A 288,358-nucleotide genomic window follows, 5' to 3' on the forward strand; every position below is an offset into this window, starting at 1 on the left:
ATCTGCCAGCAGCCACTGCATTTCTGAGATTGGTTTCTGTGCCTCTGGGATAATGGATGCTCAGGGGAAGAGCAGCCATTCTTGAGCATATATTTTGTATACCAGGAAAAGTCGAGCGGCCGCAAAAGCAATCTCCAGCTGGCGGTGCCTGCTGGAATGGCCCAGAATCTTCACTCCTAGATGTGGCAAGATGGCGCCGAGGGCGGGTCGAGGGCGTGACTTTTGGTGGCCGGGCGAATTGGAAACTGGGCTGGCGCCACCCCGTTCCAGTACCCCCCGTGATTTGGAGATGTTCCAGTCCCGCATACTGGAGCTGTGTTAGTAGAAGCTCAGTGTTGCCGGGGCTCCACCTGGAGAAGGCATGCCAGATGTACCTTCTCCATCTGACACCCATTGTTGTTGGCTCGGTCTGGGGGTCCGGAGCAATCTCCAGCTGGTGGTGCCTGCTGGAATGGCCTGGATTCTTCCTAATTCTCACCTCTTAAAGTATTTTCTCAAATTGCTGTCTAAGCAAAAATCTACACATATACAAAAGCATCATGCATGTCTCAGGACTACTCCCCCTCCCTCTGCTGATAATTTTCTAAAAATCAAACCACATACTCAGAACACTGGGTGACATACAGATCATTGCAACAGAGACCTAATGTGAGATGATGTTTGAGTAAGTGACATGTCAGCCTTCAAAGAATTGTTGCTGGTGTCTGTCCAGAGAGAGGGGGTAGAAGAGAAACAGTGGCATTATGATGCACTTGAGATGCACTTGAGAGTTCTCAGAGCCTTAAGGAGAAGACAAAATTTAATGAACCAGAGAATCAATATTTTGCTTTTTCTTTGTTTCAAGTTGCTACTTAAATTGGTTCAATGATTTCTTGTATTTTTATGTAACTTTCCCTCTATGGCATTTAATGCAGATTGAAGCAACATAATCAGGCACACTTACTTTTGTAGGAAGACCACCTCTGAGGAATGACACATTAAATTTATGAGCATTAATAACAGATTCCTAGCCCATCCTTTAAAGTTTTGTGAGATTTATATTACCCAGGAAAGTTGGCTAAAATGTTTATGAGAAAATGGTAGATTTCAGTTATCCTTTCAGACATCAATGCTTACAAAATAAGTCAATCCAATTCCAGTCCCCAAGGCTGTTTCAGTGTATGGAATAGGAAGTAGTTTAATGATACTTCTTTTCTTTCTTTGTTTTTCTTTTTCTTTTTTCTTTTCTGTTCCTTTTCTTTTCCTTCCCTTCCTTCCCTTCTCTCCTATCCTCTCCCCTCACCCCTTCTTCTGTCCTTTTATTTCTTTTCCTCTCCCTTTTCCCTCTTTATCCTTTCTTCCTTCTCTCTCTCTCTCTCTCTCTCGCTCTCTCTCTCTCTCTCTCTCACTCTTTTGGTGTGTGGGGGGCAGGTCACACCGAGCGGTGCTCAGGGCCTATTCCTTACTCTCCTGGTAGTTAGTTAGTCTTCTATGATACAGTGTGCTTACACCATCTTTACATAACACAGACATTCATGATGAAAGAGTAGTGAGACATCTTTCTGGTTCTATTCCGAGATATGATTGATTGAAACTTGAAAAAACCCATAGTGACATTTTCTTTTAAATGCAGGGATTCTTACATTCTAAAAAGTTTTCTTAGGTCACCAACCATTTGCCTTAGGTCAGTGATTCTTAAACTTTGATGCTCTTTTATGTCACCAGGAGAATTTGTCTAAAGTCAAATTCCCATGCAGTTGTTTTTGGAGAGATAGGTAAAGATCTTAAAATTCTGACAAGGTTCTTGGTGAAGCTGATGCTACTAGCCCCTGAAACACATTATGGATAGAATAGACCCAGAATAAAGAAATTTCTCAAGTACTGGATTTTTTCCTGCTCTTTCTCACCAGCCTTATTTTCTCATCTGTTGCTAAGGTTGAGAAATAACATTGGTACTGAAGGTTGGTACCCATAAGTTTGTTTACATTTGACTAATCTTAGATGATACAGTTTTTATTATATTTGCAAGACACAAATGATATATGTCACCTTAGGTTTCAAAGAACTTGAAGTGATATTTCTAGAAAATGAAATTTGTTGTTTACCTTAAAATTCTATTTCCACACCGCCCCCCCTAAAAAAAAAAACTTTACTGGTCTATCTTTTCTCTCTGAAAGATTCTTAATGCATGGTGTATAGAAAGTAAGATCAGCCCTAGAATGGGGTGAAAGATCAGGCAATCAGTATTACTGGTTTTGTATTTTAATGTTATAAAGCAGTGGTTTTCAGCCACAATTCCATATACCACTATTGGTTCACAAATATGAAAAGATGCTAAATAAAAGATGGTATAAAAAAACACTGTATAAAGCAAAAATACTTTGAGCCTAATTGTGCTGTTACACGAATGTAAAAATACAATTATTCAGTCAGTGGAAGAATTACTCTCTATGACACATCAGGATTATTACACTACAGCTTCTATTTTCATATTCTCCCAGGAAACTAGAAAGTAAACTACAAAATTTAATAATTACAATTTATAAGTGTTATGAAGGGGACAAAAAGGATGATGAGATCATCACAAAAGAGAAGTTTCTTTAATTGAGTCAATCAATGGTGTCTCTGCAATTTGATGTGGTATGAATTGTCTAGTACGTAGTGGTAATTAGGCAGAAAGCATCATTTGTGAGCATCCCTCCAGGAAAAGAGTCTGCTTTAGGAACTTCTGGAATTGCTATAGACAAGCAAAAGAAACAAGACTATCTTGCAAATCATTCTGCAGTTAGGACTCCTTTCCTAGATGGCAAAGGTGTAAGGAATCTTTCACCTCTTGAGCCTATTCTCACTTTTTCTTGCTCTGCCAATACCCCAAACTTACTGAGTATACCACTGAAGAACCCTGCCTCATGCTTTGAAATCTATAGGGAAGTTGGGGGACCCAGACACCATTTGTTGAGTCCTTAAACTCCCAGTGAAAGTGATCGTCAGGATGACACTTCAAATTAGTTATGGGAGTTTGATCTTAGCCTTGGACACCTTTCCAAGAATAGATAGCTTCTTGTAAAAATGACACAGGAATTAAGGCACTTGCCTTGCTGGTTTGAATGCTTGGCAACACACACCAGGTGTTACTTCTGAGAATGGAATCAGAAATAACCCTTGAGTCCCACTGGATGTTGCCCCAAAACCTTCCTTTCTCCCTGATTTCCCTCAAAAGAATACCTTTCCCAGAGTTGGTTCAATAAGATCATGTGCCTAGTTCTTGGCAGTCTTGCTGTGTACAATGTGACTATAGCACTTTAGAATGTTCCATTTCCAAAGGTAATAATGAGTGAGCCCATTCATTTCCTGTCACCTGTTACTTTTAAGGACACGGGGGCTGTATAAGCCAGTGTCCCAGATGAAATAGCCAAACTGGACCATTGATGAAAGTGTCCATCTGCTTAGCAGTAGACTTTTTTATTGTGTGTGTTTTTTTCTTTTTGGGTCACACCCAGCAATGCTCAGGGCTGACTCCTGGCTCTACACTCAGGAATCACTACTAGCGGTGCTCCAGGGACCATCAGGATACTGGGAATTGAAACTGGGTTGGCCATGTGCAAGGCAAATGAACCTCCCTGCTATGCTATCGCTCCAGCCCTAGCAGCAGACATTTTAATCCTCTCCCCACACCATCAGAGTAGCCTACATCTGTGTTAGCAATCATAATGAGAAAATACATGAAGAGGTATTCCCACTTTTGAGACTCTCAGCTCTTCTTTCAGGCAACTCAGTGAGGTAACTCACTTGCAGATCCTGTAGGGGTGTGTCTGCTTGGGCACTGGCAGGGGTGGGCCAGTTCAGCTGGACTTAGCCTGGCAGGTCAGACCCAATAACAATGGCTTTTAGTACTTCATCCTTTATCAGTTACAGCTTCTCAAAGACACTCCAAGGGACTGGGGCAGGGACGCACTGCCATGGACATCTGTGATATTTGTGATGTGGCACTTTCCCATCGAAGAAGAAGGCTGCCTGCCTTTGCTGCTTTTCCTAAGTGCTCACAAAAATCGGCCCCTCCCACCCATCAGCAGTTTTAGATGTATTTGAACAACCCTTACTGTGCTCCTACGACAAACACTTTACTAGTGCTGGAGTGCTCATGGTTGAAAAAACAAAAACGATCTCTGTCCTTTAAAAAGGAAATAAATCAATAGGTGTCCAACTAGCAAGAAAACTGGAAAGACTGTGATAATGACAGCAATACAGATAAAAAGGAAGTGCTCTATTGTCAATGGTGCTTGTATTCGTTTTCTATAATGGCTGCAAACTTAGTGGCTTAAAACATTAGAAATGTATTCTGTCATAGAGACCAGAAATCTGAGGAGAATCTCAGAGAGAAAAATTCAGAATGTCAGTGGGAGGTGCTTCCTTTGGAGGCTCTGAGTAGAATCTGTTCCTTGGCTAGGTTTTAGTGGTTGCCCACATTTCTTTACTTGTTTTCTTATTCCTCCAGCCTCTGCCTATGTGCTTTTGTTGCCTTTTCCTCACCTGTCTGTGAAGTCTCTGTCTTTCTGCTGTAAGGATAGATGTGATTGCATTTAGGAGCCATAGAAGATAAGATAACTTGAATGGTCTATCTCAATATACTTGCTGTAATATTATTTGTAAAGTCCTTTATTGAACATATGCTAATGTTCACAGGTGCCAGACAGTGGTATAGAGGTATCTTTTGGAGAATGATTATTCAGCAACACTCTCAGTCTTTTACTTTCAACCCCCATTGGATGGCAGTTCTTTGTTGGTAGTTATAATATTGACAGTCACATTTGGCTATTAAGCACTTGGTAATATGGCTTGTCTGAACTAAGATATACTGTAAGTGGAAAATAGACACTTGATTTTGAAGACTTGCTATAAAGTATGAGAAGTAGTTAATTATTAATGCTGATTGCATGCTGACTCTGTTTTTTTGTTTTTTTGGGTTCTTTTTTGTTGTTGTTTTGTGTTTCCTATGTCTGGTGATTTATAGGGCCTGCCCCTGCTCTATACTCAGGAGAGTGCCCGAGGGACCATATGATGCCAGAAATTGAACTTGGCCTCTGGCATGCAAAGCATGAGCTCTACCAGCCTGGTGAACTACCTCTCTTGCCTTCACATGGGAGGGTTTTAGAACCCCCAACACACAGATTCCATCCCCAGCTTACTAAATTGGAAATATCTAGGGATCAGTATGTTTTAAACCCTCCCCTCTTTCCAATATGCAGCCACAGTTGAGAATCTGTGGTGGCATGGAGGAAGATTAATAATAGTAATAGCACAAATGGTTCAGGGGTTATTACAAATGGGTAAGACTCTTTATTTATTAAAAAAGAAAATAAGGTCTATGAATGAAATTTTTGCCTTATTCCCTGACACCTCAGAGCTGGTAACTGAGGGGAAGGGATGACACATGGCTCTCCATGAACCAGATTTCTCACTGACAGGCTGACTGGACTCTCTCCCTTGGTGCTTCTGAAAGCTAAAGAAAACTTTCCCTGGGAGTTTCTGCCACAGGATCTGGTAGAACAAAACAGAACAAAGTCCAGCAAGCAAATATTTTATTGATGGCCAGCTAAAGGCAAGGTTCTTCTTCTTCAATAGGTCATGGTAGAGTATGTTTTATGGGCACCCATTGGTAATACCTGCCACAATAGAGGTTTCTTTTTTTATTGGTGTTCCTAGCTCCTCCCTAGACCCCCAAAATAGCTGTTTTCTCTGGGTCTGAACTCAGAATTAGGTAAAAAAGCTGAAAGTCAGAGTACTTCTGTTGAGTTCTGAAGCATTACCTGGGAAATTGGTTCTAAGCTGAACAAGACAGTATGCTTAAGAAGGAGCTTGTGCTACTGGACAAAAACACTGATAGAATGTGATACATCTGTCTTCTTCATGAAGTCTTCAAGCAGTGAGGTTTATTATCTGGCATTGTCTGTAAATAGACCTATCTTCTAAATATTTTGCAGTGTTTTGAGTCTAATTAAAGCACCAGATTATTCTGCATTTAAACAATGTTGTGCACCTAAAATCATTTTAGAGTTGTATAGCACTTATCTGACTTCCAAAATAACTGGTATTAAACAGTAATTAATATTTTGTCTTTTTTTGAACTAAAACAGATTTTATTTGGAAGTTTGGAGGGAGGGGAGAGAGTGTAATTAATATTTTCAAAAGGGAGAGGTCTTGTATATGTTTGTGGGTGGTGAAACATTCTTAACAAGGGAGCTAAAAGCAATATGACTAAAAAGCTTGTTATGTCCTCCTTCCCGCTTTTCTTTCTTGAATGTAATTCTAGGTTAGGAAGAAGACCTTGTCTTCATCAAGTTTCAGGGCCAATAGAGAGAGGAGACATTAAAACAAGAGAGAGAGAGAACATTGTTAGGTCTATGAGGACAAGACCGCCCTTCTTCCTTCCCCTCTTTCCTTCTCTAGAAAATATAAATTCATCACAAAACTTACAAAGATAGTTCTGAAAGAAGAAATTTGGGGCCAGAGAAAAATCTCAGATGCTGGAGCATATGCCTTATATGTGGAAGCAGTAGCTGAGTTCCATTTCCAACAGTGCTTGGTCCTCCACAAGGAGGACAGGAAATGAATGGGCTCACTCATTATTACCTTTGGAAATGGAACATTCTAAAGTGCTATAGTCACATTGTACACAGCAAGACTGCCAAGAACTAGGCACATGATCTTATTGAACCAACTCTGGGAAAGGTATTCTTTTGAGGGAAATCAGGGAGAAAGGAAGGTTTTTGGGCAACATCCAGTGGGACTCAAGGGTTATTTCTGATTCCATTCTCAGAAGTAACACCTGGTGTGTGTTGCCAAGCATTCAAACCAGCAAGGCAAGTGCCTTAATTCCTAAAGGAGGACAAGCACAAGCACTTCCACAAGCACTTCCCAGTTTCTTCCACAAGCACTGTTGGAAGCCAGAGGGCTCCCCAACAAAGAAGAAATTAGGACATGGAACCTTGAAAGTAAGAAGACAATGAAAGAGAAAGTCAACATAGCCAATAAATTACATTGTTTAAAGTCATAAATTGAGGAAGGAAGGTGGTCCACACTTTTAGATGTCTCAGGAGGCAGTGCAAACATGAATTCACATTATTCACACAATTCACATCACCTATATGATTAAAACTAGGGAGTGCTTTGGATTACAAATGCCCTAGGCTGTCAGTGTCAAAATAAGACATATGTAATCTACTTAATAATGTCCTCAATAGCATCTCTCATTGCACCAAGGAGTTCTGTAGGGCATGACAAAAGTCTGTAAGGTTTGGAGAAAGCAGAAAAAAAGGGACTATTAAATTCTACCTTTTCTGTGAAACTGGGCTGGCTTAACCTACAAGTTTCTATAACGTTCAGTATTCTATGTTAAATGCTTAACTAGATTATTATTTATTAGAATAAATATTTTGGGAGTAGAGAAGGCTACCTCTGCCTCTGCTGGGGAAATATGTGTAGATGCCAAGAAGCTAGGAACTGATGTTCCTGGAATATCTAGTGGAGTTGTTCAGGGTAGAAAGACATGGAAAACATTTCATGTATGTGAAAATAGTATCAGTGTTACTGATAGTTGTAAGGAGAATGATCATAGATTCCAGACTCTTAGTATGGGGTGTGTGTGGGGGAAACAATTAAATTGTAATCATTTTATCTGTTCTGCTAAGAAATGTGGCTTAGCTCTCTGAAGAGGTAAGATATCACTGAAAGGATTTAGGTAAGGGAGTTGTAGAATGCACAATAAATGTGTTGCACAACAAATGCACAACAAATGTACTGCACAACAAATCTCTCCCAGTGCTGTGGTTTAACTGAAACACACATGTTTTCACAACAGACCTATGCATCTTTGAGTAGAGGTGTTTCCAGCAAAGGGTTTATGTCTTTAAATTGTCTAGAATAATCCCTTGTGGGGGTTCTGAAAGAAAAGCTAGTCAGTGCAGAATAGCTCTTTCCTTAGTAAAATGTGGAAGAACAATAGGGTGAGTGGACCGACAAATGTCACTGGAGACAGAGATACAGCTGCAGGTATATGTATATGGTTCATAATCAAAGTAAGTCACATGGCTAAGCGCCATTTCTTTTCTTGTCTTTTCTCTTTCTTTTTGATTTTGAGGCCACACCTGGAAATCTTCAGAACTTACTCCTAACTCTGGTTTGGGGATTACTCTTAGCTATGCTCAGGAAATCATACTTGGCTCTGAGAATAGAAATCAGGTCAGTCATGTACAAAAGGCAAGAGCCCTACCCACTAAACTCTCTCAAGCCCTTAAACACAGTATCTTTGTGGAGAGGATATAAATACTACTCTTCCCCACTCAGTGGCTATAAAGATTCTAACTCTTCACAAGATAGTTATAAAGAATTATAGTAATGAGTCAATCTACCTATGGGTGAAGCATTTAGGTTAGATGTTTTTAGGTAGCTCACTTGGGCAGTTGGATAGAAATCAGGTTTAAGAGTGTGATGTCTATGACACGTATAGTTGGAATGATCACTCTGGACAAGAACTGAGTGCTGAAAGTAGTTAAAGGGAAAAACATGATACCCTTTCAGTACATATTGTGCAAATCATAATGCAAAAAATTGTCAAAAGGAGAGAGAGACAAAGAGAGAAGGAGAGACAGAGAGAAAGAGAGACAGAGAGATAGAGAGAGACAGAGAAGAAAAGTGCATGCCATAGAGGCAGGCTGAGATGGTGGGTGGTGGTGGTGGGAGGGTAGCTTGGGACATTGGCGTTGGGAAACTGGGAAATGTACACTGGTGAAGGGATGAGTGTGGGAACATTGTATGACTGAAACCCAATCACAAACAAATTTATAACTGTATATCTCACAGTGGAATAGGAATCCTAATTTCCGCTCAAGTAAATCTCATCCCCATAAATTCAGAGGCATGGGTGCTACATAGGGCTGGAAAGGGGCTGTAATGCCCTCGGGACCAATACATTTTAATTGTCTGGCACTCTTCCAGACAGAGGAAGAAGGCATCATACCTACTCCATGCAAACCATAGGGTATTGCCTGCATGGCCCAGTTACAGGGCCAATATTGGGTTCCCACTTTGGGCTCTGATTCTGAGGCCACCCCTCTTTTAATTGGAGCTGCTTTGGCTTTACGCCCAGCACCCCTCCGTATTCAGTGGAAATACCCCGGTCCTGTGTGGTTCTCCTAGTGGCCACTTAACACTAAAAACTAAGGGTGTTAGAATCCGTAGTAGAAGAACAACTGAAGTTGGGACATATTGAAACTTCATTTTAGGAATGGAATTTCCCTGTCTTTGTTATCCAAAAGAAATCAGGCAAGTGACGTTTGTTGATTGACTCATGGAATGTTAACTCCACCATGGTTCCCATGGGGGCTCTTCAGCCTGGCCTTCCTTACCCTTAACCTGAAGCCGCAGATATCCCAGGTGCTGCCCAGAGATGCAGGCAGTGCATGTTTGTCAGCATGCAGATCGTTACAACATGCCAGCCGACCAGAAGCTTGCTTTCAGTAGACTGGGAACACCCGTAAGGACAATTAGAGGCCACCCCAAAAGTTTTCGTCCCTCTCAGAGAGCCTGGCAATCTACCGAGGATATCCTGCTTGCATGGCAGAACCTGGCAAACTACCCGTGACATACTGATATGCCAAAAACAGTAACAGTAACAATAACGTGCTCTTTGTGTTCCTGGAGTGAGCAGATGCTAGCTGCTCTGGCATGTGATGGGGACGAACGAAGACATTACTGGTGCCCACTCAAGCAATCGATGAACAACAGGATGATAATGATAGATAGTGATAGTGATATCTCACAGTATTTGATTAAAAAATTTTTTTAATTAAAAAAAAGAAAAGTTTTTAAAAAGGGAGAGTGATGTGATGCTAAAGTCTGAGAAAAGTGAGGGGGGTCAGGTGAGACTTAATAGAACCTGAGCTGGGCCGTCATGAACTGAAATGGGAAAGAATTGGTTCAAAATACCATTCAGATCACATCAGAATTCATAATTCATCATTCATGTACATTGTTCATTTAACCCCATTTCCCTTACTCTAAGTTCATTACTAAGGTTTCCACAGGAAGCCATCCAATATATATATATCCAGTATCTCTCATTTCTTATTGATCCAACTGATTTTACTCACATCATTGATAAACTCATTGAATACAATTTCTCACCTTATTGTTAACCTCTTAACTCATATGGCAGTTTGAATAATCTGCTTCGTGGGGCTTGTAGTACAGTTCACTTCTGGTATACTCCTAAAACTTGCGGGGGTCCCCTTTGGCCTAGGTGCTCAGAGGGCACCTTGGCAGAGAAGAGGGGTCTTTAGGTTTCCTGGCTCTGCTCACTGGGCACACCGCACCTGCTTTCACTTTTATCCTGGCTCCAATGCAGAGAATGGTTGGCACTCAAAAAGCTACCTTGTGACCAGAAGCCATCCATGTTAGGACTGATGGAATAGAGAGAAGAAGCCTAAACCTTTTTGTTGTTGTTTGGTTTTGTTTTGGAGTCACACCCAGTGATGCTCCGGGTTTACTCCTGGCTCTGCCATCAGGGATCACTCCTGGCTGGCTAGCAGGACCATATGGGGATGTGTGGGATCCAATGAGGGTCAGCCATGTGCAAGGCAAGTCCCCTACCTGCTGTACTATCACTCCAGCCTTAGGAGCCTAAATTTTTGATGACATTATGAAGATACCGTAATTCTTCAGATACCGTAATTCTTTAGAATGCTAGTTATGTGAGAAAAAAATTAATGCTTTCTCTTAGTAACTGTTTTATGAATGTCTGGTTTTGGAAGTCAAATAAAGTTCCTAACTGATACCAATACAGAACAACATTATTCATTTAACAATTATTATTCATTGATGATTCAATAGTTGAATCTATCGCCAAAATTACAAGCATTAAACATTCACCAAGGAGACCTAGCTCTAATAGCAGTAGCTACTGCATAGAACTTTGTGGAAAAGTTTTCCTTCAGATCCCTTTTGGAGGAGCAAATATGTGATGGAGTAATACAGAGGTGATCTTATTACTGAACCCAAGTTCTGTGTCTGCCATTGCTGCTTGAAGGTCAAAATATAATCAAGAGATGAGAGTTGATGTGAGCAAATCAGGTCTATGTGGGTTAGCATCCTGAGAAGATAGGACTTACGTTTCCTAAATCTATCTTATCAGCATGGTCACAAAAAGAAATTTTGGTAGGAAAGGAGAAGAAGCAAGCACTTTTTCTTTTAGGAAGCATTTGCACTGACTGGTAGGCTCCAGGGTCATCTACTAGCTCCTTCGACTGATCCCGAGACAGACTCCCCTTGATGCAATAAAGATTCCCACTCAAGGTCTCCACCCTCTTATCCTATAGCACAAGGTAAGGGGATATTTTCAATTATCCATGCCCAGACAAGTTTTATGGTTTTTAATATTGAACTCAACTCAATTTCTTTGGGTCATCTTCAGTTTCCTTTACCCAATCGAGGGACTGCCCCGCAAATTTTAACAACTTAAGGCTGCATTTTGGGGGTATTCCCAAGTGGAACTCAGGGGCCCTGAGGTCCCTCCTGGCGATTTTTGGTCAAAAAGGTTCACTGGTTGAGGGACTAGTGAAGTTTTGGCCTCCAAATGGAGATGTTCATTCTGAACCCAGGTCTTCCTACCCGCTGGGGTGAGTCCCTGCAGTTTTGATTCTCTTCCGACTGAAACAAAGGAAATGTTTCCTTTAAATGACATGTTTTGGAAAGGCAATAGCAGCAGCAAGAACAATATTTTTAATTTCGAGAGAATTTTATCCATCTTCAAAAGAGGGTAAAACTGGGGTTGGGTGGTGGGGGGTAATCTCAAAACCCAAAGAGATAACTCCGAACAAAGAATACCCACTTCCAGAAATTACCATAATAAAAAGCCTAACCTGTAAGCAGTAGCAGCTTGCCTCAAGGAGAAAAATGAAAATCTCCTTGGCTGGCCTTTCAGTTTGCCTAAGGGTCTGATCTTTGCTCAGTAGGGAGGTGACTGTGCTGACCTTAAAATCCAGCCTCGGGGAGAAGGAGATGAAGTATTTTATTTCTCCCAAAGGCTTTTATGTTTTTCAAAATTCTCAAGGAGTCAGTAATTTCTCCTGAAGCATCTTTACAAAGTAGTAATTTGTAGAAAAAGACAAAGGCCTGGGGGGGGTGGGGTCCCTAAGGAACAGTGCCCTAAAGCTTCTTTCTCTCCCTTTCCGGAGCTTTAGGATTTTCTTAAACGTTCTTTCCTTCACCCTCGTTCTGTTTTGACACGGGCTTCTTCCAGTGTTCCAAGTACGAGACAGAAGGTCACCTTTCAGGCCGTTCTCTCTCCAGCACCCAATCCCCGCAAATAGAAGCCTCTCTCCTTGAGGCTGGCCGTGGTTTGCCCCACCAGTGACAACCCACCGTGCAGGAGGCGCAGGGAGCGTTTTCGGCCACACGGAGGCGCGCGCTAGCCTCCCAAAGCCAGGAGGTGGCCGCTCCGCCCCCCCCCCCTCCTGTTACCGCTTCCCCCGCGCCCCCCTCGACCTTCCCGGGAGGGATAACCGGGAATGCGCCTCGGGGGGTCCAGGAGGAGGGGCAGCGGCCGCGACGCCCGGATCGTGCCCGAGGGGCGGCGGGCTGCGGACCGTCGCTGCTGCAAGCTCCTCCCTCTGCTGGTCCAGCCTTTCCCCGCCGCCCCGCCGCCCCCCTCCCGCGCGACTCTGTGAATCCCAGGCTTCCCCGAAAAGCCGGGAGCGGCGGCGGGAGCAGCGCAGCCCCTCGGGCAGCAGCTCGGCCGCGCGGCTGGAGCCGCTCCGGAGGCGCCGCCGAGTCCGGCGCGCGGTGGCAGCCTGGAGCCCCGAGCAGCCGAGGCGGTGGCCGCCGGCCCGGAGGAGGGAAGGAAAGTGCGTGCGGTGTGAGTGCGTCGGTGCGGGGAGAGTGCCGGGGCCCGCGGTGTCGATTTAGGGCGGAGGAGCAGGGAGGGGCCACCGGGATCGGCCCCCCCCCCCCGCACCTCGGCATCCCTGTGGGTTCTCCAGCCGCGGCGCCAGCTCCCCGACGCCCCTCCTCCCCCCGACCATGGACTTGCGTGGAGTTGAGATGCGCCTCGGCCACCGGGCGCGGGTGGCGGCCCAACCCCGGGGATGCGCGGGCGCGCGCGCCGGGATGGCGAGGTAGGATGGCCGCGCAGCACGACCCCTGCCGCCCCCACGCAGCGGTCCCCGGGCGGTGCCGCTAACTCGGCCGAGCGCACAGCGGTGTGGGCGGACGCTGCCGGCCGCGCGCGCCTTCGCCGCCGCCGCCGCCTCGCCTCTCGCAGCCACTCGCACCTGCCCGCGCCCGGACCATGTCGAAGGCGGCTGCGGGCGCGGCGGCAGCGCCGGCCGCCGAAAGTTGTGCCCCGGCTTCTGCCGGCTCGCCGGCCGCCGCCGCCGCCGTGGAGGACCTATCCAAAGTATCGGACGAGGAGCTGCTCAAGTGGAGCAAGGAGGAGCTGATCCGCAGCCTGCGGCGCGCCGAGGCCGAGAAGGTGAGCGCGATGCTGGACCACAGCAACCTCATCCGCGAGGTCAACCGCCGCCTGCAGCTGCACCTCGGCGAGATCCGCGGGCTCAAGGTGAGCGCGGGGCCGGGCAGAAAGGGGGGGGGATGGCGCCGCGGGGAGGTGGGGCCCGGCAAACTTTCCCTCCAGCCAGCCACAGGTGGTCTCCCCCTTCTGTGGGGCAGCACCCCACCCCTGCTCCCCACCCCTTTTGGGAAACTTTTCTAAACTTTGCAGGCTTTTGCCCCCACCCCGCCCATTTCAAGACGGGGCGCACGCCGGCGTCCCGTTCCCACGCGTGTCCCTCGGGCCAGAGGAGCGGCGCCCCGGGTGCGGAGACGCTGGCAGGGACAGGGGCGTGCGGAATTTCTGGGGTACCCTGGGAAATGAGTGCTTTGGAGAGTCGGAGTCGGACCAGAGCCTGGCAGGGAAAAAGATGAACAAGGGAGCGAGACCAGGCATCTTCGTCCCTGGAGGTCGTGGATGCCTCTTGCTCTGGCGCCAGTTCTTCAGGAGCCTCAGGGGTAAGAAATGGGGCGCCAGGACCAGAGGCTTGCGGGCTGCCCGAGATGCTGCCGGCGCCACCCTTGGAGCCGGCTTGTGTCACCGGCTCGGAGCGAGAGCTCTGACTTCACGTCTTCTTGCCGCTTCTCTGCTTTCCTTCTCCCTTGTTAGGATGGCGTCATCTGGGTTGCCTTCTCCCGCCCCTCCCCCTAGCTTTATTTTAATTTTCTCCTGCGTCGGGGAGGGGGGAGTGCGGAGGAACTCAGTGGGAAAGGTTTGGAATTTTGCTGGGGTACCCCAAGTGTCGTCAGTGATGCTTTCTTTTTTGAATCATCCCTTTCTCATTGCTATTATAAAATCCAGAAAAAAGAATGAAGAAGCCCCCCGCAACTTCCTTCTCGTTGCGGGTGCTCTGCGGGTGCCATCTGTGAGCCCCCGCCGGCTGCAGCTAGCGGGTGGCGGGATCCGCCCTGCCGGCGTGCACCGCAAACTTCCTTTCCTCACGGCTTGCGCTGGTGCCTCCTGGTATTCCTTCCTCTCATTGTTCTGCTTTGTTTATAGGAAGCCGGACACAAACGAAACTGCCGCAGGGGCCTCAGGGAGCAAATTCCCGGAGGCACAAATTGTTCTTGTCCCCTTTCCACACCCCCACCCCACTCTGGCGTTTACCGTTTTCTTGGTGGCCTCCTGGCTTCAGCTCTGGGGTTCTGGAGCAAAGGGGAGTGGGAGGGGCCGGCCGAACCTCAGATGCTCACCTGGGCGAGGCCCAGTTCCAGGTGGAGAAGCCACCTTTCCCCATGGACTGTCATATGAACCTTAAGTGAGTGCAGTTAAGAAGACGCTTCCACAATTGGGGCTGGAGAGATAGCACAGCGGGTAGGGCGTTTGCCTTGCACACGGCCGACCCGGGTTCAAATCCCAGCATCCCATATGGTCCCCTGAGCACAGCCGGGGTAATTCCTGAGTGCAGAGCCAGGAGTAATCCCTGTGCATCGCCAGGTGTGACCCAAAAAGCCAAAAAAAAAAAAAAAAAAAAAAAAAAAAAGAAGACGCTTCCACAATCAAAACCATCTCAGGGCTTACTCTCTCCTTGGGTTTAATTCATGACTAATGGAGTACTTACTAAGTACCGGAATCTTTGGGCTTAGAGGCTGGCTACTGTAGTGGGAGGATTATTTAAAAAGTGGGTTCACATCTGAACTTCTCACTGGGCAAGAGTCTAATCTTGGGTAATTAATTCCTCATAGTCTCATCCTGCTTGTCAGTGAATGACTTTACTGAGATGGTATGAACCATCTCAAATTATGATTAGAGAGGAAGGTTTGACAGTGGCCTCGTCCACCAGAGTGGTAGTTATTGTCATCAGGAGAGGATTTGTAAATGGACATCTCCAGGATCTAGGTTTTCTTTTAGGCAAAACTGGGCAATGTGTGGTTCATAACTTTCTAATTTTATCTCCCATTTCAATTAAAATATGACATGAAAGCTTTTTTTTTGTTTTTCTTTTTGGGTCACACCCGGCGATGCACACAGGGGTTACTCCTGGCTCTGCACTCAGGAATTACTCCAGGTGATGCTCAGGGGATCATATGGGATGCTGGGAATTGAACCCAGGTTGGCTGCATGCAAGGCAAGCACCCTACCTGCTGTGCTATTGCTCCAGCCCCTGACATGGAAGCATTTTTAATGTACCATTTCCTAAAGAATTTAATACAATTTAGATGCTAAATGAAATGCAATTTTTAGTCATAACATGACACTGTCACTGTCACTGTCATCCCATTGCTCACTGATTTGCTCGAGCGGGCACCAGTTATGTCTCCATTGTGAGACTTGTGTTACTGTTTTTGGCATATTGAATATGCCATGGGTAGCTTGCCAGGCTCTGCCTGGTGGTCGAGATACTCCCGGTAGCTTGCCGGACTCTCTGAGAGGGATGGAGAAATTGAACCTGGGTCGGCCGCGTGCAAGGCAAACCACCCTACCCGCTGTGCTATTGACATGACATAATGGCTTCAATATCTGAAGGTTCTTTTAGGTTGTGTGTCTATCTATATTTGGTTCATGGCCAAGTCTAGTGTTCATTCCAGGAGCCTCATTTAGATAACTGTTTGTGCAGTTAAGGCTGATGCAGCCTAAGAAAGTCTTCTGGTAATACGGGATCATGACCTGGCATAAGATCCAGCCCATCTCCTTATCTAGTATAGACATGATGGGGTTGGTCACTTGAAACCACAGCCTATGCTTCTCCCTCCCCTCATCCTGAGCAGCCAAGGGGAAGCAGCTGTAGGATGTTTAGGTCTAACACCTCTCACCCATCCCTCGGGCTCTGTGATAAAGCCCTGCTGACTCTCTGTTACCCCATCCCTCTCAGCCCCTACGTTCTGTGGATACCTTGCTGATCCATAAATACTGCTGACTGCCAACGTGATACATAACGTTTATTACATTTACTTTGATTTTTCCAGAGGGAAGGAATTTTTTATTTTTTATTTTTTATTTTTCAAGGAGCCCGGCAAGCTACCGAGAGTATCTTGACCACTCGGCAGAGCCTGGCAAGCTACCCGTGGCGTATTGGATATGCCAAAAACAGTAACAACAAGTCTCACAATGGAGACGTTACTGGTGCCTGCTTGAGCAGATCAATGAACAATGGGACAACAGTGCTACAGTGCAGTGCTACCTTCCATAGCTTGGGACTCTCAGTTGGGACTGTATTTAGAGTAATTAAGGTGACCACACTTGTCTTTTTTCCTATTATATCCTGCCTGTAAATTGCCTTTGAAATCGGTATTTTCCAAGCTTTTGAGTGGTGCTGAGCTGTAGACATGTGGACATACAGTGTCGATTCTTTTCTTTTTTTGGCCACACCCAGCAGTGCTCAGGGATTACGTTTGATTACACTCATGAATTACTCCTGGTTGTGCTTGGGTGACAATATGGGATGCCCAGGATAGGGATCGAACCTGGGTTGGCCTGATGCAAGGTTGATGCTCTTCAGCCCCAAGGCGGCATAGTTTTTTTTTTTTTTTTCCCTTGAGCCTGCCCCTGAGTCTAAACCCTGCCTCATGAGTTTCTTTAGAAACCTTTTAGGATGTGACGTCATGGGATTTAGAAGGATAAAGGATTTGGAGTATGGCAATTTGGGTAGCTGGACGAACCAGTTTCCCCAAGTCTCAGTTTTTGGTTCAGCTAAGTGGAGACCTTAAGTCCACAAAAAGTTGGCTCAGGATTACATGACACAGAGATGAAGAATCTCCAGGGAGGTTCAATGGCATTCTCAAGGTCACACGACATAATGCTTACAATAGAGTGACTTCTTTTTGCTCTTTGGTGTTCTTGAAGTGGGGTGGGTGGCCCTGTAGGAGGAGAAAAGAAATTCCAGATAGAAATTGAATTTTGAAAGGAAATGGATCCCTGAGTGTTTGTGCACCGCTGAGCTCATTCCAGTACTCAGCCTGCTGTGAGATGTAGGCATTTGAAGGAACCAAATATTGTCCATCAATAGATAATTGTAGATTTAGGCGAACTGTATCTTTGTGAATCAGCAGCACTTTAATCTTCCTCCTTGATCTCCAACACTACCCCACCATGAAGAAAGAAGGCATAACCAAACAGTTCTTTAACCAGATAAAATACTTGAGAGCCTTAAGAATGAAAATTTGGATTATATGCTATGAGGCAAGATTAGTTAATCTCTTAACGGTCTACATGATTGATTGAATTTTGGTTAGGGGGACACACTATAATGCTCAGGGCTTTATTCCTGGCTCTCTGCTCAGGGAGGACTCAAGGGGCCATATGTGGTACCAGAGATTGAACCTAGATCAGTTACATGCAAGGCAAATGCCTTACCCATTGTACTATTTCTCTGTCCCAGTGGTCAGCTTTAGACATGGCTAACATCTGGTGGCCGGTGCAGTGTTAAAAAAGACACTCAATATTTTGAGGAAAAAGCTCAAGACTCGATATGTTAGGTTCAGAGAAGCTATTCTGATAAGGTTATTGTAGCTGCTTGCTTAGCTGTTCTACAGAAGGAAAAGGAAATAGATCAGAAAAGGAGAGTAAATCATAGACTGAAGAAAATTTATTGAAAGGAAGAGCTGAGATAAAGAAAATTGGATGGGCTGGAACTCTCTTGGTTATATCCTTGAGGAATCCTGAAAAGTGTTTCACTCCAATTAGAAAGTAGTAACTTATTGAAGCCCAGGCTAGCACAAATCTTGCTTATTTCCCAGTTTGGAAGACATCAGGAATAGTTGTCATGTATTTAAAAGAAAGTACTTTTATTTATTTAACTTTGATTTTGGGGCCTTACTTGGCAGTGCTCAGTGCTTACTCCTGACTTTGAACTCTGGGGTCACTCCGGGTGGTGCTCTGGAGTCCTTATGGGATGCCAGGGATTGATCCTGGGGCAGCCATGTGTAAGACAAGTGCCCTAGCCGCTGTACTATCTCTCCAGCCCGAGGGTAGTATTTTTAGATAGAAATTCATTTAGATGAAGGAGAACAGGACTTGAACTTTCTGTGAAATAACAGGATTAAACTAAAAGTGGAATAATTTTTGAAGCTTAGAAAGATTACTTTTGTTCAGTATTAATTTCTCAGAATATCCCCATTTTTATAATTTCATTTAGATGAAATTATAAAAATATATATAATTTCATCTAAAGCCACAGTGTTAAGGAATCGCTCATTCTTTCATCACTGTAGAATATAGTATAGCAGGGGACTGCTCAAAGCAACAATAAGAACTTATTTTTCTGGAACTAGAACTGTATCCTTTTTTTAACCACAAATCTAAGGCATTATGAGGATCGGTCAGTCCATACACAGGTAAATAGTATTCACTGTATGCAAGGTATCCATTAGGGGTGTCAAATGTGCAAATACATTGAAATAAGTTTTGCCCTCCTGAAGCTGAGATTGCTGTACTAGAAAAGAAAAAAATATAAGGCCTAATAAAAGTTCTAGTATATTTTAGGGGCATTAAAAAGTGAATTATTAATCCATCTCTAATTGGATCCAAAAACATTCTTATTACCACGAATATGGTGTGAGTCATCACAAAATACTGCCAACGAATCATTAAATGCATTGAAAAGAAAACATGAAAATGATGATGATGACAATGATGATGATGATGATTATGATAATTTGTAAACTAGCCTTGAAACATGCAATGTGTATACTTGGCCTTGAGTTAATGGCATTGAGATTGAAAATGCATGCTGAATATTTTTGAGTTTTGAGTAAATATAGTTACCATACTTTGCCGTTTACATGTTGGATTTTCCTTAAGTTTAAAAATGTTTTTTTCATTGGCCTTTAAAAGTAAAGCTTTCATTTGTCAGTTTGAAAAAAAAAAAGTAAATGGGAACCAGACTTCTCCCTCCCTTTCATCACTCCTCCCCTTCCTTTTTTTCATGCCTTCTTTCCTGCATGACTGCACATCAGAAGTCTGAGGGACTTCTCAGAGATCTTTCCTCCTCAGTAAGCTCATATATAGAAGACAGTGTTTTCTAGTTGGAAAGCTAAATATGAGGCTTTATAAGATGTAGCGAGAGCTCAGGGTGGAAGGATGGAGAAATCCTTTGGCCTTAGCCAAAGGATTGATTTATACTTTCCTGGCAAGGGGATGGTGATGGAATTGATAGAGAAGGGAGATATAATGCTAAGGGGATGGATTTGAGGATCTGTCAGACCAGGTGAGGGAAGGAAGATGGGCAGAACAGAGTATGGAGGCTTTGGAAAATGCTCCAGCCTGGGGTCAGAGAGTAGGAAAAAGAAACAAGGGCATTATAAATAGAGATGTTGGTAATGCCAGGAGTTAGACTTGGAGTTTTCAAGACTCACTTGAAAACAGATCTTCTTCGTTCGCATTTCATGGTTGGCAGATGGTGTTTTTGGTTGTTGTTTTGGGGCCACACCAGGCTATGCTCAGGTACCACTTTCAACTGGTTACTTAGGAGATCATGTGGCGCCAGAGATCAAGCCCAGGGCATCCAACACATGAGGCATTTTCTCCAGTTCTTTGAGTGATCTTCCTGGACCTTAGCAGATGTTTTATAGTTCATCGTTCTTGTCAGCATCAGGGGAAGTGATGGCGTCAATCGGTATTCAAGAGAATGAAATTCCTCTCTGGGAACCTTTAGTTCTGCTTTGGATGATCAGAGCTACAGGACAGATTTTAGCGGAACTCTTAGGTCATTGCCTGTAGCTGCCCTCGTTTCACTCCTGCCAGACCATAGAGCTTCCAGAAACAGTTGGTCATTTTACTCGATGTGTGAATGGACAAAGAGTGGGGAATTGTCCTTGCAAGGGACTCATGCATGATGGTGTGAGCTCTGCACCGCTGCCATATGCCTCTGCCTCCGTCCTCTCTGTCACCCTGGACTAGCTTAGTTGCTCCTAGCTGGTCTCCTAGCTTCTGCTTTACCCCGTCACCCTTATTCTGATCATTCCTATTGTCTGGTCCCCCTCAGATGATTGTTCACACAGCACTTTGGTGATTCCTTGCAAAATGGATCTTTTCATGTCACCCCTCTAGTCTCAGCTAGCACACAAAGTTGTTCCTATGCCTGACAAAGCCTGTTTCTGGCCCTGAAGGCTTCCAGATTCTCTTCCCAGCTCTGCTCTCTTTCACTGTGCTTCAGGCACACCCGCCTCCCTGCCAGTTAGCACATTTGTCTCAAGCTTTTGGTACTTGGCCTTTTCTCTGCCTGGGATCACCGCCTACAAGTTTTGGCTCCATTATTTCACCTCGGTCTTTGCTAATATATTTTCCTTTTCTCCAGAGACGTCTTTTCTCCCGCTTTTGTATTCTTCCCAAGGCTTTACTCCATAAGACAGTAGGCTCTAGACCTGCTTTGTTTCTGCCTGTCTTTTCCATCGGTCTGATAGCTTTAAGATGTTGAGTCTTGGCTGTGTGCATTGATAATATCCCTAACACCTGAACTGGTTCCTGGGACATGATGATTACTTATTAAATATTTGCAAATAAGAGAATTATTCATACTTTATGCTGGAGAAGTAAGTCATAGACTTGTGAGATCTGAATGATTTTGTACTCTATCTTAATACAAGTGAGTAGACTTGTATTAGACTCAGGATTTTCAAGCCTGGAAGTGAGGAAAGAGAGATATTTCAGAGGTGGAGGTCAGGAGACTTGTTTAACTTGGAAGTGGAAGGTTAGGGAAATGAAAACTCAGGTTCTAGTGATAAACTCAGGTTCCCATTATGAGTGACAGGAACTAGGGAGGTGGTGTTTGCTGAGAGGTGTCCTGGGGAGGAGGATTTGAATGTTAAAGAATGCCACTTTGCTCAAGGTTAGGGTCAGATGTGCCCAGAAGATGTCCAGTGCAGATATGGTAAGGAGTCGAGTGTGCAGGGCTGAGATTCTATTAGAGGGTAATTGTGCTGTTACCCAGTGTGGGATTCCACTGCCCATCCCATGGCATGAACTGAAGACCTCGATGGCGCCTTTTAACTCTGTAGGCCTGTTTCTTAGCATTTCACATCACAATAGACCATATTTCTTCTTGAATGTGAGATAAGGGAGACTTTTAAAAAAATGATTTTATGATAATTAACTGCTCCCTGAATACTTAGTGGATGACCTTGGACAAGTGAAGCCTTGCAAGATGAAATTTCCTCTTTGTCAAAGAACCATTTAACAGTCATTATCCCCTTAATTTTTTTTTTTTTCAGAAATTCAGATGAGCTAGTACAAACGAAGGACTGGGTAGGGAGCATAACCATCCCCTGCTTCTATTTTTATGGCAGCTCTAATCTTTGCCTTCCTCAGCCCCTGTTCCCTAACATCACAGAAAATGCACCAATCCCGGGCTCTGGCTCCCGGGAAGTCTGAGCCTGCTGATGCAACATCTGGGATCCTCCTCTGAATAGCCCACTTTCTCTCTTTTCATTCAGGATATCAACCAGAAACTCCAGGAGGACAACCAGGAGCTGAGGGACCTCTGCTGTTTCCTGGACGATGACCGGCAGAAAGGCAAGAGGGTGTCCCGGGAGTGGCAGCGACTGGGCCGCTACACGGCTGGGGTGATGCACAAGGAAGTGGCCTTATACCTGCAGAAGCTGAAGGAGTTGGAGGTGAAGCAGGAGGAGGTAGTGAAGGAGAATATGGAGCTCAAGGAGCTCTGCGTGCTGCTGGACGAGGAAAAGGGCGCTGGCTGTGCTGGCAGCCGCTGCTCCATCGACAGCCAGGCCAGCCTGTGCCAGCTGGCAGCCTCCACCGCCCCCTACGTGCGGGATGTGGGTGACGGCAGCAGCACATCCAGCACGGGCAGCACCGACAGCCCAGACCACCACAAGCACCATGCGAGCAGTGGCAGCCCCGAGCACCTGCAGAAACCCCGGGGTGAGGGCAGCCCAGAGCACTCCAAGCACCGGAGCACCAGTCCCGAGCATCTCCAGAAACCCAGGACCTCCGGGACCCCAGATCACCCAAAGGCACTCAAAGGACCCAGCCCTGAGCACCACAAACCCTTGTGTAAGGGCAGCCCTGAGCAGCAAAGGCACCCACACCCCGGGAGCAGCCCCGAGATGCTGCCCAAGCACATGCTGAGTGGGAGCCCCGAGCACTTTCAGAAGCACCGGCCAGGGGGCAGTCCTGAGCACGCCAGGCACAGTGGCGGCAGCCCCGAGCACCTTCAGAAACACGCCCTCAGTGGGAGCCTGGAGCATCTCCCCAGAGCCAGGGGGACGAGCCCTGAGCACCTGAAACAGCATTATGCGGGGAGCCCTGATCACAAACACATGGGCGGAGGAGGTGGAGGCAGTGGAGGAGGCAGCCGGGAGGGCACCCTCCGAAGACAGGTGCAGGAGGACTTGTCACCCCATCACCGGAGTGTCTACAGCGGCATGAACGGTGGGTCAGTATGTGCTGGGGAGCCGCTTTGCCGGGGCAACGCAGTAGAGAGTTAGGAGTGACTAGGGGTTTCGCAGCAGGCAGGGCTGGGTGGGAAGTGGGAAGGAGCAGATGTCTGCCCCATATTGTGATGTGTGTTGTTCTGCCGCTCTTTTAGTCTGTGTGTTTATCTGTCAAATACTTTGAGAGGTTAGGGCTGAGACAGTTGTGGAAGGAGAGAACTGGTGATTTTGTCGACTCTTGAGTAGCCAGGTTGAGATTTGTGAAGCATTGGATTTTTTTGTTTTTTGACCATGCTTTGTGGTTTTTTGGGGGGCTACTTCAGTCTCTGTGCAGGGGTTGTGCCCCCAGTGCTCCAGGACCACTCGTACCAGCGATGGAACCCAGGCCTCCTGCAGAGAAAAACCTCTGTTCAAAGCCTACTTACTGTCTTACAGTCCTGGGATTTGTGTGTATTGAAGATAAAAATGAAATCAATTTAAGACTCTACCTTCAGGAACTTGACTGGAAATGTTTGCATTTTCCTTGTTGTGTGCTTGCTTATGGAAGGAATGGCCAAAAGGTTTCTGGATTGAGTTAATAGGTTATGTGCTAGAAAAAAATGAATAACAGCACTACAATGAGGTATTAGTGCTGGGCTTCCTGAGTGCAAATATATACATGTCTTATACCTTGAGGATATTTTTTTTTTAATTGGGGTCTTTCTTAGCACAAACAGATTTTTCTTTGTGTCTAAAATTATAAATTGATTCTCTTCTCTACTGACAAGTTCACCCAAACTTCTCACTATTACCCTTAGACATATTCTGAAGAGCATGCTCTGACATTGTGAGATATCTTTCCTTGTTGTTCAAATGTTCCTCTTTAAAATATGTAGGTGTGTGTGGCTACTGCTTTGGTTTCCAAACCATAAAATCCTCTGCATTTGCTGATGTGGCGCTAAGCCTGAGCTTCTAAATCTTTTGAGGTTTAATTTTCTGCATCTTGATTCTTGAAACCACTTTGAGCTTGATAGAAAAAAAATAATTTCTTAAGAAAAGAACAAAAACAACCTCTCACAATCCTTTGATGTTACTTATGGGTGAATTAGAACTGCAACGATTGATTTTATCAACTGTGGATTTTTTCATTCAAACTATCTGAGGTTTCTCGATTTATCTAAAAGCTGTGCTGAAGTTTGTGTGCAGCCAGCCCTGAGCAGTGGTGGAGGCTGCCAATTTAGATGTGACACGAAGGGGTAAATTTTCAATATTGTACTTGGGGATTTAACTGTTGGATTCCATTTCATCCTTATCCTTTTCTCATAGTGCTGAAAATTGACTCCTGAAGCCTGGCTTCTAATGCATTCAGTGTTCTTTTAAGCACAAATGGAACTGCAGAGGGTGAGAAAGATCAGAAGCAGCTGACCGCTTAGTTGCTTGTGCAGGAGATGGAAGCTGGGAGAAGCCAGTGTACCTGAAGGCTCCCTGCTTGGCTGGGGATATACCAAGTTGCTTGATCTTTCACTCACTCTCTCCAGAGCAGGTGTAGATGCCACCCCCAACCCTCACCTCTCCTCCTCTTGGCCACTGCTGTGGCCAGTCTTGACTGCCCAGTTTGCACTAGAGGTAAAAGTTCTTTACAAAGATAATTTGATAGTGTTACTGTCCTGAGGTGGATCATTGGCCACAAAGTTTGTTTTGAGGGGATAATGGGTTAACAGGAAGGTAAAGTTAATGACTTTTCCATTTCTTGATTACTTTTTAATGAGCATGAGAGTAAGTGTACTATTTTAAGGAAATTGTATCTTGAACAAAAATGTTACTTAAGGGCAGGTGGTTCATTTGACAAAACAATGCTTTTTTTTTTCTCACAAAAGACTCTTTTAAATAAAGAACTGCTCCACTTTAATTAATGAGTGATTTATTGTACAAGAGGAGATTTTAGGTGCATATTTTATACAACGCTTTTCAGAAAATTAGTATATATCTAGATAAGAATGACATTCCTTGACTTATTATGACCCAGATTCTGCCAAATTTAGTGGGTCAGTATAAATGTTTTGAAAAATTCATTATCATCATCATCATCATCCTGTTGATCGTCAATTTTCTCCATTGGTTTCAGTAACGTCTCCATTCGTCCTAGTCCTGATAATAGCCTCTCTTTACTTGTCCTTCCCAATGGTGCCACATTGGAGGCTCTTTCAGGGTCAGGGGAATGAGACCCATCATTGTTACTAGTTTTGGCATATGAATATGCCACGGGGAGCTTGCCAGGCTCTCCCATGTGGGCAGGAAACTCTCGGTAGCTTGCCAGGTTCTCCGAGAGGGAGAACTAGGCTATAAGATGTCGATTCCAGGAGCTTGGTTTTATAGTCTCTGGATGTTGGCCATTGATGGGATTATACGTGGGTGGGTGGTGGGGAGAGGGAAAGGGAGCAGTTTCTGGGTGTGACTGCCTAGCTACTGGAAAATGGGGGATCTGGGTGGAAGAGGCCCAGTCCCAATTCCAGCAGGCTTGGAGATCTCAGCCCTGGGTCCCACACACCTGGGTTCCTCTGCCGGTTCCTTCGTGTGTGAGGCTCGTCCAAACGTGTGGAGAGGGGCCTTGGGCATGGCTGTAGCTGGGTGCTGGAGATCTTTGGCTGCCGGGGCTTTGCTCAGGGCAGGGAGAGAAATTCAACCCACCCCCTCTGAGGGGCCCCGGTGAAGACAGCCAGGCATGGGAGCAAAAGACTCTGCCTTTAAAAATTAAATAATTGTAATTAGAAAGTTTGATGTCACAGATATATTACTTAAACTTATACTATATTTAATTGTGTCTCTTTATTCTTAAATCTGACAGTTGGTATCCTCACCAGAGTTTATTTGTAGTACATTTGCATTATGTTTTTATTTTAGTAATTAATTGGAAAATGAAGTGATACAATGAGTTGTTTATGGATCATAAGCCTGTTAACTTGGGCGTTAGTAGCTTGTATTTATCCTACCATTACCAATTAATTTTTGATATGGTGGAAAGACTTCATTTCTCATATTTTTTAATCCCCACACACTTTATTTGAATCATTGGTTTATAAACAGATAAGAAACATTCATCTTAAATTGCAGATTTACTGAATCATCTACAGAGTCATTCTGTTTGGGACTGATGTGAGAGATCAGTGTTTTTGTTAAACACTTGGATGTTTTTCCATGAACAAAAAGGTGAAGGCAAGTGGGAACAGTTGTCCACATTATGGCAGGCTAGAACTGAGATAAAATATATGCCAGGGCCATGTTGCCCTGTCTTCTAAGGTATGCATTCCCTTCAAATGCACATATTCATATACTAGGGAATATTAGTGAAAAGGATTGTCTTTAGCTGGCTGTACCTTAGGTATTTAAAATTTTTTTTGGCTCAATAAACTTAATGGATGGGGCCCAAGAGCTAGTATAGTGATTAAAGCTCTTGCCTTGTGTATGGCCCTTCTCACTTTGATCTCTAGCACTGCGTAATGTCCTCTAACTACAGAGTCAGGTGTAGCCATTGAGCACTGCAGTGGCCAGAAAATAGTACCAAGGTTAAGGTGTTGCCTAGCATGTGACTGAAGCTGTGATCTAGGTTTGGTCTCTGCACGTGGGGCCAGGAGTGGCTCCTAAACAAAACAAACTGAAACAAATGTACCTACACTGGCAGACTTAACTTTTGGGAATGGGAAATTCACTTTCATGATTCCATTACAGTTAAAGATTGGGTTGTGGGGCTGAAGCGATAGCACAGTGGGTAGGACATTTGCCTTGCACATGGCTGACCCAGGTTCAATTCCCAGCATCCCATATGGTCCCCTGAGCATCACCAGGAGCAATTCCTGAGTGTAAAACCAGGAGTTACCCCTGTATTGTGTGTCACTGTGTGACCCAAAAGGCAAAAAAAAAAAAAAAAAGGGTTGAACTTCTTTTTCTTTTCTCTTTCTCTTTTTTTTTTTTTTTTTTTTGAGTCATACCTGGTGATGCTCAGGGCTTACTCCTGGCTCTGCACTCAGGAATCACTCCTGGCAGTGCTCAAGGGACCATATGGGATGGATACAGGGGATCAAACCCATGTTGGCCATGTGCAAGGCAAATGTCCTACTCGCTGTACTATCGTTCCCGCTCTGGGTTGACATCTTAAAGAGAGAATTATCCCTTTCATAATGAAACCAAGGAATTTTGTGTCTCCATTCTAGTAATGAGCTAATGGATCCTTACTTTTAGAGAAAAATTTTAGTTATGTGTTTATTGATACAGTGGATAACTTGGGTTATTCTAGCAATAGCTCTGCTTGTTGGTGATATCACAAATAAAATTGGATGATAGATTCTGGTTGTCTGGTGGGAGAAAATTTTCAATTGATTTTAATTGAGATCCACTGAGTTTATTTTCTGTTGTGAATGGACTTGAAGTTGGTTAAGAAATTGACAATAGATTTGACCTTTAAGTTTCAGTGATAAATTGGTACCTCATATACAGCTTTGATAGGACATCAATGACAGAATTTTTCCGCAGCGGGGGGAAATAAAACCAGGAATAGTCCCTAACTAACCTTTCTGGGTGTTCCCCTCCCCATCTCAAAGAATAAAAGATTATTGTAGCATATTTGTAAAAGGCATATTGTACTTAACCATAAGATATATTTTGATTTAATAGAATCAATGCTAAGTAGTGGAAATACAGTTTAAGAAATTGCAAAATATCTGCACAATAAGCTATTATTAAAGACCCTGATAGATTGGAAAGGTATTTTTTTTTAGAATGTAGTTTTACTTAGTTTCTGACAGTACAGCTTAAAGCCACACACACACACACACACACACACACAAGCGTGTGCGCACGCACACATGCATGCACACACACATTTTTTAAATTTAGGGAACCATTTTCATCTTTTAAGCAGGTTATCACCTATGCTATATCTATATAAACATATTTGGCATTGTATTGTCATAAATTTTTACTTCATTTTACTTCTAAATTATTTCAGTTAAAGATAAATGCAGATACATTACAGTGAATAGATAGGATGCATGCTTGCACACAGCCGACTGGGTTTGATCTCCTGCATAAGGTTCCCCTGAACATCACCAGCAGTGACCCCTGAGCACAGAACCTAAAGTAAGCCATGAGCACTGCTGGTTGTGCTCCCTGTCCCCCCAAAAGATTAATGGAACACTAATATGATAATATTTTTGTGAAATGAAATTAATGTTAATGCAATAATTAATTTGCACAATAATAATTAAAGGACTAGAGTCCTTTAATAGCACAGTGGGTAGGGTGTTTGCCTTGCACATGGCTGACCGGGTTCAATTCCTCTGTCCCTCTCGGAGAGCCCGGCAAGCTACTGAGAGTATCCCGCTTGCACAGCAGAGCCTGGGAAGCTACCTGTGGCATATTCGATATGCCAAAAACAGTAACAAAAAAAATCTCACAATGGAGACGTTACTGGTGCCTGCTCGAGCAATTCAACAAACAATGGGATGACAGTGATACAATAATTAATATGAATCAGTATAATTAATATTAATTATTAATCCAAGCACTAAATTGTATCTTAAGGACATGACCATAATTATTCTTGTCTGACTTCATAGAAGCATGTGATTTATGTGATTGAAATATTCACCTGACTGGATGCATTGGAACATTGGACTAGACAGAATCAAATGAATGAATTCCAGTGCCCGGATATAATCACGAATCACGAATCACAAAATCCTGTTAATCACTGATTTCTCGGGTGGGCTCAGTAACATCTCATTTCGTCCTTTCCCTGAGATCTTAGAAGTCCATCTCAACTCGGCCCTCCTAACAATGTTGCACTGGGGGCTCTTCAGGGTCAGGGGAATGAGATCCAGCTTGTTACTAGATTTTGCATATGAATACACATGGGAAACTTGCAAGGCTGTCCCATGTGGACAGGAAACTCTCAGAAGATTGCCATTTTCTCCCAGAGGGAGAAGTAGGCTAAAGATACCGCTTTGCGGCCGCGTGCTTCTGAGAGCTTGCTTTTAAGTCTCTCTCTGGATGTTGGCCGTTGATGAGATTACACACACCTGGGTTCCTCTTCCGGTACCTTCATGCATGAAGCCTGTCCGAACGTGTGGAGAGGGGCCTCCAGCATGCCTGTAGCTAGGTTCCAGTGGTCTTTGGCTGCCGGGAGCTCTGCTTCGGGTGGGGAGGGAAGCTGGAGCCCATTTCCTCTGAGGGGCCCTGGAGAAGACAGCCAGGCGTGCGGGCAAGAGACTCTCTGCCCGGATATAATATTAGTATTTTATTTCATAACTTTCCTTAGGTATGATGTGAATAACAAATTCAATGATTACTAAAAGGCATTTTATTTACTGATAGTAATAAAAATTATCCTGAAGGCCTTAGTGTATAAATCTTAGGTTTCATTCGTCACAAATAAGAGTATGAAGCCACACGTAGCAAAAGATTAAAATATGTTTCCCTTGTGTAGCACCATTGGGGTTAGAATATGCTTGAAGGGTTATGTTTTCCAAATTAAAATGTATTACTTTAGTTCCAATCTTTTCAAATTGTAGCTCTTCATATGCTTAGCATCCTCCAGAACTCTTATGCTAGGTAGAATTGTATCCTTAATTAAATTACCTCAGACATCCACACCTCCCCTCATCCTGTCTAAAAATTACAGATTTGGGACAGTTATAGTACCACCATACTGCCAGTTATATTTCCTTGTGCCCTCAGCTGGTCTGACTTTCAATTATTTTCTCTTTGTAAATTATGTTCTGTTAGTGACTGGTCATACTATGGGAAGGTGAAAAACTATGTTTCTTACAAATAACGCTGAGGTATCTGCATTAATAAGTAAAAGATTATAATAAAGATCTCTAGATATGAAATATCACCTGAGTAAGACATAGAAAATTAAGTACTAATTAAGGATTGATTCTTCATTGAAAACGTATAAAATCTTTTAGCAATCTAGGAATAAACAGTCTTTTTTTTTTTTTTTTAAATCTTGTAGAGGGTAAACATAAGCACCGTGAGTGAATGTCATACTCAGTGGCAAAGTGTTGAGAAGTTTGTCCTGTCTTTTAATGAAACTCTCAACATTTCTTGGAAAACTGGTTTCAAGACTATGATTTTCCTTATTTGTTGCTTGTCAATGAAGCATTATATCATTCCTTCAAATCTAAATGATGATGTAGCTGAATAGAGTATTCTTGGTGAAGTGTTCATTGAGTTTTTTTTCACTGTATCCATCATTCTGTTCTGGTTTATATAGTCTCATTTGATAGATCTGCTGTGAATCTAATGGACTTTCCATAATATAATATTTTTTAACATAAAGTCCATTTACCCTTTTGAGGATAAAATGCATTTTTTATACTTTTGTAAACCTATTTAGATATTCCCTTAGAATTTTCTTAATTGTCCTTTCCTCACTATTATCAAATTGTGTATTTTTAGAATTTATATATTTCATGTTGATTTTAAAATATATTAGCATAGAATTATTCACACATTAAAAATGTGTATATCTATAAAAAGAGAAAGTTATAGTTTTTGAAAAAAGTTTTCAACTTATCATTGATTTACAATCCTGTGATGTCTTTTTTAAAAAAAATTTTTTATTAGAAAATCACTGATGTAGTTAAAAACTTATGAACTTTTGTGTTTGCATTTCACTCATACAGTGATCATTTACAAATCCTATGATATCTTAATTTAGTTTTAATCATCTATATGTGTGTAGGTGTTATCACCTCCACAATAAATATTTTATACAAATATTTCTCATATGTGGGATATAAAGAAACATAGTGAGGGAACAGCAAGTGGCTGTTAACCCGAACTGGAGTCTTGCCTATAGAATTGAGCTTACACTGGGTGTTGGGCAAGGGCGTGGGGAGGCGATGCTGGTGTGGAGAAGCAGGTTCTCTGATGTTGAAATGATGTATACATAAATAATTAACAGTATTGCAAATCCCAGTATTTCAATTGAATGGTAAGATAAAGAAAATGCAAAACCATGTCTTATTTATTTGTTTTGAGCCATGTCCAATGGTGTGCTGGCCTTATTTTTGGCTCTTTGCTCAGGGATGAAAGTAGTAGTATACCTGGTAGTGTTCAGGAGACATAACGTGGTGCAAGGGATGGAATTGAGGTTGACCATATACAAGGCAAATACTTTAACCCCTGAATGATCTCTCTGGTCTACTAAAACATAATATTTCAAGTGGATTTAAAATAAGAGCAAATAGGCTTGAAGTGTCTTTGTATGAGTAAAGGACTAGAGCTTTCGTGCATGGTCCATTTGCATGTATCTAAGTAGTTTTACTTCTTAAGCTTGCTTCATTTTCTGGTTCATACATATTCTATGTAGAATTAGACATTTCTATAATGTTTTAAGAAAGATACATTTGTTTCTTGGGTACTAAACCCCAGATGCTTTTAATAGTATTTTAATATTTATGGCAATTATCGTGCATATTTGAAAAATATTATTATGAGAATTTTATTGTGAGAAATATTAAGAATAGTTTCATGTTCTCAAACAGCCAGGGTTTCTAGAGTTCTAGAAAATTAGACCCTCAATGTAAAAATTTTTGGCTCTAATTTATAAGTCTCTGATCTACAGAAGATTGAGGTTCAGTTGGCTATTGCTCCTGATATAAATTGCCTCTCTTTAGAGTGTTATTCAAGTGTTTCCGATGGGAAGAGTGACTGCTCTTTTTCAGAGCAGATTCTCAAGCTTCAGAGAGGCAGAAAAGAAAAAAGGACAGAAGACTGCAGGTTGCATTATCATTCTTAAAGCAGTAATACTGGTTGTTCATCCTAAAATAAAAGACAGTACCTGAATAATTCACATGTCCTTCTGCCTTCCTGCCTTTCTTCCTTCCTATACAAAGAAAAGACAGTACCAGGATTATTCACATTTCCTTCCCTCCCTCCGCCCCTCCTTCCCTCCCTCCCTCCCTCCCTTCTCCATCCTTCCTTCTCTTCTTCCTTCCCTCCTTCCTCCCTCTCCCTCTCCTCCCTCAAACCCTCCCAGTGGTTCTCAGGGCTTACTACTGGCTGTGAAGTCAGGGATCGCTCCTGGTGGTGCTCAGAGGACCAGAGGCAGTGCTGGGGATTGTACCCTGGTAGGCAGTATTCAAAGCAAACACCTTTATCCACTGAACTCTCTCTCTGGCCCCAGGATCTTTTAAAGTTTCTAAGTAGCATTAATTGTTTACATATACTATAGAGCTGTGGTACACAAATAATAGTGCTATAATAAGTCTTGAGAATTGTCGACAACCCTGGACTGAAATTGGCCACATAATCAATTATTTGAGAACTAAGGGATGATATTTCTTTGTTTTAGGTTGGTTTCCTCCCCCTTCCCCCCACCCCCTGCCTTCAGATCCTTAGTCATTTTAGCTTTCTGTGGGTCTTTTTATCAGACAGGATATATGGGAGGGAAGGATGGGTTTGGCAATTGTTAATGGCTAAGAATCAATTATTTGCTCTTTTTATATACATAGAATATTTAATGTCTTTTGCATATATGTTTAAAATAGGAAATGCATTGAATTTGAAAAATGTGGAACATTATTAAACGCTTTCATTTTTAGCTAAGTGAAGGAAAGTAAGTCTTTGCATTTCACAATCTTATAGGGTATTTATACACCATTTTTGCCCGCTGCTGTGGCTGAGAGATAGAATGTCTTGGGTTAGCCTTTGATTTCCAGACATTTGAAGGTTATCTTTGATACATCCTGAGTTGTTATTTTTAGTCAAGTTGGTTCAGTGTCATGTTAAACTCAGAATTTTATTTCTTTTGTGTTGATTATAAAGGACATGTAATTATCTTACCATTTTTTCTAATGATTGAGGAAATTCTTTGCCTTTTATGGTAAATTTTTTATTCTGGTTGCATGTAGTTCCAACAACTTGAATATCAGTGACTACTAATTGGTGACTTTCAAAAAATAAGCATGGATTGTCTTTGTGGGGATGATATGTTTTCTTAATAGAAAAAAAATCAAATAATGGTGAATTTTATGTGTATGCTTATATATGCTTGTATGCTTATGCATATACACATATATACACAGATATGTATATATTATCATTAATTTGGTTAATTGAAGGTTTGTGTCTGTTTGCTAAAGAATATAAAGAAATTAAAGCATTGTACATTGTAGTTGTCTTAATGTAGGATGCCACAGAAATAGAGAACTTTAACTTGTGGAGTACTCTATTTTTTCCAGCTCAAACTTTCCATTTTTCTGAGTGGGAAAATAAGTTTGAAAAAAATTTTAGTGATTTTCCCAAGGCTATTTGCCAGGTAATAGCAGACTAGAACCAAGCTGAATTCAGAGTGCATGCATGGAATCTGTTTTATTTTCATTTTCCAGACATTAAGCTCACTTGATGTGGAGGTAATATTAATAAGGCTATAAATGAAATTAGGAGCCATTCTTCCTGATTGTTCTCCCCGATTTTCCCCTCTCCCCCATTAAAAATTCTAGGAAAAGAGAGATTCCTGTTAAAAATTCTAGGAAAAGAAACCTACAGTGATGAAAATGAGATAAGGTGAATATCAATAAATTTTGGCTTAAGGGGGTATCAGAGAAGATCTATTGATCTAGAGAGGGCTCGGGTTTATTTCCTCTCATTTGGCCCAAGCAGTAGGTACTCAGGTCCCAGCACATCATGCTACCATTAAAATGCATTGTTAGTAGAGGAATATTTTTGCTTCTAACCTGATAGGCTAAATTAGAATGGCTTTGCTCCCTTACTTGAGTCACCTTACTTGAGAGAGAAATTATTTTGCCACAGAAACTGAAAGCTTACTCAAGTTCACCCACTAAGTGGTAAAGCCAGTTCTTTACCTAAATCTCCAGATAGCCAAACACTTTAGTTAGTCTTTTCATAACAGTAGTGCACTAGATTTTTTAGCTCTGTGAAATTTTTTTTTTTCACCAAAACGTGATTCACTACATAAACTGTATTTAATTATCACCTTTGTTGGAATATGATCTCCCAAGCAGTGCTCTGAGAACTCAGGGAACTACTCCTGACAATTCTCGACCCGCTGAACTGGATTGTTTAACGCTCGAGGCAGTAGATACAGAGCTTTTCAGGCTATACAGTGTTGGGAACCTCCGGGCAAGGTCACTTGAGGTTTTTAGAAGATCATGTAGTGCAAGGGATGGAACCCAGTTCCTACACATTCAAAGCATGCAGGCCTGGACCCTGTGTGATATCCCTGGCCCTTAAATATCACTTTTATTCACAGTTGAAGAAGCTTACATAAAACTTTCAATTTTTTTTATAAAGCATTGATCACAATTTAAGGATGAATATCTACTTTATTATAGTATAGAAATTTCAAATACCTATAAATATAAAAGTAAGTTGATTTCATTAATAGATATAATACTAACAGCAAGCTCTCACTTCAAAAATAAATGACTATTGTACACAAGGCTGTGCAGACTAGTAAGCATAACCTTTTCATTGATGGAATTTATGGGCTAGGCTGATGGTTGCAAATTTATTTGACCTACTTCCACCTTTGGACTAGAGTGATAGCACAGTGGGTAGGGCAATTTGCCTTGCACGTAGCCGACCGGGTTTGATTCCTCCTTCCCTCTTGGAGAGCCCGGCAGGCTACCAAGAGTATCAAGCCCCCACAGCAGAGCCTGGCAGGATACCTGTGGCATACTCGATATGCCAAAAACAGTAGCAACAAGTCTCACAGTGGATACATTACTGGTGCCCGCTTGAGCAAAAATTGATGAACAACGGATGACAGTGCTACAGTGCAGTGCTACTACCACCTTTATGGAAAAGAAAAAGAAATTAGCAACTCCCTGGGAATCTGCCTTTTTACAGTCAGCAAACAGAAGCAACTCCATTTGTACCCAGTCTGCTATCCTGGGTTAACCTCCCTGGATTAGTACAATACACCATGGTGAGGGTGGGGGGCAAGAGGGTACCACTGACTTAGGGAAATGCTGGGCAAGGCCAATAAACCCCAAAGTAAGCAATTTTGAAATTGCGACAGAAAAAGGCAAAATAAAATTCAGGATAAAGATCATGTGACATAGAGTAGGAAGAATGGACACGGGAGTCTCCATTTAAGTGTTAAAGAGTTGTTATAAAGGAAAGCAATTTCAAACATATTCTCCCCCAGATTTTGAGAAGTTTATTTCCAAAACGGTTTCTCATGTAAGTCACTATATTGGGGGAGCTGTTCACAGCCAACCACCTGGATAATGTTTATTTCTAGAACTCTAATTGATCATAATTGTAAATGTACTGTCTTTCAAAGTACCCTCATATGTAAAATAAGCAGATGAATTCGGCCAGTTTCCCCCATAGCTCCACAAACCAGGCCAACTCTTGTTAGCTCCTGTGACAATAAAGAGGCAAGCCCTGCCAATCACCATGAGATAGATGCCCATTTACCAACATGTATCACAGAGAGCTGATGTTCCACTCTTTGCCAGCTATTTTCATTTCCTCTTCCTTGTGGAAAGTTTACTCTTCCCTCATTCTCCTGAGTCTCCTCTAATCCATCATCTGCAGATATGACTAATGACTTGCTTTTCAGGGTTTTATTATTCTCTTTGGGTGAATGGGCGAATTGGCACTTGCTGTCGAGGGAAATCGGAGAGGTGCTGAATTAATGAGCATGCTTAATCTGAATTCTCCGGAGTGGCTCAGCAAACTACACTGCTTTGAGCAGAAATCTGCAACTCAGATATTTTGACCTTTTAAATGCCATCAAAAGTATAATATAAGTGTACTTTACTTCTGCCTATGGTTGCATAAATCAGAATAACTGGCTTAATTAGTTTTGTTTGCAGTAAAGCTGAGTTATTAAAAAACACAACTCCTAGAGAGCAGTTGGCGTTGCCATCTGGCCTTTCCCTTTGCTCCTCGTCTCTTTCTCTTCTGTTTCTTGCTGTCCAGAAGTTGACACTCCTCCAGGCATCATTTTGGCTGTGATTCACAAGAATATTTATTTAAAAGAAATGTGGCCTTGGGATGGGAAGTGCCATGTTGGAGGACAAGAGGTAGTAAGGTTAGCCCTTTTCAGTTCTTAGCCCTGGATCTGGGATTTATGATATATAAAACCTTAATAAAAACTTTGGGATTGTCAACTTTTTACTTCTCTTGGTGGACATAGTAAATATTCATCTGTCGATACCCTCTTTGAATCAAAGATCATACAAAGGCTTTGATACTAAAAATACATATTTACTGAAGGACAGCTTTTGTTTCTGTTTTTGGGCCACACTTGGATGCCCAGGGCTTAGTTCTGGATCTCTGCTCAGGCATCATTTCTGGCCGTGCTTGGGGCCAAGAAACAATTTGTCAGGTTGTACTGACACACCTGCGTTTCTAGGTTCCGGCAGGATTTGGAACTTTATTTTCACCCCAGCCATCAACGAAAATCTGGTTTCATATACTTTCCTTGATAAATACGATCTAGTGCTCTTTCTCTAAGGCAGAGTCTGGGCAAACAGATGGAAACCAGGAACTGAACTCATGTTCTGCCTTTAGCTCTGACCAGAACAGGAAGAAAGGAAATTTGTCAACTTGAGTGTTTGACTTAGGACAGTGCTTCTTGCCTGCCACCTCACCTGACTTCCTCTAGTGGGTCTGAGTTTTTAATAAGGAAGAGTGAAAATGTTATTTGAGAAGGATTCAATGCTTTAAGTTATGAGAGCCTGGTATAAATTGGAGACCATTGAGCTGAACATGTGTGTGTGTGTGTGTGTGTGTGTGTGTGTGTGTGTGTGTGTGTGTATGTCTATGTATATATTTATTTATTTTTTGCATCACTGTGCCTTATAGAGAACTTGTTAAGGTTGTTAAGGTTGCAAAATTTCCTCTTGAAGAGTTAAGTCTGAACCCCCATGAATGAGGCTATAAGTGGAAGTGACTTGGCGTTTGTGTCACTCTCTAGTTTGTGCTGTCAGGTTTCTTGAGCAGATCTCAGATCACAGACTCCAAATGGGTTGACCATGTGGAAACATTGTCATTTTTGTCTAAATTTAGATATTTTTCTCATATAACATGATGGAATATCAGAGTGAAGAATTGTTCAGGGCTTACTCCTGGCTCTGCATTCAGAGATCACACCTGTTGTTGTTCCAGGGACCATTTATGTTGCCAGGGATCAAATCTAGGTCAGCCGTGCGGAAGGCAAGTTCTAGCTACTACCCATTGTGCCATCACTCTGACCTAGTTACTTTGTACTCTACGTGTAGACTGAATTTTCTCAAATCTCTTTGTCTTCACTGACAGAAGGGTGTGTTTCATCAACTGTGGTTTGAATGAGAGTTATACTCATTACAAGGCAGTGGTACCAGGCTCTTCATGTGAATTTGCTTTGTCCCATCTCAGCAGATTTTGGTAGTCTTTTTTTTTTTTAAATAATATTTGGGGAGAAAATAAGATATCCTCTCCTCAGGGCTGAAGTGATAGCACAGCAGGTAGGGCGTTTGCTTTGCACGTGGCTGACCCGGGTTCTATTCCCAGCATCCCATATGGTCCCCTGAGCACCGCCAGGGGTAATTCTTGAGTGCAGAGCCAGGAGTAACCCCTGTGCAATGCTGGGTGTGACCCAAAAAAACTAAAAAAAATAAGATATCCTCTCCTCTCTTTGCCTTCAATCCTACTACTTTATAGCTCGAGCTGAAACTTGCCTGGAATAAAGTTCTTCGAAGAGGGATAGTAACACAGTAACGTGAACTGAAAGAAAGGACAAAATCTCTCGCTATTTCATTGTAAATTATTGCTTTGACTCAGCAGGCAGCCACACGTGTAAACAATGTCAGGGATAATAGAGATTTATTACAACAAATTAAGGGTTAATCAGAGTGTGTCTTGAGATAAACAACACCGTAAAAGAAACAACTACAAAGGGAAGCATGAGAACTGATAAAAGATTTGGGTGTGGGTGGTGATAGCAAATAAAATCCTGTAAATTCTCATTTTCTATAAATTTCTGCACTGTTCACATGTAGACAAGAAATTGTTGTGAATTATATTTATTTTGGTTTGCATTGGTTCAATGGATGACAAGGGTTCTATTTGAATACAACAAGATGATAGATAGGATCTCAGGTAAAGCAAAAATGAGAGTGTTAATCTTTTTCTGGGGTGGGTGGGGGGGCACTTAGCAGTGATCTGGGCTTAAGCCTTACTCTGTGCTCAGGAATCACTTCTGGGGCTCTCGGACATTATATGGTACTCATGTCAGCCACAGGCAAGAAAATTGCACTCGCTCCTCTACTCTCTCTCTGTCTTCAACCCTGTCTAGACTTTTCATGGAAGTTTAGTGCTGACATGGTAAAGGTGTATCAATTTTCATTAAGGTTGTCACTTAATGTCATTTTTAATAAGTGTGTAGCATGAATTGTTAATGCTGTGGTCTTGGGCTTGTCAGGGAAGGTTGTTCACAGGACAGGGGTTGTGAGATTGATTCCTGGGGAATAATTGGACTTAGATAGTTTGGTAGGAGGATGAGGATATTTGGGAGAAACGATATAGAGGTGGAAATGAGAAAACTGTGTTACAAGTAGAACACGTATTAAATATCTGCTATTGTCTTTGCTTATGTTAAATGACTTGGAAAGTTGATAGAGAATACATTTCACATTATGTCATCAAGGATGCTTACTAAAAGTGACAATAGGTTTCACATACAGAAAAGAATGTAAAATGTTATTCTTTATGTCTTGTGATTAAATAAAATGGACTAGAAATGCTTATTCCTTAACATTAAGAAAAAGTCGTGGGGTTTTATAACTGTTTGATTCTAAATTTTAAGAGTTGGCTTACTATTCCTTTTCTTTAGGGTTTCCAGATCAAGAGATTTCACAATGATAAATGCTTGAGGGTTTTACATACTCAGATTTATGCAATCATTTAACATTCTTATATAATTTAATTCTTCTAGCAAAGATTATGCTGAATTACTGCCGAGTTATGAAGTTTAGGGGTGTTCTACAGTGCGGGTCACCGGTTAAGAAAATCCATCATCTGACTAATATTTTTCAGTCAGTAATAAAGATGTGATAAAGTTTTAAGGAAAATACTGCCAAGTTGCCCAGAAGGCACAAATACACTGCTAAGTGAAAATCAATAAACTAATTCTGTTACAACAAGAAAGGGAGAAAAACTGTCTTGGAACTGTTACTCTTGTAGTGGGTATATAATAGAATAATAGTAGAATTATTCTAGTTTAGTCTTCATCTTTTGTTCATTTGTTTTCTATTTTAATATTTTAACCTCATTTTAGCTTGTGTATATTGAGTCTCACATGGTTTTCAGACTGATCCCCTGAACCCTAGATGAGAGAAGGGATAGATATCCTCAGTCGGAGGGACAGGGGAGTACCCAGTATTTGCCATCCTCCTCACCCCCAAACACAGGTATCCTGGAACTGGGTAATTAACTGGTTGGTTTGTTCAGATTTCTACTTGAGGGTTTGTTGTTTGCTTGTTTGTTTGTTTTTTAACAGACGTGACTCCAGAGTATGAAAACCTGTGCTCTAACCCAGAGACACTAATAATAGCAAACATTTTGGATCTATGATCCAGATTTCTGGACCAGTAAATGGATGGTCCCATACAACATCTATCTTGGTCGTCACAGTGTGTGTGTACTTAGTCTCAGAGTCTCAGCTGTAATGATAGTGATGTTACAAAAACACACAATCAAGTTAATTTACAGGGATGGGATTTTATTTTTCAGAGACAGGCGTTTAAAATTGGTGCCACTTTAAAGACTTTACCTTCAGTTTTTCCTCCACCATCTGTTCTTTGGAGCCTAAGAGGGAACAAAGCAAAAATCTTTAAAGGAATTCAAGCTTTTGTTGATCTCTACCTGTAGCTGGTAGTTTTTAATATTTTTCTAAAGGAGCCAACAAGTTGTCTAGGTAGGCGTAACATCTAGAATCCACCAGTGCAGTTTCTTTTGAACTCTTTCCCCTTCACCCCTGTTTCCTTTTATGATGAAAGTATTTGGGCACAACTTCTTTTCATAGCTTAATTGAAGAAATATTTTTTATTGTGACACCTTTGGTTGTCATTCACAAAAGTTGAATTTAAATTTTAGATTTCTTAAATGCCTGACTACATCAAATCTGAATTTTTCTTTTTTTTGGGGGGTGGGGTGGGGGCATACCCAGTTATGCTCAAGGCTTATTCCTGGCTCTGAACTCAGGGGTCACTCCTGGCAAGGTTCAGGGGACTATATGGTATGTCTGGGATCAAACCATGGTTAGCCCTGTGCAAGGTAAATGCCCTGTCCACTGTCCTATCACTTTGGTCCCTCAATTCTAAGTTTTTACAGGAAGATTTATTTGTACTTAACTTTTAGTAGTAAAGACACTAAATTTTTATTAGCTGAGATAAAAGCAAATTGCTAAATATTTTATCTATAAAAGCAAATTGCTAAATATTTTATCTATAAAGTGAATCTTTGATTTAGATGTCTTCTTTTGATCCTCTTTTTTCAACTTCATTTTCTCAATTCTTTATCACACATTCTCTTAAATATACCAAATCTTTTTTTTTTTTTTCAAATCAATGCCAGCTTGAACTTCCTGGAGGTAATTTTATTGCTTTGGGTTATTTTGAAGCAACATATAAGTTTCTCAGCCACACAGGATCTCTCTTCCCTACAGCCTTTGCCCCCAGAATCCTGGATTAATTTAAGTCAAGAAGAGCCTGGTTGGACAAGTAGAATCATAGAATTTATGGGCACTTGCAGTGGGGTCAGGCAGTGTTTTGAGTCCAGCTTGACTGAGAACAGAGACTCTCATAGTGGTTTCAGAGACTTCAAAATGATTGTATTCTCAAGCCTTTGTTATGTATTCTGCAGGTTCACCTAGTACATGCGATCAAGGGTGGTGGCAGGAGGCGGACGGAACTTGGAGACTGGACAACCTCAGTGCTCAGTGACAGGATATTTCCTCCCATCTTCTCATAAAGTCTTGCTTCTTCATAGTCTTCTGTATCTTCTCAAATATGGAAGAAGCCAGAATGTCTTTATGCTACACCTTAGGGAAGCTCAAGCCCTCTCACTCCCCTGCTGTTTATGACACAGATAGGAGGAATCAGGCGAGGGGGTGCTGGGCCACACCCTGAATTTATAACTGGCTCTGCACTTTAGGAATTACTCCTGCTGGTGCTTATGGGATGGGGACCATATAGGATGCTAGGGATTGAACATTGGGTGGGCTACAGACATGCAAGATTGCTCCGGCCTCTTTTTCCTTCTTCTTTAGAACTTTTTTTTTACATAGGCGATGTAGCACTGTAGCACTGCTGTCCTGTTGTTCATTGATTTGCTCAAGTGGGCACCAAAAACGTCTCCATCGTGAGACTTGTTGTTACTGTTTTTGGCATATCAAATAAGCCATGGGTAGCTTGCCAGGCTCTACCATGCAGGTGGGATACTCTTGGTAGCTTGCCGGGCTGTCTGAGAGGGACGGAGTAATCGAACCCAGTTCGACCGTGTGCAAGGCAAACACCCTACCCGCTGTGCTATCCCTCCAGTTCTTGTACATAGGAATGGGTTCAAATTCAAGCAAGTAGACAGGAGATGTGATCTTTTTGTCATAATGTTGGTGTCTTGCCATTCTGAGCAATTGTCTGAAGGACCCTTGACTGAGAATGCAGATTGGGAGCAGTTTTGAATTTTCTGTCTGTGTTTATAGCAAGTCTTATTCAGTTTTTATCAAGTAGTTTATACATAACTTATTCCTACAATGATTATAGTATAGGAATTTCACAGAAAGTAAATAGAATGCTAATAGGTTGGATGCAGCCTAGTTGAAAATAAATGTTCTTAAGAAGTCTCACATGAATTTTCTCAGCTTCTAAAGAAAAATCATACAGGCAAATAAACTTAGCCAGTGAGAAGATTACCTTAGGTCTATTAGGTAATGTTAGGTAAAAGTTAGGAATATGCTAGGAGTCCGTTCTTTCTTTCTTTCTTTCTTTCTTTCTTTCTTTCTTTCTTTCTTTCTTTCTTTCTTTCTTTCTTTCTTTCTTTCTTTCTTTCTTTCTTTCTTTCTTTCTTTCTTTCTTTCTTTCTCTCTCTCCCCTCCCGTCCCCTCCTCTTCTCTCCTCTCCTTTCCTCTTTTAGAACAAAACGTTGACTTGTATACAAAACACCTACCTAAATAAGTCCAAATAAGAATGGCCTTCTATGGTTGCTTAATACTTTCATATGCTTCAGGATTCAGTGGGTGAGAAATTTGGATAGGGCAGAGAGTCTTCTCTCTGTTGCTTATATGCTGCAGTGATTGGGCCTTTCCTGGGAAGACAGAGCTTTGGATGCCTCACAGTTTTGAGTCATTTCCATATGTACATGGCTGAGATAACTGGGGTTTCTTGGGCATCCCCTGAACCTGTGTTGCAGCTTCCAGACTATCTATGTGTGTCTTCTGCAGCGTGGGGTCCTTGGGACAGTGGGAGTCCAGCAGAGCTGCTCAGTCATCCAAGAGCAAGTATTGCAGCAAGACAAAGCCAAAGCTGTCTGACTTTGTGGGACCAATTCTTTGCGGGCAAATCCACCTCTGGATATGGAGGAGATGGGGCACAGACCCCCGCTCACTACTGTGTGTGTAGGTGTCAAGGAATTTGTAAATGCATTTTAAAGCCACCCCAAGTGGAAGGAAGGTTTCCTTTGGCTCAGTATCGACTACTTCTTTCTTTTTAGGAATTACCTTATTTTCAGACTGCTTGACTGAGTTTGAGGATCTGACTATCCATGAGGACTCTGAAGTTAACTTTTTTTTGGTACTTTCAAATATAGATGGACTACATTATAGCCAGTGTCTTTTTTTTTAAAAAAATGATAAATCTAAGTGTTGCCTTGTGGAAAAGAGTGGAAGATCACAATAACTCACATTTACAGATGCCTTTTAGGAAGTTTTGTTTGATTTTTGGTGGGAGGTGGAAGGTGGAGTGAGGTAGGGCGTGGGAATCACAGATCATTCTGTATCTGCAATTGCATTGACATTTTATTCATAGCTTTGTTTATTTTCCCTCCCGCCCTCCCTCCCCCCTCCCTTCCTACCCTCCCCTCCCTCCTTCCCTCCCTCCCTCCCTTCCTTCCTCCCTCCCTTCCTTCCTTCCTTCCTTCCTTCCTTCCTTCCTTCCTTCCTTCCTTCCTTCCTTCCTTCCTTCCTTCCTTCCTTCCTTCCTTCCTTCCTTCCTTCCTTCCTTCCTCACCTTCTCCTCCTCTTCCTCTGCAGTGTTCAGGGCTTACTTCTAACTACTCAGGGGTTATTCCTGGTGGTGCGTGGAGGACCTTGTGCTTATAGTGGCAACTTTGGCGCTGGGGAAAACTTGGTCTCCTTTTATAACTGGCATGGGAGGTCTGACAGGATCTGAACCCAGCTTAGCTTTTAGACCTTACATTGAAATTGTTCCAGTACATTTGCATCTTATGTCGTTCTGCCTGCTTGCTTCTTAATGAGCCTGGTCAAATCTCCTGGAGAAGAACCGGTTTCTAGTATTTGGTTTTTGCCCTTCTGCCTTACCTTTGGTTTCCTGTGGCTTCCCACAGCACTCATCCTAGTGTAATAGTTTGTTTAGCAGTTATTTCCCAGTCCTAATTCAGCTTTGTTGAGGGCAGAACCAACTTTTGTTTTCTATAGCAATTCTGGCATGAATAAACCTCTTAGTAAATCTTTTTTTGGAATGATGGTCCGATTTGTCACCAGTGATTTTTTTTTCTCCCCCCGAATCATTCTTACTAAACAATAGTGCTCAGCAAATACTCATAAAGGCATAGTGGACTCTACTCTATGTTTCTAATGGTCAGAGTAAAGGCATTATTCTATGTTCTTGTCACTCTAAAAAGAAAATATTATTGGAAGGAGAACAAGAAAAGATGTTTCTGTATTTTATGGATCCTGCATATATTTGTATATTTTGTGAAAACAGGATTAAGTCTAGTCCACACTGGTAAATAACAAGAAAATCCCTCCTCTTGGGGCTGGAGTGATAGTACAGCGGGTAGGGCGTTTGCCTTGCACGCGGCCGACCCGGGTTCGATTCCCAGCATCCCATATGGTCCCCTGAGCACTGCCAGGAGTGATTCCTGAGTGTAGAGCCAGGAGTCAGCCCTGAGCATCGTCAGGTGTGACCCAAAAGCCCAAAAAAAAAAAAAATCCCTCCTCTTTGTGTTTTTGAATTTGCAACACTTTTCTTAGTTCTCTCAGTTCAAATTGTCACTGGATTCATCAAAATACCTGATACACTGGTAGGACAAGCCTGCAGTCAGGCACAGGCTGCAAAAATTTTTTTTTTGAGTTTTTTTTTTTTCCTAAGAGTAAATGTCTGGGACTCAGCTTTCCTTATTTTTCAGAGTCTCCTTACCTTATTTATAAAATGTAAGTCACTGTCACAGTCACTGTCATTCCATTGCTGATCGATTTGCTCAAGTGGGCACCAGTAACGTCTCCATTGTTAGACTTATTGTTACTGTTTTTGGCATATCGGATACGGCATGGGTAGCTTGCCAGGCTCTGCGGTGCGGGCGAAATACTCTCAGCAGCTTGCTGGGCTCTCAGAGAAGGATGGAGGAATAGAACCCGGGTCGGCTGTATGCAAGGCAAACGCCCTACCTGTTATTGCTCCAGCCCCCAAAATGTAAGTAGCAGATAAAAACAACGGGTGATAAAAAGTTAGGTTCCTTCTCTACAGGGGAAGTTTAGTGCACCCTGTTTTATATTTGTTTGACAATTACGTAGTCACACTTCTTAGCTCCTATTTTGTTATTTTAATGTAAACAAGTTATAAGCCAGTAAATGTGGTGTAAGATGGGTGTCATTAACTGTGTAAAGAGGATGTGCATCATAAAACTCAAAGGATTGAGTGAGGTGAAGCCGACTCAACTGACTCTTCAGGCCTTGGCTTGGGTGTTGCATTCTGCACTTGCCAGCAGTTTTCAGAGGAAACGACTTAGTCATAATGTTTCATGAAAGAAGAAAGAAGCCTGCAGATGTTCTCTGAGTGTGTCCCAAATCTGTTTTTGTGTTTTGGGATGTACCTGGCAGTTCTGAGGGGCTGTTTCTGGCTCTGTATTCAGCAGGGACAACTTGGCAATGCTTTAGGAACCATTTGTGGTAGGGATTCAAACTGGATTCAGTGTGCTATAAGGGAAGTGTCTTAACCCCCGCCCTAGCTCTCTGGCCCCAAGTCTTACTTTCAAGCTCAGTATTCAGTTCTGGATCATTGTTGCCTGTTTTTAGGGTATTAGACCAGGGTTTCACATTACCCGTATTTCATTCTCATTTTGTAGAGTAGGCTCAGAATTGCTTGGTGGCAGGGAGGTATAGTTGTAATCAGGATCCACAATCTTGCTTTTTGATGAATTTAAATTTGACTGTAATTGGAAGGAGGTTCTTTGTGTTGCCAAGAACTGAAGCTAAAGTTAACCCAGATTTCAAACAAAAGGGTGTTTTTCAAGGAATTCTCATTTTCAAGAAGTCTGGGGAAAGAAGGGAGATAGATGATTTTTTTTTTTTTGTCTGAATACCCAGACTCTAGGATCTAGGCCAAACAGGGATTGAGCTTCCTCTTAAAATTTTTATTATTATGCACTCTAGGAACCCCTTGAAAAGATACTAATGCACTTTTAATGACTGGATATTAAAGAGTATTTATTTCAAGTACAAAAAAAAGTTGCTGTTGAAGTGATTTTCGTTCTCCCTTGCCTCAACTCAGGCATAAAAAGAGCAGAGTCGGATAACTGAAAATAGAACAACCAAAAATAGTCTCTTCTCATAAATGCGACCTGATCACGGGCAGCCTGTTTGCAGTAGGGCTACCCTTAATAGTGATTTATATTTCAGATCAGAGTGGAGGGTGGAGATGCAATTGAAGAGTCAGCAGCGGGATATGGCAGATGGGTAGAGGGCCAAGATGTGGGTGGCACCAGTGTGATCAATAAGGCTGGACAGGCACTGGGGCCTGAGCTTGAGTAATTGTAGGTGGTGATCTCGAATTTTCCTAAAATAGGAATACACAGACAAGCATTATTTTATGGTATTACGTTACTATGTGTGTGTGTATGTGTATGTGTGTGTGTGTGTATGTGTGTGTGTGTGTGTTGTAAAAGCAGGTTTTGGGTTCATACAGGATTTTGAATCTTAGCTTCTCCATTTGTTACTGTATGATCTATAATGAGTCCTATAACCTCTTAGGGCCTTAAATTTTTCATTTATATGAAGAGTATTAGAACAGTTTCTACCTCACAGGGATGTTGTGAATGTTCTGCGAATCATTACATGTGAAGTGAGTAGACGCATAACCGCTCATAGTAAATGCTGCATGTTTCAGAATAAGTATTAGGTTTTTCCGTCACTTGCTGCACTGCTTAGAAGGTGAGGATAAATAGCTGAAAGCCTTTATCAGGATGCTAATTACCCAGCAGGTGAATTTTCCATTATCTTGCCGGCCAGTTTTTAGCATTTTTTCCTAGATAAATGCCGTGTGTCTCACATGAGCTGAGTATGTTACAATCAAAGGAAATAGGAAAAAAGTAAGAGTGTGCGTAAATTATGGCTAACAGTTGAATTTGCGTACTGATCAAAGGCAGCCCTGAATTCAAACTCAGGCAGTTTAAGCTAAATTCAGACTTAAAACCTCATCAAAGTGAAAATGATGCCCTTGTAGTGACCCCAAGAATAATTACTTTACTGTTTTTGTAAGCAACCTAGAGGAGTCAAATAAAAGGGAAAAAAAGGCAAATTTATCATCCAGAAATAAATGATATTCATATCTCTGAATCTTTTATGTATCACCCTATGCATAATATACTTGAAAGTAGGCAGCAGAAATCATTTTAAACTAAGATAAATCAACCCCCCTCCCTTACCTTCATTTTGGAAGGGCTCTTGTGAGAAAATATAATGTCTGTATGACATTTTCCTTCCATGAAAGTGACTTTTTTTCTGCTTAAAAAATTTCCCAGACTTTTCCCTAGATCCTATTTATGTGGTCACTCTAATTTCAGGGAATTATCTTCTGCTAGATCTTTAAAGTGTTTAGCATTCTTATTGTAACTTAACATAGAAAATGAATGATACCTCTTCAGATAGTTCTTAAAATTGTTTATAAAGCAAATTTTCAAGTAACCATCCCCTGAGTCATGCAGATTATAGTTTTCTCCCTGTAACCTCTAATTCCTTCCCAGTCACAGCCCTCCTTCCCATGGTGCTAGTTCTGTCTTGACACTGATGTCAGTATTTTCTTAAGAGACTTAATAGCAGTATTCATTTATTACCATTGCACTATTGGGCTGGAGTGATAGCTCAGCAGGTAGGGTGTTTGCCTTGCACGCGGCTGATCCGGGTTCGATTCCTTCACCCTCTTGGAGAGCCCAGCAAGCTACCGAGAGTATCTCGCCCTCATGGCAGAGCCTGGTAAGCTACCCGTGGTGTATTCAATACGTCAAAAGCAGTAAGAACAAATCTCACAATGGAGACGTTACTGGTGCCCGCTTGAGCAAATCGATGAGCAATGGGATGACAGTGACAGTGTCAGATTGCACTGTTACTTTCAATGTGATGTTGAATAAATCAGCAAGGAAATTGCTGTCTAATTCTGAATTTTAAGGACAAAGGATCCAGTATTATGATCACTGTAGGCCATTTGTAGTTATCTTTTAACAATAAGGATGACTTACTGTCTTCCCTTTTTTTCTACTAAAGTTTCTATCAAGACTGGGTGTTATATATATTGTTAGTGCTTTTTTCTAAATTGATATGATCATATAATTTTTCCCATTCTTTTTGAATACATTAAATTATTAAAATTGAAGATTCATCACTTTTGTGCATGTGGTTTTACTTTGTATACTTTTCAGCTTTATAGCCAGGTGAATAAACTTGGGCCTATTGTCCATGTTTAGCCTGCTGTCTGTTTTTATTAACTTGTACTCTGAAAATCACTTTTGCTTTCTTTAATGGCTGAAAATCAAAGAGAAATATTTTGTGACATGCAGATTGTGACACTTAAATTTCATTGTCCATAAAGTTAGGGTGGAATATAACAATGTTCACTCTTTAATGCAGTATCTGTGACTGCTTTTGTGTTTCTGTTGTTCTTTGAGAATAGCTGGATACCATATTATACAATTATTATATATAATAACTTCCAGGTATGCATTGTTACAAATCAGTGTAAATATGGTGCTACATTAAGTTCATCACTAGACATCCAGTTCTATCCTTCACCTTACCCTTTATCACTTCTGTCTGATTTACCAGTCTCCCTTTCTTCTCTGCACTACTACTTCAATTTCACAGTCTAAATGTTTACTTTGATTTTATTTCATTTGTGTTATATGCCATATGTGAATGAAATCATCCCTTGGTTTTTGTCTGACTTATTTATTAAATATAATACTCTCTAGGTTTACCTGCATCATTGCAATGGCAGTTTTTGTCATCATTTTATTTATTTATTTATTTATTTATTTGTGTGTGTGTGTGTGTGTGTGTGTGTGTGTGTGTGTGTGTGATATTTGGGCCACACATGATGGTGTTCAAGGACTATTTCTACCTTTCCACTTAGAAATGATCCCTGGTCATGCTTGGGGAATCTTATAGGGTATCTGTTATAAATCAGGGTTAGTGAGATAAAAGACAAGTGCCTTAGACTATTCCTGTGGCCCACAATCATTTAAAGATATGCAGAATACTATTCCATATACATCACATCTTCTTATGGTCAGTAATCTCTAAGAGAGCTTACATTTCCAGTCCTTAGTTATTATAAAGTAGCAGTGAACTGACCTGGGTTCTGGCTATTTCCTAAATAAGTTTCTTTCAAAATAATATACTCGGGGCCTAGGGATAGCTCGAGTAGAGCACTTGCTTTGCTCAGATGATTTGATTTCATTAGTTCCATTCACAGTTTCCAGGACACAGCTATTTATGATCGGTACAGTGTACTGTAACCACACATGTGTTTGCATCACATCTAAAGTGTGTAACTCCTGGTGATCTCCACAACCAAGTTTGACTTCCAATTAGGGTGGCAACAACATTGAAGGATTAAGCTAAAGTTTGAAAAATTACTACATCCAAAAGGGACATTTTGGGTCTCCTTTAGTCAATTTTCTTTTGATAGCGGGGGATTCCTGGGTGACTTTTGCATAGTGGGGAGGAGAGAGTTGGAAGCTTCAAGAAGGGAATCTAACACGTTTGCCCAATCTACCTCTGCCACCCAGGGAATAGCTGGGGAAATCTAGGAGTTGTAAGAGTCATCCGTGGGCCTGGCTCGTTACAGGAAAGGAATGTTAGTCCTACCTTACCTCGGCCTTTTGGGTTCTTGCCTTTTCCTCACAGAAAATAATTTCAGATGAACAGTGAAATAAAATAGATTTTAATGGGGGTGGGGCTGGAGTGGGGGGAGAGGATGGAGGAGGAAGAAGAGGAGGAGGAGAAGGGGGACAAGAAGAAGGAGGAGGAGGAGGAGGAGGAGGAGGAGGAGAAGGGGGACAAGAAGAAGGAGGAGGAGGAGGAGGAGGAGAAGGGGGACGAGAAGAAGGAGGAGGAGGAGGAGGAGGAGGAGGAGAAGGGGGACGAGAAGAAAGAGGAGGAGGAGGAGGAGGAGGAGAAGGGGGACGAGAAGAAAGAGGAGGAGGAGGAGGAGGAGGAGAGAGAGACAGAGACAGAGACAGAGAGACTGGATATGGGCTTCTCCAGGGTGAAGAGGCAGCCAAAGTACACATCTCAATAGGGGAGAAGTGGGCCACACCACATGTCCACATGTGCCTGATAGCACATGGGCTCGGACAGCATATACACTCTCTCTCTTTATTCAAGTTGACTTTTATAAATTGGGGCTTTCTGAGACAGTTGCTATGTTGTTTGCCAAGGGTAAGAGTTGGGAACCCTTGGTCTATGTTGATTTTTCTTTCCTGGCCTTTGTTCCTAGTGGAGCTTTTCAGAGGGTCCAGCCCCCTCTGGGTCAGTGCTGGTGCCAGGTAAAGGTCTTATTGTGCCTTAGTTCCTGTGCTCACAAGCAGGTGTTTAGTAGCCTGTGAACTAGTTGGTTTTATTATTTCCCAGGAGTTCATTGCCATGGGGGAAGGCTTTGCTGTCTGCCTGCCTGCCCACTTGACTCTGAACCCCATAACTTTTTGGTTCTGAAAAAACCTGCAATGAGTGGTTTTTATATGTATATACTGATTCATGTCCACTGGGTTCACTTTACTGTGGCATTGGTGAATCATGAGCTTGTCTGTATTTAGCTTTTCTAGATAACAGGCTTTTGTGGAGTGGATCTTTTAGTCACATTTTCATCAGCAGTAGCTAAAACTCCTTAAAGATACATTTGCTCCCTAGCAATTACTATTTGCATGACTTAAAATATTTGCTAAATAGGTGTAACCCGCTTTTTCATTCAGCTTTTTCATTCAGGTGTTAATTTGTTCCTCCTTGCTCAAGAGAGAAGCCTATTACTTCCAGGATTTTTCTGCTTTAATTCTTTTCCTTCTTTCGAAACATCAATGATTGTATTTTGTGTCTTTTATTATCTCAACCCTCTTTTAAAATGAATTAATTCCCATCTTCTCTCACTGTGACTTTAGGAGTAATCTGTTCAGCTATTTCTCCTTTTGAGTTTTATATCAGTAATATTTTTATTTTTTCTTTAATTGCTTATGTGAATATTGCCATCTTATTCTTTGAAGCTAATTTTTATTTATCCTTTATTTATCCTTAGGAGCTCATTTACTTAAAATTTCTCTGTAGATATGGGAACTGTTTATCTAATGATTTATTAACATTTTGCTTTCTGTGCTCATCTTTTGTTTATGGGGCAATCTTAGATTTCAGTTTGTTTTTTTCTTGTTTCAATACCTATCTCATCAAATAGGTGATGTTATGTGCTCTGGGGTCTGTGTTCCCTTTGATTTTCATCTTTAACAAGTGAAAACCCTCCAAAGCCAGATGATATGACCCCAGGTCAGGCTGATTGAGTTTTTTAGGAAACCCTATTTTTCAAAATGAGGAGATGTGGATAGTAACATTACCTTCCATTGTGCAGGTGTGTGTGCTTCATAGCTTGAATTTTGGAGTTGTCTTTATGTCCTTGTTTCATTAAATTTATGTTTATACTGGTAACTTGATTGGTTTTCACAAAACAGAATTTCTTCACTTAGCCATTTTACATATTACATTTTAAATTATTTTTAGCCACACCTGACTGTGCTCAAGACTTACTCCCGACTACACTCAGGGATCACTACTGCTAGGGCTCCGGGTGTTGGAGACCGAACCCAGGGCTTCTGTGTGTGAGGCTATTGCTCTACCTGCTGTACTATCTCTCTAGCCCTGCCTTTTAAAACTAAAAGTCGTGGCATATATTTTTTAAAAATGCCTTAAAATGTGTAAGTGCTTTGTATTATAAAGATAAAGTAAATACTGATTTATATCACTTTTTAATCCTTGGGCTGAAGTGAGAGCACAGCAGGCAGGGCGTTTGCCTTGCACGTAGCCAACCCGGGTTCGATTCCTCCATCCTGACAAGCTGCCGTGAGTATCCCGCCCGCACGGCAGAGCCTGACAAACTACCTGTGATGTATTTGAGATGCCAAAAACAGTAACAAGAAGTCTTACTTGGAGATGTTACTGGTGCCCACTCGAGCAAATCGATGAGCAACGGGATGACAGTGACAGTGACAGTTTTAATCCTCATCTGTTGATGCCATGTGAAAAGAGTATTTTTAATATAAACACTTAGAATGGTAGGAAAAAATATTTTAAAGTGAAATGAAAGCAGAATGCCCCAGATAATGTGCTGTTTCTAAAGTCTTACTGTGGTACATCTTTATTACTCAGTGATTACAGCATACAATGTATAGAAAATGATGACGACTTCTGAATATATATCTCTGAATATGATTTGCCAATGTTTTTGTTACTAATAATTGAGTCTTTCTTAATTAGTTTTGCCTAATTATTGGTTTCTTAAAATATGTGCATGTTTTAAAGATCATGGGGAAGTCAATTTATGGAAAAGCCTCATTAAATTTGTTTTACAGACTCTTGAGCTATTCCTGCTGAGATTTGGGGACATATGGCATCTTGTCTGATACAACATCTTGTGTGAGAAATCTTCCTCAGAAACCAAAACAAAAGCAACAAAAAATAGGAAGAAATTTTAGCAATGTAAAGTATTCCTCAGTCCAAAATGCTTTTAAGTAATTTAGCAAGCGTATCGTACATTATGACTGCCTACAGTGTCTCTGTCAAATAGAACTATCTTTTATTTATGAGAAAGAAGGATTTTAAGCAAATATAAAATGGGAACCAAGTCTTAACATAGTAATCTAGGGTATTTTAAGGCATAACTATACTTTTGTTAAAGAAGCTAAATAATTTCATGTATTTTAAAATAGAAACAACTTAGTACAGAAAAGAAACAACTTATTATACATGCAGTTGCAACAGGTCTAAAGGTGGAAAATTGGAAAAGGTAGGAAAATGAAAACGCTACTATCCCCCTAAGAGATTACTGTTGTTAACATTTTGTTTATTTCTCAGTATTTATTTCTGGGTAATTGTTTTCAAGTTTCCCCCCAGTCTTCATGCTATCTTGTAATGTGCTTTTTTTCTTTAGTTAATATCACATTTTCATTTTAGTACATTTATATCTTATATATTTTATGGTCTATATTCAAATGATAACCACTATCTCCAGAATAATCCTTAGAGCTCATATTTTCCAGTCAGGATTCCATCCAAGTCTGCCCTTTGCATCTAGTTTCTATGTCCCCAGAATTTCTGTTGTCTAGCAGTGTGTCCCACCTTCTTTCCTGTGACTTGATGGACTGACTGGCTGGAAGAACTGGCAACTTCCTTTGTTCTTATTGGTTTCGAATTGATCTTTAGGTCAAGCTATATATTGCCTATGCAGTAATTTTTCAAGTTGCTGGTCCTTGGATCAATGGATCAATACTAGTCAACTACTGTGAAAAGGCTGAAAACTACTACAGTAAATACAATATTACTTTGTCTTCTGTTAGATATTACGAAAGGTGAAGATGAAAAATAGAAAAATGAATAACATTGTCTTCTCTTTCATGGATCTCTATAGAATAATTGTTGAGAAAAGTTCTGCCAGAAACAGGAAGAAAGAAAGAAATAATACAATGTAGAAGGATATCCTTGGAATTAAAAGATGATTTTAAAATACTTTGTGATCTTATATTTAAAATAAATTCAAGGCATCATTTATGTACAACAAAATGCACCAATTAATATCTAGCCTTATTTTTTTTACCATTCCCTATGTCATCATGATACAGTAGCACATTGCTTGTAAATTCAGCTGTAAATCCAATCTTCTTGTCTCTGCAGCTAGTTGATATCTCCTTGGGAAGACATGTGGTGCTTGGGGCTTGAATCCAGGCCCTTGTGTTTGCTTAGATGTGCTCAGGTATGTTCTCTGACCTTTGGCAGAACTAGTGTGTGTGTGTGTGTGTGTGTGTGTGTGTGTGTGTGTGTGTGTGTATTTTCATCATACTTCTTGTTTATAAGATTCATTGTTCAGGCTTTAGCTTCACATCTGGCAATATATCCTTCCTTTTGCTTGTAGAAATCTTTGTATGAGAAACAATTTTTAAAGGAAAAAAAATTGCATTATACTTGAACTGCATCTTAATTTTTGCCCCTGATTAGTGAACATTTTCCTTTTTTCTGCTTCGTCTCTTTTAGAAAAATTTTTCCAGTGTCCATCTTATATTAGACTAAATGTTAGGCTTGGAAGTGAATAAAAATAGTGAGACTTTGCCTTTTTTTAAATATAGGACTGAAATATAATAGGGGTGTTAGTGTCAGAAATAATCATAATACTGTTCAATAAATGCTATCCAAATAAGTGATTTATCAGAGCAAAGAATAGGGAGTAATTGTCTGTGCTGAGAAAAGGTAGCACCTCACAGAAGTTACCTTTAAAATAAAGGAATGTTGTAGATAGAAAAGAGGAAGTTCATTATGGTACAAATATACAGTATGTATTAAAAAATTGCATTCTGAAGTCAGACCTATTCAGGAAATCGTGCAATGTTACTGTTCTTAAAAAATCCTTTTCACATAGTAATATTATCAGTAGAGATAAAAATGTTGTTTTCTATAATCCTTTTGATTTCATTTTTTTAAATATTAAATGCCGTTGATCTGCATTCTTTCTTTAAAACACTGATAAGTCAGAGAGCCTTCATGAGGCTAAAATAAATACTTTTGGGAAATTTTTCTTAAAATTTTTTTGTTTTTGTTTTTGGGGCCAACCCAGTGCTTTTCAGGGCTTACTCCCGACTCTGCACACAGGGGTCATTCCTGGCTTGGCTCAGGGGATGATATGGGGTGCTAGGGATTGAACTGGGGTTGGCCACATACAAGGAAACCTACTCTATTTTTCCATCTTCCTTTCTCCTTCCCTCCCTCCCTCCCTACCTCCTTCCCTTCCTCCTCCCTCCCTCTCTCCTTTCCTCCCTCCCCCTTCTTCCTTCCTTCCTTCCTTCCTTACTTCCTTCCTTCCTTCCTTCCTTCCTTCCTTCCTTCCTTCCTTCCTTCCTTCCTTCCTTCCTTCCTTCCTTCCTTCCTTCCTCCTTCCCTCCCTCCCTCCACCCCTCCTTCCTTCACTCCCAACTTTTGCAATATAAATTCAAAGTACTAAACTATTGACATAATCAGAATGAGATGGGAATATTTATAGGCTGTCAGCAAGCTAGTATGAAGCTTTCGAAAATAGTTTTCTTTTTCTAATAATGATTCTGTAGAAAGACATGTAAATTTTGGAGAATAAACTAGAACAACAACAGCAACAACAAAATAACCTCCAAAGCAAACAGACAGATCCACAAACAAACCAAAAGCCCATATGAGTAGTGCTTTGTTTTCCAGAAAGTCTGTCACTTAATGATTTCTCTATTGTAGACAGTGAAGCAGGTCAAGCATTTCTGAGAAGGCAGTTTGTACTTTCCATTTCTTCTCAGTAGCTAAGCGGCATTTCGGAAGCTCACTCTCCAGCAATGTCAGTGCGCTTAATGGTAGGACAAACCACAAATGGATTTTCTAAAAGCTAAGCCTGGCTTTACCTAACAAAAATAGCAGTGAGAGTTGATCTCCATTGATAAGCTTTTCTCTCTTTTGTTTCCTAGCTACCAAAAATAATATGTAATAAATCTTTCTGTGAATCTGGAAGGAAAGAAATATGCAAGTGGTTAAAACAAACAAACCCAAAAACCAAACCCCCAAAACAAAAACAAGGACTCTTGATTGCCTCTTAAAGTTCCTTCATTTTTGCCAGTTTTTTCCATACTTCAACTTCTCTCACTATAGTTGACCTGCTTGATTTGGTGTATTTCTCTCTTTTGAAAAAACAAATTCCCGTTTTATGAAAAGATCAACATTTATTGTTCAAATTCTCTTGGTGTTTTTTGTGCCTCTATACTATTCTGACTGCATTTCCTTATACACCAATAACAAGCATTGCTTATAAATAAGAGATGAGCCACAGAGCATTTCATAGGAGTATCTAAGACAGGTTTGAGCTTGTTGATAGCCACTCAGGGTAGTCTGCCTGTGTGCAAGGTTTCTGTTGGTTTAGACTGACAGCTGAGAGGCATTTATGTTCCATCATGAAATTGTGTTTCACATTTGCATGATATGCTTCTAAACAGCTTCCATTAACCTATTAAACAGACAAACTCATGTTTTTGAATTTTTGCTGTAAAGATGTTGACTGTCTATGGCATTGGCAGCTAGGTTCCCTCTGGTACACGTGCGTACCTCTATTGGATCAGCTTTTCCCTGAAAGGATTTAACTGTATTTTCAAACCTATGTAAGGTGGTTGCACTTGTTTTTCGTAATCTTCCAATTTGAGGATATGCTGCACAGATGAATAAGCTATAACTATAAAATGAGTTTTTTCCTATGCAAAGTATATCGAATAATATGGAAGATTCAGTAAAGGTAAATTATTTAATAATGAAAACTGCTGTCAAGGGCCTGGGATGTGGGCCAATTGATAGGGTCCTAGGCCCCTTTTTGTTCTATCCTGAGACCATGACTATTTGCACCCCCACTGCTGGGTGTCACCTCTATAAATAAGGGAACATGTTCAGTGGGATTAAAGATGGGAAGAAAATGTACAATGTTTGGGAATGTAATAGTGTAAATTTAAAATGCTTTTGCTAGGTTACAGATTTCTCACTCTACTTTAAATATTTAAATGTTATCAAATTTTCACTACACTTTAAAGAAGAAAGCAAAAGTAGAAAATCTAAGTGGTACATTTTGCATGGACTTTTGTATGCAGTGTGGATTTTCAAAAGAGCTTTTTTTAAAGTGCTTATCATTTAAAAAATGACGCCCAACTTTTTATACCAATGGAATAACTCCATCTTAGGTAAAAGACTCAAAGCATCTGAAATACAGGGAACCCTTTCTTTTCTGTGCAGTCATGCAAAAAGGAGTATTCCCTGTTAGAACCACTGGGCTGGAACACTTTTTTTTATAGAAGAACGAATTTCTGGAACAAGCCAGGGAAGGAGTTGTGCAGGCCCTCCAGCTATTAGGGAGCCATCAGGATAATTGAACCATGGAGAGTTAATGTCTTTGTAAATCTGTTTTCCTGGCACATAATATGCAGGGGCATATCAGACAGATTTTTCTACCCATTGATTACAAAAGTGTAGATCTCAATTGGATATGTGACTGGGAAGTCCAGAGACAAATTTAACCAATATACCAGGATTTATACATCTAAATGACCGTTCTTTTTCAAAATAATGACAGTGGGGTTCAAGAATTATTCCAAAGATATCTCAGAAATGATTTTTGGAACTCATGAAGTTGCTTTAGCAGACAATTTTCATATTTTATGGAAATGCCAGTTTACTTTATGGAAATGTCAGTTGAATTGTTTCAGGGTCATACCTGATTTTAAATCTATGCTAAGTAAAACTATTCTCATTTCCTATCTTGGTTCCAAATAGTTTCTAACATGTCTCTAAAGGTTTTACATCACTTGCATTTTAAAAAGAATGCCTTTCAGAGCTTTTTTTTTTTTTTTTCTGGGTATGGCTATTGGGCCACACCAGCGATGCTTAGGAGTTACTGCTGGCTCTGTACTCGGGAATTAATCTTGGTGGTGCTTGGGGGACCATATGGAATGCCCGTGATAAGACCCAGGTTGACCACATGCAAGGCAAACAAACACCCTACCTGCTGTATTATCACTCTGGCCCTGCCTTTGAGATCTTAAAGACCATACATGCATCTTCCAACGGGAGATTCAGAAGAGCTTTTCAACAATGGTGGCATTACTGAAATAAATACAGACCATTAGTTGAGGTGCATACTTTGAAGAGGAAGGTGGTGTTAATCTGGAAATATAAGTTATTTGTTAAAAGTCAAATTAGTATGTCATTCTAGAATGACCAGCAAATCTTTTCCAAAAAGGATTTGTAGTAAAAATATTGAAGCTCTCTGTCACAACTATTCAAATCTTCACAAGACATCTCAATAGACAATCTCTAAATGAGTGATCATGGTTCTGTTCAAAAAAAACTTTAATTTACAAACAGGCAGCAAGTAAAATTTGACCAATAGGTCTTCGTTTGTGATCATCGCCCATGGAATCCTTGTAAAAGATGAAAGCTTTTTTGATACAGTAATTAACACTTTAGAGGACAACTGTTTATATCAAAGAAAAATTTATGATCATGCTACCAGCACTGTAGCACTGTCATCCCACTGTTCATCGGTTTGCTTGAGCGGGCACCAGAAACATCTCCATTGTGAGACCTGTTGTTACTGATTGTGGCATATTAAATATGCCACGGGTAACTTGCCAGGCTCTGCGGTGTGGGCGAGATACTCTCAGTAGCTTGCCGGGCTCTCCTAGCTTGCCAGGCTCTCCAAGAGGGACTGAGAAATCCTTGGTCTCCTGCAAGGCAAACACCCTACCTGCTGTGCTATTGCTCAAAATATTTAAGTAACAAATTCTTGACCACATAGGAGAGAGGTAAAGCTATTTAGGGAAACAATTGCAAGAAGTACCTCAAGGGGCTGTTGACAGAGGGGAAGGCACTTTGTTTGCAGGTGGCTGTGGGTGCAAACCTGTCTTGAGTTCCTGGTACCACACACAGTCCCCTAAACACTGCCAGGCCTGGCTCCTGAGCACAGAGCTGGGAGTGACCTCTGAACACAAGGGAATGCTTCTGCCGGCTCCCTCAAAAAGACTTCCAATAAGGCTATCGGTTCTTAAAATGAGGTGAAGTGGTTGCCTTACATGTCAATCTCGGTTTGGTCCCTGGCACCACATGTGGTCCCCCACCAAGCACTGCCAGTCTCTGAGCACAGATGAATGTGGCCCAACAAATAACCTCCCACATCAAACTGAATCCAGCAGGAATGGTCACTGGGCAGTCTGGATGGGGTCTGGAGCAGCAGCAGTGGAAGAACATGGGGCTGGAGCCAAGGCTCAACCATAACCCAGACTTAGAGACTCACAACCTCTAATCCCCACGCGCCAGCGTGCAAACGGGACCACCAGTTTCCCATAATGCTCCTACTAATAATGTAATTAAAATTGATATTCTTAGTAGCCTAAGGTCTAAAGGGAAATTAATTTCTATGTCTAATTAGCTAGAAGTGCTCATTATAACTGTTTGATCATTACTGATGTGCCTCAGAGACTAGCCATATGCATATCTAAAGTGATGGCGTCAGATTTTTAGATGTAAGAAGATGGGTGTTCCATGGCCTTCAATGATTCTCTAGACTTTGACTATCTAGTGATGCTTTTCAGGTCCTCTACTCTTTTCCCTTCGCTTTTCTTCATTCCTTCCCTTCCTCTTTCTCCTTTCTTTCTCATATAATTAAATTTACCCACTTAAAGTATACCATTTAATATTTTTAGTGTATTCAAAGTTGCTGAATATAAGTGACCTTTTGTAATTGTTACACATGAAGGGAAAAGATTGGGTGACATTTGGTTCCTTTTATTTAGGATAGTGTTTTTCAAAGTGGGGGTCACTGAATATGTCCAGGAAAGCAATAGAAGTCTCAAGGTAGTGGGGGGTGGGGACACTTAGAGAAGGTAGGGTTTCCAAGGGGATGCTGAATGATTTTAAAAAAAAAAATTATTGAGTCATCGTGAGATAGTTATAAGCTTTCATGTTTGGGTTACAACCATACAATGATCAAACACCCATCCCTGTACCAGTGCACAATCCCCACCACCAATATCCTCGGTATACCCCCCCCCTTTCCCATCCTGCCCCTGCCTCCATGGCAGACAATATTCCCCATACTCTCTATTTTTGGGCAATATGGCTTGCACCACGTCATGTTTGGTCCATTATCTACTTTTTTCACTGAAAAAGGACGTAGGCTAAATAAGTTTGGGGGTGTCTGAGTTAGCATTCATCTTTTAACACATTTCAGTGTCTCATTCCTTTATATTGCTGGGTAGAATATTATATACACGCACTGCTCTATAAAAACTACACTCAGTTGCCTGTAGGGCCTAAAGCCACTCTTAGAAATGTTTGACCCAGCTGTGCTCTGAGATCCTCAGGGCTTTACCTGGTGGTCATTAGGGGCCACGTGGTAGCGGGGTTGGTCTTAGGACCTTACACATGCCAGGTATTTGCTCTATTCCTTGAGGTATTTTTGCCAATATGTGTCATAGTCTGCAGTTACGAAAAGATTATTACAGTCTTCTGAATGGGTAAGAAGTGTTATATTATCATGCTTTTGCTATTCATTTTCTTTATCACCAATGATGTTAAACTTTTTTTCATATGCTTATTGATCGTTTGTTTTTCTTTTGAGAGCTCTATTCTAACCTCTTACCTGTTACAAAATTGATTTTTTCTTTGGGCCACACTCGATGGTGCTCAGTGTGGGTTTACTCCTGGCTCTGTGTTCAGCAATCACTCCTGGCAGGGCTTGGGAGACCATATGGGGTTTCAGGGAACAAATTTGGCTCCACATATGATACTGGAGATTGAATGGGGTTAATACCTGTGCTATCTCTGTGGTTTCACAAAAGTAAATTTTGATAAAGTTCTAGTTTTTGGATAAGTATATTTCTTTTTGTTACTTGTGTTTTAGCATTATATCTCAGCAATCACTGTTTAATTCAAGCTCCTGAAGGCTTATATGTATTTTTTTTTTTTTAAAAGACTGTCATAGTTTTAGCTCTTACATTTCAGGTTGGATCTTTTTTTGTCACACCCAAGTGCTCCATGGACCAGGTGGTGCCTGTAATTGGCCAGGTCTCTGGCCTTGCTCCAGCCATTGAGTTGTCTTCCCAGCACCTATAACCCATTTTGTATTTATATTTGTGTATGGTATAAGTTAAACCAGTTATTAAATTATTTTGCATATGGACATCCAGTTGTTAGATTTGTTGAAAAGACTATTTTCCAAGGATGGGTTTATGATCATTGTCAAAAATAATAAGCCATAAATGTAAGAATTCTGATTCTGTTCTTCTCTTATTGATCTATATATCTATCATACTTATGCCAATACCATACTATCTTCCTTACTACATTTGTGTAGTAAGTTTTAAAATTAGGAAATATGATTCTTTCAACTTTGTTTTCCACCCCACACCAAGATTATGTTGGCTATTCTGGGTCCCTTGATTTTCCACATGTTTACCCATTTCTTCAACAACAAAAAAAGGCAGTTCTCAATGGTTGTATGACTGAGATGTAAGCACAAAAGTTTGTAAGTCTGTAACTGTACCTCATGGTTATTCATTAATTTAAAAAAAAGTATCTATAGAGAAGACAGAAAACAGTGTGAAGATTGTTCTATTTTGGTAGAGGCTATTAAGACCTTCTTTAGGATATCACTAACATGTTAAAAGTTGAGTGATGAGTGATGCGAACTTTGGTATATATATCTGAAAAAAAATGTATATATATGTATATCAAAATAAGGCAGCTGAAGTATGACAGGGAGATCAATTTGGGGAATATTGCCAGTTCAACAACATCAAATCTTCTGTTTTACTAACAAAGGGTCTTCCTGCACTTAGTTAGTCTTTTTTATTTTCTTTAACTGTTTCATATTTTCCTCTCCTTGCTTATCCTTCTTAATGCTGCCATGTTGGGGGCTCTTTCAGTGTCAGGCAAATGAGGCCCATTGTTGTTACTGTTGTTGGCATATAGAATATGCCATGAGGAGCTTGCCAGGCTCTGCCGTGCGTGCGGGGTACTCTCGGTAGCTTGCTGGGCTTTCCGAGAGGGATGGAGGCTTTTAGGGTGGCCTCCAATCGCCCTTACTGGTGTTTCCAAAAATCAGATGGGCCGAACATGATTCAGAGACGACCGCTGAACTAGAGCTATTACCGACTGGATTCCACGGGACATCAAAAGACCGCATGGCCGCCCACCAACGAGATGATCAGAGTTTTTCGTCCAAACGCTGAATGAATGATTTGAGGCTCTTCCTGGTCCTGGAGCGAGCAGATATCATTGAGCTACACTAGCACGCGACAGGGACAAATGGAGACGTTACTGGCGCCTGCTTGAGCAAATCGAGGATCAAAGGGATGACAAGTGATACAAGTGATACAAATTTCATATATTCCACGTATAAGTTTTATGCATCTTTGCTGAATTTATTCATAAGCATTCTATTCTTTTTGGTGCCCTTGTAAATGGAACTATGCCCTTAATTTTATTTTTTATTACTAGTATATATAAATAAGATTGATTTTTGTGCACTGGAGGAATAATACAGTGGGTAAGGTGCTTGCCTTATAGGTAACTGATCAAGGTTCAGTCTCCAGCTCCTTGAACACTGCCAGAAGTAAGCCCTGATCACTACAGGGCATGGCCAGAAAATTTTTTTAAATCTTGGGTTTTATATATCTAATATCGTGCAGTTTTGCTAAATTAAATGTGTCCATATATATGTATATGTGTATATATATATGTATGTATGTATGCATGTTTGAATCCAAGGCCTCAAACATTTGAGGCATGTGTTCTATCACTGAGATACATCCCTAGTCCTTATGTATTGATTAGTTTTAAAGGATTCCCTAAAATTTTCTATATATAAGATCATACTGGCCCCCTCTGTCCTTGGAAAAGCCCGCATTTTCTCTCGAGTGCATTATTCTTTCTCTCTCTCACTTTTCTTCCCCTCCACACCTTCAAAAACCTTTCAAATAAAATCTGTTTTACTTCAAAACACAAAACAAAAAGATCATACCACTGCAAATTAGACACTTAAGAATCTATTTTATTGGACTCAGTAAAATTCTATATAATTCCAAACAGTAACCATTTTGACACCATCACGGTTCGTCGACCCCTTTCTAGCAGTATTTCCCCTATCCTTAGCAAATCTAGGGTGACAAATAGGTAGAATGAGAAATAACACTATGTTTGTGCGAAACCTCAAGCAGTTTTGTGTAGAACCTTATCTAAAAGTCAAGGAGAGGCTAAAATATTCTCCTTTGTACCTGGTTTGAAAAAAATACAAGGATCAAAAATAAAAGTGAGAGCTTTAAAATAAATTGTCATTAATGTTTATGGTTTTTGTTTATATTAATGGTTTTGCTTTTTAAAAATCACTGGACAAGGTCCTTGCTTATTTATTGGAACAGTGGGCCTGTGAGATTGGGCTCTTTTATAACAGCCCTATAAATGTGTACTATCTCTATTTTGAGGTACTGCTGAACCAGGGTCTTGTACCATAGTAGAAACTGAACCCAACCCATGAACAATTAATGGGAATAAGGTGATTCATGCTGTTTTGGCTTGTGATGTACAGACTGATCTGGCAAATGGTACATTGGATGATTCCCCGGAGTGCATTTATAAAAATGCTCAGTGGTCCTGTGATATTTATTGTCAAATTTGGGAGCTTTTAGATCTATTGGTAAAGAATTTGGAGGGTCTGTTATGTCCATTTAGTTTTGGTTTTGGGATCACACCTAGCAGTGCTCAGGCTCACTCCTGTCCTGGTGCTTAGGTGACCATGTGGTGCTCAGGATTGAACCCAGAATGCCAAGTATGTGGCTCAGCTCTTTGAGTTATAGCTCTAATCCCAGAATTCAGGACCTTGAATGTTCATTGATATTTGTTAATCATCGGTTAGTTACTAAACAGTTATGACTGTTGGTAAGCCGTAATAGATGCCCACTAAATAGCCTACTAAATTGTTGTTGAATTGGTGAATGAATAAAGGTTTATCAAATAAAAATATTATTTGCATTAAAATAGTACAATGCCTAGAATGTAGTAAATATCCAGTGTTTTTAAAAAAGAAACTGTGTCATACTTCCTTTCATGTTAAGGTTCAGTGCAACTGAAGTCTGTGACTTTTTACTCATGACCTATTTTGAATAGGATTTTTCCCAAATTGAACTTTAACAACAAAAACAGGGACCAGAGGTGGTGGCTAACCCTGGGACTACTCCTAAAGATGCTCAGCCTAGCAGTCTCTGGTGTGGTACTTGGGCTCAGGAGTGCAAGAGGCCAACAGCACCAGCCTGGTGCCAAGCAGTGCTAGGCATAGAACCCTGGGCCTTGCACATGCTAGGCATGTGCTCAGCCTCTTGAGCTCTTGAGGGTCCAGATTTGAACGGTTTTATCCCCTTGCTCATGATTACATTTGGTATTGTTAACCTTTGTGGTTAACAATACCAAATGTAATCATGTTTTTCTCTTTGTTTTTTGTTGAATTCTTGCATCTTTATTGTAGGTTCTATAGGCATTCGTAGGAACTAATTCCCTCTCCTCTTCCTCTCCTAGTAGACTTTAACGAATTGATGACTTCAACAACCACTCTAAAATATCTCTTTCAAATTTCTGACCACTTATCTTATGTAGAAGGTTACTAGGAGGGATTGAGTCTGCATCTTTGGGATTTTATATTTGAATATTAATATTTTTAAAAACTCAATTGGCATCTCTCCTGAGTCATCTCAGCAACAGATGCTAGCACTGAAAGGTGCTTGTGCAGCAACCAAAAACTCACAGAAACCACTGAGTCACAGAGAATATAATTATAGCTAATCTTAAGAGAGTGATATTGCCACTGCCATGTTTTTACATGGCTGCCGCAACTTCAGTAGCTACATAGAATCTGCTTTATTATTAGCTGTAAACACTGAATTTTCTGAAATAGAAGAATCCAAGGCTTGTTCTTTCCAGTTAAAATCAAATTATTTAACATGTGTTCTATTTTTTCTTGTCTTTTATTTATTTAAAAAATAAAGACTTGTGTAATCAAAATACCTTATTTCTATAGCCTTTCTATACAACTGCGAATGTTAATCAAGGTCGCAGATTGTATCATAGCAAGTGTGTTGCTTGGCAACAGAAGGAAAGATACAATGTTTTCAGATTTAAAAATAATTCAGGGTTTTGTTATTCATTTTTTTATTAAAATTATTTTATTATTTGTGAGAAACATAGCCTAGAGGGAGAAGAAAACAACATGGCTGTAACATCATTCTTGTACTGATCTGCCAAGAAGTGTTTTAAACAGGAATTAAATTGCTTTGCAGGGACCTTCTCAGCCCAGTTTAAGAGTTCAAGGGTCACTTCCAGCACCATATCCCTCACTCCTCACCTGACAGTGCTGGTGGAGAGGCATGTGGTACTGGGGAGCAAACTCAATGCTCTACAGGTGAAACGTGCTTCAAACATTTAAACTATCTTCCTGACCCCTAAATGGAATTGATTTTTTTTTCCATTTAAGCTGGAACTCAGGTTTGTGTTCTGAATTTTATTTTTTTCACTATTCCTCCTGCAAAGTTACATCTCGTGCAATATCCTTTTTCTCCTGGAAATTTTTCTGAAACTAAACAAGTTAATTTTCTCACCTGCCCCATCCTCTGAAACTCATTGTCTGACATACTTTATCTTGTTGTATTTTAAGAGTTATATATATTGGCCCAACCTTCTCTCCTGCCAGAATATAAGATCTGAAGGCCTCTTTAGAACTTACTTTGGAATTCTAATGAATTTTTGCTGTTGATATTTTTGTTTTTTGAGGGGAGGAGCCCAAATCCAAGATCTCATACCTGAGAAGCAAATTTCATCACTGAGATACATCCCTGACCTGAGTGTTTGCTTTAAAAATATTGCTTACTGGATTTTAAGAATTGTGAAGCTCCGTAATGGTTCTTATTCACTGTTGTGAGCATTCACTGTGGTTCACAAATCTTTCCTATTGCAGACTTGTAGACACAACTGAGTTATTGAGTGATTTAGAAAAAAAAAATTCCCTCCAAGGACAAGGACCAGATTAAAGATTTGCTCAGAAGCTTCCCCCTAGAACATGGAAGAAGAACCTTGTAACTAAAAACTGTATGTGTAAAGTGACCAGTGTTGGTGTGGATGTGGGGAGAAAGGGACTCTCCTTCACTGCTGATGGGAATGCCGACTGGTTTAGCCCTTTTGGAAAACAGTATGGACGCTTCTCAAAAAAAATTAGAAATTGAGCTCCCATTTTACCCAGCAATACCACTTCTGGGAATATATCCTGGAGATGCAAAAAAGTATAGAAAAAGTGACATCTGCACCTATATGTTCACTGCAGCACTGTTTACAATAGCCAGAATCTGGAAAAAAAACACTAGTGCGGAGAACAGATGACTGGTTAAAGAAACTTTGGTACATCTACACGATGGAATACTATGCAGCTGTTAGAAAAAGATGAAGTCATGAAATTTGCGTATAGGTGGATCAACATGGAAAGTATCATGTTAAGTGAAATGAGTCAGAAAGAGAGGGACAGACAGATTGCACTCATCTGTGGAGTATAAAGTAACAGAATGGGAGACCAACACTCAAGAATAATAGAGATAAGTACCAAGAGGAGTATTTCACATCTTGGAAGCTGACCTCACATGCTAGGTTAAGAAGCAGCTCTAATAGAGAAGGGATCACCAAGCAAAGGGTACTAGGAGGGCCCACTAGGGATGGGAGATATGGGCTGAAGATAGACTATAGACCGAACATGATGCCTACTTAATATCTCTGTAGCAAACCACAACACCCAAAAAGAGAAAGTGAGCAAATGGGAATGCCCTGCCACAGAGGCAGGGTGGGGTGAAGGGGACAGGGTGGGAGTGGTGGGAGGGATGCTGGGACCATTGGTGGTGGAAAATGGGCACTGGTGTAGGGATGTATGAGTTACGTTTGACTTTGTATGACTGAAACGTAACTTTGTTTCACGGTGATTCACTAATAAAATAAAAAAAAGTGTGTGTGTGTTTGTGTTACTAGTCTTAATGATATTGCTTTCTATCTCTGCTATTTAAAACAATGTTATAAGTTAAGAATTCTAAACTTACCTTGTTTTGTTTTCCTCATAAACTGATAATGATAGTAGTTCCAACTTTTTGCCATTCTCAGAATTAAATAACATAGCACAGTACTGTAACACAATGAGTGAGTACACAAGAAGTGTTTTTATTATTAATGTAAGAATCAAAGGAAATAATTGAAGTATATTTCTTCAGAACTATTTCTTTTATTTAATTCTCCATTTGACCATATTAAAATTAAAATCCAGTCAAGATATGATGAATTTATTTTTTCTTTTTTGGGTCACACCCCACGATGCACAGGGGTTACTCCTGGCTTTGAACTCAGGAATTACACCTGGCGGTGCTCAGGGGACCATATGGGATGCTGGGAATTGAACCTGGGTCAGCTGCGTGCAAGGCAAATGCCCTACCCGTTGTGCTATCGATCCAGCCCCAAGATATGATGAATTTTTAATCTACTTTCTAAACTATGTATTCACAACAAAATGTTTAGGTACATCAATGACCTCACTTTTCTGTGGTATATAGAATAAATAGGACAAAGGAATGCAACAAAGAGGGAGATACCTAAATTACCCTGGTCTAGAGTATATAGAACTGAGGAGGATAGGGGAGACTAAAAATTGAGGGATTAAGTAAGAAGAAGAGGAAAGGAGATGACAAGGATAGTGTCAGAGACCTTGGACACATTCATGTTGTAAAGGTGTATGTGTATACATCTGAACCACAGAAAATACAAAATTGAGAAACCCCACAAAACTAAGATCCAAACTACAGCAACCAGACTTCACATGTATCCGTCATGGAGGCAGACTGGGGGTTGGGAGGGAACCTGGGGGCTTTGATGGAGCGAAGTGGACACGTGATGGGGGTGGTGATGGAAGATAGCATGCCTGAAACTCAACGTTGAATAACTTTGTAAATTATAGTGCCTTAATAAACATGAATAAATAGTAAACTTTTGTATTAAGACTTTTTTTTTTATCACCTAACTGAAATCAAAGTAAAAAGAGCTATATACAAGTTCTGAGATTCTAAAACCCCAAACTTCTTTCTTTTTAGAGATTTTTTCTTTCTTTCTTTCTTTCTTTCTTTCTTTCTTTCTTTCTTTCTTTCTTTCTTTCTTTCTTTCTTTCTTTCTTTCTTTCTTTCTTTTCCTTCTTTCTCTCTTTTTTTAAGTAAACAATAGTATCCTCCTTTTATCCTAGTTTTGGATTGCTATGATATGAATACTTTTCAACAGAGAATTTAGGGTCTATCTCCTCTTAAATTTATTTTCTTTGGATATATCTAAAAATTTATCTGTCATTTCTTACCGAGTGTTTTTTCTCCCTATGTTAGCTCCTGAGAATTTTAACCATACATCATCAAGACTGGAATATCCGTCTTCATTCTCATTCCTTCTTTCTATTAAGTTATTTTGATAGGGAAGAAGATTGGAAAGATCTCAGGTGCTACTCCTGAGGCTCTCTGCTCAAGGCACCTGATGTGTCTGTGGTACTAAGAATCACCCTGGGGTGTGCTGCATGCAACGGAAGTGTCTAAACTTCATTATATTTCTATTCCCTTGATTGAGTTTTTGGATGTTCATAATATATCCTCTCAAGTATGTTTTTGAGTATGAATTTTATTTTCAGTAATTGAGAATGCTCTCCAGAGGTGCATGGGGGTCCAGGGGCCAGTCCTGGTGATTCTCAGCCTGGCTGCGTGGGCCTGATAAATTGATTCTCATGTCAATTTATCTTTGTGTCCTATGTGACACTGTGCTTGGGGGCCATATGAAGCCAAGGATGGAACATTGAGGTTTATACATGGAAGGCACATGTTGTCTCCCTGGGTTCTTCAATAAGATCTTTAAATTACAGGTAGTAACCATGTGATAAAAAGCTCTTTGTCTGTGATTTGCAGCTATTTTGGACTTTAGTTCTTCAAAGTTATGCAAGATTTTGGTAATGCTCACATGGTGGGGTAGGGAAGAAAAGAGGAAAGAGGAGCAAAAGAATAGAAAGAGTAGGATAAAAAGGGAAAGGTGCAGTATATTGATGGGTACTATAGACATCTGATTTTTGTTCTATGCTCATAAACTTTCTTTTCTTTTTTCTATATTTTAAAAAGGTAGAAAAAGCCATGTTGAAAAAGTTGCAGCCAAATCTGTACTTCTACATTTATTTTTCTAAATTAATCATGAAAAATGATCAATTCTTAAAACAGTGTGTTGTACAAGTTCGGCTTATAGAGCCTATTTCATCTGAGTTTTTTTCTGAAGCAAAGATGAATCAGTCCAAATAAAAGATTTTCACCAGGGAATCAATATGACTTTCACCTTGAGCTAACGTTGCTTTAACAGCAAGATTTATCTGAATTGTGACTGATATTCAAGTAGAAAAATGTTTCTTCTCAGAGGATTTTAGTGAGATTGATACAGATCTTAATGTTAGTAAAATATGCTTAAGTAAGTAACAGTGGAACAAATTCTAAAAATACTGGTTTTTAAAAGTAGGACTAAAGGGGTTATTGTAAGACAAGAAAAACCTACAAGCACAACAAACCCTTAAAGAAATGCGGCTGGAGCGATAGCACAGCGGGTAGGGCATTTGCCTTGCACGTGGCCGACCCGGGTTCAATCCCCGGCATCCCATATGGTCCCCCAAGCACTGCCAGGAGTAATTCCTGAGTGCAAAGCCAGGAGTAACCCCTGAGCATTGCTGGGTGTGACCCAAAAAACAAAAAAAAAAAAAAAAAAAAAGCAAAAAAAAAAGAAAGATGGCACAAAACGCCATAACAATAATCTCTCTCAATGTCAATGTTCTAAATTCACCAATTAAGAGACACAGTGGCAAAATGGATTCAGAGAATGAACCCAAAATTCTGCTGCCGACAAAAAACACATCTGAATAGCCAGAAAAAAACAGACTCAAAGTCAAAGGATGGAAAACAATCCTGCAAGCAAACAACTCCCTCAAAAAAGCTGGGGTGGCCTTACTAGTATCAGACAACATTGGTTTCAGGTTGAAAAAGATTAGAAGGAGTAGTGAAGGCCATTTTTTTATTAATCAAAGGATATGTACAGCAGGAAGAAATCACACTCCTAAACATGTACGCACCCAATGAGGGACCAGCTAAATACCTACAACAACTGCTAATAGACCTTAAGAAGGACATTTCGAGCAACACAATAGTAGTTGGAGACTTCAACACCACCCTATCACCTCTGGATAGATAGATCAAGAAGTGTAAAACTCAGCAAGGAAATATTGGCTTAGAAGGAAGAAATAGAAAAGAGGGCTAATAGATCTATACAGGACTTTATATTTCCCCTCCCCCAAAAAAGAATACACATTCTTTTCCAGTGCATAGGGAACATTTTCCAGAATAGACCATGTGCTGGGTCACACAACATACCTCAACAGAATTAGGAAGATAGACACTGTATCAGCTATCTTTCCAGACCATGGTGCACTGAAGATAGAAGATAATCATGTACAGAAGCAGAAAACCAAATCAAACACATGAATATTAAACAATTCAATGTTGAACAATGAGTGGGTCAGGAAGGAAATTAAAGAAGAAATCAAAAGGTGCCTGGAAACAAATGAGAATGAAGACATGAACTACCAGAACCTGTGGGACGCAGCTAAAGCCCTGTTAAGGGGAAAATTTATGGCCCTCCAAGCATTTCTCAGGAAGGAAGAAAGGGCCTTCATAAATAACTTGACTTTACAGCTCAAGATTTTAGAAAAAGACCAACAAAAGGAGCCCAAACCAGCCAGAAAGAGATAATAAAACTTAGAGCCGAAATCAAACGACATGGAAACCCAAAAGACAATCCAAAAGATCAATGAAACCAAGATCTGGTTCTTTGAGAAAATAAACAAGATTGATAAACCACTAGCAAGACTAAGAAAGAGAGAGAATCCTAATAAATCGAATCAGAAATGAAAAGGGGGATATCACAACAGAAACCCAAGAAATTCAAGAGATCATCAGAGACTACTTTGAATACCTTTATGCCATGAAACAAGAGACCCAGAAGAAGTGGATAAATTCCTGGACTCCTATAATTTCCCAAGGCTGAATCAAGAAGACCTGGAATACCTGAATAGTCCAATTAATATCAAGGAAATTGAAACAGTAATCAAAATTCTTTCCAAAAACAAAAGCCCAGGTCCAGATGGATTCACTAGCGAATTCTCCCAAACATTCAATGAGGATCTATTGCCAGTTCTTCTCAAGCTTTTCCAGGAAATCGAAGAAACAGAAACCCTCCCAAACAGTTTTTATGAGGCTCATATGTCCCTAATACCAAAAGCAAACAAAGACACCACAAAAAAAGAAAACTACAGATCAACATCCCTGATGAACACAGGTACTAAGATTTTCAACAAAATATTAGCAAATAGAATTCAGCAGCTCATCAAAAAGATTATATACCACAACCAAGTGAGTTCATCCCATTCAAGGATGAAAGAAATACTGACTTTGAAGGAAGAAATAGAAAAGAGCGCTAATAGATCTATACAGGACTTTGTATTTCCCCTCCCCCGCAAAAGAATGCACATTCTTTTCCAGTGCAACCATGCAAGGATGGTTTAACATTTGGAAATGAATCAACATAATCCATCATATCAACAAAAGATAAGATAGAAACCATATGATCATATTAATAGATGCAGAGAAAGCATTTGACAAGATCCAGTACCCGTTTATAATGAAAACTCTTGCCAAAATGGGTATAAGAGGGACTTTCCTCAATATAGTCAAAGCCATCTACCACAAGCTTATGGCAAGCATCATCTTCAATGGGGAAGAACTAAGAGCTTTCCCTCTAAGATCAGGGACAAGACAAGGATGCCCACTATCTTCACTTCTGTTCAGTACAGTACTGGAAGTACTTGCAACAGTGATTAGGCAAGAAAAAGATATTTAGGGCATTCAGGTGGGAAAGGAAGAAATCAAGCTCTCACTATTCACGGATGATATGATACTATACTTAGAGAACCCTAAAACTTCTACCAAGAAACTCCTAAAAACAATAGATTTGTATAGTAAAGTTGCAGGCTATAGAATCAATACCCAAAAGTCCATGGCTTTTCTATACTCATAATGAGAGAGAAGAAAGTGACATGAAAAAAGCAATCCTGTTCACAATTGTGCCTCAGAAAATTGAGTACCTTGGAATCAGCTTAACTAAGGAAGTAAAGGACTTGTACAAAGAAAACTACAAAATGCTACTTCAAGACATAAAAGAGGACATGAGGAAATGGAAAGATATCCCCTGCTCATGTATTGGGAGAATTAGCATTGTCAAAATGGCAATACTTCCCCAAGCATTGTACACATTCAATGCGATCCCTGTGAGGATACCCATGACATTCTTGAAAGAAATGGAGCAAACACTCCTGCAATTCATGTGGAACAATAAGCCCCAACGAATAGCTAAAGCAACTCCTGGGAAAAAGAATATGGGAGGCATCACCCTTTCCACTTCAGTCTCTACTACAAAGTGGTAATAATTAAAACAGCATGGTACTGGAACAAAGGCAGACCAATGGAACAGGGTTGAATATCCTGACACACACCCTTAAATATATGATCACCTATTCAACAAATGCTGCTGGAAAAACTGGACAGTTACAGGGGCTGGAGCAATAGCACAGTGGGTAGGGCGTTTGCCTTGCACGCGGCCGACCCGGGTTCGATTCCCAGCATCCCATATGGTCCCCTGAGCACCGCCAGGAGTAATTCCTGAGTGCATGAGCCAGGAGTAACCCCTGTGCATCACCGGGTGTGACCCAAAAAGAAAAAAAAACTGGACAGTTACATGCAAAAAGATGGACTCATATCTCTACCTAACACCATGTACAAAAGTCAGGTTAAAGTGGATTAAAGAGCTCAACATCAGACTAGAATCCATCAGGTACATGGAAGACAAGGTTGGCAAAACCCTCCACGACATTGTAGCTAAAGGTATTTTCAAAGATGACACACCACTGGCCAAGCATGTGAAAACAGAGATTAACAAATGGGACTATCTTAAACTAAGAAGCTTCTGCACCTCAAAAGAAACAGTGACCAAAATACAAAGACAGTCTACAAAATGGGTAAGGATATTCACCTAATACTCATCTGATAAGGGGTTGATATCAAGGTTCTACGAGGCACTGGTTGAACTCTACAGGAAGAAAATATCCAACCCCATCAGAAAATGGGGGATGGAAATGAATAGAAATTTTCTCAAAGAAGAAATCTGAATGGCTAAAAGATACATGAGAAAATGCTCTTCATAACTAATCGTCAGGGAGATGCAGATTAAAACAACAATGAGACATCATTTCACTCCACAGAGACTGGCCCACATCCAAAAGAACAAAAGCAACTGGTGTTGGCACGGATGTGGGGAGGAAGGGACTCTCCTTCACTGCTGGTGGGAATACCAACTGGTTTTGGAAAACAATATGGACGATTCTTAAAAGGTTAGAAATTGAGCTCCCATTTGACTCAGCAATACCACTCCTGGGAATATATCCCAGAGAGGCAAAAAGGTATAGTAGAAATGACATCTGCATTTGTTTGTCCATTGCAGCACTGTTTACAATAGTCAAAATCTGGAAAAAAATGAAGTGCTCAAAACCAGATGACTGGTTAAAGATACTTTGGTACATCTACACAATGGAATACTATGTAGCTGTTAGAAAAGATGAAGTCATGAAATTTGCATGTAAGTGGATCAACATGGAAAGTATCATGTTAAGTGAAATGAGTCAGAAAGAGAGAGACAGACATAGGAAGATTGCACTCATCTGTGGGATATAAAGTAACAGAGTGGGAGACTAACACCCAAGAATAGTAGAGATAAGGACCGGGAAGTCTGCCTCATAGTTTGGAAACTGTTCTCACATGCTGGGGGAAAAGGCAGCTGACATAGAGAAGGGCACACCAAGTAAGTTCAAGGTAACAACAACGGGGAACCCATTCATTCTGAAAGATGTGTGCCGAAAGTAGACTATAGACCGAACATGATGGCCACTCAATACCTCTATTGCAAACTACAACACCCAAAAGGAGAGTACAAAATGGAATTCCCTGCTGCAGAGGCAGGGTAGGGTGGTGGGGGAGGGGTGGAAGGGATACTGGGAATATTGGTGGAGGAAAATGGGCACTGGTGGATGAATGGGTAAATGATCAGTGTATGACTAAAATTGCAAACACGAAGCTCATAAGTTTGTAACCGTACCTCATGGTGATTCTCTAATAAAAAAATTGCTAAAAAAAAAAAAAAGAAAATACAGACAGATGAGGCAGGCAGGTAGAAAGGGAAGGGCCCTGATGATAATGGAATTCCTGGGAAGTAATAACCAACTACCCCTAAGGTGATCAGGACCCATCTTATGGACACCAGAACTAAGTTCTGATAAGACCATTACGTAGGACCAGCACAGACCAGACAAGATTGAGTCCTCTCTCCAGAGGAGCTCCAGCAGAAACAAAGATCAAGAAAGGAATTTCAAAGAAGACCTTAAATTAACCCTATCTCTGCCCCCTTGGTAGCCACCTTATCTAGCTAGAAGCACCACCTGGGGCAGGTTGAGAGAAACCATATAAAAGCCACCTTGAACAAGAAACTGCATGCATATGCTGCTCCAGGCTCTGTGTTGCTTGTGTCCATGTGTTGTAACCAAGTGCATATGCTGCCCAAGCACATGTGTCACTCACATCTCCCCTCTTGAGATGTATACTTCATGCTTTCATATCTAATGCTGGGATATGTGCAGTGTCTCTCTCTCTCTCTCCCCCTTTGGAGAAGCCCATGTTCTCTCTCTAGCGTGTTACTCTCTCTTTCTTTCCCATCCTCAAAAAAAAAAAAAGAGAGAGAGAAAAAACCCTCCAAATAAAATCTGTTTTCACTTAAAATAATAAGAACAAAAAAACAAAAACACTGGTTTTGTGTGTTTGTTTGTGTGTATGTGTTATTGTTATTTTTGACTCACATTGGTGCTTAGGAGACTCTTGACTTTTTGTTTAGAGTTCAGGTGAACCCTGGTGATACTTAGAGAACCAGGCAGTGCTGGAAATCAAACCTGGTCCTCTTGCATGCCAAACATGTGCTTAAGCCTCTGGACTCTCTCTCATGCCTACAAAGCAGTCTCATTGTATTCAGATGGTGGAATTTAGCAAGGTGTCTTAGACAGTGTTAATTCCAGAAGAAAACAGTTTCTTCAGATTGGTTGAAAATTTGAACACTTGGATGGATTGAACTAAACCCTTTTCTGTTTACTATGTTGGTAAGTCATATCTTAGACAGTGCTAATTTCAGAAGAAAACAGTTTCTTCAGACTGGTTGAAAATTTGAACACTTAGATGTATTGAACCATTCCCTTTTCTATTTACTATGTTGGTAACTCATGACATCATTTAGGAAGATCAACTTACTCTAGGGATAGATACAGAGCACAGATGATTTGACTGCTGGACACAGTAAAAGTAAAAGAAATTATTTCTTTGCATTCCCTACACTCTTAATTAGTCATTGAAAACATCATAAAATGTAATGACTCATTTCTTTTTATAGGAAGTCCCAGGAGTTCATACTTATTTTCTGGCTATTAGAATTATTGCTACTGAATTGTACAGCCTTGATTATTTTCCAGTGCTTTCAGGCTTGACATTGGAAATGAAGTTTGAAAAGAATAAATGGATTATTTTTCCTTTCCTCTTTCCGTGCTGCCACCTTGTCTCTAGGATCTCAGCTTATGTATTATTTCTTTAGTCCTTCCCAGATACTCTAGAAGCTTCTATGCCACCTGTCTCTTGTCCTTTTGTTCTCCAAAATAGTAATCCTACTTAAAAATATTTAATTTTTGCCTGTTTATTCTCTCCCACTTCCAAAAATATGAAGTGTACAAGGTAAGGGATCTACCACTGACTTCTAAAAGGGTTGAAGTTCTGAATAGAGGAATTCTAGAGGAACTAAGTAAAGAACAGATAACTGTTTCCAGTATAGCAACTGCTATTGTTTTTATTCTCTTACTACTGAAAGTTTTCTTAGTTGCTTAAGTGTTCTGTATATTTGTCTCTTACATTTTACAATTGCTATACAGAGTTGAGTAAACTTGTTATGTAATCAGTATTTTTTCCTATATTACAAAGCAATGTATAAATCAAAGTTCAGATTTGGGAGGAGATAAGAGATAGAAAATTTACTTCCTTCAAGTTTTTTCCTTCAAATTTTAAATTTATAAGGTCATATGTTGAAATGTTAGTTAGTCAATTGCTAGTTAACTAACTGCTAGTTAAATGTTAGTTAATGCTAAATTAACTTGAGTATTTTGGGTAGAATTTGAAAAAAATAAGAACATCTTAACCACCTTCTTATATAAAATACCTAATCAGTTCCTCTACCAGAGGTAGAAGGAAAAATAAATTAAGTAAGGAATAAGTTTTTTAAGCCCTGAAATAGTCTCTCAGGGGCCTTAGCTTCTGCACTGACTTCTACAGTCTGACTATTTCTCCTCTTTTGAGAAGTCACAAAGCAGCTTGAGTCTGTCTTGCTTCCTTTGCCATAATGAAGCTTCAGATTGTTTTCTGGTCTTGGTGACATTTTATAAAAAAGAAACATACTTTAAAAGGAAAAAAGTTTCTTGGGAAAGATAGGAGTCATAACTGCAACTATACATATGGCCCTGTGATTTTTGTTTCAGTTGGGTGATAGAATTTATTCTGCGCTGTATGTTTTCACTATAGATCAGGGTTCATTGTGGTTCCTAGAACCTTACAGAATTCATAGCTTTAGGAAGATCTGACTGTCCTATAATCCCTTTTTATATTTGATGCTTCTATGTTTATATGCATTGTTTTGGGAAAGACAGGTCCTTTGCTTCATTAGAGATGTTTATGATTTCTTTTCCATGCATTATTTTCTTATTCTATAGTTCCCAGTTTCCACCACTTCACTGAGATGGTTCCACCAGAGTTGCTAATAATATTCATATTACTGATGTCAGAAAGCACTTTTTTCAGATCACTCAGAAGCTCATCCTTTATATGAGGATGGCTGTTTGGTTCTTAAAACTTTATTTCTTAGTTTTGTGAAATACTTTTTTCCTGCTGGCCTCTTGGGCTGTTCTTTAAGACTTGTACTCTCTACCTAACTCCTTTCAGTGTTAGGGCTTCAGAGCTCTCTTCTGGTTTTTCCACTGCCTACTTGCTGATTTAGATTATTTCATTTGAATGCATGGTTTTTGAATGTTAACATAATGTGGATAACTCCCAAGTCTGTAACCATAGCCATGACTTCTTTGCAAGACTTAGGATTCTACCCAAATACCTATTCACCACAACCATTAGGCTATCGAATTGGCAACTGAAATTTGCCCCAAACCAGACTTTGCACATCGTCTCCATAGCTTTCTTCCTAGAAATTCTTCATGGCATTGCTGAGCTTAGAAAATGACACAAGTAGCTTGAGTCAAAATTCTGCTAATCACATTTCTTTTCTTATATTTTTCACCCTTCAACTCCATTGACAAGTTCATTTTCTTAATTCCACTTAATTTTTTTTTAAATTGAATATCCGTGAGAGATACTCTTGCAAAGCTATTCATAATTTGGTTTTGGTCATACAATGGTCCAGCACCCATCCCTCCACCGGTGTACATTTTCCACCACCAATGTTCCCTGTTTCACTTTCACCATGCTTCAACACCCCACTTCCCACCCACAGCTTCACAGCTTCCATCTATGGGAGGCACTTTCCTTTTTACTTTCTCTCTCTCTCTCTCTCTCTCTCTCTCTCTCTCTCTCTCTCTCTCTCTTTCTCCTTCTCCTTTTGTCCATTATGGTTTGCAATACAGGTACTAAGAGGTCAAGGTGTTTGTTCAGGGCATTCAGTATTTTTATTTGGACAGTAAGGCTGGAGTAGCTTTTTAACTGGCTGGCAGCTTTGGGATATGGATGTGACTGCCAAGGCTTCTGGACGTACAGGGAGGTGGGTGTGAGGTAGCCCATCCCAATAGCATGAAAGCCTGGAGATTTCAGTTACAAAATCCACATACCAGAATTTTCAGCAGATTGTGTCTCAGTGAGGTCTGTCCTGAGACAAGTGGAGTCAGGCCGAGGTTATGACGATGGTGGCTGCTAGGGCCGGGCAACAGGCTGACCAGCCTCCTTCCGATTTACCCTAGTCTGTTCAGCCTTTTGCAGGTCTCTCTTCTGTTTTTTCCACTGCCTACTTGCTGATTTAGGTTATTTCATTTGGATTCATGGTTTTGAATGTTAACGTAATGTGGATGACTCCCAAATCTGTAGCTATAGCCATGACTTCTTTGCAAGTCTTAGGATTCTACCCAAATATCTATTCACCTGACATCTTGAGAACTCAATAATTTACTGAATGAGTGAATGCATGACAAAGTGATATGTGATTTTAGAAGACATAAGAATGACCGATAACATCAAAATAGCTGATTTGTAGTACAGGACTTTTCTTTAGTGTCATTATATTATTAATGCATTTTGTTTTGTGCCAATATAAGCATTGCAGAAATATGCATATAAAAGAAGAAAGATTTGTGAGCTAAGAAGGCAAGATCAAGAGCTCCTGAGCCTGTCCAGCTCCTAGAGACCTAAGCTGCTGATTGGTTGGTATGGGTTAGTAATGCTCTCTAGGATGGGCAGGGAAACTGAGGCTTTGATGGATGATATCACTTGACATCATCACATATCACAGATTTCTACAACTGCTGATTGAGGGGTTGAAAATTGAGAGTTAGACTCCATCTTTCTGACTACAGAGACTGTTGGCATGAGAATACACAGTTTCTTTTGTTGTTTCATTTTCCCTGAAAGTAGAGAGAATTTCTGTTCAACGTTTTGAGAAATCCTGGCATGCATTAAGCTAGAGGTTGGCTGACATTTTATATAAAAATATAGAAATATTTAAACTGGCTTTACAGTCCAAAAGGTCTCTGTTGTAACTGCTCAGTTTGGCTGTTGTTACGATGAGGAACCATAGACAATATGCAATCAAATTGGTGTGGCTAAATTTCAATAAAATTATAATTTTGAACACTGAAATTTAAGTTTTATGTAATTTTCATGTCAAATGCAAAAAAGCACTTTTAGCCATTTAAGCTCACATTTAGAGGCAATACAAAAGCAAGCAGTAGGCAGAAGCTAGCTCTGAGAGAATAGTTTTTAATCTCTGCTTAAAGGACATTCTACACTTGTGAGAGTTCATTCTTTTCTTATTGGTGTGCTGGGAATCCAACGCAGGGTCTCACACATATAAGGCACATATTCTATCATTGATTGAGCTACATTCTGACCCCCATATTTATGACTGAACATAACCATATTCACTGAAAAACACGGAAGAGACAAAAATCTTAGTATTTTAGCAAATACTAAGTGGAAACATCTTCCTCTCTCTCCCTAGTGCTCCTCACCCGACCCCATATGCTCTCACTCAGCCTTCAGGGTTTCCCTCCATAGCCAGCAGAGCACAGCCTGCTCTGGAGTCAGACCCTCCAGGTGAGAACTGGCATAACATGAAAGGTTGAGCCCCTCCTCACTTCACTGGAAATCCAGTAAGACTGTCTCTAGAGCAAACCATTAATAGTACTAATAACTGTAACCAGACTTCGAGGAAGGATTTGAGACCACAGTCATTGAATTAGACATAGAACTGGTCAGTTCACAAAAGGGGGCTACCAAGAATTTCATAACTACCTTGAACCATCCCACCCCAGTCAGCTATTGATGGAAACCCCAGATCTCTCTTCTTCCAGCCAAACACCTGAAGTCTTGAAAAACAAACATAACTTCAAATCAGGTGATATATGACCTCTTACTTAAAAGAAAAAATGTCAATCAGTAATGAAGGAAATGAAAAAGAAAGATTTGTCAGCAGTCAGTCTTAACTACTTGGAGGTAGGGTGTCTTGACAGCAAATCTGATATAACTATCCTGGCAAAGTTAACATGTTATCAAGGAAGGAAGTACAAGAGCAGAGGAATTAAAGGGATTAAACATATTAAAGCTGTAAAAAATTCAAACAAATGCTAGATATGAGAAATAATGAATAGAGTGCTCCATGGAAAGTAAGGCAATTCAGTTTTGCAGAAGAAATTAAGAGTGAAATGAAAGTAAAGTTCTCAAATAATTCAAATTGAAGATGAAAGAGAAATAATATAGAAAGAACAAAGAAACCATACAGCACTTCAGACCTCATTAGATGAGAAGACATAAGGATAATGGGTTTATCAAGAGGAGAAGAGAAAAACATGGATATAGAATACGTATTCATAGAAATAATAACTGAGAACTTCCCAAACTTAAGGCAAGAAGTTACCATAGATTTTAAGAAAGCTGAAAGAATGCACACATTTCTTTTTTTGTGGAGTGGTGACACATCTGGTGGTGCTAAGACCTTACTCCTGAGTCTGAGCTCAGGGATCACTCCTAGTGGTTCCCAGGGACCAGGGAGCCGTACCTCATGTGGGGGATTAAATCAAGGGTGACTGTGTACATAGTAAGAGTCTTTCCTGCTGTACTCTTTCTTTGAACCAGAATACACAAATTTCCTAATGCAAAAAAAACATTCATCAAGAAATATGTTTTTGAAATCATAAAATGTCAGCATGAAGTAAAACATGTGAAAGGCTGCTTGGGAAAATATATGTAACATACAAACACATCCTAATTAATCCTCTTAGATTTCTCAGAAGATACTCCATAGGCTGTGAATGGAATGACACATTTATATGAAAAAAAGATTAAAATTTTCAACTAAGAATATTCTTCCCTGCAAAATTATTTAGATACAATGGAGAAATAAAGGAGAATACTGGAGTTTACTGCCACTAGGTCTGAGCTGAAGAAATGTTATAGGAATTCTTTTACAGAAGGTATAAAAAAAGTACATACACTTAAGCATAGTGATAAGTAGTAATTCAAAAGCAGAAATGCAGATAGGATGGAGCCAGAGAGATAGTACAATATATTGTACTATTGTCACTTGCCTTGCATGCAACTGACTGGGTTTGATCCACCGCCTCCCCTACCACCACATATAGTCCTCTGAGCACTGTCAAGTGTGGTCTCAAACCAAACAGAAACAAATAACAGTAATAATAAAAAATAAATGAAAGGAGACAACAATGGAAGATTGAGGAAGAATAGGACAGAATTTGTTTAGTCTAAAGACAATTGATAGCAGCACAAAAAAAGACCATCTTAGATACAGATAGAATGATTCAATTTCAAGCCTGATTGTAAGCACTAGCCAGAAATCTGGAGTAGAGAAACTCATGGGGAAAAAAGAAATGGGGAAAAAAAAAAACACCACCCAGAAAATAAACAAGAATGGCGGCACTTAAACCCTGTATACCAGTAGTTACCTAACAACATTGTAAAACATAGGTGTATTTAAAAAAGAAAAATAATTGCTATAAATATAAATGGTCTGAATTCAACCAAAAGCATGGCTGGATGGCTAAAAAGGAGAATTATTATAAGAAATAAATGCTTATAAGAAACTCATTTTAGATATTAAGAGAAAAATGGATTTATAGCAAAAGACTAGAATTATATATTTATTTAAAATTTTTACTTTGTGGGGCTGGAGCGATAGCACAGCAGATAGGGTATTTGCCTTGCATGTGGCCGACCTGGGTTTGATTCCCAGCATCCTGTATGGTCCCCTGAGCACCGCCAGGAGTAATTCCTGAGTGCAAAGCCAGGAGTAATCCCTGTACATCACTAGGTGTGACCCAAAAAGAAAGAAAAAACAAAAAACTCAATAAAATTTTACTTTGTGTGGGGTGTGGACCTCCCAAGAAAGGCCTATGGCACCCAGGAGCCACTCCGGATGATCAATAATCAATCCTGAGGTTCAGTGCTAGAACCCTGCATCCTCTGCCAGGGGTCCAGTGGTATTCAGAGGACACCACGACCACATATGACAGTGCCAGGGATCAAATTTGGATACTTTTATGCAAGGCATGTTCCTCTGACTATTGAGTTAATTTTCTACTGCTGGAATAATATATTTAGAGCTAATAATACACAGAAGTCTGGAGCTCCTATATTGGATAAAGAAATTACGGTGTATTCCTCAATGGAATACTCGGCTATTAAAAAGACAGTTTTATGTCCTTTTGTTTCGATTTTGGGGTCACAACCACCTGGTGCTCAGGATTTCTCCTCAGGCTCTGTGCTCAGGAATCACTCCTGGCCAGACTTGGTGCAGCCATAAAGGGTCCTGGGGATCAAACCTGGGTTGGCCATGAGCAAGGCAAGCACCTTACGAACTACTATTTCTCCAGCCTCTGAAGTTACACCTTTTAAGACAATATGAATGGAATTTATGTTGATTATGCTAGGTAAAAAAGTTAGGATGCGAAGAAAAATTATGGGTGATTTCATTCACGTGTAAATATAGACAAAGCATGTAGATTGACAATACAATAAAATTAGCTTTTTAATTAAAAATGTGGTGGTTACTAGACAGAAAGGGGATTTGGATTGGAGGGAACAGGTGGACAGGTGGAGGTATCACTTTTATGGCATGATGGCATTAGAACTTTGGTGGCCATAATGTGAATTACACACATAGAGAGGTGACACTGCTATAATTTAAGAATATTATATACCAATTGCAAATCATAAGTTAAAATGAATAAAATAAAAATAGACTTTGACAAATTCTTGCATAACACCTCATCTAATGAGGTCCTTGAAAGAAGGCCCTTGTAATCTATTTCTCACCATCTCGATTTGCTGATGTTTACTTGAATTTACCTCATTTTGTTGAGTTTTGTTTGTAAGTCAATATGGGAATAAAAAAAGGAGCTTCATATGCTTGAGGTTTAAAAGGGAAGCTCTAGCTGATCCATAATCTAATTGGAGATTACCAAATGCTGAGCTGTTTTTTAAGAATTATTTTCAAATATATTTTCAAATATAAGATCTTGAGTGATAAAATTTATTATAAAGGGCTAGAGGATAACACAAAGTTTAAGACACTTACCTAGCCTGTGGCTTTAGCTGTGACTCTGTGTTATTAATTAATTAATTATTTTTTTGTTTACAATTAATTTATTATATTCAATATTCCAACACCAATACCACCACTGTTGCACCTTCCCACTACCACTACCAACATTTAAAATTTTCCCCACCACTCCCCAAGCCTACTCCAGAAACAGGCCCTGAATAATTTATTTTGTATTGCTTGTTATGAATAATTCGCTAAAAATGATCAAACTTTTTTTTAAGTTTTTAAAATTTTATTGAGTCACCATGAGATAGCTACAAGCTTTCATGTTTGGGTTACAATTTCACAATGATCAAACATCCATCCCTTCACCAGTGCACATTCCCCACCACCAATATCCTGGGTATACCCTTCCTTTCACACCCTCCCCCTACCTCTAAGGCAGACAATATTCCCCATATTCTCTCTTTACTTTCAGGCATTATAGCTTGCAATACAGACACTGAGAAGTCATCATGTTTGGTCCATTATCTACTTTCCGCATCCATCTCCCATTCCAACTGCTTCCTCCAGCTATCATTTTCTTAGTGATCCCTTATCTATTCCATCTTCCTTCTCCCCTCCGCTCATGAAGCAGTCTTCCAGCTATGGGGCAATCCCCCCGGCCCTTGTATCTACCTTCCTTGGGTGTCAGCCTTAATGTGATGCTATCCTACACTCCACAAATGAGTGCAGTCCCTCTATGTCTGTCCCTCTCTTTCTGACTCATTTCACTTAGCATGATACTCTCCATGTTTATCCATGACTCTGCTTTAAATTGCCAAACATCCTGAGGAGTGACCCCGGGCACTGTTGGGTGTGGCCCCCAAACAAAGTATGTTTTACGGGTTTAATGGTATAACACCTGAAAAATGCTATTTCCACTAAAAGTTTTACCTGAACATTTTTCATTTGTTGATAGTCTTCATCATATTTCAAAATAGAAATTATCTATTCATTTTGATAATAAGTAAACCTCATAGGGATTATTCTGGTCTTGTTACTTCCAAATTCTTTTTCCCCATTCTATTTCCTTTAAAATGAGAAAATCTACTTCTTAGTTGTCTATAGAAGGTGTTTCTGCATATTTTCACTTTTTTCCCCATGAATGAGAATAGTAAGTATGATCATGAGTCACTTTATTCACTTGGGAGCATTCTTTTTTTCCTCAGTATTTCTGGGTTTTTCTGACAGGCATCCTAGTATACCATGCATCGTAGTACTTTAGGAGTAACTCTAGATTTATTGTTGTCCTTTCACTGTGCTTCTGGTGAACTGGACATTTTTTTATTGTTGTTTCAGCAGCTCTTAGAATGGTATCTTGTTTTTAGTAGGTCTTCAGTAAATAGCTATGGTATCAATCTCCCTTTCTAGTTACTGCTCTTATCACTTCACTTCAAAGTGTCTTGACTGCGATGATCTGACTGATAAAATAAAAAACCTAAACCTTTAATGACTTATTTTTCATATATTTCTTTTTTTCCTTTGGTTTTGGCGCCATACCTAGAAGTGCTCAGTGGCTACTTCAAGCTCCAAGTTCAGTGCTCATGGTCACTGCTGGAGGTGTTTAGGAACCTTAGATGTTGGAGATCAAGCATGTGCCTTCAACATGCAAAGCATGCAGTCTAACCCATGGAGCTCTCTCTCTGGTTCTTTTTTTTTTTTCTGTATTTCTTATTCCCATTTTTGTTCATGTTGTAAGTCTTTGGATTTTTTTCCTCAGGTTTGCCTTTTAATTGTAGTCACTCATTATTTATCATCTACTCCTTACTCCTTTCTGGGTTTCATTTCCCTTTCTAATGTCCATGTTCTCCAGAGTCAGCTTAGACCTTTCTTAAAGGTATTCAGAATTGATCTAATCTTTCTTTCCTTTGATTATGTATTCATCTTCCTTCACCTGAGTGTTTACATATTCTTTTCTTGTCTTGCCTGTTTGCTGACTCTGTGAAGATGCTATGCTTAATTATTTGTTGAATAATAATTACCACATTATGAAAGGTTGAACAGTTTTTATTTTCTGGTAATAGAAATAGCTCAGTAGAGGTTTGCATATACCTATAAACCTGGAAAAATTATATTCATTTTGGAATGTGAAAAATCAGTTCACTAAATTCAAAATAAGTCAAAAGAGATACAAGATTTTGAGTCATTAATTTCCATTAAGCTTTCATGGAGACATACGATAAGCTTAAAATACCTTTAGTGAATTAGATGAAATCCCATGTTTAGTGTTGTGCAGTGTGATAGGGGGAAGTATGGAGTCAGATTTATTAGTTCTAATATGTAAAGTAGTCTAAATGAAAATGAGAATAATCTCATTTCTTGAAATGGTTAATGGACTAGGCAAAGGAAAGCTTTTGCATAGATTCCTCCTGTAATTTCTCATTAAGTTTCACTTATTGTAAGACCAGTCAGATCCTTTTATTTTAAAGCTGTCATTAATTTTCCTTTAATAAATTATGTAGCACTGTAGAGCTTATTTGGATACTGGTTTTTACACATGACTGTAAAATACAAACTAAGGATAAGGTGAAACTAATCAGTGAGAGAAATAGAATGTATAAAAGAATCAAAATATTTGAAGTTTTCTTCTCAGAGTTGGTGCTTATCCTGAAAATAGTCTTTCAGAGCTGGAACACAAGCTTTGTGTGCAGGAGCTCTTGGTTTGATTCCTACTATCACATGTGTGTGGGTGGCATTGAAAAATACATGTTATAAAGCTAATGCCAGAATATTTATTACCTTCTAGCATTTTTGTAAGCATTGGGAGAAGTGAAGGAAAAGTTCTTTTGGTACAGAATCCAGTCTGGAGTGTGTACTCTCTCAGTGTAATTATGACTGGTGTAGGAGGGAACTGGGGAGCTGGACCCTGTGTTTGGACAGAGAAACAACACAGGCATTTGCCGATGGGATGGAATGGGGAGTGACGTGGGGCAGATGAGGGTTGGATCTGTATCTGACTCTAGGATTTACTTCTTGACTTTTGACTTGGATTTTTCTCTGAGTTTGAAGTCAGGTAGGTGATTTACTGTAGATTGACCATGCAGAGACTCTAATAGCAGATGGAGGAAGTGTGAGATCTCACACTTTGACCTTTTATAAGAAATTCATTTTTTTCTTAATGGTCCTCGCCCATTTTACACATTATTTTTCGGAATCTAAAAATGCCCTGTACAGTGTCAGGACAAGAGGGTGATGACTCAGGGTAGATGAGATAAAATAAGTGTCCTATTTACTGCTGGCAAAGTGAAGGGAACCCAGTTTTGTGTCCTTCCTCCTACTCCCATGCTTCTGAAATGGGTGCTTCAATATTTTGGGCACAGATTTGTCAGACCTCATATGTTCCCATCACACTCATTTTTATTTTTATGCACAAATGTGCAACTGATGTGCACTTACCCAGAGAGCTTTTCTTTCAGGGAAATAGAGGAATAGTAAATATGAAAGAAATAGTGATTGTTTTGTCTAGCTTTCCCACGAAGTTTTATGTACATGGCTTATGTAAGTTGCCAAGTCATACAAAAATTTTGCTTTGACCCGAAGGGATATTTCTCATTGATGCTTATTTTGTTTTATGAGACTCTCACTGGGTCTAGACCTGTGCTCTGTAACCTCACGAAGAGGCCTGACCCCTGATCAGTTTTAAGAGGCACTTGCTTAGATCTTGTATGTGTACTTCACCAGTGCTGGGATATCCTCTTTGGATTCCTGGTGTGTATATATAATGTATATATAGTTCTTTAAGATTATTTTTGTTGGGGGCTGGAGAGATAGTACAGCGGGTAGGGCGTTTGCCTCGTATGAGGCTGACCCGGGTTCAATTCCCAGCATACCATATGGTCCCCTAAGCACCGCCAGGAGTAATTCCTCAGTGCAGAGCCAGGAGGAACTCCTGTGCAAGGCCAGGTGTGACCCAAAAAGCAAAAAAAAAAAAAAAAAAAAAAAAAGACAGCAACAACAAAAAGATTATTTTTGTTGTAGTTACAATTTAAGTAACTAATTTTGCTTTGAAGGTTGGAGGCAGAAAGCAGTTGTCTGCAGATGTTTATGTCCTGATGCTTCTTTTATTGCCATAATAAAGAATTCATACTTATAGGACTTACTGTGTTTGGTATAGAACTTGGGCTGGATCAATAGCGCAGCAGGTAGGGCATTTGCCTTGCATGTGGCTGCCCTGTGTTCGATTCCTCTGTCCATCTCGGAGAGCCCGGCAAGCTACTGAGAGTATCTTGCCCGCACAGCAGAGCCTGGCGAGCTACCCGTGGCGTATTCGATATGCCAAAAGCAGTAACAAGAAGTTTCACAATGAAGATGTTACTGGTGCCCGCTCGAGCAAATAGATGAACAACAGGACGACAGTGCTACTTACAGAACTTATTAGAAAAGAATTGTTATGAGCCTTGGCAATAATAATGATCACTAATGTTATAAAATATTTTGATAAGCAATTTATATGAACGTTTCATCCCTGTTTCATAGCAGCTTATCGAAATGGCTTATTCAAGGAGACTGAGTGTTAAAATGTTTGTGAAATTTTGTTTAAAGCTAGTCATCGGTGGTGCTAAGAGTCAAGCTCAATTCTCATTGTCATGCTAGAACTAATTGTGTCATGCCATACTCTATTGAGTTATAAAGAACAAAGTTTTCTGTGGTCTAATGCTTAACTAGTAGCTACAGTGTTAACTGTGACTTTCTCATAGATGGCCTCTGCCAGGTTGAGGAAATTTCTGTTTGACAGATTTTTTTATTTGTTTTGAAGCCAAAACACACAATGGCTGGCTCTGTGTTCAGGAGCTACTTCTGACTATGTGCTCAGAGGATCATATGTGTTGCCAGGATTGAACCTGGATCAGCTATGTGCAAGATAGGTACCTTTACTCTTGTATCATTTCTCCTGCTTCGGAAATTTCCTCTTAATCTTAGTTTGTTGTGTTTTTATTATGAAGGTCTATTGATTTTATCAGAGGTGAGGTTTTATTTGTTTTGATTTTCTATTAATACATTACATTCTATTGGCATAATTTGGAGGAATACACCCTATTTTGCTCAGAGCTTGCCCCGCCTGTGTGCTCAGGAGTCATTCCTACTAATGCGCTGGGGGCCATATGCAGGGCCAGAAATTGAACTAGAGTCATCTGCATACAAGACAAGCACCTACCCGCCCCTGTACTATTTCTCCAGCCTCTGATTTAATTTAATTTTTTAATGTCAGACCAGATTTGCATGCCTAGAAGTTATGGTCATGGTATGCCATTCTTTTTATATTTAAGTTTCTATTCAGGCTAGAGAGGAAGGGTTTTACATTACAGTGCCCTCTCCAAATTCCGATAGAATATAGTGAAATTTGGGTTGTGAGAAGAGTAGTATGACATTTATATTGGCATTGAAGGCAAACCAGTGCTGGGTGGGCTTTAATGGATCATTGCTTTGTTTGATTTCATATCTTGGTGAATGACCTAGAAGTCAGACTGCCTTATGGCTTGTGAGAATTTAGTTTTGGTTCCTTGTAATCTGAGGGGTAATTGAAATGAAAGAGGAACAAAATATTTTTTCAATGAATTATTGGAAAAGATGATACTGTAAATAATGAAGAAACAAGAATTTTTTTTTGGGGTCACACCCAGCGATGCACAGGGATCACTCCTGGCTCATGCACTCAGGAATTACTCCTGGCGGTGCTCAGGGGACCATACGGGATGCTGGGATTCGAACCCGGGTTGGCCGCGTGCAAGGCAAACGCCCTACCCGCTGTGCTATCACTCCAGCCCCGAAACAAGAAATTTTCAATGCAAGGTGGACTCAACATAATATGACAGTTAACATAGGTTTGAACATTATTCTCAGTGTACAGATAGACATTTTTCATAGGATTTTGGTTTATTCTATTGGAAATGTTTCTGTCCTGTTTTTCAAGGTTAATGGTTTCAGGACCTTTGATTTCAGATTTTCTGATAGAAAACATATTTATTGTTTTAAAGAACAACAATCCACTTATAACTCAAGAATGTGTAAAGGAGTTGAAGGATTTGTTTTATGTTTTTAACAATAATTTCTCATGAAATTTCAGTGAAGTTTCACTCTGAATTTTTCTTAAGAGGATTCATGTATGCTACATGCTAAGGTATCCTCTTCAAACCTAATTATGTCATGATGGATTCTACCCATACCAGCTTGATTATGTGGAAAAAAAAGTGACTATAAATCACTTTATGTGGAAAGTTCAGAGTTAACCAAGTGATGAAGAAAACAGTGGGTTTCTCTATCTTTTTCCATGTCATCGTCCCTGAACTTTGTTAGTACTGAAGCTCTCTAATACTTTGGTTTACAATGAAAATGCTGCTTGGGAAATGATAATAGTAATCCATTGATATTCACAGTAAGTACTGGGAAGCTGAAAATTTATTTTTAAGACTTATGAAGGATTGTAGTTATTTAATAAAACAGGTTGAATAGGGCAAGTTAATTTTTTTGTTTTTTTCTGGAAGAGAAAATAAATTTGCAAGGTACATTTTCCTTCAGTTTTTTTCTTGGGCACACCTAGTGCTACTGAAAAGGGGTTCCACACACTCTCAAAGAGACTGTCTTCTTCTTTCTCATCCAGAGTCCTTAGGCTTTTTATACAGTGGCAGACTGTTGAGAGATATGAAGTATTAGAAGCCACCTTGTTTAAATTTCAAGTATTTTGTTTGCTTATTTCTAAACTATCTCTTTTGGGTTTGTTCAATTTTTGGTTTTGGCACATCCCGTGGTGTTCAGAACTTACTTCAGGCTCTGAGTTCAGGGATTTGGATGGATTTGGAGATCAAATTTGTGTTAGCCATTTGCAAGATCAAATTTGGGTCAGACATTTGCAAGGCAAGAACTTTATCCACAGCACTCTCTCTCCAGCCCCTGAACTACTATGTTCTGATGAGGATTGACAAGTATTTGCCATTGTACCTTGTTAAAAATGTGAAAATTGAAAATACTTAGGTCACCAAAAGCTAACAAGAACCATAAAGATGGGCTAGGGTTGTGACTCAAGTGGTAGAGTACATGTTTCACATATGTGAAGCCCTGGGTTTGAGATCCAGCATTGCCAGAAATCAAATCATAAAAGCTGTGAAAGACACTGAAGATAGATCTATTTCCCTTTCTAAAAGAGTTTTGTAACTGATAGCTTTGCTGAATTCTTTCCTTTGGATTGGGTCACGAGGAAGGAATACACAGATTCAGTAAATAAGTAGAAAAATATCCTATTGCAATCAGGACCAATGTTTTTTTTTTTTTCTGGTACTAGAAGCTATTTAATAAAGTACATTCTGATACAAGAGTAATTGCTACAGAAACACTCATTTTCTGAGAAAGGGAGATGAGTCAGGTGTACTCATGTTTTCCCTGCTTGACAGAAGGTTACAGCAACTTTATCTTTGTCTCTCACTGGATCCGTTCAGAAAGTGACAGGGAATATAACTGATATTACTCAGAAGGCTGTTTCTAGATGTCTGAGTTTCTGGATGTCAGGATATATCACGGTGATAAATGTTACTGCTCTCTAAATATTCCACAGAAACATTGGCTCTGGAGGGAGAATGGTCTGCCAGCTGGCATGAAGGATGAATTTAAGGTGGAGGGCTTCTCAGCATACATGGTCCTGGAAGGGATCCCCTTGTCCTTAGCTTCGGCCCCGGTGACTTCTGCTTGGGGATAAAGATAAAATGGGGTTTGAAGGAAACTCAAATGCTCATTGGACCTTTTGTATATGAAAAAGTGATTAGATAGACCTTTGATGTATACCCACCTTACCTCTAGCGCTGACTTTTCTGCCTTTTCTTGTGAGGCTGGTTTTAGTGGCTTTTGTTTCTGCTCGGAGGCCCAGGCATCCCTGGGGCCCAATTGTCCTGTGTATCCAGGCCTATGTGCTTCTCAGTCTGGGATAGCAGTGGATTAATAAAGCTGCTGAATGTGTCATGTCTTCCTGAAGTATTTTTCTAAATAGATTTATTTTCTAGAGCAGTTTTAGGATCATGGAAAAATTGAATGTCAGGTAGAAAGAGTGTTCTTAATACTCTCAAGATGTTTCTCTTTTAACAAGTGATCTCAAGCAGTGCAACGATTCCCCAAATGAGAATTCTAGGCAGTAGTGGCAGTCAGTGCAGAGCTTGGGAGTAACCATGAGGAGTAATTAGGATGATATTAATAGTGACATCTTATAGCCTAGTTCTTCCTCTGGGAGAACCTGGCTAGCTACTAAGAGTTTCCTGCCCACATGGGAGAGCCTCCCAAACTCCGCATGGTGTATTCATATACAAAAACCAGTAACAATGCTGGGTCTCATTCCCCTGACCCTGAAAGAGCTTCCAATGCAGCATCGTTGGGAAGGACAAGTAAAGAAAGAGAAGCTTCTAAAATCTCAGGGTTAAGATGAATGGAGATGTTACTGAGACCACTCGAGAAATTCGACAATCAACGGGATGATGATGATGATGATGATGATGATGATGATGATGATGATGATGATGATGATGATTAATAGTGACTGACATTAATGGAGCACTTTTATATGGCAGACGCTGAACTAAATGTATGACAAAACTCTTAGTTGTGTGGGGTTCCATTAGGATCCATTCCTGTGGTGTGAAGGAGCCGAAGAGGACAAGTCACCAGCCCAAATTCACATAGACAATGACTGACAAGATGAAAATTCATACCAGGCAGTCTGGATGTGCAACCTGTACTCCTAGCTATGGCCATCACCCTGAAGATCATTCAGGTGGGTACCTGCAACAGCCAGGACCCTAGCAAGCACAGGTGGGATTCTGACAAAGATAAGAGCTTGGGCTCTCGTCTTCAGTCATGGGATGAACGCAGCCACTCTAGGTTGAAGTGTAGTCAAGAATCAGTGGAATGAAATAGCCCGACTTCAAGCTCTCTATCTAGTGTCCTGTAGATTGTTGCTTGCCGACCAGAGCCGGGGGCTCTGGTCCATGTAGATGAATGAGACCTGCAGGGTGGGTGGAGGTGGTTGTCACTGTGGGAGAGGGCCCAGAAGTCATGAGTTCTGCTTTAGTTATCAGGACATTCTTACTGCCCAGCCACAACCCATCTGGGAAATAACCCCCCCTCGCCCTTGTTTTTGTCTTTACTCATCTTTTGTTGTGGCTTCTTTCTGACTTATCCAGTGAGAAGCGAGAAGGCAAGAGAACTGGGGTGTAATAGCCTTCTTGGGTACAGAGCAGGGTAGAGGAGGATAGAGTGCATTTGGAGAAAGACACAGAAAACCTGTTACTCATAGCCTCTCTGAGTAAGTGCCTGAGGAGTCACCTGCTGACACTCTGGCAGCTTTGAGATCACTGGGTCTCGAGCCACAGCTGTATTTAAGGCCATATGCTTTTGACTAGAGAGCATCTTTCACTTGACCTTGTTATCAGTGTTCTCTGATCATTTATGAAGTTGTATCCATTAGCTTTGCCTTCAGAGTAAAAGCCAGCAATATTTGCAGAGACTTGGACTCTGCACAGTGAGTTATCTGTGTAGTTGGCAAGTTTTTGACCTTGAGTGAACCTAGCATGTGGTATTCCTTTGTGTCTGCACCTGGGCCTTAGGGCATTCATGACCTTCAGATACCCCTTCCTCTGATAAACTTTCTGAAAGTTCAGCATTTTCTCAGTCTCATTAAAATTTAAATTTGCTTTAACAGTGCCAGGCCCAGCCTTAGCTACTGTTAAATGGCTTCATTTCCTTATTGTTAGCACTGCCTCTGCCTTTGAGGATCTTGACTTGCCAGTAAATGCCTTTGGCATGCCAACAGCAATAAAGGGCAGGCAGAGTTTATGGATGCAGATTATGTGCTCACAGATTTTGCAGGCAAAAACCTAGGGGCTATATGAGTGAAGTGGGTGGCAAGGGTCTTGGGACATCCGGAAATTATCTGGAAGCAGTGTTAGTTCATTTAAGGCATTTGTGCTTTTTGATTTGAGGCAGACCTTTTACTTCTGATTTCATAGTTTAAAATGGATTTTTAGAAAAAAAATCAAACAGTTTAAGGCTAGATTAGGGTGCATGCTGACTTGCGTTTGAGCCCTGGAACCACATGGCATCTTGAGCGTTCTGGTTGTGGCTTTGGAGTCCCCCTCAGCACTTTCAGGACGGCACTAGTAGTTCTTCTCTTCACAGAACCTGAGCAGAATCACTTTTTCTGATTCAGTTAACCAAGTATCGCCAAACGTAGCTTCTCTGCCCTCTGAGCAGTACTGGGAGGTTTCTTGCCAAAACAAACACAAAAACAAAAAACAAAGAACAACTTATTTCAGTCATCTTTGCAACCAAAGTATATGTAAAAGACGCAAAAAAATATTATCTTATTGTATCAACATGATTTTCTTATGAAAATTCAGTGAAGTTTCGCTCTATTCATTTTTACTGTTATGAAGTTAGATTCACTGTATCCTAAATGTCCTTTCTGAAGACGATTATGCTATAGTACCGATTCTACCTGGGAAGAAGAAGATTTAGAGGAGACAAGCGGAGTAGAATTAGCCTGGTGACAAGTAGGGACAATGCTTTCCAATGATTAATCTCTTTAGGTAAATATTTGAGGTGCCTTAGAGGTTGACAGGGAGATGAAAAGATGCATGTAGTTGATAGAGAATTCAATATCCTTAGAGTAATCCTGAAATGCACAATAAATTGAATGGCAGGAGTAAATATTCAAGTTACTCTATAAAGACCAGAATGCAATTTATCTTATCTAACAGGCCAAAATATTAAAGACTCAATGTATGGGATAAGACTCTATGAAGGAGATATTATTGGTAAATTAACAACATCATTCAGGATAATCATGCATTTGTTGTGGTGTTTTTACATAAATATAAAAATGATCTGCTTTGTTATGCTGAGTGCAGATTTATTTAAGAGAGTCAGTGCACTTTGTAGGCTTGTGCAAAAGAATCAGTTAATGTTTCTCAGATGTTAGTCACCTGCTTACTATTATTTATGAAGTGAGTGAACACAAGTCCTTGGTGGCTTATTGGTGATTGTTGTCACTTTAAAACCTGTCAGTCTAGGGCCAGAGCGATAGCACAGCAGGTAGGGCATTTGCCTTGCACATGGCCGACCTGGGTTCGATCCCTGGCATCCCATATGGTCCCCCAAGCACTGCCAGGAGTAATTCCTGAGTGCAAAGCCAGGAGTAACCCCTGAGCATCACTGGGTGTGACCCAAAAAGCAAAAAACAAACAAACAAACAAACAAGCAAAAACCTGTCAGTCTAGCTGCAAAGTACCTAGAGAAAATGAAGTTTTAACGTGGTTGACTAAAATAACTCAGGAAGAAGGAGGGGACCCATCAGAATTCATTTGCAGCATTAAGTCACATATTTTTTTAGAGGATTAGATTTTTCTTTTTTTTTTTTTTTTTAGTTTTCACCTTATAAATTCAAAGTAAGACAGGCCGTTTTTATCCTAATTTAAGAGCTTCACAGATGACTTAGTTATTGTTTGGCAGAATTAGATATCCTGGTCCAGTGCTTATGATGTATTGATATCTGCTACATCACTGTCACTGTCACCCCGTTGCTCATCGATTTGCTCCAGCGGGCACCAGTAACGTCTCCATTGTGAGACTTGTTGTTAGTGTTTTGGCATATCGAATATGGCACGGGTAGCTCACCAGGCTCTGTCGTGCGGGCAGGATATTCTCAGTAGCCTGCCTGACTCTCCGAGAGGGGCAGAGGAATCAAACCCTGGTTGGCTGCATGCAAGGCAAACACCCTGCCCACTGTGCTATTGTTAATCCCCTTGGAATTTGATATGTGGGAAGAATAGAAAACCCCCTGAAGAATCATCTAAAAAGATTATATGCATATTGCATAGTGTACATAGTATACAATTGGGTATATAAAGTTACTGGATAAATACTTTTTGATACTGTTCTTGAGCTTTAAAAAATTGTATTACTACTATAGCACTGTAGCAGTGTCGTCCCATTGTTCATCAATTTGCTCGAGCGGGCATCAATAATGTCTCCTTTGTGAGACTTGTTGTTACTGTTTTTGGCATATCGAATACGCCATGGGTAGCTTGCCAGGCTCTCCGAGAGGGACGGAGGAATTGAACCCGGGTCGGCTGCTTGCAAGGCAAATGCCCTACCCGCTGTGCTCTCACTCCAGTCCTATATTACTACATTATAAAAAAAATAAAAATAATTGTATTAAACCCAAATTTCATTTGTCAAAAATGTTTGATATGGAAAGGGAAAAAGATCTTTTTCCCTAAGGGTAACACATTCAAGTGAATTCCACACAGTATGTATACTGCTCCTCTAGTTCTTTGAATATAGAATTAACTCACATGGGTCAGGCTTATATGAGTGATCTTGGTTTGTTTTTGTTCAGATTATAAAATTAGTAATGTGTACCTTCCACATTTAAGTTGCTGTAGTATGTATATTTTATAAACACAAATAAGACTCAAACCTGGATTTAAGAGCTACAGCATCACACATGCCTATCATAAAGATGGTGAAGAGCTTTAAATTGTTATATTTCAGATGCTACAAATGAAACTCAAAGCTATGGAAATTTTTTAAAGCCATTGTTTACAATTAGGGCATTAGGAATTGTTTTTATGGAGAAGGACTTGGTATGCAAAATGAAACCTAAATTAAAAGATGGGCTCAGATTATTGTGGAATAGACAGAGGGGACATTGGGACAATGGAAGACAGATGACATGGGGGAAGGCCAGGTGTATGAATTTATGTACTTGGGCTGAAGTAATGATGGGATATAGAGAAGTCACATGTAAAACATCTTGTAGGAAGGTAGATTTAGGCATGTATTGGAGGCTCTTAGATCTTTGATTTTTGTAGTTGCTACATTATTAATTTTAGAGGTGAGATAAACATTTGGAAAGTTTAATCATATGTACTCAGGTAAAGTGTGCATAAGATGGACTAGGGAGTACAGAGGCAGCAATTAGTAAAGAAGCTATTGTGATGATGTTAATTAGAAGTTGTGAAAATTTTTATGCTCTGAGTTTGACAGGAGAAAGATAAAATTGTTGTCAAAGATTTCAAATCTTTGTATATGAGCAACTAGAGAAAGAAAAAAAATAATGAGGTTGTAAATGAAGTTGTGACTTCCTTTTATTAAAAAAAAGTTAAATGGAAGATTTTTAAAAATTTTTGCTTAAATTTGAGACCAACTGGTATAATAAGAATCTTGAACTTTTTAAATTCTAGTATGATTTACCAGGGAGTTCTTCCTTGAGATGTCAGTTTGGGAGCTGCAGCATGACATTGGAACGGTGGATCAGTTTCTGAGGGGAATACAATGATGTAGAAGGTGGAGAGATGCCTATTCTCAGTGAAGAGGGAGGGAAGGAGGGAAGCTTGCCAAGTGGGGGTGAGGGAGACCAGAATAAAGTTAGTAGAGCGATCATAAACCAGCAGAAGAATTTGTGGTAGGAAAGTATCAAGGAAGATGAAGGATGATAAAAGTTTGTTTGGTGATGATAAAAGTTTCATTGGCTTCCCACTGAAAACCAGTTTGCAAGAAACTGTGGGGGTGTGGGGAGCGGGAAATTGAAGGCAGTTGTGCTAAACTGTGTCTGCAAATCCTCTGTGCACCTCCTGCCTGCCAAATTTCACCATTGAACATGACTTGGTTATGACCTCAGTTCCTCTCCTGGGAACTAAGGATAAGTCTGACAAGAAATTAAAGAACCTTTTCTTTGATTAATCCTTTTCAAAAAGATGCTTCCCACTGCATTTAATATGAGAAGTCATGCTTGAAACAAAACTTTAGTGGAACTAATTTATTCAAACCTGGACTTACATGAACATGAAAAATTTATTTGATTCTTCTTGAGCTGATCTAATGTCATGGTAGTTTATGTGCCAGAAGGAGTAGCAGTGTTCTGTAGCTCCGTAGCTTGTAGTTTAGTGTATTGAGCATGGTCATATAGGTGATCATGTTGCACTCATTACTAAAGCAGTTTCTTCACCAGGTTCTACTGCCAACAGGAAGCATCTATCAAAGGTGAGGTTGCTTGCTCTTGGCTTAAGCTCCACAGACTCTGGAAGTGTGTGTGCATCATATCTGTTCAGGTATTTGCGTAAAGAAAAGGTTACTTGAACATATATGTAAGAAAAAAGAATCTTTTTTGTTAAAAAAAAATTCCAGTGTCTCAATTTTTGCCTTTTTTTTAATCCAGAGTAGATAACATTGTATAGGATATTTACCTTTGCTTATTACATATTTTTATAGATAGTAGTTACACAAAGGTATCATCATTTTAAAAATCCTTCTGGTTGTTAGAAAAACATCTTGTACAAATTAATTATTTCCCCCTGTGAGGCAAAAACAGTCTGATACTGTGATAAAATTAACAGATCTAAATAAGCATTAGGTAGACTTTGATCTTGGCTACTACATAAACCTTTTCACACCTATGGGTAAATGAAAATGGGGCAAATATTTCATGGACCGCTAGGGCAGAAACAAAGATCATTATTTCTTTTATGTACCATTTTAAAATATATTATGTAATGAAAATCATATGTGAGAGCAATGACTTCTGTGGACTGACACCTGCCTTTGGAAAGGCAGTTGAGAACCACTTTTCTAGATCTTACTTGTCCCAAACAATGTTGTACAATTTACAGTACTTTGTGGAAATACAGTTCTCTCATTCTTAAATGAGGCTAATGAAACCATCTTCCTTAAGGAAATTTTGAAAAATACTTGTGGCAGTACTTTGAAAAACTTAGCATTAGGCAAACATACAGTGCTTATCTTTGGTTAGAAGTCACTGCATCATCGAGGCTTCCAAAGAGAAATAGGGTGGCAAGATAGGAAGATTGTAAGTTTGAACCATGCCATTTTCTTTTTCATAGCTGTACATTCGGTTGCATCCAAGTTGATTAGCACATCCTGGCTGCTGCCATTATGAACATCCCTACAACAGTTAACCAAGTTTATTTACCAAGATTTCTCTCAGTCTCTCTGTCTCTGTCTCTGTCTCTGTTTCTCTCCCTCTGTCTTTGTCTCTGTCTCTGTCTCTCAACATGCCTAGTGGTATTCTGGGCTTATTCCTGACTCAGGAATCAGGGATCACTCTTGGTGGGTTTGGAGACCCAATAGGGTGCCAGTAACTGAACCCTCACTGGCTTCGTGCAAGATAAGCACTCTACTCACTATACTATTTCTCCAGCCCCAAGATTTATCTCTTTTAAGTCATTCTGCCATATGTGCATGTCTTGGCACTGCAGTAGATCACTTTCATTATAGTTGCATAATCTGTGTTTCATTTTGCTTATTTCAGTTTACTCTTACATGCTTACTGCTGAAGTATCCAAATATATGTAAGGTGTGGAGTATGGCTCAGACCCTTTCTCAAAGACTGCCAATTTGATGAAATAGAGTAAGCTACTTATAGAATAGAAACAATGCTAACGACCTGAGGAAAATTATTTTGTAATTGATATTAATGTTTGGAACACTCATGCATATACTTTCTGGATATAATTTTAGAGGGCAGTGGAGGGTAGAGAGATGAACCATGCCTGATCTGCTCAGGGCTTTATCTTGACTCTGTGCTCAGGGGAGCAATATGTGGTACCCTGGATTGAAACCTTGTTGGCCGTTTGCAAGACTAAGTACTATCTGCTGTACTATCTCTCTGCCTCCCTCATGCTTTTGTTTATGAGCCATAGTTCTCAGTTGTGCAGAGGACCCTACATCAAGTTACATGCTGATGCTTTGCCTTTAACCTCTTGTTGGCTTCCACTGTTCTGCTCCTCTGCCCACTAGGAAAGAACTAACAAAATCAACCCATTTAATATGTACTCAATTCATAATTCAATGTGTACTTAGAGAACAGTCATCATGAAATATATTACATGATTTTGTGATATTTTTTGCTAATATCAGACAATAGTATGAATCTGTTTCACTATAATGAAGAAATTTCACTGTAGTGGGGAAACTTCACATGCCAGGAATAGAATTGCAGAGTGAATTTGTAAGTTGGTATGTGGAGATGTGTGTTAGTTTTTTCTAGAGCTGTGCGGTTATCCCTCCTGTGTGTTAATATGATTCTTTTACTTATTTGGTATTTGAATCACTAGAGAGTATATTATTATGAACAAACAATCTTGGCTTTAGATTTTTTACTGTGATACTATGAATAGGAATGCATAAAGTATTCTATAGATTAATTTCAAGCAGGATTATACAGTTAGCTCATAAAGAATTGTTTTTATTCTCTTGTAACTAGATTTGGGAAATGTAAGAATCTTGGTGTAGTACAAAATTGGCTTGCCATTCACTTACTTCCATTTCACTTAGTTTTCCATGATTTCTAAGAGTTTTCTGCCTGAGAACTCAGGGATGGGAGATGAAGTGCTCCTAGATAAACTGGTGAAATTCAAGGTCGCTACCCCAGATAATTAAGAGTTGCTTCAGCTCATTGGAAAATGCTCATCCCTAAAGGTGGCCATCAATAAACAATTCACACATTTAAGGGTTCATTAAATTCTCTGCAGTGTCTGGTAAATAGCAATAGTAATGTTTGTGAGAGTCCACAGCAGGATCAGGCCTCATGTTCAGAGTCAGATTCAGGAAGGACATCACTGTCTCTTCCTTTTCAGTGTTATGGTTTCAAATAGAGTCGTCACAGGCAAGCTTGAAGGCACAGAGAATGTCTGTATTCTGCCAGCACAATAGCTCACAAATAGAAAATCCAAGTGTTTAGCCACATGTCTCTAAACAGGGTACTTGATTTGCCCACTTCTCTCCTGACTGGATCATTCCATTACTTTGGCAAAATATAAGTGCAGCTTCAATTACATTGCTTGGAAAATAAGAGGCGTTTTAGAGAACATTTTTTCAAGATCACTTAAAGCATTGATTAACAAAGAGACCAGCAGGGACCAAATGAATGCTTAGTTCAGAACAGCACTAGAAATACTGCAAGCAGCACAAAGCAAAAGAAAGTACTTAATTAGAGTGTGTAAAATTTGACCTTTCCTGGGCACTATGACATCTTGTGGAAATGCAGTGTAATCCATAGGCTCAGAATTCTTGTAGAGACCTCAGCACCCTTAGGATTGCTAATGTCTTGATGCATAAGGGGAGTTAATATCCTGGAGTTCAATGTCTTACATTGCTGTGTACACTTAAAGAGAGCTCTTAGGAAGTGTTAATCTCCATAAGTACTAAAGCTTGAATAAGAAATAAATTCTTCTTTAAAATTGAACGAATGTTGCAAGACATGTAGAGGAATTTACTTTTGGGTATTTGTTCCCTTTGGGAAAAGGAAAATACTGTGTAATTGAATTAAATCAGGAAAGGACCTTAAAGACCGTAGGATTCCCCTTCCCACCTCATCCTCCCCCCTTCTGTCTTTCTTAGAGACAAGGGGAGAGAAGATCTGGAGTGGTTCATGGCTCCATTGAGTGCTGCCTGGGCTAATCCTAGGTGTGTTCTTCAGAGTTTATATATTTGTAATATGTACCAATTCCTCCTGGTGAGATGGGGATGCTCTGAAAGAGATAAACTGATCGCTGCCTGGAGTTAATGATTACATTTTTGGCAGAGCTTGGCAAGCTAACCCATGGCATACTCGATATGCCAAAAACAGTAATAATGACGGTCCTCATTTCTCTGATCCTGAAAGAGTCCTCAATATGCCATCGGGCTACACTAGCATGCGACAGGGACGAATGGAGACGCTGCTAGTGCCCGCTCGAGCAAATTGATGAACAACGGAATGACAGTAATACAGTGAATATGTATCTCAGGTATATATGGGGCTGATCTTGTGGATGTTCAGTGGGATGTGAGGATCGTGTGAGTTTGTGTTAACAGTGTAAAAGTGTATGTGTATGTACATAAGAAAAATGTGCGTTGGAAAAAGAGATGAGTGGGATCAAGTAGACTGTACTAGCAACCTTTTCTTCTAGGAGGAGCATGGTGCTCGGGCAAGAGGAATTGAGTTTTTATTCTTGAATAGTGGGGCAAATAGAATACCTCACAGGGGACTATTTCCTCCACCTCTCATGATTTCTTTTTATTGGCCCTAGTTTAAAATAAAAAAAAACCCCACAAGGCCAGGTAGAGCACATGTGAGGACTTCCAGTGTGATCCTGATACAGCATGCCAGCACGCCCATTCCCTGCCCACACCGTCCCTGGGTGTTGCTGTGGTGGCCATTGAGCGTTATAAAGCTCAGGGCAGAGCTCTGCTTGGCATAGCTTCAGTCATTCAAGCACTCAAGAATGGTCCCTGTGCAAATATAACAAAAACAAAAAGTTGGTAACATTGTGCTACTTTAAGTTTCAATGCCTGACCCCCTCCTTCTACATAGTTTCCTGTGCATTTTTTTTTTTTCAGTATCCTGGTAAGGTAGAAAAATGGTTAGTGTAAGTGTGATGTATTAATTGCCTGAGTTATAAAGTTATATGAAAGTTAATTGCCTTCTAGTAAAATAATGTTTTCTTAGGCCGAGAACCCCACCCCTTTGAAACTTCACCTATTCTGTGTTGTTGTGTGTCAACCACATGATGTTTGGAGTTAATACATTGTAGACTTTAACTACCCTAAGAAGGAAGAACAATTAAGACATAGCCTTGTGGTTGAAACCGATAATCTGGGATGAAGGACCAGGTGACCAATGGATAACTTCCATCTTATTGTAATACATTTGCATAATAAAATCACATCCTTGAATGCCATGACAGTTTACAATTGCTATGGCAATCCCAGGAAGTGACCAAGAATGGTTAGAATCTGGATTGTACTTTACCTCAAGGAACTGTCCATCTTGGCGTTGCATGCTTTTCCTCCTTACTTGAAAAATCAAGAATATTCCACCCTAAATTAATTTTCCTGTATAGATAGGAAAATTGTGTAAAGACAGCAGTCTTTAATCTCTTTCTAGAGTGTGGCCACATTCTCAGTTTTACAGTGTGTATTCTTAGTAAGCTGCCTTAGAAACTGGCTACTCACTCTGGAATGTATACTATTCTTTAATAAATCTTTGCTATTCTTTATTTCTCTGACCTGTGCTTGTCAAACGAACCTGACACCTGAATAGGGATTTAAACAGCTTTCACTTTGACTAGGCACATCCTGCGCAGTGGTATCCATTCAGTGTTTATATCACCTTTATGCTCCTTTTTGTATCATTTTTGCACAACATCTTGCAGTGCTCGTGGTTTACTTCTGACTCAGCTTAGGAATTTTTCTGGCCAGCCTTTGGGGACCATATGGGCTTCCAGGGACCAAACCTGGGTTAACTGTGTACAAGGCAAGCACCTTGCTTACTATACTATCTCTCTGGACCCTCATCTTTGTGCTCTTGACTCTCAAATTCTTACATACTGCCTCAGAAGTTCAGAATCCACACCTTACTTTGATGTTTTTCTGAATATCTGGTTGGTTTGTAAACATGTCCAAAGCCAAATGCACAATATTCCCATACCCCCCAGACCTGTGCCTTTGGCTCTTTGACCAATCAGAGTAAATATTGATACCACCTTTTACATTTTCTATTTCCAGAGCCCTTGGTTCTCTCTTTGTCCATCTCACAATTTCATATCAGAACTCAAATGCAAATTTTATTTACTCAAATTTCAAACTTTACCCAGAATCCACCCACATTCTCCTCTATTCCTAGTTGGTACTCTAAGTCGACATCATATTTCTCTTGGATTGTTGTAGTAGCTTCCTAACTATTCTCTGTTCTTATACTTGTCTCTTTACTGTTCTTTACGCTGTGACTAGAGTGATTCTGTTTTCTATTCATAATTTCTTCGTTGGGTTCTATTTTCTATTCATGATCTCTTAGTTGCTTTCCTTCATAACTGCCTGAAAGGCAGGCCCTCTGCCGTCCAGCTTCTGCATTCACAAACACTCTTTATATTACTTACTACCTTTCAGTTATACTTCTATGATTTCAACTCAGCTCTGCTGCAAAGTGCCCTCCCTTCTATTTTTTCACCTTCAGGTACTTTGAATAGTTCAGTTCTTTTGTCATTCACATCTGGCAACACATTACCTATTTTAAGAACTTCTTAGATTTTCTGTACAAAATAACATGGTAATAGCCTCTTCATTCATAGAATTAAATGTCTTTAGTTATTTCATATACTTTACTGTAATATGATTTAATCAGCCAGGATGCTGCTGGGTTTTGTGTATTAGAAGGAGAGAAAAGAAGACATATTAAAAGGGTGGGGGGCAGGAGGACCAGCTATAGAAAGAACCATACTGATGCCACTTGACTAAGCATTGTCTTCATGGCCTAAGTTGAACCAGTTATTAATAGAGAAGTTTTATTAATATAGTTATAGTAAAAGTTAACCATGATTTGTAAGAGATTTGAAGAAAGACTTGATTTTTTAAAAAAATGTATTGTTGTTTTAGGCCCATACCCAACAGCACTTAAGGCTTACTCCTGGCTCTGTGCTCAGGGATCATTCCTTGCTGGAACACAGGGGACCCTGGGTCAGCGACATGCAAGGTAGATGCTCTATCTGCTGTACTTTCTCTGGCCCCAGCCTTGCCATTTTATTTTTTTTTTATTATTTTTTTAATTTTTTAAAAAATTTATTTATTTTTATTGAATCACCATGTGGAAAGTTATAAAGCTTTCAGTCTTAAGTCTCAGTTACACAATGCTCAAACACCCATCCCTTCACTGATGGCAAATTTAAATCGCATCAACAAAACATCTTTCTAGCAACCTGTCCATTACCATTTGATCGAATAGTCAAGAACAATATGTAATCGAGTTGACACATGAAAATTATTCTCATAGTACTAATGTAGTAAAGGTAGGTTCAGATACATATAAACTTGTATTTTATTTATACTAAGTACACAAATGGATAATGTCTCAGTCTGTGAGCTATATTTCTGCTCTACTTAACTAAAGAACTTGAATTTTGTACTTAGTTTCTTAAGTAATGTCATCACTATTTCAATCTCTATGACTTTGCCATTCCCCAATTTTGTACCAACCCTTCCACACACTTTTTCTTTTTTTTTTTTTTAAATTTATTTATTTTTAATTAGAGAATCACCGTGAGGGTACAGTTACATTAAACTAAAAAGCTTCTGCACCGCAAGAGATACAGTGACCAGAATACAAAGACTATCCACAGAATGGGAAAGGATATTTACACAATACCCATCAGATAAGGGGTTGATATCAATGGTATATAAAGCACTGGTTGAACTCTACAAGAAGAAAACATCCAACCCCATCAAAAAATGGGGCGAAGAAATGAACAGAAACTTTACCAAGGAAGAAATACGAATGGCCAAAAGGCACATGAAAAAGTGCTCTGCATCACTAATCATCAGAGAGATGCAGATCAAAACAACTTTGAGATACCACCTCACACCACAGAGACTAGCACACATCCAAAAGAACAAAAGCAACCGCTGTTGGAGAGGATGTGGGGAGAAAGGGACCCTTCTTCACTGCTGGTGGGAATGCCGACTGGTTCAGCCCTTCTGGAAAACAATTTGGACGACTCTCAAAAAATTAGATATTGAATTCCCATTTGACCCAGCAAAGCCTTGCCATTTTAAATTTAAGGTTCATGACTTTGAATTTTTACCGAGAGGCTTGCATAGGTTAAGCAGCCTTAACCTGATTCCTTTGTTGTTCAAGTCCTTCTCTCCCTGACCTCTTTGTGACTTCTGCTGTCACCTACTTACAGCTAAGACTGTAAGGTAGGCTCTCTTCATTGATGAGGATTATTTGCAGTTTGTAAAAATGAGCATATTTTGGATGGAACTGGAAGTGTGATACCAAGTAAAAAAGTCTGAAGGAGAAAGATAAATACCAGATGATCTCACTCCTCTTTATATAAAGGACTAGAGCAAAGGAAGAGTAGGTAGTGTTCACTTTGAAGAAAATAACAACAAAAACCTTAGACACCGACAGTAGAATTAAGGATACCCCAAGAGATGGGGAAGAGAAGGGAGTTATGGACAAAGTGTAGGGATATTGGCATATTGGTGAGTCTGGTAATCTTAGAATAAAACATTTACATTTTTTAAACCAGTGTTGCCTCAATAATGAAAAATTAAAAGGAAAACAACTGACACTTCAGAAACATTAGCAATTAATTAAGGCTTTCAACTGCTGTATCAATAGGATGAAATAGTGTTACTATTAGGTAGAGTCTAGTTTTCTATAAATAACAAGTGATTAACTATAAGGCCAATTCTCAACTCAAAAACAAGACAAGATTTTTATATTTCTGAGCATCCATGTGCTTGCACACATGAAGACAGCTTTATTATTTAAGAAGTACAATATAGAGATAATATAGTATGTAATTATGGACAGGAACTATATGTTCATGGGCTGGGTTTGTGATATTTCCAACTGAGAAATAGAGGCTGCTCAAAAATGGAACAATTTTTGCTAGTCCTAAAAATAGAGATGAACTCCTCCCCCTCCACCTCCTAGACCCTACTTTCCTGCCAGTTCTCACCATCTCTGGCCAAGGCTGCAGACCAGGATTCAAGCCAGCTTCCTAGGCAGATCTCTTTAACAATGAGCATTGCTGCTCCCTTTTATTGCCCCCCAAAATTTAGATTTATAAAAAGACCGGTTAAACCAGTTGGGAATAGTAGTGCTTCAATGTGTGTGTGTGTGTGTGTGTGTGTGTGTGTGTGTGTTTAACGTGAACTGTACACCTAGGGGCTGGAGCAATAGCACAGAGAGTAGGGCATTTGCCTCGCACGCGGCTGACCCAGGTTTGATTCCCAGAATCCCATAAGATCACCTGAGCACCTCCAGCAGTTAATTCCTGAGTGCATGAGCCAGGAGTAACCCCTGTGTATTGCTGGGTGTGACCCAAATAGCCAAAAAAAAAAAAAGTGTACATCTATATCATTTTAACTAGATTTTTTTTTTTTTAAATCTGTATAGTGTTAATTTTTTTTTTCTTAGAAGGGTAATTGGTGTGTTCATCATAGCACACAAACCCTCATGATCACTCTGACAGGAGCCAGATGGGACCAATGTGGAACACCAACATAGATCAGGCATGCTGGTGAGCCCCAGGTAGTGGGAGTGGAGGGGATGGAGAGGTTAAGTAGGATTATTGAGCACTCACAGCTCTCATGAAGCATTGTAAAAAGTAGAAAAGCATGCGTGCGCGGAAGAGGTGATGTGATGTGTGTGGTGTGTTGTTCGTGGGCTCCCAAGGCAGCTCTCTCTCTCTCTCTCTCTCTCTGGATGCTCGTGTTTGGTACTCTTGAGGTGCTGTGTATGGACCGGATCGGGACGGTTCCTCCTTATGCTCTGTCTCTGTGTGTGCCGCTGTGCTCTCTTCTGTCTGTCTCTCTATCTCTGTCTCTGTCTCTGTAGTTTCTCTTCTGGTCTCTTCCTACCTCTCTTTGTCTCTGTCATCTTTCCTCTTGTCTCTTCGATCTCTCTTCTTCCAGTCTCTCTCTCCAGAGCCGTCTTGCTTCTCTGTCTTCTCCGTTGCTTTTGTGTCTTCTCTTCATTTCTGTGTCTTCTCTCTCTCCTGTGTCTTTTCTGTGTCTTCTCCTACAGTCTTAATTTATATAGCAATCACATAGGGTGGTGACACAAAGGTGGGTTGAACATTAAATCAACAAAGAGGGGTAAAACCACTCCTCCAGGAGATTAACAAAATCTCATCTAAAGGTATTACTCCACATTAGTGGGAGGTCCGCTCAAGGGTGGGATCCAAACAAGGGTGTGTCTCTTTCTTCTTTACTCAGCTAGTGATCCACTTAAATAGTTGTAGTAAATATACTTTTAATATTTCTAGCAATGTCATTCTGTGTGAGCACAGGAAGAGATATATCAAACATAATGTTTGGTTCTTCCTAAGGACATCTCACTATATATTCCAGACCACAGTCCTCAGGCCAGGTTAGTCTTCCTAACCCCAGCAGGGTCCTAGTCTCATCGTTACTTTTGGATCATGACAGCATTTGTCTATGACCATGCTCTCAACTTATAGTTGAGTATTGTGGCACTTTGGCCTGGCTCATTTTGATGCCAGGGTAGCTCACAGCTTGCCCTGGGTCCATTCCGTCCCTTGTCGGGACTCTGTTTTTGGGGTGCTAGGAACTAAGGCAACTGAATTGAGAAAGCTGATGCCCAGGACTAAATATTATTGGAGTCAATCAGCTCCCAAGTTACAAAGCATAATATTAATTGTCTTCCTGTGTCCATACAGAAAGGACATTGCTTTAAGGTAAACTAAGTTCCCTGCAGCAAAGCTAAAAGGACAAACCCAATGTTATCCTACAAAGTATAACACTGGCTGTGTATTATATAGTCAACTCAGAAAGCAACAACCAAGACCCATATTTCACCAGGATTTCTGGAGAGTGGGATTCAGTATAATTCAAAACTATTTTTGAACTCTCTCTAGGATTACATTTTGACTTTGACCAATTAGGTTTATAGGTATATAATAGAACTGTTTTAGGTTTATAATGTAACTGTCATGATTCAGAAACATCTGGAATTTCTCCATGAATATAATTTATAGACACAGACTAATTGGATAATTGTGTTAGAGCTAGTGATGTTTGATACAAAGTTTGATAGACTCAGAAAGGCTATGACAACAGACAATTTTGAGGCGATATCTCACAGTTTAAATGTTGACTTTGTTGAATATTATAGCATGTCATGCCATGATGCTATATATACAATTTAAAAAATATTTTTGATCCTTTTGTGACTCATAGTGTAATAATTAGGTGGGGACATGTGCCTCCCTTGAATCTTATTACATCAGTACATTACCTGTCTGATGTGAAAAATATCTTAGATATACACTTCAGGTAAAAAGATTCAATATTTTTAGAAGATTTACATGGTTTATTCAGGCCACACTGTCTAAGTTTCAAGCATTTTAAAGAATTTATATGCATGTGTATAGCAAGAGTGATAATCTGTTATCCTACAAATCATTGAGGATAAAGAACTAAAATGCAGAGGCAGATTCACATTTGTGGGGACTGAAATATAAAATTCTGTGAGCAATAGCACAGCGGGTAGGGGGTTTGCCTTGCATGCGGCCCACCCGGGTTCAATTCCTCCGCCCCTCTTGGAGAGCCTAGCAAACTACCGAGAGTATCTCGCCTGCACGGCAGAGCCTGGCAAGCTACCTGTGTTGTATTTGATATGCCAAAAACAGTAAGAAGTCTCACAATGGAGATGTAATAAATCTCACAATGGAGACATTACTGGTGCCCACTCAAGCAAATCAATGAACAATGGGAGGACAGTGCTACAGTGACAGTGTGACCTCTTAAAGGAAAATAAATTAGTTACAAATGGGTATTCAGAAAAAGAATAGTCATCACAAATCACAGTTTTAAAAATGAAAAACACTACCATTGTCATAATCTGTCCCTCAAATTATGTAACATCTTTATTGCTTTCTTTGTTCCTGTTTTGGATAAACATTTTTGGTCCCAAAATCTTGATCATTTTATACAACAGTTTTAAATACTTTATTCAGAAAGACTATAAAGAAAATCATCTTCCCTCTATCAATTTTGATTGAATTTTTTATAGCTAGTTTAAAAAAATAGTAGCTTTTGTTAGCATTGTCATATGTTTTTGACATTGCTGTCAAATTTAGAAAACTCAATGAATTTTTCATTGACTGTAAATATCTTTTTGTAAGATTAGAAAGACTTTTCCATTGATTGATTTCTGGCTCTGCACACTTATTGCAAGAATATTTTTCCCCTTCCCCGTTGTTTTTTTTTATGCTGGCTAATGTAGGGCACATTTATTTTATAAACTCTTACCCTTAATATTTTTTTTACCCTTCATTTTTGTGTTATGTTTCAGGAAAAATTGGCAACAGTGTCCGACAGTAGAAATTACACTTAAATCACACTTAGAAATCACTCCTCTGGCTGACCTCTACTAGTACTCTATTTTTCATGGAAGTACTACTAAATCTTTTCACTCTAGTTGGACCTCAGCTGTCCCTTATCTAGGTCCCTAGATAATAAGGCTCACAGACATTATTACCTAGCCACCTGTTACTGATGTTGAATAGGTTGAGTTGAAGGAAGCAATTTTAATGTCCCTGGTAATAGATCTCCCTTTTGCAGTATTTATAAAAACATCTCTGTGAATACATTGCTAGGACTTCTCTCAAGTCCTTGGAGGAGACTTGTACAAATCCTAAACTTTAGCTTCATTATTGTTGCAGTAAATCTGCCTTTGCTAATAGGTATTGGTGATTCATCAAATCCATCACTGAGAGTGCTCACTAGAGAAGAGGTATTGCACTTTCCCTACCAACAACTCCAATCCCCAGGGTCACATTCAGTATGCACAATTTAAGCTTGTGATTTAGAATCTCTTTGTATTTAATTGATACTATCTCACTACTCCCATTAGCATTATCTTCCTCCTCACTAAAGATGTATGGAGAAAGAAAGCCTTTATTATTATTATTATTATTATTATTATTATTATTATTATTATTATTTAAGTTGGGTATGCAAAAGACTGGCTGGCACTGGGCTTGTGGTGTTAACACCCCCATTCATTCCCTTAGGTTGTCAGATGATCCATTCACTACATGAATGGAACTTTTCCCACATTAGCTTTGTGGATGATTTTTCATTTATATTCAACTTGGAGTATGCATACCTATTACTTGGATTGCTGTAAGGAGAACTTTTTGTTAAACATTTCTCAGTAACATTGCTCGACTAAATGATGTCAGAATTGTTTTGTGCAAAAATAACTGTCTACTATGTATGACCCACTTGATTTTAATGCACTGCAGAAACTTGGATAAGTTGGCAGATAAATAAATGCATAAATGTGTTTATTATGATCTGGATTAACACCCCTCCCCCCAATTAGTTGTAGATTTCAGAAAAAGTTTGATTTATCTTCATGAAAAATTGACAGAACTGTCAACTGACATTTTCTTAAGGATTATTCAGGAGATTTGACAGTACTAATACCATAAGAAATTAGCTTGTTATCCCAGTAATACCATAGGTATTGATGAGGGTTGATTTATCCTCTAATTTTTTGGGGGGCACCATGATTTGTATTATTGTTAAAGTCATTTCAGGCATACCGGGCATACAGTGTTACAGCTCTACACCAACAACCAGGTGTCAACATCCAATGTCCAACCCCACCACTAAGCCCCTCCCCTAACTCCTTGATAAACTCAGTTCTGTAGTCAGATTCTCAGATTCTATTGCCATTGATCATCTGTTATTCCCTTAGTGTGCCCCTTTATCTCCCAGTATGAAAGAAATCGTTCTGTATTTGTCTTCTGATGAGGATGTAACTCAAGAAAGAAAGTATTGCATAGTAGAGGTGCTCAGATTCAGAGTTGGAAAGTAGAAAAGTTTATCAGAAAATAGAAGAGAAAAGAAAAGGAGCTCTGGGATGAAAGAAATTTAGTATAGGACTTAAGTAAAAAGGGCAGTTTGTGTAAACCTTTTTTAAGGCTCTCTGATCAATAGAATTTTTTATCAATTGACAAATGTTACAGAGGATGCAAGGAAGTTACAGGTAAAGGTTCTTCCCACAGATCCTTTAAGGTGTAAATGGAATCTTTACATTTCTTTTCAATTAACAAATATTACAGAAACTTTGATTTATCTTTCTAACCATTTGCCTCAGGCAGTGTGCTCTCCCTGTGAGCCTAAGTTCCAGGGCAGTTTTTGGTCCTTTGGAATTCCTGGGACCTTAAGACAGGACCTTGGGAATGAAGTTTGTGTTAGGCCAATGGGGGAGAGATGCAGCATTTGGCTAGAGAGAGATGGCTTTCTCTCTCACTGGCAAGGGGAAACTGAGGCTGCCTTTTTCAGTAGCATCTAATTTCATCCAGAAACAGATGAAGTGCATGATCTCATTTTTTCGTAGCCAAGTAGTATTCTTGGTATATATATATATATATATATATATATATATACATATATATATACCAAAATGTCTTTATCCAGTCATTTGTTTTGGGGCACTAGTGTTTACAGATCTTGTCTTCTGTGAGCAGTGCTTCAGAGAACAGGGGAGTGTAAATGTCTGTCCCCAAAAATGGTGTTTTGGTGCCCTTGGGAGAAGATGCCTTTAAGGGAATTTTTATTTATGTTCTTTTTCATGTGTGTCAGTTTCACTAGTGTGAGTTGGGTTGATTTTTAAGAGTTGCAGGTAATTGTATGCTGGTATTCAATACCCAGTAGTGATGCCATTTATATTTGCAAAGAAAATATACAAAAGTAAGCAAATTCCATTTTTAATGGAATTATGTTCTACCATTTCTATTTAAAACACTGAGCTGAAAAGTAATGGATCTGCAGTGTTATATCAATTACAGTGTCCTCCTAAGAATAGTTTTAAAAACCTGTTAAATTTAAAGGTATTTTGGTAGTTATCCTTATAAATCCAAATTACTTTTAATGAGTTTCCTTGTTTTTTGCTATTTAAGTATGTGTTGGATAGTATAATGTATCTGAAAGATTGGCTTTGCATGTGTATGTGAAGGGTGAATGATTTAGAAGCATCGGAAAGCACTGAAAATAGGAGTGGTAAGTTTATGTGTTCAAGGGTTCATGTAATGCATACCATAAATCCATGCGAGCTATCATGGGGAATTGACTGAATTTGGTTTTGGTCGAGTTAACTTTAACGGGGCTTAACAAGTGAATGACATATTTTTGGCATTATGCTAACTGACAAATGCAATATTATATCTTTGAAACTTCCCAACTCTTTGAAAGGGAATTTATTATTATCCTAATTTTTCCAGATGAGAAAACAGACTTAAAAAGATGCAGTGACTTATCCAAACTAAGCAGTGACAATACTAAAATTGAATAAAAGTCTGTCAATCAATGGGTATTTATTTATTTATTTACTGTGGTTTATTTTGTTGGGGGGGAGTCACACTCAGCAGTGCTTAGGGTTTATTAGTGCTATTAGGTTTGTGCTCAAGAATGAGTGACCCGTGGTGGTCCTGCCTACAGCCCTCCAATTCAGTTATGTGACTCCATATAAAGTCTGGAACCACATTTTTGAGAAGTTTGGTTAGAGATAGGCCATGGTAATTTTAGTTTCCCTACCCCTGTCAACCTCTTCCTTATTCATCATTCTACCCTTAAAGGATTGGGCTAACCAGGAATTGTTTGATGCTGAATAACTGTGCCTGGGAGGTGAGACACAGTGACAATGGCCGACATTTCCTCTGGGTCTCAGGAGAAGAAAAGCCTCAGATTAGAAAGCTAAATCATGAGTTTGACAGTTTCAGATATAGCAGAAAGATAATAAGCTCGGAACAGAAATATATTAGCCGCTTGTTATTCCTTTCTGTGGCAGGCTTTGCCTGGGGACGGGGAGAGACTTTTTTTTTTTTATAATCACATCACTAATTACTTCATAGGGCACTACTATCATGTGGCTCTCTAAACCTTATTACCTCTCAAAACCTCCATGTACTAGTTCTGCCTTGTTGGGTACGAGGACTTCAACATATAGATTCCATAGTGCGTAACACTTGGTAAACGGAATAGAGTGACTCAGTATGTCTTTTAGTTAAAATAACTTTGCTGGGAAGAGATCACTGTTAGTTATAGGACTGGAGCGAGAGCACAGCGGGTAGGGTGTTTGCCTTGCATGCAGCCGACCCGGGTTTGATCCCTCCGTCCCTCTTGGAGAGCCCGGCAAGCATCCCGCCCATACGGCAGAGCCTGCCAACTTACCCGTGGGGTATCCGATAAGCCAAAAACAGTGACAACAAGTCTCACAATGGAGACGTCACTGGTGTCCACTTGAGCAAATCGGTGAACAACAGGACGACAGTGCTATAGTGCTATTTTAAAAGAGAATCAGTTATACGAGGTATTAAATTGTCATATGCATCAAATACCTATATAGTAAATAAATTTATTCTTTTAAGCCACTTGTCATCATCCTGTGCCTACATAACATGGAAAAGTGTGAAAAATGGAAATTAGGACTGAATTTTACCTATTGCCTTATACCGAGTCTATGTAACATGTTAACTAATAGAAAGATCTATGTAAATTCCAGTTCAGATTGCCTTTAGGCTGCTGATTGCTTGGTGTGATATTTTATAGAGTTAGATGTAATACTTATACTTTTCTCTTAATATTTCCCTTTTTTCCTCATTTATTTATTTATTTATTTTTGTATCATTGTCCTCCCCTCCTTCTCTCTCTTCCTTCCTTTTTCTCTTTTGCATTTTCCAGTGGTTCTCAAGCACCCCAGGGCCTCTCCTGATTATATTCAAGCCCAGAAGTGTGGGTCTGTGGGTCAGTTCTTCCATCTGAAGATGCTGTTTTGACTCAACATTGTTGGGGGTTTGTTGTGCGACACTGAGCAGTTCTAGGAATCAAACTTGGGGTCTGTTATTTAAGGCATTTGCTTCAGACAAGTGAGCTATCACTCTGATATGAGTATTTTCATCATGACTTTTATACTGAATTTTAACTTTGATGAGTTAAATTTTGTTTTCTTATTTTTACTCACAAACAAAATGTACATTAGTTTTCATTTCTGGGAAATAGGAGGCAAAGTTCACTGAAAGTCTATTGCGAAATCTACCTTTTTTAGGTTGAGTTTTGCTATTAAAGAGAAAAGAGTATGAAGCAATGAGTCAGAAGTTAGAATAATAATATAGCACTGCTGGGTATGGCCCCAAACCCAAAAAATATGAGTCAGAAAAATTAATATCTGAAAGGCCAGTCTCATGATGCTTCCTCATCCTCGTTAAGTGTCCTGTTTAAATTTGTTTTACGAAAGAAAAAAAAACACCTCCATCAAGTTTAGTCAGACTATGATAGCTTTGAGAGGGTTTCTCACTATATGAAACATCTCTGACAGTCTCCTTTCTTATATTTCCACTAGGTAAGTTTAGAAAATCATTAATGGTTTTAACAACTTGAACTTTTAGGTATAAATTTAGGAAACTCCAGGATACTCCAGGAAAATGCCTGGATTGAAAAACAAGATTATGAACCTGGGAACATTTGCCTTGACTTTAGGTTTGCTGCTTTTTAAAAACAATTAGAGTTGTTCAGGATTATTTTAAATTGAAGATTGATGTGCACGTGTATTGCAAAAGTAAAGTGGGCATCATCTGCTTTAGAAACACAGAAACATCTCTTCCCCTCCCTCCCTCCCTCCCTCCCTCCCTCCCTCCCTTCTTCCCTCCCTCCCTCCCTCCCTCCCTCCCTCCCTCCCTTCCTTCCTTCCTTCCTTCCTTCCTTCCTTCCTTCCTTCCTTCCTTCCTTCCTTCCTTCCTTCCTTCCTTCCTTCCTTCCTTCCTTCCTCTTTCCTTTTCTTCTTTCTGTCACACCCGGAAATTCTCAGTGCTTCCTCCTGGAGGTCATTGGAGGACCATGTGCAGTGCCAGGAATCAAACTGGGGTAGGCCACATGCAAAGCCTTGAGCCTTAATCCGTTTATTATCTCTTCAATTCCTGGTATATTTTCTTTAATGAGAAGGATTATTAATGTCTTTGACCCATTTAAAACATGAGGTTACTTTCTCACTAAATTTTCTTTTTTTCCTATGCAGGACTATTTATTGAGACACCATGATTTACAAAGGTGTTCATAGTAGCATTGTTTCAAGCTTACAACATTCTAATACTAACCTCACCACCAGTATCCTCAGGTTCCCTCCCACCTCCTAGACTATACCGCTGGCATCACTGTATCATTGTCATCCCATTGTTCATTGATTTACTCGAGCAGGTGCCAGTAATGTCTCCATTTGTCCCAGCCCTGAGATTTTAGCAGCCTCTCTTTACTCGTCTTTCCCAACGATTGGAGGTTCTTTCAGGGTCAGGGCAATGAGATCTGTTATTGTTACTGGTTTTGGCATATCGAATATGCCACGGGGAGCTTGCCAGGCTCTGCCATATAGGCAGGATATTCTCGGTAGCTCCTGAAGTGGCAGGCAGAAGTGTGGTCCTTTGGCATGTAACAATTATATTCCATATTACTTGGTTTAATAAAGCTTAAAGGAATGGCAAATGGAGTTATCAGAAAATAAATCAACAGAAGTCAATTTGTGACAATAAATTGTGATTCTTTTTTTTGAGGGGGGGTGTGGAGCACACGTGGTAATGCTCAGGGCTTATGCCTGGCACTGCACTCAGGCATCACTCCTGGAGTGCTCAGGGGATCATATGGGATGCCAGTGAATGAACCCGGATTGGCAGCATACAAGGTAAACACTCAACCTGCTGTACTATGTTTCCAGCCCCAAATTATGACATGCTTTTAGCCATTCTTAATCTAGAAGAGGGTAGTCACATGCACCATTAGTCAGTATTGTACTCATCATCATCATCATCATCATCATCATCATCATCATCATCATCATCATCCCGTTGATCATCGAATTTCTTGAGTGGTTCTCAGTAACATCTCCATTCGTCCTAGCCCTGAGATTTTAGAAGCCTCTACTTGTTCTTCCCAACGGTGCCGCATTGGAGGCTCTTTCAGGATCAGGGGAATAAGACCCGGCTTGTTACTGGTTTTGGCATATTAATACACCATGGGGACCTTGCAAGGCTCTCCCATATGGGCAGGAAACTCCCAGTAGTTTGCCAGGTTCTCCTAGAGGAGAAGTAGGCTATAAAGTAGGCTGCACGCTTCTGGGAGCTTGATTTTAAGTCTCTGGATGCTGGCCGTGGATGGGATTACAGGGCGCCGGGGGCAGTCCCTGGCTGTGACCACCTAGCAACTGAGAAATGGGAAATCTGGGCAGAGGAGGCCCAGTCCCGATCTGAGCAGGCTTGGAGGTCTCAGCCCCAGGTCCCTCACACCTGGGTTACTCTGCCGGTACCTTCATGCGTGAATCTCGTTTGAACGTGTGGAGAGGGGCCTTGAACATGGCTGGGGCTAGGCTCTGGAGGTCTTTGACCTCAGGAGCTCTGCTCGGGGCAGGGAGGGAAGCTGGAGCCCATCCCCTCCGAGGTGTCCCCGGGAAGACAGCCAGGCGCGCAGGCAAGAGACTCTGTGTTGCTCTCTTCCCGGAGCTTGCTTTTAAGTATACTCAGTACCACATTATTGGAAGTTTCTCATGACATTTAAAAGAGTTCTAATAATGCTTCTTGCAAAACTGGTTTTAAAGCTCTGTATTCCTTGTACTGTTGCCTTTCTATGAAGCTTTGTATAAATCCTTCAACTGTGAATAATAATCTAGACAGATAGAGTATTCTTGGTGAGGTGTTAATTTTGTTGAGCTTTTGCATTATATCCTTCCATATTCTCTTGGCTCATAGCATCTGTACTTTCCTTTGAACCAAAGTAAGTTCCTTTTTTGATCTTGCTGCTTTCAGTATTCTGTCTCTATCTTTGGATTTTGTCACTTTGAGTATAATGTGTCTCGGAGTTTTCCTAATTGGGTCTATTTTCATTGGGACTCTTTGAGCCTTGTGGATCTCTGTGCCTATAATCTGTAATTCTGGAAGTTCTTACCAGTGATTTCTTTAGCTAATATTTCTTCATAACATTTGCCTTCCTGCTCTTCAGGGACTCCATTGATTCTTGTATTGTTCCTCATAGCATGGTTCTCTATGTTCATTTGTTCTCATGCTGTTTTCTACCTAGTGGTTTCCTTCTTTTCATCTTGGAGCTTCTCAATCTTTTGTGCAGCTTCTGTTACTCTGATGTTCAAAGCTTCTATTGACTTTTATGCACCTATCATGTTCTTCATTTCTGACTGTAAAAGTTTTTGAAAAATTTTATTTATTTGGCAGAGTCTCTTGGCCTCACACCTGGCTGTCTTCCCCTGGGCCCCTCGGAGGGGATGGGCTCCAGCTCCTCTTCCCACCCCAAGCAGAGCTCCCGGCAGCTGAAAACCACTGGAACCTAGCTACAGCCATTCTTAAGGCCTCTCTCCACACGTTTGGATGGGCCTCGTGCATTAAGGTACCCGCAGAGGAACCCAGGTGTGTGTAATCGCATCAATGGCCAACATCCAGAGACTTAAAAGCGAGCTCCCAGATCGCTTTGTGATATCTTGTAGCCTACTTCTCCCTCTGGGAGAAATTGGCAAGCTTCTGAGAGTTTCCTGCCCACTAGGGACAGCCTTGCAAGCTTCCCATGGTGTATTTATATGCTAAATCCAGTAACAAGCTGGATCCCATTCCCTTGACCCTGAAAGAGCCTCCAGTGCGACATCATTGGGAGGGCCGAGTCGAGAGAGACTTCTGAGATCTCAGGGAAAGGATGAATGGAGAGGTTACTGAGCCCGCTCGAGAAATCGATGATTAACGGATTTTGTGATTGCGATCGTGATTTATTTATTTATTTATTTTTAAATTTTGACTCTTATACTTTCTTGTAATATGCTGACTACCTGTGCTATCATTTCTTTGAACTCATTGAACATCCTCATCATAGTGTCACTGAAGACACTATCTGAGAATTTACTGGTGTTGTTATGTCTTGGGTGTTACTGGTTTTGTTCATTGAGTGTGGTGGGCTTTTACAGGGGTGGGCTTTTTCTCTCCATTAGTTTTCTAGTGTTCTTGTTATGCTCGGGGTGGGTCTTTGTAGTTAGCCTCCTCTCCAGAAGATACTGAGGAATCAAGCTGAAGATCACTCTCTCTCTTCACTGCCTGTCCTCTCAGAATGGCAGAAGAATACTTGTAAGCAGCATGTAATTTCTTGAGTAGATCTGTTGCTTCAGAAACTGTTATGTGATTTTTTTTTCTTTTTGGGTCACACCCAGCGATGCACAGGGGTCACTCCTAGCTCATGCACTCAGGAATTACTCCTGGCGGTACTCGGGGGACCATGTGGGATGCTGGGAATTGATCCCGGGTCGGCCATGTGCAAGGCAAACGCCCTACCCACTGTGCTATTGCTCCAGCCCCAGGAACTGCTATGTGGCCCCTAAATATGGTGCAGGTTGGGTGCCGAGGCTGCTGGGACACACGCATTAGGGAGGGGGACTGTCTTCATTTCCAGAATAAGTCCGGTGATATCAGCTGGAGGTAAGCTTCATATAGGGTGGTGGAGCAGCAAACAAAAGATCAATGAGGTTTTGTTGTAATATGGTACTAGATGAGGTCTAGATGGTGAGACAGGGCCATTCCTAGGATGCTCACCCCTGCAGTAGAGGTCTGAATATTTTGTGTTCTAGCTTGGCAGTGCTCAGGGAGCAACAGGACCATAATGCTTGCTGTTGGAATAGGTAGGCATACAGTGCAAATACAGTGCATGGGGCCTCATGCACGCTGAACTTAATTGCCATACTTTATCATTTGAGCTATATCTTCAGACCTCGGTGAGTTTTTGAATGGTTTTTTCAATATTTTGGATCATTATGTGCATTTCTGTGAATATTTTCCCCATCTATGGCTTGTCTTCTAGCTTTCTTAATTGTGTTTTGCGGAATGGAATGGAAGCATTTTGGATGCAGGACTTTGTGACTGAGAGCACTGGTTTCAACGGGACTGGGAATGGAGACCTTCTGCCTGTATCCCCCTGTCTCTGACAATCCAGCAGTCATGCCCATAAGCCACCTCTGGCTGGCGCCAGATAATCTTTTCATGGCCACCATCCAGATCTCATCGCAGAAGGGAGCATAACATGACGCTCACCATAATCATTCCATTGGACCCGAACCAGGCTGTTTCACTCGGGACATGCTTGAGGGCTGTGGGTGAGACCCCATCCTGCACAAAAGGACCCAGTTCTGGCAGCTGAAAACCTCCAGAACTCAACCACTGCCATGCTCACAGTCGCTCTCCACACATTCAGGCTGAGCCTCACCCATGAGTAAACCTGTTCCTGGACACTTCATACCACACCCTACCTTTATTCCAAAACTACCGCACCACTTTTGATGGGCTTCAAAGTAGGAGGAAAACAATCTTAGAGGAAAATATTCTTTTTTACATACATACATATATATAAATATATATGTGTGTATATATGTGTATATATGTATATATGTATGTATGTGTGTATGTGTATGCAAAAAAGGTTCAACCTTTAACAACATGTTTGTGATCTCTTATGGAAAGGCTTAATGGCTCCTGAGTGAAATACAACAATCTTCACATTCTTTCCTCTAAGGATACATTTTTTGTAGCATTTTCAGTGGTTTTTCATAACTAACAATACAAAATATATTATCTCAGTTCTGCTTTGGGGCAGGGATTGTTGTTCAGGATGGAAACAATCTGAATTATGGTGGTGGAAAGGTGTAATTGTGGTGGAATTGGTATTTGGATATTAAATGTGATGAAATATTATAAACTACTTTATAAAACAAAAAAAATTAAAAAGGAAGTGTGTTGGGGTGTGGGCAGTGGTGCTCAGGGATTACTCCTACTTCTGAGTTCAGGGGTCATTTCGGGTAGGGCTCCTGGGACCACATGGGGTGAGGTGTCCGTGACCAAACTTGCATGGACCTCATGCAAGGCAAACACCCCGCCCACTGTATACTCTCTCTGGTTCCAAAACTTTTTGTTTTAAAAGTGCCTCAGTTATCAGTTGTTCTTTTTTATGAATCATTTGTCTGCTGTATCTAAAAAAGTCATAAGCATGCCACAAATCTTCTATATTTTCTCCCTTTTTACCTACTACTAGCTTTGTAACATCAAATTTTGTAACATTTGAATTTTGTGAGGGATGTAAGTTCTATTTATGAACTATTTCTACTGCATCTAAGTGCAGTATTTAGTCTGTTTCCATTTAGTGCACTTTTGGTTAAGTTGAGGTTTAACTTTTTAAAAAAATTATCTTTGTCCCATCTTATTTTTCTTTCTTCCCCTTGTTATTTTCACTTAATACACTAAGATTAATTTCCTGTTAGAACAATAACATTTTTTGTCTGTGACCTTTGTATTTTAAAATTTTTCTTTTAAAATTATAGCATGCATCTTGAATTTACCAGTATTCTCATAATTTATACTTACACTATATTTATGCTTCATGCATAAATGTAAGAAGATTTTGATTGTGTAATTATATATAATTCCCTTGTTCATTTATGTTGTATTATATACTTGTATGTATTGAAAACATGATATGAATATTAATAGAGTTTCTTTTAATGCTATCATAAAAAGGTTTTTTTTTGTTTGTTTTCCACATACCGTTTGTGGAGCTCTTTTTATTTTTTCTGTACTGTGAGTTTGAGCTGGCTTTATTTTCCTTCAGCATAAAGAAATACCGTTTGTGGTATAGATTTATTACAGAGGAATTTTCTTAGGTTTTTTTCTCTCTCTAGATGTTTTTGTTTCTCCCTCAATTTTGAATGACACACTTTGTGTAAAATTATAAGTCAATATTGTTTTTATCTCATAGAGTTAAATCTCTATTTTATTGTTTGGTCTTTATTATTTCTGATGGGAAATTAGCTATCATTGAAGTTGTTCACTTGAGAGTAAAGTATTTGCTTTTTTTCTGACAGCTTTTATCCTTTGAAGCTCAGTTTCAGTGTTGCTAGAGAGAAGGATATCAGGCCAAACTTGATGGTGCTCAGAAGCCCATGTGGTACAAAGGATCAAACTTTAGTGTCTCTGTATGCAAGTAATGTTTCATTTGTCTCTGTGGCATTCAGGGTCAGCTGAATGAGGCCCATCATCATCATTATTATTATTGTTATTATTACTATTATTATTATTATTTTGCTTTTTGGGTCATACTCAGTGATGCACAGGGGTTACTCCTGGCTTTGCACTCAGGAATTACTCCTCGTGGTGCTCAGGGGACCATATGGGATGCTGGGAATCAAACCCGGGTTGGCCGAGTGCAAGGCAAACGCCCTACCCGCTGTTCTATTGCTCCATTATTGTTACTGTTTTTGGCATATTGAATATGCCACGGGTAGCTTGCCAGGCTCTGTCATGCGAGATTCTGCATCGCTCTCTTCCAGGAGCTTTGTTATATAGTCTCTGGATCTTGGCCATTGATGAGACTACATGGCGCCAGGGGCAGTTTGTGGGTGTAGCTATCAAGCTACTGGAAGACGGGGAACCTGGGTGGAGGAGGCCCAGTCCTGATCCGAGCAGGCTTGGAGATTTCAGCCACGGGTCCTGCATGCCTGGGTTCTTCTGTCAGTTCCTTTATGGCTCATCCGAGCATGTGGAGAGTGGCCTTGAGCATGGCTTTGGCTGAGTTCTGAAGGTTTTTAGCTGCTGGGGCTCTGCTTGTGATGGGGAGGAAAACTCAACCTGCCCCCTTCCAAGGTGTCTTCACCAAAGTACATTTGGTAAATACAAAATTTTAAAACTATTACTTTGCAGATGTAGAACCAATGCTTTCAACGTTTTATTGGTCTGCTGAGATATCTCTACCTTTTTATTTGTATCTTCAAATTTTCCTCTAATGCATTTCTTTGAACATGTTTAAAATATTCTATACTCATTCCTAACTCTGATTTTGTGGCATCTATTACAGGACTATAGAATACATTATTATACATTATTATACATTACATAATACATCTATTATTATTCTTTAGTAGAAATTCCACTTTCTTATTCTTGGATACTCTTATGACTTGGAGTATTTTTTATTTTATATAAGGATGTTCCATGTAAAGTGTCTGGATTATTTTCTTATTTGAAGGAGACTAGATTTTCTTCTAGCTGGGAGGTAAACTCTGGTTAATTTTCTGGATCCTTTTAGTCCTAGGATTATTCTCATTTAGGATTAACTCATTTAAGGGGTTTTCATTTTTAGTGCATGAGCCTTATTTTGGGTGGTAGTGATTTTGCAATAGCTGTGGGTTTTTTGTGTTGGAAACTGGATTCTGAGGTGCCTGGTGTCTCCACTGGCTGTAGCAGCACTCCAACTGTCTCTGTGTAGTACAATATCTAATGTCTTTATTCATACCTCAACTTCTGCCAGGTCTGAAACTCTCCTTCTACACTTATAGAGCCAGTCCTTAAGCAATAAATTGTGACATGCTGCCAAACTTCTTGGTACTCTCAAACCCAAGTATTCTCTCTTCTCTCATTTCCAGCCACACAAAAACCAGTTGATTCAGTGTCTGCAAGCTCTATTTCCACTTCCTCAACTCTGGGAAGCTGTTGTCCGCTATAGTTCCACCTTCCTGCCCCATTCCCTGGTAGGCAGAGAGCCAGAGCAAACTACATATTCATCTTGTTCTTCTCCCTTCTCTCAAAGTTTAGATTTTTGGCTAGTGGTTGTCTGTAACACTGTAGCACTGTCGTCCCATTGTTCATTGATTTGCTCGAGTGGGCACCAGTAATGTCTCCATTGTGAGACTTGCTGTTACTGTTTTTGGCATATTGAATACACCATGGTAGTTTGCCAGGCTCTCCGAGAAGGATGGAGGAATTGAACCCAGGTCAGCCGCATGCAAGGCAAACGCCCTACCCGCTGTGCTATTGCTCCAAGTCTGGTTGCCAGGATTTTATCAAACTTTGCAGTGCATGCCAGGAAGGGCAAGTTCATTCCAATCCTACATTGGCTAGAAGTAATGGTTTACATGAAAAATGCGTCTTTGAGTTGTATTTTTTAGGTTCTCTCTTATTCTGCATTATTTTTTCTACCATAACTATGCCGAGCTCCATCTTTCAGACCTAGTATTTATGTGATTCTTCCTTACTTCAAAAACTATTTTTTTTTACTTTCTCACCTTTACCCTCCTTGAATTCTTGCTCTTTTCACTCCCTGCCTCATTTTAGGAAATGGGACAGGAGGTTGAGGACCTAGCAAGCAACACTCCTTGCATATAAATGTGAACTACTTTTGAGAGTGTGAAGTTTTCTTCACACTTCCTTCTTTCCAATTTGAGGGAGGACTTTGGGTTTCCTTTGCTGGTAAGTTCAAATTTTCCCTGTCTACCAGGGAGTTGCCATGACTCATAGCAGAAGCTTTCTTGGGAAGTTTTGGGTCTCCTTTTTTTTTCCCCCCAGCTCTTCATAGCTGCAGAACCTTTATAGAGCTTAGTGTCATTCTTACCTCTGTACACAATACATTTGAGATGACTGACAGTTCACTCCTCACTGCTGAGAGGAAGGACTAATACCATGATAATTATTCATTGAAGGGGGATGAGTGGATGGAGGGAGACAAAAATTTTTATGATTAAATAGTTTTATAGTTGGTTACAGTACCAGAATTTTTATTTACAGCAAGCTAATCATGACTCACCGGGCTTTATCTTCACCCACCACCTCTCCATACTTCAAATTTCCTTTTGTCCTTTTTTTCCCTTTACCACTAAAATAATCAGCCACTTATGTATTTTCTGGAGCAGAAATGCAGAATGAATTACAATGCAAATCACTGCCAGTTTTTAAGCTCTTCTATACAAGATAATAGTTAAATGTTTTTGACTTATACTTTTCAGTTTATAAATGATTAAATTATTGTGAAATCAATTAGAACTAAGGCCTGCATATTTTGTTTTGTTTTTTTACTTTTTGGGTCACATTCGGCAATGCACAGGGGTTACTCCTGGCTCATGCACTCAGGAATTATCCCTGGTGGTGCTCGGGGACCATATGGGATGTTGGGAATCAAACCTGGGTCAGCCGCATGCAAGGCAAACGCCCTACCCGCTGTGCTATCGCTCTAGCCCCAGGCCTGCATATTTTGGCCTTAAAGTGTTTCATTGGGTGCTTTTGCTATATTACATGTAATCATTTTTACCTTTAATTTGGCATAAAAATGACTTCCATAAACAAATTCAGAGGTACATTTACTGAATGTACAATTTGGGAAATACTTTTCATTCCATAGAACACAGTTTCTGCCTCCTTCTACCAACAATTAAGTCAAATCAGTCTGCCTTTCTATCTATCTGTTTTAAACAATATTGGTGTTCCAAAATTGTAGAGCCTAAGACCAGAGTAGACAATTAACACCATTTTCTCAGTCAGTGAACATTGCAGATTTGTAGCTAAGAGTCTGCAGTTTAATAAAATAAATGTTGTGTAGGGGGATCATCACATCTGCACTCTGCAGTGGAAAAGTGATCATTACTCCTAACGGGCTTGTGATTTGAGAGCATTCGGCCCTTTAGTAGCAGAGAGCTTCACTTACACAGCAGTAAGTGTTTTGCAGTAATGTAAACAGGTGGTGTAAGAGTAGCACTGGGCCTTCCCAGATGCGGACTGGGCTTCCTAGATATAGGCACAGCTGACAAACCTGCAGTTAGTGTATGGAACAAAAAGATTCAAGATCTAAGTCAGTAGGCACTAAGACCCATAATTTATGTTGATTGGTTGATTTTTGTATTGTTACTCTCTGCATATGAATTTTTCCCACATATTTATTTATTCTAGTACATTTCTCAGTGTTTACTATTTACTACATCAGATACTGGGGGACCAGGCCTGACAAATGGTCACCTAAATAAATCAAGAGACATAGTGTAAATATTTTGATATAGTTGTGGGTGCCAGGAGATGCGGGTAACCCAGACTGAAATGGAGGAGATCTCTTGGAAGGCATCTGAACTAGGCCTTGAGAGGCAAGTGGGCTTAACTGGACAAAGAAGAGGTGGTGTGAAGACAGATAGGCAGGAGGAGCATTCTGAAAGAAAACATTATGTTTGAGAAGCTGAATACTCGACTACAAGTTTGAACAATTAAGAGTGCAAGTGATTGGGGATGGGGATGGGAAGAGACAGTGACAGATGAAATGAAGAGGTATTCTCCAGATCCTGATGTCTGAGTCCAGTCATTGTCACGTCTACCCTCTTATTTCCACTGTTCATGTGTGTGCCACATACTATTTGTAGAATTAGTGAATTTAAGCTGTACTATCTGAATTGTTTGAATTACCAATTAGTGAAGATGAATATTTTTATTATATATATATATACTTGGGGGTTGTTTAAAATCTTCTAGGGCATTCTAGTCCTATCAGAACACCCTAATAATAAAATAACATAGTCTTTGTCTAGATTTTTCTATTTTAATTTTTTGTTTTGATTACATACCAAATCGCAGTATTTATTTTAGCACTAGGCTCTCAGACCTGTCCGGCAGAGTTAAGATAATGATTTGTCTTGGTTCTAATCCAGAGTTATCTTTACTGCTGTTACCTAGTACTTTCTGCTTTTCTGCACAATGATGGCCATATTCTTCTACAATTTTCTTTTAAATGTTCATATCAGTGCTGACGTTTCAATTGTAGTGACTTCTCAGTCTTTCTGTAATCACTCAAAGATCAGTCATAGATTTAATCCATTATCATTCTGTCATTCTAGCTATTTTTAGTTCTTAGTAACTAACTGTGTAATCTATGTAAATGCTAGAGGCATAACTTTTTCCCACTTCTAACAAGACATCTCCATTATTTCAATTCTTTTTCTACCCTATCCCCTGCACTGGTTTGGGCAGGAGTGGTTCTGTATAGTCCAATAATTTGTGGTGGAGAGAATGAAATTAGCTTTTTTTTTCTGATTTCTTATGCTTATAATTAAAGCTATAGCATATGAGGTAAATCTGTTATTTTTTACACTTACAGACTTTTGAGAGCTTGCTTGGAGGTTCTTAACAGGGGAGCACAGCTACTCGTATACCCTCTACCGAAGACCGCTCCAAAGAAGGGGAAGGCCTTCCTCTTCGACCAAGCGTGCAGCTTTGGGAGGGATGCACATGGAGCTATGAGGGAGGAAGGGGACACCCACCAAGCCAGCCAGATCAGTCAACAATGGGGTGATAGATGTCGCAGCCACATCGCCCTCTCATCACAGAGAGTCTCTTGCCCCAGCACCTGGCAGTCTTTTCTTGGGCCCCTCGGAGAGAGTGGGCTCCAGCTTCCCTCCCCGCCCCGAGCAGCGCTCCCACGCCCGAAGACCTCAGAGCCTAGCCACAGCCATGCTCCAGGCCCCTCTCCACACATTTGGACGAGCCTCATGCATGAAGGTACCGGCAGAGGAACCCAGGTTTGTGGGACCCAGGGCTGAGACCTCCAAGCCTGCTCAGATCAGGACCTGGCCTCTTCCTCCCAGATTTCCCATTTTCCAGTAGCTAGGCAGTCACACCCAGGACTGCCCCTCGCGGCGCCATGTAATCTCACCAACGGCCCACACCCAGAGACTTAAAACCAAGCTCCTGGACTCCTATAGCCTAGTTCTCCCTCTGGGAGAACGTGGCTAGCTACTGAGAGTTTCCTGCCCACATGGGAGAGCCTCGCAAACTCCCCATGGTGTATTCATATGCCAAAACCAGTAACAATGCTGGGTCTCATTCCTCTGACCCTGAAAGAGCTTCCAATCGTTGGGAAGGACGAGCAAAGAGAGACTTCTACAATCTCAGGGGTAGGATGAATGGAGATCTTACTGAGACTGCTCAAGAAATTCAACGATCAACGGGATGATGATGATGATGATGATGATGATGATGATGACGACGACGACATACTTCTTTATACTCTCAGTATATAAGGTCAAATCTATTATGTTTGTTTTAAGTTAAAATTTTGATTTTGACTCAAAATGTACTCAGTTTTGGATTGAGCTTAGAGTAGCATTACTGATGGTGACTATTTAACTGTCCAGAAGAAATAGAAGAAGGAAGTAGTTGCATATAATTCTGAAGTCATGTAGTTCACCTTTAATATATAAATCATTGAGTCTTAACTGTCATTGCTGATGATTCAAATTTATATCACCAGCATCTTTACCTTAAATCAAGAAAATATCTTCTGGAAATTGTTCTATAGATTTATCTAGAAATTTTCTAATTTAGGGATGTTAACAGGCATTGATAGAGAAATTGGTTCTTTGTTGTCAAACATCCAACTAGATAGAAATTCTTGGGTTAGACAAAGTTAATCAGTCTTTATAGTAATTCTTTTGGAACCTTTAATATGCTAATACGTACTGTGAATTTCCAAAACAAACAAAAAAAGTAATGTGGAGTGTTTCCCAGATACATTTTATGTGTAACTCTTCTGGAGAAAGAGATACTTTTTAGAAATAATGCTATAGATTGTATGGCAGTCATTAATAGCACAACTGTTGATAAATTAATCAGCTTTGATCTTGGTTTGAGTGCATTTATCTTCCGTTTGGAGATCTGTAGCACTGTAGCACTGTCGCCCAGTTGTTCATCGATTTGCCTGAGCGGGCACCAGTAACGTCTCCATTATAAGAGTTGTCACTGCTTTTGGCATATCGAATACGACACAGGTAGCATGCCAAGCTCTGCCGTTCAGGCAGGATACTCTCGGTAGCTTGCCGGGCTCTCCGAGAGGGACGGAGGAATCGAACCTGGGTAGGCCATGTGCAAGGCAAATGCTTACCCACTGTGCTATCAGTATTAAAAAATGCCAGTAGAACCAGTCGGCATTCCCACCAGCAGTGAAGGAGAGTTCCTTTCTCCCCACATCCACGACAATACCGGTTGCTTTTGTTCTTTTGGATGTGGGCCAGTCTCTGTGATGTGAGATGGTATCTCATTGTTGTTTTGATCTGCATCTCCCTGATGATTAGTGATGAGGAGCATTTTATTCATGTGTCTTTTGGTGATTCACTAATAAAATATTTTTTTTAATGCGCTTCTGAGTACAGATCCAGGAGTAAGCCCAGAGCATCTCAGAATGTGTTGTTATTCAATAACAGCAAAAAAAAAAAAGAAGAAGAAGAAAAGAAAATCAACAGAGCAGAGAAAAAATAGTACAGCAGGTAAAGCCTATGCCTTTCATGCAGCTGTTCTGAGTTTGATCACCAGCAACGCATATGGTTCCCAGAGAGCAGGATTAGGTGACATCCTAGCATACCTAGGTGACTTCCCCTGCAAAAGAAAAAATTTTTAAAAAGTCAACAGAATAGTGAGCTAATTAAAAAATCGTTATTTATTCATCTTTGAGTAGAAGTGTAAAACTAAATGTGCACCTATTGTAGATATTGTGGGTTCACATTTATTCATTTCTTAATCATTCAGCAAGCACTGATGAAGTACTTTACTATGAAACAGGCACTGTGCTGAATATTAGGTTACAGAAGTGAAACAGATAGCATTAGGGACTGAATTTGTCAATGCATAATGAAAACAGCTGGTGAATTGCAATGACAGAGGGACCAATGGTTGAAAGAGGTATAGGAGAAGAGGAGAGGGAGAGAGAGAGAGAGAGAGAGAGAGAGAGAGAGAGAGAGAGAGAGAGAGACAGAGAGACAGAGAGACAGAGAGAGAGAGAAACAAGACAGGGTGCAGCTACTCTTACTAGGATGGAGAAGAGAAAGATTTAAAGGATGAAAAAATGCTACTGTTCTTTAAAAGTTGGGAATAGATTATGCATCTTTGGTGCTAGAAGGACTGGAAGTGGGATACAAGGTCTGAGGAGCCATCAGAATCGGTTTGTTTGGAGTTTTGCAGGCTAAGGGATGTGTGGCATAAAAAGAGATCAAATGTAGATACAAATGTAACGCCATCAGAATGGAGTTCTGTGTTTAGTTTTTGTTTTAAAATATGAAACTCACATGAGGCTTTAAATAAATAAAGGGAATTTATATAAGTAAGAAAGAATTGATGTGACCCAATTTGCATGTTGACCCTGAATAGAGGATTATAAGGAAAAGTTATAGAGGGCAACTGGAGGTTGGTATAGGCCCCCAAGAGGAAATGGCAATGACTAACTTGAACTGAGGTGATACTTATGAATATGGAAAGCAATAAACAAAATGGACACATATGCTTCAGTAAAAGAGTACACCAATTTATATACTCATACTGAAGCAAAGGCACATTTTGAGTTTAAATGTAATTCTAAGGTTGAGAAAGGAGTTTTGTAGTGTGTTTGTGTGTGTGCATGTGTGTGTGTGTTGTGTGTGTTTGCTTCCTATTTTTAAATTTCCTCTCAGTCAAAACTATTCGGTGATCGTTAGATCATTGTTTCTGAACTTTACATTTTATTTCTCTTAGAGTGACCTAAGTCAGGTTTTCCTTTATGTTTATTAAATAGGTTTATTAAATGGGTTGATTTCTTTACAAAGCTTCAAATTTCACATTAATCAGTTAACATAAATACAACTGATTAATGATATACGTATAACTGATCATTTCATTCAGAAGGACACTTACTCTGTACAGGGCTAATGAGAAGGAGTTGACCTGTTTAAGAAATGATGCTGTTGGAATCCACCCTCAGGGGCCCTGAGGGTTGTCAGCAGGTGTGGGTGGCAAGTGCCCAGGTGCCTGACTCCAATAATGAGAAGTGACCCTTTTCTCTGGCAGTGTGGATTCTGTTACCAGTCACTATTGTTCCAGATGATTTCTGTCCAAATTAAGAAGGCGGTGACTTCTTTCCTTGAGCTGTAGTATCATTATCTCATGCGGTGAAACTTTTCTGGGGTGTGGGGGTGGGGGTTAGAATAAGGAGGACAGTGCCTGGAGAAATCTCTCTCCCTTTCATTCCTCACTAGCTCTTGGCTTCAGGCAAAGGACTGGTGAGAGACCGAGATGCAATGTCACTGCCCAGGTACTGCGTGCCTGAGGTTTTTCATGTCAGGATTCTGCAAATCTTGCTGACTGAGTTTTTACTACTTTCCAATTAAGTCTGTAAAGTGTTGACATCTTTCTTACATAGACAATAAGGAGAGGGGAGCCAGGCAGCTCTGAATGGAAACAGAAGTCAGTTTTTAGAATGTGAAATCCACAGGCAGCAATTTCCCTTTCCTCTATGTGAAAATAGTGTCAGGAATTTTAGCACACTGGTAGGATCTCATGAGTAAACCTTTTATTGCTTCTTTTTATTTCTCCTCCATATTTCCCTCTTAATAGAAGCTTCTAAGTATGCGTCTTAACAGCCATTAGAACCAGTGTTATAGTACCGAAATATACAGTGACTCTTTTGGTACTGTAACAGCACCTGTGAGAAGTTTATCCTGAATAGTCTTCAGTGGTTCAAAAAGGGTTACTTTTTGCTGAGCTGGCTACTTTTTCTAGGATGCTATGAAATAACCACTTATAACATACCTACTGAGAAGTCCCTGGAATGCAATAGCTTCATTCTTTGCCGGTTCCATAAAAGCCAGTGAATGAACAGGAGAAAGGAGGCTCCTGCAGCATGTTAAGCCTCTGGAAGGAGGAAACAGCATCACTGACACAGGTACCCTGTCATTACTATGGACCTGTTCAATGTCCTCCCTACTTCACTCTGTCCCTAGTGTTTTTTCTTGAAGCAAGGTGATAACTTCTACAATAGGGAAGGAGGTTTTGCTAGATTTTGACACTGAATGGGCAGTAAGTGGCATTCTTTTGAATGTATTTTTTTTGGGTGTTACGGCTTATTTTTATATAAGAATCATATGAGAGAGCACCTGGATTTTGTATCTTGTATATGAGGAAAGAAGATATTTTCTTCACTTGCTCTTAGCCAAAAGGCCGAGAAGTGATGAGGAAAGAAGATATTTTCTTTGGAAGAAGATTTTCTTTTTTCTTTGGAAGGAATGAACCATTTCTAATAGTGGAAAGACCATGTTAGCAATGGAAACAATTTACATACTAAATTAATAGCATAATAATTGTCCATTTTCTTATTTAAAATAGGTCTGGAATGCTTTCTTTTTTCATGAAAGATTATTTCACTGCTTATACTAAAATAGAATAATGCTATATAGAAAAGCAGTAAAAATGAAATAAGGCCTTTGCAAGCATATTAATATATAAAATATTTATTACAGAGACACAGCGTTTGCATTTAATCATTTTTATTGTTGATCAGGGGATAGTCACTGCATTCTAAATTCTGAAAAATGAACATGAGGTATTTTGCAAGCACTGCTTTTTCTGGAGTGCACTCCTAGTGGGATTTACTGAGGAAATACTTATTTGTAGAGGTGGGGATATGAGTGTGAAAGCACAGTTACAAATGTTTCCAATGGGGCCCTCAAAAGTTCAGAGGAAATGAGACAAACCAAGCAATGTTACTTCCCTGGTACTGATTCTATTGCTGTCTTAAAGGGATAAGTCCCGGGAGCCGAGAACAATACAGGCAGAATCATCTTCTGGTATTTAGGAAGTCACAGTCAGAAACTTTTAGATAGCAGTCGTTATATTGCTGTGATTTATCATTGAGTGATCTTTGTGTGACAGAAGTTTACTTTTAATGTTTCCAGTTTAAAATATTTTTGTTTATTTGGGAGCCACAACTGGCAATCTCTGGGGTATTTCCTGGCTCAGATCATTTCTGATGTTGCTCCAGGGACCTTATGGAATGCTAGGAATGAACCCAGGTTGGCTGTGTGGAAGGCGAGCATCTTACCAGCTGTATTTTCTCTCTGGCCCTTTATGTTTACATATATATACATATATACATATATGTTATGTTATGTTTTGTTGTATTTTTGGTGGGGGTTAAGGGTACACCATGCTATGCTCAGGGCTCACTCTTGGCTCTGATCTTAGGGATCCTTCCTGTTCGTCTTAGGGGACCATAATATAGGATTCCAGGGATTGAACCTGTGTCAACCTCATGCAGGGAAAGCACCTTACCCACTGTACTGTCTTTCTGACCCCTTTTTCAAGACTTAAAGACAACAGCTGGGGCTTTGTGATGTGACTAATTAATAAACAAGAGTCAGTTGATGGTGCAGATTGAGTCACATCGTGGTGCAGAGCCTCCTTGGAAGCACATTTCTGTATTGGTAGGTTTTCTATAAACTCTGAAGTCCCTGATGAGAAGGTTTTTAAAATAAGTTCCAGAACCACAGAACAGTGGGAAAAGGGTTTGTTATCAAAGCAGGGTAAGTCATAGCTTACTGTTTGGGATCATGCGCAGGATCTTGGATATTACAGCCTAAATTAGGTTGAGAATTTCATTCTCTTTCAGCCATTTGGCCAAAGCGTGTGGCATTTGGCAGATATATAGCCGGAGTTTGGCATCAACCACTGGCAGTATTTAGAGGTATAAAACAAAAAAAAAAAGGCTGCAATCTGGCAATACCTTCCAGTTTGTTCCATATTTAAAATGCCATGATCTGTCTACTGTCAGCTATATAATTATCTCCAGGAAAGATAATTCTTGTGACTTCCAGCTGTACCAGCCCATACAGATTTGGGAAAAGATTTACAAGGTCATATCCGGGCATCAGAACCATCCTGCAGAGCCTTGGAATCTCCCTGGAGTTGGTGTTATATTGAGAAATGATACTTGTGAATTCATTGGCTAAATAGCAATTTATGCCAATTAGGTATTTTCTGGTAATTTGAAACTGAATTGTACAGGTTGAAAAGTTATAGCAGGAAAGAGAATATGCAGACAGAAATTGCAGAGAATTTGATACATGGATAATTTCAGAATTGAGGGTTTGGTGTAGTATGAATGAATTCTAGCGAGACACCTGCATTACCTCGGGAGCACTGTGGAATTTCAGGTGTGAAAGGAATTTAAATGAGATAGAAGCTTTATTTCAAACACATTATAGGTTACGTTATGGAGAAATGGTGGTTTTGTTCCATAGCTGATAAAAGGCATATAGATTTTGCATCTGTTTCAGATAGTTGAATTTTTCTTAATTCAGAATCTTAATATACATGGTAAGGTATAGTCTCTAAAGATTTTAAGGGTATAGGACATCTTTTAAGGCTAGAGTAACTTTCCCATTTCAAAAGTTCTTTCATTTATTTTAGGACAAGTATAGTCCAGAAGATTACTGAAATAGTTTTTGGTAACATCGCTAGAGAGTAGTAAACAGTTGGAAATTGAAAGAGACAAATAATTCATTGAAAAGAAGTTTTTAAAGTTTGTAGATTTGGAATCCTAAGACAGAGATAACACTTAACTCTGTGTATTAGTTCATTCATTTTGCTTTCATGGACTTTCAAACACTGTGATTTTTTTTTACGTAATTTTTTTATTGAATCATAGTGAATCACAAAGTAGTTATGAGAAATGATACTTGTGATAGAAATGATACTTATTCTAGTATCCACTTCCTCCACCAATGTCCCCAGTTTCTTTCCTGACCCCAGCTTGCCTCTATGACAGGCACTTTTTCTTTTTCCATTTTTTCACCCTTTAGGTACTGTGGCTTACAATTCTGTTACTAATAGGACACCGTGCATGTCACTTCATCTTTTCAGCACCTAGTCCTGGTCCAGAGTGACCACTTCCCTCTATTAATGTCATAATGGTCCCTTCCCTGCTTTATCTCACCCTGTTCCCTCTAGTGGCAAGCTTCCTACTAAAGATCAGTTATCTTCCTCTTTTTTTTTTTTTCTGTTGCCTCTACTGGTTCTCTTCCTCTCTCTTTGTGAATCTTGCTAGTGGTTTATCAATTTTGCTCATTTTTTAAGAGAAACTGCTGTTGGTTTCATTAGTCTTTTGGATTATTTTATTTTTTATTTCAGTTCATTAATTTCTACTCTATTTTTCCCTTCCTCCTTTGGGCTCCTTCCATTGTGTTGTTAATTTTCCAGTTTCTTAAACTGCATTCAGGTCTTTTATGTGGGCCCTTTTTTCCTCTTTGACAAGTGCTTGCATAGCTTACGTATGAACTTTCCTCTTAATACCACTTTTGCTCTGTCCCTCAAGTTCTGGTACCTCATGTTCGAATTCTTGTTTGTTTCCAGGAATCTTTTGGTTTCCTCTCTGATTTCCTCTCTGATTCATTGATTCTTCAGTAGTGATCTATTTAATTTTCAGGTATTCAAGTTATTTTTCTATTTGTTTGTGGTTAACTTTTAATTCCAATGCATTATGGTCTGAGAAGATAGTTGATAGGATTTCTGCCCACTTGACTTTATGGAGGTATGTTTTGTGGCACAGTATGTGCCTATATGGAGAATATCCCCAATGTACTGGAGAAGAATGTGTATTTGACTTTTGGGGGTTTAAAAGTCATACATATGTCTACTTGGCCCCTCTTTTTAATTTCTTCTTTGAAGTCCAGTATTTCCTTATTGGAATTACCTTACTAGTTGATCTTGGTAGAGCGATATTGAGGTCTCCAGCTACTATTGTGTTGCTATCAGTGTCTTCCTCCTTCAAGTCTACTAGTAGTTGAGCAGTTGTTTTTAAGTATTGTGCTGGTCTCTTGTTGGGTGCAAATATGTGTAGGAATGTGAGTTTTTCTGCTGACATTAAGAAATGACCATCTCTTTCTCATTGTTTTTCAGTCCTGAAGTTAGTTTTGTCTGATACCAGGATGGCTACCCTGTCCTTTTTGTGGTAGTGGTGGTGGTGGTGGTGAGGGGGGAGGGTCGTTGCTTGCTTAAAATATTGTCTTCCACCCTTTGACTCTGAGTCTGTATTTCTCCTTACCTGCTGAATGTATTTTTTGTAGGCAGCAGGAGGTTGTATTCAGTTTTTTCAATTCATCTTGCCACTCTGTATCTTTTCTCTTCTTTTCTCTTTTCTTTTCTTTTCTCTTTTCTTTTCTTTTCTTTTCTTTTCTTTTCTTTTCTTTTCTTTTCTTTCTTTTCTTTTCTTCTCTTCTTTTTTCTTTTCTTTTTTCTTTTCTTTCTTTTTCTTCTCTTTTCTTCTCTTTCTTCTCTTTCCTTTCCTTTCTTTTTCTTCTCTTCTCTTTTCTTTTCTTTCCTTTCCTTTTTTTTTAAAAAAAAATTTTGGTTTACAGACCACAACCTGCAATGCTCAGGTGTTACAAATGACTCTGCACTCAGGAATTACTCCTGACAGTGCTCAGGATACCATATGGGATTGAACCTGATTTGGCTGCATGTAAGGCAATCTACCTACTCTCTGTACTATCACTCCAGCCCTATGGTTTTTTATTGGTTCATTTAGGATTGACAATGAGCGAGATTTTTATCACAGTTTTGTGCCATATTTCTGTATAAGTTTGGCGTATTTGTGAAATTTGTCTTACAAGAACCCTTTTAGTTCAAGTCTGTGAAGTATCTGAGCTGTTGCTTACCTATGAAGTTCTATATCATTCCTTAAAATCTGAATGAGAGTATGACTAGGTAAAGTATTATTGGTGAGGCATTAATTTCATTGAGTTTTAAAGTTTTAAACTGCATCCCACCATTGTCTTCAGGCCCACAGGGTCTTGTTTGGTAAATCTGCTGTAAATCTTAAGGACACTCCTTTGTATGCAATTTTCTTTAGGAATCTTGCTGCTTTCAGATTAGCATGTGTCTTGTAGTAGTTTTATTAGATCATTTTTAGCTGGTCCCCTTTGGGCCTGTTGAATCTGGATGCATGCATTCTTCAGCTTCTCAGTGATGATTTCTCAGCGATGATTTCTTTGGCAGTACATCTTCACTAAAGTCACTTTCTTAGGTCTCTGGGGCTTTAATGATTCTTATGCTGTTCCTTTTGAGTTCATCCTTGAGTTTTCTCATCTGCTCTTCTTTCATTTTGCAGCTTTCCCTCCTGCCCCCATTTTCTGCTATTGTCTTGGTGGTTTTTTGCATCTCATCTTGAAGCTCACTGACTTTGTCCTCAGCTATTGATACTCTGCCGCTGAGAGGCCTTCTAGTTCATTTCTTCACAAAATTCTTTAGTTCTATCCTGTCTGCTTGTAGTTTTCTCATTTGTGTTCATGCTCTCATATGCTCTTGTGTTTCTTTGGCTTTCTGTTGTTTTGCTTCTTTGAGCTTTTTGAAAATCCTGAGCCTTTCCTTTCTGAAGTTCTTATCAAAGAGATTATTAGTGGTTGAGTCTTCACAGCTACCATCTTCACTCACTAAGTGTGGTGGGGTTCTCTGTTACCTTCTCACTGTGACTTTTGCAGTGTGAAGGTGTTTTCTGTTATGTGGGTTTGTTTGTTAGTGTTGTGTGGATAGTTGACTAGTGCTAGAATGTTAATGTATGCTCACGATGAGATGTGAAGAAGTGAAGTATCTTGCTGCTTTACAGGGGTCCTGACCTGGGGGTGAAATGACACCTTCTGAGTAGCATTCTACCTAGGTTCCAACAGTTTGGGCAGCTGGGGTGCACAGGACCAGGAGCAGGGCTGAGCCAGGGCCTGCTGGGGCTAAACTGGGGCTAAACTGAGGACTACCCAAGCAGCAGTCGGGATCCTAATCTAGGAGTGAAAAGGCAACTTCTGATGTAGCTTCCTAGCTAGGTTCCGAAGTTTTGAGTTTACAGGCCTGGGTACAGTGCCTCTTGGGGCCAAACCTGGGGCTTCATTGGGCAGCAAGTGAGCTTCTCTTCTCATAGCTAATCTGGGGGTGGAACCATGACTACTGAGTATAACTTCCTAACTAGCTTCTGATGCTTTGAGTTTCAAGATTGGGGACAGGCTGAACCGCAATTTTATAAACCCAAGCCTACCCTCCTATGATCAACCACATTTCAAAGATCTGGAGGGATGAAATCTGGGAAGTTTTTGCAAGCAGAGTGAACAGAATAGCTGGAGAAAGTTTCAGAGACTGAGAATCTGACCCAGGGTCCAGATTCTTCCTCAACCCTGCCGTTCTCATTAGCCTTTGCTGTACAGAGAGTAGCAAATCCAGGTGCAATGCGGCAAATGCCAGGTATAGAGCTCCATTAGTGCCAGAGGTCTGCAGAAAGCTATTTACACCTATAATTCTTGTGCATTATTTGATTTGTACTGCTTTATTTTTTTTTCACTTTTAGTACTGTACTCAATCTGGAAGAGTAAAGTATATACAGGAAATCCTCAGTTCATGGCCTAGTGCACTTAGAGAATATTGCCTCCTAATTTGGTAACTGTGATAACTGCTGTTGTAGTCTTGGATTGCTTGTTTTCAGGACATCTTTAATGGGAGGAGAGGATATAAGGAAGCTATTAGCTTTGCCTGCGCAAGGTTGAGAAGGTTGAGAGTGCTGTCAGAGATCCATTGCAGATACCCCCTGCTGATTTCTTCCTTGATTAGTCTTTTCTAATGTTCTTGCCTGGGTGCATCTGTGCTGCAATAGAGAATTAAAATTCATAATTTCAGCTTGGGAACTAAGGCTTTTTTTTTGTCCAGCAGCCCAGACATCTTTTGTTTCCTAAAATTGCCACTGGAAATAAATTTCCTGGCTGGTTGGCAGAATTGAGCAGCTTGAACATGAGAAAGAAAATGCAGGGAATGGAGGATGTCCAGTTACAGTCTTTTCTACCTTTGAGAAGAGGAGATTCTGTCTGCTGCTATTTAACATATAACTTAATGTCATATACAAGTGCTGGATTGGGCATTTACGTTAGTAGAGTTGACCCCTTTTGGTCATTTCTCTCTGGATAAAGGGCTTTTTTCTGATTATGATTGCATTTATGTTTTCCCAGGAAAGTCAATGAACCTTGCTTTACAAGACTGTTTCAAATATCAATCACAGTATTACTTTCTACAGACATACTATGAAGTTTAGATTAGAATTCCATATTATCACTTTTATCACTTGTCATCCCTTCAATCTTCGAGTTGCTCCAGCAGGCACCAGTAACGTCTCCTGTTGTGTGTTCCTGTTGTGTGCTAGTGTAGCCCAATGGTATCTGCTTGCTCTAGGAACACAAAGAGCCTCAAACCATTCATTCAGGGTTTTGACTAAGAAGTCTGACCATCTCGTAGGTGGGCAGCCACTCATTCTTTGGACATTCCATGGAATCCAGTTGGTAGTCCAGCGGTCATCTCTAAATCGCGTTACGTGTCCAGCCCATCTGATTTTTGATGCCCTGGCAAACGAGACAGTGTCCCTGATTCTCGATCATCTACGGAGATTGGAACTCTGGATTCCTTCTCTCACTTGAGTGAAATGTGATATTCCAAGCATAGTTCTTTAGATTTCTCTTTGGGATACCTGGATAACATTACTCATATGAAATAGAATTACTTGTATGGAATAGAATTCCATATAAGTAACTGGAATTTAAAACATGTTTCCTATTTAGTCACTCGTAGTTTGTTTTTCTCATTCTGAGGTCATGCCAGTCATAATAAAACCTTTTTTTTCTCTTTTTTTTTTCTTAACTAAACAACTGACTACTTTCTATTCAAGTCCTTTTCTCATGTTTTATATACTGCAGAAAGTAGATAAATATTGTGACATGAGATGTTTGAAATATGGTATCCTTTCAGGAATGTAAACTACTGATGAAATTCACTTTTTTACATCTGTCTGTCATCTTTTGATTTTTGCCTTTCCCCCTGTATGTGGACTCCTTTCTTCATTTTCATAAGTTCCCAGAATATTAATTTTATCTTCCTCATTAGCTTAAGTATCCTGTACTTTTAACTGTTATAATCCTTCCTTAACAAATGACATGTTTTTCCTTCTATACAGCAAATCTGGTCTGGCTTTATTACTTTTTGACTATTGCTCTGGCCAGAAGACATGGTAATGGTTGATTCAGGATCTTCCTCACCTGATTTCTGGCCTCTGTCTTGTTGCTTTCTCTGCTTTTTGGTTTACGCTGATTTTGCTCTCTGTTCTTCCTACCACTGCTTTTGCATTAAAATATAATATCACTGTCCTTTATACATGCTACCAAATTTGAAGACATTTCCAGACTCCTCTCAACCTAGAATGAATCTTTGTCCTTTCATCATAACCTTACACCAATATCTTTGACACACTTATATCATTGATACATTGATATTCTTTGTTTACTTGTCTTCTCTCACATTGCCTACTGAAAATAAGCTTCTTAAGACCAAGGACTAAGTTTTCTTTGTACTTTATACTCCCTGCTCTGGCATGTATTAATCATTATGTAATGGCTAAGGGAATGTGGATGATTTTGTGGTTCAAACTAAAAGTAATTCAGAAGACATAATTATAAGCATAAGAATCTAGGGGACACCAACTGTTACGTTACTTTGGGTTATTACTTCTATTCTTCACTAGGCCTGGCACAGATTAAGTGCCTTATCGGTATTTGATATTTGAGGATTTGAAGAAGGATCATTAATGATGTCACAAGAGAAAACCAACTTGATTTGAATCTTTACCCCAGAAAAATAGAGGATACCAAACAGGAAAGACCTAGTAATTGCTGCATGTTAAGACCTGGGAGTGTAAGTCTGTCTTCATAGGAGCCTGGTAATTATTTTTCCTCTGTGAATATTGTTCTGTTTATTGTATCAGTGAGAAGTTTCCTTTTTAATTAAAGGACACTTATAATATAGTCATAAAGGATTCGAATTGCAGGATGCAAGGCACAATTATTTGACAAGTATAAATCTAGTTTAGATTGATGTCCTGTATCTTATTGGAAAAGCAGTATATCAGGTGATGTGTCTTGAATAGAGATTGTTAAGAAGTCAATAATTGTGAGGATATATGTGGAACTGACACTAAATTGTGGGAATTAGTCGAATTAAGTAAATCTAGGAGGAGCAAATGGTGTAAAAATTTAAACAGAAAAAGGAAAGAAAAGTTATTGAATCTCTATCTCTTTGTAAGTTTTTAATAGTCTTTTTGTTGTTGTTGTTTTTGGGTCATACCTGGCTGTGCTCAGGGCTTACTCTTGCCTCTGATTTAAGGAATCATTCCTGGCAGTGCTCTGGGGACTGTTTGAGGTGACCAGGATCTAACCTGGATTGGCCACGTGCAAAACAAACACCCTACTTACTGGTTGTACTATCACTCCAGCCCCAGGTTCTATAGTTTTAATTGAATATAGCATTAACCATGTGGACTTTTTAGGCTTGAGAATTTTTAGAACGGCATTTCAAATAATATTTTTGAGAAACTTGTGCTCATGTTAAACAATGGCACTGAAGATGAATTCTGAGTCGATTTTTATTACCATGATTTTTTTTTAAATAAAAATTTTATTTTATTAAATCACCTTGTGGAAGATTACAATGCTTTCAGGCTTAGGTCTCAGTTATACAATGCTGAAACAACAATCCCTTCACCAGTGCCCATATACCACCACAAAAAAAAAAAAATACCCATACAGTATACCTCCCATCCCGCCCCCCCACCCCTTACCTTGTAACTGATAAGTTTCATTTCACATTCTGTTTACTTTGGTTACATTCAATATTTCAACACAAACCTCACTATTGTTGTTAGGAGTACCCCACTAGATTCAGACCTACTGTGAAGACAAATAAGGTCGCGCGGCCGCTAGCCGCTTGGTTTTGAATTTCTGTACTTTGACACAAAGTCCAGGGAGATTTCTTCCAGATATTGGATCATTGCAGGCTTGAAAACCCAATCTGTGGTCGTCTTAATATGGCGGACACCGCGCCCTTCATCCCCGGAGAGAAAGAGGTGAGAGAGAGAAATACCTTTCCCCTCCTGGGCGGGCATGGGGCCGAGGCTTAGTTCTCAGGCTGGAGACATTCTGCGAGGAGTTGCCCATGCCGAAAGAGGTTTTCTTGGTCTGGATTCACGCTTGTGCAGCTGCGGAGAGCTTTATTACCATGATTTTTATTTAAAAATTAAAGCTGTTCACTATCAACACAATACAGAATATCAAAATTATAAAACCCAAAGAAAAAATTAAGCTTCCACCTCAATCTCCAGTCCTATATACTTAATATTCCTTCTTAATAGTTATTTTCTTAAGATGTCTTTTAATGAATCACTGTGAGATATAGTTACAGACTTAAGAACTTTGATGATTACATTTTATCATACAATGATTGAGTACCCATCCCTCCACCAGTGCTCATTCTCCACCACCAGTGTTCCCTGTATCCCTCCTGCCACCCCTAGGCTATATTCCCAGAAGTGGTATTGGTTTTTCAAATGAAACCTCAATTTCTAGTTTTTTGAGGAGTGCCAATATTGTTTTCCAAAAAGGCTGGACCAGTCAGCATTAGCATTCCCACCAACAATGAAGGAGGGTCCCTTTCCCCCCACATCTGTGCCAGCACTGGTTGTTCTTGTTCTGTTGGATGCTTGCCAGTCTCAGTGGTGTGCGACAATATCTTATTGTTGTTTAGATTTGCATTTCCATATTAGTAGTGATTTTTTTATGTGCTTTTTGGCCATTCAAATCTTTTCCTAGAGAAAGTTTCTCTTCCTTTCTTCTCCCAATTTTTTGATGGATTTGGATGTTTTTTTCTTGTAAAATTCAAGCAGTGCCTTGTACATCTTTGATATTAATCCTTTATCAGAAGGATATTTGTTGAATCACCTTTCCCATTCCATAGGCTGTTTTTGTATCTTGGTCATCACTTCTTTTGAGTTGTGGAAGCTTTTTAGTTTAATGTAGTCCCATTTGTCTATCTTTGCTTCTATTTGCTTGGTCAGTGGCATTTCATCTTTTTTTTTTTCAGTGTGGGGGGGTCATGCCCAGTGATGCACAGGGGTTACTCCTGGCTCATGCACTCAAGAATTACTCCTGGCCATGCTCAGGGAACCATATGGGATGCTGGGAATTGAACTCGGGTCAGCCACATGCAAGGCAAATGCCCTACTCATTGTGCTATCACTCCAGCCCCAGTGGTGTTTCATCTTTGAAGATGCTTTTAGCTTCAATACTGTGGAGGGTTTTGCCTACATTTTCTCCAATATACCTTATGGATTTGGGTCTTATGTAAGGTCTTTAATCCATTTTCATCTGAATTTTGTGCGTGACATAAGATGGAGGTCTGAGTCCATTTTTTTTTATGCTGCTAAAACGTTTTGCTAGCACCACTTGTTAAAGAGACTATCCTTGTTTCACTTTATATTTCTTGTTCCCTTATCAAAGATTAAATGATCATATATTTGAGAATGTGTAAAGATATTTAATCCTATTCCATTAGTCTGTGGGTCTGTTTTTATTCCAATGCCAGTGGGCTTTAATTACTACCTCTTTGTAGTACACTGTGAAGTTGGGAGAGGTGATGCCTCCCATCTTTTTCCCAAGGGGTACTTTAACTATTCATGAGGTTTTATTGTTCCATATGAATTTCATATGAATTTCAGGAGTGTTCGATCAATTCTTTGAAGATGTCATAGGTATCCTTCTACAAACCCCGTTGAATCTATATAATGCTTTGGAGAGTATTGCCATTATGACAATGTTAATTTTCCCAGTCTGTGTTCAGGAAATGTGTGTGCATTTCATTATATCTTCATTTATATCTCGAAGTAGCATTTTTTAGCTTTCTTTGTACATATTCTTTACCTCCATAGTTAAGGTGATCTTGAGGCACTTGATTTCATGAGGCATGATTGTGAACAAGATTCTTTTTAATATCACTTTCTTCACTTTCATTATTTGCATATAGGAAAATCATGGACTTTTGCATATTGAGTTTGTAACCTGCCTCTTTGCTGTACAAATCTATTGTTTCTAGGGGATTTTTGTAGAGGCATTGAGGTTCACAAGTATAGTATCCTGTCATCTGCAAATATTGAGATCTTGACTTCTTCCTTTCCTATCTGGAATGCCCTTAATATCTTTTTCTTCTCTAACTACTATGGCAAGTAATTCCAGTACTATATTGAGTAGAAGTGGTGAGAGTGGGCATCCTTGTCTTGTTCCTGATCTTTTAGTTTTTTCCCCATTGAAAATAATGTTTACCATGGGCTTGTGGTAGGTTACTTTGACTATATTCAGGAAATTTTTTTTCAACTCCAATTTTGTTGAGTTTTCATCAAAAACGGGTGTTGGATCTTGTCAAGTGCGTTTCTGCATCTATAGATATGATCGTATGATTTTTATCTTTTCCTTTTTTGTTATGATGGACTATGTTGATTGACTTGCTAATGTTAAACCATCCTTTTATCCTCAGGATGAATCCCACTTGGTCATGGTGTATGATCTTTTTGGTGAGTCATTGGATTCTATTTGCTAATATTTTGTTAAGGACCTTTGCATCTGTGTTCATCAGGGATATCAGCTCATTTAATTTTTTTTTCTGGTGTCTCTGATTTCGCTATCTGTGTGATATATGCTTCATAAAAACTATGGGCATGTTTCTGTTTCTTCCATTTCCTAGAAAAGCTTGAAAAGGACTGGCAATAGGTCCTCTTTAAACGTTTGAAAGAATTCACTAGTGAATCCATCTAGATGTGGGCTTTTGTTTTGGGGAAGACTTTTGATTACTTTTTTAATTAATTTCTTCTACAGTGATAGGTCTATTCTATTCCAAATCTTCTTGGTTTGGCCTTGGGAGGTTATAGGAATCCAGGAATTTATCCATTTCTTCTAGATTCTTGTGTGTATGGCATAAAGCTTCTCAAAATACACTCTGATGATCTTTTGAATTTCTATTGTTTCTGTTGTGATGTCCCCCTTTTCATTTGTGATTCATTTTTTCATTTATGATTAGTGTTCTCTCTCTTTGTGAGTCTTGCTAGTGGTTTATCAATCTAGTTTATTTTTTCAAAGAATTAGCTCTTGGTTCCATTGATCTTTTTGATTTTTTTTTAATTCAGCATGTTGATTTCTTCTTTAAGTTTTATTATTTCTTTCCTCCTGCCTGGTTTGAGCTCCTTTTGTTTTGTTAGTCATTTTCTAAGATCTTAAGCTGTCAAGTTATTTATATGCACCTTTTCCTCTTTCCTGATAAAAGCTTGCAGAGCTATAAACTTTCCTCTTAACACTGCTTAGCTGTGTTCTGGTACCACAAGTTCTGATGGCTCGTATCCTCATTCTCACTTGTTTCCAGGAATCTTCTTTGATTTGTATCCAGGATTTTTTTTTTTTAATTTTCTCTCTAATCCACTAGTTGTTTAGCAGTGAGCTCTTTAATTTCCAGGTGTTTGATTTTATTTCTGTTTCTGTGTGTGATTAACTTCTATCTTCAGAGCAGTGTGGTCTGAAAAGATAACTGGTACAATTTCTATCTTCTTGATTTTATTGAAGTATGTTTTGTTGCTCAGCATGTGGTTTATCTTGTAAAATATTATATATACATTGGAGAAGAATGTGTATTCAGCTGTTTGGGGATGAAAAGCCCTGTATATATCTGCTAACCCTCTCTTCCATTTTTTTCCTTCAGAACCAAGTACTTCCTTGCTGAGTTTTAGTCTCATTGATCTATCAAGAGGTAACAATGCGGTGTTGAAGTCTCTAACTACCATTATGTTGCTACCAATGTCCTCCATGTATTTTGCTGGCCCCTCATTGGGTACATACGTGTTTAGGAGAGTAACTACTGATGTACATATTCCTTGATTATTAAGAAATGTCCTTCACTGCCCCTTCTAATCTTTTTCAGACTCACAACTGTGTTGTAGTATAATAGTATGGCCACACCTGCTTTTTTCTGAAAAATTTGTTTACTTGAACAATCATGTTCCATCCTTTGACTTTGAGTCTATATTTGCTGCTACTGTTCAGATGTGCTTCTTTTAGGCAGCAGAATGTTGGATTCAGTTTTTAATCCATTTGCCACTAAGTAGAAGTTTAAATCTGAGAATTTTGGTATTCATGCAGTTTGACTTTTTACAGTGACATCGATAATTTCCTCAAGGACTGGTGATTTTATATGAGAGTTCAACGGGCCAAATAGACTTAATTACGAGAAAAAATAGCACTCTAATTTTATTAGCATCTTGCTGGTGGCAGAGTAGGAAATTAGAGTTTTGAGAAGAACAGTTGAGCCACCTGAAATAATATTGTTATCAAGGTGAAACTCAGAAATGTTAATTTTTTTTAAAATGTGGAAATAGTGATCCCTTCTCTAGTCCATCAGCCTTCTCTCTTCTGCTCATGAAGCAGTCTTCCAGCCATGAGGCAATTTTCCCGGCCCTTGTATCTACTGTCCTTGGGTGTCAGCCTCATGTGATGTTATTCTACTCCACAAATGAGTGCAGTCCTTCTATATCTCTTCCTCTCTTTCTGACTTATTTAATTTAGCATGATACACTCCATGTCTATCCATTTATAAGCAAATTTCATGACTTCATTTCTCCTAACAGCTGCATAGTATTCCATTGTGTAGATGTACCAAAGATTCTTTAACCAGTCATCCGTTTTAGGGCACTCAGGTTGTTTCCATATTTTGGCAATTGTGAACAGTGCTGCAATGAATATATAGGTACAGATGTCTTTTCTACTGTGCTCTTTTACATCCTCGGGATATATTCCCAGAAGTGGTATTGAGGGATCATATGGAAGCTCAATTTCTAGTTTTTGAAGGACTGTCCATATTGTTTTCCAGAAAGGCTGGACCAGTTGGCATTCCCACCAACAGTGAAAGAGCATCCCTTTTCCCCACATCCACACCAGCACTGGTTTCTTTTGTTCTTTTGAATGTGTGCCAGTCTCTGTGGTGTGAGATGATATCTCATTGTTGTTTTGATTTGCATCTTCCTGATGACTACTAGCAATGTGGAGCATTTTTTCATGTGCCTTTTGGCCATTTGTATTCTTTTTTGAGGAAACTTCTGTTCATTTCTTCTTCCCATTTTTTGATGGGGTTGGAGGTTTTTTCTTATATAATTCTACTAGTGTCTTGTATATCCTGGATACTGGATATTAATCCCTTATCAGATGGGTATTGGGTAAATATTCTTTCCCATTCTGTGGGCTTTTCCTGTATTTTGGTCATGTTTCTTTTGAAGTGCAGAAGCTTCTGATGTAGTCTAATTTGTTTATGTTTGCTTCCACTTGCATGGTCAGTGCTATTTCATCCTTAAAGCTGCTGGAGGAATCAGTCAGGATGGGAGATGCGTGCCAAAAGTAGATAATGGACCAAATATGATGACCTCTCAGTGTCTGTGTTGCAAACCATAATGCCCAAAAGTAGAGAGAGAGTATGGGAATACTGTCTGCCATGGAGGCAGGGACAGGGTAGGAAAGGGGGGCTATACCGGGGATAGCGGTGGTGGGGACTGTGCACTGGTGGAGGGATGGGTGTTTGATCATTGTGTGATTGTAACCCAACACGAAAGCTTGTAACTATCTCACGGTCATTCAATAAAATAATAAAAAAAAATTGTAAAAGGTCAATAAGAAAACAATATAAAGAAATTTAAGTGCCAATATTATTTTTACCTAAAATGCTATCAAGAGAACAACAAACTAAACCCAGATCAGCAGAATAAAAAAATCTATTGTGCCAATAGGTTTTCTTATTTAGATAAGTCCAATGAACCAAATGTAGACAAAATTTGAATTATGCAGCTAAATAAAACTAACACCTGAAGGAATACAAAAATAAATGAAGTATGGAAATAAGAATTTATCTAATATTCTAAATTTTATGATGGAGACTTCAAGAGATAGAAGCATGTCATAAATACTGTATAGGGCTTGGGTATTTGACTCAGTAGTAGAGTAAATGTCTCATATGTATGAGGCCCTGGACTCAATCTCCAGTACGATCACAACATACCAAGAAAAAATTAAAATATTTTTTCTTTTTTAAGAAAATTTTATTGACTTACTGTTAATACATATTTACATTAAGTATAGATAATGTTGAATATTATGAATATTGCTGTCCGTCTTCCTCTGTATTTTCTTTTTTCTTTTGGTTTTGGATTAGTCTTGGCTCTGCACTCAGGAATCATTCCTAGCAGTGTGTGGGGGTGGAGGGCAGGGACCATATGGGATGCTGGGGATCGAGCCCTGCGTTGGCTGTGTGCAAGCAAATATGCCCTCCCCACTGTACTATCTCTCTGCCCACACCCCCAATTTCATTTGCAATGTTTTAAAATAATACAGTGACTTAGACTGGAGTGATAGCACAGCGGGTAAGGTGTTTGCCTTACATGTGGCTGACCCGGGTTTGATTCCTCCGCCCCTCTCAGAGAGCCTGGCAAGCTACCGAGAGTATCCCGCCTGCACGGCAGAGTCTGGCAAGCTTCCCGTGGCATATTTCCATATGCCAAAAACAGTAACAACAAATCTCACAATGGAGACATTACTGGTGACCGTTCAAGCAAATTGATAAACAACTGGACAGCAGTGCTACAGTGCAGTGCTACTGTTAATTACGGATTTATGAAGAAATTTACGATTGAGTTTCATATATTGTTCCAATACCAATTTCTTCACCAGGGCCAATTCCCTTCCAACAATGTCCCCAGTTTCCTTACCACCCCTCAGTCTGCCTCTGTGGTAGACACTTTTGTCTTAGTGTTCTCTTTTGTAACTTATTAACCCCTCCCTTCCCTCGTGCCAAGGTTTCTTCTAAAGACTTCTCCACCTGCTCTTTGTTTCTATTGCCATTGGGTATTGGTAATCCTCTATGAGGTTTTTTAATATCCCACAGGTGAGAGGGATCATTCTGAGTGTGTTCCTCTCCCTCTGACTGACTTCAATGAACATGATACTCTCCAGATCCATCCATGTTGCAACAAATGGCATGACAATCTTTTCTTAAGGCTGCATTGTATTCCACTGTGTAGATGTACCATTGTTTCTTTTTCCAGTCCTCTGTTCATGTGCATTTGAGTTGTTTCCATATCTTGGCAATTGTTTAGTGCTGCAATGAACATAGGAGTGCAGATGTCTTTTTTTGATTTGTGCTTTAGGGCCTTTGGGCTTATTCCAGGAGTGGAATTGCTGGGTCATATGGAAACTCAATTTCTACTTTTGTTGAGGAATTTCTACATTGTCTTTCAAGAGGCTGGACCACTTGACATTCACACCAGCATTGAATGAAAGTCCCTTTCCCCCACATTCTTACTATTCTTTTTGATGAGTGACAGTCTGTGGTGTAAGAGTATCCAAATGTTTTTAAATCTGATTTTATTCAATATCTTTTAAAACGTTTAATAATACATAAACTATTATCTGCAGGATTACTAGGAAAAAATTAATAATTGGTTGCCAGGGACACATATAATCACTTTAAATTAAGGTGAATGCATATGGTTATAATAAGCCAGCATTTAGTGAACAGTTATAACAAATGCTGCTTAACATGTTTCACAGCTCCTAATTTATTTCATCTTCTAACAAGCATGTAAAGTAGTTATTATCTGCTTTTAATTAAAGCACAGAAAGGTCAAGTGACTTGCCTTACACAGTTGGTAAGCAATAGAGTTGGGATTTAGAATTGGACATTTGATATTTTATGTGCTTTTAAACATTTAAAATTACTCAATTGTGTGTGCAATTTGGAAGTTTTTTTGTTAGTACATAACCTATACTGTTACATATGTTCAAAAGACAAAGCACAATTGATAATGACTCCAATAAATTCTACAATTTATGGAATGTGGGTGGATGGATAGATAGATAGAAATATCTCTATAGCTACAATTTATCTATGTTTCTGTCTCAAAGGTAGAAATGTAAGACTTTGTAACATATTTAAACAAGAAGACCATTTGGTTCAAGTGGTTTTGATATTTTGGCCATGTACTTTAAAAAACTAAAACCCAGGACAGAATGAAAAAGTCAAAGCCAAGAAAGTGAAATCTAAGAACAGTCCATCATAGTCAACTAAACTTTCCCAAATAAAGCAACAGTTTAAGTTAGGACCAACTAAATTATTTCCATGCTTTGCTTCTGTATCTTTCATAAAATACCTTCACTATAAAAAAACATTATTAGCTACTTGTGCTGCAGTGCTCCTAACCATTTTCAGGTTGATCCTGCACGATTCCAGTATTTGCCCAAATTAACTTTTTACAATATCAATGTCTCAGCTTACCTTTTCAGAACTAAGCAACAAATAACTCAAGTTGCCTTTCTCTCTTGCCAGATTAAGAAAATTCTGTCTCAAGTTCATTGATTAATGTCATGGTCTCCACTTTAATTGATTGACTGGCTTTCTTGTTTAATATTCAATATTGATATTTACAAGTGGGTACATTGGCTTTGATTAATTGCTGAATTTAATCCTTCATAAAGTACTCATTCTGTAATCAGCATTGCTGATTTAATAATCAGGTAGTCCTGTTTCTCAAATAATGACATTTGATAAAAATGACAGTTTGAAGATTGGCATATTTATTTTTAATTGAACAGAAACTTGTTTCAAGAAGATATTCCATCCTGTTTTCTGATTTCTCTTCCCTTTTCACTGCCTTCACTTACATTACACTAAATACTTGCCAGAACTATGCTAAATTATGTTATATAAATACAAGAGGAAGGTCATGGCCTTTTATCCATACTATGTAGGCTTTGAGGCTTAGAGAACAACTTCATTACAATAACTTAAGTTCTTACACAATTAGTTTTGAGTTGGATTGAAAATATCTTACAGAAATATTCAAATACTAGCTTATTACATAAATACCACACAAACATAAATCCATTGTAATGCAGGAAAAGCATAGACAGATAAGATTAAGTTAGAGAAAAATGTGAATTAGAAATTTTTTATGAAATATGTATTTATTATATATAGTAATTCATACTTTAGCTTAGGCTGCAGTAACAAATATCATAGACTGGTTGATTTAACATGATATTTGCCTGACAGTTCTGTACACTGAAAATTCAAGATTAGGGTGCCAGCACAGTCAGCTAAGGATGTGTCCTTAGTTGGCACAGAGTAAGGGATCATCTTTCATGCTTTTTCTTGTAATGACACTAATCCCAATAATGAGGTCTCCATACATCATGACCTGTTACTTCTTAAGGGTACCATCTCCAAGTATCATGAAATTTAGGGTTAAAACTTTACCACATGAACACAAAACTTAAGTCCGTAGGTAGCATATACAATTTCCAGCTGGAGATCTGCTAGTGATGCAAGTTACAAGTAAGTATGTTGGCAACTTGGTTAGGCAGGAACTACTTAATGAACTCCTACTCTGTGCCAGGCCCAGACTGGATAGTGAATTACAACGAGACCAAGATGCAGTACCTTACTATCTAGAACTAGTCAGATACTGTCAGATTCATTATTCTTGTTTGAAGCGGGTTTCGATTTTTTTTGCAGTTTGTCCAGACTGATTGAGAATTAAGTACAAGTGGCTTTACTCATTCAAAATTTACATAACTCTCCTAATAATCTAGAATGTAAGCTGGCAATGGGTTCACTTGTCACTTGTATCACTTGTCATCCTGTTGCTCATCGATTTGCTTGAGCAGGCTCCAGTAATGTTCCCATTCGTCCTTATTGCACACTAGTGTAGCCCAGTGGTGTCTGCTCGCTCCAGGAACATGAAGAGCCTCAAACTATTCATTCAAGGTCTTGACAAAGAGGTCTGACTATCTCGTAGGTGGGCAGCCATGCGTTCAGTCGGTAATGGCTCTAGTCCAGCGGTCGTCTCCAAATCGCATTACATATCTGGCCCATCTGATTTTTGACACCTTGGCAAACGAGACAGCATCTCTGATTCTCGATCATCAATGGAGGTCAGAACTCCAGATTCCTTCTCTCCCTTGAGTGAAATGTGTTACTCCAAGCATAGCTCTTTCTATTTCTCTTTGGGAGACCTGAATAACGTTCTTAACCTGTTTTCATAGAGCCCAGATTTCTGAGGCATATGTTAGTGCAGGAAGAACGGTGGAATCTAAAAGATGTGCCTGGAGCTGGAGGTTCTTCGTCTTCTTAACTTCTTCGATGCTCTTTTATTTATTTTTTCATTTAATTAATTTTATTGAATCACTGTGAGATTGTTACAAGCTTTCATGTTTGGGTTACAATCACACAATGATCAAACGCTCATCCCTCCACCAGTGCACATTCCCCACCACCAGTATCCCTGGTATAACCCCCCTTTCGCACCCTCCCCCTGCCTCCATGGCAGACAATATTCCTATACTCTCTCTATTTTTAGGCATTATGGCTTGCAACACAGACACTAAGAGGTCATCTTGTTTGTCCATTATCTACTTTCGGCACACATCTCCCATCCCGACTGATTCCTTCAGCCATAGGGTGTTCCACGCCGCTCTCTTCCTCCTGCACAGCTAGATGCCAGATGTTCGTCAAGTTGAGTTCTCGACCCAGGTACACATAACTGCTGCATTCAGAGATGTTCCTTCCATTGAGAAAAAATGGAACATTAGGAACTAGTCCGTTTCTCATGAACATTGTCTTCAGGAGATTCAGCTGCAGTCTGACCTTTCCACACTCATGGTCGAAGTCAGCCAGCATTTGTGCTGCTTGCCTAATGTTTGGTCTTATTAGAACGAGGTCATCATCGAAGCAGAGGTGCTGTAGTTGCCGACCATCTATCTTCACTCCTGTTCCTTCCCATTCCAGTCATTACATGATGTTCTCGAGGGTGGCATTGAAGAGTTTCGGTGAAATGGTATCGCTATGCCGAACCCCTCTCTTTATGTCGATGATCACTTCTTTATAGAATGGTGAGATCTTGGTGGTGAATCCATAATACAGCTTGTGGAGGATCCTGATGTACCGAGTTGGATCACCCTGTTTGGCTAGGGTTTCGATGACCGCTTCAGTCTCAACAGAATCAAAGGCCTTTAAATCGATGAATGTTAGACAGAGCGGCATCTTGAACTGTCACAAAACCTCAATGAACTTGGTCACTGTGTGGATAGAGTTGATTGTGTTGAATCATTTTTGGAACCCAGCTTGCTCTCATGGTTGTCCTTCATCTAGTGTTCTGCCAATCCTATTCAGGATGACTCAAGTTAATAACTTGTAGACGATGGACAACAGGCAGATTGGGCAATAGTTGCCAATATCATGAATGTCTCCCTTGTACAATAGAATGGTCCTGCTGGTTTTCCATTGGGATGGAACCTTGCATTCAGACAAGTAGCATGTGAAGAGCTGAACAATAGGTTAAGCATTTAAAATTTCTAGAAGTGTAGCTCAAACCAGAGAAATGTATAATTTATATTTTTCTTTCTGTTCTTTGGAAAGATTAAATAGAAATCTTTAAAGATAGTTTACTATTTGATCTCATTAATTATTCATCATCTTGCTTACTATATGTGTCTGTATACATATATGGTTTTATTTGTTTATTTTTAAATTTATTTATTTATTTTCATTTTAGGTCACATCCGGCAATGCACAGGGGTTACTCCTGGCTCTGCACTCAGGAATCAATCCTGATGGTGCTCAGGGGACCATATGGGATGCTGGGAATCGAACCCGAGTCAGCCGCGTGCAAGGCAAACGCTCCACCTGCTGTGCTATTGCTCCAGCCCCCATATATGGTTTTATAATCTAAAGGGATTGTCTTTTTTTAAGTATGCCAAGTGAGGAAATTGGTAGATAATTAAGTTTACCACGATGAAATGATTAGTTTTTCATAGTGCGGAAATTGTCACCAATGCTTTAAAAATAAAGTGTTCAAATCTATTTAATCAGAACAGCTTTTTACTGCAGTAAAGTTCCATGCAGGCTTCTCATTTACATTTTTTCATCCTAGTGATGGGAGGTTGCATTAAAATCTAATCAATCTATCATTTCTTGAATATAAGAACCATTCTCTTATATTCAGTGAAACTGATGCATGAAGACTTTGGATTTGCTAGATTTGTTCTTTTTTAATGTATGCATGTAAAAGTAGTAATTAGCATTTTATTGATGGAATGCTTATTTTGTGTCACTTATTTCTTACCCTTGCAGAAAGTTTCATTATCTTCATTTTATAGGTGAGGAACCTGACACTCAGAATTAAATATATGAATAAATCTAATTATATATTAGGTATACCAATATATCTATATTATATGTCTAATATAAAGATCAGAATACACCCACAGTCAAGGGACGTTTTAGCATTGACCTATAGTAAAACAAAGTTCATAGAATTTACTGTAGTAGTTGATAATATAGTTCTTCACCTTCCAGTACCAAGATGTTCGTTCCTGTTTCTTCTTTTGTTGTATAAACTTATAAGGCCCATGACTAAAGGACACTGATATAAAAATGATTTGACAAATAGAAACTTTGATTTATACATGCAAATCAACTTTCCAGGTAGATCTATTATGTACAAACAAGTGGCTATGATTCGTGTATTAGTCTGACTCACATGTATAAGCAGTAGCTATAGAGAGCTAAGGTAAGCGTGACTGTGAATAGCAATGCAAGAAAGACCTTGTAATCACAGTCATGATGACATCATTGTCAATAACAAACATTTACATGGGTCACTCTCATTCTGAAATTCCTTCACCCAGGAAATCATCCTTTTCACTCTCTTCGCATGACTAGGTATTTGAGGAGGATCATGTTAATTCGGTGGTTTGATAGCAACCCATACTGTCTAGGGAAATTCTTGATATCTATCTTCAAAACATTTAATAGAAGTGAGTATTAAACATTTTTTTTCAAGTGAGACATTTTTATGGTTGGGGAGAACACATCTGGATGTGATTTAGGGTCACTCCTAATAGTGCTCATGGGACCATGTAGTGCTGAGGTTAAATCCCCCCCACACCTCCTATATAGAGCATATGCTCAAGCCATTTGAGCCATCTTTATAAGTCCAGTGATAAACATTTTTTTTAAAAGTTAAGTAAAATAATTTTATTGGAATAAAATATTATTGGAATTTTATTGGATTAAAATTTTATTGGAATAAAATGTAAAGCGAGAGAAAGAGAGAATGTGTGTTCGGGCTGAAGCAATAGTGCAGTGGGTAGGGCATTTGCATTGCACGCAGCCGACCCACGTTCAATTCCCAGCATCCCAGATGGTCCCCTGAACACCGCCAGGAGTAATTCTTGAGCACAGAGCCAGAAGTACCCCTGTGGATGGCTGGGTATGACCCAAAAAAGCAAAAAAAAAAACAAAAAAAAAAAGAGAGAGAATGTGTGTTCAAGAGAGAACATGGCCTTCCCTAGAGGAGAAAAGCCCAAGTGAGATACTTTTTCTTTTTCATGTATTTTTTTAAATAGATTCATCATGTGGAAAGTTACGAAGGTTTCAGGTTTAAGTCTCAGTTATACAATGCTCGAACACCCATCCCTTCACAAGTGCACATATTCCACCACCAAGAATCACAGTATAGCTCCACCCCGCCCCCCCCATCCCTAGCCCCCACCCCGCCTGTGTAACTGATAAATTTCACTTTACTTTCTCTTTACTTTGATTACATTCAATATTTCAACACAAAACTCACTATTATTGTTTGGAGTTTCTCCCCTTTAAAGTCGGACCTGCTGAAAAGGAAGCATTTGGTAATTTGTTTTCCATTGCTAAGAATGAAGCAATATGGGGTCGAGTAGCTGCACTAGCGGCCGCACGGTTTTGGATTTCTGTATTTTAGTATTTTAGTAACTAAGTCCAGAAAAATATCTGCCAGAAATTGCATTATTGCAAACTTGTACTTCTCAGCTATATTATATTCCAAATATGAGTGCAGTCTTTCTATATCTGTCTCTTTCTTTCTGACTCATTTCACTCAGCATAATACTTTCCATGTTGATCCACTTATATGCAAATTTCATGACTTCATGTTTTCTGACAGCTGCATAGTATTCCATTGTGTATATGTACCAGAGTTTCTTTAGCCAGTCATCTGTTTTTGGGCACTCTGATTTTTTTCCAGATTGTGGCTATTGTAAACAGTGCTGCAATGAACATAGAAATGCAGATGTCATCTCTACTATACCATTTTGCCTCCCAAGTGAGATACATTTTAAAAGCCTACTTCTTAGAGCAGTTGTAAGCTTTCAACAAAATTGAGAGACAGTTACAAATTTTACCATTTACCCTTTGCCCCCATATACATAACTGTCACAATATAACATATATAACCCATTCAATATAACCCACCATAATGATACCTTGTTTACAATGAATACACCTAAATTGGCATATCTTAATTACCTAATGTTCATAGTTTACCTTAGGGTTTACTCTTGGTTCATTCCATGAATTTGGACAAAAGTTTAATAAAACATGATCATTATATTAGATTATTTCACTGCCCTCAAAAGACCCTGTCTGTTTTATGATCCTTCTTCACCCCTAGCAACTACTGACATTTTACTCTTTGTTTCATTTTGCCTTTTTCAGAATGTCACAACTAGAAACTTAGAGTTTGTAGCCATGTTACAGTGTGTTTTCAGTCTTTCACCTAGTGATGTGCATTTAGAATTCCTCCATACCTTTTCATGATTTGATAGTTTATTTCTTTATAATAATTACATTTCATCATCTAGATTTGCTTATTTTCTATTCTTCCAAGAACCCCTTGATTGCTTTCTCAAGTGACATTTTTAATATCCATCAAAGATATTTGTTTTCTGTTGACTCGTCTTTGAACTCCGTGCCTTTGTAAAAAACTTCCTCTTGACGCTGCTAAAACTCATCTGGACTAAAATGGAAGAAAATAGTGGTTGAACTCTCGTGGTAGGCTTATCCTAAATCAGCACTCTGATTTTGGCAATTAATTCTAGGAAGTGGGTTTTATTTAGGGCACTAAAGAACTGTGAAGATCTATTTATGATGTGTGGTAGTGAAAGACCTAGGTTCAGATTTTGGCTTGACTGCTTTATAGCTGTGTGAACAGTTGTGGAGTTGAGGTGAGGGTGAAAAGTCATTTTTCTGACAGTTTGCCTCAGCTCAAATGAAGTTAATAACGTCTGCTGATGAGTGTTTTTTATAAGACTCCAAATTGATGTAATGGAGACATACTGTTATTGATATGATGATTTTGTTGTGTCATACATTAATAAGATTTCTTGTGTGGAAAAAAATGAAAGTAAAATTTATGTGGGGAAAATCACACCTGGTGGTTCACAGAGCTTTCTCCTGGCTCTGTGCTCTGGGATCATTCCTGGTGGTATTTAGGGGACCATATGAGAATCAAGTCTCTGCCTGCTATGTGTAAGGCAAATGCCTTACCCACACTACTTTCGCTCGGCCCCTACAGAGCAAAACATTTTTATGCAGAGGTGATTGAAGAATAAATCTTTAGACTTTGTTTTTCATCCAAGGACTTTTCATAAAAAGAAGTTTATGGTATGTTACCTGGTTAAAATGAAATTTTTGACATCATACTTAGCTCTTAAGTACGGTAGGTCACCATGCAGATGATAATAGTTTTGTAAAAATGACATGCTAGTATAATTATTATAATAGCTTTATAGGCTTCACATCATAAGTTCAGTTTCTTAAAGAGAAAAATTTTTTTTGTATAATAGCTTTTTCAGTGTTAAAATGTAAAACATTGCTTGGAAGGCAATGGAGATGGCTTAGATGAAAGGTGACAAAATTGTGTGTAGTATTTGGCTAATGGGCTAGAGCAATAGCACAGTGGGTAGGACGTTCACCTTGCACGCAGCTGACCTGGGTTTGATTCCTCCATCCCTCTCGGAGAGCCCAGCAAGCTACCAAGAGTATCCCACCCACCAAGGCAGAGCCTGATAAGCTCCCAGTGGTGTATTCAATATGCTAAAAACAGTAACAAGAAGTCTCACAATGGAGACATTACTGGTGTTCACTCGAACAAATTGATCAACAGCGGGAGATAGTGTTACAGACAGTGCAGGGCTACAGATTTAGCTAATGCAAGTTTCCATCCCAATGCAAAACCAGCAGGACTTTCTTTTTTTGTACATTCTCTTGTACAAGAATGGAGACATCCCTGTGTTACAAACTATAATGCCCAAAAATGGAGATGGAGAGAGAGAATGGGGAATATTGTCTGCCATAGAGGCAGGGGGAGGATGGGAAAGGAGGGGTATACCCGGGATTTTGGTGGTTGGGAATGTGCACTGGTGGAGGGATGGGTGTTTGATCATTGTGAGATTGTAACCCAAACATGAAAGCTTGTAACTATCTCACGGTGATTCAATAAAATTTAAAAAAATAAATAAATAAAAAAATAAACTGACTTTGCTTTGCCAAAAAAAAAAAAAGAAGAAGAAGGGATACATCCACGACATTGGTAACTGTTGCTCAGTCTGCCTGTAGTCCTTCATCTACAAATTATTCACCTGAGTCATCCACCATCCTGAATAGGATTGACAGCACACTAGACAAAGGACAACCATGCACGCAAGCTGGGTTCCGAAAAGGATTCAGCCCAGTCGACCATATCACATGGTGACCAAGTTCATTGAGATTTCATGAGAGTTCAAGATGCCGCTCTGTCTAACATTCATCAATTTAAAGAAGGTCTTTGATTCTGTTGAGACTGAAGTGGTCATCGAAGCCCTAGCCAAACAGAGTGTTCAAAATCATTACATCAGAATTCTCTGTGAGCTGTATTACAGATTTACCACCAGGATCTCACTATTCTACAAGAAGTGATCATGGACGTATAAAGAGAGGAGTTCAGCAGGGTGACACCGTTTCACCAAAACTCTTCAGTGCCACCCTCGAGAGCATCATGCGACGACTGGAATGAGAAGGAACGGGAATGAAGATAGACAGTCGGCAACTACACCACCTCCGCTTCGCTGATGACATCGTTCTCATAACACCAGATATCAGCCAAGCGGCACGAATGCTGGCTGACTTTGACTGTGAGTTTGGAAAGGTCAAACTGCAGCTGAATTTCACGAAGATAATGTTCATGAGAAACGGGTTAGTTTCTGGTGTTCCATTTGCCCTCAATGGAACAAACATCTCTGAATGCAGCAGTTATGTGTACCTAGGTGGAGAACTCAACAACAAATGACCTGGCACTTCAACTGTGCGGGAGGAAGAGAGTGGCATGGAATATCTTCAAGAGCGTCAAAGAAGTGGTTAAGAGGATGAAGACTCTCCAGCTCCGGGCACATCTTTTCGACTCCACCATTTTCCCTACACTAACATATGCTTCAGAGACCTGGGCCCTGCGAAAACAAGATAAGAACGCTATTTGGGTATCCCAAAGAGGAATCGAAAGAGCTTGGAATATCACGTTTCACTCAAGTGAGAGAAGGAATCCAGAGTCCCGACCTCCATCGAAGATCAAGAATCAGGGACGCTGTCTCGTTTGCCAAGGCGTTGAAAATCAGATGGGCTGGACACATAATGCGATTTAGAGATGACCGCTGGACTAGAGCTGTTATCCACTGGATTCCACAGGACATCAAAAGAAAGTGTGGCCTCCCACCTATGAGATGGTCAGACTCTTTGTTAAGACCTTTAATGAACGAATAGTTTGAGGCTCTTCATGCTCCTGGATCAAGCAAACACCATTGGGCTACACTGGCACACGACAGGGATAAATGGAGATGTTACTGGCACCCACTCAAGCAAATCATCGATGAACAACAGGATGACAAGTGATACAAGTGATTCAGCTAATGAATGATTTTTTTGTTTGTTTTGGTGACACACTTAGCAATGCTCAGGGTATACTTCTGACTCTGCACTCAGGGATCACTCCCAGTAGTCCTGAGGGACCGTATCGGGTGCTGGGGATCGAATCCAGGTTGGCTGTATGCAAGGTAAATACTACCACTGTACTATCTCTATGGCCTCGATAACAAGTGTTTTTTTTTAAAATTTTTTAACATAATGTGATTAGAATAGTGTTAACATTTATGGTATTGGTGTATACTCAACTCATCTCACCACCAACAAAATGTCCAGGACTCCCCACATATGCTACTGTGTCACCTCTGGTCTGCCTACTCCCCTCATCTGATGTTCTCAGACAAGTGATTATTAATTAAAATTTGGGGGGCAGATTAAGGAACCTTGTAAATGAGTATTTTATTGAAGATTAATTTTTGATGTAATATTTAGAAAATGCCTTCAGGTAATATTTGAACAAATAAGAAGGTATATGTTATGGTGTAAAATGTTATCATTGTTTTTGACTATCATTCTGTTGAGATACTGAAAGTATGCCAGCTAAAACCTGAATGTGAAGAAAGCACTTGGGTTTGGGTAGTGGAATTTGAAGCTGGATTCACCATAGCATGGTTTGTGTAGACACTAGACTGTGTTTGCTAGCATCATGCTTACATTTTATGGTTGATTCCTAAGTTGTTATAATAGTACATTTGGCTGAGTTATAAAGGGTTTATATTTCTTTTTCCTTCAGTTCTTAGTCCGTTGTACATTTATACAAGCCCCTGGTTGATCACAACATCAACTTTTACCTCCATTTGTCCCATCCAACATATGAAGAATAGAAGCTAAAGAAATTACACTCTCAACTTGTGACAGGGTTAGAGTAATTTGCTGTCAATTTCAAGGCACCGTTTATCTACACTTTGGCCTGCAGGGAGAGAGTCAGTGCTGTGGGTGAAATGTCATGACTGTGTCACTGATGCAGTGTATTATTGAGTGGATAGTTATAACGAGAGAGAAAAATCCAGGGAGGAGTGTTTCTCCCCATCTCCTCCCACCTCTACCACACACGATCAGTTTCTCTCTCTCTCTCTCTGTATGTGATACTTTTGAACTTCAGTAATTTAGATGACCTTGTTTATAGTACTTTTATAATTGCAGCCGAAGGTGACTAACATAATTTCCAAACACCTAGGTATTTGGTACTGAAGACAGTGTGAAGATGACAGAAGCCTTAAAGAGGGAGAAAGTTTCTCTGAATTCTGTCACAAAATTGGGAGATTACATAACAGGAATCAGTTTTTGACATACCAAGAGCACATTTAGGAAGCTGAGGAAGTTAGCATTTTTTTCTTACTGGGATCTTATTTTTTGTTACCTAGACTTGTCAACTGCATCTTTGGAAAATAGCAGGAAACCTCAGTGTTCATCTAGGACACAAGAAATCTCATAATAATCTCATTAGATATCATGGATTTGTTCTATTCCAACTTTTTATATATAAAAAGAGCATTGCAAAGTTGGACCATGGTGATGATTATATGTTAAGAATCAAATTAAACTAGACTATTCATGCTAACAAAAATATCTACCTTAGCTTTACTTTATTGAGTCATGTAGGTACATTCTTAGTAGATTTTACATTAGCTGGGCTTAGTAACATTCTGACTTATTATTAGCAAAAATTTGAGTTTTTTTTAAAAAATGTGTCACTGACCACATCTGAGAAAGTCAAATTTAAAATAATAAGGAAAATAGGATTCCTATTTATTTTACATTTATAAGCCTATAGCACCCTGTGTCATCAAGAAAAAGAAGTAGTCAGGACATTTTTTTGAGAACTGAAAAGGGAAGCAAATTTTTATCGACAACTATAATACTATCAGTAAAGATCTACCAAGCACGGTTTCTTTAAGTTCAGTTCTCAATTGATGAAATGATTTGAATACCTGTTTACTACCAGAGCACACTTATAGAAAGTAGAGACTAAATTAGACTTTCTTAGACCATGTTTGAAGGCCTGAAAACATGAAAATCATTATTAATCAAGTGTTGAATATTTATTATAATTACCATAGTCATTTGAGTTTGAGTTTATAATGTCACAGGTTGTATTTTGTGAAATTATATACAATTTATGCCATATTAAGACTCTTTAATCTATTAAGCCTCTATTAAGGCTCTATAATCAGTGTATATCATGCATGATGCCTGTATTAAAGGATTTGTTGCATAACTTTAGTACTTCATATGATTATAAGGATTTATGAGCACATTATCTTTGTATTTATGACATTGTAGATCATATTGTGACAGTTTTACTACTAAGTCCTTGGTCAGAAACGAACACCCAATTACAGTATAGTCTCAGTGGGAAAACCTGATTAGCTTTAAATGTCCACTTTGCAAAGTTATTTTAAGAATTTTAACAAGGTGGTGCTGGAAAGATAATACACAGGTTAAAGCACTCTGCTGTATGTGACTGACACTGGTTAGATACTGTGAGTGCTACCATAAGCACAGAGTTGGAAGTAGCCCTCAAGAATCATCAGGGTAGCTGAAACATCCTTCTTCCTAACAAAAAAAAGAATTCTTATGTGGCAAAAAGAGTAAACTGTCTATACAGTACTTTTATTTTTAGCATTAATTTATTTTATGCTTATTGAGTCATATGTGTGCAAAAGGCATTCATCTCTAATTTTGAAAGTATGACTGTACTTAAGTCGTAAAAGTAACTTGTCATAATAACTTTATAATGTCATGTGCCACAGATTTACCTGTTGATTTAGGTTAGTATCTGGAAATACAAAATAAATATGGTAACAAATTATTTAGGCTTTTATGCTTTAGATTAAAGCCATTTTATGTAATCTTTGCATTGATTATATTTTAGCATGCTCATTTTATGGAAAAACTGGTAAATCAGCTAGTTTTCTTGAATAGCCTAAAAAGTCTTTTATCTTTATCAATGAGGAATGTTAGATTATTTATTCTTGATGCCAAATTCAATTCAGCTGACAACTAGTCATGTTTCTCTATAACTATTTACTGTTATTATCTTGATGGTCACCTAAAGCATATTCATCTTTGTATAAAGTTTAGTTTAATTTTTCCAACTAGCTTGTGCAAAATCTACAGTACGTGATATGTATTTTATATTCTTTATGGTATTTGACATGTGGTTGACCCTCAAATTTGCTTGAATCTAAGGTGATATTAGGAGGAATGATATCCTGCCTTAACTCCTTCTTTCATTTGTTTCATTTCCTCAGACCTGCTTTGTACCTCGAATTCATTCAATACTGGGGCTTGCTTTCTCTCCTTTCCAGGTTCCTGCCTTGAGTCATGTCATTGCTCAGTAGACCATGGTACAATAAAGAGGATTTGGAATCCAATATATTCAGTTTTGCCAAATATTTGCTGCTCTGATAAATCATCTATTGGCTAACCTAACTTTGGGGAATTATCTTTGGACTTTAATTCTCTTTGCTGGCCCCATCTGGTTGCTATGGATACTTGCTGTGGCAGAAGGTTGTCCTATGGGCACTAATACAAGATGTTGCCTGTGGCAACAAATAGCTTAGTGGGAGGGTGGCAGAAGAAACAGGGGTGGCACATGAGTACCATATTCTCACAGGGAGGGGAGAAGCTTTAGCAGAGGCAGGTAGTGCATGGGCATTCTAGTCAGGTAATCAGGACTGGGCCTCTGGAGAGAGCTTGTGATGTCAGGAGTCCGTTTCCCTGCAAGCAGTAATTAGCATGGACGAGGTCCATCAGGGCAGCAGGTGATGCTTTAGCTGGTGAGCAGCCATGTGGTGATGGAGTGCCTGGCAGCAGGTAATTAATTTGCAGAGAGCAAGGTGAGTTGGCAGTTGAGATTGTGTTAGTATGTAGTAGACTAGATTAGAGATAGGAGGTAAGGGTAGTCTTAAATGAACTTGGGCAATTTGCTCTGGGGAGAAAGCAGAGCCTCAGGATGATGAGAGAAGGTGGGACTAACATAGAAAAAATACTGGACCTGTGAACAGAATTGGGTTAGAAAATGTGTGATGCCATAGGAAAACGAGTATTGACCTAAAGTTGGAAAATGCTAAGTCCTACTTAAAGAGCATCATGCTCTTTTCACACTGTAACCCATAATATCCAAATTTGAGACATTATTTTGTTTTTCTAGGGCTGTTTCCTCATGTATAAAGTGTAGAGGATCGGCCGGTATGTATTTTTCAACATGTTTCCTGCGTAGTGTTGTCCTTTGTTAAACTATATCCTGCCCTTTGAGTATAGTCACCAATGTAGGATTCATTGGTGGAGGGAAGAGGACACTTTGGTGAAGGGTGTGGTGTTGGAGTATGGTATGCATGAAACCCTATTATTAACCATATTGTAAGTCAATTTCACAATGAACAAAATATATTTACATCTATATATTCTGTGTTAAAACTGTTTCAGAAATACTGTATAGTATTTCTTTAACACATGATGCTGAGATTTATGATATGCTTTATCTTTAAGTAGCCAGTAATGAATTAGAATTCTTATTTAAGTCAGTGGGCTGGAGTGATAGCACAGCGGGTAGGACATTTGCCTTGCACGCGGCCAACCCAGGTTTGATTCCTTCGTCTCTCTCAGAGAGCCTGGCAAGCTACCGAGAGTATCCTGTCCACACGGTAGAGCCTGGCAAGCTCCCCATGGCGTATTCGATATGCCCAAAACAGTAACATCAAGTCTCACAATGGAGACGTTACTCATCAACTTGCTCAAACGGGCAGCAGTAACGTGCAGGATTTAGGTTAATAGTATCACAAATAACTTCTGTAGCTGGATAGCCACAAGTCCCCCTCTTCCGTTCATCTTTAGCTTATGCTTGTTCTTCCCCCTGAAAGTTATGGTGAAGATTCCACTGCAGATTGGATTCTCCTTTCCCCAGACCAGGAATAATCACCCCTAACCAGGTCAGGACTCAGAGGAAAGGGTGTGGAAAGCATCTGTATTATTCCTCCTTCCCCTTGCAGATCCTTGGTTTTGGGTAACCTCGGCTTTTCCAGATCTTCTTTACCTCCTTCTTGCTTCTTTTCTTCATCTTTTGACAGTTTTCATGTAGAAAACTTACCCTAGGCCAGAGAGCTGGTACAGGGGCTACGGTGTTAGTTTGCATGCAGCAAATCCCAGTTCAATCCCTGGCACTGCATTTCTCCACATACTGCTGGGAGTAATCCTTGAGCACAAAACCAGGCATAATCCCTGAACCCAGCTGGGTCAAAATAATCCTCGAAAGACATAAAAACTTAACTCACATAGGGCATATTTCTGACAAAGAAAAGTGTTTTATTTCCAAACAGCTAATTTACAAATTAACTTTTAGAATTCTGCCTGTTCACCCCACCTCTTGTAAGGTTGGCCACCGTAATTCCTTCAGTCTGTTTAAGTATTTTATAATCAAGAGTAGGGGAAAAATACTAATTGTTTTATCAGCCTTCATTTTACATAAATAACTTAAGAACAACTTGACTTTCCCCAGACAGCCTTTTGGGATTGGAAAAATTTGATAACATAAACTTGGTGAACAAAAACTATTTTTAGTGATTGAATCAAGTTATGGTAATAACCTAAAATATGATAATGACTTAAAATATGGTAAGGACTGAAGATATTTACTTTAATAGCTGGTATTTATACAACTTATTCCACATGTTTAGCATTATGCCAGGCACTCTTGGGTCTCAACTAAGCTCCTGCCTTAGAGTAATGTGAGCAACTGGGGAGGAATGAACAACCTATAGGTTCATTATAATAGTATCTAGTATTAATTTATTTTTATGGAATTTTACTGATGAGAAAATATGGCATGAATTCAGAGATAGGAGAATGACCTGTACAGGCTAACTTAATTGAGCAAGGCTCTGCTCAGATGAAAATATCTGAGTGCCCGATATTGAAAGATAGGTGAAGATTTGCCACACACACACAAAAGGAACTCACGTAAAAAGACAAAAGTATGGCAAATCAAACGTCCTTACATAAAATGCATTTGAAATGCAGGTCTGGGCATTGCATTTTATTTATTTTTTTTTTTAATTTATTTATTTTTAATTAGAGAATCACCGTGAGGGTACAGTTACAGATTTATACACTTTTGTGCTTATACTTCCCTCATACAAAGTTTGGGAACCCATCCCTTCACCAGTGCCCATTCTCCACCACCCGTAAACCCAGTGTCCCTCCCACCCTCCCCAATCCCATCTCCCCCCCACCCCACCCTGCCACTGTGACAAGGCATTCCTTTCTGTTTTCTCTCTCTAATTAGCTGTTGTGGTTTGCAATAAAGGTGTTGAGTGGCCGCTGTGCTCAGTCTCTAGCCCTCATTCAGCCCGCAACTCCCTTCCCCCACATGGCCTTCAACTGCAATGTAGTTGGTGATCGCTTCTCTGAGTTGACCTTTCCCCGGAACGTGAGGCCAGCCTCGAAGCCATGGAGTCAACCTCCTGGTACTTATTTCTACAGTTCTTGGGTGTTAGTCTCCCACTCTGTTATTCTATATACCATAGATGAGTGCAATCTTTCTATGTCTGTCTCTCTCTTTCTGACTCATTTTACTCAGCATGAAACTTTTCATGGGCATTGCATTTTATAGCAGGGATAATAATGAAAGTTCTTTTGAAACTTTTGAAAATTTGTCAAATAAAGGTACATCAGACCTGGTATAATTATAGTAAGGATAAGCAGAAAAAATAAGTCCCAGTTTCCCTGCTTCACTGCTTGTTTTTGCCTCGACAACCAGCGCTTAGGGATTCAGTGGGCTATAGCAAGTACTCGCAGGTTGGAAAATCTGATGGCTCAGTGCATGTCTTTAGCAGAGCTGAAGGCCACCAGGGCCACACTGAGCAGTAGTCGGAGGGCTATGAGGTGTTAGAAATCAAACTCACAGCTTTGCTCATATAGGCACGTTTTCTTACTCTTCCAGATATCTCCTTGGCCAACCTATGTAGCTTTAAGTTGGAATATCCCAGCTTTGTTTTTGTGTATGTGTGTGTATTACCCATGATCAGAAAGACATTCCTAAACCAAAGATTTTCCTTCCTTATTTAGTTTTCAAGTGACCTTTCCATTCACAGGACAAATGTTAGCCTTATGTATTGAGGAGAATTAACTCATAATAGAGTAAATGGAAGTAAATAGAAGAGGGTAAAGTGGTAGATATTTCCTTCTGGATTAAAAAGCAATGTTTCTAATAGCTAGTCACTTTAGCAAAAAACTTTTAGTCATCAGCTATTTAAGATTTTCCTTTCAACCAGCAGACTTTAATTAAAATATATCGTTGCTATGGTTTCCTTGTCATCCATGGGAATAATTTAGCTGTAAAGATATTTTCACAAAATAAATTCTATGTTAATTGAAAGTTTACCTTTTCTATTAAGAACACACTTTAGTACTCAAAAAAAATCTCAGCTGGCACTGCTGGGTGTAATATCGTCTTCAAATATTCTCTCCAGTGAAAACATTATGCCATTTTCCTTTTAATATTAATGTATCAACGAAGACTGTCTATCATGACTTGTAAAGCTAAGTAGAATATTAAATACACAGCCAGGAAACTCAGTTTATCTGTCCTCAAACTCTTCTTTCCTTAGTAGGAGGCAATTTTACCTAAAATACTGGAGTTACATTCTTAAATGGAAATGAGATATTTCAGAAGGGTTTTGAAAAGGGTATTTGTTTCAAAGTCCCACCCCCCATGGAATTCTTTGATGCTATTGAGTGGTCTTTGGATTTTAAATTTAAAAATCTCCATCTATACAGAGATGGAGAACATGAATACTTGGAGCACATGTTTTGCATGTGGGATTCCCAGGTTCTGTCCGGAGCACTGGAGTTAACCCTGAGCACAGAGCAGGGGGAAACTCCTGAGTACCATTGTGTTGCACCCCCAAAATTACATTAAGAGTAGAAGTATTGAAAACTATGTAAACTCCAAATCAACCTCCATGGATCTGTTTGCTTGGTGCTTGGTTATCTTCAGTTCCTGCTTTCTTTCTCTTCTACCTGTCCTCTAGAAGTGAAGATGAATGAGTGACTATTTTTTTCTCAGACAAACCAGAGCACCAAAAGATATCTAAAATCCAATAAACTCCTATATGTTGTCTTTATTCTTATAATGTAGGCTGACAACCATTTTGCATGTCATTTACTGAAATATCTTTCCACTGACTGGCACTTCTGCATCTTTAGTTCAAAGCTAAAATGGTTTGCTCTACATGACTGTCAACATATCACTTCCCATAGAGAATCATAAAATTGTGTTTTTAAAATATTTGATTATTATTTATGTAGCATAGTTACAGTTGTGTCAAAGTCAGTGCTTTTGTGCTTTTGGTGTACAACATTAGCTAAAAACTTTGAGACCTGGAAGGGATCATGTGACTGTAACCCCAGGCTGGTTTGAGACACATAAGGACTTGATGCTTAATGTTCTTCTTTCCAGCTAGACTCTAGATTTGAAAATGAATGCACATTTAGGGAGGGAGAACATGGGGTACTGGTTACATGTGATCTTTGCTTTATACTCATTGTCAACCACAGTATAATCAATTTATTGGCATTAGTAATAATTGTGAGTAATTAGTCATTGGTGTGCAAAAGCATCAGACTTTCACTTTCCTTTGATACTTCTTTTGTGTTTTCATAGATATTTTTGTTTATATGATTTTCTTGCCCATTTCACAGATTTCTGCGGCTAAAGTTCAGTGATTGGTGCAATAGTGAAGGCACATTCATTGAAAACTGCTACTGTTTGCCTGTGTTACATAAGTAACTGAGACAGAAGCCCATGGAACTCTAGGACTGAAGGCTTGGCTGGAAATGATGTGGACTGAAGTAGTGTACAAAACTACATAAATCAAGCTGAGTCTATCTGTCAATATACCACTGTGGGAGAAGGGGAGAATAAGGCAGACAATTTACTCCACTGGAGAGGGCCAGAGACATGGGGAAGGGGTATGATGCATTTAGCATTTAGCACTGAAATAGAGGCAGGTAATATTAATAGGATTTACTTTGTGTTAGCTACTATTCTAGTTTCCTCTTCATAGCAACTCACTTAATCCCCCACTATAAAGGTAGGTACTATTGGGGCTAAAGGTATAGTAGAGCCAGTGGGGCATTTGCCTCGCATATGGAGATCCAGGTTAAATCTCCAGCTCCCTGTATCATTCCCCAAGCACTGCTAGAGGGATTCCAGAGCACAGAGCCAGGAGTAAGCCCTGACCACTTCCGTATGTGCCACCCCATTGAAGCACTTGCACGTGCATACACACACACACACACAAACACACACACACACACACACACACACACACGGTAGTTACTACTGTTACTCCAAGTTTTAAATGAGGAAATGGAAATTAAGACCCAGGAGTTTAATAGTTTGTTCGAGGAAACAGAGTAGTTGGTGGGCTGGTCGGTATTCAAACTCAGTCATTCTGGCTCTAGAGAGTATATTCCTTTTGTTTTGTGTTAGGGGGTTATTTGGGTTTGGGCCATACCTGGCTGTACTAAGGGCTGGATCCTGACTCTGAACTCAAGGATTCCTCCTAGCAGTACTGGGGGAGTGTATGCCCAGTCTAACTGGGATTGGCCATTTCTGTCTGGCTCCTGGGCATTATACTCTAAAGAGCCAGTGTGCACTAGAACCCCGATGAGTGTCTTCAAACATGTTTTAAAGTAACATAAAGAGAATGTTGCATAGCACAGTGGGGTCAGATATAGGTTGGTTTCTAAGTAAAGGAAATAGATTCAAATAAGCAAGATGTCTGGCCTTGAAAGCTGGACATAGAACATCCCAGTGCTCTCCAAGTTTGGCCATTATTTTTGAGGTATTTCATTCAAAGGTCTAACAACAGTGTTTCCCAAAGTGGGCAATATCAGGGGAGCTATAGTAGCTGGGGGTGCAAATGGGAAGCAGAGCTTTCCCTTTGTATACTTGAAAAAGGTAGACATGGGGAAGTGGGTGTTGAGCAATATTTTTTTTCTGAATGGGGATGGGAAACCAAGTTTGGGGACCTCTGGTCTAATACATGCCTTCCTACCGGGCCTTTGTGTTTCTTCAGAGTTCATTGCTTTCTTCCCTTGTCTGATGTTGGGTTTAATAACAAGTACATTCAAGAGACTCTGAGACTGGAATCTAAATTGACAGAGTGTGTTAAAATCTCTCACCATTGTATACTTACTCTAGTCTGCGTTAGGTAGAGTCTTAATGATTATAGGCCATAATCCCTTGTTCATGAAAAGTATACTAAAACTTTTGTTCAGACACATTTTATTTTATTGTGAAAACTGATGAGAAATTAATGATTTAGCATCACAACTTGACATTTTTTAAAAAAAAATTTATTGAATCAATGTTCTCACATTACAAGCTTTCATGTTTGGATTACAATCTCACAATGATCAAACACCCATCCCTCTACCAGTGCATATTCCCCACCACCAATATCCCCGGTATACTCCCCCCCTTTCTCACTCTCCCCCTGCCTCCATGGCAAACAATATTCCCCATACTCTCTCTCTACTTTTGGGCATTATGGCTTGCAACACAGACACTGAGAGGTCATCATGTTTGGTCCATTATCTACTTTCGGCATGCATCTCCCATCCCAACTGATTCCTCTAGCCATCATTTTCTTAGTGATCCCCTCTCTATTCCATTTGCCTTCTCCCCTTCAGTCATGAAGCAGGCTTTCAGCTATGGGGCAGTCCTCCTGGCCTTTGTATCTACTGTCCTTGGATGTCAGCCTCATGTGATGTTATTCTATACTCCACAAATGAGTGCAGTCCTTCTATTCTGTCTCTCTCTTTCTGACTCATTTTACTTAGCATGATACTCTCCATGTCTGTCCATTTATAAGCAAATTTCATGACTTCATCTCTCCTAACAGCTGCATAGTATTCCATTGTGTAGATGTACCAAAGTTTCTTTAACCAGTCATCTGTTCTAGGGCATTTGGGTTGTTTCCAGATTTTGGCAATTGTGAACAGTGCTGCAATGAACATATAGGTACAGATGTCATTTCTACTGTGCTTTTTTGCATCCTCGGGATATATTCCCAGAAGTGGTATTGCGGGGTCATATGGAAGCTCAATTTTTAGTTTTTGAAGGACTGTCCATATTGTTTTCCAGAAAGGCTGGACCAGTCGGTATTCTCACCAACAGTGAAAGAGTGCCCCTTTTCCCCCCACATCCATGCCATCACTGGTTGCTTTTGTTCTTTTGTATGTGTGCCAGTCTCTGTGGTGTGAGATGATATCTCATTGTTGTTTTGATTTGTATCTCCCTGATGAGTAGCAATGTGGAGCATTTTTTCATGTGCCTTTGGCCATTTGTATTTCTTTTTTGAGGAAACTTCTGTTCATTTCTTCTCCCCATTTTTTGATGGGGTTGGAGGTTTTTTCCTTGTACAACTCTACTGGTGTCTTGTATTTCCTGGATATTAATCCCTTATCAGATGGGTATTGGGCAAATATTCTTTCCCATTCTATGGGCTCCTTCTGTATTTTGGTCACTGTTTCTCTTGAATTGCAGAAGCTTCTTACTTTGATGTAGTCCCATTTGTTTATGTTTGCATGGTCAGTGCTGTTTCATCCTTAAAGATGCTTTTGGTTTCAATGTCATGGAGAGTTCTGCCTACATTTTCCTCTATGTACCTTCTAGATTCATGTCTGATATTGAGATCTTTAATCCACTTTGATCTGACTTTTTTAAAAATAAACTTATTTATTTATTTATTTATTTATTTTTAGCCAAAAGAGTCAAAATATAGTTTATTAAGAAGAAAATATAAATTGATCGATGGGAAATCTTTAAAATCTAATTTCTTCATGAAAAATTTATACTGAAAAGAGGCTTCAAAGTGTAAACAATGGATGACAATGTTGAAAAAAAAACTTATTTATTTTTTACAGAGCTGTTTTAGTCATACAATGTTCAGGCACCCATCCCTCCAACAATGTATAAAATCCATTTTCTAAATGGAACATTGTGTATAAAGGCATAAAGTAATTTTAAGAAACTGATCTGACTTTTGTGCCTGGCATTAGACAAAGGTCAGAGTTCATTTTTTTGCAGGTAGATATCCAGTTTTCCCAGCACCACTTGTTGAAGAGGCTTTCCTTGTTCCACTTTACATTTCTTCCTCCTTTGTCAAAGATTAAGTGGCCATATATTTGGCGGTCTGTGACAGGATATTCAACTCTGTTCCATTGGTCTGCAGGTCTGTTCTTAGCCCAATATCCTGCTGTTTTAATTACTATTGCTTTGTAGTAGAGTTTGAAATTGGAGAATGTGATGCCACCCATCTTCTTTTCCCCAAGGATTGCTTTAGCTATTTGTGGGGGTTTATTGTTTCATATGAATTTCAGGAGTGTTTTGTCTATTTCTTTGAAAAATGTCATGGGCATCCTGATAATGACAATATTAAATTTGTATAGTGCTTTAAGCAGTATTGCCATACAAATTGATATTTTTACAAAGTTAGAAACCTTCTGTTTGAGGATCATTTTAAGGAAGCCAGGTAAATTTGCGAGCACTTGAGTTGGTTTGTGGCTACAACTGATAGTTCAAGGACTACTGCCTCTTTGCCCAATAGTCATCCTTGTACTCAAGGGACCATCAGTGCAGGGAATCAAATTGGGATAAACTCACTGCAAAGCAAGCACTTTAATCCCTGTACTAGCTCTCAAGTGCCTTCTGAGAAGCATTTTAAAATTAATAAATATTATAGCTCTTTTGAGGTACTGATAAAAGTTAAACTATCTGTAAATTAAGAAGACCATAGAATAATAGTGGACACAGGTGTACTATGATGCCAAAATCATACTGAAGACTGATGTAAAGTCAAACCAGAAACTATGACCCTGTGAAATGTCCTGGAAGTTCATGATAAAACTCACTGGAACCTGCGTGCCAGTGATTGGGCAGTAAGTATAGATTTCTGGTGTTGAGATGCTAAATAGCAAGATAAAATCTAGTTTCTAAAATGAAGCTAAATTTAGTCACTGCAGAAAAGTGATTAGAGCTTTAGAGGAGATTATGTTGAAGTTCACTTTGGAGCTACAATACTATCTGCTTGCCATTAGAATCAGAGTGAGCAGAAGATAGGATTTTTCCTGACCCTATGGGATTGAGAAACTTCCATCTGGTGAATTCTTTCTATGATAATTTTTTTCAGAGTTGATGTAGATACTTGGAAAAGTTTGTCAATGTTTTCCCTCCCTAAAGATATATTAAATATGCAATGATGTGGTGAGTATAAGAAAATCTTTCCCAGGTCTCTTTAATTTAGGGGTCAAATTCGGCCGTGTTCAAGTCTTACTTCTGGCTCTGTGTTCCTGGTATTGTTCAGGAGACCATATGTGTGGTGCCGGGGATTGAGCTTGGAATGAATGTTGAAACACAGTAATTTATGGTATTGTTCATGGTAGGGTTTCATGTATACAGTGTCCAAAAACACCATATTCTCCATCAGAGTGTCCCTTTTCTTTTGGGATCTGTGCCACTCCACCTTGGTAAGATCAGTTCTGTAAACCAATTCCCTTAGTCCTCTTTAAAAAGAAAAAAAAATCCTGATTGAATTTTGTTTGCCCAGCAGAAGAATACTTACTGTCTCTCCACCCTCTCTTGCATTGTTTTAAATACTTGCATTACTTTGTTTGTTTATTTCCAGGAGGAAAAATAGACTCATAATTCTCTTTATACAATGACAGTGTTCCCCTTTGCTGTGTTTGCAGAGGAGCCAGAACAGATAATATTAATTATTAATGATAGGAGTATGCAGGCAGAAAATACCTGTTTGATTGGCTTCCCTCCACCCAGCATGCCTTGGGTTATCTTATTAGAATAGATTTTCCCCAAGTGTGTAAATGCATCATTTGATTTTTGTTATTATTTAAAATTTACACTGTCTTACTCATGCCATTTGGGACCAGGTAGATTTTTATGCTTAAAAGAAAAATCTTAATGCAGTCTAAAGGGGAATGTTTTCATTATCTTCTACTTCTGCTTTATTCACTTCTCTCTTGGAATCAACACATTACAATTTCTCTTTATTCTAGGAGACCTGGGCTTTATAGGGACATTTTTAATTCTTAATACTCAAAGGTGATTTTAACATATTAAAGAGTCATCATGCTCCTAAGTTTATAGCTATTTGAGGTTTAATATTAGTACCAGACTGAGATTATAAAAATGAACATAGTCTTCTTCATATGGAACACATCTGTTTTAGCATTTTATTTAAATTTTTTTTACTTTTTGCTTAATAATGTTTTAAATTTATAATTTAAAGTTTCTTGTAAACTGAATAGCTATGTGTCTGATAGAGTATTGTCTGCTTTTAAAGTTAAAGAAGCACTCTTGTATTTTATGAGAGCAAATACAAAACATTGATTTTTAAGAGTGACTTTTATAATACAATGTGCAACATTTCTGGGGTAACATAATCAATTTGAAAATTACTGTAAGCAGAGGGGTGGAAAAAGGAAATAACTGTAAGCAGAACAGAATTTAATATAATTATTGTATGGTAAATTAATTTAAAATATCCTTTCAGGTATTGTGTGTATAATTTCAAGACTTTGTTGAGCTTCAGAAACCATTATTTGATGATTATAGTTAATTCAGATGTAGGAATTTATTGTTTCCATTCTGCTTCTCTTGTGTCCTAAGTACTATTGCATACCTCCAGAGTGTATAGGATTTTTTTACAAGATGATTAATTTTAAAACAGGTCTCTGAGACATTTTATTTGGGATATCACCAACTTTTGTCCATAATACCTGATACTACTTTTGTTAGTGAGTGTACCTCAAATTCTATTTTATTATCACCAGGAAGAATATTAACAGCAGTAATAGTCATGACATCAGTCAGCAGAGTGAACATTTCTTGGGTTCCCTAATTGTCCAGAAGAGAATCCAGTAGATACTCAGAAAAGCAAGCTGCACTGAAAACTGAAATTAGACATTGACAAACCAGATTAAACTGCCCTTTTCTTTTGTCATGTCTACAGGTTTGAGATTTGAACATTAGAACTTTCATCTCTGAGATGGTCATAGTTTACTGGTTCTTTTTAATATAAGAAGGTATATTTGATAGTGACAACTGAAATCAGCAGGGCCAACACTTAGTCACTTTGTTCTACTACACTCTTCTAAAATTATTGTGGCAGAGCATGAAGTCCCAAATGAGGAATGGTCAAAGTATGCTCAAAGGGGATATCAGAAGAGAAACACGAAAAGTGGGAGATAATACTTAGGAATGGAAAAAGTGAGAATGAAGGAGGAATCTCATTAAAATGTATCCAAACAGAAGATATGCAAGATTTTTTTCCTTTTTTGTATTTTATTTTTTTAATAAATTATTTATTTTTAATTAGTGAATCAACGTGAGGGTACAGTTACAGATTTATACATTTTTGTGCTCATGTTTCCCCCATACAAAGTTTAAGAACCCATCCCTTTACCAGTGCCCATTCTCTACCACCAGTAAACCCAGCATCTCTCCCACCCTCCCCAGTCCCGTCTCCCCCCACCCGACACTGCCACTATGGCAGGGTATTCCCTTTTGATCTCTCTCTCTGATTAGGTGTTGTGGTTTGCAATAAAGGTGTTGAGTGGCCATTGTGTTCAGTCTCTAGTCTATATTTGGGATATGCAAGAGTTTTTCCCCATGTCTACGAAGAAGCCTGGTTGCTTGCTTTAACTTTATGAAGTTCACAATAAGCAGCTTTGTGAATGGGTCTTGACCTTGTGACTCTTCTTTGTCAACCAAGCTTCTCTGTTCACATATTTCCCAAGTCCCTGCTCTTTTTCTTGTTTTAAAGTATATTGTTAGTAACATGGTTATTATAGTGTTAAAGCTTATGGTATTTATGTATATTACAATTGTACCCTTCAATCTCCAAAGTGCCCACAACACTCCACCACTGTACCTATGTCACATCTAGTCCAGTCTTCATTCCTCTCCACCCTAACCTCAGGGTGTGTTGTTTTTATAATCCAGATCCAAGGGTTTGTCATTGTTTGGTCTATCTATTCTTTTTTTGTTTCTGCATTCCACAGCTCAGTGAGCTGCTTCCTATAGACAATAGCTTTCTGCTATTAACATTGTTTTCAGATTGACATACTTAGGGAGAGCTCAGGGCTTATTTTCTGCTCAGAGAACATTCCTGGCAGCACTACTATCACATGCTGGAGATCAAATTGGGGTTGGCCACATTCAGGGCAAGAGTATTAACCCACTGTACTATCTCTCCAGCCCCAGCACTGCCTTTGACCTTGACAGTTAAATCAAAACTTCAAGTCTGTTCTTTGAGTCTAGACTTATATTTGACTACTTTACTTTAGACATCTAGTACAATGTTTTCCACTCCCAGGACATGGACTGGTGCTGGTCTGCAAGAGTTATAACACCAAAAACCACTGCACCAGTAGAAATTTTAAGCCTAATAGAAACAGAATCACTGTATCACTGTCATCCCGTTGTTCATCGATTTGCTCAAGCGGGCGCCAGTAACGTCTCCATTCGTCCTAGTCCTGAGATTTTAGCAGCCTCTCTTTACTCGTCCTTCCCAATGGTGATGCATTGGAGGCTCTTTCAGGGTCAGGGGAATGAGAACCATCATTGTTAATGTTTTTGGCATATCAAATACGCCACAGGGAGCTTGCCAGGCTCTGCCGTGCAGGCAGGATACTCTAGATAGCTTGCTGGGTTTCTCCAAGAACTAGACAATAAGAGGTTGCAGCTGTGCGCTTCCAAGAGCTTTGCTTTACAGTCTCTGGATCTTGGCCATTGATGGGATTACCTGGTACCAGGGGAAATTCATGGGTGTGACTACCTAGCTACTGGAGAAAGGGGGATCTGGATGGAGGAGTCCCAGTCCTGATCCAAGAAGGCTTGGAGATCTCATCTTTGGATCACGCACACCTGGATTCCTCTGCTGGTTGCTTCATGTGTGAAGCTTGTCCAAAATAGAAACAGAATAGAATTCATAATTTCAAATCTCAGTTCTGTCCCTTCTCCACATCATTTCGTGGCTGCCGTCTCTGTCTCCTAGTCATTAATGTTGAAAATGTAGCCATTATCCTTTCATTTTCTCATAATATTTATAAAGTATGAACTAGGTAATTTCACTGTACTGTAGTAACCCTCCCTCCCACTCCAAACAGTATAAAGTTAAATCTCCCTAGAATAGTATAATAATTCAGAGAGTCTTATCTCCATCTTTTTGTTTTCAATTAATATTCTCCCCTCTTCCTGTAACTTCTTTACCTCTCTTTGGCCAACACTACCTACATATTGTTCTTTGAATGCTTCTCCTTCACTCCCATTTTGGAAGCTTGTTATTTGGAAAGCTTATTCCTGGACTCACAACCATTGTATTCAGATAGAAATTTAGAAGACTTAGCTCTCTTCAGATAATCTGAATCTATGTTAAATTTCATTATCCGTATATATCTATCTTGCTTACTAGAATTTTCCTTGAGCAGAGAACGGTGGAATGTCTATTAAAGCATCTAGTACATAGTATATGCTCAATAAATATATATTCAAATCACTGTCATTATGAAGTATTTATTTATAAATATAGCAAAATAGCTAGCTAGCATACAAAAAATGTTCTAAAGTAAATATCCTCTCCAATTTTCTTTATCTTACATTACATTTGTGTGCAGACAAATAATGCCAAGATGTGAAAACTTTACTTAAGGAACTGTTCTTTAGTTGTTACATGGGGATTTTGTTTTGTCAACTATAATTAGAGAATGAATACAGCAACCAAGGAGAGTATAGATAACCAAAATTCAATGACTTTTAAAAATGAATTCCAAGCTTAAGTCCAACTTAATGATTATTTTATGTATGATAAAAAAATGAATTTTACTGAAAATTATGGTAGAAAAAAAGGCAACTATAAGTAACTGTAAAATATAGATATACATGAAAAATTTAAATAATTGTCTGAAAATGAAATAGCATTTTTTACATATTTACTTCCTTATGCATTCACTGATTGTACCAACAAGATAGACTCGCAAAGGGACCACATATAAAGAGGAAAATTGTTTCATATATTAAATTGACTGGGCTAGAGAGATAGCACAGCGGGTAGGGCGTTTGCCTTATATGCGGCTGACCTGGGTTCGATTCCTCCGTCCCTCTCGGAGAGCCTGGCAAGCTACCTGTATTGTATTTGATATGTCAAAAACGGTAACAACAAATTCTCACAATGGAGACGTTACTGGTGCCCGCTTGGGCAAATCAATGAACAGTGGGACAACAGTGCTACAGTGCTACTAAAATGACATCGATTTATATTATCTAACAGTGGGGAAAGGCAGTTATTTTCTCTGGAAAATGACAGTAGCAGCAACAAAACAGTGCAAAGTAAGACTCATTTTAACCCAGAATTGCTTTTACAGTTGCATTCAGACCAAACAGTTTTTCAGGGTTTGAAATATTTTGCATATAGTCCAAGTCCTTTAGCCCAATTTATTGTTACCCAGTACCTCTTTCATGAAACAGAGACTTTCTTCCAAAGGGAATAGTAAAAATAAAGGCAACGTTAGGCCATTCAATACATCTAAGCCATGCTTCACTTTAGCTTTATTACTACTTTACGTGTTTTTAAGGGGAAATATTGATTTCAAGGTAATATCTTTAATCTGTCTTGGGAACAGAAAGTTCTAAGTAGCAGCTAAAGCACTTAGGAACAAAAATTCAGGGTTATTTATACATTCATTATTTCAACAATGAGTTAGTAACATGGTACTAGAGATTGTATGCTGGCATGGAAAAGAACCATTAAAGCATGATCTTGACAGGTGGATACTCCAGCAGAGAGAGATAGAGACAGAGAGACAGACAGAGGGAGAGAGAATGGTTGAACCAACAGTCCCTGAATTCCCAGAGACTAGATCGGTATACAGGTGACTGAGAGTATACATGTAAAAAAAAAATGTCATTTCCTCCATTTGAAATATTTTGATTTGGAAAGCTGAGACTTAGACAGATTTATGGCAGCTGTTTTATTTTATAAAGATTACGTAGATTCTGCTCATTTTGTCCTGACTCCTAAATGAATTATCTTCAAATCAACAGATTGTGATGTTCATTTAACTGTTTACTTTTAGAAGAATTAGTAAATGAAACAAAATTATTGAATGAAACAAAATTAAAAGATTATTTTAAAATACTAAATTTAGATTATTTTAAAAGTAATCAGAGCTCACATACTTCCAGTAACATGAGACACATTATCACACAAAGTAGTCTCTTTCCATCTTTGGACATTCTAATTACCAGCAAGCAATCTCTCATTGTGTACGTAGAAGGATAAGGTGAAAAATATTAAGACTAAGAACTAGTCAGAGTTGAATGAGTCAGGGAAAGGTGTGGGCAAATCCCAAAGGTCAGAGAACAGGTTACTTCATGTGAAGAACAGGTTAGAAAATAACTGAGTTCCTCTAAGTTGGCACAGAGAAGGAGGAATTAGCTTTGGAGAAAATGAACTGAAACCAGATCTGATACCACTTCTTTTTTTACTTATTTGAGAAAAATATAACCTTATTCGAAATAAAAAACTACCTTTGCTAATAATGCTGTCTGAATGAAGTTTTCGGGCAGATCTGAAAATGCTAATTCAAATAATTTTTTTAAATAAGAAAGGCATCAAATTAGTGAGAAATGTAATCACTTCTACCTTAGGAACTAATATGAATTCAGAGTAGGAGACTGACCTTTGCTTGCCTGAGGAAGAAAAAAACATTTCTTAGAGCGGTAATAATTTTTAAAATATATAGTTCTAAAGTAATTTCCTTAGGAATGTATAAAAGCCTGTGGTAGTGGTATAAATTTAGCACTAATCCTTGCAAGTGTCTTTAGAGTTCATTAAGAGACTTGCTCCATTTGAAATCAGGTGAGTGTTGACCTCTCTTTGACCAAAAAAGGCTAACTCTTAAAAAGCCATTGAAAAGCTAACATTCATAAACCCACAGTAACTTTAGACTTCCAAATTAGTTTCTTCCTGTACACTCTTTAAAATGCTGTGTTTTGTCTTAGAATGGATCATTCCCAAATTTTCTTTTCCATCCTGAAACTTTGGAGACATGATCTCATTTCAATTTAAGCAAAACTCACCCAAAAGTTTGATAAATGTTGGGCACTTGCATGTATCAGTTATAAAACTTTTATACACACTAACTTGAGAAATTCATGGGTGATTTCAAGGATGGATGTTTTCTTACAAAGAAAAGTACTGCTCTAGAAACAGAAAAGGGGAAAGAGGTTTAGTACTTTGATCAGTGTTTTCAAAGTAGCCAAGTAGCAAAATAACAAATCTCAGGATTAATTTCAGATGAACTGAAGTGACATCAAATCCAGAGACAATATTAAGTTATCACTGAATCACCATATCACTGTCATTCTGTTTCTCATCAATTTGCTCGAGTGGGCACCAGTCATGTCTCCATTGTGAGACATGCTGTTACTGTTTTTGGCATATCGAATACGCCACTGATATTCATCCAGAATATCTTAAATTAGAAAGTAAAAGGAGGACTAGAATTTAACTCTATGTAAGAGACTTGATAAAATGATGAAAAGATTAAAGATTGTGAATACTGTGATGCTTCTACTAGGAAACAAAATATGTTGCATATGGACTTGATTAATTCTAAGTGTGAGGTCAAGTTCACTTCCATTGGGTTTTATTCTCTTATCTGCCTTTTGGATAGGTTTAGTTGAGCTAGCACATCTCTAAGATATATTAAAGTTCTAAATTGGAATATTTTAAAGACCTAAACTTTGATGCAGTTCTTACAAATGTTTCTTGTTTCATTGCAAAGATGACATGAACTATTTTGTGTAGGTTTAAAGAAAAATAAGCTATGCGAAGAAAAATGCTTTTGACTTTGAATGTATGCCTGAAATTTACCCAGAGAACATGGGTATGTTTTGGATTTGGGAGGAGGGAGGTTTGGCCACACCAACTGTACTCACAACTTATCCCTGACTCTGTGCTCAGGAATCATTCCTGGGTGTGCTGGAGCTCTAACCTGGGTCAGCTACATTCAAGAAAGTTACATACCCATCCTATTATCTCTCTGGCTCCTGAATTTTGAATGTTCACATTACTATGCTTAGCCTCACTTTTCTAATCCATAGATGTCCATAGGCTTACCACAGAGAAAAGAAAAAATTATCATTTGGAGAGGTTCACAACAGCTCACCATCTGTATAACTGATACATGATTGAATTTGGTCTTTTTCCTTTACCCCAAAACATTTTTTTCCATTTGATTCCCTTTTTTTTTCACCGCCTACAAGATTATTCATGCTTCTGTTATTTGTTCCTGTACTCACATCTCTCTGAGCTACCAAACTTCAGTTGATCCATTAAGCTTGTTTCTCCTTCATAAGAGATTTAGATTGATCTCTTTGTTTTCCCATTTCAAATGGCTTGGTACTGAATTTCATGTTACATTTTTCTTAATTTTTCCACATCCTCATAACTGTTTATACTGTCTTTGCAAAATGGTTGTATGTCAACATAATGTATAAAACAAGGTATTTGACTATTTTGACAAGGTGGGATAAGAGCATATTTGGATTCTCGTTTGGAACTTCATTATCAACTTTCTTGAAGTGAACATACTATGAAATTTGTCTTAATGTCTCTCAGATTTTGCCATGCGATCAACTAAAATTCTAGTGCAAGATGTATGTGTGTGACTTTATAATAGAAAGAATGTCGGTATTTGTCAGACTTTCTTTCAGTCTGCATACTTATCTTCCATCTTCTTTCATGATGGAAGATAAGCTTACTTTCTAGTTCTTATAATTATGAAAATCCCTCCAATAAAGAAGAAAATGAAGTGACATGGGAAAGAGATTGTATCATTCATCAAGTATGTTCCTGCACATAGAGTCCGATACTTTCTCACATACTAGAAGGTTTTATCAGATTTTGTTTTCTAGTGGTCATCTGAGATGAGATGTGGATTATGATGTGAATGTTTGAAAGTATAGGGTTTCTTATACTTTATTTGATTTTATTTAACAGTAATGTTTAATTTTAATAATAATTTAATAATAACATGATCTCATATTTTCTATCCCCATTGCCTATGGACTACCAGTTTGGATCTTATTTGGAACTTCATTATCAACTTTCTTGAAGCCAAAATACTATGAAATCTGTATTAATCTCACTCAGATTTTGCCATATGATCAATTCAAATTATAGTGCAGGATGTGTGTGTGAGACTTATAACTAATTATTAAAAAACCGAATATTTATGTTCATTTGTTTGGTTTTCTTCCGGGTACAGTCAAAGGTTTCTTTTATGGTTCTTCATAGAGGGATTTAGGGACTTGATCACGATCTTACGTAGTATTCCAAAAAATAAATTTACCCACTCCATTCCCATCAAAAGTTTATATACCAGGAGTCAGAGAGCAGTATAATCAATGAATCAATCACTGTATCACTATCACTTTTATCCCATTGTTCATCGATTTGCTCGAGCGGGCACCAGTAACATCTCCATTCATCCCTGCCGTGTGCTAGTGTAGCCTGATGGCATATTGTGGGCTCTTTCAGGATCAGAAAAATGAGGACCGTCGTTGTTACTGTTTTTGACATATCAAGTACACCACGGAGAGCTTGCCAGGCTCTGCCGTGCAGGCATGTTACTCTCAGTAGCTTGCTCTCCGAGAGAGAAAATGAATCAATAAGTAAAATACCATATGTTCTCAATTTCTCTATTTATACATGCCTGTCAGGTGTTTTTCCTCCCAGTTTTCTGCCACCATACTGAATTTTTTCATCCTTTGTATCTTTTCTTTGCTAAGTGATAACTGTAACAGAGACTAAGAACCTGAAACAGAACCTTCTAAGAAGCTTGGGTGTGTAAATATCAAAAGACAATTTGTACTGTGAGAAAATTAAGACAAAATTATTAATTTTTATTCCAACTCAAAATAGTATCTAACACAATTCAGTGACACAATTGAATGAAGTACTTAATCAATGAATGAATATAAAACTCTCCTTAGCTTTTTATTCACTGTAAAGATCATTTTTAAAATTTTTTAATTTTTGTTTTACTCTTTTACTGAGTCACTGTGAGATAGACTCTTACAAAGCTGTTTGTGATTAGATCTCAGTCATACAGTGTTCCAGCACACATCCCTCCACCAGTGTACATTTCCCAGCACCAGTGTCCCCAGGTTCCTTCCCATCATCCCCATTCCCTACCCTCTTGTAAAGATCATTTTTTATTAATTATTACCTACTTAAAAATATTCGCTGTATTTTCAAGTCTCATATTTGCAGTGAATGAATGCTTTAAAACACAGATTTGAACAGTATTTTAACACTAAATGTTGGAGCTGGAATATTTTCCAAACTCAGCAATTTATCGCCATCTTATTTTTTAAAACTGACACGATAACTTTCATGATTTAAGTGGAAACTTAGTGAAATGATCAAATATGTAACTGCCAAGGTTGTAGAAGAAAGCTGCTAAAGTGATGAAAGATACTCACTAAATTAAAATCAATTTAGTGGCATTGTATGGAGTCGTCCGTATGGTCATTCAGCTGCCTTTAATATCTTAGCCTCAGAGATAGTGCCAGTGAAAGGGCAACAAAGGTAAAGAGTAAACTGTGAACAAAGGAGAACAAGTTGTAATTGTTCTTAAATATTTTTAGTGTTTCTGAGTAAAGTTTTATTTGGATGGCCCTTCCAAGTGGTTGTTTTTCTAGAATAGAGAGTAGGGTTCGCAAAATATGTAAAATAGGCACTCTACATTCAAATCTTGATGATCTGCAAATCATTTATTCATAGAGTAAAAGCACTTCATGAAATCAGTATACTTGTTATTCATTTATTCTGTACTATTTTCCTCCCTTTGGAAGAGTCCATAATACAAACTCAACATTTCGTTTAGTTAAAAAAATGGTCACCTATTTCTAGCAGTTGTAACCTCTTTGACACCGTATATCTATCTTTCATGAAGAATGTTTAAAGCCAGTCATCTCCATTAGTGTGAGATTAGTGAAGAACTACCATTAATGTCAGTGATAGGGGACTTTCTGCATTTTTGAAAAGCGCTGTGTTGTAAACTGTTCAGGGATGAGCTTAATTGTTACAGTGTGAATGAAGGACTGAAGCTTTCTCTGTATCACTGTGTCACTGTCATCCTGTTGATCATCGATTTGCTGGAGCGGGGCCTGTAACATCTCCATTCAGCCTAGCCCTGAGATTTTAGCAGCCTCTCTTTAATCATCCTTCCCAATGGTGCTGCATTAGAGGCTCTTCAGGGTCAGGAGAATGAGACCCATCATTGTTACTGTATTTGACATATGAATAAGCCACGGGGAGCTTGCCAGGCTCTTCCCCTGTGGGCAGTAAACTCTTGGTAGCTTGCCAGGTTCTCCAAGAGGGAGAACTTGGCTACCAGATGGCAGATGGCCGCATTACAGCCGTGCGCTTCCAGGAGCTTGGTTTTATAGTCTCTGGATGTTGGCCGTTGATGGGAGTGACCGCCTAGCTACTGGAAAATGGGGGATCTGGGTGGAAGAGGCCCAGTCCCGATCCGAGCAGCCTTAGAGATCTCAACCCCGGGTACTGAACACCTGGGTTCCTCTGCTGGCTCCTTCATGCATGAGGCTCTTCCAAATATGTGGAGAGTGGCCTTGAGTATGGCTGTAGCTGGGTTCCGGAAATCTTCAACTGCCAGGGCTCTGCTTTCTGTGTAAGTTAAGAAAATAAGAGGTTATCTTTCTTTTAAAGCCTCAAAAATTAAATGAAATGCATCTATCCAGTTTCTTTCTTTCTTTCTTTTTTTTCTTTTTGGATCACACCCAGTGAGGCACAGGGGTTACTCTTGGCTCATGAACTCAGAAGTTATTCCTGGCAGTGCTTGCCAGGGTGCTGGGATGCTGGTAATCTAACCCTTGGGATGCTGGGAATCTAACCCTGGTTGACCGCATGCAAGGCAAAACACCCTACCCACTGTGCTATCGCTCCAGCCTCGTGTATCCATAAAAAATAATATGATAGTTTCTTATGATGATTTCAGATCAAAGTATTAATATGCAGCAATATCCAACTTAACCTAAGATGGGACCGTTAAGTTTGAAACATTTTCCTTTTAACTGCACTATTAGTTTGTCTCTTACTTTTTTGTCTTCTGGGGTGAGACTAAACAGTGAGTAATATCTGCTACTTTAATGTTAAATATGGAAATATATTAGGGGAAATTCCATTGTCATATACATTTTATTATACCGTAAAAACCTTTGATCTTGGATAGTGAGTGAATTACCTTAAAAACCTTTGATCTTGGACAGTGAGTGAATTACAGCTATATTTCTATATAATACCTTTTAAATATTTTCACAAGAAGTGTTACTGTTAAATTATTCTTCACAGGGAAAGTTCGCTTTATTTCATATGTAACCTTCTGACTTAAAATTATAAATTTTAGTTTCACTCTGATAAAAACTAAGTATGATGCTGATTCTGAACTTTCAACATCTTTCCAAACATGTGAAGAGCTGAAAACAAGAATCAATTCTGTCTTTAGATTACAAAAAAGGATTTGGGTGATGGGGCCAGAGCGATAGCACAGCAGGTAGGGCTCTTGCTTTGCACTTGGCCAACTAGGGGATGATCCTTGACACTCCACATGGTCCCAAGTGTACCGCCAAGAGTATATTCTAGAGCTCAGAGCCAGAAGTAACCCCTGAGTGTTGCTGGATGTGGCCCCAAAACAAAACAAAACAAATTTGGGTGAAATTTGGGATTTACCTTTATCATCAAAGTGGCACTTTTTATATATAGTCTAAATTACTTTGAGAATAGTATTCTTGAGATATGAAATCTTTGGGAAGATAGAAGGTAATATTTAAAAGTATTTAAAACACTATTTTTTCTCTGTTTTTATATGACTTTATATTTTTACATGACTATTTTTTCCTCTATTTTATCTGACTTATTCCAGTTATTAGCGTTTCAAAATTTACGAAAAGATTGTTGTCAAATTAAAATGTTTCAAAATAAGTAGAAAAGAGAGACTACTCTTTAAAAGACCTCATGTTTAAGATATACAAAATCCTAAAATCTCACCACCTAAAAATTTCTCTAATTTTCCTTAATTTTGTTCAATTATTTGGATTGCTTATAGTTTCAATGACTTGTATTATTGGGGATTTGTGTGGGGGGGGAGAGGTTGGAGTGGAGAATGTTTAATTATAAAATCAGATTAAGTAGTCACTATACCTGATTTGAATAAATCAAACCAGAAATATCCAGAAAGTGCAACATATAAGACCTGTGTGTATAATGTGAGTTCTTTCTTTTTTAATTTTAGAATCAACATTGTCCTATGTTAGGCAGCTGGAGGCAAGAGTAAGACAGCTGGAGGAAGAAAATCGCATGCTGCCCCAGGTGGGTGACTTCTAGAAGCTCATAGCTAGTCAGTGACATTTGAGTTGTAGCATTTTATTTTGAATTTAAAATCTCAATGCATTTTCTCCTTTAAATGATTGAAATCATTTTGTAAATAGCCATCCATCAACATAGATTTCCATTATGGCCATCATGATATTCAGAGTGTTATACTAATGGATGTATATCTCTCATATCAGAATATAAAGTAATTTTGAAAAAAAAGAAAAAAGAGAAAATGAGGTACTAAAGATACTTCCATAGTGCTGCCAGATACAATATTCATTTCATGTAGTTGGTGAACATAAGAACTCTAAACTTAAAAAAGTATTATGGGAACATTGAAGATGGTTTGAAGAGTTCATATTTTAATTAAATTAATACTTTCTAAAGTATTTGCCAGTACTTGACAGGTTTTTCCATTGGGGTTTCATTTTTCTTTCCTGACAAATGTATAGTAACAAATTTTCTAGGATTTAATGCCTTTGCTATATATTTTACTTATAAAGTTACTTCAGTAACTTAATATCTTGTAAAAATAACATTGATCTTTTGAGATAGTGATTCTTAGGAAATATTTTGTTGAATCAAAAACTACTGGTTCTATGGTAGTTCTTTTATACACTTATAGCCAGTAATTTTTAAATATTTACAAAGGGAGGGGTTTTTTTAGCAATTAATCTGCAGCATAATTTCTATAGCCTGATGATTATCTCTATCTTATAAGCAACCATAGGAAAATTCAATCAAAAAAGTAAAAAGCAGTAGTTTAAGTGAAAGGACAGTGCAGTTAACTCAGGAGAAGGTGTACAAACATGAATACAAAGATGCTTTGCAAAGACATTTTAAATCTTTTCAATTTCTTTGGAACTAGTTTTTATATTACTGATTACTTGAGCTGTAAGAATACATTCCTCCTCCCTAGCTAATCATCTGGCTAAACCTCATGAGATTAAACTAAATGACTCTACCATTTTCTTCTCACATTGTATATATGTCAAAACTCATTATGACAGGTAGTAGATACACCACTACCTGTATTTCACTAAGAATAAAAAAAGTTATGACAGAAAAGATTATTTGCATTATAAAATATTGTGTGTATTTTTCTTAACTTAAATATGCATTTAAATTATTGTTTTTTTCTGTTAGATTCAATGTATGACTATGCTAGGATCCTCAACTGAAAATGTCTAGCATTTTCTCAGTTCCAAGCAATTTAAGAAAATATAATTTTATTATGAAAATTAGGCATGGCTGAGAATATCAAAAAATAAGAGAGAAAACCATTTATTAGATTTTGTCTGAAAAAACATTAAGAATGACATCAAAAGTGGACAAGCAAGCTTAGCATATGTACTATCTTATTGAAAAATCAGCAAGACAACAAATGTAAAAATGACGCTAAGATCTTTTTCATCTATAGATAGCATGTTATATGTTTTAAATGGAAACTAGGAGCATTTGACTAGCTCATCTGTGTATAATTTAATAAGTATTTATTCAGATGTTTTAAAATGTAGTTCTATTTTACTCTCAAAAAAGATTTTTTTCTTTCTCTAAAAAATGCTAGGATAGAGCATATTTTATGAACCTAACACATTAATGATATAGATACACCACTACCTGTATTTCACTAAGAATAAAAAAAGTTATCAACAATACCATTGCCAGATTCTTCCTGTTTCAGAGATTTAGAATGAAAGGATGATTTTTAATAGTGTTAGTGAATAGCTATTTGCATCTCTAAAGTAGTGCAAAAAAAATATAGTTAATAAAAAATAGTGCATAACTATTTACATATCTAAGATGCTGTAGTGCACAGAAGAACATTTTTAAAAATATTTATTGACAGGCAAAATATAAATGATCCAGTTTTAAAGATTTTCTGTTAAATTTTTATATTTGAGTATTATCTTCATTTAGAAACACTTGTTATAAATGTATAAATACAAACTGAAATGAACATAGAAGATGGGACATATTGAGGAAAAACTGTAAATGGATTCTGAAGAGTTGAGAATTGTATAAAGGGAATCCTTGTGGAAGGCTGAGGCTTGAATTAGTCGATGCAGATATTTAACTTTTACTTGGGTGCTTTTCACATGATCACAAATAATTTTGAGATTTTCATGCTAAAAATACTTTGACTGCATGATATTAGCTGATTTTCAAGGTCAATTCAGTGTGACAATCTGACATCTCTGCATAAATTAGTCTTGATATCTGAACACTTGATTTTTAATTTTAAGAGCTTGCTTACTCTGCTTACTGATTGGAAGGTACTCTTTATTACACCTGTTTATAAAAATATACTCACTTGTCTTTGGATAAATAGAAATTATAATGTAGTTGGTAATTGCAATACTAAATATATGAATTATCTTTGGTGACTGTGTCCTGGTCCTTTGTTGTTAAATTTAGCATTGAATACTTATTCTATTAAACATTGGGGAGGAGGGGCTGTATATAGGTCAAAAATGGCCATGATCCTGGGCTACTTCCAACTCTGTTCAGTGTCCCTCCTGGAGGTGCTCAGGGGATCATGGAGTGTCAACGGCATGCACCTTACTCCCTATACTATCTTCCTGGCCTGACAGAGCATTTTTTTGGAAGAAGAAATTTCCTGAATGCCTTTAATCTTTCAGTAGCATGTATAATGAACAAAAGTCACAACATTGTTTCAGGAATACATATTTCAAAGTAAGATGCATATCATAAATGCTTATGGATTTCTAACCAATTATGAGAAACAAAGACCTCAATTTCTCAAGTATTAAGTTCCCTCCCTGTTCTTAGTCAGCTCAAGTGTAAATAAATCTTGTAAATTAGTCTTAACAGCGATGTGAAGCTACCACGTGTGAAGGGTTGTTATTCAAGAGCGGAGAGACAAATGCATGGCAGGCTCAGAAGATACATGTCTTCTGTGGCAAAGAGGGGACTGCATCTTTGTAGTCTGATGTGAAAGCATCAGTACAAAAGGCATAGCAGCTCCTCACCCAGTGAGCAAAGAGCTCTGTTCTACCATGATCTCTGTGATACCCTACAAGGATCACTTAGCTCCATTTCAACCTAAACTGGTGAACACTACATTTCAAAGGTGCCTTAATATACGGACAGTATTGGTCCAGAGAAATAGTGCAGTAGGTATGGTGCCACATATGGTCCCTGGAGCACCACCAGGAGTGAGTTCTGAGCACCGCCAGGTGTGGTCCAAAATACAAAAACTAAACAAGAAGCAGTCTCATTGTTTTCAGAAAATGTAGTATTACTTGCAAAGAAAAGGTCTCTCCTTTTACTTTTGCTGAAGAATATGGAAAAAATTAACATTAGATTGACCCTTTTTATTTTCTTCTTGAGATTAACTCTTTTGAACAGATTAAGAATACAATGCTCATTATATAAATGTTGTAGATAGGCTCCTATAATTTTTTATCTAGCATAAATGAAATTTTATATATATATTGGTTGACGACTCTCTCTACCTCTAGCCCCTAATAACCATCATTCCATTTTTTGCTTCTGTGAGCTTAAATATTTTAGAGATTACTAGGATTATGCAGGATTTGTCCTTTTGTGACAGGCTCATTTCTGGGTATGTATCCAAAAGACTGAAATCAGAACTTCAGAGAAGTATATGTTGGTTCTCTTGCTCATGGCAGCACTTTCACAATACCCAAAATGTGAAAGCAACCTAAATGCTAATTAACCAGTGAATGGACTTTTTAAAGTTCTATATATAAAAACGGTGAAATATTAGAAAAGATAAGAGAAAGAAAATCTTGGATTGGGAAAATGTTTAAAGATAGTTTCCTGCATGCACACCTGGCATGCAGGAAATGTGGCCACCCAAGCCTCAATCCTGGACATTGTGTGGACAACCTAATTATTGCTGTGTGTAACCTCAGTGGCCCCACCCCCACTCCCAAGCATCATAAGGCTGGAGCAACAAAATCAAATCAGCCAAGTCTGCATAGACCCCTGCTCCACCAATATTACTGGGGAATCTCGCCCCCCACCTGACCCCTACCCACCCTTACTTAAGGAATTCTTGTAATATGCAACGACATAGATAATCTTTGGCTTTTTTTTTGAAAGTTGGTATAAATTATAAGGGACACCTAAACTTTTTTGTTGAATATGAACTGATATGAACACTTTTTGAAGATTACATTGACAAATATTTTTAAGTATCGTATATAATTTCTCATAATACACATAATGCTAAAACTTGTTCAGACTGGTCTGTTCAGCTCCACTATGTAGAAATTTGAAGTTACATGAACTCTAAATAAACACTAGTGTTATTTAAATAAATGTAGCTCTATATTAAATTTGATGATAGTCACCCACTCCTAATGACATAAGTAGGTATTTACAAATGAAAGAACTAATATGGTATAGAGTTATATTTTTAGCATAGGAACTTTTAGATCCAAATTCAAAGGACACACCACTTTTTATATATTTATATTTACAAATAAACACATGCAAACTTTTCCTGGATAGAGTCATAGGTTTTCATAGTTAAATAGAACCTTTTGTAGCAGTAGGATAATTCCTTCTTTTTATAAGAGCATTTAACCTGAATCCTTTTTTGAACAGGACTATACATAAAGATATGGTGTATAGTCCTGTTCAAACAGCTAATTAATTAAATATATATTCAGGTCAAGGCATTGGATTAGTCCATGTTCTTCCCGCATGCAAACAGAACCTCCTTAATCCATTTATGTAATTCAGTGTAATTAGGACATTAATATACTTTCCCCTTTTCTTTCAGTTTATCTTAAACATGTATCTTGTTTTATATTAGCTAAGATTTTTTAGATGCTCTCTATCTGCTTTAAAGGAAATTTTATAACTTTTTTAATCTGTGAAATTCATTAACATTCTTTAAAATTGCATTGTTTTTCCTGACATCCTTCTTAAACATTTCAGAATTGAAGTTTTATTGTACAAACAGATATACCCACATCTAGATGAAGCATTTACAATTTAATGAGACTTTGTGGCTAGGGAAACTTCCTATTCAGAGTGAACTATAGTTGGTGGGTCAGGGACTAAATGTTAACAGTAGTCATTTTTAAGAGACTTTCATTCTTAGTCTCAAATTTAAGAACTTTGCACAGATCTTTCTACTCATTCCATTGGTCTTTACATGATGATCCAGACCAAGTACATTTATGTGCTATATCTGCAATGCAGAAATATTATTCAAATAGAAAATATGTTTAAGTGGATGATGTAGAATGCTGATTGATTTGATTAGAGCTAGAGATACCCATTGAAGACACCAGTCCCTGTTCAGACATACTGATGAGGTAAAAATTGTAACCATTCCCACCTACTTTGTATTGTTTGGATTTTGTATCATAAAATAAGCAGTTTGCTGTGTTTCCAAAGTCAATTAATGTTATTTGTTAAGAGTCCTGGCGGAGCGATAGCACAGTGGGTAGGGCGTTTGCCGACCCAGTTTCAATTCCTTTGTCCCTCTCATGAGCCCAGCAAGCTACCGAGAGTATCCCACCCATATGGCAGAACCTGGCAAGCTACCCGTGGCATATTTGATATGCCAAAAGCAGTAACAACAAGTCTCACAATGGAGATGTTACTGGTGCCCGCTCGAGCAAATTGATGAACAATGGGACGACAGTGCTATAGTGCTATTAAAAGTTCCCACTGAGAAAGCTGTTGCCTTGTATTAAAAGCTCAGGCACTGACATCTGCTTGGAAAGCACTGTATGTCCTTTGTTCCCCAGAGACCCTCCTCCACCCACACCTCTTGAGACCAATATTTGAGGCCAAATTTCCGCAATCAGATGCCTGATTTGCCGAAGGGCATATGCCTGCCCATATGCTGTGGGTTCAGTAAATGTCTCTGAAAGGCCTGGCAGCCTGGATCACCACTAAGTGGGCCCTTTTCAGCAAGTGTTTCTATTTTTGCTGAAAATAGATTCTAATTTTAGAAGTGAAAATGAAAAATCTCCCTCTAGTGTAATTTGGTTATAATGTAGCTTCACAATGCAGGCTGTCAGGGTGTAGGGAAAGAAGCAGGACCTTTTCCGAGCAATTTCCATACAGAGAAAAAAGTCTGTCACTGATGGGAGAAGTGCTGAGAAGCTAAAGAAATGAAGCTTCTCACTTTCCTGGCAACACACCCCTGGTCTCAGGTTGCATCTCTGATGCCCCTTCATTTGTGTATTTATGTACATTATCAGCCTGCTGGGCAGAGACACTAGGAGTCTCTGATGTGAGTTCACAAAATAAAATGCAGGGGCTGTTGCTGCAATGCTTGTGCCCAGAGCCACCTCCCCATCTCCCCAGGCCTCCCTCAACAGAGAGACAGAGACACAGGGAGATGGGGAACCACAGCCTGATGGTGAAAATGGCCCATTTAATGCAGAGCTGCTAGCATACTTATAGAATATCTGATAGGGCTTGCGGTATGACATAGGTGTGATTGATTATTTACGTAGGTAAGACATCTGGAAGTTTGCATAGATCATTTTACATAGAAGAAACATAGGAAATTCTCTTTGGGGGAGATTAAAGCAAGGGGACACTCTGTCTCCCAGGGACATCTACATTGCTTTTATCTTTCCCTCTACTTGTGTAAGTTATCAATACTTGCAGTTGTTTGGATAAACACAGTAAAAGACAAAGATCCCAACATTGAGTTTTCTGGGCTGAGAGCAAGTGAGGCTTTTACTATAAATTTCAGACTAAGTCCTCAGGCCAGTTCAGCTTGTCCTTCCCCCTGGGGGTACTGTATCTTTAATCATAAATTTGCATTAGGATCATGCATTTATGCTTTCTAGATTGTCCCATTTTGATGTCAGGGTAGTTTTGCCACTTGCCATAGGTTCATCCCAGTCCCACGGCGAGACCTCCCTTTTGGGGTGTTAGGAACTACAGCAACTAAAACCCGAGTCAAGTAATTATGACCAAATAATTATGCCCAGGAGTAGGTATAATTCAGAGTCAATCAACTCCCAAGTATTAGGAGCATAGCACTGATGTTCTTTCTGTGTTTAACCAAAGAACATTGCTCTATAATAAAATAACAAAAGGCTACAGGGGAGATAGAAAAGCAGGTACAAATACACAGCACTTCAAATACAAAGCAGTATAAATATAAAGTTCAGAATTACCAGAATGTTTCAACTTATAAGTAATCAAGACTGATTTGGGGGACTGTGACAATGAGAGGTAAAATGCAAAGGAAAGGTTAAAAATAAACTTTAAATTAGGGATGCTAGTAAGAGTAATGTTAAGCTTCTCTGGGAGGAGGAAAGGGGGCAATTCATTGATGAAGTCTAAAGGACTGAGGGTTAATATCCAATACAAAGGAAAGATTGAAGATAGACTTTCACTAAATTAGGGATGTTAGCTAGGGGTTGGTTGACAGGCTTCTATAGGAGGAGGAAAAGGGGCAATTCACCAGTGAAGACCAAAACACTTAGGGTTAATATCCAACACTCTTGACATAGATTTCCTATGTGCTTTCTTTCTTTCTTTCTTTCTTTCTTTCTTTCTTTCTTTCTTTCTTTCTTTCTTTCTTTCTTTCTTTCTTTCTTTCTTTCTTTCTTTCTTTCTTTCTTTCTTTCTTTCTCTTTCTTTCATGGAATGTTTATTATTGCCCTTTCTCCATGTTTTTGCTGGTCATTTTTATCTTGTAGGGACATAAATATAGGGCCTTCTAAGGTTGGAACTGTTCTGAGATTTAAAAAAAAATCAGCAACTGTTCTTGGAAAAACAGACATAGTATAACACTTCCCAGGATGCCTGACTCAAGTGGGAGTGTTTTCATCTTGTTCTTTGCATAAAATTTACTGTTCTAGCACCCCAGAAACATAGCATACAGATTTTTAAATATTATAAATTTGTATTTATTTTTAATGTATAGCAATCCCAATTATGTTACACAATCTGAGTAAAAGCTATACTAATTAATGGTAGGAGAAATATAACAAATTTAGTCACATAAGTGTTGGTTGCCTCTTATTTGGGGAAAAAATGGATTGCATCATAGGAATTGTGCTTGTAGATTACCATTTTCTTTAAATAACCATGATTTGGGAAAAAAAAGAAAAGATAAGGAAAGCAGTCTTCATGTGCAGTTCAGTAGTGTTTTCAGAAACCAAATCTAAGAGAGTAAAATTGTTGAAAAAATACTTAGCACAAATTGGAGACTCTCAGTTGAATTTATATCAGATTTATCACACCCTTCTTGTACCCCGTCATGCTTGAGGGTTCACATTTCTTCATTTTTGTTATCCAATAAGAAGCCTTCAATTCTAAGGAGAAATAATAGGTGAAATGGAAACGCAATAGAGAATACACTATGCCATTTTTGAAACTTATTGTAAATATAAATTTGGAAGGTGTTCAGTTATTGGTATCAATTCATATTTAATAGTGTTTCACTGGCATGTTAATTCTATTGGTGGGGCATTGTCATTTTTGAAATGTAGTAGCAATGAAGATGAGAAACATTTTTGTTACCAGACCTTGGCAGAAATTGTCACTAACAATTTGTTGACCCTTCTCAGAATCAGTTTTGCTGTGTAGTACTATCAACTAGAATTACAGGAATTTGAAGGCAAAGCAGTATGGAGAAATAGTCTGAAAAATTGAGATGGAATTATGAGAGCAATAAATATTGCCTGTAGGAATTAGGTTTTATTCCTTTTCTGCTTTTTCTTAAAATGCAAAGTAATCCAAATTAATCAAAGAAGTTAAAGATGTAGCCGTCTTTTCTTCAATAGGTCATAGAAATAGGTTCATAGGAAATGGTTGGAAATATTTTTTAGTACTTAAATTTAAGGCCAAAATACCTCAGCCAATCTCATTTCAGTCCCAGCACCACATATGATTGCCTGAGCGCAAAGCCAGGAGTACTGAGCACTGCGAGCTATGTCCCCAAACCATGCATATGTGGAAAGAATATACGTAAATGTAGAAGTTACATAAATGTAAAATATTGAAATGTAAGCTATTGAAATATGGGTGTCAAAATAGCAAGAAATTATGTGAACTTAGTTTAGTGGTAGCTTGTAAGAATGCAGAGATTCCAGTTTGAACTTCATTTTTTTATATCATTTTCAGCTGGAGATCTGAAAGTATAAAAGGGCCTTCTGAAGTCTACCACGTGGCCTTCTCTCTGGTTCAGACCTTTTTCACAATAGGGTCTGGGCATTTTTCATAAAAAGTATTATACATTAAATGATTTCTTTGGAAAGTGAACATTCTTATACTGAAAATTAAATGGAACAGAGAGATAGTACATGCAACAAAGCACTTGTCTTACACTCCGGTTCAATGCCCAGCACAGAATATAGCCTCTCATCTTCCTGCTGATTGGTCTCTGAGCACCTCGCCAATCCCCTTTTCCCAGTTGCCATTTTCTTAATAATTAGTAGTTATCTATATCCTCTAAATGTAGACAGATATAAATGTAATAGAGTTTTATCTAATTTTTCCTAAATATAATATGGGTAAATCATTATATTCTTAGATAAATTAAGGTTAAATTAACTTGAGTGATTTATTTTTGCTAAATTATATCTAAAATCTTGTCATTGAGTTAAAAATATAACTGAGCTATTTATTGCACTGTAAGTAATGATATAAGACTCTTGCAATCTGAAAAGAATAAAAAGAATACTGATGAGGCCTGGATGTTGGCTTTATCACTACCCAAATCAGGATGACACATCTACCCTCTTGAGTTGTATATGCCTTGACTAAAATAGAGACTTGTTTCTGTGCCATGTCTCCTCACTTCTGAATGTCCTTGACTTTATCCAGAGAAATTGTGTATTTCTGTGTAATGTACACACAAAATAGATAGGCCCGCTATTTTGATTTAAAATTACTCAAAACAACAATTTTATACAATTCTGGGCTTTTAAGTGCCTGTTTATGTCACCATACAAGGTTATTTTGTTTCATTAAATTCTAAAGTTCATCAAAGCTATTTATCAAAAGCTATTAAATCTATTTATGTAGTAATCATGATTTTTTATCCTTTTCTCATAATCACATAAAATTCACATATCATGGGTCTCACAGTAAGTGGTGTTTCCTTGAATGTGTTTTGAAAGAATTTTATCCTCAGACTGCCCTTTTTTTGTTTATTTAAATGTAGGAGCATTGTTACTCATTCAGCTACTGATTAGGCTGACTGAAGTGGACATTAACTCCGCACTACCACATTTTTAATTGAATATCCGTGAAATAGATCATTACAAAGCTGTTCATGATTGGCTTTCAGTCATATAATGGTCCAACACCTATCCCTCCACCAGTGTACATTTCCCACCACCAATGGTCCTCATTTCTCTCCCACCATCTCCCAAGACCCCACCTCCCACCCCCAGCCTATCTCTATAGCAGGTACTTTTCTTCTTTCTCTCACACTCCTTTTCTTTTTGTGCACTATGTTTTGCAGTGCAGGTACCAAGAGGTTATTTTATTTGTTCAGGGAGTTCAGTATTTTTATCTGGAAGTAACACTGGAGTAGCTTTTATCTGGGTCACTACGTTGGAGTGTGGACCTGACTGCTGAGGCTTCCCAAAGAACAAGGAGATGAAGGGGAGGTAGCCCATCCCCATTCCGAGAAAGCTGGAAGATTCCAGTCACAAAACCCACACACCCAAATTTTCAGCAGATTATTTCTCAGTGAGGTCCATCCTGAGACAGTGGAGTCCACCTGGAGGTATGCTGGCAATTTTGGATTGTGGAAGCAAACAGCTGCCAGGGGCTATGCTTGGACAGGCACTAGGCTAACCTGCTCCTCTGTGATTTACCCTGGTCTGCTCAGCAAAGTGTGGGTCTGAGATTAACTGCAGCTTTTGATTTCTTTGGAGATTTATTTATGTCTCTGAAGCAAGGCTGACAAATGAGCTTGTATAGCTGAGCTAGACGTGGTTTGTGAACATAGCTCCCACATACTTCTGTCCTTTTAATTTCTTGGGAAACCTGGTCCCAAATTGTTGGGGTCCAGCCAGAGGCACAGCGGCAATTTTGGTGTTGGGAAGCCTAAAGACTCCATCAGTCTGCTGATGCCCTCGCCCCATGGGTATAGGTTGACCTGCTGACAGTATCGCACCTTCAACCCATAATGCCCTTTTGTTTATATAAAATCATGTATGCTGAATATTAAGGCACTAGTTTTTCAACAGTACAAGTATTTAGAAATAAGCAAGATGAAATAGATAAGTGCTTGTGGATTTCTCTTTGCTCAAGTGCAGATACCTTTTTTTTTTAATTGGTAAATGTGATTCCTTCACACCTGAACTTCCTAAGTATAGGGTAAAGGTTTGTGTCCATAAAGCTTGTGTTCATGCCTTATACACATGCAAAGTTGTAAGTCCTCTAAAGAAGGGATTTTTTTTTTTAGTCAAGAAGAGGTAAAGAAATATGATAAAGAGCTACATGGTTCTACACACACACACACACACAAAGGAGCTCTCATCAGGGTTCACTACCCATTGTGCACAGTGCCATGGTCTCTGTGTTGTCCTAGCATCACTGACATGAACTTTTTTAATTGAATATCCATGAAATAGATTATTACAAAGCTGTTCATGATTGGCGTTCAGTCATACAATGATCCAACACCCATCCCTCCGCCAGTATACATTTCCCACCACCAGTGGCCCTCATTTCTCCCCACCATCCCCCAAGACTCCACCTCCCACCCCCGACCTGTCTCTATAGCAGGTACTTTTCTTCTTTCTCTCTCACACTCATTTTATTTTTTGTGCACTATGTTTTGCAGTGCAGGTACCAAGAGGTTATATCGGGAAGTAAGGCTGGAGTAGCTTTTTAACTGGGTTTCAGCTTGTGAACAGTTGCTGTTTGTGAACACAGGATTTCAGAAAAAACGCAGGGTATCAAAAATCTTGCTACTTATTAGAAAATGGAGAATTAGTTTATAGATGCTACTATTTGAGAAGAAATACCTTTTCTTTCTTTCTTTCTTTCTTTCTTTCTTTCTTTCTTTCTTTCTTTCTTTTTCTTTATTTTTAAAGAAATGCCTTTTAAAAGTTGATACAAATGATAGTTCAAGCTCTCCTGAAGTTATGGATTTGTATTTTCAGGAGACCATATTAATATAACATCCTTTAAAATTAAATCACACTTGGGGCCAGAGAGATAGTACAGAAAGTAGGGTGCTGCCTTGAGTGCAGCCAACATAGGGTCAATCCCCAATACTACAAATGGTATTCCAAACACCAGAATATTCCCTGAGCACAGATTCAGGACTAAGTCCTAAGCTCCACCTTGTATGGCCCCAATGAACACAGTGCCAAGACAAAAGATAATCATATTTTATACATACAACCAAATATATATATCTGTATATTTATTTATAAAACAAATATAAATATATGTTAGGTTTTGAGGGCTATACCCAGCAATGCTAAGGAGTTATTCCTGGTTGTGCGCTCAGGAATTACTCTTGCCTGTGCTCAGGGGACCATATGGGATACTGAGGCTCTAAGCTAGGTTGGCCACATGACAAGACCAAGTACTATCTCTCTGCCTCACCCCCAAACATGTCAAATTTGACTATGAATATAAAATAATAATATTGATGGTTGTAAAAGTAATAAACCAAAACTAATGTTTAACTACATGTAAGATGACTCAGCATAAAGGAGATATAATATTTCACATGGAGAATTTAAATTATAATAAAAGTGAATGCTGATGTTTTAGGGAATAACAGGAAACTAATTTTTTTGTAACTTCTAATTCATACCTAAACAGTGTTATTCTTTATTTTAAAATGTGACTTACTGTTTAGGAACTCAATTCTTAGACAAGCCACAATAAATGAATGTGAATAGAAGATGACAAAAACATGAGGTACCATACATGAATTATTTGTAGTGAGACTAGACTGAAGAGAATAAGAGGAGCTGCATATAAATACAGTCAGTAATACTTATGATACACAGAAGGAATAATGCTCTGAGGAAGACAATATTTTTTCAATGGGTATGTGATGTATTGGATTTGTTTGCTAGACTAAAATATATAAAATAATGGCTGACCCACAGGAAGAGAACTGGGCCTTTTAAAAAGATTTTTTGTTGACATAAATAATGAAAGAGGAATTATAGTTTACACAGAGCGTTTGTATAGTATCTTTTAGATTTAATGCCACTGAGCCTATATAACCTGGTAGCATGCTGACATATGAAGCTAATTAAAGCATATGTCGAGAAGCAGTATGGGGAAAGCACATGAAATAAATTACTGACTCTGCCTTGTTTTATGACTTAAGGGCCTGTGGTGGTTCAGTAAATAATTCTTAGTTGGAAAAGATCTAAGGTTTATTTTTGTTTATTCTACAAATTCTGCAGTGTAGTTTCTACATCATCAAGCAGTGAACTATCTTGAAAAATTGCCCAAGTACATTTGTAAACATGGCTTTCCTGAAATTAGTGGTAGATTTTGTTCCTTAGACCATGCCAGCCCAGATGGGAATCACAGAGGTGGAATAAGTGCTCCCCAAGACCCTCTGAGCCTGCCTTTGGGAGTGTTTCCCTCCTCAACTAGCAAGGTTTTCATCTCTTCTCTTAACCCTTGTCCTGATTTTGACTGGCGGTCACTAGAGTGGTGTCCTGTCCATTCCTTGTTGCTGCCATGGTTGGAATCCCAACATCATGCGGGCTGAGAATATTCTATCCCCTCAACTCCTAGACTTAGAGTCTACCTGGTTCCAGGCTCAGAATTGTCATTTAATCCTCACACCAAGATTATGAATAAATTCTAGAAACAGAGAGGAGATAGAATAGTTATTATTGTTGAAAGGACATTTTGTTTAAAGATCGTCCCTCACTTTTAAAAGTACTTTTTTGGTATTGATTCCAGTGTCTAATTCTGTCCTTTGGGAGAACTTTTTATCATCAGAGATCTCAGGTACTTCATGAAAAGTGACTTCAGATATTTGTGAGTGCTTAGTAGAAAACCACAAATAATTCTCCCTCTTTCAGAATTTTTATTCTCTTTGGGATTTTTTGGAACTTCCATAATAAAGGTTAATGGAGTAAAAGAAATGTCTTTTATAAAAACAAATATTTTTAGAAAAAAATATACAGAGGAGACGTCTAACCATCTTGCTTAATTCTGTAACAAATATTTGAATACTTTCATTTATGTAACTATTGTTCTTCGCTGTTACAGAGAAAGATTGGGTACAGTGGTCTAAGGATTACAGAAAAATTGTACATATGACTCAAATGTGGTATAGCGAGTAAAAGAATTTGGTACCATCTTTGGGGGAGATGGGGCTAGGATGCTTTATTTGCAACAGAATAAGATGCAAGACAAAGTTTAAATGTTTGACAGATAGCAAGTAACTAAAAAACCAAGAATTAAATGGGAACCAATTTGATGAGACTATTATAAAAACTGGGCTTGAAGAAAAAGAAGTCTTTAAATCCCAAGATGCACCATCTGTTTATGACACTCAAAGCAGGTGTGTCAGTGTTGAAAAAGATTTTTTAATGAAGGTAAAAATTTTTATGTGATAGGGAATTTAACATATTTACTATAATATTCTTAACTAATCTCATAACAAAAATTATACCTACTCAGAAATAAATCACAGTTCCAGTATGTTTGATTATAAATTATGTGGGAATAATAAATCTTTATTCTTTTGGGTACATAGTTGTGTTGAATGCCAAAAGTTAAAACAGCAGCTATGATTAGAATTTAAATGACATCTTTCTGAAAAAAATGTAGACAAAGAGGACTTCTGCACCTTCATGTGATAAGCTTCATTTTAGTTTGATCTCAGCCTCATTCACTTTCCATTTCTGTTTCCAATCCACTCTTACTTTAACAAATGACTTTTTTAACCAGCAGCACTCACACACTTCTCAGCAAGTTCTGCCAATGGTAAAATGGTTGGTAATGAAGCTGAGGTTTGAAGGACTTTTGGGAGGTCTATTTAAGACTGAACCCTTAAAATAGTCACTTGTGAAGGAGTTGGCTCAGGTGGCAGCTCAGAGACATCCACTGTGCTGAAGAAAATTCTCTTGGTTAAGGACACAGATATACTGAGGTGTGATGCTTGAGAACAAGGTCAAGATGATCATGAGAGGAAGTAAGAGCAGCTACTGCTTCTTCAGTGTTTCACTTAAGATAAGAACTCTGCTTGATATTGATTAAGTTATTTGGAATCGATCATGAGAATTCAATAGAATGTCTCAATTCTGTATGATTGCTCAGGGTTCTAAACTGATCAATTGTAACCTGTGAATAACTGAGAATTTAACTGGTCTTTAAACAAGTAGAACATATCTGATATTATTACTAAATTGGTTTTAAATACTTTATTATCTTATTAAATTCTGCTTTCCACTATAGATATGTCTTTTCTGTTAACTCAGTGTGATTGATCTTACATTTAGAATTTTAGTCTTCAAGGCCAAATGAGAAATTTCATAGTTCCATGAGATGTATAATGCCCAGTTCCTCTATTTTATACTATTTTAGGGAGTAAATTTACAGCTTACAATGAATTTCCCCCCTGAAAAAAAACAAAACTTGTCCTCAGCAGGATGGGTAATGTACAAAAATTGCATTCTTATAACTGGATTTGCTTCAGGGAGTTGCTGCATGGGGGGACTCCCATGCAACACTCACAGGGTCCCAGGGAGACTTCTAGTGCTTCAAGGGTATATGTGACAGTATTGGGAGGGCATGTAATACAAGGGACCAGACCAGGTACGGGTGCAAAGAAGACATGCACCCTCACAGCCGTACCATCTTCCCAGCTTGAGATTTCTTTCTTGAAAGATCTTGGAAGATTATTAGTAAGACCAAAGTGAGCTTTGTAATTTTAAATTCCTTTTCATTGGTGTCATTTACCCCATAATATTTGTCAAATTTTTAAATGTGTGGTTGGAAAAGAAATAGAGGCCTTTAGTAGCCATGTTTTGCACTCTCTCTTCATGAGTAATCTGCGAGAAGCTGTTGGAAAGAACAGTGGAAAACAAAGACTGGTTGTTTTCTCCGGCATATTTCGGTGAATTAGTTTGAGACTCCAGAAAGGTGACAACAATCTTTAAAATGACTTCTTGTCTTTTGTTTGACATCAGAGGAGCCAGGGGGAAAAGAATGCTTTTAAAAAGCCAAATATATTAGCAGTGCCTACACGGTGACTGACCGCAACATGTAAATTATCAAGCCTCTCTATAGTACTTAATGTTTTCAGAGTGCCTTATAGTCAGGTTTATTAATCACTCTTCATAGTCACTGCACTGCATGAAACTAATTGATAGACCTCACCGTTTTAGCACTGAGGACAATTGACTTGCTAAGGAGTAGGCAGTGGACAACGTAAGGAGCCGATTAGTCTTTGAACCATTTTTCTCGAGTTGGCAAAAATAGTTTACTTAATTTTTTAAAAGTCAACTTAGCCAGCTTTTGAAAATGTATTATTACTGCTTTCCAGGATAATGCTATTACAAAAATTCTAATTAATTTTTCTTGTCCTCTTAAAATCTGCTTTTCCAAAAGCTTCACAATATCACTTTCAGAAAGTCTGAGCTGTGCATTTTAAAGCTTTGTCAGATTCTTTTCTTTGACAAAGGTCTCAGAGTTTTGCCATAAACACCCCTTTTCCTACAAGTCTTCAGTCCCTCTCCCCTCAAAAATAATTAACAGAGTTGGTTTGTGGCATTTACTATGGTTAAAGTTTTCATAGAGAGATGAGGTGAACCTATTTTCATTTTTAGTTATCTGTGCTATCATGTATTCCTAGATTCTCACATATGCTAACCAAAAACCTGCTATTTTAGAGTAGGAAATGTTTACATTAGTCCTTAGATTGGTATAAACTTCTCATTCAGTAGAAGTTGATTGGTGGGTTTCACAGTCTTGGTTAGTGGCTCTAAAATAACTTTTAAAAATTATGGAATAAGATTATTTTTTTAGTTGTATTTTGGATTTGGGCCACACCCATTGTGGTTCGGGACTTACTCCTGGCTCTATACTCCTGGGATTATTTTTGAAGGATGCAGGGAACCCTTTATAGTGTCAGGGATCAAACCCATGTTGGTTAAGTGCAATGCAGGTTCCCAGTCTGTGGTACTATCTCTCCAGACATGAATGAGATTTTTTTTTAAGTTATGAAAAACTAATTCCTTGTTTGCCAATAGACCAATATCATATTCTTGAATATTTTGGAGTATTTCATACATAGGACCTCCACTACCCGGCCACCACCACACTCCAGGCCGAATTCCGGACACTCGGGCCGAACCTCACACATGAGTGAAGCCCACAAAACCAGGTAAAGCAGAACTTTACAACCTTGTTCTCCAGGCTCAACGAGACCCAGAAACTCCTACAATCTCCGGTGCCCTGCCCAGAGATCAAACCCAGACGGCCCACCCTACTGGAGCCAGTGAATACCTCACCGGCAGGCCTTCACTACCTCCACTACCCAGCCACTGCCACGCTCCAGGCCGTGTCTGGACACAGCATGTGATACTTAATACCCATTTCCATAATTTTCGCACCATATTTGATGGGCTTCAAATATGGTATGAACCATGGGAAGACTTGTAAGGGCGGTTGGAGGCCGCCCTAAAAGCCTCCATCCCTCTCAGAGATCCCGGCAAGCTACCGAGAGTACCCCACCCATACAGCGGTAGAGCCTGGCAAGCTAACCGAGGCGTATTTGATATGCCAAAAAACAGTAACAACAATGGGCCTCATTTGCCTGAGACCAAAAGAACCCCCAATACGGCAGCGTTAAGAAGGATGAGCAAGGAGAAGCTGATAAAATCTCAGGGACGAACTAGACTGCCAAAACGAAGAAAGACTAAACTGACTGTACTTTCAATGCACGTACGCTGGCATCAGAAGCATCCATCAAGGACCTGATGGTACAAGCACAGAAGATCAAATAATGACATCATTGGTCTGACTGAAATGAGAAGGCATCAATCACATCACGCCATTTTCAACACTAGAGAAGAACTATTCCTCGGAACGTGCAACAACAGAGGCGTCAGTGTCCTTGTCAACACAAACTTGGCCATGAGCTTTGATTCATTCTAATGCTTAACAACCTGAATCAGACAATTACGCTTGAATAGATGTGGCTCACTGCCAGCAGTTTCTATCTTTGTCATCTACACACCAACATCCAACTATGATGAAGAAGAAATTGAGAAGTTCTATATGGAGCTAGAGTACCTTCTACAAGATCATTGTTGGTGATTTTAATGCCAAGATAGGACCGAGAAAGTCTCCCGAAGAACTCCAGACTGGGTTCCATGGCCTAGAATGGAACGAACAGGGAGAGAGACTGTCTGAGTTCATCATGTCAACCAAGATGGTAACTCACAGTTCCAGAAGGCCAAATCTAAACGTTGGATGTGGGAGTCTTCTGGTGGACAATTCACAACAAAATTGACCACATCATACTCAAATCAAAGGTTCTGCCTGATTGATGTCGCTGTTGTCCCAAAATTCCAAACAGGATTGGACCACCATCTCCTTCATGCAAAATTCTACTTCACAGAGTAGGGAGAAAGGACTGCAAAGTTTAAGTTTAAGAAGAGAACTCCCAGAATGACCTCCAGCTGGGAGCTCTTTGGCACTATTGCGGCAATGTGGGACGATGCAATCGTTGACAACATCAACGAGAGCACCTCCATGATTGCGTGAAAAATGCCAAGAGTGGGAAAGCCACAAACAGATGCCTGTCTTCGGAAACTCTCGAGCACATTCACTAACATAGTTTGGCACAAACTTAAGGCAACCACAAGCTAACATCCGAGCTCGCAAAGCTGTGCAGAGAAGCAATAAAGGAAGACCTCAAAGAGGGAAGAGCAAGCAGTGTTGGCCAATGAAAAGCTGGGAAAAGAATTCACAACGCTCACCTGTCCTTTACCAACTACGAGACCAAGATGACTACTCTCCGACGTCCTGATGGATCTATCACATCTTTCAGAAGGGCAATGGAGAGGATTACTCACAACTTCTACTTGGATCTCTTCGACAGTCACATCCACCTGCCCACATACCAAATTCCTCAGGATGGATATGTTGTTCTCAATGTACCCCCTCTGAAATCTGACACGACATTACATCGGTAAAGATGCGTACAGCACCCGGTCCAGACAAGGTCAGACCTGAACACCTGAAGAATCTGCCGCAAGTACTCATCAGTACACTGGTTCAGTTCTTCACGCACTACCTGTCCGAATACAAGGTTCCATCCCATTGGAAAACCAGCAAGACTATTCTTTTGTACAAGAAGGGAGACATCCACAACATCGGCAACTATTGCCCAATCTGCCTGTTATCCGTCGTCTACAAGTTGTTCAGTCGAGTCATCCTGAATAGAATAGGCAGAATATTAGATGAAGGACAACCATGCAAGCAAGCCAGGTTCCGAAAAGGATTCAGCTTGTTCAATCATATCTACACAGTGACCAAACTCATTGAAATTGTGTGATAGTTCAAGATGCTGCTCTGTCTAACATTCATCGACTTATAGAAGGCCTTCTATTCTGTTAAGACTGAAGCAGTCATCGAAACCCAAGCTAAACAGGGTGTTCAAACTCAGTACATCAAGATCCTCCTCGAGCTCTATTACGGATTCACCACCAGGATCTCACCATTCTACAATGAAGTGATCATTGACGTAAAGAGAGCAGTTTGGCAGGGTGATACCATTTCACTGAAACTCTTCAGTGCCACCCTTGAGAACATCATGCGATGACTGGAATGGGAAGGAATGGGAGTGAAGATAGATGGTCAGCAACTACACCACCTCTGATTCACTGATGACATCATTCTCATAATGCCAAACATTAGCCAAGCGGCAAAAATGCTGGCTGACTTCAACTGCAAGTGTGGAAATGTCGGACTGCAGCTGAATCTCAGCAAAACGATGTTCATGAAAAATGAACTAGTCCCTGACATTCCATTTGCTCTCAATGGAATGAACATCTCCGAATTCAGCTGCTATGTCTACCTGGGTTGAGAACTCAACATAAGGAATGACTTGGCACCAGAACTGCACAGGAGGAAGAGAGCAGCTTGGAACGCCTTCCAGAACATCAAAGAAGAGGTTAAGAGGACAAAGAACCTTTGGTTCTGGGCACATCTTTTTGACTTCACCATTCTTTCTGCACTAATATATGCCTCAGAGACCTGGGCCCTACGAAAACAGGATGAGAACGCTATTCAGATATTTCAAAGAGGAATCAAAAGAGCTATGCTACTAGTATCACGTTTCACTTAAGTGAGAGAAGGAATCCGGAGTTCCGACCTCCGTTGACAGTCAAGAATCAGGGACACTGTCTCGTTTGCCAAGGAGTCAAAAATTAGATGGGCCGGACACGTAATGTGATTCAGAGAGGACTACTGGACTAGAGCTGCTACTGACTGGATTCCACGGGACGTCAAAAGACCGCATGGCCGCCCACCGATGAGATGGTCAGACTTCTTCGTCAAACCCTAAATGGATGATTTGAGGCTTTTCCTGTTCTTGGAGTGAGCCAATATCATTACGCTACACTAGCACGAGACAGGGACAAATGGAGACGTTACTGGCACCCGCTGAGCAAATTGAAGATCAATGGGATGATAAGTGATACAAGTGATACAGGTGATTTCATACATACACATACTATTTTAGGTAATGTGACTATAGCCTTAAATAAGCAATTCATGCAGTTTACATTTAGCAGATGAATATATTTTAAAGCATAAATACACATAATATCTGGAAAATTCATCACTATAAATAAAACAAATTCAGGACATAAAATTGAAATGTGTTTGAAGTCAGAGCATGTTTTACATGGTGTTTAGAAAAGACATCTTGGAGGTAGTGACAACTGAAAAAAAGGAGATGGCTGCAAAAGAGTATTATTGCAAGTATGAACCGCAGCTCCAAAAGCTGTAGGCAGGAACAACTGCATGTTTTTTAAGAACTTAAGCAAGATAGTGTAATGAGAATGCACTGAGCAAGATTGAGAGTAATAAGAAATGAAGTCAGTGACCTAGGTAGTAATAAGGAATAGGCCTTGTGAAGTTTTTTGACCAAGGTCAAATATTGGAATTTGCACCTTATGTGATGTAATGTCATTGAAGGGACTAGACTGAGAGATAGTATCTACTAAAATTTCAAATATTGCTGACAGTGGTCAGTGAAGATCATGTTAAAAAAGGTTGCAGTAGGGAGAGTAAACATAGGGAGGTACTTAACACAAGGTAGCTTAAGAGGACTGATGGTAGTGAAGTAAGCGATAGGGTACACAGGAGGAAGAAGTTATGTAATGTCTTTACAGTATATTTTGAAATAGAGCTTAAAAGTGCTCTGTGACCATTTGGATGCCATGTGTATAAGAAAAAGACACAAGACTTCATAGGTTGGATGATGATAAGATGTTCAGGAGTGTTCCAGAGTGGCAGCTATGGGAAGAATCATGGATGACTAGAATTATTAGCGAAAGCATAGTAAGAGATGAATTACTGAGGTGAGGATGACCAAAAGGAATAGGTTAGAAGGACTAATAGAATCAAGTTTTACTTTAGAAATCATAAATCAAAAGTGTTCAGTTTCTACAAGGAGATGTCAGAGTTAGAGTTGTATATATATTTGGACTCAGGTAGTAAGGGTGGGGCTGGAGATTAAAATCTTGGAAGACTGTGTAGCTATAGAACTAAATTAAGTTTTCATGTGAATGAGTTTTGAGTTTAATAAAGAGAGAGATAGAAGTATGTGAGCTTTACCCTGGGATGCTGTAGGAGTTAAAGACAGAAAACAAGGGGGAGCGGCACACAGTGCAAATTGAAAGTAGAGACCTATTTACCTTTTATTTTTTAACAAAATTACACGTGTATTTGAATTTAATTTGTGGAGTAACTCTGCAGAGTTGTTCTGTATTTTTGTTCCTTCTGGGCCCTGAACTTGCCTATGTTTATGCTTATATTAATACATGGATTGGAGCTATAGCACACCAGGTAGGGCTTTTGCCTTGCACGTGGCCGACCTGTGTTCAATTCCTCCACCTCTCTCGGAGAGCCTGGCAAGCTACTGAGAGTATCCCGCCCGCATGGCAGAGATTGGCAAGCTACCCGGGGCATACTCACTATGCCAAAAACAGTAATAGCAAGTCTCACAATGGAGACATTACTGGTGCCCACTAGAGCAAATTGATGAACAACAGGACGACAGTGCTACAGTGCAGTGCTATTAATACATATATATGTGGTTTTATTTACATATAATGTATTTTTTATTGAGCTAAATTAGAAAGACATGGAGGGCAAAAAAGAGAAGAATGCATGTTTAAAAGAGAACATGGGCTTCGAAGAGTAGAAAAAAAGCAAAAAGAGAGAGATTCATGTTCAAGAGAAAACATGCTCTGAAAAGCGCAAATTTGTTTATGATATATTTTGAATAACTTGTTTTCTTTCTTCCTAGTGAGCTATATATATGAAATATTATTTTTCTTTTGTATTCTGATGATGTTTTAACATGAGGGAGATTTTGTTAGCTAGAGATATTCTAACTAGTGGAAGATTTCACTCTTTTGCTGGAGTTATTTATTACTGTGTATGCAGATGCTATGTTGCCTAGATTGATTTTGCCCATTCTTATTTTTATAGCCCTTTACTTAGAAGACCATTGCTGTGCTCCAAGATGAAGATTTTAACAAATGATATTGGTAGAACTGCAGTCTAAAAAGCCAATGTCCTTATTTGTACTGATACCTCTCTAGAGAGGTAGCTGTCTTTGCATAAGGCTGTTTCTAACTCTGTCAACGGCTCTCTTGTGACCTTCCCATTTCATGCTGGAAATTTGTGTTATCAGAAGACTCACTGAAGACACTTAAAACCCTTCCTTTTGTCAAAGCCCACCTCCCCATTTAAATACTTCCTTGTCTCCTTAACAAGTATTTATGTAAATAGCTGTTTGTTTCGTGCACTTTAGCTCTTGCACATTTTCCATGGGACTCTGGAATGGTGAAATATTTAATACAATCAATAATTGTCTGGATCCTAAGAGCCAAGCACGGTGTTAACATTACTTTTTGTGCTTTTGTACTTATAGTGACAGTTCCCAACTTTGACTCTATCCTACTCCTAGTTCCCTTATCCAGCCACCCCTCATTTTTTAGTAAACCCAGGATTTAAAAGCATTCAGATATATATTTGTCAGCAACAGTGTCATAATGTCAGCTTAATTGAGAAACCACTTAGCGTATCATTTTTCTGTTCTCGCCACCTCCATCCCAATTTCAGTGTTTCTCACTGGGAACCACCTTTACATAGAAACAGAATGTACTATCTAATTGTCCACATTTCCTACCTATTGTTTAAAAGTCTTTTTTTTCTTACCAAATCATTGTTGATCTTTGCCATCACTCTGGCCACAGAGATGCAGGTTACTTGCTATCTTAGCCTTTTCAATATGTTAATTCTCTTTTTGGAATTTGGCTTCTTGTAGAAAGGCATCCTGCTGACTTCTGTAATTACTTTCATTATTTTTTCCTAGCAACTGTATATATCTGCAAGTTTCACCTGGAGTCAGATATTTCCACTTTTTCCTTTTAAAAGTATTATAGTATTTGATCAGATATTTTCAACGGAGCATAGGTAAAATCATTCACAATTCAAATAGTTTTACAAACTTATTCTACATGTTAAAAGAAAGTTATTTGTGGCGGGTCTGTGAAATTAAAACTGCTTTGGAGCATTTTATTCCTAATTATCTCTATAATTTTGGTCTTAAAATGTGGAGAGAGACCTATTATGTCCTCTGGCATTTCTGATCCTGGCCAATGGCATTAGTATTTGGCTTCATTCACAGTCTGAATGCTGAGAGCTATCCTGTATTCCTCTTTCAACCTTCCTATCTATATTCAAACAAACATTAAGGCCCTTTGAGTCCTGCCCTTTAATCTATCATTGTCATGCTTTACATTCCCTCTGCTGTTATCCAGTGTCAGCAATGAATAGTCATTTTTCACTTCAACTTCTTTATTCATCTCCTAATTAGACTTCAGCCCAGTTAGTCATGCCACGCACTATCCTTTGCTACATTATTAATAGATATATCTATGAAGAAGCTCATAGTGCCATAGTTCATGCTATTTAGTTAGTGTTTAAGTTGTCAACAATGGACTAGTCCAAAAATGGCTATTCCACTTATTTTCGCACCTGGTCTTATGCTTGAATGACTTGACAAATTGATGCACCTACTAATAACCACAGATGTTGGCACATAATAAAGCATTTACATAACTTTAGCATGATAAGTCAAAGGTGTCAAACATACATCTTGATCATCCACTAATATATTAAATATATTGAGCAACAACTCTGTATAGAAAGAATACTAATCGTTGTGATTATGGAGATAATGAAAGCCAAATGTATACTCCTTAATGAGTAACAAGACATCTGAAATATTACTGTAAATTCTCATTGGCCTTAAAATTAAGTTATAAAGAGGCATTCCATCAACTCATCTTGAGGCGAGTGGTCAGAGGTAATTAAACCCATCTTAAGACTGAAAGAAGTATATGTTGGGGAAGAGAGAGTGAGAATAAAGGTATGAATGTGAATGAACAAAGAACCACAATCAAGAGAGTGACAGCATGGGTCATACTAGGATGGACAGTAGAAAAGCAGGTGATCGGCAAAAGTGCCATTGGAGCTCAATCCCGAAGAGAAGAAAAATAGTAATAAACAAACTGTTCTCTTATGAACTGTATTTAACAGAAATGTTTTTCATTTATATTACTCTAATGAGTGAAATATTAGGATTTCTCCAAAAATTCTTTAGGAGATTGTAAACAAAATATCATGTTTCACAACTTTGGGGTAATTATTCTAGAAGTGGACTTTGTTCCAGATGTTTGTTTGGAATAGAGGAAAGAAAATGAGCACAGAGTGGATGCAGCTGGTGTATGCCACCTCTTATATCAGTGACCGAGATCAACCATTGCTGCTACTGTCATGATTCCCTGTCACCTCTGGGGTGCTCTCACTATCCTGGTCCTCCCCAGGATCTCCTGGCTCTTCTTGCAGCCTAGAGACTACTTAGTTATGACATAAAATAAGAGAGCTCAGGGGTCATAAAGTAACAATCAGAAAAGAGATCAGAGTGCCTTATAAATTTTTGAGAGTATACCCATCATGATGAGTTCCAGTCTAAAAAAGGTCTGAATTACCATGCAATATGAGCTCTTATTAGCTAACCATACTAATTTTTTTGAGGAGGGCGCACTTCCAAGTGATGCCCAGAGTGTTCAGGGGCTGCTCCTGACACGTCTTATCCAACCTGGCCAGGGGTTCAGTGCTAGGACCAATTGTTCTATGAGAGGGCCCAATGATATAGTCTTGCAGGGACTCCCGGGCCACATATAGCAGGGCTTGGGAGATGATGTATGTTCTGGGGGTTGAACTAGGGTGGATGCACAGAAGGCATACATCTTAACCTTCAGAGTTTTTCTCTAGTCACTTATTTTCTATTGACTACTGGAGAGTCCTAATGTATAGTAAGAATTTAGTGTTTGAAACTTGTAACAAGCTGCTCTCAAAATAATCTTCTGCTTACTGAGGAGTCAAATACCAGACAGATTGCAACCCTTTGTTGAGTGGAAAGGAAAAAACAGTTGCTGCCCTGGTCCAGATTGCTCTCTACATGTGGTACATTGCCCTTACCTGCTTGTGGATGCATTTCTTACATCTGAGCTCTCATTTCTGTTTGCTGGTAATTTTAATATTTCTTGATATGGCTGCTTAAAGGTAGATAGAGAATCTATCTTTGCTCAGGTATGGGAGCTGTATTTATTTATTTTTTGCTAAGGAAATTTATTTTGTCCACATTATTTCTGCAAACTCCTTCTGCCAGTTTTGTTCTCTGTGAGATTAGTGTCTTGATTTTCAGGGCACTACAACATTTTGCGTTGCTTTACTCTGAGGGCTCTTTATCTTTGGACCAGTGCCCTGTGTTTGCCCATGTGTATTCTATTTTCCCTAGCTCTTTGCAGTAGGAGGGCCTGGATATTTTTATATTTTATTCTTTTTGTTATAATAATTTCCTATTTGGTACTAGAAATATGGCAATGTTTATATTTACACCACTTGAGTGCTGAGTTTCCTTCAAAATTATCACATGCTCAGAATCTTGTGGGTAGCTTGTGCTCATATGCAAAATCTACTATTGTACTATCATCAGTAATTTTTCTTGCAGTATTCCAATTTCCAGTCTTCCAAACTCAGTTTTTCAACTTCAGCACTCATTGAGATCTTGTATGGGGGCAGTGGGGAACATGTCCTGTACATTGTCAGATTTTTGCCTGCAGCCTTAGTTTCTCTCCATTAATCACTGATAGAAACCATTCCCTTTTGACTACTGAAAATATCTACAGACATTTTTGCCAGTATATCTCCCCTGGTAACTCAAGTGTTAAGAACTACTACTCTAATAGCTTATATTCTAAATAAAAGATTAACAGACAAGTTATAAAATTTGTTGACAAGAAAAGCAAAAGCATTCTTGAGCAATTACCTCTAGTAAATACTTAGTAAATTTTTGTTCAGTGAATAAATAAATGGATATCTGTAAATTTGGGGAATGATAGCATTTTAAATAAATATTGAATTTTCTTCATTTTTAATTAAAAATAATTGTAATTAAAATTTAAAATGCTTTTTAAAATTTAAAATGCTTTTCTAATGATTGGCTAAAGAAACTCTGGTATATTTACACAATGGAATACTATGTAGCTGTCAGGAAACATGAAGTCATGAAATTTGCATACAAGTGGATCAACATGGAAAGTATCATGTTGAGTGAAATGAGTCAGAAAGAAAGAGACAGACATAGAAAGATTGCACTCATATGTGGAATATAATGTAACTGAGAAGTACAAGTTGGCAACGATGCAACTTCTGGCAGATATCTCTCTGGACTTAGTTACTAAAATACTAAATTACAGAAACCCAAAACTGAGAGGCCGCTAAGTGTGGTCACTCGACCTCATACTTCTTCATCCTCAGCAATGGAAAACAAATTATCTAATGCTTCCTTTTCAGCAGGTCTGACTTTAGGGGAGAGACTCTCCAAACAATAATAGTGAGTTTTGTTGAAATATTGTATGCAATCAAAGTGAAAGTAAAGTGAAATTTATTAGTTACACAGGCGGGGGGGGGCTTAGGGTGGGGAGGCTAGGGGCGTGGGGGGGTTTGGGGTGTGAGGGGGCGGGGTGGAGCTATACTGGGATTCTTGGTGGTGGAATATGAGCACTGGTGAAGGGATGGGTATTCGAGCATTGTATAACTGAGATTTAAACCTGAAAACTTTGTAACTTTGTAACTTTCCACAATAAAAAATTTAAAAAAAAATAAAAATCAACAAGAAAAAAAAATAAAAAATAAAATGCTTTTCTATGGACATAATAAAATAAATATCACTTATTCTAGCAAAGCAGAAGTCTCTTAGCATTTATAAGTCCACACATAGCATCTTTGGGAAAGGTTTTTCATGGGGACTTTTAAAAACTCTTCTCATCTAACTTCTATTAGAGTTGTTTGCATTCAGCGTAAGAATGAAACTGATCAAACTGAACAAAGCGTCATTTTGAGACAAAGCAAAGCACCTTTGTCAGCAAAGTGAACTAATGCTTCCCCCTAAAATAGGTATGTGTTCTGATGACTTCCGATTCCCAATTTGGTGGTTGGACATAGCCTCAGAACTTATAAAAATGAAATATTTTTAACTAACAGAAAACCACTTTAGCTAATCAATGTTCAAACTTTTCAAAATGTCTTTTTTCTAATAGACAAAATTTCTGAGCTAAAATTACATAATGTGTTTGCTTCATATCTTAATAAGAAATTGAATTTTATATAACATATAAAAGCATAGCATTGTTTTTCTTGTTAATGACTTAAGTGTATACTTTTGTAAGGAAAAATAATGGAAATTTCTTAAATGTTAACTAAGATAATTCTATTAAAATTGTAATAAAATATATCCTTAAAATACCAAAAAGTCACTTAATCAAAAGTAAGTCCTGTAGTTCATTAAGTGTAATAATTTTGTTCAGGTATACATTTTTTGATTGATTCATTAAATTTTTTGAATTACTTCATTTTATTCCTTGATTTTGAAGTCCATTAATTTAATGACCATGGCAGATAATGTCCCAAATCTCAATTTTCATTAAAAAAAAGGAGGTAGCATGGATATGAGGCATTAAAAAAATATTGAATTTATTTTCATCAGACATAAGATAGTCTTTTTTCTATCTAGGATATTTGTTTATAGCATTAGAAGTCATAATTTCTATGATGAATACCACACAGTAAACAACCTGTACTTTTTTTCCAATAATCTTTATAATGTGCTGTACTTTGCTTTTAACATTTAGTTTAGACTATCTTGATAACTAAAATAATTTGCTGGTTATTCTATGTGCCAATATATAATGTAGCTGAGGGATACAGAAATTTTGTTGAAATTACACGGTCATTCAGACTTTCATTTATATAATTTTTGAATTTGGGAAAACTTCATAAAACAAAACAAATCAAAAGAAAATTCCTCAGAAAATAAAATACAGGTTTGTTTTCTTTAACAATTGTTTGGAGTTGTTCTCCCAATTGATGCTCAGAATATGGTTTCTTCCACTTCAGCCTGAAGCTATCAGAAACAACTTACTGAGTTAGATGTTTATCACTTTTATGAAGCTACTTTTATCAAGTAGCATGACTGATGATTATAGAAATTGCAAAGAACTAAGCTTTCTTTAGTGTGTAAATACCTTTGAGCTATATTTTACGGCCTAGTTGGTCAAAAATGTTGGCCAATGAGAACACATGTTTTTGGCATGAACTTAAAAAATAAAAAGAGATAGTACAGCGTGTAGGGCACTTGCCTTGCGTGTGACAGACCTGGGTACAGTCCTCAGGATCTCATATGGTTCTCAGAACCTGTCAGTAGTGATCCCTGAGCACAGAACCAAGAATAAGCCCTGAACATCACCAGGTGTGGCCCATAAAGTAAATAAATTAAATAAAGAAAGAAACAAGCAGGAAAAGAATTGCTAATGTGAACAAAAAGTCAGCAATGCTAACTCTAAAAGTTTACTTTTTCCTTTAAAATGGTTAGATTATTAGTGACTTGTTTTTCTAGAGAGATTTGATCTGTTAGATCCAAGCCTTTGTTTAATAATACCCACAGTCTATATTTATATGTCAAAAGTAACTTTTTTAGTTTCTTTAAGCTTCTGCAAGAAGCTCTTTCCAGAAGATTTATGAATTTTTATAGATGTTATCTTACATTTTATAGTTAGAATTTTAGGCATTGTGTTATAGTAAAGAGACACTGGAATTTTAACTCACTATATATTAAGGAAGAATAAAAGCAGGGATTCGTATGTTTTACCCAATTGTTGAATTCGAAAAGAATAATTGCTGAGGAATGTGCAAGAAGATAATCTAATCCAAAAAACAGAAATCGAGCTCTGCAGATTGGGGTAAGAGGTGAATTCTAAACCATTAGCCTTATTACAAATTATGGGCTATAATTCTTTTGATAATGAAAATAACAGTGATATATGAAGTGATAGTAAGAGAGCAGTGTTTCTGTGATGAAATAATTGTAGTGGTACAAATGCAAATATGCCCTTTTTTTTTTGTCTTCTTTGTGTGGAATATATGATTATTTCGTATGTAATTGGTATAGATTTCAAAGATCCAGAAAACAGTTCTGTGAATGCTAACTGCTGGCATTGCTTCTCTCTTTCACTTCCCCCAAGACCAGGTACATTTTCCTTATTGTTCAGACTTTAATAGTTAGAGAAGAATAAAAATTATACTCTACTAAAAGAGCACATTTTCCCTAGAAATGGATCAATAGTAATTTAAAACTTGCATGAACATTTTCAGTCCCTAAATATCTTAACTATTTTTGCTCTTGAATGTTTAGGCTATTTTGTGGTTTGTTTGCTTTTTTTTTTATTTCTTAGTACCTACTATTGTGAGGTAAAAATCTTAGTGAAAATTGGCAGGGATAAGAAATTATGTGTAAGAGACCAGAGCAATAGGGTAGGGTGTCTGCCTTTCATGCAGCCAACCACAGTTCAAGCTCCAGTATCCCATATGGTCCCCGAGCACCACCAGGAGTAATTCTTGAGCACAAAGCCAAGAGTCACATCTGAGCACAACCAGTGTGACCCCCACCCCCCCCAAAAAAAAGAAGAAAAGAAAAGAAATTGTGTTTAAGTAAGTCCATTTTGCTTCCAATCATTTTAATAGAATTACATAGTTTTGTCAAGCAAAAACACTGACAACTAGGGAATTTTTTTTTTTGTATCTTTATTATCTCATTTCTTTTTCTTTTCTTTTTCTTTTGGCCACACCCAACAATGCTCAGAGGTTACTCCCAGCTCTGTGTTAAGGAGTCAGTCCTGGCAGTGCTTGGGATGCCAGGGATTGAACCTGTGTTGGCTGCATGCAAAGCAAGCACCTTACCCTCTGTGCTATCTCTCTAGCCCTGTTCATTAATTTCTGTAGTCAAGTCAGTACAGGAGTTTGATAATAAACTGGTTATTAAGATATTTTTATAATTATGTGTATCTCTTACATAAAAATATATTTTAATGTAACAGTGACCTCTTAGCTTACTCGTCTCTGAGTATGTAATAAGCTAAGAGGTCAAACTTATTTGATCAAATTTATCTGATGCAGAAGTAGTTTTCTGAGTTCTGTTGAACATATTTGCTCTATTCATATTTCTTACTAAAAGGGCATAGAATTCCCAATTGTATTTCAAATAATTTATTTTGAATTCTGCAGTTACATACTTGAAAGATTTACAGTCACTCTGTTGCTAACAAGTAAAACCTGTAAAATAAATTAGCTTTATTTACTCTGAAATTTGGCATTATATACCTCTCCCTTTGTCAGAATCTTTAAAAAGTAATCAGTGCTAGCACTGCTATACAAGATTTCAAACTGGTTTTCAATTTTTTTTCTCTCATTAAAGGTGCATGTTACAGATTGCCATTGTGGTCATTGTGGTTCATTTCATTAAGTTTCTTGTTCTATCTGCTTTTTTGAGATTTGGGAAACAGTACTTTTTTTCTGAGTGATTGTGCTATATTGTTCCAAATATAAGGCCACCCAGAATAGAAGGCAACCTCCAACTAGAGACAGCTCAAATATGGAGAAAGGCTGGGGGCCCAGAGCCCGGCGGGTCTTGCAGTGGTGGCAAGGGTGCGGAGGAATAGGACGATGCCTGCCCACTCTCCCGGTGAGTGAAGATGAGTCAGTTGCTGCATTTGCTTGTGCATAACCAGATGACTCTGTTGCTAGCGGGAAAGTTATACTGGGGGTTAGAGAACAAGTCTCTGTACACATGAAAGAAAGTTGCTGTGTGTCAAAATCTGGGGAGGAAGAATGGGATTTAGTCTTTTGCCTCCCAGACAATTTTTTTGTTAGTGTTTTTGGTTTTTGTTTTTATCCTAAACCTGGGTTAAACATTGAAATAGTCCCTGGAGAAGAAATCTGCAACTTTCATTAAAAAGGTGTAAAGGGTTGATAAAAATAGATTGCTAAATACCTTCAGATGTCTCTGGTCCAGCCTACGACACTGTTCCTTATCCTTTTAAACTGACTACTGACCCAGGAGGGGACACATGCATAAAATTGATCATATGTAATTTGAAAACAAACAGCTCTAACTAGATGGAAATAATATTTCCCATTTTATAAGATTTCCCTTCTTTAAAATTTCCTATCATCAGAGACAGTCAAGTTATAAGTTAAATAAATAGGGTTAATCTTATGAGTAGACTCCAAAGGACAGCTTAAAATCAGTATATTGGTATTTCCCTCAAGCATGTTTTTAAAAATACTTTTGTAAAAATGTATTAGTCAACTCAGATTAATATTTAGTTTATAGAATTGTCTTCCTTCAGTATATCTATATACTGATTCTACTAAGTATATAGGAAACTAACCTTTTATAGTAATTAAATGAGTTGCAATAGTTTGGTTTAATTGATTTCATTACTATCTATAAGACTATTTAGCACCTCTAGGTATACAACATTACCAGGCATTTGGTTAATCTTCATGACTTCAAAAATTTTTCATAAAATCTCATAAAATATGAATTTAATTTTTTTGGTGATTATTTTATTGGTTCATGACTCACAAAGGAAATTGAAATTTAATTCCTGAAGGATTGCTTCTTATCATCTTTGTTATTTTTGTTGTTACTTATTATTGCTATTATTATTTTAAAGAATCTACTTTAATAAAACATTGTATGTTTCTGAGTAGATAAGGAGAGTCAGTTTCACCCTTTTAGCAAAGAAACTAATCAATTTTATAGATTCTCCTAACCCAAAATGCCTGGAAAAACAGCCAGTATTGATTATGCCAGTCATTTTGCCATGTCTGGAAAGGAAATCTTTGAAATAGACAGCTGTGCATAAGAAAAAATTCGAAAACTTGAACTGGATGAAGGATTATATCTCAAGAAGTTAGACTATCAAAGGGAAAATGGCACTGCAATAGTGGATCTTAATTGAGAGTTTTGAGTCATATTCTACATGAGTTTGAAAATATTTTTAAAACTGTTCCCAAAGTGGAACTAGTAGAGAAAGTGAATAGCTGAAGAACAGAGCTATTCAGGCAAGAAGAGCTTCCTTTATAACTTTTTCATTTTGGAACCATTGATCGTTAAAAAGAAAGAGGAAATGCAACAGTTGAAGGTGTGTGTGTGTGTGTGTGTGTGTGTGTGTGTGTGTGTGTACATGTGTGTGCACGTCCTCACACACATTAATTGTATTGGGGTGCCATTATGTTTGATTTAATCTGAATTACAAATACAGAAAGCAGATTTTATAATTTTTCCCCAACAGGAGTTTGGGACCGTTGTAATTGGATTTCCTTTGTCACTACTACTATTAATTTTTAGTAGCGTGGAGGACAGAGACTAGCAAAGGTGACCTAAAGGTCATTTTCCACAACTTCTTTTCCTTGTGAGCTAATAAGGGTGAGGTAGTAAATGATTTGATTGCATAACTCTCTGAACACAGCAAAGAACATTGCCCTGGTTTGTGAGGCAGCAAGGTAAGGGAAGCCTTTGAGGACAGAGGAAGTGACAACAGCAAAGGAGACAGTATACCAAATTGAATACATAACACTCTTTCTAAAAAGCAATGGGAATTGTTCATTTATCTAAAGTGTCGTGATTTAAATATTTTCTATATTTGTAACATCTTGTGTGCGAAATCTCTCTCTCCCAACCCTAAAATGTATAATGTGAAAATTCTGTAGATTCTGAAAAGTTTGTATCCCAAACCACTGTTGCTTCTTTCCTTTATGAATTCACATATTAGGATCCTTCCGTGCTGCCTTTTAGGATTAGATTCTTAGGATCAATTTATTTGGAATAGACACTTGTTAATTCAGTTATGCATAAAATACTGTAGATTTATTGATGAACAAAAATTAAATCACTCAAGACCCTATGAGGTTAATGACCTCCATAAAGATGGGTTTGGAAAATTTCCATTAGACTGTTTTTTTAGTAAATTAGGTAACCACTGCTCTTATTTCTTTCCTAATCTATGTCTTTCCCCAAGCAACCCACCCAAGTTATAATTCCGGGTTTCTCTTTTTCTTTAGTTCTTTAGTTTAGGTAACTGACTCTCACAGGTCAAATTACTCATGTTCAAGTTCTGATTTCTCCAGTTGAGGTGCCACTAAATGGAAAATATGTTATTTGTGATATTATCTCCTCTTTAAAAAGACCAGAAAATAAGAAAATTCTTTATTAAATTGCATAAATCTCTAGAAAATGTTTTATTTCCCTGAAGAAGGGTTTTATTAATTTTTAAGAATAAGAATATGGTGTGTATTCATTTTCTGAAGCATAGGAAATACGACATTTGGCTTGCTGAGTGAGCATGTATACCTCAGCTCTGGAGTAGCTCAGATATTTCTCATTTTTAAGTATCATTATGTTTCAAAAATAATTCTTAAAATTTTGTGAAAGCCATTCTTTGGTGGCATAGATCCATTTGAGAATTGGATCATAGAAATTAGTCAATTAAGTTTTCTTGCTGGTCATGCAAGAGGTCTGTTTCAATATGCAGGTTAAAAGCAGGACATGCTGGAAAAGAATTAACAAAATGGCTAATTCTTATTTGGCAGTTGAATTGAATATTGAACGACATCTATGCCATTCTAAACGACTTTTGTTTTAATAACAAAGTTGTTGATTTTCTACTAAGGGTTCTTTTAGGTTGTCATCAGGGGCTGATGGGAGTAACAGTTCACCCAACACTCCAGCTAGCTTCAGTGGACATACCACACCTTCTCAGCAGCCTGAACCCGTGGTACACTCTCTTAAGGTAACCTACTGTGTGCAACCATCTATCCAGAGCTTCAGTTGTGTTGTGGCTTGTTCACTGTAGTTTGGTAGTCTTCACAGTCTTGTTTTAACCATAGATATTTTATTTTTTGAACTCTTGTTATATAACTTTATCTTAATTTCTGAAGGTTTTTTTTTAATAACTGGATTTCAGTACTGTGGTTGAATATTTTATCATTTTGTTTCAGATAATGTGATTCATGTATTTTTACATCAGATTTGGAGTTTGTGCATGTATACCCATATGTGTAAAAGTATTGTCAAAGGTATTGTTTGTGTAATGTTTGCATCATGTTTCCAAATTTAGAATTAGTAGTTTGCCAAAATAAAGAATAATACCATATTTTTCTTTATATAATGAAATACTTTGTGCAACTTACTAAAAGGAAGCATTGATATTACAAGAAAATAAAACTTGAGAGCCGGAGAGATAGTATAGTGGATTGGGTGCTTGCTTGGCAAGCAGCCAATCCAGGTTCTGTCCCTGGCACCCCTTATAGTGCTCCGAGCCCACCAGGAGTGATCCCTGAGTGCAGAGCCAGGAGTAAGCTCTGAGCACTTCTGAGCTCCAATTGTGATCCCAAAATAAAATAAAAATACTTCAAATTTTAATTAATGCTACCTTATAGAGTCATAGGAAATAGATGTGTGGTCTTTAAAACTATTTTACTTTTGACTTTACTTAGATTGACAATGACAAATGATTTCACTGAAATTTTAATAAATTTTAAGATTTCCAACAAATGAAACTTACAAAAATAAACCACATATGTAAATAATATGCAGCACAAATATATTCCTAAAAGAAGACGCGGTCTCAGGCAATAAAAGTCGCTTTTGAAGCTGAGACTGTCCATCAAGCCTTTCTGAGCTTACTATAGGTAGATTTCTCTAGTCCTGCTTTTGCAACAAAAGTTTCACAACTTTTTTGTAATAATTTGGCTTCAGAATGGTATCTGAATTAAATTGGAGATGTACATTTTTGGAGTGGCCCATACTATGATCCATATAGCAAATATGTAGATGAGAACTTCATAATATTTTACTGGAGGTGATTCAAGTGCAAGCAAAAAATTAACTTCCTTGTTACATTTTGCTGTAATGGAAATCATTGAGCGAGTTTCTCCCAAGTATTAATTTATTGCTAATGGAAAAGGTATATCAGAATTACACTGGTCACCATTGACAGTGCACTTGGCATTACATATCTAGATTGGGATAGTTTATATAAAGTGAGTATCCAGGCAGATTTCCTGTGACAGAACACCAGAGTAAAGGGTCCTGCTACTGGTTTCTCTTTGTTCTCTGCAACAGCATTTGATTCTGTTTGACACAAACAGCATGCTAAACGTGCTGTTACTTCAGCATGAATCAGGTGCTCTCTGAAAAGTATTTTATGAATAAAAAATGGACCAGACAATAGCTTAGTCTTTTAATATTACTCCCTCTCACACTCCAAAAACAACTTACAGGCTTGACTTTCAAATTGTTTGAAAGCAATTTTAACTTGTTGCCTTGATAAAGTGCCATTTGAATCAGATCTACATAATGGGTTGCACTATAGTCTTAATAATTTTCAGTGGAACGGTGTCAGTTTGGCCTAAAAAGAAGGGAAGGCAGGGAAGAACTTTTTAATTTCTGAGAGTTAAATCTCTAATTTTGATATAAAATTTTTTCTTGAGAGGAAGAAATTGTGTTGTCATCAGAATACTTAAATTGTCTTTCTTGGCATGTGGGCAATAGTGAACAATTGAAGCCACTTTATTGGATAACCAGAGGCTTTTAACTATAAAATTCATTTCCTTCCATGACTCACTGTGTCTGAAACAGAAATATGTGCAAACGTAGTCTACAAAATAAAATGCATCTTAAACATTTATTGTAACCTGGCCGGAGTGATAGGACAGCAGGCCAGAGGCTTTCCTTAGACATGGCTGACCCAGATTCAATTCCTGGAACCCCATATGGTCCTCCAAGCACCAAATAGTGACCCCTGAGCACTGCTGTGTGTGTCCCCAAAACAAACACAATTATTGTCACCATAAAATGAAGCCACTTGGCACATATTGTTTTTAAAAAGCAGTAATCTAGAGCAAATTAATATAAGATTTTTGTATTCCAAAGGTAGTTATAACTATAACTGGCTCAGATCTCAAAATCTGATTTTGGGGGAAAAAACCTCTAGTCTTTAATACACTAGGCTCTCATTTGGAGTAGGTGAAGTTGTAAATCAAGGAGAAAAATGATCCCACTTATAATAATGTTACATTTTTCTTGATTTAAAACTGATAACTATTAATTGGAGCTTGATTTCTAATTTAGTAGAAATTAGTTAATTTGAAGTATACTTCTCTCAAGGATTCATTACAAGCCAAATCTGTGGGCAAATGAACTTGTTCTAGGAGCTCTTAAAGATATCTATGAATATTCTCTGAGAATAGTCTAGTAGCATTCACTGAATTCTGCCTTCTGCCTAGTATATAGGCAGAACTAACTAAACTTCACATGAGTATCAGGGTGAAGCTTTGATTTACAGCTTCTTACCCACATAATAATGATGTCCAGAGTCTTGAGATAAACTAATTTACAAACTATTCTCATTATTTATTATGAGATTGAATTTTAATGAACATCAATATAGTCTTAAGTGTCTGCAAACTTGATAAAGATCCCACTTCAGACTTGGGCCATTTATTGTGACTTAGCTGTTTACTAATGTTAATTCTCTGGTGACACTTCAGCCTTTAGCATTAACCACAATGAGAACAAAACCATGGAGTCCCAAAGTTCAGTATTGATTCTATTTAAATTTTTAGGAAAGCATTAGTAATTTTTTGTGCATCAGTGATTTAAATTATAAACTGAAAGAGAAGAATAATATATAGCATTCAATGCCAAAATTTTATTGCCTTTTAGAGAAGTGGAGAAAATTTGCTTGAATAATTTCTCAACTTTTGCTCACATATTTTCACCTTAAAGAGTTACTTTCCATGTTGCTATCAAAGAGTCTTTCCTTGGCACTGAGAACATGTTCAGGTCAGTGATGTTAGTCCTAATAAGGGCTCTTCTGTACATATTCCTGGATTCCGACCAGATTTACCATCACTATCATCTTTTTTTAATTTATCTTTTCTATTGGCCATGTCTACATATCACTTGGACTGTTTGGCATACTATTAATTAACTGCTCATCTTTACAACAGAGCAAAAATGACTGTCTCCAAACAGCTATCTTAAGTCATTCTAATGACCAAATTAGCTAAATGAATCTAATTATTTTAGGTTTTAATGAGTTTGATTGACTGTTGGTGATGAAAAAATTGTTTATAATGTCCATTTGAAATTTAAGGAGAAGTTCTTCTAGAGAGGTTGATTATTCACAACCATCAAGTGCTGTTAAAACTTTTGCCATATACTAACCCACTCTGATATGCAGACACGGAGAAAACTAAAGGTTTTACGAAGTGGAACTCATTGCTGGTCTTATTCATAACTAACAAGATTTTTCACATGTGAAATTTGCTTTTCTTTTTCAACAAATCCAGGTCTTGGATAATGAGGAAACTATAGATCGTCAGCAGGGTAAAGAGTATGAACATGACCTTAGTGAGACAGAAAAAGCTATAGTCAGAGAAATGTGCAATGTAAGTTTAATGTGCTTTATTGTATATTCTGTGTTGAAAGCTTCATCACAGCATACTTATTGCTTTATGAATACCTACTTTAAAAGTTCTGACCAAACGACTTTATATTTTTCTATAAAAATAAAGCAAATTTCCCTTAACTCTATCATTAGAGTACTTATCAAAGTTTTATTAACATAACAATCATGTTATAAATTATCTTGTAAATTTTATTTAGGTAACACAATCAACTAATTTTGTATTCTAGGATGATGTGTGAAAGTTTCTAGGTAATGAATTTGTTACCCATAATATTATTTCAAGTGTTTAAAAATGGAGGTTTCTGTTTCATACTTTTAAGAAGTTCCTTCTAAAATTTGTTTAAATTCTCTAATTAACAAAATACACACATTTGCCAACAGATTTACTTGCAACTATATTTGCAAAAAGTATTTTAATAGGTGATATGTTCTTTGTTCTTGCATATGACGTGTTTCATATTTTTTCATAAAATGGTAAAAATAGGCTTATGTGACAGATTCAATAAATTTACATGGAACTATGAAGATAAAAACTTAATGAAAGAAATTGACATGCTCTTTGTGAAGTGTATCTGTAATCACCAATCTATTTCATATTGTATTATTGATCCCTGACTTAATTTAATTTTAGTATATTATGAATGATAGACCATTTAATTAATAATAAAATTTGGATCTGATTAAAAAGCAAAGGATAAGCATTTTTGAGGAAAATACCATTAAAACATATAATGGCAAGTTATATTAAACACTAATTTGATTGATTTTTAATTTTTCTTTATCTATTCTTTATCCTTGAAGATACCAAAAAATTCTCAAAAGTGCCCCTAAGGTTTAAAATAATCAGGTCAGTGACTAGAGTGATAGCACAGCGGGTAGGGCATTTGCCTTGCACTCGACCGGCCCGGGTTCGAATCCCAGCATCCTATATGGTCCCCCGAGCACCACCAGGGTTAATTCCTGAGTGCATGACCCAGAAGTGACCCCTGTGCATCAACAGGTGTGACTCAAAAAGCAAAACAAACAAATAAATAAATAACAATCAGGTCAAATATTTTCAGATACTTATTTATCTTCTTTAGTGTTCCTGGAATCCAGTAAATGTTACATCAGTCCTGTAGGTATTTCATATGTGCTAGGTAATCATTTGTCACTTGCTTGTTTTGTGGTGTTTTTTCTTTCGCAACCTTTTCAGGTTATCTGCTTTACTTTCCTGTTCTCTGTCTATGTTTTGTCTGTTTTCAAAAGATCGTTAATTCTAGATGTAATAATGTTCCAAATTCTACAACTTTGGGGCCTATAAGTTAAAAATCTGGGCTCATATACCCGGGACTCCCTATTTCTTATTCATTTATTATGAAATGAGAAAGTTTGGGCAACCAAATTATGGAACCAGAAGGGCACTCTAGAGGTTAACCCCATTGGTTCTCTGAAGAGTTGTCTTAAGAGCTCCTTTATAATTCACATGTCTTGAGTTCAGCTCAGACCATGCTTGATTTGGAAAGGTACCTTTGGGTAAGAACCCCAGAACTTGGAATTTACATTTGAAAAAACTAGTAAGATTCTGAAATTCAGTTCCTTGCTTAATTATTCTCTAATGAGCAGTATAGTCAGGAACATGTCTGGTATCTTCTTGTGACTAGCTCTTTCCAATTCCCTAAGAGTGGTAAACGTGGGTCTTATATTTTTCTCCTGAAGAATGAAGATCAATATATCTAGCAGTGAGTACCATTTCTGTTGTGTTCAATGTCAGAATTCCTATAAATGAATAAAATGACAGGATTGTTTTTTCTCCACTGGATAATAGGAAATTTATTTCTTACTAACAGAAGAGAACCACTTGTGAAATGAATCTTGATTCGTTTTGTGTTGGTCATTTTGTTTACCAGTGTCTCCAAAAATAATTTAAAAGGCACCATACGTTATGGCATTTATAGCACAGCGGGTAGGGCATTTGCCTTGCATGTGACTGACCCGGGTTCAATTCCTCCCTCCTTCCGGGAGAGTCTGGCAAGCTACTCAGAGTATCCTGCCCGCACAACAGAGCCTAGCAAGCTACCCATTCAGTATTCAGTATGCCAAAAACAGTAACAAGTAGTCTCACAATGGAGATGTTACGGTGCCTGCTTGAGCAAATCGATGAACAACAAGAGGACGGTGCTAAAGTGCATTATTGTTTTTATATAAGATAATTCACAAATCTAAAATCTTGCCCTCTTGTTTTGAAAAGTTCTCTAGATCACTTTATTTTAGCTTTCCTTTTTTGAATTTGTTTTACAAAATTAGAGAAACATTGCAAGCTAACCCAAACCCGATTATTAGTACTATTATATTGGAATTTAACTGAAAGCCAAGAAGTATTGATTTAAATTAATCTTTGTGACCTTCGTAAATTAACTGAACATAGAAAATAGTGAATACTTGAAAACAAAGCTACAAGTTATGGTACAGTACAAATAAGCATTTTTTTTATAAACTAGCTAAAGTTGGGAAACATACTTGAAAAAATATGGGCTTTTTTAAAAATGTCACAGAAATATAAAGTTTCATTATTGGTTCTATGATTGAGAACTTAAGGGTAATTAATAGAAACTTTGCCTCAGTTTCTGGTATTCATACTGAAAATAAATGCTGACACCTGAACAATAAAAACCAATTATTTATACCACCATCATCTTGCTTAGAGAACATGAAGAGCTTTTATTTTCTTAAGCTATAAGACACAGATAAGTATAATGTATTCTCATAAACTGTAGATTCATTTTTAGGAATGGTTTTATTTCAGGCTTGCTTGTTTAATTCTTGTAAGTTCTCTGAGAAGGATGAAATACTTGAGTGATCATCTCAGACAAATACTGCTATAATCATTTTTTTCCCAACTATTTAGGCTGTAACTATTACTCCCTTCAAATATGACAGGATCGTTGGTTTAGAAATGAAATTAGAAGATAGAAACCTACATTCATGTTTTAATATGAATGGCATTTGGTTTCCCTGGGTATTAACTCTATCTTAAAATAAAACAAAAGTAATTTCTTATGAATATTTAATGAACCCATAGTTTTGTGTTCATGTTTATTTAAATTTTTGTTAAATTAATCAACCTGAACATAGTCTTTATAATGAAAAACTTCAGGATTGTTTGTTTGGCTGTTAGTGTATACTTTTCTAATCAGTTTTAGTATGCTGGTATATCATTGAGTTTAGTGTTTTATTTTATATTACTTTTATACCTTTCTTTAGCACAGTGGTAGGGCATTTGCCTTTTACCCGGCCAACCCATGTTCGATTCTTTCGCCCCTCTCGGAGAGCCTGGCAAGCTACCGAGAGTATCGAGCTCGCACTGCAGAGCCTGGCAAACTACCCATGGCGTACTGGATATGCCAAAATCAGTAACAATAAGTCTCAGGATGAAAGACGTTACTGGTGCCCACTCGAACAAATCGATGAGCAACGGGATGACAGAGACAGTAATACCTTTCTTTTACATTTTTCTTACTCTCACCTTTTCTGATGTCCTTCCGCTTTTAATATATAGTAATTCTTTTAAATCTATTTCAGTGTTTCTTAAAGTCCTTCTTCTTATCATTTCCCTGTAAATGGATGCCTTCTGTTTGCATATTGTTAGCTGATCATATTGTTAACTAAGATTTATGATTACTAGGGCCCCCACTTTGCAGGAAAAAGCAGGAGAATTTACTAGTGATCTTAAGGCTACCTGTTCAGGTAATAAATAGCCCAAGAACAAAGTTCTCTCATTTTCTTCAGTGGATTAAACATTTTGAGGATTTAACGTCTTTTCTTAAGGATGTCTCTTATAGGTAGGAGCCAGGATAATTTTTCTTAGGCGTTAATTCTGGCTACTCATTAAAAATTACTTTAGGAACTTTTAAAAAATAAAGGTGCCCATGTTTCACCTCCACACAATCCAGTCAATACCAGAGACCTGAAATTACTGTTTAGTTGCCCAAACATGATTGATGTGCAGACAACTGTGAACCAATCTAGTGTAAGATGACATAGAGTTCTTTAATTCTCTGTCTTGGTTGCTAATTAGTGTAGTAGTTTATCTACTGAGTAGGTTTTTTTTGTCATTTAGATGCCTGTTCCATTTGTGTTTGGACTCACTTGTGTGGCTGTTTTTGTCTCTTGTCTTCAAATTCCTCTTTGTCCTTCTAACAAAATCCCCTTTAAAAATCATAATTACTTTGTGAAAGAGGTCAAATAAGATCCTTTTTTTTCTCTTTAAGGTTGTGTGGCGGAAACTTGGCGATGCTGCAGGTTCCTGTCCTGGAATTAGGCAACATTTGTCTGGAAACCAGTACAAAGGACCTATGTGAGAAGCATTCTCTTTGGAACATAAGATCACCACTGCCAGAAAGAGATAAAGGAAGCAAGAGTGATTTCCGCAAACCTGAACTCATGGAACATGGAGTGATTGTCCATTGCATCCATTTTCTCTTTAAATCCTCAGTATAATTAAAGCTGGATTGTGTTTCTCACTTCTATGTTCACAGCAGTCAGTCTCAAACAAGATAGTTTGAGAATTACCATTTTGGTACCAATATTTTCATTAGAACTAAAGTAGTTTTTGACTCCTCATATCTAAGATTCTTACTGGGAAACTGCATGACTGGCCGATTTCAATAGAGCTTCATTGGTTCTGATAGTTGACTCATTGCATATAATGGTGGAGTTTTCTACCATGTTTTATTGAAGATAAGAACAGATGTCTACAACCTTCCCAAGTTTGAAAGTTGGCCACTTCTTATGTTTGAGGCAATGAATATTAGTTTCCTAATACATATTTAATGTGGATACAAGATAAGATTAGGTTTCTGAAATTTTGTTCTGATGTTTGAGGTGCTAAAAATACCATAGAAATTTTTCTTACCAGCTAGAAGGGTAGAAAGACTTTGTAGAGTGCTTATCAGACAGTACCATTTATGTCAGCTGATCAAAATAACTGTTTCTTTTAATCTTAATATATTCATGAAGATACATTTGGGGGATATATCAACCTCTATATTCATCAGTATATTCATTGATGTAGTATTAACAATTTTAATGAAATAAACAAGCAAACACAATTTTTCTAAGTGTTTCCAGCTGTGAGATGTCAATTTCTACAGTTTAGTTTCTAGACATGCTGTTATATTTAATAAACTTTATGTATACTTTAAAATATTGCACTGCATTATGAAAATAGCTTTTTTTGCCTATAGCAGCTATCTAATGTTTTCTGAAACTGGCGCATGTCTTTCATTATTGAGGCTAACAGATCTTTTTCAGATTGTTTAAGGTTTGAAAAAGAGGTGTGCTAGCTTTGCTTAGTTTTCTTCTTTTGGAATATGTGTGTGTGTGTGTGTGTGTGCGCGAGTGTGTGTGTGTGTGTATACATATATACATAGACCTGTATTCATATATACACACACACTTATACTTTTAGACTGTATGTATTGAAAATGCTATGGTAGATATTTTGTGTTTATTCAAATGATAAATGGTAGTTTCTTGTATGGATGTGCAAGAGGCCTGTGACAGAATGCTAAATTTTTATTGTTGTTTAAGATTATAAAAGTAGGAATGCAACAATTCCCAGTTTTTAAATTTCTTCTAAATTGCTCAGATTTAACTCATAGTAAATACTTTGTTGTTGTGGTTGTTTTTAAATGGGCTCATTACACAGTGGGCTCAATATATACTGTATTAATTGTCATTGGTACAGAAATGTGAAGGAATTCACTATGCTTTTCAGTATTTAGTGTGACAACATCCAACCCTCTTTTCAGAAAACATTTATGAATTAATTTACTGTAGAATTATCTTTATTGTAATTGGATAATCACTTAAACCTATCTTTCTTTTAAAGTGTTACATATTTTTAAATATTATTGTTCTCTAAAAGAAAACTGCTTGCTATATTTACACATTCTCTCACAGAAAATCTTTCATCTTTAAATTGTTGTATTCCTACATACTGAAAACATTTAAAATAAGTTCTGTGCCTGCAGTAGAGCCTGCAGAAACTAATACAAAGAACACTGGTCTTTTGACAAAATACTTGTGTAAATTTTGATACTGTATTAAAACTATTTTTTTAAAGTTCTGCATAAATTGAGTATTAAGTATGTGTTCATCTTAGCAATAGTAATAAATTATTTAATCTCTCAGTGTCGTTTTTCTTCAAAATGTTTTCCTAGTCACTGAATATCACAGTGTTCCTATAGGATGCTCATACTGATAGTAAGAGATGTTTCACTATCTTAAGCATATAACAAACACATGCTGTAAAATATGTTAATATTTTGGTATTTAATATTCCAAATTTGAATTTAGTATTCAACATTTTCTATGATAATGTAAAAATTTAGAATGATATTTAAGAATATGAGTTGTATTATAAAGTATTCATTTCATAGACTTATTAAATTTGATTATAATTGTTCTTTTAAAATGTTGATCACCAGAAGAAATATAATAGAGAAAAATACTAAATTAACATTTTTGGTCTCTATATTTAAGGTATTTATACATTAATGGGATAAGATAAATGTACATGACCAAAACAAAAGTAGAAAGCTTATACCCTTATTGAAAATCACTAATACCATTGTGGAATAAGTATTCTACACTAGACATTAACTTCAACTTTAGATGAGTAAAAGCACGACCTTTATAAAGGGTGTAAATTTTAGTATTGCCTGTATATTGATCATAAAAATGAGTGACATCGTTATTTTATGTAACTAGTTTATAGTTCTGATCTGGAGTCAGATGTGCTGACTCCAGATCAGAACTGTGGTGCAGCGGGTAGGGCATTCACCTTGCATGCGGGCCCACCGGGGTTCGATTCCTCTGTCCCTCTCAGAGAGCCCAGCAAGATACCAAAAGTATCTCGCCTGCAGGGCAGAACCTGGCAAGCTACCCGTGGCGTATTCATATGCTAAAAATAGTAACAACAAGTCTCACAATGGAGACATTACTGGTGCTGGCTCAAGCAAATCGATGAGCAATGGGATGACAGTGACAGTGACAGTTTATAGTTCAAGTTTTTTCTGATCAAAGACTAATGTTTATCTTGACAAATTCGTTTACCAGCCTCTACAATTAGACTATCAGAATCTAAGCTTTTTTAATTGAATGTCTTTTAAGATTTAAGAAGATGCTCAAGACAAAATTTATCTTATGTGATAACCATTTCAATGCTGATATTATAAAGGTAATGATAATTACTAAGTTCAAGGAACTTCTTACACTACCATGTTAATAAGCACAGGTTCAGCTTCTGACTCATCATGTTCTGACTCATCAGCTTCTGACTCATCAACACTCCCAAAATGCTTTTAATAACATGAGATATCTTCATTCTTTTTTGGGGGGGAGGGGGACCACACCTGGTAGTGCACAGGGGTTACTCCTGGCTCTGCATTCAGGAATTACCCCTGGCAGTGCTCAGGGGACCATATGATATGCTGGGAATCGAACCCAGGTTGGCCGCATGCAAGGCGAATGCCCTACCCGCTGTGCTATTACTCCAGCCCCAAGGTATCTTCACTCTTGAAAGCTAGATAACAATGTCTCAAGCCTCCATGTTCATGTTTTGAGGAAGTGGTGTCTCCTACATTTTAGCTTCCTGAGTTTTCACTATCTTGCTAAGCTGCTTCTTGCCTCCACCCCTACTCCCATCCATACCCCACAGTCAAACTGATTTTCCCTTTGAAATTTCATCATTTACTCCTGGAAAGAATCTGTCATATTCAAAGTGATTTATCCCCAAACTCAAGGTACCACTATGGAGAATTCATATAAAGGATTCTATTTAGGTTGAAACATATGAAATGGTCAATATTTCACCTTCTTCAAACTATAAAAACAGTCATTTTAAATGATGCAGAGGTTTTGGTGGGAATAAATAAATGCAATTGAAGTTAAGAATGCCAATAATGTTGGGTTGGAGCCAGTTTAAAGTGTGCTGTACTAAATGCAACACCAGTTGACCTAGAGATACAGACTTTGGGCAAGCTCAGTATTTTCCTTTTAATTAGCTCCGAAAGTTTGAATAATTTGACCTCACTGAGCCTCTTCTCTAACATATGGAATGAATGTAATATCTACTCTGTATTGTTCTCCAGTTCATTTTAGCCTCCATAGTTTTTAAGTCTAGTAATTTTGACAGTCCACAAGTAATAATGGCAAGCTCATCCAAGACATCATCCGTAGCTCCATGGACTAAGGTATTTCTTACCATTAGGCTGAAGGAGTGGGGTCGCATAAATAATGAAGGGTTATCTGCTCTCAGACAGATTCTAGAGTTGAGGAGACTGTTCAGAGGACACACCTGGCTTCCTCAGACTCCAGCTAAGTCCTGAGCAATTCATGATTTCCTGGGCACCAAAGGGTGTTGCTCTTATGGCCCCTAGCACGGCAGTGGTATTAGGGTAGGTTGTGTAAGGCTTTGTAGCCAGTCATAGATAGTAACTGTAAAAATGGAGGAAAAAAAATCAGCATCTAGTAACCATATAGTCACTGTCCTCCCATTGCTCATCGATTTGCTTGAGCGGGCACCAGTAACGTCTCTCATAGAGAGACTTATTGTTACTGTTTTTGGCATATCGAATATGCCACGGGTAGCTTGCCAGGCTCTGCCATTCAGGCGCGATACTCTTGGTAGCTTGATAGCACAGCGGTAGGGCATTCGCCTTTCATGCAGCCGAACCATATAGTAACAGTGCATTTTAAAAACAAAATGTCCACAGTTTCTTTATTTGTCATTTTTATGTCACTGTGAAAAATTTTGAAAATAAAGTTAAGAATGGCAGAATGAGACTTTATTGAAAGATTCAATAAATGCATAATCCAACTAGAGCATCAGTACTAGAATGTAGGGACAAGCAACGGTGTTAAATTATTTAAAGAAGGGAAGTAAACAGTATTTGGAGAATGACTCCATAATTCAAAATACATGATAGGAATACTGTGGGAAGAAAGAATATTTTAATTTTTCCCTGATTATGAACGATTTGTCCCTCCATCACATGGAACTTCTGGAGAAAACTTTTTTTAAATTTTATTGAATCACCATGCGATAGTTACAAGTTTTCATGTTTGAGTTCCAATCACACAATGATCAAACACATCCCTCCACCAGTGCACATTCCCCACCACCAATATCCCTGATATATTTCCCCTTCTCCAGCCTCCCCCTGCTCCATGAAAAACAATATTCCCCATACTCTCTACTTTTGGGCATTATGGCTTCTAACACAGACACTGAGAGGTCATCATGTTTGGTTCATTATCTACTTTCGGCACACATCTCCCATCCCGACTGATTCCTCCAGCCATCATTTTCTTAGTGATCCCTTCTCTATTCCATCTGCCTTCTCCCCTCTGCTCATGAAGCAGGCTTCCAGCTATGGGACAATCCTGGCCCTTGTATCTACTGTCTTTGGAATATAGAGTTGGAGTATAGAATAACATCAGCCTCATGTGATGTTATTCTGTACTCCACAAATGAGTGCAGTTCTTCTATGTTTGTCCCTCTCTTTTTTACTCATTTCACTTAGCATGATACTCTCCATGTCTATCCATTTATAAGCAAATTTCATGACATCATCTCTTTTAACAGCTGCATAGTAGTCCATTGTGTAGATGTACGAAAGTTTATTTAGCCAGTCATCTATTCTAGGGCACTTGGGTTGTTTCCAGATTTTGGCTATTGTGAACAGTGCAGCAATAAACATATAGGTACAGGTGTCATTTCTACTGTGCTTTTTTGCGTCCTCGGGATATATTCCCAGAAGTGGTATTGCCATGTCATATGGAAGCTCAATTTCTAGTTTTTGAAGGACTGTCCATATTGTTTTCCAAAAAGGCTGGACCATTCGGCATTCCCAAGAACAGTGAAAGAGCATCCCTTTTTACCCACATCCACGCCAGCACTGGTTGCTTTTGCTCTTTTTAATGTGTGTAAATCTCTGGTGTGAGATGATATCTCATTGTTGTTTTGATTTGCATCTTCCTGATGACTAGCTATGTGGAGCATTTTTTCATGTGCCTTTTGGCCATTTGTATTTCTTTTTTGAGGAAAGTTCATTTCTTCTCCCCATTTTATGAAGGGGTTGGAGGTTTTTTTCTTGTACAATTCTACTAGTGTCTTGTATATCCTGGATATTAATCCTTTATCAGATGGGTATTGGGTAAATATTCTTTCCCATTCTGTGGGCTCTTTCTGTATTTTGTTCACTATTTCTTTTGAAGTGCAGAAGTTTCTTTGTTTGATGTAGTCTCATTTGTTTATGTTTGTTTCCACTTGCATGGTCAGTGTTGTTTCATCCTTAAAGATGCTTTTGGCTTCAATATCATAGAGAGTTCTGCCTACATTTTCCTCTTTGTACCTTATAGATTCATGTCCGATATTGATGTCTTTAAAATATTAGTATAAAGTATTTTATACTAGTATTTTATAAGAATAAATTATTAGTATAAAAACTCATATTGATTATGTAGCAGAAAGGATATTTATGAGAATAATTTGACAATTTTGAGGTAAAGAAATTTTGCTAGATGTGTTTATGTCTTTTGGTGTTGGGATTATGTCCACAAGAAACCTTAATGGTATTCTAAACAAAACCCAAAATTAAAAAGAAAAAATTGCCAGAGTATAGCATATTTTTAAGTCTGAAAGGTTAAAAAAAAGAAGTTCCATGCCAGGGTCCTCAGAGATAGTTCTGTGGGTAAAGGTGTTTGCCTTGCACACAGCTGACCCGGGCTCAGTCCACAGTACTCCACGTGGCCTCCTGAGCCTACAAGGAGAGATGTCTGAGCATAGATCCAGGAGTAAGCCCTGAGCATCTCTGGGTGTGACCCCAAAACAGAAAACAGCAGCAAAGTTCTCACAATATTTTCTCCTTCAGTTACTCTACTATTTCTCTTTGTTCTTTGCTTTCCAGGGTGTTTCTTAATTCCCCCATTTTATGATTTTTTTAATTTATGAATTTTAATGCAACAAGTTTCCTCAAAACCATTTGGAAGAAAGATAAATCACAAATTAAGTATACTCATTTCATTGAGATTTAAGATTCTTTTTAAAATACACAGTTCTCCCATTTTGCAAGTTTTTTGTAGTATTCATGACCTAGTACTAATTTCATTCGGTAATATATTACTAAAAAGGCTTTTGTACCTGTCCCAGTCATCAGTTTTCTAGTTCCCGATCTGAAGTGCTAATGTTATAAAAGAAAAGGAGGGAGAGGCCAGGAAGGACAAAACAAGGGAGGAGAGGCTAAATGTAGAGGAAGTGAAGGGGGAGCATCTGGGTAATCAAACCGCTGCTTATTTTCTTGCACGCTCTCTAACTGCTCAGTTCCACATACCAGTAATAGCTTAAACAACTAAGGAGAGGAGATCTCGGGTCAGGGTGTGGGAGGAGTGACAGTAATGATTGTTGGGAACTCCAGTTATTTATCACATAAATAAATGAACTGATACATGACTGTACACCAATCAGCAGAAACAACTAAAGGGTGGAAATATGAAAACCCAGGTCACTGCATGAGGAGAAAGAAAAGAAAATTCATTGTGAATTTAGTCTAGATCTATAAGTTGTCTACACCAACACTGCCTTTTAGATGTTACTGCCCTCAATCAGCCTGTTTACTTTCTTTCTGTACTATCATCAGTGATACTTGTCCAAATCAACGCTCATATTATTATTACATATTCTTAAAACTTTAAGCACCATGAGATACAATGTTTTTCATCCATCACAGATCCTGCCACTAGCGTTAACTTCACCAGAGTTCCCAGGTTCCCTCTTCCTGGCCCTAACTCCAGCTTGACAGGCATATATTACATTTGTTATTGGGTCTCATGATTCCAGTATGTTGAATCTGTGATTTGGATATTTAGCTTTACCATTTCTTAACACTACCAATGTAACTGAACCCCTTAGCCCCTACCTCCATTGCTTCTCATCTGTGTCTTCTCCCTCTTTACTCTAGAAAGAAAAAAAAATGCCTATGAAATTTTCATGCATAGTGTTGCCTAGATAGAGGGGGCCCCTATATGGGATCATTACACCACAAAACACAGCCATTGTGTACTTCCTTTTTCTTAAACTGGTCTGTATTTCCCCATGGCTTATGCTATTGCTATTATTTAGAGATTTAAAATTAATGCATGTTCACCTGGCACTGTCCTTACACACAGGACAAGGAAATTCAGACCCACACTCAGGATGGTGGCTCTGGCCCTTGGGGTGGTAAGACGTGAGGTACCTACCACCAAGATGTCCCTTCTGCTTATACATAATCTGTGGGAAACCACAAAATGACCCCATATGATATACTCAAGAAGTCTCATGAAAAAAGGAGGGAAAATTTGACCCATCACTTCTGAATAATGAATATCATTTTTTATATCAGTGCTAAGATAGGGCTACAATATAAATTAGAAAAAGTCAAGAAACACTGTCATAGAAGGAAAGTATAAACTATAACACCAACTGATAGATCACTTTTGACAAGGATGGACAAAGATATGGAAGTTTCTAGGGTCCTGTTCTGTGCCTTAACGGGGAGAAAAAAAATCTGACATCAGCCAAACTTGTTGGATGGACCTGGTTCTATTGGCAGGTGTCCTAACGTGGTCCCTGTTGACTACACTGTCCCTCTAGAGGCCCCATTACCAACTCATTCTCTCCTTTCAAAGATCCACAGTCACCCAGTAAGTGATATAATTCAAAACCAAAGTTTCTCTCCACTCAGGTTACATCCATCAACAAACACTGCAATATATAGAACCCATGCCTCTTTATTCTTGAAAAATTTAAAGCAAATAAAATTAGATTTAGGAAAATTTTTTATTACCCTAATAATCTAGAGTCTGGTGTAGGTTTTTAAAATGACTTGGAAAGATCTGATGTTCATATTAATTCAAATCTGACCAACGAATTTAAAACACACTGTCCCAGACAACACAAGAAGCTTTTGGGAACCAGACATACATAAATGTTACCTTTGCAATTGTCTAAACTAAACCAGAATGGGATTATATCTAAGAAAAATTACTTAAGATGCTTCTTGACACATTCTCAAATTTGTCCAGTGAAGGAGGTAATAGGAAGGAGGCCCAAAGCCTTTAATTCTACCAAATTAGCTAGCATTGCAGAAAATCCCGTAAAAAAACTATGATATTTTGAAGAGATTTAGAAAGATCATTAAGAAATATACTCCCAATTAATCCTGACTTCTTAATTTATCCTTGCGGATAAATTCATAATAGAGGCTGCCTTGAGCAAGGGGAATGGGGTGGAGGGGAACAACTTCAAAAACAGACCTTGCGTCTAGGGCTGGCAGAGAAGAGCTATTGAAATTGGTTTCCTTGGTCTATTATAGCTTTCCAACAGGAAGAGCTGGATGTGGTGGGTATAACAGTTAACTTCTTGTTTAGACATGGAAGTGGCAAGGTTAACTGTAAATTTATATTCAGAAATCCTGTCCTCTAACACATGTAAAATTATTGGGCTCTTCAGTAGATCTATGATGTAATGATGTACTTGTCCCCTTCACTCTTTCTGGAATTTTCATCTTCTTTTATTCCCCCATTCCATTTTGTTATAAAGGAGAGACATTGTAAAACTGGGCTGGGCCCAAATCATCTATACGTCTTTCAAAATAATGCCACTCCAAGAAACCAAGGGCAGTCTTTGGATTACTGAGCACTAAGTTCTCTGATACCACACTCTTCTATTAGAAAATCCAGACAAGACTTTGAAGGTTTGCACTACCTTGAGTCTGCCTACTTTACTTTTTGCAAGGGCAGGGAACCTGGGGACCACACCCAGCAATGCTCAGGGGTTATTCCTGGCTCTGCACTCAGGATACTCCTGGTGGTTCTTGGGAGACCATATGGAATACCGATGATCCAACCCTGGTGCAAGACAAATGCTCTACCCACTGTTCTATCGCTCCAGCCCTGCTTAATTTACTTCTACAACAGAAAACTTCTCAAAATTAACAACATATATATATATACACAAAAAATATAGTAGAAATGACATCTGCACTTGTATGTTCATTGCAGTACTGTTTACAATAGCCAGAATTTGGAAATAATCCGAATGCCCGAGAATAGATGACTAGTTAAAGAAACTTTGGTACATCTACACAATGGAATACTATGCAGCTGTTAGAAAAGATGCAGTCATGAAATTTGCGTGTAAGTGGACCTACATGGAGAGCATCATGTTAAGTGAAATGAGTCAGAAAGAGAGGGACAAACATAGAAAGATTGCACTCATTTGTAGAATATGAAGAAACAGAATGGGAAGTTACACCCAAGAATAGTAGAGATGAATACCAGGAGGATTGCTCCATGGCTTGGAAGCTGATCTCACATGCAGGGGGAAATGTCAGCTTAGATAGAGAAAGAAACACCAAGTAGGGTGCTTGGAGGGCCCGCTCAGGGTGGGAGATGTGTGCTGAAAATAGACTATAGACCAAATGATGGCAATTCAGTACCTCTATTGCAAACCACAATACCCATAAGGAAATAAAGCAAAAAGGAATGCCCTGCCACAGAGGCGGGGTGGAGTAGGGGGGATGGGTTGGGGGTGGTGGGAGGGATACCGAGACCATTGGTGGTGGAGAATGGGCACTGGTGAAGGGATGGTTACTCGATCATTGTATGACTGAAACATAAGCATGAAAGTTTCTAAGTGTAACTGTACCCCACAGTGATTCATTTTTAAAAAACTGTTTTTTAATTAACAACAATTTCTCCACTATCTTCGCTTCAAATGTGCACTGTCTTGGAACTTTGAAATCTTATATGGGAGATCCTTTATCTGCAATGACCTATTATTTGACTCAGTATTTCTGCTGAAAAGGCATGTTCGTTCCTTCAGCTCATTATAACAGAATCTAAGAGAATTAGGTAATTCAAGTATTCCTTGAGCTACATCCTCCTGGGAATCTTTTTTAACTTCTAAGTGCATTAGTACTAGTTAAAACTTACCAAAGTGAACCATATTCACCAGAGTTATGAACTCTCTGGAAGGACCCATTTCCATCCTTATCTCTTCTATTAAAGCCATTAAAGGTCCTAGAATCCAAAGTTGAGTGAAGAATCCATTCATGGGTAAAGAAGTATTTGATTCTCATGTCAGACAGTTCTTTAACTTAAGAGATCAAAAACCAGGATCCAGTGCTGACCATTGAGTATACCAATCCCAACATTTCAAAGGTCTGAAGGTCTTCAATACCTAAATAGATATATAAACAATGCCCTCATCTTCTAACTTATAGATAACACATTCATTAGAGGGTGAGGAGAAGAAGAACTGAAAAAAAGAGGAAATGTGGAGAGAGAAATATGATAACTGGGGTTTCAGTCTCTGAGCAGAGGTTGTTGAAACCACTGATATTGAAGATTACATCAGAGTTAGTCAGTAGAGCTCTACATATACGAGCTGTAAAATAAAGAGCTATAACACTGATTTCTGCTGGTCAGCTTACACACAATCATCAAGAACCCAAAATCAGATCCATTGCAACATAGTCGTATGATATTCAACTAAATAATTTCTGAGGAAAATAAACTCATATGCTATTGAGAAATGTAGATTTATAGAGCACAGATTCTGAAAAGGAAAACAAGAGAAAAGAAAATTATCTGCTGTAAAATAAAAAAAAAGAAAACTATCTGTTGTAAAGGGAAACTGGGTATTGGGAAATGTACACTGGTGAAGGTATGGGTGTTGTAACACTGTATGACTGAAACCCAATTATGAACAACTTTGTGACTATCACAGTGATTTAATTTAAAAAAAAATAATCAAAAGTAAGAGTTCCTGCCCTCAGACATATTGGCTTTATTGTTGATGACTTCTTAAAAAGAAAGCATTTAACTTCCAAGTGCACTACTGCTAGTTAAATCACTCAGGAAACTGAAGAACTAAAATAGTGTGAAAAAAATAAGCTGAAATATTGATTATATTTTGCTTTGAATCCACCCTGCTTCTGGGTTTTCATATAGGAAGATTCAGTTTTCCTTATCTTTTAAAACTAGTTTGATTTAGGATTCTTTGATGACAGCAAATCCTACTCAAAAAAACTATGTACTTAAAATGTTACAAATAGGAACTACGGTTTTTTGGTTGATAAAATTCGAGAAAAAATTTTCTACTGTCACAAGAGAGATCTTCTATATTTTCTAAATGTAGTAGCTGTGCTACCACTTTGGGAATTATGGGTTGCACTATAGATACTGAGAGACTATCGTGTTTGGTCCTTTACCATCCAGAGTGATTCCTTCCCAGCCGTCATTGTCATTGTGATCCCTTCTCTATCCCAACTGCTCTCTCTTCCACCACTTGAGGCTGACTTCTAACCATGGAACAATTCTCCTGGCCCTTGTTTCTACTGTCATTGGGTGTTAGTCTCATAAATGACTAAAAGCAGTTTGTGAAATTGGACTTATATCTGGGCAACCTTGATCATTATTTCAGTATTTTCATATATGTGCTGAGATTTATATTATCTAATTAGAAGTAATTATTTGAGAACATCTAATTATCTAGAAATTATCTAGATTATCTAATTATCTAGAAATAAATTCAGTTTGGTTGGTAAGATTAATTCTAGGAAGGCTAGTAGAGAGCTATAAATTTTTCAGGTATTTCTTCTATGTTGCTTGCCTTCCAGACTTTTCTGGAAATCCATTTGCAGCAATGTGGTATCATTAAGTGACTAAGCACAAATCAAGGCAGTCAGTTCCCTTTTTTTTTCAATAAAGAGTACCATAGGTGTGAGTTAATATGAAAGTTTTATCTCCTATGTTTACTGTTCTAATGACCTAGACAGAGCTTAGGTCACCAGCAAACATGAGCAGTAACAGCAGAAGTGGTTTGGTCTCATATTATGTGCTGTCTGTGTCTTGCTGATGATGTTGGAAGAAAAAACATATTCTGAGCATGGTGTGATTCATTCTAACTGAAAAAAAGGAAATAGGGGGAATTTCAGTTTCCTTCTGTCACTCTCCCTCTGATGCATTTCAGCATGATACACTCCATGTTCATCCATAGCAAATTTCATGACTTCATTTTTCCTAATGACTGCATAGTATTCCATTTTGTCGATCAAACATAGTTTCTTTAACCACTCATCTATTCTTGGGCACTTGAATTGTTTCCAGATTCTGGCTACAGATGAATAGTGCTTCATTGTGTGTTTTGGGGCCCCTAGCTTATAATTCCAGGATGCTCTACTGCAAGGTCATATGGAAGGTCTAATTTTTCTAATTTTTTCAGGGATGTCCAAATTGGTTTCCAAAGGGCTGAACCAATCAGCATTCCTATCAGGGGTGAATGGGAGTTCTTTTCTCCCCACACCTGTGCCAGTACTGGTTGTTCTTACACTTTTTGGTATGTGTCAGTCTTTGTGGCATAAGATGATATCTCATTGTTGTTTTGATATGCATCCCCTGATGATTAGTGTTGTAGAACATTTATTAATGTGTCTTTTTTATTAATGTGTCTTATTCCTTAAGGACATTGTTATTCATCTCTTGCCCCATTTTTTAATGGGGCTGAATTTTTTTCTTGTAAAGTTCTACCAGCACCTTATGTAACTTGGATATTAACTCCTTATCAGAGGAGTGTTGGTTAAATAATTTTTCCCATTCCAAAGATCATACTCATTTGCAGGATATTAAAAATATGTAGTATGAGGTTCACCTTCCACAACCACCTCATGTTGACTCACCCACCTGCTCTACTGTTTCTTAAAAATCTCCCAGGAGATGCATGCCATGCAGCCGAAACTTATAGAAATATGAGTCCCTGAGGCTAAAAATTCCAGGGTACCCTGGACTGAATGCTGAGACCCAACCTGCCAAAGCCCAGTGCAGCTATTCTCCACCTTGTCCTACTCCCGCCACTGTAGCCATGCCATGGGCTCAACTCCACCTCTTCATGAATATTCTCTACAGAGATGCCAAACTTCAAATAATTTCAGGTGCCCCTATGTGTAGGCTGAGAATCCTGGTCTTTCTCAAAGTTAGGGTGGGCAGCCTGACCCCACCTCTCTACTTCCTGGAAGTCCTGGAAAGCCAAGCCTAGCTCCCACATCCACTGCCATGTTTTCTTTTTGTTTGTTTCTTTGTTTTATTGAATCACCATGTGGAAAGTTACAAAGCTTTCAGGTTTAAGTCTCAGTTATACAATGATCAAACACCCATCCCTTCACCAGTGCACGTGTTCCACCACCAAGAACCCCAGTATACTTCCCATCCCACCCCCACACCCCCACCTGTGTAGCTGATAATTTTCACTTTACTTTGATTACATTTAATATTTCCACAAAACACTTCCCCCCCCATTAAACCTGCTGAAAAGGAAGCATTTGATAATTTGTTTTCCATTGCTGAGAATGAAGAGACATGAGGTTTTGGATTTCTGTATTTTAGTATTTTAGTAACTAAGTCAAGGGAAATTTCTGCCAGAAATCACATCATTGCAAGCTCATTCCTCTCTTTAGTGGTCTTTATAAGATGTCGGTCGCCACGCCGCCCCCTACTCCCCCGAAAGGAAAAGCCGAGAGAGAAAAAACTTTCCCCTCCTGGGGCAGCATGGGGCCGTGGCTTAGTTCACAGTATAGAGACATTTCTGCAAGAAGCTGCTGGTGCCAAAAGTAGATAGGTGGCCTCTGGGATCATGGTCATTCAGCAGCGGAGAGGCTGCACACGTGTGGCTGCTCAGGTCACATCTCGGCGGAGAGTGGCACCAGTAACACCCAGTCCCAAGATCTCCCATGTGTCCCATTGCTGCAAGCTCATACCTTTCGTTAGTGGTCCTTATAAGATCTCCACTGCCATATTGACTTATCCACATACCCTGCTCTATGGATTCCTGATAAAATTTCCCTGGAGATGTACACCAAGCAGCTAGTAGTCATCAAAACACTGGTCCCCATGGATGAAAATTCCAGGGTGCCCTCATGAGGCAGAGAGCCCAAATATCCCTGCATAATCCCCAGAAGCCACACACATTGTCCATTGTAGCAGTCATGCCTAGGACTCAACTCCACCACATCACAAATATTTTCTGAAGATGCCAAACTGTGAATAATTTCAGGTATCACTGTGTCTAGGCTGAGAACCCTGGTGTTTCTCAGAGTTAGGGTAGGAATCTTCCTCCCACCCCTCCATACTTCTAGAAGCTCCAGCACCCACACTTATCTCCCACAGCTGCCGCTATGTGGACTCATGCACCTTCCCTTCTTACTGATTCCTGAATCATTCTCCAGGAGATGCAAACCCAGAAGCTGCAATTCACAGAAACACCAGTCCTGAGGAAGAAAACTCTGGGGCACCATCAGAAGGCAGAAGAGCCAAGTACCCACCCTGCAGAAGTGCCCACAGCCAAACCCGCATCCCACTGCTGCAGCCACACCAAGGGTTTAGAAATATTCTCTAGAGATTTCAAACTTCAAATAATTTCAGTTATGCCAGTGCACAGTGTAAGAACCCTGATGTTTCTCAGTTAGAGCGGGAAGCCTCATACCACCCCTTGTACTTCTAGAAGTTCTGGCAGCTACATCCACCTGCCCTGCTTTACTAATTTCCAACTAAATCTTCCAGGAGATGTAATCCAAGCAGCTAAAATCCATGAAAATACAGTCTCTGAGGCACAAAACTCTTTTTTTTCCATTTAAATTTATTTTATTTCTACACACATATTGTATAAATTTGCATTACCTTTCCCATACATATTTGCTTATTTTTTCAAAAATTTTTATTAGTGAATCACCGTGGGGGTACAGTTACAGATTTATACATTTTTGTGCTCATGTTTCCCCCATACAAAGTTCGAGAGCCCATCCGTTCACCTATGCCCATTCTTCACCACCAGTAAACCCAGCATCCCTCCCACCTTCCCCAGTCCCATCTCCCCCCACCCCACACTGCCACTATGGCAGTGTATTCCCTTTTGTTCTCTCTCTCTGATTCGGTGTTGTGGTTTGCAATAAAGGTGTTGAGCGGCCATTGTGTTCAGTCTCTAATCTACATTCAGCACACGTCACCCTTCCCCCGCATGACCTCTGACCACATTTTACTTGGTGTTTCTTTCTCTGAGTTACCCAGAATGAGAGACCAGCGTCCAAGCCATGGAGACAGTGAGGCATAAAACTCTTGGCAGGTAGGCCAAGTACCCGTCTGTTGGTAAGTACCCACCCACACCCCATTGTTGTAACCAAACTCAGGACTCAGCTCTACAGCTTCTCTGCAGAGACATCAAACTGGCATGCTTTCTGGTACCCTGGTGCCCAGACTGAGAACTCTGGTGTTTCTTGCAGTTGGGATGGGAAGTCACCCCCTACCTCATATTTCCAGAAACCCCTATAGCCACACCCATCTCCCATAGCCACCGCCATGTTGACTCACTTACCAGTCCTGCTCTAAGGATTCCCAACTAAATTTCCTAGGAGATGCATACTAAGCACTAAAATTCAGGGATACACTGAGGTCTCTGAGGCTGAAAACTCCAGGACCCCTGCGAAGGTGGGCAATCTGAATACCTGTCCTGCTGAAGCCCTGGCAGCTGCACCTACACCCCACCATTGCAGTCACTCCAAGGTCTCAACTCCACCACTTCATGAATATTTTCTGCAGAGGTGTCAAACTGAGAATCATTTCAAGTATCCACTTGCTCAGTTTGAGAATTCTGGTGTTGCTGGGAGTCTGGCTGAATAGTCTCCCAACATCTTTCCGTACTTCTAGAAGCCCATGAAGCCATGCCCTCCTCCAACAGCCACTGCCATGCCAGTTCATCGACCCGCACTATATATTCTGAAGTCTCTGGACTGGGCAGCTGAAACTATAGTAGGAAAACACCAAATTAAATGAGAAAGTAACATAGAAGATAACTAAACTCAACAAACAGAAACAATACTATCAAATGGCTCATCTAGGAACAAAGAGTTTAATGAAGGTTAACAAGGAATTAACCCCATGATCAGATAAATAAATTTTCACATAAAATTGATTTTCTGTACTTATTGACTTTAATATTGGAGATTCGTTATTTAATGAATTTTGACTCTAGAATTGTTTCAACAGTTGTGGCTTTTGTCTACATTAAAATAAGCAAAAGATGTTTTTAAAAAAATTTAGCATGAGAATAATACCCTCTATTACCCCCCCCTTTTTTTTTTGCTGGAGCAGAGTTAGGAGCAAGTGACCGGGAAGGCTGAAATAATTCTCTTTGCATGTCCTGCATCCCTACCACCACCACCACATTTTTTTTCTTGGGCTAGACTTTACCAAATTTTCTTATAATGAGCTTTGGTGGATGAGGATTTTATCTTTTGACTAACGTTTTGAATGGGAACAGTAAGGGAAGGGTTGTTACTATATTCTTTCTTGCTCTCCACAGATTGCCCCCTCAGAATTGTCAATGTCTCTTCCTGATTCCTCCTAACCTTCCCATTCCTTCCACTGAAACCATTTTCTCCTTTTTCTGTGGTTCCCGTTTTTCTGAGTTTCCTCCTCCTTCTAATTGTAATGGTTCTGATGCTGATAAACCAAGTTACAAAGGGACCACACAGAATCAGGTTTGGAGGTCTGTTGCCTGTGGGCCTCTCAGCTGAGACTGCTCTCTTCCACTGCTTCAAACCTCAAGTTCCCTGTGGGGGCAGCCAAGGACAATGCTGCCCAATAGCCTGAAATAGTTGTAGAAAAGCTTCCCTTTTTATTTTTACTCCTGATGGGCACATTAGTAATTTTAGGAATTGACTGTACTCCTCGTGTTGGGAAGTACTGTGTCCCATGATTACTCTGATTAGGAAGTCCAGGACACACTCTCCCATCGAGCTTTGTTTACTCTTTGTTTCAGCAAGGGCCCTGCGTTCTCATGGTTTTTCAGTTTTACCAATTTCAGTCAACACTGGGCACTTCTACTGCTTCAGGTCTTTGTTTTGTGCCACTTGCTAGGAACCAGTCCCTTGGTGAACAGATCTGAAGTAGAAACATGGGGAATATTAAGAAAACAGACAGAGATAGGAGAAAGAGCATGGCTTCAGGGGTGTCTCCACACTGAGAGCCTTGACTCTTTCACATACAATTGCTTAAAACTAATAGTTATCAGAAGGGTAAAAACAATATTCTTTGATCAAATGCCTATCTTAATATATTCAGGATAGACTTTTATACCCTCTAGGGCCCTAGTATGCAAGGAAGAACATCTCTGTGAGTGGTTTTCTTTACTTTAGTTGCTTGTTTTGGGGTCACACCCAGCGATGCTCAGGGGTTACTCCTGGCTTTGCACTCAGGAATTATTTCTGGTGGTGTTTAGGGAAGACTGAGATCGAAATAGGGTCAGCGACCTGCAAGGCAAGCATTCTATCCATTACACTGTTGCTCTGGCCTCTGTCATGGGCTTTCTCAAGAGGATTATTTCAGAAGGAACAAAGACAAAGTATTGCAGGACCCCTGCCAGGCAACATTCTGTCTCCAAGCACCAGCATTATGGGTTGAAAGGTCTCATAAACAGCCCTTTCTGTCCACATCCTTTATTTAGCTATCTTAATCTCTGGTCCCCTACAAATGGTCACTCCTGAGCACAACTAGGACTAGCCCCTGAGCACCACTCAGTTTGGCCCTAAAAGCAAAACAGAAGTGAACTGAAACTGGTGCTCCATCCATAAAATACACTATACCTAAAAAGAAAATATTCAAAATGAATTTAGTGATAGTGGCTTGAGCGTTATCTGTTTTTAAAAAAGGAAGATGTCAAACTCAACACAGCTTAAAAAGAAATTTTTTTCATTCATTTTTTTCTTTTTTTTTGCTTAGCAATTTTTTTAATGTGAAGTAATATACTTTTTTTTTTTATTGAATCACCATATGGAAAGTTACAAAGCTTTCAGGCTTAAGTCTCAGTTACACAATGCTCAAACACCCATCCCTTCACCAGTGCACATATTCCACCACCAAGACCACAGTAAACCTCCCCCCATCCCCTCACTCCCCCAGCCCCCCACTCCACCCATGTAGCTGATAAATTTCACTTTACTTTGATTACATTAAATATTTCAACAAAGAACTCACTATTATTGTTTGGAGTTCCCCCACCCGCCGCCAAAGTTGGACGGAAAGGAAAGGAAGCATTTGATAATTTGTTTTCCATTGCTGAGAATGAAGAGATATGAGGTCGTGTGGCCACAATAGCGGCTGAGAGGTTTGGATTTCTGTATTTTAGTATTTCAGTAACTAAATCCAGAGGAATTTCTGCCAGAAGTTGCATCATTGCTAGCTTGTACCTCTATGCTACTTTATATTGCTTCTGTACCTCAAAAGATACAGTGACCAAAGTACAAAGACAGCCTACAGAATGGGAAAGGATATTTACCCAATCTGATAAGGGGCTGATATCAAGGATATGCAAGGCACTGGTTGAATTCCACAAGAAGAAAACTGCCAACCCGATCAAAAAATGGGGTGATGAAATGAACAGAAACTTCCCCAAAGAAGAAATCCAAATGGCTGAGAGGCACATGAGAAAACACTCAAAATTACTAATCATCAGGGAGATGCAGATCAAAACAACAATGAGATATCATCTCACACCACAGAGACTGGCCCACATCCAAAAAAACAAAAGCAACCGGTGTTGGCGAGGATGTGGGGAGAAAGGGACTCTTCTTCACTGCTGGTGGGAATGCCGACTGATTCAGCCCTTTTGGAAAACAATATGGACGATTCTCAAAAAATTAGAAATTAAGTTCCCATTTGACCCAGCAATACCACTCCTGGGAATATATCCCAGAGAGGCAAAAAGGTATAATAGAAGTGACATCTGCATTTCTATGTTCATTGCAGCACTATTTACAATAGCCAAAATCTGGAAAAAAACGGAGTGCCAAAAAACAGATGACTGGTTAAAGATACTTTGGTACATCTACACAATGGAATACTATGCAGCTGTTAGAAAAGATGAAGTCATGAAATTTGCATATAAGTGGATCAACATGGAGAGTGTCATGTTGAGTGAAATGAGTCAGAAAGAAAGAGACAGACATAGAAAGATCGCACTCATGTGGAATATAAAGTAGCAGAATGAAACACTAGGACCCAAGGGTAGTAGAGATTACAACCAGGAGGTTTGCCCACAGCTTGGAAACTGGCCTCTCATGCTGAGGGGAAAGGCAGCAAAGATAGAGTAGGGAAAACCTACTAGGGAATGTTGGGAGGACCTACTTGGGTTGAAAGCCGAGTACCAAAAGTGGACTATAAACCTAACATGGTGGCCACTCAATACCTCTATTGCAAACTACAACATCAAACAGGAGAGAGAACAAAAGGGAATGCCCTGCCACAGAGGCAGGGTGGGGTGGTGGGGGTTGGGGTGGGGGTGGTGGGACGGATACTGGGAACATTGGTGGAGGAGGATAGGCACTGGTGGAGAGATGTAAACCAAATACAAACATGAAAGTTCATAAGTTTGGAACTGTACCCCCATGGTGATTTACTAATAAAAATTTAAAAAAAAACAAGTGCTAGTGGGAAGGTAGTAAAAAATGAATTTTAATTCACTATTGATGGGACTTTTATTTGGTTCAGCTTCTATGGAAAATAGTCTAAAAACATCAGAAAGCTAAAATAGAATTATCTTATTACCCAGCAGTTCAACTCTAAGGTATCTATTCAAAGAAGACAAGAACACCAATTCAATGATAAATGTACATATATGTATATTGCATTATATTATACATGGTCAAGAAATAATAAAAGTGACATCAAATAGGTGACTGGACAAAAATAAATGGCTAGTGGATAGAATATGTCTTTATATGTAAATATATTTAGATATAAGCATATGCATACAATGGGCTACTATTCAGCTACAAGAAAAAAAGATAAATGGGCCTGATAAATAGTACAGTGGGTAAGGCATTTGCCTTACACACACTTACCAACGTGATCCCCAACATCCCATATGGTCCCCTGAGCACTTCCAGGAATAATTCCTGAGAATAGAGCCAATAATAACTTCTGAGTATAACAAGATGTGACCCCAAAACAAGTAAAACAAGCAAAAACCAAAAAAAGGAAGTTTTACTTTTTATTGTAATATGGATGAAACAGAAAAGAGTCATTCTAAGTAAAATAAGTCAGACGGAAACAAACATCATGATCTCATACATATGTGGTACATAAAGAATCAAAGTAAGGGAATAACCGTTTCCAATTAAAATAAACTTTGTGACCTCAGAAATGAGGTTACCAAGGGAAAAATAGAAGGAGTGGGCTGAAAGAGTCCAATAGGCTATGATGGAGGGATGTTAGTGTGTTAACATTGTACACGAAAACATAAACTTTCATAATCTGTAAATAAATATTACTTCAATATAAATTATATTTTAAAAGATAATACAAAGCATCCATGGATACAAAAACCCCAAGCAAAACAAAATTTACAAATATGTCAATAATTCACTGATTATTCTAGATCTTCTTGGCTTGCTTATTCACTTATAATTCATATATACTTGATACTCCCATGAAAATAATTCAAGAACAATGAAAATCACACACCTGTGGTGACAGGAATCCAAATAACACGTGATGATGAAGGGTCAGTGCTGTAGGGAAGTAGGGAGTAAATGCATGCCTTCAAAATAGGGTAACAAAGTCCTACCACTTTGAAGCATCAAAAGCCCCCAGTCACACACTGTTAAGAGTTTTCTAGAAAGCAGATTCTAAGATTATTTTGTTTTGTTTTGGGGACACACCTGGCAATGGTCAGAGTTTACTCTTGGCTTTGCACTCAGGAGTCACTCCTGGCAGTGCTCAGAGAACCATATGGAATGGCAGTGATTGAACCTGGATCAGTCATCCACCAAGCAAGTGCTTTACACATAGTAAGGCTGTACTATCTCTCTGACCCCCGTGATTCCTAGAGTCTAAAAGGAGGCAATCTTCAGAGAAGTCAAAAAGGAAATGGGAGGAAACATGAGTTGAAACTGGAAGATACCAAGGAAGACCACAATTTCTACAAGGAAGCTTTAGTCCAATACTGCAAGGGAATGCTGGTGTGCAAATTGCCTAAAGGCAATCTAATTAACTTTCATCCTGCTGTCATACCATCTGTCCTTAAAAGGACCAGATGTGGAGAATGGGTACAGGAATGATAGTTAAAGTGAAAAATCTAGATGTGCACAGAGTTCTGCATCAGCTGCTCTGGGAGCAAGGAGAATAGACCAAAGAAGAGCCATATGTAGGCCTACGGAGACCAATACACCTATAAACTCAGAGAAGGACAAACAAGACTTATTATCTAGGGAGTACTTGAGCATAACATGAGCACTTTCCATTGTTTTTGCATCCCTTAAGTTGCCGTAACCATCTGGGCTTAGCATTACATTTAACTTGTCATAGTTTTTTTTTTTTTTTTTTAAGATTGTGGTTATCACTGTTTCTTGAGACATTTTACAAGAATTAGCTGGATGAGCTACATACAACCTTGGGTTGTTGAAATTTGTTTCAAAGTCACAACTGAATTTTAGCATCATTTTCCTTCTATTGTTTATTTAAAATTTTTCTTAATTTTATCTAACACCTCCGCAGGTCTAAGTGGCTTATACGGTAAGGTGAGCTAGGACCGTCACCCCTCTATTGATGTGCACAGCTGAGGTTACTGCAATTGTGCTCTCACAGTTGTAAAAGAGGAGAGAAGTAAAGAACCTTGGTTTGTGGAATGCTTAAAAAAATCCCGAATAAATAATGTGATTTTTAAAAACATTTGTCTGCTTGTACTGTAACAATCATCAGATAATTTTATTTTTTATTGTGACTTTCACTTCTTATTTACTTTACATTTTGTGTCAACTTTGCTGTCTCAGAATAGATTTATCAGAAGCTAATACTAGCTTTTGAATAAATGGCTTTTGTTTTTTACTTAGGAATCAATATCTATGTATGAAGAAACTGTTATTAATTCTCTTCATTTCTAAGACTTTAATATTTTCCTGAGGAATTACCCATTTACAGTTTTTAAATGTCACTCTTTATACTTTGTGATATTATTTGCCTCGGGCCTACTGAATTTGATAGCCAGCTAGCTTTCTAATCATATTGTTTGGATCTTGTCTTCTTCCATCTCTGTACTGTGAATCCATTTTTGTGCTTATAATAAAAATACATATGTGCTATGTCTTTTAAATAGTGTTTACTAGGAAGCTTCTGCTTTACCTGAATATGTCATAAAGTTCATAATTAGCATTTTTTTTTCAGCTCTTACATTTTCTTGAATTTGTTGTCGTTATGCCATGGATTAAACTCACAGGTGCTCTAGTCCTTGAAACACATCTCTAGTAACAATTTCCTCAGGTTTTTTAATTAATAAACATGAGTTTTCAGTTTTAGATTCACAGCAAAATTAAGAAAGTGCAGAGTTTACATATAAAGCTTTTCTTGCCTCAAAGAACTAAGACTCCCTGTACAAACTCAAAATCAGTTTCAAGAGCCTGAGTTAAATGATGACTGAATCAAATAATGGAAAAGCACCAAGCAATAGTGATATATATAGAGCTGAAGGTAGCATAGTCATTTTTGAATAAATCACTACCGTAGAGGCAAACTTTGAGTGAGATTTAAAAATTAAGTAAAAGAAGGTAGACTGTTGGATAACATTGGGTAATCCTTCCTCCTCCCACAGGAAGCTTAAGTTTATTGAGTTACTCACATAACAGTGCTCCTGAGGCACACCCAATTCCATCAAAGACTAATAATCCTATATTGCTTTTCTCTTCCTTTATGTCACTTGCATTGTTTAGCAATGTTGATGCAATGCTTTTGTAACATGGAAGTTAGTTGACTCCAAAATAATAGATACTCCTGGATATCCATCATATTTACCTGACTTTAACCTCAGTTGTCCATACTTCCTAACACCCCCAGAAGGAGGTTCCCAATGAAGGGACTGGATGGACCCATGGCAAGCTGTAAGCTACCCTGGCATCAAAAGGGGACAAGCTAAGCACCATAAGTATAATAAGCTAAGAGCATGGTCATGGACAAATTCTGTTATGACCCCAAAAGAAGTAACTGAATAAGGCCCCTCATGGTGCTGGGGTTAAAAGAGACTAACCTGGCCCGGGGACAGTAGTCTGGAATATATAGCGAGATGTGCCCAGGAAGAGCCAATCTTTAAGCTTAATATATATCTTACTGTGTTCATACAAAATGACTAGAAATATTATAAGGAGTAAATTTACTATGATTGGTTTAATGGATTACTAGTTGAGGAAAGGAGAAAGCAATACACCCTAGACAGAATCCCGCCCCTGAGGAGATCTCCTAATAATCTAGTGTTAAACCCTCAGATGAGATATTGTCCTTGAGTTAATCCCCTAGAACTTCCCCTGAATTGGTGTTTTTACCTCTGTTGTTATGACAATGTTCAACCCCACCTATGTGTACCCCCACCCTTCATGATTTCTATATAACTATCCTCCAAGGAGTAAGAGGGTTAGAAGACTTTGAGGTCTATGAGGAGACTAGGATGATGGAACTATAATGACTATGATTGTGCTGTAAGGGGAGAGATCGGACTATGCTGGGGAGGAGAGAGAAATAAACTGACAACTAACCAGGCTGGGGCCCTGTTTCTCTATTACTCCGGTCCTTTATTCCTCCATCCATTATCTTGGGCTGGCCCGGGGAACAGTCCTAGGCCACTGTATGCTTGAGTCCTATGCCCTGCACCTTTCTTTTGAAACTCACAGTAGAGGGTTAGTAATCAAAAGAGGAATCCATTTCTAAATGAAAAAAAAAAAGGTAATTGATAATTTGATTTGTGAACAGGTAACATTTTTGTAGATACTGGAATCATTTCATAAATTTAGGCTTAACAAATGAACAATTACTATAAGCTTACATAAAAATGGATACCATTATAGATAGGTAACAGATCAAATACTAAGAAGTTGGTTTAAGATTACGTTTGTCTCTGATCTTCTGCTTGTGCTCCACCATCCCAGGTGACACTCGCCTCTGGCTGATATCGCTGGGTCTTTTCTGATCCGGAGGCAAAGCTCTAATGGTGGAAGAGCTTCTCCTTTCCAGGTGAGTCACAGCAGCCTCCATATCTGACCTGCATCATAAGGACCCACCCACAGCTCCTTAAGTGTGCTTAAGAGGGTCACTTATGTGGCCACACGACAGTTCTACTCAATGAACTACATACTGCTCACAGTCATTCTTCCTGTTATTCTGTGAGGACAGGCAGAGAAGACAGAGTAACCTCCAGATAATCCCTCACACCGCCCCACCCCCGGGGCAGAAAACTACAAAAATTCACCCCAGAAGAACACTAGAAGCCAATGGGGGAAAACATGTAGAAAACCGCCAAGCTCAATGATCAAGAACAATATCACTAAAGATAAAAACTACATCAGTAAATCCTCAGACAGTGACTAATGATGAGGACACTCTGATGAGGACATTCAATGACTTCCAAGAAACAATAGCACAGAGAACCAGCAAAGCACATAAAAGAAGGAGAGTCCAAATGAAAAAGATATTGCAGTCAGAAATGACAGAATTTAATAACATGGTAGGTGATATTAAAAAGTCAATAGAAGTGAGACTCACAAATGAATCTTGGGAACCAAGCAGCTCGCTGCAGAGATGCCTCTGGACCTTTGCACCAAACCAATTTCACCAGGTACCTCAGACAGGAGCAGATATCATCCCTGCGCCTGCCTTCTATGAATCCCGGAGGCTGCAAACCTGAGAACCCAGTGAAAAACCCAGGTACGCAGGACCAGTGACTGAAAAATCTAGGCCTCAGGGGATGGGGATGGGCTGCTCCTTCCAGTGTCCCCACCCATACAGGGAACTGGCTGTCACACCCATGAACTGCCTCAGGGTCCCATTCAGGCACATTAATGACCATGACCCAGAGACTCACAAGTGAATCTCGGAATTGAGCAGCTTGCTGCAGAGATTTCTCCGAGCCCTAATTATTTAAAATTTGAAAATGCACGTGAAAGTGGCCACACGACATCTCATGCTATTCATAATAAACAATACAAAAGTAAATTACTTAGCATCTGCCTGTGGGGCAGGTTTGAGCAGTGGTGGGGAAATTAGAAATAATGGTGGTGGGAAGGTGGATGGTGGTGGAATTGGTGTTAAAATATTGAATGTAATAAATTATTGTGACCAACCTTATGAAAATAAAATTTTAAAAATGTCAACAGAAGTTCTGAGAAGAGCAAAAGATGGAGGAGCTCCAAGATGAGGAGGAAACCAGTAGGAAACATCATAAAATGGAAAATAATCTGAAAAGAAATGAGCAGTGTACTAGAGCAATATGGGATGAGTTCAAGAGAAAAGAGACAAGAATCACTACTGTACTTGGAAAACAGGATGGCAAATGTGAAGAAACAATAGTTAAAGAAATTATGGACAAGAGCTTCTCAAGTTGAGAATTCCAGGCACCAAGGTCCAAGAGACCAGAAGGGTTCCAGTGAAAACAGACCCAATTAGGAAAACTCCAAGACACATTATTTCCAAATGACAAAATCCAAAGATAGAGACAATACTGAAAGCAGCAAAATCATAAATGGGACTTACATATAAAGAAAATCCCATAAGATAAAGAAGCAGATCTATCAAATGAGATTCTTTAAAACAGAAGAATATGAATGGATATAGTCCAAAAACTCAATGAAATGGTCACCTCACTAGAATACTCTATCCAGTTATATTATCATTCAGATTTGAAAGAACTATACAGAGCTTCATGGGCAGACAATAGCTCAAGGAATTCATAGCCTTGAAACAAGTTTTGCAAGAAGCATTAAAAGAGCTTCTTTAAAGGACAGGAGAATCTTCCCATCATGTGGTATTGAATATGGTACTCATTAATGGTATATATGGTTGTCTGTTACTAGATTAAGAAAGGTTAAAAGAGATAGCAATTAATCATCACAAATTGACTTATTGATTTATTTTCTAATAATTTGATTTGCCATTATTTTATTTTTTGGAACAACTAATATGAAATAAATTTTTTATATGCCTACCAAGGGGCAAAAAGTAAAAAGCATCATTTATGACAAGGAAAATATGATGATAACCACAATCAGGTACAAATACAAAATAAGATTTAATGCAATATGTATATATATATATATTTTTAGATTGCTAAAGTTTATTAGGATTCAATTTGACTTTTATCCAGGTCAGATTTTTATCCTGAAGCTCCACTCAGACCCCTGTCCAATGTTTCATGGCCAGAACAGTTCATACTGCAATATATTTTAAACGTCAGAGTTGACAGCTTAGGTATGTAAGTGAAAATGGTCAATATACTGCGTTGTATTAAATTATTTGAATTTCTTTGTTTACATAGGTTAAAACAATACCAATTAATCACTACAAATTGACTTTTGTTAATTTATCTTCTTACTGTCATTTCTTTAAGCTTTGTTGGAGCAATCAATATGAAATAAATGTTAAATGCCTGTCAAGAGGGCGGGCTGGGGGCTGACAGGGACCTTGGAGACACTAGTGGTAGATTGGTGTTGCAACATTGTATGCCTGAAACAATTTTATTATGAACAACTTTGTAAATCATGGTGTCTTAATTAAAAATAAATCACTGTATCACTGTCATCCCATTGCTCATCAATTTGCTCAAGCAGGCACCAGTAACGTCTCCATTGTGAGACTTGTTGTTACTGTTTTTGGCATATCGAATACGCCATGGGTAGCTTGCGAGGCTCTGCCGTATGCGCAAGATACTCTTGGTAGCTTGCCGGGCTCTCCAAAAGGGGCAGAAGAATTGAACCCAGGTCTGCTGTGTGCAAGACAAATGCCCTACTGCTGTGCTACTGCTCCAGCCCCAAAATAAATAAACATATATATTTTTAAAAGATTACCTTTGTACCTCCAGGCATCATGGGTTATCTGCATGGGTATAACCTCTTCTTGCTCAGTAATAATACAATGTCCATAAAGGTTGTGTTTCATTTTAATCAATCTGTGGAAAGAAATTGATACTTGAACAAGCAAAGGCCTAAAAATGTGGTTACTATAAAACACAAGAAATAAAATAATGCAAATATATAATTTCTAATTCATGAGTAATGGTTTATACCAATCATTAAAAATTTAGGTTAATTTTATGACAACTATTTTCCTCCTAAACATGCATTATCTTTTAGGTGCCTAGAGCATATTTGCAGTTGAAACTCAGATGAAAACTCTGGGTACCCATATTATTTCTCAACTTTTAATCAACATATAAATCACTTCAAGGCCAGATTTTGCTTAATGCACGCTTATTACAGACAGATAATTATAGTTATAGTTAAGAGAATAATGGTTGCCTCTACCTCATTATTGAGGGATCCCGAGTCCTTATCCAAAACACAGCCAAACCTATGTTTTCCTAGTACCTAACATACTATTTTGTCTTTTCACTAATCAAATACTATAGCTACAAATAGTACTTAACAGTAGCATGAAATAAAGTAGGAACTGATGTTTTCAGTATTTATTACTTTTGCTTTTGATATAGGTTATAGAGGGTTTGCTTTTTTAAAATAGTAATTATGTTTACCCAATTTTCACGATTACTAGACATCTAACATTTGAGTCTGGTGACCAGGAGAACCAGCTGCGGCACTCATTGGGGATGTGGTGGGAGTGGTAGGCCACACTGAGTGGTGCTCAGGGATCAGCCTCAGCTGTGTGCTCGGAATTCACTCCTGAAAGTGCTCAGATACTATGCAGTGCCAGGGATCCAGCCTGGCTGGTCAATTATAATCAAATACTGTAAGCCCTATTTTACCTCTGGTCCTACATCCATATTTTGAGTATTTACTAAGAAGCCATGAGTTATTTTGTGTCTTTTGTGAAAACATATATCCTTTTGTTTATTTTTTTAAAATTAAACCACTGTGAGATACAGTCTACAAAATTGTTCATGATTCAGGTTTGGTCATACAATGTTCCAATTATTGTCCCTTCATCAGGGTACATTTATACCCACCACCAACTGGAGCGATAGCACAGCGGGTAGGGCGTTTGCCTTTCATGCAGCCGACCGGGTCCAATTCCTCCATCTCTCTCAGAGATCCTGGCAAGCTACCAAGAGTATCCCACCCACACGGCAGAGCCCGGCAAGCTACCTGTGGATGCCAAAAACAGTAACAAGTCTCACAATGGAGACATTACTGGTGCCTGCTCTAGCAAATCGATGAACGACAGGATGACAGTCAACAGTGCTACCAGTACCCCCAGTTTCCCTCCATCCATGTCCCAACCCCATTCCCTTATTCTGTCTCTACAGCAGACATTTTTCTTCTCTCTCTCTCTCTCTCTCTCTCTCTCTCTCTCTCTCTCTCTCTCTCTCTCTCTCTCTCTCTCTCTCTCTCTCTCTCTCTCTCTCTCTCTCCCCCCCCACTGCCTCTTTTTCTCTTTCCTTTTGGTATGCGAAACAGATACCTAAAGTCATCATGTATATACCTTTACCTACTTTCAGCACTCAGTTCTCTCTAGTGTGATCATTTCCAAGTGCCATTGTCACAGTGGTCCCTTCTCTATCCTAACTGTCCTCTCCCCTCTATCCCCCCCCTAATTGTGACAAGCTTCCACATAAAGATATTCTTTAATGAGATTTGTACATTGTTGAAAATTATACCCTTTTCCTCTAATATAGACTGAGTGAAAAATATTTACTAGTAGTAAAAACATTTTGAGAAGCCACTAGTGAACAAATGAGTGCTGTTTTTCAGAATGTAAACTGAGGAATATTAAGCTATATCCTTAAGATCTTGGAGCCAAACTTTCTGAATGTTGCATTCAGTGACTTTGTAAAGCCACAGGAAAAAACTTTCCCACTACAAAACAACTTGTTCAATAACTGGCAAAATTTTTATTGACTGGGACATAGTCTTTCAATTTCAAGCTTGTTGCATCGATTAATATATATTGTGTGTAAATCTGTATATTTACACATATGCTAGTATATGTAATATATGGGAATTGATATGTAAGGTAAGAGTCTTATTTTAGGCAATGTGGGACAATGAGGTACTTGATATGAAACATGGTTCACAGAACTTGGGTCAATAATGAATCACGTTATAATGACTGAGTTATAATAACTTAGAGTATAATGATGACTGAATGAAATATGAAATGAGTCTGTGATGTCATCCTCAAAAACAAAAGATGACACTGTCAATCAAAACAGTTACTTAAACCTCTAGAAATGCAATGCCTTTAAAATTAAAACATGGACACTGAAAAAGTTTTCTGAATCAAGACTTAATATTGGTGAACTTCTTTATTAAGTTATATTGTTATGAAATAGAACCTTTGATATATAAATTATCATATTCCCTTTTGGAAATTCCCTTTTGGAAAGTCATTATAAATAATCATTCTAGAACAACCCATATGCAGACATGCCACTTGTAAGGTCTATAACTCCTCAGGTATAAGAATTCTCAACACAAATGTATATACATATTAAATCATCATTAATTTGTACTGCAAACATGTTATAAGTTTATTTGTCATGCATACTTTCATAGAACTGAAATTTAAGAGAAGAAAGAGTTTGAGTATCATCTTGTAGTGATGTACCTTCATAGTACCTTTGTGATTTGAATGGAGAGTAACACTTTTTGACTTTTGTAATAATCATCAATACAATCAGAGAAAAATTGGCTTGACAGTCCCAGAAATTCTATTACATTTCTAGAAAACTAGAAAACCTTATAGAGTCTTAGACTATAACCTTATTCTACCAGAAAAAAATTATGGATGCTTCATGGAATCAATCAATAAAGTATCTTATTTATTCAAAAACATGAACCAACCTGATAAAATAAGCTTTGAAATAAATGTTCACAACAAAAATCGGTTGCTATCATTTTTCAAAGAACTGAGGAATTAAACCCAGAGATAAGTATTCTGAAGGAAACTCCTGCAGATTCTAAGATTTGAAAAACATGTGGAAATGAAGAATATTATCATATATTTTCCCTTTAACAGAAAGCATATGCAGAGTCACCTATCTGACCAAAAGCATTTAAAATTTTTTATTTGGTGACCTATTTTTAAGCAGTTTCAATTATCATATTTCCAAGTGGAGTTCTAACAATGAAGCTGTTATAGTTATTTATGTCAATGTGACCCTGTAGCTGAGAGCTGCATACATCCAGATTGTCTCAGGATTAGTGAGTTTAACACAGAATCATTAAGATTTGATAAGAAAAGACATACAACTCATTCTAGGTCGACTTAGAAAGCAAACCACATTTATTAAGCTAGTGCAGATTCATAAAGACAAAAATTGGTAATAATGGGTTTGAAGCCTTATATAGATCATCAAACATAATAAATCTATAGTTCTCCTCACTTTCACCTTCCTTCCTTCCTTCCTTCCTTCCTTCCTTCCTTCCTTCCTTCCTTCCTTCCTTCCTTCCTTCCTTCCTTCCTTCCTTCCTTCCTTCCTTCTTTCCTTCCCTCTTTTTTTCTTCCCTCTTTTTTTCCTCTCTTCTTTTTTCTTTCTCCTACAAGGATCACTCTTGTAGGTACTCAGGAGATCATATGTGGTACCGGGTATTCATTGCAGGTTGGCTGTATCTATAGCAAGCACTCTACCTACTATCTTTCTGGCTCTATTTATTATTTTTTATACTGCTCACTTTGAATTAAATTTGTTATCCTTTTTTAAAAAATGTTTTAATAACACAGAGCGAAAAGGAGAGCTGAGGCCAGAGCAGTTCCAATGGACAGATATCAGGAGTGTTAGAACAAAAACGGTTTTGTCCTAAGTCTGTGGGTCCTTGTGAATTGTATGAAATACTTACAAACAAAACTTTCCTCTCTGTGGCCTATTGCTGACTTCAAGAGCCATAGCTTAGTAACTTGACCACTTGTCTTTTCTTAACTCTATTCATGTATCGCAAGGGTGAGAACTGCTTGTTTCTGGTCTTTAGCCAGGGTACAGGTAAGGGGTCAACAAGAAGCTATTGTTTATCTGGAAATCAGTGTGTGTTCAAAGAAATCATGCGGTCACATCCCTTTCATATCTCACTATTTGTCAACCTATTTGACTGCCTTTAAAAAAAAACCAATTAAATTAACCAAACTACTTGGTGCCCCTTCCCTCTCTTCTACGTTGTCCATAACAAGGAGGGACCAATGGATTTGTACAGGTGACTCCCTGTGAGCCAGTATGAAACTCAGAGTATGGAAGATCTCTGGTGCAGCAGCAAGTCCTCTGTGACAGCTGGGGGTGGGCAGAAAAGCAGATGCTTTACAAGGGTTTGAATAGGTCAAGCAGCTGGGGGCCGCCCATATTACACAGGTTCCCTGGGAGACCGATAAAACTATAGAACCTCGGATAGACAGGCATGCACTTGAATGTAGCTGCCCTGCGGTGAGACTGCTTCAAGGTTCACAGCTTACCTGGGACTGAGCAGAAGGCCAATGCGAGTACAATGTGAATGGCACCTGAAAGCCTTTGAATGTTCACAGGACACCAGGAATTGAAAAGAAAGCCAGGAGAACACTCAAGAGGCAACACCCTATGGCCTGACAGATGACTGGTGCTACATAGGGTACCTAGAACTGCAGAAAAGGTGTGTACTCAGGAATATAGAGCCTTCAGGACATTAGAGGTAAGAGAGACCCAGCTGCCAATCGGGTCTTAAAATAGTGACTCAGGCATCTTGGGGGCAGATGCTTGAATCACCTGTCCAATTCCCCGTTGTTGAATGCCATGAATCACAGGCGTGCGTGGGATTTATCAACTAGATTTCAATGTCCGTTAATGTCCATGTCCTTTGAAGTTGGTGGCAGAACATCTTTGGCTGTCAGAGAATAGTAGAGTCACCAGCAATAGTCTTCCCTTGTGACAAGGAGCATTAAATTGCTGGTCAGAGTAGCTTAAACCTCTATGCTTAGTTCTCACTAAGCACCAGGAGCAATAGAAAAACAAAGAAATTCAGCCATATCAATAGATAGTGACAAAAGTTCAGGAAGATTCTCAACTACTACTAAGCTGTCCAAGAAGTTTTAGAACAGCAGCATCTCAATGTTAAATGGTCTGAAAGAAACATTCAGAGAATCAATAAGCTTGAAGAGAAACTGATAAAAGAGCTCATTCAAGTAGAAATGAAGAAGTCAAAGAATCTAGTAGCAAGTCTCAGGAGCAGAATTAATGAAGTTAAAAATTGAATAGGTGACCTCAAAGACAAGGTATATAACGTCACCAAAAAACAAGAGATATTAGAAAAGAAATTGAGAGAAAATGCAGATAATTCAAGACATACTAATACAACTTCAAGGAGAGGAGTGATCTCTGAGTCAAGGAATTACAAAAGGAGGAGAAAGAGAAAAAGAGGGAAATTAGTTGGTTGAAGAAATAATAGATCAGAATTTTCTCAATTTGAAGAGAGAGACTTGTATACTCCAGATGCCCAAAGTGAGAATCAAGTAAACCTAAAAAGACCAACATCAAGACTCATTGTAATCAAAACAGCAAGAATGAAGAACAGAGAAAGATTTCTTCAAATTGCAATAGGAAAGCAAAGACATAATGAAGGGAAAAATGTTAGATTAACTTCATATTTCTTAAAAAAAGGCCTAAAGGCAAGAAGAAAATGGAATAATATAGTCCAAGACTGAGTGAAAAGAACCCTCAACAAAGAAACCTACACAGTTATCATTCAGATTTGATGGAGTGTTAAAAATAATCTTAGAAAAACAAGGACTGAGGTCATTTGTTGCATCTAACCAATCCTGTAAGGAATATTGAATAACATTCTATTAAAAAATTAAAGAGCAGGGGCTGGAGAGATAGCACAGTGGGTAGGGCGTTTGCCTTGCATGCGGCCAACCTGGGTTCGATTCCCAGCATCCCATATGGTCCCCCGAGCACCGCCAGGAGTAATTCCTGAGTGCAAAGCCAGGAGTAACCCCTGAGCATTGCCGGGTGTGACCCAAAAAGCAAAAAAAAAAAAATTAAAGGGCAAAAGTTATCTAAATCTTATAAAAATGGTATCAAACTTATTCACATCAATAATCTCCCTAAATGCTGATGTATCAAAAGGCGTTAAGAGTGGATGAATGGACAAGGTAATAAAAACTAACCTATGCTACTTATATAAAACAAATGGGAATTTACAAAACAAACAAGGATCAGAGTGAAAACATGGAAAACAATCAGGCAAATTATAACAAATTTTTAAAAATCAGGAATAGTCATGTTTAAAGATTCTTCAGAATGAATGAGAATGAAGAAACAAACTATCACAGCCTATGGGACACAACAAAAGCAGTATTGAGGCAAAATTCATAGCAACATGTATTTACATGAGAAAACAAAAAACAGCTTGAGTCAGTAACTAACCCAATGGCTTAGAAATTAGGAAAAGAATAACAAATGACACCCAAAGTAATTAGAAGGAAGGAAATAATTAAAATTAGAGTAGAAATCAATGAGATTAAATGAGTCAACAAGTGAATGAAGCCAGGGTCATTTTTTTTTCTTTTTTGGGGGGAGAGGGGTCACACCTGGCGATGCTCTGGGGTTACTCTTGGCTCTGCACTCAGGAATTACTCCTGGCAATTCTCAGGGGACCACATGGGATGCCAAGGATTGAACCGAGTTCGGCTGCATGCAAGGCAAATGCCCTACCCTCTGTGCTATCTCTCTGGCCCCTGTTTGTTTTTAAGAATAAACATGATTGACAAACTCTTACCTAGAATCATGAGTGAAAAAGACTGAAAACCCAAATTATTCGGACCATAAGTGAGAGATTACATTTTATATTTGAGAAATACAGAAGATTATAGAAATGATTACGAAGTACTTCATGCTACTAAGCTAGACACATATCTAAAATTGCACAATCTCCTGAAATTGAAGCAGGAAGAAGTAGAAAACTTGATAAGACCAATCATGAGAAAATATATTGAAACAATAATTAAAAATTTCCCAAAGAACAAAAGCCTGAGACTATACAGGTTCACCAGTGAGCTATATTAAAACTTCAAAGACATATTACCTGTGATCAATTTCATCCAAAATATTAGATAAGAATATTTACTGTAGTTTCTATGAAAGCCAACATTGCATTAATACCAGAAGAAGACAGAGATACTGCTAAAAGTTTCTTTACAGGTCACTGTCATCCTGTTGCTCATCGATTTGTTCAAGCGGGCACCAGTAACGTGTTACTTATTGTTATTGTTTTTGGCATATCCAATACGCACGGGTAGCTTGCCAGGCTCTGCCTCACAGGCTTGATACTCTCGGTAGCTTGCTGGGCTCTCTGAGAGGGGCAGAGGAATCGAACTCGGGTCGGCCGAGTGAAAGGTGAACGCCCAACCACTGTGCTATCGTTCTAGCCTTCTTTACAGGTAGTTATCACTAATGAACATTGATGAAAAAAAATTCATCAACAAAATCTTGGTGAACTGTTCAATAATATGTCCAAGGAACATACCCCATAATCAAATGGCATCATCCCACAGCTGCAAGGATAGTTTAATCAATTGAATCAAGAATAGTTTGCAATCAATTAGTATAATATACAATTTACTGTAATCACTGTATTCACTGTCATCCCGTTGCTCATTGATTTGTTCGATCGGGCACCAGTAATGTCTTTCATTGAGAGACTTATTGTTACTGTTTTTGTCATACCCAATATGCACGGGTAGCTTGCCAGGCTCTGCCAATAATATACAATATCAACAAAAATAAAGAGTATCTCGCCCCCATGGCAGAGCCTGAAAAGCTACCTGTTGCGTATTCGATATGCCAAAAACAGTAGCAACAAGTCTCACAATAGAGATATTACTGGTGCCCGCTTGAGCAAATCAATGAGCAAGAGGATAAGTCATATATATTTTATTTTATTTTATTTTGATTTTTGGGCCACACTCGGTGACACATAGGACTTACTTCTAGTTCTGCACTCAAGAAGCATTCCTGGTGGGGTTCAGTGAACTACATGGGGTGCCAGGGATTGAAACTGTGTCAATCCCATACAAGGCAAGCTCCTTAGTTGCTGCACTCACGTAGCCAAGTGTTGTGATTCTTGTTTTTCTTAAGCTTTGGGTTTCTCTTCTCTCTTGATGCTTTAAGTAGCCTGTCTCTCTCTTTGCTTTCTTATCATTTTGGCTACAATGTGTATTGTTATTCTGCTTGAATCTAATTTATTTCATACTCTTTGGGTCTTTTGAATCTGTGAAGAAGCTTCCCTTCAGAGAGCTGGGAAGTTCTGAGTTATTATCTCTTCCACAAATCATATTTCCCCTTTTCTTTTTTTCTTTCCTGGTACTCTTATAACTTAAAGTTTATTCATTTTGCTATTATCCATTATGTACCTTACATTCTATTCCATTATATTTTGCTTCTCTTTTCCTTTACAACCTCATAATTAATGCTGGCTTATATTTTGTCTTTAAGTCTTCTGATAGGTTCTCCACATTCAAAATTTTGTTACTTTGGCTTGCCACTATATTCTTTAGTTCCTTCAATTCCATTAGTATGGATTCTTTCATATTCTGAATCAATTCTTTGAGTTGATTAAATTGTCTCTCAGTGATTGCTTCATTGCCATGCAATTGCCCAGAGTTTTGATTCAGGCTTCTCCTCGACCAGAATTGAGAATTTTGATGAACTTGAGGTCTTGCTTAGACTCTTTTAGTTTGTTTTGGGTGACACCCAGCTGTGATTAGGGTTTGCTCTTGGCTCTGTGCTCAGAGACGGGGGGACTGTATAGGGTGCTGAGGCTCACACTCAGGCTGACCACATGAGAAACAAGTGCTCTACCTGCCACGCTATTGCTTCGCCTCCCTTGCCTGAACTTTTCTATCCCTATCTGTCAATACAGGTAAGATATATTGTGTCCCCCAGTTCTTGGAGTTTTATATGTGTCAACAGTGAAGCTTTAGATTCCTGTTTATCTGTAAAGTACTGATCTGATCAGTTATTTTCAGTAACAGGGTACTAACTGCATACGCCTCTGTTATTTGTACTATTTTCCTTAACATGTGATGGTATTTGGGTTGGACAGGGAGGCATAGATTTAGTTACCCTCAGTTAGTTACCAGGGCATTTAAAGGGATATTCTGTCACTAAATTAGGAATCTGTAGTTTTCTCCCACCCCCCAGCCTATGGAGTTAGTGGAATGAGTGGCTGTTAAGACCTTGGAAGGTGTTTCCTGTGGTTGGGTGGAGAGGAAGGCATGATTTCCCAATTCCCTAGTGCACACCAGGTTGGGAGTTTTTAAGACTGACTTCAGTGGGGAATTCCTAGGGGAATTGCTGATGGGTTGGAGAGGCAGATACAGACACAGACACTAACAGGCCCCAGGAGTTGTGGCACAAAGTTATTAGTTTCTCTGGCCAAGGAAGCTACATCTAACTTTAAGTAATATTGATCCCTTCAAAAATGATAGAAAAATCTTATGACATGATTCTACCCCTCTGCTCTGAAAGAACTCCTGTTTTGTACGCTTTGCCTTCCCATATGGCATAAAAACAGAAAACCATTGAACTTTTCTTTAAGTCATTATATTTTTGTGTAGCACTGTCATCCTGTTGTTCATCGATTTGCTCAAGTAAGCACCAGTAACGTCTCCATTGTGAGACTTGTTACTGTTTTTGGCATATCGGATACACCATGGGTAGCTTGCCAGGCTCTCCATGGGGCAGGATACTCTCAGTAGCTTGCTGGGCTCTCTGAGAGGGATGGAGGTATCAAACCCCGTTCTGCCACGTGCAAGATGAACACCCTACCCCCTGTGCTATGGCTGTAGAGGGCCAGATATTTAGTATTTTTTAAACTAATTTTTAGATCATAGCTGGTGGAGCTAAGGACTTACTTCTGGCTTTGCTCAGGGATCACGCTTTCCTCATGGGGCTTAGGGGAATATACACAGTGCTGAGGGTCTGGTGCAAGACAAGTGCTGTAACCTCTATACTATTCTCTGGTCCAACAGATTGTAAGTATTCTCTATATTGAACACTCTTTGAGGTTTCTGTGGTACACAAATTTATATTTCTTTCTTTTGCATATGTCATCACCAATAAAATCACTGTCACTGTCACTCTCATCTTGTTGCTCATTGGTTTGCTCGAGCGGGCACCAGTAATGTCTCCATTGTGAGACTAGCTGTTACTGTTTTTTTTGGGGTTTTTTTGGCATATTGAATATGCTCGGGTAGCTTGCCAGGCTCTGCCATGCAGGCGAGATACTCTCGGTAGCTTGTAGGGCTCTCTGAGAAGGGTGGAGGAATCAAATCCAGGTTGGCTGCATGCAAGGCAAATGCCCTACCCGTTGTGCTATCGCTCCAGCCCACACCAATAAAATAAAAAAAATATTCTTAGGTTACAAAGTATTAAAAATAGGCTTTTGGGGAGATAAATACGTAGCCTGAGCTTGCCAACTATTTTCTTTCAAAGTGGAGGAAGAAGGTCTTTATATTTACTCAACTTATTTGCTATTTCTAATATTGTATATAATGCTGTGTTAAAACTCATTTTAAGCTTTTTATATTTTTCTTCTAGTGGAATAACTTGTTTCTTTCTTTTTAATTGTCTAAGGGGCCAGACCGAGTAGTGCCTGTGGGTGTATGATGCTATGGCTTATACTCAGGCTATGGATTATACTCATGAGTGCTTGAATATTTGACCGTCATCACTGGAACCGGGATAAATATTCTGGTAGGGCTGGTCTATTGATGTAAAGTTCTTCAGTTTCTATAAGCTTATAAAAGTTCTTGTTTTGCCATTGGAAAAAATGTTGTTGTAAATTATCCAATTATAGGTTAGCAGTTGTTTTTTTTAATATGTTGAAACTTCTCTGAAATACCTTTCATTTCTTCATATTGTTTCTCATGAGAAGTTGAGTGACAGGATTTGTTCTTCGTATATTGCGTATCATCTTTTTCTAAGATTTTTCTCTTTATAAGCAATTTACTCTAATGAGAGTTGCTAGGATTTATATTGTCTTTTTTTCTTACTAGGGTTTTGGGACTTGTTTGTGGATTTACAGCCTTCATCAAGTTAAGAAAAATTCCACTCATATTTTCAAATGCTTCCCTTATCTTTTCTTTCTGAGACGTCAATCACAAATAATTTCTCTTTTCTTGTGTTCTATCATTGTTTATATCAAGTTTTTCCCATTTGTTTTGATTACTGTCAATTACTTCAGTTTTAATATGCGATTTTCTGTAGTGTCCAATACACTATTAATCCATTGAATGCATATTTTATTTTGAAATTTTTCATTTCTAAAAATTTACTTAGATTTTTAATGTTTCTGTTTCTTCTTCCCTTCTGCTTTCCTCTACTCTCATGACCAGGTGAAATAAATATGTAATCACTTGCCTAGTTTATTGTGTGTTTTGGTTTTGTTGACTACCATTTCTCCCTATTATGAAAAGTCCTTTTTTTAAACTTCATTTTAAGACTCTTTTATGGAACTGGCAAGAGTTTGATATTTTTTTCATTTTCATTTTTATTTATTTATTTTTATTGAATCACTGTGAGATACACCATTACAATGCTGTTCATGGTGGTCGGGTCTTATTCATACAATATTCTAATACCTATCCCTCTGGGAGAAACTAGCAAGCTACTGAGAGTTTCCTGCCCACATGGACAGCCTGGCAAGCTTCCCGTGGTGTATTCATATGCTAAAGCCAGTAACAAGCTGGATCTCATTCCCCTGACCCTGAAAGAGCCTCCAATGTGGCATCATTGGGAAGGCCGAGTGGAGAGAGGCTTCTAAAATTTCAGGGATAGGATGAATAGAGAGGCTACTGAGCCCGCTCGAGAAATTGACGATCAACGGGATTTCGTGATTTGTGATTCGTGATATCCCTCAACCAGTGCACATTTCTTAACACCAATGTCCCCAGTTTCCCTTTTGCCCATCCTACTCCACCGTCTGCTCTATGGTAGGCACTTTCCTTCAATCTTTCTCTCTCTTTTTTCTCTCTCTTTCTCTTTCTCTTTCTTCTCTCTCTCTCTCTGTCTCCTTTTAAGGTTTGCAATACATATACTGAGAGGTTATCATGTTTGTTACTTTTTTATTTTCAGCCCATAATTCTTATCCAGAGTGGTTTGATCTTCTTAAGACATCATTTTAAGATCTGATAAGAAAATCCAAATAACTCTTATTCTGGGTTTCATTTGACTTCTCTACTCTAGTAATGCTTAGCAATGTTCAGTTCTCTATTCAATTTTGAGCTGTTATGGTTATGAGCTGTTAGGAGTTTCCTTGTCTAGGTCTACCTCTGCCTCATGTTTCCTTCAGGAATGAAAACTGATTACACACACACACACAAACACACACACACATATATATGTTACTTTTGTAGTATGGACTGAAAAAGCAACATCAACCAGTCAAAAAGCAGACATAACAGATGGGGTAACAACAGAATCTTTGGGTAAAATTATAAAAGCTCAGTTGTCTCACAAAACTAGGTGAGTTTACTTAGGAGGAAAAAGCGACTGTACATTGGGATGGGAATGCTAGCTGAAAGACAGACTACCTCAAGTGGCAGTAATGAAGTGAGGAGTATTTTAATCAAGGGATGGATGGGCTGCAGTTGTTCTTTCTTTATAAAACTCATCCCCTTTACTAAAAATTGGGCTGTCATCTACCCCCCTTTTTTTTGCTTTTTGGGTCACACCTAGAGATGCTCAGGGGTTACTCCTTGCTCTTCACTCTGGAATTACTCCTGGCGGTGCTCAGAGGACCATATGGGATGTTGGGAATCGAACCCGGGTCGGCCCCGTGCAAGGCAAATGCTCTACCCTCTGTGCTATTACTCCAGCTCCTCTTTTTTGATATTTTATAATTATTTGGGAATTTTCATGGCAGACTTTGAGGGTTCACATTTAGACAGAGTCTCTGAACTAAATAGAAATTGAATTAGGGCTGTCAGGAAACACTGTGGGTTGGGTGTATCCCCAGTATACCCCCCCTTCCCCACCTTCCCCCTGCCTCCATGGCAGACAATATTCCCCATACTCTCTCTCTACTTTTGGGCATTATGGCATGCAACACAGACACTGAGAAGTCATCATATTTGGTCCATTATCTACTTTTGGCACACATCTCCCATCCCGACTGATTCCTCCAGCCATCATTTTCTTAGTGATCCTTCTCTATTCCATCTGCCTTCTCCCCTCCACCCAATGAAGCAGGCTTCCAGCTATCGAGCAATCCTACTGGCCCTTGTATCTACTGTCCTTGGGTGTTAGCCTCATCTGATGTTATTCTATACTCCACAAATGAGTGCAGTCCTTTTATGTCTGTCCCTCTCTTTCTGACTCATTTCATTTAGCATGATAGTCTCTATGTTTATTCATTTATAGCAAATTTCATGACTTCATCTCTCCTAACAAATGCATAGTATTCCATTGTGTAGATGTACCAAAGTTTCGTTAACCAGTCCTCTGTTCTAGGACACTTGGGTTGTTTCCATATTTTGGCTATTGTGAACAATGCTGCAATGAATATAGAGGTACAGATGTCATTTCTACTGTGCTTTTTTGTATCCTCGGGATTTATTCCATTTTCTGACACTAAAGATATTAGTAACATTCAAGATTATATCTCAGATCTTGTTGAATGTTGTAAAGCCCTGACTTTTTACAAGTTTACCTCTTCTGCTACTTCAAAGGATTATCTTGGAGATTCTTGTCAAGCTTTAGGCAAAACTTGAATCTCCTTTGCTTCACAGATCAAGCCAAATGATGGTGGAGGCCTGAGCTCTGAAGTCTGACTAGACTATTACCTTATAGTTCCACAGAATAGCAGAACTAATATATAAATTCCATGGTGAAGCAGTCAGCAATTAAGGACCAGTGTAATTTGGAATTCCAGACAGAGATATTTTAACCAGAAATAATTTATCCTATCTACAGTCATATTTCACTGAATTATTCAAAACATATAGAGTCATCTTTTTCTGCTGTCTGGACAAACTGATAAAAATATAAATTAAAATGCAGTTTCCTAAAAACATATAGAGTGTCTACAGCAAATAGAAAAAAAAATAGCTTTCACATTCTTAGCCTTTAAAAGGTGATCTAGAAAATCAGATAATTCTGGCTAAGCTATAAGATATGCCTCAAAAATTCCACTACTATGTAACTAATGAATTTCATTTTTTTTAGCCTTTCAATAAACCTAGGCTATTAATTAATGGAGATTATACTGAAGCAATTTCAAAAAAATATATTCATTTAAATGATATGGGGATTTAAAAAATTGCAAAATATTAAATTTGATATTGATAATGTTATTAGCCTTTCATCTTATTCTTAATAGGATTTTATCATATGCAAGTACAGATTTCAACCCTGACCACTTCTTTAGGGCCTTCTAAACCTCTCCCTCTTGACTTGCACAAAGATGTAAAAAACAAAATAGATTTACTGAATTTTAACACTCAATTCTTGCCCTTTATGATCACTTCTAATATTATTGTCATACTGCTCCCTTCTTTATCACTTTTCTATCCTACTTGTCCTTGGCCTCACACACATTTGTGGCAAGCTTCCCACCATGGACCAGTTATCAGTCTTATTATTTTTTATACCCTACAAATCAAATAATTGCAATTATTCTATATCTGTCCCTCTCCTTCTGACTCATATCCCTTAGCATGATACTCTCCATGTCCATCCATTTATAAGCAAATTTCATGACTTCATTTTTTCTAACAAGTTTGTAGTATTCCATTGTGTACCACAGCTGTGTACCATAGTTTCTATATCCAGTCATGTCTTTATCCAGTTATGAAAACCTTTCAGTATCTGTATTGCAAGCCATATGCCCAACACCCAAAAGGAAAGAGAGAGAGAGACAGAGAGAGAGACAGAGAGAGAGAGAGAGAGAGAGAGAGAGAGAGAGAGAGAGAGAGAGAGAGAGAGAGAGAGAGAGAGAGAGAGAGAAGAAGTGCCATAGAGGCAGGTGGTGGAGGGTAGGGGAGGTGAAATTGGGGGGCACTGATGGTGGGCAATGTACACCTTTGAAAGGATGAGTGTTGGAAAATTATATGATTGAAACCCAGTCATGAACAACTTTGTAGCTGTGTATCTCACTGTGATTCAATAAAGAAGAAAAAATGAAAAAAAATAGATTTACTGTATTCATCCTCACAGCTGTTCTTTTTCCTTACTTCTTGTCAGAAAGATTTCATTATTTTTCTGTCATTCAAACAGAAACCTGAAGGACATCTGCAGATGTCTCCCTCCTTCATTCCCACTTCTATATCGAATTAGACTATTTTTAACTCATTTTTATCTTTGCTACCCATTCTATTCTCTTTTTTCTTAAAGTACAATTTTCATAATCCCAGAAAAATAGAGTAGCTTTCCTACCGGTTACTTCTCTCCACTCACAGCATATCCTCTACACTTCTGCCTTTATATTTTGGGCAACATGACAATCTTAGACTGAGAGTAAGTCATTTAGAATTGCTCCCATGCAATTTCACCTCCCACACATCCAACCTGTAACAGGTCGAATTTAAGCTCCAGGGGCAAACTGATAATCTCTTTAAGTGTCCTTTTGTTGTTTGTTTCTTTGTTTGGAGGCAACATCCAGCAATGCTCAGGAGTTACTCCTGGCTCTGTGTCAGAAATTACTATTAGTGAAGCTCAGGGGACCAAAGGGGATACCTAGGATTGAACCAGGGGCAGCAGCCTGCACAAGCGCGCTACCCACTGTATTATTTCTTTGTCCCTCTTTTGAATGTCCTGAATTGTCCTTCTGCAATTGTTGTGCAGTTCGTTATCATTATTACTTTATTATTCGTTTGAGGAATCTTCTAGAGATTCCTTTTTATCTCCACTTCGTCTTGTTAGTAGGAGAGAAGCTCTCCTTGTTGCATGCTTACGGTATCCTGATACTACTTCAATGTTGTATTTGAATTGTTCAAAATATATGCTTTCTTCATTTAAATATGTTTTATCTCTAATCACATTTTGGTGTTTGTTTTTAAATTCACATTCCTAATGAAGGGTATATTATTTATTAAGACTTGAAATTGTTGAACAAATTTCAATAAAATTGGAGAGCAAAATTCATGATTAGATTAAAATTATTAATAATTTGTTCAATTAATAATTTGTTCAATTGTTGAACAAATTTCAATAAAATTAGAGAGCAAAATTCATGATGAGATTGAAATTATTAATAATTTGTTCCTGGAGGATGGTACAGTAGCAAAAGCTTTTGTCTTGAAATCATAAGACCACAATTTAAATCTCTTTTGCCACCAACATGTACCTGCCAAACTCAGTCCCAGAAGTTCTGTGTTTGAAAGTTCTAGTACCATCAGAGTGCAGCTGTGTGTGTGTGTGTGTGTGTGTGTGTGTGTGTGATGTATACATATTTGAGCAGCATAGCCCAAAATGTGAGCCCTGGTGATCATATGTGTGAAACAACTAGACAGTCTGCTCTCCAGTGAACACTGAGACTGTGTGTGAAAATGCCACAGCCTCCCACACATGTTTGTGTGACCTCCACTGATTACAACAACAGCAAGTAAAAGGAAAGGAAAGGGGGAAATTTATATAATTCAAAAAGTTTTCTCTTCTCTATACATTTATTTTGTGTGGGTTATATGCCCATTATTTTGTGTTACTTTGGAAAAAGAACACACACACAAAAACATACAAATATGCAAACACACACACACACCAAGTTACTGTCATCAAACTTGCATATGAAAAGCAAAAATTTCAATTCATAAACCAGATGTTTTAGTTACTTGATGCCAAACATCTGGGTGTTTATATAATCAGCCATGATTGCTTAATTTTATTTTAATTTTTCTTCTGTGTTTAGTATCACATAGTAGCAAATTATATTTCTAATATAATATAACATACTTGCATACATACAAAATAAATTCATGCTGTATTTAGTAACATATTAACTGGCCCCATTTTCCTTTTTATATTTTTACCTCTATAATTTTATCTTTTGAGATTCCAGTCATAGATAATACCCAGAGCTTCTGCACGTACATGTGTAGTTCAAGCATTCATACCCACATTTTATATATAATGGGGTTATATGTGTTACCCTGGTTGCATACAAGATTGTAGAAAGCTATGACTTGAAAACAAGTCTAAATCTAAGCAATGAAAGTCATAAACACTGAATTTAAACTTCTGACTACAGCCCATTTAAACATAGACCACCTTCTAAATGTGTCCTTTACTAACAAGATGTACACGAAAATCTCGTCATCTATCATCTCATTGTGGTCTGCCTGATCCCTTTTATGTTTTTAGATACTTCACTCATACACCCTCTAAATAAAATCTTTACTAAAATGTCATCTTCTTATTGGTCTCACAGGTCCCAAAGAAATTTTTGGACAGCAAGATATGATAATATCGTATTATAAAAAGCTACCAGGTTGGTCTCTCAAAGTAAAAGCTGAGACAGAAAAGATTCCAGTTATCTGCTCCCAACAAAAGCCTCATTATTATGTTAAAACTGTGATAGAGTGTTAACCACAAGGAATTCTTTTATTTAAATTTCAAGGCACAGCAGAAATATGTACAGAAAAAGTCTTCTCTGAAATATTATTTGTGAAACCCTGGATTTAACAAAGATACAAATAATTAAGTGAAACATTTCTCCAGACACTTTTGCTTTTATTTCATTTTTTGTTTTGTTTGTGGGCCACACCAACAGGTGCTCAGGGGTTACTCCTGGCTCTGTACTCAGAAACCATTCCTGACAGTGCTTGGGGGTCCATATGGGATGCCAGAGATTGAACACAGGTCATGTTCAAGGTAAACAGCCGATCCACTGTCCAGGCTTTAAATATGCAGTTGCATGTGTCATAAATTTGCATGAGACAGAGTACTGTCTGTAGCATTTCCTAGATATTTCTGATCTTCAGACTCTTTTTTCAATGAGTCTCCCTTGTGGCCTATGCTAACAGAACATACTTTTTCAAAGAACAAAAATATTAACAACTGCCAATTAAATTTTTCAGCTAACTTTGCCTGGTATTCAACAAGATTTAGGGTTCTGGCAACCCACACCCTGGAATACCACAAATCACTTATCACAGAGTCTCAAAATGTATATGACCAGATGACATCACATATTATAAAAAGAATATAAAGTTTTTTAACAATGAATAGATCAGAGAGAATGGAATCAAAATCATTCACACTGTTAGGGCAGGACTGACCTGGGCGGGGGCAAAGACAATGAAAACCGTGTATTTTCCACTCAGGCCTCTGCTATCTGCTTGCTCCAAGAGGAATGTGTGGGCTCCTGAGCTATGACCATATAAGGGAATAATCTAAACAGATAGCCTCCCAGCCCGGGCTCAGCCCTGGGACCCGTGGAGGCGCTTACGCAATCGTGACCTGTAAATCTATAGACTGGACAAGCAGATGGGCCTAATGGGATTGGAGGGAGAGGCGTGTCGAATTATGACTTTATTGGCTAGGGAATGGGCGAATGGGCGGGCTTTCGCACTTTCGCCATAACGTGGACCTGGGCCTATGTAAGTAATCCCTGCAACATGGGTCGGGGCCTTGCTTCGCACACAGGACCTGCGTGTCGCTGTGTGCGTATGCACGATCGTGGCTAGCCAGCTTAATAAACTACCCACTTGCTAATTGCATTCCTGTGTGGTCCTTGTCTGCAGTCAGAGATCCAGGACCCTGCCCTAACAATACTGGCCTAGAACCCCTTTATATCATGTACCACCTTTCCTACATCTGATTATCTCACAGTAATGGGGTTATTTTATCATTTAATTTTAGTGTAAAGAGTTTTATTTAGAAACAAACCATATAATGTAGTGATAGTTAATAAGCAAAGTTCATCAAGTAACCAGTGAAACTTTGTAAGGTGCCTGGCAGAGATGGGTTGGGGTCTGGGGTGGGGAGTGAATATGGGAATACTGGTAGAGGGAAGTTGACAACTGGAGGTGGGGTTGGTGTTGAAATATTTATATGCCAAAAACTCAACTATCAATAACTTTGTAAATCACAGTTTTTTAATAAAATAAAAAATAGATAAAAAATTAAAATTTTAGGGGCTGGAGCAATAGCACAAGTGGGTAGCGCGTTTGCCTTGCATGTGGCTGACCCGGGTTCGATTCCCAGCATCCCATATGGTCCCCAGAGCACCGCCAAAGTAATTCCTGAGTGCAGATCTAGGAATAATTCCTGAGCATTGCTGGGTTTGACCCAAAAAACAAAAGATATATATATTAAAATTTTAGCAAGGATAATAGAACTTATGAAAGTAAATGGGAAAGTCTTCAAAATATAATAACAATTAAAATTTTGGAATGGGGCATATTATTCAACCACCACAATAGTCTGCACCTCATTATTCAGATTACACTTGTCTATGTAGAATCAAAGTTTACTAAAATAATTTTAGAGAATATGTGCTAGTGTTTCCTCATATTCCATATTCCTCTGTTCCCTTCTTTTAAATTATGGCAGAGTCTAATATTCTGTTAATAAATGGACTAAATGAGATTAAATCATTCAGTCTTTCAAGTATGTGTTACCTTTATTTTTCCTAACACATTTTCTATTAATACTATTTTAGTATACAGAAAGTAATATTTTTTCTTTAAAAAGATTTTTTTAAACTTTATTTCACTTGTTCTTTGTATGACACTTTATTTTCTTTAGAATAGCTTCTGATTTGTATCATTATCCTTCTGGTAGCATTGTAAAGCCTTTTTTTTTTTTTTACAAACTTATGAACTTTCTTGTTTGCATTTCAGTCATACAGTGATCAGGGGATGGTAATACCTGTCTATGCTACTTACTCCTGCTCTGTGTGCAGGGATCATTCTTGGTGGTGACTGGGGGTGCATGGGAGACCACATTCAGTGTGAGATACATGACTTACCCACTGCACTGTCTCGGCAATCGCTCTTTCTCTGTGCTTTTAATCTACTGAGTATCTGAGAGTGAAGGTTTAATATCAGTTAAACAGAGATCGGATTCTGACTCACTCAAAGTCTTAAGACACTTCCTCTAGGCCTATTTCTTTTTACTCATAATAAACCATGCACCTAATTTTTAAGGATTTCTGTGAAGATCAAAGCATGTAAGGGACAGTACCTCCCAACATTCTCAATGCACTCTTGTATCAACACACTGATGATATTACTGCTGGCATAAGCGAATTAAAGTAGTATTACTAGAAGAAACAATTAGAATAGAGTCAGTGAGTTGCAAACTTTAATGTATATTTGCAAAATCACTTGGTGTGCTTGTCCTGGACCCAACACCCCATGGAGCTTGCGTCAAAATGAGGAGCAGTGATTTTACCAGATATGCAGTGCTTAGAACTTTGACAGTACACTAAATTAGTGATCTCTGATTATGTTGCATATCTATATAATTTTGAATGTATCCTTTACTTTGCCATGTATTTGTATAATCTCCACTCACCCTCTGGTCATTTTGCTCTTGTTCATAGGTCTGGCAGAAAGGAGATTTATCTCAGCTGAGAAAGTGAAGCAACAGATTTACAGAGTGATACTTATCTGTCTCTTTCATTTTTTTAATACAAATTCATCATACCTTTAATCAGAATTATTTGACTGCTGAATAAAAGATATGTTCCTAAGAAGGGCTTTGGGATGGGGCTTAGTAGAGTGACTACCTCATAGTCTTGAGGCCATAATTTTATCTCCGGCACAACCCCAATATTGCTGAGTATACTGAAGCAGTGCCACCACTGGGAACCCCAATATTCTAAATTCACAAAAGTACCAAGGCCAAGTCTGTGACCCCTGACAAAACACTGCTACAGAAAGTGTGCCGATAGCACAATTGTGTATATAGCCTCTGAACATTACAGACGGCCACAGCAACAGGAAAAAGGGAGGGAAGGGAAAACATTTTTCTTGTAGTCCAGTTTATAAAAAAAGAATGCAACAAAGTAATCAATAGGAATCATTCTTATGTAACTAATACGTTCTTGAAAATATATGAGAGCAGCGCCCCAGATGTCTCTGGGCCCATACCTGACCAATTTCCCTGGGGCACCACAGACGGAGTAGGTGCAGCCTCTCCACCTACTCCAGATGGAATCCCAGTGACCAAGAGCTTCCACAAGCAAGGCGCCCAGGCATGTGGGTTCTAGGACCGAATCTCTAGGCTGCATGGCAGCAGAGGACCCAGGCTGTCCCTCCTCGGGTCCCCGCCCACCCAGCAGACTGGCTATCATGCCCACAATTTGCCTCCGGGCACCATCTTAGTGCGCCAACAGTCCTGGCCCAGAGACACAGCAGCATGTCCTGGAAGACATCACAGTGCCCAAGATCTTTCCGGGCCCCGTACTGGTCCAATTTCACCAGGGCACCCAGATGGAGCCCTGCCTACTCCAGATGAATTCTGGTGACCAAAAGCTACCACAAGCAAACTGCCTCCTCCCTTTTGTGATCTTTTATAATCATCTGGGAACTGTCATGGCAGCCTTTGGGAGTTCAGATTTAGACAGAGTCTCTGAACTAAATAGAAATTGAATTAGGGCTGTCAGGAAGCACTGTGGGGGAATCCATCTGGAGTAGGCGGGGACTGAACCTCTTCCTTCTCCTCCTCCTCCTCCTCCTCCTCCTCCTCCTCCTCCTCCTCCTCCTCCTCCTCCTTCTTCTTCTTCTTCTTCTTCTTCTTCTTCTTCTTCTTCTTCTTCTTCTTCTTCTTCTTCTTCTTCTTCTTCTTCTTCTTCTTCTTCTTCTTCTTCTTCTTCTTCTTCTTCTACTTCTTCTTCTTCTTCTTCTTCTTCTTCTTCTTCTTCTTCTTCTTCTTCTTCTTCTTCTTCTTCTTCTTCTTCTTCTTTCTTCTCCTCTTCCCTTCTTCTTCTCCTCTTCCCCTTCTTCTCATCCCCCCTTCTTTTTCCTGCTCCTCTTCTCCTACTCCTCCTTCTCTCCTCCTCCTCCACCTCTTTTTTCTCCTCCTCCTTCTCCTCCCTGCTTTCCTCCTCCTTCTCTTCCCTTATCTCCTTCTTCTCCTTTTCTTCCCCTTCTCCTTCTCCTTCTTCTCTTCCTCCCCCTCCTCATCCTCTTCCTCCTCCTCTCCCCTCTCAAAAACAATGAGATATCATGTCGTACTTCAGAGAGCGACACACGTCTGAAAGAATAAGAACAGCCAGTGTTGGTGTGGATGCAAGAAGAAAGGGATTCTCATTCATTGTTGGTGGGAATGCTGAATGGTCCAGCCTTTTTAAAAAACAATATGGACATTCTTCCAAAAATTAGAAATTTAACTTCCACATGACCCAGAAATACCACTCTGGGAATATACCCAGAGGCCAAAAAACACAGCAGAAATGCCATTTATACTTATATGTTCATTGCAGCACTATTCACAATATCTAGAATCTGGAAACAATCCAAGTGCCCAGGAACAGATAACTGGATAGAGAAAGTATGGTACATATAAACAATGGAATATTATGCAACTGTTAGGGAAAAAATGAAGTCATAAAATTTGTTTATAAATGCATGGATATGGAGTTATCATGCTGAGTGAAATGAGTCAGGAGAAGAGCAGATGTAGAATACTGCATTTATTTGTGGGATATAAAAAAAATAGTATGAGACTAACATCCAAAGCTAGGGATAGCAGGGGCCAGGAGAACTGGTCAATGGTTTGAAACTTGTCACAAGTGTGTGGGGCCAAGGGCAGTTAGGATAGAGAAGGAACCAATATGACAATAATAGTTGGAAATAATCACTTTGGACAGGAACAGAGTATTGAGAATAGGTAAAGGGCTATAACTGATAATTTATAATTACAGATACTGATAATTTTAATATATTTTTGCAAACCATAATGTCCACAAGACTTTTGTCACCTTAATACTAGCACTTGTTATTCTAAGTTCTCATTTTGTTATTATTTCCAAGGATATCCTTTGTGAAGTAAATGTTCCTTCTTTGCATGGGACGAGAATGCCTGGTAAACGAAAATACTAACTGAGCAGAATTTGAGGGCACAGTCATTTCAGTTCTAACTCCAAGAGGATGAACTCTCATTAGTATATAACCATCGAACATAGGCAACTTATCAAATCATTATATTTCTGATAAATCTAGTTTCCAGAATAAATTCTAATTGTACAGCTGTTCCTCTGGATTATGTAGAGCAGTCTGGCAGTGAGAGCTGCAGGGCCTTTGTACTAATATTAGCTCAGATTGGGTCTGTGCTTGACTCTAAAAGAGCCAGTTGCAGCTCAAGTTGAAGAATTTCAGTATTAATGGCGTTTTTTTCAAAATGAAACAGCTGTCAAGCTCTGTTCCCAGGGAGAATATACATCAAAGCAAAGTGTTTCTGGTGCAGTGGTTACTTTCCTCAATAGATCATCATTGTATGACAAAACAATGCTTCCCTATGCACTTAAGAAAAAAATGATAGTTTTCACATTCACATGTTAACTTCAAACCTGTCAGATCTCAATGATCACCATTGGTGTAAGAAATAAAAGTAGTTTGCTGTAGATTTCCTTTATTTCTACATTTATTTCGGCACATGCTCTGAGCAATTTTCCAGTGTACTGACTCACAGTATACTTGATTATCCTTATGGCACAGTCTAAGGCCTTTATCAAGCAAGAGAGTGGATTTTATGATTATTGCAAAGCCATTTTAATCAAATACATTTAATTGATTTATACTTACTTTGCTTTGTTTCCTGGACATCTTTCAGACAACTATATATATATGTGTGTATAGTTTTTGAATAAAATTTTTTACTTGTGCTATTTTTTATGTAAACAAATAAACAGACCAACAATCCTAATGTATTCCTAAATTGTCTATGTGATTTGAGGCTTTGTTAAGACATCTTTCAAAATGTTACTCAGGCCAGGCCTACTGCTGATGTATATTGTTAAATATCTGTAAACAAGGAAGACCTATAATACAAAGTTTATCACAAATGTTTTATTCATTTAAAAAATACTGAGTTTATAACAATATTCAACTAATTGCTTTATATTCACAGGGCTAGCACATCAATTCCTCCACCAGTGGGGTCATGATCCCACCACCATTTCCTACCGTCCTTCCCCTTTCCTTTAGTTTCCTTAGTTCTCAGTTCTATTGATCATGTCTCATTTCCCTCTAACAATTAACATAGAATATTTAAAAATCAAAAAGCCAACAAAATTAAGCAAAGAACTCAGTCGAGGAGGTTAGAAATTTTCTCTGCCCTTGCTTTGAATGAAAATGTTAAATCAAAGCGACAGCACTCTTTTAGGAATTCTTAGAAGCATCTACTTTCAAATTGTTTCTCAAAATTTGAACTGAGGTGATCTTTAAAATTTTTTGCACTTACATTTGTTTCTCACAAAATGGTGTTGAGACCAAATATAAGTAGGAAAAATGGCATTAATAAGGCAAAATATAAGCTTTTCATAAAACTGAGTTTGGTGAGGAGGACAGAAAAGAAAATAAACCTCAATTTTATTTAAGTAAAAATCTTTCTGGGGCTTTAATGCACAAAGTGATTACCTATGCAGGATTTTATTATGTCAGAATTTCCCCTGGACCTGGTGCTGATAGCTCTTGAAGTCCCATTCTTCTCTGCTGTTTATACCTTAAGGATATCAAAAAGAACTTTTAGTTTGCTGTATGTTTGTCCCAATGTAATTACTGATGACAGTTTAAAGAATAAGGGTGCATACTTATGTTTAATTCTCTAGTTTGTGTAATATTGATAACTACTGCCTAATTTTCTACTCACATTTTCTTTAAAGAATTGTGAGTACAAAAATGTGGAGGTGCGATGCTTGCATTTCATAGCCGAGAGCCGCCTCCCCAATCTTCTCCAGCAGAGAGACAGAGAAACAGGGGACCACAGACTGATGGTAAAATGGCCCGTTTAATGCAGAGCTGCTAGCATATTTACAGGATATCTGGAGAGGGTTGAGGTATAGGACTGCACATAGGTGTGATTGATCATTTACAGAGGTAAAGCATTTTGGTAGAGGCAATTTCCTTGGGGGTATTAACTCAAGGAGACACTCTGTCTCCCAGGGACATCTATATTGCCTCTCTCCTTCCCATGAATTATACATATTAAACAAGTAATCTACTTATTAATACTTCCAGGTTTTTTTGGTAAACGCAGTAAGAGATACACATTCCAAAACATAGTTTTCTGGGCTCCAAGGGTAAACAAGTCTTTTACCGTAAATCCCAGACTAAGTCTTCTAGCCAGTTTAGCTTGTCCTTTCCTGTGGGAATCCTTTCTCTTAAGTCATAACAGCTTGCATCAAGACCATGCATATATACTTTCTAAACGGTCCCATTTTGATGCCAGGGTAGCTTTGACACTCACCCCAGTCCCATGGTGGGACCTCACTTTGTGGGGTGTTAGGAACTATCACAAGCAGAGCCTGAGTCAAGTAATTATGCTCAGGAGTAGATATATTTCAGGGTCAATTAACTCCCAAATATTAGGAGCATAGCATTAATGGTCTTTTTGTGTTTAAGCAAAGAGCATTTCTCTATAGTAAAATATGAAAGGCTATCCATAGTCACTTATCGGAAAACCAGAAAAGCAAGCAATTCACTTCAAATACAAAGTCCATAGTCACTTATGGTTTTCTTTCTTTCTTTTTTTTTTTTTTTGCTTTTGGGTCATACCCGGCAATGCACAAGGGTTACTCCTGGCTCATGCACTCAGGAATTACTCCTGGCGGTGCTCAGGGAACCATATGGGATGCTGGGAATCAAACCCGGGTTGACCGAATACAAGGCAAATGCCCTACCTGCTGTGCTATCACACCAGCCTCAGTCACTTAAGTTTTGACTTATGTGTAACCAAGACTGACTTATGGAATTGTGACAATGAGAGGTAAAACACAAAAGAAAGGTTAAAGATAAACTGGGGAGATTAGTGGTGTTCACAAGAGTACTATAAGCTTCTGTGGGATGAGGAAAAGAGGCAATTCACTGAAGAACTAAAACACTTAGGGTTAATATCCAAAAAAGAATTAAATCAATATTTTTTCTTTTTACTACGGATATTAGTAACATGGTATTCTTTGCAAAAGTACACTCAAAACTGATAATGTAAAACCTCTATAAAGAAAGATTATTTTACTAAGAAACTCATATTTATGCCTTCAACCATATAGATTCAGCAACATACTTTGATCAATACCCAGAACTGTGTTAGACACTTGGGCAAAACAAGTTAACAGATTCTTTTATCTGCAGAAACTGAGGCAGAGATAATTGTATTTGCCCGCTAACCCACAATCAGTGAACAAAGAATTAAAATATATGTATTTGATTTTTAATTTCAAACAGTGATAGACATTCAATTCAAGATGAACAGGAGATTTCTGAAGTATAAAAGAATTTAATGATAGCTGTCAAGCAATTAAGCAATTATTCTATTTTGTATGTGTGTCCTTGTATATCCTAAATTTCTGAGTTGTACCTCAACATTTTCTCTGCTAAAATAGTTCCAAAAATTGCATATGTTGAATCATAATTTATTTGAAAAATTACACAGAAAAAGTAATTTTGGAGACATATGCATGAGTGTTTTTAATATAAAAATATACTTATTAGTATACTTGCTGAGTTAATTTCTAGATTAATACATATATAAATCATGAAAAATGAAATATGACTTAATTGTATTTATCCTTCTAATTTTTTCTCAGATTCTTATTCTAAGTCTACTTGGATTATTAATCAGTACTTTAATATTAATCCAAGAACCAGTACATCTTTCATATCTCAATATTCTAATAAAGGCTTTTTTAGATATTTGAAAGATCTACTATTTTAAGTATCTAATATTGAATTTAAAATAAAGGCTTGTATGCTGTAATTTCCAGTGTGACACAAAATGTCATTTTAGTTTAAGTGGTAGTGCTTAATATTTTAGAAAAGTTACTATCTTTCAGTGGTTATTTATAGGCATTATATCATACAATCCACACACAATTTTATGATATAGAAACAGACTTTTCAACTTATATACATTGTAAACCAGATTTAGATGAATATGTGGAAACCTTTAGCTTAGAAAATTTAACATTTTAGCCAGAGATAACTGAAGAGGAAGTCAGGAAGTCAAAGTCAGGTTTCCTGACATGAAAATCTATGCTCTTGATTATCGTACAATACCTGCTGTATATATTGGGGATCCCAAAATAGATAGGTCAAACAGCTTATGGTAATAGCTATGTGCCAGATAAATACTACATAATATTCAAATGCCTCATTACTGGAAGTACAGTCTGCAGACTAGCAGCATCAGCAATACCTGACTGCTTGTTAGACTTGCAGAGTTTCATATTTGATGCCAGCCCTGCTATCAGGGTCTGCATTTTTACCAGATGCATATATGATTCACATGCACACTTATGTTTGTAAAGCATCAATGTTTTGTTCCCTAGAAACATGTAGAGAGAACAAAAACATGCAGGGAAAAATCGGTCACTTATTACCTCACTTTAAAAGTGAGCAATATCATTTTTGTTTGTTTGTGTGCTTGCTTCTGAGTCAGCTCTCAGGAATCACTATTGACAAGGCTCAGGGGACAATTTGTGCCATCAAGGACAGAATTCTGGCTGTGTGCAAGGTAAACTCCCACCAGCTGTACTATGGCTTTGGCCCCAGCAATGACATTTTTTTTAAATCTTTCTCTCTTTTTCTTTTTTATTTTTGTAATGTCATTTTTCTGAAGTAAATTTTTTCTTAGGCCTTCAACCTAACTATGCATTGAGTAGACATTTAAACTGCCAAAAATGTGTACAAATGAAATAACTTAAAACAATGTATCTACATTAGACATATATATGAATTTTCATACTGATTTTTGTCAGATTTATCATGTTCATAAATGGAATTAATTTTTTCCTTTAAGATTTAATCTACCTTATAGTCACTGAAAATTACACTAAAATTTATATAAAGTTAATACCCTATTAATAAGTATCCAGTATAGACAAGTTAAAAATAAAAGCCACAATTACCAATCCATATGGTTTTTGTTAATGTCATTTGGAAAGAATTCTTTTTTCATATTCAAATATGATGAGTTCTAGTCATATTTAAAGAAACTTGCCTTTTATATTTAGCATATCTGCAATATTTTATTTTCTTTTTACATGCCATGTTAAATTTAGCCAAGAAAATAATAAAAAAAAAACAATGTTTAGTGATGGTGTGACAGCATTAGCTCAATGAAAAATATATCTGATAATTCATGCTTACAGTATATTCAGCAAAGCATTTAGAAACCAAGGATGTTTTGACCTCATTTTCTAGAAAAAAGGTCAGGCCAGATGCAATGAAAATATAGTATCGCAGTAAGTCATTCTTCTGTCAGTTTAGTAAATTTTTCTTCCCCTGGGACTATCACTGTGTCACTGTTATCCTGTTGTTCATCGATTTGCTCAAACGGGCACCATTAACGTCTCCATTGTGAGACTTCCTGTTACCATTTTTGGCATATCAAATACACTATGGGTAGCTTGCCAGGCTCTGCCGTGCCGGCAGGATACTCTCAGTAGCTTGCCGTGCTCTCTGAGAGGGACGGAGGAATCAAAACTGGGTCAGCCAGGTCAGCAAGACAAATGCCCTACCCACTGTGCTATCACTAATGGGTCACTGTCACTGTCATCCCGCTATCACTAATAAAACATTTTAAAAAAAAAGTTTAACATAGTAAATAAGAAATTACTTAGCAGCCCAACTGCTAGGAATCAAGCCCTGCACTCAAGATACAATTTACTCACTGAGTATCCTTGGGCAAATTACTTCATTTGTTGTACGGGGTCTCAGAATAAAGGAGAGGGACCACTTCCCACTTCCTGCCTGGGGCTGGGCCTTGATACCTGTAGGGCCAGTAATGACTGGAGAAGAGAGAGATCATACATTCTGGTCTACACTTCCCTCTTCAAGGCTAAGTTGGGAGTATTTGATTTATTTTAAATTAATTGTTAATAAATTATTAATTTGTGCCTTATCAATATTTTGTCTTAAATTTTTAAAAAATCTCCCTAATTTTCTTGATGCAGATTTGACTGACAAAAGTTTATTTTTCAGCCAGCTCCAATTCTGCAATATTTTCCTAGTCAGTACTCCATTAACTTGCTTATTCTTGTATTTAGCTATTAAACTCACTCTTCAATAGGAATCAGGACTACAAAACAACTATTCTTAGTTCAGGTGGTATGTTTTTGTGTCCTTAACAAAACTGAAACACGTCAAATTCCTATAGAATTCCCATAGAAGGCAATAATCAAACCACTGTTATCAAACCACAGAAACCACTTATTGTTTCTTTCCTTTTAACACAGCATGGCATTTCCCAACAATGGAATTATATGAAGCAGTTAGTATCAGAGTTTTTCTATAATCCCATCACCTATTGTAAATATATTAGAATAGAATGGTGTTCTTGAGAAAATTAAGAAGTCTGAATAAGTATTATTTTAAATCAAAGTTCCTTTTTAGTTGTATAATTTAATTATGACAAATTTAGTTCTCTTTAAGTTTTGTCTATTTTCCAAACTCAGATTCCTCCCTAATATTCTTTGTTGCTGTTGTTTTGTTTTTGGGTGGTTTTCGGGGGGTCACATGTGTCAGTGCTCAAGGGGTTATTTCTGTCTCTGCTCTCAGGGATCACTCCTAGGGGTGCTTGGGGAATCATATGAGATGCCGGGGATGGAACCCAGGTCACCTGCATACAAAGGCAAATACGCTACTCTCTGTGCTATAACTCCAGCTCCTTATTCTTAAGTGTAACAAATAATAAAAATTGAGTTGTACATATTATTATTGGTTACTCATAAAGGCACTTCTTTAACTATTGACTGTACATAAAATACATGCATTTAAAATTTCTCTATAATTAATCCAGTTAGATATAGAATGTAGGTCTGGGACATATCTAGGGAATATGAAAGTCAGAGAAATTGATGATTTATTTATGTATTAGGTTAATTTTTTAAGTCACTGTCACTGTCATCCCGTTGCTCATCGATTTGTTCGAGCATGCACCAGTAACGTCTCTCATTGAGAGACTTATTGTTATTGTTTTTGGCATATCCAACACGCAGGGGTAGCTTGCCACGCTCTGCCGTGTGGGCTCCATATTCTCAGTAGCTTGCTGGGCTCTTCGAGAGGGGCGGAGGAATCGAACACAGGTCGGCCGCGTGAAAGGCGACGGCCCAACTGCTGTGCTATTGCTCTAGCCCATTTTTTAAGTCATGAAGACTAATATAAGGTAAGAAATTGTTCAAGATAATAAGAGATTTCCATATTAGGTTTTGTTTAGAGGACAGCAATGCAAAGCATAGCTATAATCAGAAGGACAATGTCAAAAGCAAATGTTGGGTTGCTTGGGCTAAGGGCTGGAAAGCATGATTTTCTTGTGGGAACCTCGGGTTCAACCCTTGACACTGAATGGTTCACTGAGCATTGAACTTGGAACATTTCTCCACCCCAGTTCCTCTACAACACACACTTAGGTCAGAAATAGAGTATCAGAATCATGGATAGCTCCTGAGAGAGCTGTTGCAGCAGTGCTCTTACTCAGGCATCCGGTTTTCAAAACTGAAGAACTAAAATGCTGGTTATTTCCCATCAGAGTATTTTCTGCTTTCAGAAGTTTATAATCTTAATTGTTCAAATATTGTTAGAGGCCTTATAGCACCTATATTAGAGAGAAGATGCATTTTTAAATGTCCTGACTAGGATCCTCAAAAACATATTCTAATGTTTACTAGGTTCAAAAGATTGCCATGGAGTCTCAACCTTATCTTTTAGTAATGCAAAATTCTATACATGTTGGAAACTATGATATCAGTCAGTCACTAGACCCATTCGATGACCTATAATATGTAGTGCTCTACGAGTACAGTACTGTGAAATTACCTAAAATGAAGAATTTTCAAATAAAGTGTTAAACATAATTTTCATTTCAATATTTTAGAAGTTAATAAAAGTAGTTTTAGTGTTTTTTCACTTGTGCAAAACAAGAATTCTAGGAAATTCAGGGACTGGAGTGGTATTACAGCATGTAGGGTACTTGCCTTGCATACAACTGACCCTGGTTCAATCCTGGAACTGCATATGCGCCCTCCCTCTCAGGCTCTGTCATTGGTGACCCCTGAGCACAGAGTCAAGAGTAAGCCCCAAGTACTTCCAGGTCTGTCCCCCGAACGCAAACAAATTCTGAGAAGTTTAGTGACTTATCATAAGTCAGCAAGGACAGAGTTAAAATTTTAAAAATCATGCTTTTGTTCTTCTTAAATCACTGTTATGTAAATTTAGTTTGCATGAACTGCGACATGGTAGATATTTAAAAGTCTCAATTATAAGTAATAGATTGGTAGAACTACAATATTTATAGGTTTCTGATATTTTATTTTCTTTCTCTTCAGGATAAGTACCTTAAAATATGTTTGTCTAGTATAATGTCAGTCTAGTTCCTTTTTTCAAACTATCAGCAGTCCAAATGCAGGTGATAATTGGAAAAGAATGAACTATTCCAGGTTAACGCAGCTAAGAACATAAAGTGACAATCTACTTCTGAACTTAATGACCTAGGTTTGTTCTTTTCTTCAGGGAAACCATCATTTAGAAATGACAATATATAGAGTCTAGATTTCCCATTTTATGTTTTTCTATGTGAGACTAATGACTACACAATAAAAATATAAGCAGACACAGCATGCATATCAATTCCTATCCAAAGTTGTTAAGAATTTGACTTTTTCCTCTCTAAAAAAATTTGTATTCAGAACACAGTACAGCCTCCATTTCCTCAGGAAATGATGAACCCACCCTCCATATTAATATTGGTACACTTGAACTACAATTTATAATAAAAACAAATGGAAGTATGTTTTTCAAAAGAGAAAGGTAAAGACATATCTATAAATGAGCATGATGAATAGTTAAATTTGAATTGGTCTGATTTATTTTTAAAATGAGAGAAAAATGAAATATGAAATCTGCAATCAAAAACTGCATGTTCTTCCGAAGGTTGTGTGCTCCTTTTGCTATCTTTACTTGATATTAGATTTTGCCAGCTCAAAACTCCACATCCTCATTCTTTCATTCCACCACTAGTATCACAGTTGAGCCTAAGAACCATGATGATCAGAACAGACAACTCATAAGCAAGCCAATCAATTCCGAAGCTTCATTGCTTGCCCATGTGCTTTCTCTAGTGAGGCTTAATTTGTCCAAGAATCCCATAGAAACAGAGACAAAAAACAGAAAAGTGAAAAGTAGAACAAATTCAAGTCATTCCTGGCAGGTAACTTTCTTTAATAAATATTTCTTATTCATTACTATCAAGTGTGCATTGTTTTAGCACTTGAGAGCATGAGATATGCAGACAAAAATCTGTAGGGCTTTGTGTATAACTTCGAGGTTTATTCTCTGACACATATGTGGCCCATTTTTAAAGTTTTAATTAACAATGTGATGTTGTCCATTAACTTCTTATCTCTGTCTCTTTATGTTTCTTTTGCTTCCAGTGCCACAATAGAATAGAAAACTAAAGTGACAGACAGGCTTACAAGCCTACGACAAATAGCTATAAATTTATCATAAGTGAAGACTATTTCTCTTTGAATATAAAGACTGCCCACTCTCTCCTGGAATTGTTTTGTGGCATTTACATCAAACTCTGAACAAGAAGTATTAAGTACCATGACAGGAACTTAGAAATGTTGTAAATGCAAGATAAAAAAGTATATAATAGAGCTTTCAAGAGTTTTACATCATTTAAAAAATATTCTGGACTGAGTATAGATATATTCCCAGATGTATTGTCTCAAAGTGCAGTGCTTAAACAATTCTAAATTAAGTAATTTGGATAAACCGTTAAAAAGGGTAAATTTAAAAAACAATGAATTATTTTCTCTTTTATTTTTATCTACAAATAATGCATTCAGGAATAAATTCAATAGGGAACAATTGCATGCTAATAGTTCATTTCCAATTGCTATAAACTATCACTGTATGCATTTTTGAATATTTAGAATATTTATAATAACATAATGAGCAGGAACTGTTTTCTAGAACACAAAAATGACATTTTATATGCTTCTGAAGCAGATTCAAGGATTTCTTTATGGATGAGTTCAAAGGCAAAACCTCAAGGTCTAAATTTGAAAGAAGATGAGTGATGAGAAGTAGAAAAATGATAACAGATGGAGTTCTGCACGTGAGCGACATTTCTCTCACCTTCTGGGAGTTATGCAATGCTTGGCTTTGTGGTTTTTATTTTGTTTTCTGAAAAGAACTTTCACAATATACCACAAGAATACTGTAAGAGTTTAGGTAGAATAACTTCATACCCCAAGAACTGTATATTTCTCACTGTATCTGTCACCAAAAATTGGTAGTGTCATCACACTACCTAGGTTGCTTCTTCTGTTTAATCTTTCTATATTATCTTTGTTCCCTTTTGGAACCTACCATATTTTTTACAGACCTAATAATTATTTTTGTTGTGTTTTGTTAGTTGTTTGCTTTTGTCATTCACCCACATATGAGCAAAATCACATTAAGACATAAAGTCTAGGATAATTGCCTCAAGTTCCATCCATGTTTGATGAAAGCATGGGCTCACTTTTAAAAATATCTGTAAGCATCTCAGTGTTTACAGATATATATTTACAGATATATATATACAATAAAATTATTGATACTATATATCACAGAATCTTTACCCATTGATGGACATTTGGACTTACCAATTGTGAACTATGTTATTATGAATATTGGTGGTACATATATCTTTTAAAATTAGATTTTTCATATTGTTTGGGTAAATACTTAAGAATTATATTTGTATATCAAATTATTATTATTATTTTTTTAAATAACCACTTGAGCGGTTGGGCCTTCGCCTTGCACGCGGCCGACCCGAGTTCGATTCCTCCGCCCCTCTCTGAGAGCCTGGCAAGCTACCGAGAGTATTGAGCCCACGCAGCAGAGCCTGGCAAGCTACCCGTGCATATTGGATATGACAAAAACAGTAACAATAAGTCCCTCAATGAGAGACATTACTGGTGCCCGCTCGAACAAATTGATGAGCAATGGGATGACAGTGACAGTGATGTTGTTTCAGGCATTTTTTAAATTTGTGCCAGACCCCACATTGAAAAGATGGAGTGTGCACACTTCCTCAGGCACTATAAGGCTGGTAAAAAAAAGACCTATTTGGGGAATAAAAATATAACCCATCTACTAGGTATGTTTGGAGGATGTTAATAACTTACAGTGTTCTTCAATCAGTGAATTTTGGGTCTGTGAGCTGATTTAGATTTGGAAATTGGCAGGACATAATTTTCTATTTAAGTGGCTAATGTTTCTTCCTACAAATCAAGATATTCTGGTTTCATTTGTTTCACACCTATGACTTTAATGATATGGAAATATGATGTTCTACTTCGAAATTCCTTTCCCTTTTGTTGTGGT

General features: G+C 38.4%; 1 protein-coding gene and 1 pseudogene across 9 annotated transcripts; both read left to right on the forward strand.

Annotated features, from left to right (window-relative positions):
• Positions 1-12,569: 12,569 nt before the first annotated feature.
• Positions 12,570-227,964, forward strand: CCDC85A (coiled-coil domain containing 85A). Of its 9 annotated transcripts, XM_055120155.1 has the most exons (7): positions 13,314-13,591; positions 21,952-22,909; positions 183,583-183,659; positions 214,858-214,992; positions 217,988-218,107; positions 221,673-221,771; positions 226,042-227,964. In XM_055120155.1, the coding sequence occupies exons 1-7, from the start codon at positions 13,322-13,324 to the stop codon at positions 226,129-226,131; spliced, it is 1,749 nt and encodes a 582-aa protein (XP_054976130.1). In that variant the 5' UTR covers positions 13,314-13,321; the 3' UTR covers positions 226,132-227,964. The 9 variants fall into 9 exon arrangements, 6 of the variants coding, with proteins under 6 accessions (XP_054976133.1, XP_054976130.1, XP_004609345.2 ...); XM_004609288.2 differs by lacking the exon at positions 221,673-221,771; XM_055120156.1 differs by lacking the exon at positions 214,858-214,992.
• On the forward strand, positions 107,011-107,097 carry LOC129400240 (small nucleolar RNA U13; annotated as a pseudogene).
• Positions 227,965-288,358: the final 60,394 nt, after the last annotated feature.

This window comes from Sorex araneus, chromosome X, assembly GCF_027595985.1.
Source record: "Sorex araneus isolate mSorAra2 chromosome X, mSorAra2.pri, whole genome shotgun sequence".
Lineage (NCBI taxonomy): Eukaryota > Metazoa > Chordata > Mammalia > Eulipotyphla > Soricidae > Sorex > Sorex araneus.

Bases quoted from the DNA above. Each gene is read 5' to 3' on its own strand.
- CCDC85A (XM_055120155.1), top strand. From the start codon at position 13,322: ATGTCGAAGGCGGCTGCGGGCGCGGCGGCAGCGCCGGCCGCCGAAAGT. The intron at 218,108-221,672 runs GTAACCTACTGT...CAACAAATCCAG, and splicing joins CCGTGGTACACTCTCTTAAG to GTCTTGGATAATGAGGAAAC. The intron at 221,772-226,041 runs GTAAGTTTAATG...TTTCTCTTTAAG, and splicing joins TAGTCAGAGAAATGTGCAAT to GTTGTGTGGCGGAAACTTGG.